The sequence below is a fragment of the Mytilus edulis genome, chromosome 9 (assembly GCF_963676685.1).
Source record: "Mytilus edulis chromosome 9, xbMytEdul2.2, whole genome shotgun sequence".
In the NCBI taxonomy this organism is placed as follows: domain Eukaryota; kingdom Metazoa; phylum Mollusca; class Bivalvia; order Mytilida; family Mytilidae; genus Mytilus; species Mytilus edulis.
The window spans coordinates 16,762,859-16,994,893 of NC_092352.1; the positions used below are offsets into that span (position 1 = coordinate 16,762,859).

At 31.9% G+C, this 232,035-nt stretch overlaps 5 protein-coding genes and 1 long non-coding RNA gene across 10 annotated transcripts; 2 read left to right on the forward strand and 4 right to left on the reverse strand.

Annotated features, from left to right (window-relative positions):
• Window positions 1-5,749: 5,749 nt before the first annotated feature.
• Window positions 5,750-168,576, forward strand: LOC139487717 (synaptotagmin-15-like). Of its 5 annotated transcripts, none has more exons than XM_071272738.1 (10): window positions 5,750-5,952; window positions 55,180-55,300; window positions 97,236-97,425; window positions 131,916-132,061; window positions 149,444-149,654; window positions 154,277-154,370; window positions 154,560-154,730; window positions 161,330-161,441; window positions 164,891-165,073; window positions 167,057-168,576. In XM_071272738.1, exons 2-10 carry the CDS (start codon window positions 55,222-55,224, stop codon window positions 167,179-167,181), a joined length of 1,311 nt encoding a protein of 436 aa, XP_071128839.1. In that variant the 5' UTR covers window positions 5,750-5,952; window positions 55,180-55,221; the 3' UTR covers window positions 167,182-168,576. The 5 variants fall into 5 exon arrangements, with proteins under 5 accessions (XP_071128839.1, XP_071128838.1, XP_071128837.1 ...); XM_071272737.1 differs by lacking the exon at window positions 5,750-5,952 and adding an exon at window positions 44,478-44,787; XM_071272736.1 differs by lacking the exon at window positions 5,750-5,952 and adding an exon at window positions 48,774-49,083.
• LOC139487714 (toll-like receptor 1) lies at window positions 29,580-31,869 on the reverse strand. The gene has a single exon (XM_071272733.1). It carries the CDS (start codon window positions 31,830-31,832, stop codon window positions 29,688-29,690), a length of 2,145 nt encoding a protein of 714 aa, XP_071128834.1. The 5' UTR covers window positions 31,833-31,869; the 3' UTR covers window positions 29,580-29,687.
• Window positions 38,543-41,004, reverse strand: LOC139487716 (toll-like receptor 6). Its single transcript, XM_071272735.1, has one exon. The coding sequence runs from the start codon at window positions 40,988-40,990 to the stop codon at window positions 38,828-38,830; it is 2,163 nt and encodes a 720-aa protein (XP_071128836.1). The 5' UTR covers window positions 40,991-41,004; the 3' UTR covers window positions 38,543-38,827.
• LOC139487715 (uncharacterized) lies at window positions 62,759-66,644 on the reverse strand. The gene is made up of 2 exons (XR_011655870.1): window positions 66,047-66,644; window positions 62,759-63,553 (listed from the first exon to the last, which is right to left on the reverse strand). It is a non-coding gene; the product is annotated as an uncharacterized lncRNA (long non-coding RNA).
• Window positions 168,577-173,422: 4,846 nt separating the features above from the next.
• Window positions 173,423-176,286, reverse strand: LOC139487718 (uncharacterized). The gene has a single exon (XM_071272741.1). The coding sequence runs from the start codon at window positions 176,204-176,206 to the stop codon at window positions 173,807-173,809; it is 2,400 nt and encodes a 799-aa protein (XP_071128842.1). The 5' UTR covers window positions 176,207-176,286; the 3' UTR covers window positions 173,423-173,806.
• A 43,340-nt stretch (window positions 176,287-219,626) lies between these two features.
• On the forward strand, window positions 219,627-220,526 carry LOC139489842 (E3 ubiquitin-protein ligase TRIM45-like). Its single transcript, XM_071276689.1, has one exon. The coding sequence runs from the start codon at window positions 219,627-219,629 to the stop codon at window positions 220,524-220,526; it is 900 nt and encodes a 299-aa protein (XP_071132790.1).
• The last annotated feature ends 11,509 nt before the right edge of the window (window positions 220,527-232,035 follow it).

Here is a 232,035-nt window from a genome sequence, read left to right on the forward strand (position 1 = left end):
AACGGAAAGTTCCTGATCAAATGACATAATCAAATGATAAAACACACCAAACGAATGGACAACAACTGTCATATTCCTGACTTGGTTACACCGGCATTTTTAAAGGAGAAAATGGTGGATTGAACCTGGTTTTATAGCGCTAAACCTCTCACTTGAATGGCAGTCGCATAAAATTCCGTCATTGTTTGATAGTAAAAATTAAGGGTTGTTGATACATAAAATGTCATTAGTCCTTTTTAGGGGTGACATATTTATAATATGATGCATGTCACCCAGAACAACAACGAGAACCAAAAGCAAACGTGTTGCTAGAAGCCGATTGCTCTCAAACCAATACAAACGCGTTGCAAAAGCGTTACTCTAAGCATGAGGTACACAAACAACTATTTTTTAGGCAGAATAATATGCCATAAAAGTATCTTTAGGTTCTAAAAATATCTATTTCTATAGATGTGATTATTTGTGTCAGTATGAAGTTTTGCCTTAAACTGAGAATTTTAAAACGTATATGTAAAACATAGCACAAATGTAGCACACAACTTTTTTGTGTACTAAAAAGTTATCAAAGGTATCAGTGACGCTAAGATAAAAATGGTTAAGCCAAACAAGTACAAAGTTGGAGAGCATTAAGGACCAAAAATTCCAAAAATGTGCCAAATACGGCTATGGTAATCTATGTCTGGGATAAGAAATTCCTTAGGTTTTTAAAAAAATCATATTTTTGTTAACAGGAAATTTATAAAATGACCAAATAATTGATATTCATGTCAATACCGTAGTGCAGACTACTCGGCTGGTGATATCATCAGCGACGAAATGTCAAATAGAGAATGGAAAGTATGTTAAAGAGACAACAACAACCCGATCAATGAGTTAAAAACACAGCCAAAGACCACAAATGGGTCTTTAACAAAGTAAAGACAAACCCGCACCCAGAGACGGACTTCACCTGGCCCATGTTCACTTATACTTTGTAGTCAAAACAAATGTATACTGCGGGATTTACTGACAAATGACATACTTATAATTTTGAAATGACACAGTCTAGAACTTTGTAGTTGATGTGCTATAAAAGCATACGTGATTTAAAAAAAATACAGCGTTTGCAACAACAAAAAAATCTGAAGCATTGTATTTCATTACGTAATTTCCTTCTCATTAACGGATAATCAGTACATGTCGCTAGACAGTATAATTGTTATCTTCAGACTTTCAATTCTATTTTAGCTTATATAAAGAAAATACAACTAATCAAATCTGATAAACAAGATTCGATTCTTCGAACTGTTCTATTTAACGACGTAGAAAATAACTCAACATTACCTTTTATTTGTATAAGGAGTGGTATATATGATAGCACTCACGTTCATTTTTGTATAAGCTATCTTATCATTCTGAAAAGTTGTTCAGTCTGAATAGGTGTTTGTGCTCGTTTCTAGCATAAAAGAAAATGAAAAATGAACAATGAAAATTTGATATTACAAAATAGCTGTACTATACAGTCTTCAAGACAACTTTTATTATGAATAATTAAAAGGCAGATTAATCGCATAATTTAGATGTTAAAATTTTTACTAAGTCACTATCTGTAAAGAGGGTTCCAATGATCTCTTTTTTTTTCAAAATTTTTTAATGTCAAACTCACCAAAGGTTTTGGACTTATGATTAGAAAACATCATTAAAATTTGAATAAAAATTGAAGAGTTAATATTTTTTCCTGGTGACATAAAAAATTGTATATACGTATGATACCTTAACTCGTGTTAGATTTACTTGAATACCAAACACATGCATTGTTTTAAGGATTCAAATGATAAGAGGATCTGGTAAACAAATATGTTGAAGGTGCTATCTCGGCACCAAGAATTAAAATTATATTTCTAAGATTTTCGTGAGATATAATAATGCATTGACCTTCAATTCTAGTACACCCCTGAATAAAAAATGTTACAATCAAGGTTATACCTTACTGCGCATGCCCATAGGTAACATCGTATACCTCGGGCTACAAGGCCGAGTTCACTTGAAACTCGACTTTAGAGTTAATAGATTATCACGTGAACGCACCAGAGTTGATATTCGGAACAACTCTAAGTAACTCTAGGGTAAGGCACTGACCAAGCATAAAAAATAAAATATTCTCATTGGTTTGACGTCATTCAAGAGTTTCTCGAGTTTAACCCTAGCTCGGTGAGGGTTGTAACCAGGGTACGCGGGGTTAACTCGAGTGGTTCAAGTACAATCGTATTGTTGAAACCCGAGTAAGTAAAGTGAACTCGGCCCAATAGATTGACTTTCAATTTAGCTCTCTTTGAGTAAAGAGGTTTTTTAAATTATTTAAAGGTTAGTGGGTTTATTATTTTAGTTAGCATGGCTAACGCCCAACTCAATGACATTCCGGAAGGGATGGCTACACCGTCTCGAGAGAGCGGTGCACTTGATTCGGAAGACCATAGGGTCATTGAAGAAAATGAAAGTTATACCGCAGTGGCGGTAGAAACTGATAAGGTAGTCGAGCCTTTGGGCTCTTCTCCCAAGGCGAGGAGAAATATCTCTTCTCGTCAAGATGATGAAATGTCGTTAGTCGACGGGACAGAAGAAGATGTCAGACAGAGTTGGTCTTACCTAGATACCAAAACACAAAAACGGAAACGGGACCAAACAGAAAAGGTAAGATTAAACATAGGAAAGTTGTTAATCATACTAGCAGTTCCTATGAAAATACTGAGTCACAACACTTTATTGTCTCCCATGAAAGAACCACACCCACTGATTCTGAACAAAACGTTAAAATTAGCCGGGTGGACGGTCTCCGGAGATCATTTAACTCAATTGGAATTTCAGAGGAAACTAAAGAATTACTCCTTGGGTCTTGGAAATCGGGAACAAGATCTTCGTACGACAGTGCCTGGAATAAGTGGTCTAGCTGGTGTGACTCACGGGAAATTGATTCCTTTTCAGAACCTTTGGCCGCTATCTTATATTTTATGACTTGGATGTATAAATAGGGGTATCAATACAGAACTTTAAATTTTCACCGTTCGGCCAGATCTTCAGTCTTGCCATATATCGATGGCGTCCAAATTGGTCAATTACCTATAGTAAAGCGATAAATAGAAGGTGTTCTACAAAATATCCCACCTTTACCAAAATACCAATTTTTATGGGATTTGGATATTGTCCTCAAATATTTATCCGCTTTACCAATAAACAAAAAACTTGAGTGTTCAGTTTAAGGTAAACAGTTATCAATTTAATTGGCTTTGGCAGCACCTAAAATGATATCTGAAATTGCAAGGGTAGACAGAAGATGCATGTCCAGTAAGGTATTACCTGGATTGTAACATTTTTATTCAGGGGTGTACTTTAACGAGCTGTTATTTGATTAGAATTGAAGGTCAATGTATTATTTCTCACTCTAATCTAATCATATAATCACTTTTTCATTTCGGGCGCCTTGCGCCCTCAAACAATCTGAAATTATAAACTTTTACAAGTCATCTCCCTAAAATACACTTGAAAAAAATTATTTAATTCAACAGATTTTTTTTAATAATATCAAATTCAATTTTACTTTTGATGATTGAAAACCTTCATCTAAATATGATGAGCGTCTGAAATAAAATAAGGCGATATGTTGGCGACAAGAAACATTATGGAATATTTTTACGGGACAAACTCATCCAATCGCCCTTAAATTAGCTCAAAGCTTAAGATTTTCTTGATTATCGACCGCAATTGTTCATGGTTTAAAGTATAAAAACTATCAAAATGTAAAGAGGATTTAATAAATGAATGTGCTTTCCTAGAGTCAAGTAATAATTTGTACCATGTATAACAATTTTTAGTCTCCTCGCGAGTTGATGAACAGAACTAGAAGCTACAAAAAAATAAATATCATGTCTTTTACTTTTAGGAAACTTTGTTCCTCAATGCTCTTCAACTTCGTACTTTATTTGGTTTTTTTTTTAAATTTTTGACTCGAGCGTCACTGATGGGTCTTTTATAGACGAAACGCGCGTCTGGAGTGAATATTAAATTTGAATCCTGTTATTTATGATGAGTTTATTTACATGGAAACATATGCTATTTCCTATTTCAGTGGTCATGATTTTGCTTGTATAAATGGAATTGAAATGTAAATAATTAATGCAGACAATGTAAAAAAAATAACAAAAATACCAAACTCCAGGGCAATATTATTAAAGGGAAACGTCCATTAAACATGAAAAAACTAACACGCTTGACTATATCAACCAATAAAACGAATAATATATGGCTGCCATATTCTTGACTTAGTTCAGAAACTTTTCAAAAAAGGTTGTCTTATAGTTAGCTAAGTCCATGATATTGAAAAAAATGGTCGAGAAACTCAAACAGACATTATTGGTAAAAATGTCAATATCTTGGAACCTAAAATGTGACAACAGACTTCACATATAAATAACAAATGACTATTAAAATCAAACAATCAATTTAAAGACATAAAGATATCGTGTCAGAAATCCACTAAGAGAAAACAAATCTTGGTTACAAATTAAAACTGAGTGAAACACATAACTAAAGAGGAAAACATAGAAACATCAGGACCACTGAAATACAACAAAAACAAACGCACTATTTGATAACAAGTGCCATATTCATGACTTGGTACAGGACATTGTAAGAAAATAATGCTTGGTTTAACCTGGTTTGATGTTCAACCTGGTTTGATGGCAAGCAAAACCTCTCGCTTCAAATGACATGTTTAAACAAATATCACTAGACACAACACTACGTGACAGAACTGCAGCTCAAACACACACAATAACGCACATCACCGAGAACTGCACAAACACATGATATAAAAGTCGACACAACATTTCAACGGTAGAACACAACGATCATCTTCAATCAATGACAGACACCACAAACAGTGACGCACTTACTTACGTTACGAACATGCAAGCTCGAACTTTATACACGAACATTTATTAAAAAAAATAGTTGAGTCTAGTGCGATATCTTAGAGTATCGGGGAACATTTAAGAGCGGTCTGTTACAATTCTTTGCATACATTAAACGTGCTTATCAATTTAAAATTCCTTTGAAAAAATACCACAGATTACGACCTACATATTTCTATCTTCGGACTATCACAATAAGTATTTGTCAGCTTATCTGTACCTAAACCATTATTGAAATGAAAACAAAGTGTACTATACTATCAATAACTTCACATGGATCAAGTCATTTAAAAATTTAAAATCTGCATAGTGAAGTCGAAAGTCTTCACAATTATCGTTATGTTCGGCAACCGTTCGAATATTTTTAAATTTCAAATAATTTTTGGGATTTCTCATGGCAAACAGACTTTATTCAATTACAAATTATCATGTTTTCCCACTTAATTTCTGAGCTCACGGTTTCGGGTTTTCCTTTTTTTTCTATAAAGCTTCCAAATGCTTATTGGTGTCAACTAACATCTCATATTAGCATTTATATGAGGTAATAAATAATTTAAGTAAGGAGAATTATTGACCTCGTACAGCTTCTGGTAGAAAAATCAAGACCGTTCAACACTGAATTTATATACGTGCTGTTGCATTGGAAGTAATAAATCTCTAACGACGATTGAAAACTATCCATAAACAATGCGTTTCACTTCACAATGGAGACAACGGAATTAGTTCATGAATGGATTCATTAAATAGAATATCTTTTTCATGAAATCAAAAAGCTCTGAGAATGGTATTCAATTTGAGCTGTAGCAATTATAACCATGTATGATAACTTTCAGTTGTATGCTATTGACATTTTACACAAATGATGTTTGATGGTACATATCTTACATTCCGCCTACAGAGAGTTAAGAGTCATATTGGCTTCATATTGTCCTTGGAGGATATTAACTAACAATTCCGACATGTTTTACAGTAACAAAATTAACATCAAATAGAAACTTCAAGAAGGGTAAGTCGTAATTTTTGTCATTTTTTGTAACTTTTCTCTTAAATCTATTTCATATATTACTTTTACAAAGTATTAAATGGCCCAGTTAGTGCTGACCGTGACAAAAAGGTAAACTATAAATGAATTTAATGAAATGCATGGCTCCTTATTCGGTCAATGATAGAGTATGTACTTTCAAATTACTGATCGCTCTTTGAAAAAAATAAAAAAAAATAAAAAAAAATAAAAAATAATAAAATAATAAACACTCTTGGCGGTTTTTAATTTTACAGGTATAAGAGATACACAGGTTTACTCTCATTACATAAAATTATTAATTTAAAATGAAAAATATTATTCAACAATCACTATTTTCAAAAAAAGATATTATTGTTTTTACTAGCGTATGTGCTGAAAAGAAGACATTACTTTTTAGAATTGATAAACTTGGAACTGAAATATTAGTAGAAGGTATTCTAAATCTCCCTTTTTGCATTACCTTACTTCTTTTTGTATCAATTGATTATTGTCCTGAAATTGCGTTAAAAATTGCAACTGAATGTTCAGCAAGCAATAATCAATCGATTATTATATTTCGAAAGTATTATTCATATCTAGTCATTGTTTTATGCCATAAATTATATTATAAATATGACAAATGCTCGTTTACAAAGACTAATCACGTTTTGTTTGCTCAGCGTTAAAAAGTCTTGGTTTTTGATGAAAACCATGTTATTCTGCATATTTTGTTTTTTACATTAAAAGGTATCGTTAAATAATTGCGGCGACGGATTTGCAAATGTTTTTTTTTCAAATAAGAAGTCATAAGAAACCTCAAATTAAAAAAAAATATGCATAAGTTTTTTTTATGCCTAAATGGATAGTTTTCATTATACAACTTATGTACATATACTTTTTTCTGAGGAAAATTCTTTAGTTTGTCCACATTTAGAAGAAGTTTACTTATTTATAATTGCTTCCTTCCAGGAAGCAATTCGCCGACATATTTTCCGTATGCATAGTGAACTGAGCGTAACCCTCCTAGTAAAAATCCGGTGATCGCAATACGCATGAATCTGTCATTATAATAAACACTTATCTAATTGTACATGTTAAACACGTGCTCAATACCCATGCTTTTTGTTATTTGTTTACTATAAGGTGACAATCGGTAAACTTCGGCTTCAAAACACGGCATTTAATGAGCAGCCATATTTGTTAAATCATAACAGACAGAGAGAAACAAAATGACGATTATACGATATATTTGTGTAAAAAATGAGAAAATCGTGCACAGACGACTAAGTTTATGATATATACATGCATTGGTTCAAGAATTGGATAAACATTATTTTTCACCACTCACTCGTTTCATATGACTTTTAAAAAAAAGGTGATCGTCAAATAATGTGCTACGAGTCAATGATATTTTATTCGTTTTCATCACATGTATAACTAAACTTTATTGGTTTATTTTCTTCTAATAAATCCTTGACCAAACAAATGTAACCAAGTTCATTATAGGTACTTTTCATTTAGGCATAGGCAAAGGTTTGTCTTATTACAGTATTTTATCAATTTGCAATGGTGATGAAAAGTAAACAGTGCTTAGTCCTTATCACTATCCGATTGTATTTATAGGTTTCATAACGAGTGAGAATTAGATATCGATTGATATCAACTCGAGTTATTTAATTTCAATAATAATAAACGAGCCTATGACGAGTTTATTATTATTGAAATTAAATAACGAGAGTTGATATCAAGCGATATCTAATTCTCACAAGTTGTTAAACCTTGTTGTGAATGTGACTTTGTCTTCATGTCCGTAATGTCGCAAAACAGTGTTAACGGTGTTTCCCGTATTATTGACGTTGTGTGATAGTGACGTGGGAGAGGGCGATGGTTGCCGGATGAACAAGATGGCTGAATGTTTGTACTGTCGGAGTGTATGCTGTGTGTTTTGTATTTTATGTAACGTCTGTATATACATATAGTGTGAATAAATCGTGACTGTTATTTTCTACAAAGATGGTGTTAAGTTATAAATTTATGAACGCTCGGAACTCTACGTTTACAACAAACCTATTTCTCTTATGGCAAAAAGTTGTATGTGCGTGGCCTATTTGTTGCGAGTTGTGTTGCTACGGCCGTTTTTCTTTGCAACGCGTACTGATCTTTCTCTTATGGTTGGGGCCTGTTATCTAATTTGTAACAAATGTATTGACACGTTTTTCTACAATAATTAACAAATAACTCACTTGTTGCGCCTTAAAACGCCCGGTGTTTATGTATGACACCGGAAGCATACCTATGACGTCACGTAGTGTAGGGACCAAAGAAGATAACATCTTTTCGCGGAATTTTCTTTAATGAAGATTTTACACTGAAATTGTGATTGAAATTTAATTATGAACTTGTTTTGCATTAGAATAGAGATAACTGTATTGTATTTGAAGCTTTGCGGACGTCCATCGGTAGTTTTACTGTCGCATACAGAGGGAAATTGAAATTGGAAGTTGTGCCAGTTATAATGCCCTTTGCTCCGTTACATAACCGTACACGGGTTCCTTTCTTTATTTCTTCGTCCATGATAAGATTTATATTAGATTATGCAGACGATAAAGCAGACGAAAATCGCGAAAACCGGAAGTAAACAATCAGTTGTCAAGAAAAAAAGTAGTCCCGGCATGACCCTTTCCAGTGAATAATGACCTGATCAACGGCCAATGAAAATATTGGAAATTTACGAGATAAGCCAATCAAATTAACGTAATTTTGATATCACTTTTTCATATCACACTCCGTACGGTGCGATACGAAAAATATCTATTCACGTGGGAGTTAGATAACAGGCCCCAACCATAAGAGAAACTATGGTATTTGATAAATTAATTATCGCAACACAGTAATAGATTTTATTTTTAGATCCTGTGTCCGCACTATGAACATGCGCCTGTGAAAAATGATTGATATGTACCACAATGTACTTTGATCACTTCCTCTATGCATCATACTATTGGCAAAAGGAGGCATTTGATAATTTCGAAAGTCTTACGGAGACCTTTAGTTGCTTAAATTTACGCCGGGTAAATCACTGATGGAGAGGACTCTTATTTTCAATTGTAAAATATTTTTTTTATTTTTTTTATGTATTTTACTGATGAACTGCCATTTACGAAGCATGAAACAAAGTTAAATAGATACAAAAACGAGATAAGAAGAATAAAACAATGGCTTTATGATTTACTATTGCAATATTGAGGATTATGTCTTCTAAATTTAATATACGATTGTTTAAAATGCAGACGACATGTTTATTGGTTCGATTGTATAAAGTCACAGTGGAATTGGCGTTTGAATGAAAAATGTTATATGCCACAAACATAATGTTTTCTACTAGTCAATATTCATTCTTTACAAATTTCCGGTACATTGATGAACATTTCTATTAAACAATACGGTTATACTGTTTCAGCTCCCTCATATTACCCTAGACATTTTTTAATTGAATAATTATGGCGTAATAATAGTTCATCGCCTTTAGAATATTTATATATTATATTCTCTATGGTGGTTTTGCTTAAGGATTATGTATCCTTTTGTTGATTCAATGCTAAACCTATCGAAATTTTATAGAAGATCCAGAGCCTTTCCCCTTGTACTCTCATATTTGGCAATTCGATGCTTGATAGATAAAAGATTATTACATGCAGTGCTAGCAATAATTTCCTTAACACCAGTTTATATAAATATAGACTAATTCAAGTACACCTTTTTAGGGTGCGCCCGACTTAAGTGACTCAGCATGAGGTGTTTTGAAATTTAAAGGTTATTTGGAACTTTTCGTAAACAATAAACGCTAGCTGATCATAGAAAAACAAGTCTGTAATCTATGTTTAAAATTTTATAACAAAAATCTCTGTATTAAAGTCTGTGAATTTTCTACAAAAATCTTGGTTTTATTTTCACCACATTCTTTTTTTCTACGAAATGCAATTAAACTACAAAAAAAAATGGTTGCACGAAGTTTCCCCTTGCTATATGTACAAAATGGTCCATCTCTATTATTCATTATCTTTGCTGTTTTGAGACTTGTCACGGTACTTTTCTATATATTTGAATTTGATGTTATATTTGTTATTCTCATCGGATTTTGTCTAAAGCTTAGTCCGTTTCTGTGTGTGTTACATTTTAATGTTGCGTCGTTGTTCTCCGCTTATGTTTAATGCGTTTCCCTCAGTTTTAGTTTGTTACCCCGTTTTTGTTTTTTGTCCATGGATTTATGAGTTTTAACAGCGGTATACTACTGTTGCCTTTATTTTTCATAAGTTTGATGTGTTTGATTTTTTTATATAACCATTTGATAAGGAACTATCTGTTTTGAATTTTGCCTTGCAGTTTGGTATTTTTTTATTTCCTTATTTCTCGAATGGGTTCGAAAAAAACTAACACAACACAACTAATAATTGTCTAGTTGCTGACCAAATATAAAGTCATTCTGTTTTGTAGTGCCTGTAAGAGAAGATAAAAATAACTGTTGAACGAAGCTCCTAGAGATAAGTTACAGGAATAACTTTACGCAAAGCAAGGTTTAAATTCAAAAACCAAAGTTCTTAATGCCTTGTAGAATATCATTATTGACATTTTATTGAAAATTAAAGATTTATCCTGATTACAACATAATTTGTTATACGCGCAATTATCTCGGTTGCAATTTAATCCATTGGAAGTGCGGTCCTTAGGTTGTATTATGATCTTCCCAAATATAAACAAAAGTTAAAACTTCTCAACTTAAAGTTAAGAAAATGTGATATTGTTGCCAATGAGACAATTCGCCACAAGAGATCAAATGCAGGATCCTTTACCCGAAAGCAATATCCCATCTCGGGATAAAAATGGGGGTTAATAAAAGATTATTTCGTTGACTTGATATTTGATGCATGTAATATCAACACAGACCTTAAGCACTCACGCTACTAATACAAACACTTATGTAGTACATACAGTCAAGTGTTACTGGACAATTATTCGACGGAAATATACACAGATTAACACAGTGCATTGTTCTGAGTGTTTTACGTCGATGCCAGCTAAATCTAAACTCTACGTAAATGGTAATATATATTGAAATAACGTACACAGCGATGAACAAGAATCAATTTTACTTCTTGATTAATTATAAGTTTTTCTTAATTCTGCTTTCCTTAATTAATTTCCTAACTATCATGATTAATGTTTCTGGGAGCAATTGACTCTTTGTACCCTCAAACGATTTCTAGCTTATAGGAATCTATCTGTGGTAAACTACAACATATTTCATAGCACTTGGCATTTATATATCAATCAGAGAATACCATATTACATTTATCATTAATAAACTTCGTGAGTAATTTTTCGAAATGAAAATTTAATCAAATGAGCCAGTTTTATTTTAAAGAAATCATTTCTTAACTTGAAGGAAAACTTATTATAAAACAGTAAAAAGATTAAAAAACATATATGAATTATCTTTTAAGTGACGTTTAAGGCAGCATATAGATGATGTCAATACTTTTTTTGTATTCATAAAATTGAATGTATGTCCAGTCTTTGACGAGTTAAAATGATCTCTTTATTCAAAGTATCGGGAAACAGGACCTTTGTATCTGACAGATCACCAGTCACACGTTACATATGACCACTGGCAATATACTGACCAAATATGGAGTGTGTATGTATAGTAGTTCATAAGAAAAGTGTGACATTAACATTTTGTCTTCATTCATCATGCCATATTCAAAGTACTAAGTTCGACATACACTTAGTTTAAAAAGAAATCACATAACACAACTCATCATTGTGAGATAAGTGACCAAATAAAAAGCCATTCTGTTTTGTTAGTGCTGAGATATATGACAATTAATGATACTTGTTCATGTTGTCGGACAAACCTCTCATACAGAAGGTATAATTGGAATAACTCCACGAAAAGCAAGGTTCGAATCCAAAAGCTAAAGATCTTAATCCTTTTTAGAATAGTTTTTTTGACGAGTATTATTATTAACATGCCATCAAATTGTAAGCCTCATCTTGATATTGATATTTATGTATAGGCAATTGCCTCGGTCTAGCAAACAAATAGGTTCAAACCACCATTGTGTCTTAAAATGTCCCTTACACAGTCAGGAATATGGCAGTTGTAATATATAGTCCTTGTGTATGTATGTTGGCGTTTGCTTTTGTTGTAGTTCACTGTTTTTGTTGTTCCTTTGTTTTCCACTTAAAGTAAATGTGTTTCTCGCAGTTTTAATTTATTGTTATCTATTTTTGTTTTTGCTAAATCTAATTATGACAATTGAACAGCAGTGTACTACTGTTGCCTTTTTGTTGCAATTTCATCAATGAGAAGTTCGGTCCTCAGTTGTTTTTTACCTTCTAACACATAAAAATTTTTGAAACTTATTTACTTTAAGACAAGAAGATGTGGAATGATTGCAAAGAAACAACTCCAAGAGACCAAATGCAGGCTCCTTAACTGAAAAGCAATATCCCATGTAAGGATCTTAATGACCTTATATTAGATGCAAATAAACCCTTATCACTCACGCTTCTAATACAAATAATCATGACTTCATAGGTTTTTTTCAATTTTAGTAGTGCATTTACTCCAGTATAACCGGAAAATAATGCAATGTCAGTGTACACATGAAATGTGTATATTTCTGAGTGTGTCACATCGACGAAAGCTAAACCGAATCTCTGGGTACATGGTAATATATATTGTGAATGAACTTACGTACACAGCTATGAACAAAAATCAATTTTGTTACTTGATTTAATATAGGGTTTTCCTTGATCTGTTTCCCTAAATTTTCTCACTATCATGATCAATGTTTCTATGAGCAATTGACTCTTTATACCCTCAAACGATTTCAAGCTTATTGGAATCTATCTGTTGTAAAACAAAACAGATTTTCATAGCACTTGGCATTTACATATTAATCAGAGAATATCGTATTACATTTATAATTAACAACTCTTCTTGAGATGTTTTCAAAATTAAGAATTATTACAAATACGACTGTTTCATTTTAAAGAAATCCTTTCTTAATTTTAAAAGAAAAACTATTCAAAACTACGGATGTGTTCAGACAAATTGAAAACAAAAATAAATTATATCATGTTTTAAAACACGTTTTAGACAAAATATAAGTAATATCAATACTTTTAGTATTCATAAAATTGTTTTGTTTTGTTGAAAAGTTTGAAAAATCTCTTATTGATGTTACTTGTTATTCAAATTATTGGAAAATCGGAAGAAGGTATCTAACGGATCACCAGTCACACGTTAAAACTCATCACCCCAAAGCTGCTTACAGAATAGGGTATTACTATAAAATTGAGAATGTAAATGGGTAATGTGTCAAAGAGACAACAACCCGACCGACTTTGACTTTCTAAAACATAAGGAAGGGTGAAAGTTATCAACTCAAAGATTCGAAGATTTGATATGGTTGCCAACGAGTCAACTCTCCACCAGAGATCAATTGCCCGTTTGAACAGAATTTTTATGTAGTTCAATATACAAAAATTACCCATATTTGTCAACATTCTATTTTAATAGAAAAAACGCAATGAGGTTGCAACAACCTTATTAAAAATAAACCTTTGTCTTCCCTGGTTTTATATGGTTGATGAGCTCCGTCTCATTGACGTGTACCTTATACATATACATATCTCGTGTTAATGCTTTAGACATATATTTGCGTTTAGTCACAATAAAAACAGTAAGACACGAACATCGCTGATGCTGTAACAAATTTAGGGATTCAGAGGAGTTATACAATTTATTTTGCTAAAAGACTCTACACTACATTAAGTCAGCTAGAAACTCTTTATGTTGCTAAAAGTTATTTCATTTGACGTTTATTGTGAAATTAAGCATACTTTATCGTTTAGTAAATGTCATTTTACGCTTGATTAATGGAAAACGAAGTGATTATTACATTCATCTAATAAATATTACAACAATTTAAGTTTTTTTATTTTTCAAGATGTCATTTGGAAAATGTCGAGTAATCACTGCAATTTATCAGTTAAGTTATTGAATTTCATATTTAATGAGTTAAAGCGATTTGAACTTGCAATAAAAGTGAAGAAAAAAACCAAGTCATTACTTCTGCAAGTGTTTGTTTTCAGTTAGAGGTAGCTCATAATCAAGAAGGACAAGTGTCCCAATCCTCTGTGGGATATATTGTCTTGTCAAAAAAGTGTCAATATTACCACAATTAGTCTCGAGCAAATCAACCACATTAAAGAATTGCATATCGAAAGTTTTTAACGCATTTTATAGAATATCGAGTTTATAATCCTGGTACCTTTGATTATTCACAAGCCTTATTTGTGAACAATAAACCGAGTACCTTCCATTCATTTTAATTCTTAAAAGACAATAGTTTTAACACCGATAAACGAGCTCTTAATCTTGATTTAACGAATGTCTATTATGAAAATATTACCGAAGCGTAGTTGTAACAAGTTAGATCTGGAGACACTACAGTAATTTCTAGAATGACAACCTTATTGTGTCATAGTTGTAACGAGGTTGATCTGAGGGTATTGAATTTCTAGTATTACAATCATACAGTGCTGTAGTTGAAAAAAAGTCAGATCAATGGACACTATATTTCTAGTATGACAATCATTTTATCGTGCCGTAGTAGAATAACAAGGTAGATCTAGAGACACTAAAATTGTAATTTGACAATTTTGCCGTACCGTAGTTGAGTAACATATCAGATCTTATCATATATATTGAGTAAAATGATAGATTTAGAGACATTAAATTTCTAGTATGCAAATCTTACCATACTGCAATGTTATAACAGATCAGATCAGGTATAAATAAAATTCTTTTATGACAATCGTACATGACCGTATTTGTAAAAAATCAGGTATCAGGACGCTATATCTAAAGCATGAGTTGTGTAAAGAACATATTAAAGTTAAACTCCGTCGTAAACTGCGAAGTAACTGATTTGAAAAAAAAGACAGACATACTTGTATACATATACAGTAACCCATAATGGTCACAATTCTTTCTTCTTTTAGAAAAGACTTAGAGCCAATTACAAACCTTTCTTTTCTACAAAAAGTTTCGTGTCGTACAGCGTTAAATTCAACTGAAAGCATATTACGGATGTGAAAACAATTTTTAATCTGTCTTCACGCCAATCTCTGTAGTTTCATTTCCGACAAACAGCAGGTTTCCTTCTTGGATAATTATTTGCTATAGAAAATTAGCCTATTCTTTGCTATTACACGATATTTTAGTCTTACAATTCAAACATTTTTTTATAATTGAAACATTTTCCTCAATCAGCTTTTAAGATATTATTTTTTCAACCCAAGTACAAATTAAATTTACATTTCGATAATAAAAGTATATTTGAACGCTTAATTAAAGCTAGTTTTATCCCATACAAAATGACCAAATGATTGAAGATATGTATTTTCTTCCTTTCAAGTACAATTAAAGCCAACACGAAATGACAAATAGTTTCTGAAAGTGGTGTTTTACACCAAATAATCAATGATACCTACAAAAAATCAAAACGTTCATCCTCCATTGGAGATTATATGTCTTTAAATCTATCTATTTATCAATATCATTGTGACGACCGTCAACAGTCAAGTTTGGCAATTATAAACATATCTACTGTCTGCCAACACTTGTCAAAGAAGAAATCGAAATGTAGCAACACAACTATGTTGATCAAAAACATAAACCGTACATGAATATGGTAAGCAACCATTTAATTACATCTCGAACAATCCATTTAGCTATTTCAAGGGAATTGTAAGCACATGATTGCCATTCTAATTTAAAAATCGGTTAATATTTAGTTTTAAGCTAACAAAAAACATAATTCCAAAACTGAGAATTTATGAAACCGGACAGGAGTGTTGTTTCTGAGTTGTTGAAGCCTTTCAGCCAACAGCTATAATAGTAAGAACATTTTGACGCTGCATTCAAATCATGTGTCTTCTTTTGTGTCTTTTATTCTCAACTTGGTCGTCATGTTGTTGGTAGCTGGACTATGGAGTTTTTAATTTATATGTGTGCCTAAACTTATTAAGTCTATCCAGACTATGTATTGTTCGAGAGTTTGTGCGTCTATTGTTTATTTTATGGACTGGTTCGGTCATGGTGGTTGGTATGGTGTTTCGAACTGTCAATATGGTAATTCTTTGTTAGGTTTTATGGCCCATTTTGTTTTTACTTCAATAAAGTCACTGTTATATGTGTGATTCCAGATATTCATTTTTGTCGAACCTTCGACTTTAGCCGAAAAAGCGAGACATAGCGATCCTACATTCCGTCGGCGGCGTCCACAAATATTCACTCTGTGGTTAAAGTTTTATAAATTCTAATAACTTTCTTAAACTATCCTGGATTCGTACCAAACTTGGACAGAAGCTTGTTTATGATCATAAGATAGTATCCGGAAGTAAATTTTGTAAAAATAAAATTTCATTTTTTCTGTATTTTACTTATAAATGGACTTAGTTGTTCTGCCAGGAAACATTACATTCACTCTGTGGTTAAAGTTTTTTAAAATTTTGATAACTTTATTAAACTATCCTGGATTTGTACCATATTTGGACAGAAACGTTATTTCTGATCAGTATACAGAAGTAAATTTTGTAAAAAAAAATCCACTTTTTCCGTATTATACTTAAAAATGGACTTAGTTTTTTTTCCATTTAACATTACAAACAGTCTGCAGTTAAAGTTTAGTAAATCACTTGTATAAGATTCATAAACCATCCGGGATTTCTACCAAACTTAGACAGTGGCTTCTTACAATCAAAAGATAGTTTCGAGAGGAATATTTTTATTGATTTTTGTCCTCATTTTTGTTGAGTGTGCGATTAACAGCAATAGTAGGCGAGACACTGGGTTCCGCGGAACCCTTACGAATTTGTTTTATTACAGTAGCAGTTAAATCAAATGATATAAATGACGAGTTCCAACTTTCAGGTTTTCTGGTTGATTGATTTGTGTTTTATTATGTACATTATTATGTACATTATTACTGTAAAACATAAGCTGCACGTCACAATGTGATTTTTGTTTTGTCGAGTGAGCAAACCGAATTAGTTTACAAGGCTTCATGTTGTGCAGAGCAGCTGATATATTACAATAGTAATATGATGCAATTATAACAATCGATTTATCGGATGTAGTTGTTAGTTTTCTTTGTATGACAATCAATTCAGAATATTAAATAACAAGTTTATGTCTTAGAAACGTTTGGTAAAACGTTATGGCATCGGTGGCAAGTCTGTCGAAATATAAGTAAACTATTCAAGCTGATTTGATGTTACATACCTGTGATTTGCAAAAAAAGTTCTGCAGAGTTATTTAGGGTAAAATAATACCGACAAAACCTTTTCAGGTCTTTGGCCATGGTGTTGTCTGTCCCTTTCTTAGGGTTTTGCATATCTGTCATTGAGTATTTGTCTTTTCTAATGTCTATTGTTATTTCGGGATAAAAACACACGTGTTTTTTTAAAATCAAAAGATCTATAATATTGTGGATAAAATTCTATGGGAACTACATACCGTGATACTTATCAACAATATATTACAAATGAGGAATTAATTCTATTGTCCATTTTGTCATAATTACAATAAAAACGCTATAACATAGTTAATGTCCGGACAACCAGTCGCTATTTAGTTTGCTCAGGTTCGGGGGTTGATAAATGGATTTGACAGAAGATTGGTCATTATGATTTCCCTTGTTGCTTTTAATCAATCTCATCGTATCGACAGTTTTTTTTTATCTCAGTAAACTGTTTTTGTCAATTGCTTGTTATGTTTTCTTTCCAATCAATGGTGTCGGGTAACAACCTTAATTGTCGTGGAAAATAAACTTCTCTTCGTGTAAATGTCATCTGACGTTCTGGAAAACTTAAAGTGTCGAGAGTTGACTGTAAATAAACAAACAAATAGGAGAACATCATCTTTTTCGTGCTTAACATTTTTATATTAACTCATAGTTTGACTTGCCTTATTCCTTAGATCAACAGAAAAGGAACTATAGGTTTTGTCTGTGTTTAAATCATATTATAGATCGTACAATAAATATTCTATTCCTTTCAGTAGTCATTTTATGGTAATAATTTCTTTGATTTTATTAGTTTATGATATCCAGGTTCTATAGAGACAAAACACTGTAAAAGCGTTATAATTTGATCAGTGCGAATCGTTGTTGATTTTTTATGTGCATTAATGTGAGGAAACGGTTGATTATCAATGGTCATTTATCGCAGGTCATTTTGGAATATAACCCATGGTTGAAAGCAAAACATGAGGAAATTGCATATACTCAAAAAACGAAACAAAATCAGATTCACCGACAGGGAGCAGACATAAATAATTTGTACAACTGGTGTGTGAGTCATATCTACCATTCAACAATAAAATATGTTTAAACTACCGACAGGATCATACATCTTAAATTTAACACCAAAACACTTTTTTTTTAAATTTATTTTAAAACCAGCCAATAATGGAACTAAAGAAATTACCATATTTTTTTTTATTATGATTTATCTACAAATTAGAGTAGCTTACATCCACTCCTACCAAGTATCGCGGCTGATAAAGAGCTACATAGATTGCTTTATTGGACGACGGGATAATTACTATTGAATAAAGGCTACGAAGCACATAAACTTATCCAATCTTTATACCACAGTAACTCACAGATATTAAAGGCGAGTAAAATCGTAGCGCGTTCAAACAGATGTTTCTTGTAGGGAGGGTGTTGAATTTTCTGCACCTGTCTGAACTAAGCAACAAATATCAAAGATCAGTTGGTCGCCTGATGAAAAAACAATTGTTCTGGTACTATCAAATAAACAGTCTTTTGAAAAACAATTATTCTGATACTATCAAATAAACAGTCTTTTGAAAAACAATTGTTCTGGTACTATCAAATAAACAGTCTTTTGAAAACAATTGTTCTGGTACTATCAAATAAACACTCTTTTGAAAAACAATTGTTCTGGTACTATCAAATAAACACTCTTTTGAAAAACGATTGTTCTGGTACTATCAAATAAACACTCTTTTGAAAAACAATTGTTCTGGTACTATCAAATAAACACTCTTTTCCCGATTGCAATAAACATTTCCTGCCCGTGTTTTATCCATGTCGACATTGGCAAAGCCTACCAATTGGATTTGTGTTCTCGTCTTGAAAATACATAAACTGCTTGCTATTGGACGTTGATATTCATTAATCAATCAATCATACAATAGGACCAACGAAAATAGATACATTTTGTATACACTTGACGTAGATGAGTAAAACCAATATATGATTAATATAACAAAAAATGATTGATTAATCTTCAACGACAAATAGGTAATGCACAACATTCAAAATTCGTGTGGTTTCTGCAAAAGTGCTCGACTTAGATGAGGGGCGTATTAAAAGTTCATTTCCCCTGGTAAATGCAGATATAATCGATAAGTCTCAAGTAGCTTTTGCAGATTTCGTTAACGCTCAGACCACTTGGCATTCTCCATATACGAGACATCGAAAGAAAAACCGTCCAAATCTAGACCAGACATGACTTCGTATTTATACACCCCACACAGTCAAATAGGCACCCCTTTACAGTATGGCGTTTTAAATGACTGTCGGTTTTGAGATGATCATGGATTACCCTATTTCTATACTGTAGTCAACCCTTGGGGTTCGTGATAAAAAGATAACTGCTGTCGTTTCATGAGAAAATGATGTAAGAACCCCTTATCTATTATTTATTCGAGGGACTCTTGAAATGCAAATGCCATTAAATACTATTTTGCCACAATGATATTACGATTGACTATAACTTTGTAATTTCTGCTAAGTTCAATTTAACAAATTTGTTTTAATCATTTCCCTGTGGGAGAGCAAGTAAACGCTAATTGAGTATATCTGTATGTAAAAATAGCCATTTTTGTCACGCTTTTTGTTCAATGACAGAATGTCAGTGTAAGTTTCCTGTTTTGACGTGACCATTAAATGGTAACTAGTTTATTCCGGTTAATTAGGATTGGTCATCTACAAAATGGACAGGAATGTCCGTCTTTTTTTCTTCTTAAGCATCACGAGAGAGGAACCATTTGGACATGTTAATGACATTTTTCAATGTAGTAGTGGATTATAAACAAGACAACAAACGCCACAGTACCCAAAATTTCACTGACTACCCAGTTTTCAAAACCACAGTGTAAATCTTACAGGTTCTTAGAGACTAAATAATTTGTATTACACAATTTGCCATTATGCACGTTTTCCGACATAGCAAAACACATTTAAATCCACACAAAACGGTCACATTTCAATCTAATAGATGCTGTATCTAGTGAAAAAGTTAAATCTATGGAAACGTTGCATGGGATGTCCACACAAATAGAACTTTTATTGAAGTCAAAATATATAACAGATAATCCGTTTCTCATAAAATGCATAGTAGCACGGATTATAAAGAAATTACACCAATTATCAAGTATTCTATCTTTTTGGGATTGAACATGCTTGAAATTTTGAAACACTAAGGCTTTTCTTTTTCAGAAATAGATTACCTTAGCTGTATTTGACAAAACTTTAAGGAGTTTTTGGTTCTAAATGTTCTTCAACTTCGTAGTACATTATTTTTGCGGCTTATATCTTTTTTTTATTCGAGTGTCCACTGGTGAGTATTTTGTAGAAAAACGCACGCACGTATGGTGCAAATACAAAATTTTAATTCTAAGAACTATGATGAATTAATTAGAACAAAAATGGAAAAACAATAACACTTTGTATAGCTATTTTGAGCACTTGGGACCATGCCTATTAACTGATAGGATTCTTCCCTTTTGTACTTGTGTATGTTTAAGGTAAAATCCAAGTACAAATCAAGTTACAATCCAGACACTGCAGATCGTAACTAATGATTTCCATATTTTCAGTCAATTTCTGGAAATCTGTAGGGTTCTTTACTCTTCATTTATCTTCACATTTTCAACCAACAAGGACACTCACCCGGAAATTAACTTGATCCAGTATTGCCTCCAATAATTCTTTTCTGGAGATAGTAGATAGATAATCAAAAGAAAATTACAGTAATTATACGTTATTATCGAGAGTTATGTCAACACTACCTATAAGTTTGGTCAAACAATGAAGATTTGTGTATAGTTTGCAAAGTAAAAAAGCCACTTTGGTTTATTGACCGTTTAACACATATAAATACATTTTTCAATATTTTATTGAGGAAATTAAACTAAATGGTTTTAAATGTCAAAGTGTAGTCCAATAACAAGACGCCTTTTTGTTTACTTATATTAGGATCAAGTGTACGCAGCGTTAGAAAGCACTTCTGTAAAAGAGAGGCGAAAACTATCAAAGTGAAAATTTAAACTTATAAGTCGAAAACAAACTGACGATGCAAAAAAAACGGAAAACGATCAAGAACAGTATACAAACCACATTTACTTGTCATGGCGTCCGTAACATGTCGATGGTGTCATGGTGTCCGTAAAATGTCGATGGGATGATTTCAACTTCATAACTTGCAGTTATGTGTTTTTAAAATAACTGCATTGTAAGCAGCAACCCTCTATCATTTAAACAAATTTTTCATCACTGAGAAAGAAATTTTAGATCAGTTAAAAATTTTGAATGTTAATAAACCAGCTGGACCTGATGGTATTAGTCCTAGAATTTTAAAAGAGTTTGCTAGCTTTATTCCTAAACCATTAACTAAGTTATTTAATATGTCTCTATCAGTTAAACAGGTTCCACTGTTATGGAAAATTGCACATGTTAATCCTATTTTTAAAGGGAAAGGTAGTCCACATTCAGCTCTAAACTATCGTCCAATATCTGTTTCTAGTATTGTTTGTAAGATTATGGAAAAAGTTTTATTTAAACATTTGTATAATTATATGAGAAATAATAACCTTTTGTCAAAGTTTCAATCTGGATTCCAACCAGGTGATTCTACTGTTAATCAGTTAATTGAAATATATCATAAAATTATTAGTAATATGGATAGTGGTAGGGATGTAAGGTTTGTATTTTGTGATGTATCTAGAGCTTTCGATAAAGTTTGGCATAAAGGACTTTTATTTCAACTTAAACAATCTGGCTTAAATGACCAGCTCTTATCTTGGATAGAAAGTTATCTTTCGGATCGTCAACAAAAGGTAGTTTCAGAAGGCTTTTCGTCCATCTTTTTGCAGATGACACCTCTTTATTTGTCATAGTAGATGATGATCATGCTGTAGCGGCTGCTTCTTTGACTGATGACTTGAATGTTATCTCAAATTGGGCAAAATCATGGGCTGTTCAATTTAATTCTAAGAAAACTAAAAATATTGTATTTACTAGAAGGGAAAGGGAGCATCCACCTGTATTTTTTGGGATAAATGGTGAAGAGGTTGAGAAAATAAATATTCACTGTCATCTTGGGATAACATTTCAGTCATCAGCTTCATGGCACACGCATATTGATATTATTTATAAAAAAGCATGCTCTCTTCTTTCTGTGCTTCGTCAAGTTAAACACTTATTAGATAGGAGTTCACTTTTACGTATTTATTATGCTTTTATTAGACCTATATTAGAATATGGTGATGTTATTTGGGGCAATTGCTCCCAGCATGAGACTGAGCTTCTTGAAAATATTCAGATAGAAGCTGCTAGAATTATTACAGGATTACGACGTAATTCCTCCAGACAAAAACTTTATATTGAATTAGGTTTAGAAATTCTGGAGAATAGACGTAATAAACATAAGCTTATACTATTCTACAAAATATTAAATGGAATGACACCTGCATACTTATATGAGTTAGTTCAGCCATATCTTCCCAGACAAACCCCTTATACTTTGAGGAATGCAAATAACACTTTTCACCCGCCTCTTGCTAGAACTAGCTCTTATTTTAATAGTTTCATTCCTTCCACTATAAGACTTTGGAATAGTCTTCCTTTGAGTTTACAAAAACCACCAAGTTTGGGTATATTTAGAAGTGGACTAGATAAGTTTTATAGGACTGATGATATATTTAAACCTTTCAACTATGGGATAAGGAAACTAAATATAAGTCATTGTCAACTTAGAAATAATGCTAGCAACCTTAAATCTCATTTGTTTAATCAGTTCTTATCCGAGAACACTTTTTGCACAAACTGTAACCATCCTGTTGAGGATAACCAACATTTCTTTTTTATTTGCCCTAAGTATAATGATGTAAGACAGATCCTTCTTGATTCTATTTACTCCATTGTTGATAATGTTGACATAAATATTGAATTACTACTTTTTGGAAACAGATTATTTTCATATGATATGAATATTGCTATTTTTAAATCTGTTCAGAAATATATCAGTGACACTCAACGTTTTGTTTGAAACTTACTTTAATTTTTGTTTCATCTATTTTTATTTTTTATTTTTTTCTACACTCCAACATTAATTCATTTATTCCACTAAGCAAGCTTAGTGTCTCTTTCAAGCCATATATATATTTCTAATGACTTATAAAGGATATTTGCATGTCTCAATGTACTTTAAATAACTGATGATTAATTGCCTATATATTTTTTAATATATTTTGCATTTAGTAAGTAACACTGTTAACATATATTTTCTCGTGTGTGCTCACAAGTAGCATGCATGTTCCACTATATTGCATTATTTTAAATACAGTTGTTGTGATTGAATTATACCTTGTACATGTAATATGGAGAGAGCTTTTATAGGCTGTGCCTGTTGCTCAATCCTTTTCATATCTTAATGAATAAAATATGTTTAAAATCAAAAAAAATCTATCAAGAAAACACTCAAAAAATCTAAATCAATATTTTCAACAACTTTTCGTCATTTGTTTTGTCAAAACTTTCATGTTCGAAAAAATAGTCCTCTCAGTTGCAATCTGCTTGTCGATTTTTATTGGTTTAAGTAAATTTTACTTCATTAATACATGTTTAACACCGCCGCAATTTTGCGCCTGTTCCAAGTCAGGAGCCTCTGGCCTTTGTTAGTCTTGTATGATTTTTCATTTTAGTTTCTTGTGTATAATTCGGAGTTTAGTATGACGTCCATTATCACTGAACTAGTACACATTTTATTAGGGGCCAGCTGAAGGACGCCTCCGGGTGCGGGAGTTTCTCGCTACATTGAAGACCCATTGGTTGCCTTCGGCTGTTATCTGCTTTACGGTCGGGTTGTGTTGTTGTCGCTTTGACACATTCCCCATTTCCTTTCTTAATTTTACCATTGTGAGTTATCTTGAATCACACAACTAATAGTTAGTGACCTTGACGAAAAGAATCGTTAACTCTATATTTTTATTTATAAATTTATTCGGAGCGTATAAATCGCTAGCAGGCTGTATTAATACTGATTATTACTGTGTGTACATCATAACTTTCACTATAATTGTCATCTTAACAATATAGATAACTGAATTAGTTGTAACAATAACAGTAAAAAGAATCATCAAATAGGTTTTCCATTCAATATACAATCCACAATGATCTGTACTTTATAGAATTACCTTTTTTACCTAGAACAATGTCCAAAGTCTTGTGCACAAAAACAGATCAAAATGATACTAATCCCATCAGAGTCAAGTTTCGAAATTTTTTTTAAACACAATATAAAGTTCAATGTGCGTTTCTAGATTCATCTTCGTCAGGAACGCTGACATATAAATTGTTTAAGCCAGTATGTGCAGATACATAGTTCTAAATAAACTCATCTTAGATACCAGAACTAAATTTAGTATATACGCCAGACGCGCGTTTCGTCTACAAAAGACTCATCAGTGACGCTCGAATCCAAAAAAGTTAAAAAGGCCAAATGAAGTACGAAGTTGAAGAGCATTGAGGACCAAAATTCCTAAAAGTTTTGCCAAATGCAGCTAAAGTCATCTCTGCCTAAGGTAGAAAAGATTTAGTATTTCAAAACATTCAAAAATTTGTAAACAGTAAATTTATAAATATAACCATATCAATGACAATTCATGTCCACACAAAAACTGCTGACTACTGGGCTTATGATAAGCGTTATGAGTTTCATGACAAAAAGGACCTTAACCGAATGTACCTTTCGGTGTGCTATGTGCAATCGCCAATGACGGTTCGATTTGTCTAAAATTCACCAAACAGGCTTGATTACAGGTATTGAAGGTAACAGGCTTACAATTTGACACGCCAGACGCCAGTCTGCATAAGACTTATCAGTGACGCTCAGATCAAAATAGCTAGAAAACTAAACTAGTTTAAAGTTGAAGAGCATTGGGGACCCAACATTCCCAAAAACTGTGCCAAATACGACTAAAGTAATCTAAGTCAAGCCTTGACCTGTATTATCAAAGATTGATGTTGAAAGTATAAAACAAGTACTGTAACATTTATTCTGTAAGAAGCTATGAGTGCCTTCAAATTTATTTCACACTTATGCCATGAAAACATATATTCATTGTCTTTAAACTCAAAGCATAGAAGATCAAAGTACTGGCCTTAATCAAACTAAACAAGTTTAAAAGTATAACTTATGACTTTGACAACGTCATGCAGCTCTTTTAAAAGAGTAAAGTGTTGTAATGTATTTAAAAATCGACTTGGTATAACCTTTCAATATCTTAGCTTATGATGTATTACTTCGGCATGGGATTTTCATCTTTCAAAATTCAAAATTCAATTCGATATGTTATAATATACCGCTTCGACATGTTATATTAACCTTTGAAATTCTACCTATAAGGTGTATTTTGTACAGTTTTACTACAACAAAAAACAAGTGAAAGATACCAGGCGGACATTGAAACTCATGAATCGAAAATAAAACTGACAACGCCATGGCTTTAATCTCCAATATATACTGTAATTTCAAATACACCAATGAGCATATGCAACAACGACATGCTGACCTTTCAAGATCACAATAAAGAGGGTTATGTAATATTGTTTTATTTCAACACGGTATGATCTTATATTATCAAATAACAAGTTTTTTTTAATAACGTTTAACTTCAACATTGAATGATGTCCTATTAATAAAATCAACAAAGTTAAAAACAAATTATGTTATTTTTACTTCAACACGGCATATTAAATGTAAAATACCAGCCATCGATATATATATAAATATTTTACTGTTTTATTTTAACCTAATATGTTGACCTTAACATTGGTATCGTGGAGAAAAATGTTAAAACATAAATGAAACATTAATGGGAGGGAATAAGACGAGATTTGTATCCAAGAAAACAATGTCACCCGAGGCGAAAGATGTATGGAAAAAAGTTTTCTTAGACAACAAAAACCAAAGGACGATAACTGTGTCCTCTGACCTAATAATAATTTAATGACACATTACAATACATAACTCGATGATTAGCATGTAGAGGTCAACATAAAATTGAGAATGGAAATGGGGAATATGTCAAAGAGACAACAACCCGACCATAGAGCAGACAACAGCTGAAGGTCACTAATTCGTCTTCAATGCAGCGAGAAACTCCAACTTACAATTTAAGTTCATTGTCTGGAAGAAAGCACTACGAAATAAATGTGTTCTGGGCCCCATGGTATGCTAACTTCTTTTAATATCAAATTTCGAGGTAAATGTAATAATTTAACTTGGTATGCTGACATCTAAAGGATAATGATCAAGTTATGTATTGTAATGTATCATTGCTTTAACATGGTATGCTGACATCTTGATATCAACCATCGAGGTATAGGCCATATTGTATTTCTCCAACTTGGTATATTGTTATCTTAAAATTAATTAACGAGGTAAAAATTGTAATGTATTACTTTGAAATGGTATGTTGACTTTCAATACAAACCAGCGAGGTATATGTTTTATGATTTATTGCTTCATTATTGCAAACAAGTTAGGATATTTCTTTTATATTTTATATAGAAATATATTTGGTCTTGAAAATAAAAATAATGAAATATTCCCTCAATTCATTTGAAATCTATTTTAAAGAAATGATTTATCTTTTAAGAAAATACTTTGTACGATCAATAACATTTTCAATCAATCAAGCTTAAAATGAATTAAATAGCCTGCCAACCAACTTTAGTATTGCATTAAATCTCAATGAAAAATTGTTTTAAAAATCTAACGAGAATTTTGTTGTTATTATTGAATATGTGTGTTAAATATTCTGGGAAAAGGAGACACAACTAAAGACGAATCATAGATAAATGCGTAGTTTGTGTGACAGTTTTTCCGAAACTTACTCATTTACAATGCAAATGTGAAACCAAACACAGTTTTTCTATGTGAACAGTTAAAACAATATGCTGGAAACAATATTGAAAAAAACTTGATAAACTGATCGAATTTTTATAAACGAAATACGTATGTCTCTGAATAAAATATAAATTGATGTATTAATTTACAGAAGTACGTATAAAAATGTGGACTTTAGAGAAGGATTCGTCATTTCAGAAATAATGCATTCTAAGTACATGGGTTGAAATGTCATTATCTATGAATATTCAAACATTGTCCGCATCAACCCTATATCTTGATTTTCTGTCTGCTATAATATTAGTGTTAATAATATATGAATAGATGCAGTCAGTTTTTTCAGTTATTTTTTTTTTTAAATTTATGTCAATAAAAGGCTGCATATATAGCGGTAAAAAGAATGCAATACAATATACAGTTTGTACACTGCGAAGTATTTTTGACAAAATCGGTTAGCTGAAAGTTGAACCAGGGTTATGTAAAATAACGTCTAGACTTCTTTTTTTCCATTTCATTGGCAGATATCAAATCTTTATTGATAAATATTTAGTATCAACTTCACAAATTATACACTATGGTCTTGAAGAATAGATGCTGAGTACTTATGGTGTTTATCATCTTGATTACCTGTTATTTTGTTCTTTTTATATGTCTTTGTTAACTTTAGCCTTTACTGTTAAAACTCCATTTTTGGTAATAACCTTTTGTCATGGCTATGTGATCATACATCTTGCAAACGGTTATTGTGCTATTGTAATTTTTCGTATTGTTGTATTTCCTTTTTGATTTCGTGTTTGGATATAGAGCGTTTACAGGCTTTTCTGTGTTTGTTTGTTGACATGTAGTAGTTTGATTAAGTCATATATAGAAAGCATTAAATAGTAAAATTTCCCTCAAAACTGTACCGATTAAAACCTTGAACATACTTATTTACGTAGCTCTTGCTTGAACTAGTAGCAGAATGTCCAACCACAAATAAGGTAACCTGTCGAAAAAATATAAAATTCAAGAGTCAAAAGTTGTTAATATGGAATGGTCTATATAAAAAATGTATTGTTAAATTCAGTAAATATTTTCATTGCAAAAAGTATTGATCTTCCTTTCAGTGGTGGTTAATGTTCTTCTTATCTTACATATTTTTATAATACGCATGTGCCACTTTCATTCAGTTAATTTTATCTTTCTAAGCAGTGCTGTAGAATAATACGGATATTCCGGGCTGTGAATTTCAAAGAACGAATAACTTACTTTTTTGGAGGAGAAGATAATCTTTTCATGAGATTTTCTTCTATTGTACTTCAAACATTATTGGTGATATCAAGCACGTGTGTAATTATTTATAAGTGATTAAAATGGAATTAAACGTGCTAGTATATCATTTTGTTTACACAAGGAGAATGAAAGCCGTTATATAATTCCTTAAACAAAAACATCCTTTGATACCTAATAGTACTTATGATGTGATGATATATTACTGCACTTTTGTTGTAATACCATTAAAGGAATCTCGTAAGTTAATTCGCATTAAACTCCCCATTTAGGTCGAACTAGAAAGTTTATGCTTTTTTTCAATTTTTTATGTTTTAAAGCCCGGTTTTTAACATAAACACTTCTGATCATCTATGTTACTGTTATCTTTGACGAGTTTAATTCTAGGTTTTGATTTCAAATGTTTTTGAAAGGCAATATTCAATAATTAAACTTATAGATCTACGTTTAAAAGTTCAGGTGTGAAGATAAAATGTACCAAACAAAATTTAAATATGCGTCTTACTACTGGTATATTGCTAATTGTTTATTAGAGAAGATACTCAGGGTATAAACTTTGGACACATGTCTTCAACTGAGTGATACGATGACATCCCCACAATCCGTACGGCCAGTCATTAGACTGGATTGGATTACAAATACCTAGACAAATCCGATTGGAAGGACTCTTAAATCCAACTCTTCGTGAAAGAAATAAATGACAGACTGTATGCGTCAACAAGAAACGAGCAACGGCTTTTTTAAGGGTTGTACGAGTGAGCAGTAAAACTATTAACTTTCACTTGCATTTATGTTATTAAACAAACAGGATGTAAATAAACTCGGCGAATACTAGATTCTTATCAAACCCGAAAGTAAATGTTTACGTTAAATTCGTGTTTAAAAGAAATTTGCAATAATGACAAAACTTCATTAAACGGGCGTAATCGATTCATGTTCAAACAACAGTAAGAACACACGTTGATCCCAAAAAATGACCGAACTCATAAAATCTAAAAAGTGTTATTGATTTAAAAGACTCTCATTCAAAGTCGCAAACACTTCCTTTCATAAAACAAACAAAACAATGAATATGTAATATGAATGAAGGCACAATATTTTAAGGTTCTTCTAGTATGTATAAAGTCATTCTTGAAGTTACATCTCCGTTTCTGGGGTATAAGCATAGATCAAATGTATGATATCGCCATAGGTGGGTCACTGTATGTCTTCTTGATCCCATGAATCACAGCCTTCCAGAATATATTTTGTCCCAATCCGATTTTGCATTTGAGATACGGTGTTGTATAAAGAAGTGTTCGAAGAGGACTTGTCATGTGTTTCGAATCAATTTGCTGACGCATTATAAGAACCATTGCATTTTTACCCTTGCGGCGCCTCCTTTCCTGAACCAAACATAATTCCCATTGACACCACTCACTCTTAGCAAAGTTATTTGACATGACAACTATTATTTTCCAACTTTTATTCATAAAATTTTCGATATTGCTAGTTATTGGCTGGCCCGGTACAAAATCTCTATAATGAACACATATCTTCAAATTCAGATCTTCCAATCGTTTTAAGAGTTCTCCGTGTACCCAGTGTCGGTCAGCGTCACAATACACTATAAAGGCATCAAATTCGTAGTGAGCTGATAAGTCAGACAAGCGAGTTTGTCTTTTATGCCTATGGAGGCGAATCAAATACAAAGCATTTCGGATATTAGTTTGACATTTCAAAATAAGAGTTACCAAACCAAAAACAAAAAGAGCGCCAGCAGACACAAAAGCAGTTATTGTGTCAGTCGGATCCCAGGGAGTACAGCTTTCAATGGTTGGTCTATATTTTTTCAACCATAGTCGTTTGAGTTCATTCGGATATGAGCATGTGTATCGCGTAGGCCAATTACTCAGACGTTTTGACATATTTGTTTTCCTTATGGTATCCACAAACCATTTTAGATCACAGTTACACCCATAGGGATTTTGCGACAAATCTAGTAACTCTAATGAAAGCAGCACATCTAGTGGGAAGGAGGTTTTATTAATTGTGTGAATAAGATTGCCTGACAAATACAGTGCTCGCAAAGATGAAATATTTTCGAAAGTATTCAGAGTCCAACTTGCTAACTTATTTCCAGTTAAAATTAAAATTCGAAGATTTTGCATTTTCTGGAAGAGATTTGCTGGTAATATCTCCAAAAAAGCTGCATGCAAATTAAGCTTTTGTAACTTTATCAATGGAGAAAACATTCGGTACAAAAATGATGCACTATCGGGAAGAAAGTTTTTCGAAAGTTCAAGATCAACAAGACTTGGTAGGAAACGAAATACCGAGTCCACATCATATCGTTTACATTTAGCCCTGTAACATCGATCAAAAAGGAATCCATTATTAGAAAACTTCAGTTTCTCTAGAGAACTACTGTTGAAAACCAAAGGACCTAAACTGCTAAGCCTCGGTGCTACATTAATTGTGAGCAGTTTTAAACTTTTCAAATATATGAAAACATTATTTCCTAGTTTCGTTAATCGGTTACTATCTAAACGAAGTTCTTCTAAACGATAAAGGCATTTAAACGAAATGTGTTCAAGATATCTGATAGCATTGTTGTTCAGTGTTAAAACTCGCAGGTTTGGCGCAAGGCTTTTTTCTCCTAAACAAAAATTCGGTATACTATATATATTATTACTTGTCAAATCTAGTTGCTCCACAGTCCTAAATCCAGCTTCATCAATTAATACATTAACAATATTATTTTTTCGACAGTTCACCTTTCTAACTCGGTATATTGGCCGGAAAACTGCTGTATCAAACGTTTCCAAACGGTTCTGGTTCAGTGATATTTTTGACAAGTTAGACCCAATCAAAGGATCAAATAAATCAGTTGGTAGCAGCATCCAATTATTTTCCTCGAATCTCAATTCATCAATCAGAGATCTATTTATACTGTTTAAAGACCCTGAAATTATAGAAATATTTAATTTCGTTTCAACCGATATGTGTAGTCGCTCCAGATAAATTAATGTTTCAAAAGCATCAGAAGTCATAGTCGTAATCGAATTATTCCTGATAGTGAGAGTTCTGATGTGATTACCTGAAACATTTCTGAACAGATTCGAATCTATATGTGAAAACTTGTTATTTGTCAGTTCCAATGTCTTAGAATAATCTGGAATATTTGGAATATACCTCAACGAAAAGCAACTCGCTTTCAAATTGAGATAGCTGCAGTGACAATACTTTTTAAAACAACTGCTATTTCTTGGATTTCCATGATGAATTACAACATACAGAATTAGAATAAAAACATACATCTTCAAGCATATCATTTTCTCTATCAAAAAGTACAGAGAATAGACATACAACGAATATAAGACTGAATGATATAATATATATAAGGAAATAAATCCAGATGAACAGAATATATACACATATGTGTCAGTTATCTGAACCAAATACGGTATGTTTGAATTCGTTTGGAATCATTTCCTAAGTTATAAAATTGAATTCAATTCTTCTCAGTCCATTCAATTTTAAATAATAACATCAATCACAGGAAATTCAAATCCCTGTCACAAAGATAGTTCCTGCTTGGTTTATTGTTTTATGCCCAGTTCAGGATATTATCATTTGAATTTCAATTGTCATGCAGCATCTGCCGTTTGAAAAAAAATTAAACTATGAATAAACCGGCTTCAGATATTGAATTTATTGGTTCATTTTGGTAAACGTTTTTATATATTTCGATAAGATACACACATTGGCCAATGATAGTAGTTGACGTATGAGCTACACATGAAGAATTTCAATGAAAGACTTTTGCTGTTTGCTTCCGCAAGTTTGCAGACTTCAAATTATTGTGCTGATGTTTAGAGTAATTATGAATATAATATTTTTTCAGCCGTGTATCATCTTCACTGCTGAGCCAATGAATGAATCAATCATAGATTTGTCACTTGTTTAGACGTATCACGTTAGACGTTTAATCCTTTATGACAGACACTTAAGCTATTCTGCAATCATTCCATCGTCATGCCTTATATATCATGAACTGTTTTAAAACTCAGTCTAGTTATCCGAGCGCTGGCAACAGTGCAGGTGTTGTTGTCTCGATCTCTATATAGCATGAGTTCGAATCCCGGCGAAGAAAGAAAAAAAAAGCAGATTTGACATAGTGGTGATATTTGGAGTAATTATGCATATATTGTGTGTGTTCAGCCGTATCATTGGTGATCACATGGATGGATGTCAAGCATTAAGACGCCAACGGTGTCATTAACATATTATTTGGTATGTAAATATTAAAGGCAAAAGATAACAGAGGGACAGTCAAACTCATATAACAAAAAATAAACTGACAACGCCATGGCTAAAAATGAAAAAGACAAACAGACAAATAAAGGTACACATGACACAACATACAAAACTAAAGACTAAGCAACACGAAACCCACCAAAAACTGGTGGTGATTCCAGGTGCTCCGGAAGGATAACCAGATCCTGCTCCACATATGGCATCCACCGTGTGTTTATGTTAATATAAACCCGGTAAATAGTCTAATTCGGTAGGTCACATTCACGAGGTAAGGAACATATCCGATATCATCTGTGGAACAGTTATTCCATAACGGTCAACCAACTCGTGAATGCGTCCGTCAAATTTATGAATGGATGATTTCAACTTCACCATTTGGAACTCTTGGTTTAATAGCTTACTTATGAGCAATTACCCTCCATCAAGGAAATACAAAACGCAGATATCAAGTTAAATTCATCTGGTGTTCACGCAATAGTCCGTCTTAAATCAGTATTTATAGTTCTGTCAATCATATTTACTTCAAACTTCTTGTGTTTTTATGAGAAATAAAAACCCTAACCTATACTTACAGAATCTTTCGAAAATAACAGAAGTACTCATCTTTAGAAATGTTCCTCAAAACAATTTGAAATTCAAAATTTCGTTGCAGGGAACATTTGCTTTGATTGTTATTTTTTATAGATATATCCACCATACATTTTACAATGTATCTTTATTGTAAAGTTTATTAAATATTTTCAGTGCAAATAGCATTTGATCATCATTTTCATTGGACACTATTGCTTTTCTTCTTTAAAATATTTTTATAATACGCATGTGACTATTTCTATCAGTTAATTTCTCACTGTCTAGGCAGTTCTGAAGAATAATACGGATATTTCTGGCTGTGAATTACAAAGAACTGATAATTTACTTTCTAAGGAGAAGGTAATCTTTTTATGAGATTTCCTTTTATTGTACTTCAAACATTATTGGTGATGTCAAACACGTGTGTAATTATTTATAAGGGATTGAAATGGAATTAAACGTGCTAGTATGTCATTCCGTTTACTTCAGGGGAATTAAAGCCATTACATAACTCCTTAAACAAAACATCCTTTGATACCTAAAAGTACTTATGATGTGATGATCTATTACTGCACTTTTATTGTAATACCATTAAAAGAACCGCGAAAATTAATTCTCATTAGCCTGACAATTAAGGTAGAAATTAGAAAGGTTTATGCTTCTTTCTTTACAATTTTTGATTTGTTTAAATTATTTATATTAAAAGAAAGGATTTTTTTAATTATTTCAGTAGTATATATTAATGGCTTTGAATTATTTAACATTGTCATTTTTGGGTCTTTTATGCTCTTCAATGCTCTTCAACTTTGTACTTGTTTGGCTTTTAAAATATTTTGATATAAGCGTCACTGATGAGTCTTATGTAGAAAAGCGCGTCTCGCGTACTAAATTATAATCCTTGTACCTTTGATAACTAATTATAGCTGAATATGCGGTATGGGCTTTGCTCATTGTTGAAGGTCGTACGGTGAACCATAGTTGTTAATTTCTGTGTCATTTTGACTCTTATGGATAGTTGTCTCATTGGCAATCATACCATGTCTTCTTTTTTTTTTTTTTTTTTTTTTTTTATAGTTTTGATAAATACCCTGGCAAAAAAAGTAAAATCACAAAAATACTGAACTCAGAGGAAAATCAAATCGGAAAGTCTATTATCACATGGTAAAATCAAATGACAAAACACATCAAAAACAAATGGACAAGAACTGTCATATTCCTGACTTGGTAGTTTACACTTTAATATAAGTATTTTGAATAAGCAAAATTCTACAATTCAGCAAATAGATAAACGTTAAGCGGATCAATAGAAAATATTCACAAGTTCATCCGAACATATAAAGTATAACTGGGCTAAAGCTGATGACCGTTACTGCATTCACGGTCATCCCAAGATGTCGGATGAAAAAATAGGTCAGTATCTGTATTGTCTGTAACAGTGTTTCTATATCATTTTCTTTACAAAGGAGACATTGATATGATGTAAATTTATAAAAGACTTACACGGAAATCACAAATTACTTCCGAGAAATGTGCATGAAACAGGAAATTCGATTTAAAAAAATCTCTCAGATGACCGTAAATCACAATCGAGATGACCGTAACAGAATCAGCAATTCATAACAAGGGTGACCGTAATTGGTTAAAGGATGACCGTAATTTCTAAATGATGACCGTAACTTTTAAAGGATGATCGTCAATTCTAAGAAATATCCGTATTTGTATACCTACTTTTTTTGTATCAAATGATAAATGGTGTTGATATAAAACGTATTTATATGAGAGTATTATCCTAGGAGGTAGGAGAAAATAAGACGTGCTTTCAATACAAAGTTCACCATATTTATCTTTTTTACGGTAGAGGTTAAAATTTTTAAAATGAACATACAACAAAACATTTACATGAAAAAGTGGGGGAAACATGCAACAAAAGCGCGATTAAATGACACCTTACAAGTATAATAAAAAAAAAGTGTGCTGCACAGCCTATAACTAAAAGCCAAACGATTTTTTTTTCTTGAATTCCTTGTAATGACATATAATAAATGCACCTTTTTTAAAAATGCCAATGGATGTACACCCATTGATATTATATCGTCTTTGATTTGTCTTCTATTTTGTCTTGCAAGTAAAATAACAGAACCTGTTTTTAAAATACTACGACCAAACTAGTGAAGGCGAGCTCTAGCAAAATAGATCCTTGAAAAAGTCTTGTGCGTATAGCGTATCACAAGGGGCAGGGGCGGATTAAGCCATTTCCAAAAAAAGGGGGGTCCCGACCCAGGGTAAAGGAGGTTCAAACTATGTGTCCCCATTCAAATGCACTGATCGGTAAATAAAAAGGGGGTTCCAACCCCCGGACTCCCCCCCTTGGATCCACCACTGAGGGGAACCTTGTCAATTTGTATATACAGCAATGTTATTCATATATAAAGACAAACTAAGATTTTAATCTGCTTCCTCTGGAACCATACACACAGCTCGATTACCGGATATTCATATGTTTGATTAGTGTTTTTTATGCTCCATTCATGGGCATTATATTTTCTGGTCTGTGCGTCCGTTCGTTTGTTCGTCCGTTCGTCTACTCGTTCGTCCGTCTGTCCCACCTCAGGTTAAAGTTTTTAGTGGAGGAGGTTTTTGATGATGTTGAAGTCCAATCAACTTGAAACTTAGTACACATGTTTTCTATGGTATGATCTTTCTAATCATAATGTCAAATTACAGTTTTTTCCCCATTTTAACTGTCCACTGAACATAGGAAATTATAGTGTAGATGAGGCATGTACTAGAGACACATTAGAGGGACACATTCTTGTTTCTTCGAATTTTCGTCGTATCTCTGTCAATTTGTATTAAAATTTTAAAGTCGTTATCAATAAATGTTTCATTTTTTACGAGACATTTCCAATTTACTATCATTGTCATGAACTCAAAATACGGCAAATAGATAAAAAAAAACAATTGATGAAACATGTTGATATCCGCTAACTAAGCCCCTATTGAGACAAACACAACAAAAAGCTATGAATACAAATACGGATATTCTTAGAATTGAGGGTCATCATTTAAAAGTTACGATCATCCTTTATAAATTACAGTCAATCTTTACAAATTACGGTCATCCTTGTTTTATGTTACGGTCATCTTAAAAATATTTTGATAATGATTTACGGACATCTAAGCGATTTTTTCAAATTGAATTTCCCGTTTCCTGAACATTTTTCGGTAGTAATTTGTGATTTCTGTGTGAATCTTTTATAAATTTACATCGTATCAATGTATACATTGTAAAGAAAATGATATAGAAACACTGTAACAGACAAAACAGATACTGACCTTAATTTTCATCCGACATCTTGGGATGACCGTGAATGCAGTTACTATCATCAGCTTTACCCAAGTGAAGTATCAAAACAAGTCAAATGAGTACATCCATACGAGTTATCCATAGCTATTTACCATGGATACATAGCTGAAACGTTTGTTTAAGGTCTCCGAGTGGTAAATAAATTGCACACATGTTCTCAAACTAGGTAATATGATAATACGATGAAGCCGAAACAACCATTACGGCCAGCCGTTTAAACTGTGTGGACTAACAATACTTAGACATGGGGATGCGTTAAATCATACGCCTCCTGTAATGAAAACGAAAAACTAAATGCGCGTAACAAAAGCGTGAAACGTCTCTTTAATGGTTCTGTGAGGGAGCAATAAATCAAGAAACTTATACGGGCATTATGTCGTTTGGCAAACAACCTGTAAAGTGAGCATTTTATTACTAAAAATTATAAGAGCCTTATCACATCTGAACTTTGTTTTGAAAATATGACATAATCAAAGGGTTGCATGTTCGTGTTGATTATTCTTTAGTTTTTTATGTTATGTCATGTGTTCTATTTTTTGTCTGTTTGTCTTCTTTCATTTTCAGCTAGACGTTGTCAGTTTATTTTCATTTTATGAGTTTGACTGTCCCTCTGGTATCTTTCGTCCTTCTTTTTCGAATAATACGACGAAAAACATGTTATGGAATTGGCATTATATAAGTTTTTAGAACAAAAAAGTTTTGGCGTTTTGTGGGTTGACGGAGGTGTGTAAACCGGATTTGTTTTCTCTCAAGGGATGTCTGACTTTTGAACACTGGTATACTACTGATGCATTTATTTACGGAATGTTAGAACTTGTCCATGAAAGAAACCCCAAGTATCGATTGGTTCATGCAAATAAATTAGCCTTCAGTTCTCGCGCCCAAATAAAATACCCGTTCACAACTGGTCTAATCGTTGATTTATGTTGTGCTGTAATAGGATTAATGATGTTGTGCGGTGTCACGCACACTGCACGACAGAGAACCTTTACAAAAACATATTCCGGTACACTGGCTATCTCAGACTATTTTTCCCACTGAGAGATGAGAATTTTTGAGTTTGCAGAACATTACTAATTGATTAATTTGTATTGTTTCTCGTCTTGAATATGCATGAAACAGTTGTAAATGGACCTTATCACAACAATAATTTAATTTGTCATAAAGACAGCTTGCTATCAAAAACAATCAATCGGTTACAAAGTGAACATGACCTGTAGAGAAAGCAGAGCACTCTCAACACATTAAAAATACAAAATCAGGAGGATAAAGGTAAGATCTTCTCTTTACTAAAAGACATATATATCAAACGATGATTTTTTGAGAAAAAAAATTGGTGGACTCAAAATATTATACCAAAAACAAGTTCAATACTATCCATAAAGATATTTGTATGGTGTTTCTTACATACATGGTACGATATGGTACCGGATGTCCTTCGTCGGAACATTGTACAAATACGACACTGTTTCGAAATGTACGATTCTTGTCAACAATGTTACCATTATCTTCTTTTATCGATGTCGAAAATTTTTAAACAGTTTCTCAGTATAGTATTTTGATTTTTATGTTTAAATTCGATAATTACCGATATTGACCCTTTGACTGAACTAAATGAAAGGAAAATTGACGTAACACGTTAAGTTTTATGAATTTATCAGGAAACTACGAAACAATTAAAATAATTTTATATCGTAAATATTAAACCGAACTCATTTGCCTTTTTGGTTAAGACTGCCATGACCTTAATGCCTTATCTGTATTTGTAATGTGCTTTGTTTTAATTCTGACATTGTTGTAGTAACATTAATTTGTTTTCACATCTGCGACCAGAACTAGCCAATATCTAGTACATTGTTTTAAATATACTCTTGACGTTTAGTGTATTTATCATAATATATTTTTACTTCTTGTCAAAACGTTAAATTTCCTTTCTTGTCACAACTTAATAAGTTTTTATAACATTTATAACATTTAATCATACAAGCACAAAAAGTGAACATACATGAACAATTTGTCGTAGATCGTCTGCTACATAGTTACATAAGTTAACGTTCTTTTATGTCTACGTCTTCAAAAACAAGGATCGATCAAATTGACCGCTATAGGTGGATCACTGTATGTCTTCTTGATACCCTTGATCACAGCCTTCCAGAATATATTTTGTCCTAATCCACTTTTCCATGTTAGATAGGGTGTTGTATAAAGAAGTGTTCGAAGTGGACTGGTCATATGTTTCGAATCAATTTGCTGACGCATTATAAGAACCATTGCATTTGAACCCTTACGTCGTCTTCTTTCCTGGACCAAACATAATTCCCACTGACACCACTCACTCTTAGCAAAGTTATTTGACATAACGACTATTATTTTCCAACTTTTATTCATAAAATTTTCGATATTGCTAGTAATTGGTTGACCAGCTTCAAAATCTCTATAATGAACGCAAATCCTCAAATTAACTTCTTCTAGTCGTTTTAAAAGTTCTCCATGTACCCAATGCCGATCAGAGTCACAATACACTATAAAGGCATCAAATTCGTATTTAGCTGGTAAGTCAGACGAGCAGTTTCGTCTTTTATGCCTATGAAGACGTATCAAATATAAGATATTTCGGATATTAGTTTGACATTTTAATATTATAGTTACCGAAATAACCACCAAAAGAACACCCAAAAACACAAAAGCAATTATTGTGCCAGTCGGATCCCATGGAGTACAGCTTTCAACGGTTGGCCTATAATTTTTTAACCATCTATATTTTAACTCATTCGGGTATGAGCAGTCGTAACGTGACGGCCACTTGGTAAGAGCTTTTGACAAGTTAGTTTTCCGAATTGTATCCAAAAACCACATAAGATCACAAGTACACCAAAATGGATTGCTTGTCAAATCTAGTTTTTCTAAGGATAGTAACAACTTTAGCGGGAAGGTGGTCTTATTTATTAGGTTGATGTTATTTCCCTGTATATGTAATTCTCGCAAAGATGTCATGTTTGCAAACGTATTCTGATTCCACTTTGCTAATTTATTTCCACTTAAAATTAAAATTTCTAGATGTTGCATTTTCTGAAAGAGATTGTATGGCAATTTATTTAAATATGCTGAATGTAAATTCAGCTTTTGTAACTTGACTAAAGGAGAAAACATTCGAAGTAAAAATTCCGTATCGTCGGGTAAAAAGTTTTTGGTAAGATCAAGATCAACGAGCTTTGGTAGAAAACGAAATATCGTGTCCACATCATATCGTTTACATGCAACACCATGCTTACATTTATCAAAAATGAATCCATTTTGAGCAAACTGCAGTTTCTGTAGCGAACTACTGTTAAATACCAAAGGACTTAAACGGGTTATCCTATGAGCCGTATTGATTGTGAGTCGTTTTAAATTTGTCAAATATGTAAAAACATTATTCCCTAATGATGTAAATCGATTACTATCTAAAAGCAGTTCTTCTAAACGGTATAAGCATTTGAACGAAATGGGTTCAAGAAATCTGAGAGCATTGTCGTTTAGCGTTAGAACTCGTAGTCTAGGTGCAAGGCTTTTTTCTCCATTGCAAAACTTCGGAACACTGTTTATGTTGTTAGATGTCAGGTCTATATGCTCTACAGTCCAAAATCCGATTTCATCAATCATTATATTAACTACTTTATTTTTTCGACAATATATTTTTCTAACTCTGTAGAATGGTCGAAAAACTGCGGTGTCAACATTTGGCAAATTGTTATCGTTCAGTGATATTTGGGACAAATTTGACCCGGTTAAAGAGTCAAATATATTATTTGGAAGCATTGTCCAATTATTTCCTTCGAATCGCAATACATCGATAAGAGATTTATTTAAACTGTTGAATGACTTTGATAATGCAGAAATGTCCAAGTTCGGTTCATTCGATATTTGTAATCTCTCCAAATGATTTAATGTCACAAAAGCATCGGAAGTGATAGTTTTAATTGAATTATTCCTAAAAATGAGAATTTTGATGTGATTACCTGACACGTTTCTAAACAAAGTCACATTTATATGTGGAATTTTGTTATTTGTCATTTCTAGTGTTCCTGAATACTCGGGAATATTTGGAATATATATCAACGAAGAGCAGCTTGTTTTGAGTTCCTTGCGGCTACAGCTACAATACCGTTTCAAGCAATTTCTATCTTTAGGATCTCCATATACAAAAACTAAAAACAAAATGTGAAGAAAAACATGTATCGTCCAATTATGTATCATTTTGCTCCAATAAACGTTTACATAGAATAGATCTATAATAAATTATAGAATGAAAACTTAATACTTATATGCATGCCTTGCGCAAAAAAGGTATTTATTTATATGACTGGATATTCATCTGGAATGATTTCCTTATTTAGTTGATGAAAGTCATGTCATCTCATACAATTTCATTTTTCAATGTGGTACAATCACAGGATATCCACGTGATCAATAGTTAGGTAATTCCTGCTTTTTTCATTTTATTTTGACGGTATAAATGTTCAAGTGTTTCCTGTTCAGTAAAAAAATATCAGTCATTTTTAAAAGTATTTTTTTCTCTCACGGTGTTCCAGTATTATTTAACTCATAATTTATAAACAAAACGAATAACAAAAAAAAAAAACGAGGGAGGAAGGAAACTCAAATCTGAAAGTTGCTTATCAAATTGCAAAATCAAAGCTCAAACACATCAAACGAAAGGCAAACAACTGTCATATTCCTGACATTTTCTTATGTAAAATATGGTGTTTAAAACATTTTATACTTTTAAAACCTATCGCTTGTATAATAGTCGCCTAACATACCATCATATTGACAACAACGATGTGTGAATTTTTTTTTTTAATTTAAGTGATTTCATATTACTTCAAATGTATGGCAACATCATGTCCAACAGAAAATCAATGAACAGATATAACAGCGGCCCTCAATTTACTACAAAGAACATTAGTAAGGAAAATACGTGCTCATCAAACACATTTGTTAACTGAGGTAGAACAAGCAGTTCTTTTTCCACTAGTGGAACACTGCAATACGTCAAACTCAAAAGGGACAAAACCGGCCTGTTGACATGATAAACGTCTCCGACTATCAATTAAAATAGACAACTTACTCATTAAATGTGTTTTTTTTCCCGACCAACTGCATGACCTCATCATTTCAGATACCACGATTTATGAATATACAAATGAATAACTCTGGCTCTAGTCATATTCAAAGTGAAATGCAAATGTTGATTATTACATGTTCCCTAAACCAGTTTTCATGCCATCATGGTAAACAAAATGAATGCACATATAACTTTTTCCATTTACTGAAATTATTTTTCCTTTCTCGAAAGCATATTTATATTTGAAGTAGAAACACATCTAAAATATTAATATATGTTTCCATAAAAAGTTTGAACATGGTTATAAGATTTTTATTCAATAATTATTGGCACCCAAAAGCTGGTTAAAAGAAGAATGTTATAATGCCCTGATTTACAATGCATTGTGGGAAACACTTGCTAACTACCCAAACTTAATCATATGATTAAAAATTAATACAGTGATTAGTAAATACAATGATTAAAATAAGTTGAACAACGTAATTTAATCATTGTATTTACTAATCATGCGATTAACTTTTAACGACTGATTAAAATTAATCATATGATAGTTTAATTTCAAGTTGAACAACAGACCCCAGTTCTTTAAATGTTATATGGACGTTATTATGACGTGATTAGTCGTTAGAGAATAAATATGTCTTATGCAAATGATGAAGAAGGCTGGCTTATTTTCAGACATTCTAAGGAGTTCCTTTATGCAGTCAGTATCATGTGAATTAAAGAATAAGTCGACAAGAAAATTTGAAAATTTGCTTCCAATGGAAATGCCAAATTATTTGTCGAAAAACACATCCCCAATCTTCACAATTATTTCGTAAATCAAGAAATTTTGATAATGTTAATTTCAGAAATATTTTTGTTTGAATTAAAGTTATTCACTTTGTTTTTGATTTACCATATCAACTGTTTTTTATTTAAGCGTCACTGACGAGTCTTATATAGACAAAATACGCGTCAAATGTACATAATTTAAAGCCTGGCATCTTTGGTGTCACAAGTAGATCAAGTTCTTATACACTTCAAGAAGGAATCGAATTTCTTCAAGTTTTTCGGCTGGTCTCCTGATATTTAACTTTTTGTGTGGTTTTTTTTTGTGAATCAATATTATTGTAGTATATTTTTTTAGGTCATTGTTTCTTCCATTTATAATTTGTTTTATCATCCTTGATCAAAACCTCTTAAAAACGTTTACTTTTTTTGAAAGGATAAACATGAAAACATAGACATAGAATTCTACTTTAAACATAGGGAAGAGACAAAACAATGTTTTCTAGATAGGTTTCTGATTGATTCTTTTCTTTTCCACTGTTAAACCATATTTTAAGATATCACAGAAAGTTGATCTAGGATTCAATATATTTGATAACGAATTACTTTTTCGAATGTTGCAATTAATTTTTTTTGAAACTTGTAAAGCAAATCATGTATCAGACTGCAGGTGCTTGGGGTTGATGAACCTTTTTATTTATTCAGTTTCACATTTTTTTCAATACAAGTTTGATATGTGTTCCTTTTTTGATATGCAATGTTAATTTGAAACCAGTTCTATGGGTCACACATCAACTCTAATATTTCACGGAATGTAAATAAAAAAGTGCATTGAAATTAATGACAAACGAGAATAACATTGTAGAAGTGTTTGTAATATGAGACTTGTTAAAGATGTAATTGAAATAACCATTAAATAATTCTCTAAAATGTAACAGGATAAACCTAGAAATACTTGTGTCATTAAGATGCAATCCAGTTGCTTATAAAACATATTAATTTTCGGACCAATAAATTAACACCTTAGTTGACCCCCTACGGTTCCATAGAAGATTAGTAAGGATGAGGCCAGAGGCGAAATCCCCTATGGATTTTATTCACTCTCTATTGTCCGTAGGGGGTCAGTAGTTAACCGTATAACGAATTTATCGCACGCTGGACTTTGTTGAAAAATAAACAATGAAACACAACATCATTTATAGATGATGTCACCATTAACTGTAGATGTGATGTCATGAACCCTCTATGAAATTTACTAAACAAATTTTAACGGCTTTTAACCTAACAAAACGTAATAATTTACCAGCAGTACAATAAGAAATTTTAGCATGACACTAAATTTCATCTTCTTAATACCCTGTCATAAGTAGCGCCTTAATGTAAATCAAAAAAAAAAAAAAAGGAAACAGAACATTTTGTGACTTTGTATTCAAATGTGTGTACTACACTGTATGTTATTACTATATTTATATATGGATCAAATTGACCACCAAATATATATATATATAAATTGATTAATTCGGCACAGAAATTTTTATTTATACATCTTGCAACCATGTATATTTTATCTTAATAATAAAGAATACTTTTTTCAGATAATTAGGGGTTTCATTAAACACCCAAGTTGACCTGAAAACTGATTATTACCATGAAGGAATGTAAAATATGTTATAAATTTATCTTGTTTTATGTTATATAACTATCCTCATTATAATGGAATTTACAAGATTATCGTAGTCGTTGCTAGTGATATGTTTGTAAGGGATGTTCATCATATGTAATTCAAAATAGATCCATTATTTAATTAATTGGCAATAATCAGGACAATCCTTGATTCCGTTTTTCAATGATTCACCAATAACTATTTACGGAACGTAAATGATTCTTCGGTTATAGAACCGATGAAGCAAAACACAGAACGAAGATCTATCATTTATTTGTTTATCTGACAAATTGTTCAGATTGAAATAATTGTCATAAGTATGATATACATTGAGAAACATGCAGAAACTAATGCAAATAAACAGTTACGTGTATTGATTTTGATTGACAATGTCTAATTCAGTGTAATAGCACTTACAAGTTTTTGAGGAAAAGATGGAAATATTCATAAAATAAAGAAATCTGTAATATCGGAATATTTGTAGCATTGAAGGTAAGTTACGATTTCGATATATTCTTCAGACAGCATTTATTATTTCCTAACGTTTCTATGAATCATTACATCCCTAGCATTCAAATTTTAAGGCGTATTAAACTTTAAATCTGGTACCTTTTGTTAGCTATTATTTGTGTGTTTCTCTGTCCTATATGTTCTCCCATTTATTTGTATTGTAGTACTGTCATGTAATGTTGTCATTTTAATGTTATATTTAACATTGCCATTAAAGTGGGAGGTTTGGCTGCCACAAAACCAGGTTCAACCAACAATTTTTTTCTTTCTTAAATTTGTCCTGTACCAAGTCAGGAAAATGGCCATTGTAATATTATAGTTCGTTTCTGTGTGTGTTACATTTTAATGTTGTGTTTCTGTTGTGTCGTAGTTCTCCTCTTATATTTGATGCGTTTCCCTCAGTTTTTATTTATAACCCGGATTTGTTTTTTTTCTCAATCGATTTATGAATTTCGAACATCTGTATACTACTGTTGCCTTTATTTAGGTATGAACGTTCCTAATATAGGTGAATCCAGTAGTGATTTTAGGTTGCAAGCATTTTATGAAGTGATATGTTCATTTACAGTTTCGAAAATCCATTACTGTATGCTCCACCAACTGAGGTTGTGTACTAGTATTTATAAATGTATGCTGCGAAGAAAAAAAACCACATTTTCAACCTGCAATAGTATCAAACCAGCAAAAAAAATGAATAATAAAGATGGGCCATTTTGTACTTATGCAAAGGGAAAAATTCGTTCAAAGCATCATTATTGATTGTCTCATTACATTTAAAAAAAAGATTTTGTTGTTATAATATTTAAAAAATATATACTCTCTTGTTTTTCTATGATTAAAACACTTATTAATTAAAAAAAAAGTCCTAAACAACCTTTAAATTTAAAAAAAAAAATATTCGTTTCAACCAATATGTAAATGTATGAGCTTGTTTTAAGGAAATCATTGCTAGCACTGCATGCTGTAATCCTATATCTATCACGTACCGCATTACCAAATATGAAAGTACAAGGCGGTAGGCTGTGAGTTTTCTATAAAACTTCCATATGTTTAGCGTTGAATCAACAAAAGGGCACTTAACTCTTAAATTAGGTAGTCAAAATGCATTAACAATCTACCAAATATCATTAGTCAGATGTTCATAAAACTTTAGTCTAACAAATATCAGTATTCGTAGTTAAAAAGATTTCAACATTATTGAATTACATTTCAAACATCCGGAATAAAGTGCAAAAGCAATTAAAAAGACTGATATTAAAAAGTGTTCAAAGGCTTTAACTCTAAAGATATTATGCTATAATGGTGTATTTTACCTGGATTTGTAAGGGCAAACCACACAGTTACAGGGGAATAACTTGACGTTGTTAACGTAAAAAAGAATGGTTCCCGAAGTCAAACTATGACATATCGGAAAAAGGTGGCCTTTTCGAGTGATTTTGATCTTTAGCTTAGAGGCGAATACATGGACCCTCTACCTTTAAATTACATTATGCTTTATTATGTATAAAGATTATTTATGTCAATACAATTTTAATAAAGAAATCACATTTTTTCTTAAATTAGATAAATATACGGCAAAATGACGGTATTCTCAAAATTAGGAAAATAAAATAAAATGAACTATTTCTGAAGAGTTTAAACACAAAATGAGAGCACACTTTTGTGCAGAAGATATTCTAAATATTTTATAAGAAATCAACATGAGTTTATCTTTTAAAACAAAAAAGTTAAGTATGTCTAGCAAAAGTATAGAAATGTCCAAGAAACCAAAATGTCTAAAATTTCTATCCTATTTATCAGAAAATGAGCACCTGAAGATATCTTTTATCAAATATTTCAATAGACAAGGTAAAAAACAGCTTGTACGCAACTTTTCGTAAATCACTTCGGGGTCAGAAATGCATCGTATGACCCTGTTTGCATGTCAATGTGTGTAAAAATATTGTTTTGTTGTTAAGCTGTTGCTTATTTAAATTTTGTCCCAAAACTATGTTTATGGCATATTATTGCACTAAAATGTCAAGAATGTGTAAACCATTTTGCTTATTAATAAATTACAAACTTCAAGGGTTAAACTGGGACCTCTTCTTTAAGCGTAAATATGATTTGTTATACACAAAAAATGATTGATTTGTTTAAATGCTGATTTTTGTCTATCTCGTTTTTGCTTAAATTCGTAAAGCTCAAAAGACCGTTTTGGTTTATCGTATAAAACGTCTGTGATATGTAATTATGTAATCACATATTATATAAAAAGAGGATGAACATACCATAGGGATATCCTGACTCATAATTCGAAAACAAACTGATAAAGCCATTCCAATAAAACGAAACACGATGGAAAGACATTTGATTGATATATAGAAGTTATATAACTAGTTATTTTTTGTTGTTGTTGTGCATCTGAGTCGACTGACTATCTCCTAAACATCAAAGTCTAACTGGCTATGTCACGTGTTTACGAACTCGTGCTGGAAATTAAAACGTTTTAATATAAAATATATTTCTGTCATTGTTACAAAACCTAAAACCTTGTTTACATAATCCAAAATCAATTTAGAAACATTTTAAATGTCCCTTACCGAAACACAAGTTTTTCTTATACATATACGATATATGTATGTATTAAATTCCTTGTATAACAAAATAATCACTTTGATATGACATAGGATAACTAATGACCAGGTTTTTATATTATGACATGCACAGGAATATATGTAGTTAAACATGTTTATTTTTATATCTCAACCCTACTCATCTTTTTATTTGTTTTATCGCACTTCTATCACAAACACTCAAAATATTCGAGACATCGATCTACCTCATAGCCTGTTTATGTCTTTCTCAATTCTTCAATTGGTCTATTAAGTATTGTTTTCTTTCTACAACTTTTCAAGAGAGGGGGGCTCGACGATCAAATGGCCAAACTATACTGTGTCACTAGCCTGTCACCACTGATGTTGTGAGTTCGAATTACAACTTTAACAACTTAGAAGATGCGCTGGACTGAAATCTAAATTGGATAGGATTGTCGGTTTTATTACCGAAGTTATGTGGTTCTCTTCAGGCACTCCAGCTTCCTCAAACGACAAAGAACTAACAGCCAGAAAATATCCCAATTGTACTGATTGTAGCGTTTACCATAGATCAATCCACGTTTCCGTATGTTTTGATATTATTTATGTTTTCATTGCTCGATTTCATCAATTTGCCTTTTTTCGGGGGAGGATTCGAAATTTTACTCTTGCAATCTACGATAAGTTTATCATTCTGCAATCAAGTATACTGCACCAGATACTGATTTTGATAATGAGTGCCTCTTCAGTAAGGACCGAGGCTAAAATATATATGAAAATCCAAAACCTTATACAAACATTGAAGATAAGCTAATACTAAAAAAGATCCAAAGCAAAGCCTAACCCAAACAGTGAGTTTGAGATGTGCTTTAGGGAAACACAACCTTTCTAAATACATACTGATTTCGAAATTAAATTGCTATTAATATCCTGTTGATCGTTTTCAAGATTATCCATATTAAAGTTGCTATGTTTGAACAAACAGGAAAATGATATCAATTGGCAAAGGCGCTCTGTTTGCAATTGTTACATGTGCGTGTACTTTTAATGTTCATGCGGTGTTGATCTTTGCAGCAATGGGATTCTTGTATAATCACAATTAAAAGCTAATACACCAAATCTACCCCATTTTGTAGAAAAAAATGAGAAGTTATATTTTAAGTACAAATGTGTATAACAGAGTCCATCGTATAATACCTCAACTCCATTGACACCAACATTCTTTCAAAACAATGTATTTAACGTATTATAGTTTGTGTTATGTAACTATTATCATTATACTTAATCTGTTAAAATTATTCTAGTCGTTGCAATTAACATATTTGTAGTAATGGTTCATTTTAACTAAATAGATAGATTATTCAACCAATTGACAGAAATCGAAAAATACTTGATTCCGTTATTCAATAATTCCCCAATAACTATTATGGAATGTGAACGATGCTTCAGTGATAGAACTGATGAGGCCAGCACAAAACGAAGACCAATCATATAATATTTGCAATAACTATAAGCAATACAGATTGGACTAATTGTCATTAGTCTGTAATGTATCTAGACACATACACACTGATTATAGCTGACACGGACTTTCATTGATATAAAGTCAATATGATTTCAACTAATTGTATTTAAGGAAAAGATGGAAAACTTTAATACACAAAGCTAAATCTATGATATCGGAATATTTGTCGAGTTGAAGGTAAGGTAACATTTTAGAGATATTCATTACTCAACATTCGAGATTTTACTGCTTTGAAAGTTAAATTTCGAAAAGAGAAGCTTTGTAGAAGTTATGTTGGACAGATGATGTCTAATGCATAAGCATTAAAAAACTATTAAATGTAAACAACACGGAAATAATGTTTCACTTTCTAGTATATACTTTTTAATACATATAAATCGATTTCAAATGAAACTACAAATTAAATGCATGTATGTTATGAAAAGAATAGATGATATTAAAAGTGCATGTTGGAATAGATTGGAGTTTCTTTTTTAAGAAGAAAAATTATCAGTTCGATTCCATAAACAATACAACCAATCACCAATTTTATGAATAAAACACTTATGTAATTGGAATCTGGTGACCATCTTATGAAATAACGTACAAGATTGCAAATAGTTTACACAAGTTTTTAATAAATTTAAAACAAATCTTATTGACTATAAAACTCTGAATAGTTTTGAAGCAATTGTTTTAAATGATAATATGAAGATAATATTTTGTTATATGATTTTTTTTATATATAATGTGGTAAAATTTTGTGCAGAATGCTAAGTTTGTTGATTTCAGAAGAATTTGAACTCAAAATTACTTATATATAAATACTTATATATATATATATATATAATTGAAAAGCCGATTCGATATGCTAATAGAAAAACAAATTAAATGCCTGCAGTTTGTGTATGTTTGTAACTTTAGAAAATCTTAACCCTCCTTCTCCCCTTTTAAATACCGTCTTTCGATACACTACGATTATATTTTTTTATGATATTGGTTCATTTGCCAATAGAATCTAACTAATGAAGGCAATCAATGGTATGTCCTTTTGATACTTTTACTCCGGGTTTCTTCTCATGTATGGTCACGTAAAAAGATGTGTGATGGTGTGTTAATAATATTAAGTATCATTTTTTATATTGAGGTGTGGCTTGAGTTTCTATCCCTTTCCACACCGTTTTGTTTAATTTCAAACTTCAATACAAATGTGATTCAAAGTTATATACAACTAAGGACACAGAGTAACAAATCAATCAAGCCAATGTTCCTTTTACAACAGCAAAGAAATAAATTCAAGTCATTTGCAGGATACATCTCCAATAAATTAATCTACAGAACTGTGACGAGCAGCTGAAATTGTCAGTTAATTACAGATATGTAATTTTATATTAATGCCAGGTTTTATATATCTTAATGATAGAATCAGTTTGAGATGATAACATGAGGTTTAAGAATTAAGTAACAATTGCGTTCAATGACGCGAGTGTCAACTGGAGGACAAGCTCATTACGTCAGTTTTACAACCTAAAATGAGTCGATATCTTCATAATATACTCAAGTACAGTCTGCTGTGCATATTTACAAAATGTTGCATTTACATAACTCAATTGTATTATATTAATCAAACGACGTCGTTTTTAATAGGTTTATTTTTCCATTTATTTGATCGCTGGTTTATTGCACATTACCCTGTGTATGTTATATAGATATGTTATAACAAAGTTTTTGCAAATATGTTTCCGTCTGTCAGGCGACAATTCCATGCAATAGAGATAATTCCCAGTTTTGGTGGTGGTCGTGTCGCTTAGTCTTTAGTTTTCTATGTTGTGTCTTGTGTACTATTATTTGTCTGTTTTTTTTTTCCATCTATGAGTTTGACTGTCCCTCTGGTATCATTCGATCCTCTTGAATACTAACTTAATTAATTGCTGCTCACAAGGAAGCTATTAAACCAAGAGTTCCAAATGGTGAAGTTGAAATCATCCCTTCGTAAATTTTACGGACGCCATCACGAGTTGGTTGATCGTTATGGAATGATATCGGATATGTTCCTTACGTCGTAACTACAATCCCCTTCCCTTTCATGAATGTGACCACCCGAATTAGACAATTTACCGAATTTGTTATAACATAAGCAACACGACGGGTGCCACAAGTGGAGCAGGATCTGCTTACCCTTCCGGGGCACCTGATATCACCCCTTGGTTTTGATGGAGTTAGTGTTGCTTATTCTTTAGTTTTCTATGTTGTGTCATGTGTTCTATTGTTTGTCTGTTTGTCTTCTTTCATTTTTAGCCAGGCGTGTCAGTTTGGTTTCGATTTATGAGTTTGGCTGTCCCTCTGGTATCTTTTGTCCCTCTTTTAATCGAGACTTGAAAACAAATATTATTTTGGTGAAAGCTAAGTGTTATACTGCGAATACCCTATTAAACCTAAATCTACAAAGATGTAGGTTGGAAGGAGGTATTTCATCTTTTCAGTGGTTCTATGATTAAATAGAAATACAATTACTTTTTAACTCAGATAGAAGAGAGGCAAAAGATACCAAAAGGATATAAAACTCATAATTCGAAGATAAACTGACAAAGTCATGGCAAACAGAGAAAAAAATAAAATAATAACTTTGCGAATATGATCCTTATATGACCCTTGTTTATTTCTGTATTAAAGTGAACAAAGGAAAAACGCATTGTAATCCTCTTTTTCTTGTTAGCATACAATTGCATTTTGATTTTGTTTGAAGACAACCGGAATTCATGTCATTTAGTTATTCATAGTGCCACATGCATGTAGACATGTTATTACCTAAGTAAGTGTTCGTTCCGCAACTCTTTCCGAGTCCTTGATGTAAACAAAACCATTAAAATGGAAGATTACTTTCATCTGAAAATGCTTTTACTTAATTGCATCACATGAAAAGTCATTTTATGCTTAGACTTATTAGAATATTTTGTGATGTCATCTTGATATATGATTTAAGTAAAAACAACGTTTTATCATGATCACTTTGTTTAATCATGTAAAATGAAACATTATAAAGTCAACGGATATGCTGTATCGTAAACCTACAAGAAAAGCACAAACAGGTTGTTAAATTTGATTTTATATCCAATTAGTCACGTGTATAAAGTGATGTGAACAAATAGCATATAAAGACTGTAAAATACAGTGATTTTCTTAACAGATAGCCTTGTTAGGGTTAAGAAGAAAGCAAATCATATAATTGCTTGTAAACAGCATAAATCAATACATCCTCCCTTTACCCAAAATTATACAAAGCAATATTCCTACTGATAAAATAGTTTGATGATTTATGTTTATAAATCACAATGTATTGCAAGTCTAATCTACAGTATATGGTCGTATTTTGTCCATTTGAAAACTTAATAAAGATGTAACATCCGAATGCTACGTTAAATAAGTCGTAATCCAGTTGTTTCGTTTCTACAGTAATGATTGTTCTGAATAAGTAGATTATATTTAAGATCGATATTCTGAATTAACTGGACATATATTTGTTTATGGGCATTTATGAAACCAATAGTATGCAAAAAGCAATAGAACCTAAGCAACTTGATCTATATGGAACATTGAATTTAGATTCTTTTTTCGTTGCTTTGATTGAAGCATCATCTAAGAAAACTACTTTTTTTTTTTATTAAAGTTTTAGTTTGTGATATAAAAGAAACCCTTATGCTAAACTCCCAAATGTATATATGACCTTTAATAAATAAGTTAAAACCCTTTTGGTATAGACAGCGACCGGAAATTCGCAACCAGTCCCTAATTTACATACTCAATATCCAGGTTCAATGTCAAACAAAACCTTACAATTTTCATAATTGTACACAACAATCCTTCAAAAATGGATTCAATACGGTACAGTATGTCAAATAATTTTACTCTTTGACCATTACAGTGTAGGAATAAAAAGCTCCATGGTGTGATGTTTCTCACGATAAAATGATTGAGTACTTTTGCTATAATGCGTCAACATTTTTAATAAATGACATTGAACTTACTTGGAGCAAAGTTATGACAAAGTGGATTTATTGATATCAATAAACCAAAATTTCTTCCAATGACGCTGTTATAGAATTTAATAATATTTCCTTCAAACAGACAAGCTACCAATAACCAAAAAGAGCAAACAACAAGTTTGTTAGATACTTTTGTTAATTTTTCTTTCATTTCCCGAAAATACAGATGGTATTGACAAGGTCATTTTATACGAACTTCGACGTTCATCCAAAGTCAAGCGCTTCTAACAAAAAAAAACCCACTGTTACACTAGGGTTATGGTAAAAAAAAAAAGCAACGACTTAAATAGATAATACAAAAGATGTCAGTATCAATGACGAATATTTGACCAATACGATGTGTCTTCGTGTGAACTTACTTTGAACATGGTTTTCCGCAGCCATATTTTCGATTAAACATTACAAAGATCTAAAAATTGACCAATTGTAACACAAATTACACCGTTAATCTAGGAGAGACATATAATGTCGATGGAAACAGTCTCGATCCTTTTCTATTCCCTTATAGTTTTTTCTTGTTATGTATATAGTATATGGATTAAAGAGTATAAAACAATCGTATAAGAACTGCTGCAACTTTAAAAAAAATGAATATCCGGGTGCAGCAATCCATTTATTTTTTTAATTAATAATTCAGATTTTTCAAAAATGAACATAATTAGTCTCAGCATTAGCAAAAGTATCATAATAAATCATATTAGCACACCATAGAATCTTTTTATATTTGAATTTGATAAACTCAAGAATTATCATATATAATTTTGGTACCGTAGCAATACGACCGGATGTTGATATAAAGTTTTGATTAGTTTGTTCAATAAAATTACAATATCAAAAGTGATTCATCTTCATTTTATAGTTTTTCTTGTTTCCATAAGATGATCATGCAATATTCTAGCATTTTATTGCCGATCATATCAATCATCAATAAAATATTTCAACATGACTACGTACTTGTGAAGATACGTCAGTATGGCTCATAAGAGAGATGCAATATCTGATTATTACTGAGTCCTCTTAAATATCATGTTGTTAAAAAAATCATACCAATAATGAGTTCAGCCGAAGTAGTACATTTGTAAATAGTACAAATGAACAGGATTGATACCTTCATCTTAACCATTACATCGTTGGTTATAATCGATTGAAGAAACTTCATCACATGTTTCGATCACCATATTCTACATATGGAAACGCTGTACCAAGTCAAGAAGATATCAGTTTGTTTGCCATTTGATTGATTGGTATGAGCTTTGGCCCGATTTAAATTTCTCTTGGAATTCGGAATTTTGGTATTTCTATTTTTTTTTCCATGCGATTGAGAAAAATGACCAATCCATTTACACTTGATAATCATAGATGTAATGATTTTCTGAATTTTGATTAAATAAGTTTCATGCAACTGATGTATACTCCTTTATCATATTTCACATAAGATACAGAGTTGTCAATAAAAAAGAAAACAGAATATGAATCGATTACGAAGATAATTTAAAACAACAAACAAAAGCATTAGAAATCGCATAAACTCCAAAATAAAAGAAGTTCGGTCGGGTAAACTGTTTTCTAATCTTCATTTTTTTCTCGAAAAAAATTACGGATGTACTACCCGCGGAAAAGATTACCTTACCTGTCTTTGTCAAAACCTATCAAAATGTTTGGTCCTCGATACTCTATAACTTTGTTCTCCATTTGGCCTTTCAACTTTTTATTATTCGACCGTCTTTTGTTAAAGAAACGCGCTTCTGGTGTACAACACTGTAAGCCTGCACGTCTCTATAATGAATTTAATCAGCGTTCGATTCAGGTTAGCAATAATTAATAATCTTCCTCTTAGTCTTTTTTTAATTTGAACAGTTGTTTAATGTTTTCAGATTTTAGTATGGCATCTGTCAATTGTTTGTAGTTTGTAGTATTTAATTTTCTCTAACATATTGATAAAGAATTTGGTGTGTGGTTGGCTACTTGGTATCTCTTGTTATATATACAACCCGTCTAAACATCAACCCAACAATGTTAGATCTGTAAATTTGCTAATTTTTGGTTCTTCCCTCGCCGAAAACATTTCAAACATGCATTATTATAAAATACGGATCGCGGTCAGTGCGATATAATGCTCTATGTTCTATGAAGAATAGTTGATCTAAAATGTAGATGTAATGATAATTTTTAATATGAATATGGTGATAATTTATAAGAAGATTATGCCTAGGAAAAATCATCAAAATACATGGATGATTTTATTTTTCAGAACATAAGAAAATTGCATTCCTAGTGAATACAGAAGGAAATAATGGTTAGTGAGAATTACAGGAGCTTGACAAGACATTACCAGAATGACAAGGATGTTGATACTTCAGTGAATACACAATGTGAGTACATGTTTTATAATACCAAACATTTACACTTCAAATACATTTATAAGATAGAAGGGACAGGTATGTCATCTTATTAAGTATTATACTGTTAATTAAAATCCTCGGTTTTATTGAGGTTATGTTGTTATATGTGATCTTAAGTTTCTTTAGTATATATTAGACTATGATTTGTATTTCAATTTCAGCTTTTTTCTTATGGCATGATGTTATCTGCCTCCACCACCACCACCCCCGCCACCCGTATCTTCTTACTATTATAGTTTGTAAATTGTAATTTTAGAATATACATGTTATTTTGTATGAAAAAAAAAAATCACAAAAATACTGAACTACTAGGAAAATTCAAAACGGTTAGTCTCTTATCAAATGGTAATTTCATAAGCTGAAACACATCAAAATAATGGAAAACAGCTGTCATATTCCTGACTTGGTGCAAGTCTCAAGTAGAAAATCGTGAATTGAACCTGGTTGTATAGCTAGCTAAACCTCTCACTTGTAATTGCATTATATAGACAACGATTTGTGAACAAAACGAACAGACATAATAACTAAAAATGTTATTTTTTGTTCCCAAATATGCAACGTATGCTTTAACTGCGGGCGTGTTTGTGTCAATTATTGCACATACAATAAACAGAAATATATATACAAAACAAAACAGACGTTATGATAAGCTATTAGTAAAGAAATATTCTGAAACTAACCATTAGAATAAATCACAAGATAATTGATATTATTATGACTAAGAAACAAGCTCTTTTGAGGATTCCAGATACAAATTTGTTTAATAAGACGTAAAAGAACCGACGTAGTATACATATGATTTACATAGTAAAACGGAAAACATAGACTACAGGCTAATGTTTTCTATTTCAATTCACAAACCATATGCTGTTTGCCTCCACCCCTCTATTAGGTTCATTGATACATATTGATGTATATCTTGAATAACATCAAACAAGTATTTTCCATTACTGATTTTTGAATGAAGTAAAGTTATTAAATATTGCCTATATATATATATGGATTTTTGAAGAGTCTTTGATGCATTTGCTCTTTACTGTATTTGATAAACTTGTCTATGGCAAATTACGATATACATCTTAACTGCATTTTACGATGAATACAGTTGCAGAAAATGACAAATTCATATTTGCAGGGGGATCCTGCAAAGATAAGGACGATCTATTATTAAATAGAAAGTTTCATTAAAATGTGGTCACTGATTTCAGATTAACTGTAAATACAAAGTGCGAGATAGAAAGGACGCGAAACTTGCGTCAGTGATGAGTCTTATGTAGACGAAACGCTCGTCTGGCGTACTAAATTATAATCCTGGTACCTTTGATACCTATTGTACATAATGACAGGAAAAGCATACGATAATCAAATACAAGAATTTAAACTGTATCATAATAGTGTATGTAGAGGAAAACTGGGTGAATTTTAAACGATAATCAACGAGCAACGTTAGTTGCAAGTGACATCTTTTATACATGTACGAATGGGATGTCGAGAATAAATGTTTGGGGATATTTGTAAAGAAAGTTTTCGATACATTTTGAAAATTACTTTTAGCTGCCATATTTTTGATAAAGTTTTTTGTTTTACTCTTTTGTTTTAGGGGAACATATGAATTGGAACGATTTAATATGCACCGCAAATCTTCCTTTTGTTTATTGCATTTAATGAATGGTTATGATCTATTTTGAATTTATTGAACCATAAAACTAATTTTTGACTCTTCACATTGAATTATGTAAAATGTGAAGAATTAAAAATTAGTTTTATGGTTCAATAAAATCAAAATAAATTATTGCCATTCATTATAAATAAATTTCTACCAATACTAAGGCTCAAAGAACTTTTCATATTATTTATATGAACAATAACAACGTACACTCATGTTGGCGTACGAATACACAACGTCAAAGTGGGCGTGTCGCCATCAAAATTGACAACATTGAAAATAAAACTAATAATTTTAACCAATCAGAAGACAGTAAAAACACAAAATTTATTTATTTTCAAATAAAAACAACAATGATATGACAAAAACCAAAACATAACATATACAAGTATTTTAAAAAACAAAATCATCAGGAGGACACTGATACAGTTTATTGGTATGTTTCGAAGAAAAAAAAACGCATTTAAAAATGTGTTTTCAGAAAGAGGATGTCATCTCTCGTGTTGGATTGGTACCATATGAAGACTATGATGATTAGTGAAAAAAACAATCTTTCGTTCTAACCATATACATAAATTGCGCTTTTAGAGGTTGAAAGCCTGTAAGCTAAAAGAAAAAATATTATATTACAAGTTAACACAATGGTAAGAGTATTATATAAAACATAATCTAAAGTGTGAACCGTACAGTGACGTCAAAGAAGGGGGTTAAATACTTGTAAATCATTGCATGCGCGACAGTCATATACTATCGGTTTTTTTTCCAGCCAAATTGTAACAAATCAAACTGGCGTCAACGTATACAATATCCTTTTTTACTTTCCGCTATAAAGATGATGTTCTCTCACTAAATAATTCAAAATTTGATGAATAGGTTGAACGAATTTATCACATCGAACTAAAGAAAAAAGATACTACAGACACAGTTTAGTCTGCCTCGTATATTGACTTACATCTAGAAATTGACAATGAGGGTCGATTGAAAACACAACTTAACGACAAAAGGTATGATTTCAGCTTCCCAATTGTGAACTTTCTATTTCTATGTAGCATCATTCCAGTAGCGCCAGCATAAGGAGTATATATATCCCAATTGAATCGATATTTCCGTGCTTGTTTGTCCTATCATGATTTCCTTGATAGATGGTTGCTGCTCACAAAGGAAGCTATTAAACCAAGAGTTCCAAATGGTGAAGTTTAGATCATTCCTTTGTTAATTTTACGGACGCCATCACGAGTTGTTTGACTGTTATGGAATAACCGTTTCACAGATGATATCGGATATATTCCTTATGTCTTAACTAAAATCCCCTTCTCTTTTCACGAATGAGACCGACCGAATTAGACTTTTTACCGGATTTGTAATGACATAAGCAACACAAAAGGTGCCACACGTGGGCCAGTATCTGCTTACCCCGCCGAAGCACCGTTAGTCACTCCCAATGTTTGGTGGGGTTCGTGTTCCTTAGTCTTTAGTTTTCGATGTTGCGTCTTGTGTATTATTCCTTGTCTGTTTGTCTTTTTCTTTTACCCATGGCGTTGTCAGTTTATCTTCGATCTATGAGTTAAACTGTCCCTTTGATATCTTTTGTCCCTATTTCATTGAGTTTTCTACACACTGTTATCGTGAAACATTAGCCGCGAGCAACAATTTGAACTTTTTGGCGAGTCGCGGATATTTAACGACATCCCTACATAGAAAACACGATTATATTTTCAACATTCTATTACTGAGTTTTTCTCCTTTCTTAGAAAGGTTTACGCTTGATAAGAGTAAGCTAAATATCACCCCCTGACCCGTTGTGACTTCGCGTTGAACTTCTCCTTAAACATTGTGACGTCACTGATCATGTCTGCTCACGTCTCGAAGACTTGATATGATAAGAACAGATCGACTAAGTAGGGTGATAACGTGCTTTGGAGTATATTTCATACAATAACGTCATGAACCGTACAGGCGAACACGATCCTTTAAATGTCTCACGTAATTCGAATAAAACTTGAATACTTAAAACAAAATGTCATACAGATTAGGTAAGGAATTATAGGAATGACAGCTAGAATTCCAATCAGTTCCCGCCATATTGCAACATGACCATAATTGACAGGATCTAATAAAGAATACTGTTGCGGTCAGCAAGGTTCAGGAACAAGCCATTTTTTACGTTAATAGAAGACGGGTTTATGAAAGCGTTGCAATATAGTGGCGTAATTAGTCTTTCAAGGAAGTGTGATCAATTTGTTTATAATGTCATCTTCTGGTGTAGGGCAGTTCTTCTTCAAATGAAATGTTGAATTTAAAGTTTTTATAGAGGTAGGATTTACAGGACGCGGTATTTTGCAAAACGTTTAGGAATTTTGTTCCTCAATGCTCTCTAACTTCGTACTTTATTTGGCCCATTTAACGTTTTTGGATTCGAGCGTCACTGACGAGTCTTTTGTAGACGAAACACGCGTATGGCGTAAATGAAAAAAAAATAATCCTTGTATCTATGATGAGTTTATTAACTACCACTGGGTTGATACCACTGCAGGTGGAGTTTCTAATTCCCCGAGGGTATCACCAGCCAGAGTCAACACTTCTGTGCTGACATAAATTATCATTGATATGGTCATATTTATAAACTAACTGTTTACGAAACTTTTGAATTTTCGAAATACTAAGGCTTTTTTACCTCAGGAATAAACTACCTTAGCTGTATCGGGCAAACCTTTTAGGAATTTTGGTCCTCAATGCACTTCAACTTCGTACTTTATTATTCCTTTTTAACTTTTTTGGATTTGAGCATCACTGATGAGTCTTTTGTAGACGAAACGAGCGTCTGGCGTAAATACAAAATTTAATCCTGGTATCTATGATGAGTTTATTCATTTGTATACAAACCATAAATCTCAATTATCATGTCAGTGTAATCTTAGTAAGAATCAAAATGCTTTTTTATTGATCAAATTGATTAATTACCATTCACAAGTATTTTGAATTAATTTTTTTTTATACTTTAATATTTTTTGTCATTGCCTTTTCTAGACTAAATGCGTTAAAGAACCGCCCCAATGTTGAAAATATTCTAATAAAATGCAACATATCACTGCAAAAGCTTATCTTTAACATTAAAACCTCAAAGAATGTACAAATTTGCACTCACTTTTAATTAGTTTAAATCAGAATTCTAATTTCAAAAAAAAAATATCGTAATTCAATCTGTACTAGCAGGATCCTTCAATCTACTGCATTCCGACGTATAACTTGTATTTATATGATTTTTTATTTAATAAAAGATATTGGGAAATAATAGGCTATTTACCTAGTACAGTATAATGCAGGATGTGTATGCATTATATGTTCTTCTTTAAATAATGTGTTGCATTATTGTGTACCTAAGAAGACTTTAAAAACTTGATTAACTTGCATTTCATTCCATTTGCATATTTAACCCAATACCATATATTCAAACCTAACATTTTACAAAGGAAAAGACATTTTTAATGTCTACGAAAATGTATATCATATATTTTAACTATCATGGTTGTTAAATCAACATGACGGTAGAAAATGGGCAAAATTCTAAATCGGTTGTATGTTTCCTAATCATCAGTGTTGATTTTAGAACAGCGTTATACTACAGTTTCCTTCATTTGTTGTTTACAGAAATTCATAAAAACAGTATTAGAAAACAAACGTAGAAAACGACAAGTCAAGTAACAATTAAATCTTTTGGTATAGAAAACAAGATTAAATAACTTTCAGTGCAAATATCTTATTTTAAATTGTGTTTTTTTTTCTGTTAGTTCTAGCAGTATTATAACTAACTCGCAATATACGGTCTGTTTAAACTCAATATCAGAAGTGAAAACAAACATGCTATATTTACAGTTTTTCACGAAGGGAATACAGTAATCTAATAACTAAAACAACGCTATATATTTTATTGCACATAAGCTCTCGATTTTTTAAGAATTTATATGGTATAAAACTTTTAAAAAAATGAATAAATATTTAAAAATTTATCATTTCGATAACAAGTTGTATGCATTTTTTTTATTCTTATGCCAACAAGCTTGAGTCATCTTTCTAGCAATGTTTGCTTATGTGAATCTTGATGATCAAAAATTTGTAAATAAAAGTCGAAAGTCTTATAAACAGCAGCTGTTTGAATCTGTATGATATAGGCTTTAAATGCTCAAAAATCATTCATACAAACCCGTCTTCGTTATACAATTGCATGAACACTATGTTTTGGTATTATACTTATATTCATAACGGGTCATATGACTATCGACTCGATGATTGAATGGATGACATTTTGTCAAAGATACACATATAGTGCTGGCACATCATACTGAGTCCTCGCATTCTTTATTGTTTTTTGTGAACTTTTTGTCATTTGGATTTAGGTTTAATATGTTATAAATCAAATATGAGTCAAATAGGTAAACATATTTATCTTACCTCCTATACATTTCTACGAATATGATTGGTTAAGGGCAACCGCGTGGGGACCGTGTATATTCCATATTACGTTATTAAGGATCCATATTAGGTTAGTAGTGGAGTTGTGTCCCTTTATACAAACAACACGGTGGTGTGAAAAATCTTAAAGTTTTCAACAGACGATTAATTTGATAATGAACGATTGAAATTAATTTCATACAACACATTTAAAGGTAACAAGTTGTTAATGTTGGCATTTGTTTCTGAATAGACCTTTGGAATTAAGTTGGTTCATAATACTAACAGTATTGAAGACGTCATCACTTTTATAAGCCACTAGTCTAAATATCACATTTTAAGATAGTCAGTAAGATATATTTGTTACATAGTGTGCTAGTGACCTAATCCAATATATATGGGGTCAGTAAATTTCATATGGAGATTCGAGCTTCGCTCTCACTCCATATGGTATTTACTGACCCCATATATATCGTATTAGGTCATTACCGCATCAACTAATAATATTGTAACGATAACCGAGCGGTCAGGCTTTGGTGTTAACTGTAAATATTGGAACTCTTAGTGTGTTGCTATAAGAATGGAATATATGAACTAAAGTTATAACTGGCGACTCTTCTTTGGTAACGTGGTTCTCTGTTATCGTGGTATTCGGGTAGATCTACAGTTGGTTCTGTATAGGTTTTGTGGTACGTTGTGGTATTCTGATAGATCTTAGTTTGGTTCCGTTTAGGTTTTTGTAAGAATAACAAACTCGTCGAATAAAAATCAACTTGTATTTACGTGCAATAAATATCAGCAATTCGTACACATAATAAATAACTTAAGTAGCAGTATTCTAGTTTAACAAATAAATACCTTACTTTTATATTAGAATATCGTAAAGAAAATGGATAGCGGAACTATAATACATAAATACCTAGAAAGTTTACGAACAAGATAGTTTGGTAATCGGCAAATGGTAACGGAAATTCAATGTCAAAAGCTAACGTTTCTCTCGAGAAGAAATTCTCTAAATACAACTTTGGTCTGGTTATTTCTGGTTATTTAATCGCTTGGAATTAGCGTGTGTCACTTGCCCAGGGTTAAGTCGTACTGAGCCTTCTCCTTTCTCTCCTCAGTATTTATACTTTGGTAAACCATTTACCGAAATGGTTTACTATTTACCGAAATGGTTTACCATTTACCATTTAGGTAAAATACCTAAATTACCAAAACCGGAATTGGTAATTACCAAAATAATGTTCGGAACGATTGGTAAACGTTTATGTACTTCATTTGACATGAACAATCGAGGGGAGTTCCGAATATAAATTCAAAACATGGACGTTAAGAATAATAAAAAGTTAACAATGTTTACACAAAGTTGTACAAGAAATATAAAATAAAAACAGTCAATAAACGGTAAGGTTTTAACAACATCATCACACAATTTTAGGGAAAACAAGTTCCATTTCAAAGAACCCCCATTTTATTACACTCTCCCCACCTTTGAAAAATAATGTTTGCCCTCAAACATGAATAGCCATTCCCTAAAATTTAAAACAAGTTCTCCAATATTTTTCATTTAAAATATTCTATAACATACATATTCAAAATAATAAAACAATATTTGATCAAACAGAAATGTAATACAATCTTCTGAGTTTTCATTGTTCTTTTTCGTCTTCCCGCAAAGTTGACTTCCGCACAGTTCTTTATGATCCTTTAGTTTTGTAAATGTTCATATAGCACCAACATCTCTTCTTCACATAACGATTGTTCATAAAAACGAGTTCTGTTTATTTTAACGAATGTTTATAGAACACAGACATATCTTCTTCACTTAACAAATCTTCATAAAACACCAACACACCTTCTTCTCATTACGAAAGTTCATAAAATACGAGTTCTGCTTATTTTAACAAATGTTTATGTAGAGTACTGACAAATCTTTTTCACTTGACGTTCTAGACGAATGTTCATTAAGCAGCAACACTTCTTCTTCTCGTTATGCATGTTCTCGCATCAGAAATAATTCTGTGTATTATGACAATTGTTTATAGAGCACCATCAAATATTCTCTGCGGGACGAATGTTCATATTGCGCTATTTTACAAATAATTTTCCTGAAAACAAATTACATATTACACAACAATCATCAAATGTACACAATTTCAATAAAAATCTGAAATAAAATTACATTTAATCTACAAAAACTCTTTCCCTTATCCAATAAATACATGGACTTTTATCTATAAAAATCAAACTCAATAATCATTGATACAAGTATATCTATGTCAGCAATAATGAGACACGATACCGAGTATTTATCAGACTGTGTTGGTAATACAGCAGTCCTCATCGTCATAACTACGCTTCCATTAGTCATGCAGGGGTATCCCACTACGTGTATTGGTTAACACTGTCTTCACAATCTTGGACATGGTATTATTCATGGATGAATAACAAATAATAAAAAAAACTACCCACATACAATGGACCTGGTATCAATCAATCAATTTAATTCTATGTCAAAAACATTGACAATTACATATAAACTATCAGTATATATTTATCTGACTCAATTTTTCAAAATTATTGGACTCTCCTATAAATCATAATTAGTCTCAGCTAAAACTTGGTACTCAGTTTCAGTTACTAATAGTTTCCCCGACCAGTCATTTGGTCTACCACTTTTATTTCTTGGAATTAAAAATTGTTATTTCTGTTATATTAAATTTTTGAAAGACGACCTGAAATGTCATCAAATTGTTCAGACAAATCCCTATCTAAATCAAAATTATTATATATTTATTTACAGCACGGACTGGCTTAGTGTCGTAATTTACGTCTATTGTTTTGGAAGGCTTCATACTCCAGAGCTACTTGAATGGCGTTATCAATATTTTTTGCTTTGGCCTGGAAAATAGCCCATTCCATGTCAGCATCATTTAGAGAATCAATAAAACAATCACGTGCTAAATAATCCCTAACTTCCATTGGAGCTGATGGATACGCTAATCTTACAAGGCGTTTTATGTCTTGGCCTAATACAGGTATTTGTTCCGTGCGACCGCGTATTTTACTTTTCATTTGCGCCCGGTACATTTCTGCTTGGTTTTCTGGTTGAAAACGTGACGCTAAAGCTGCAGTCAGTTGTACAAAATTGGTCCGCATCTCTGGTTTTAAATTGGTTAAAATACTTTGGGCGGTACCTCTTAAGCTAGTAGCTAATTCTAAAGCTTTCTCTAGGTCAGACCATTTATTAATTGCTGCAATTAATTCAAACTGAACTAAATAGTCTTCCCAATTAGTCTCTCCATCATAAAGCACTGGTTTCTTTTTGTAATAGTTTGTATTTTGTAAGTTTATATCATAATCATGGTCAAAAATTGGTTTATTGCTAATGCCAGAATAATTTAAATTACTGGTCATTTCATCAGTACGGTGTTCATGGTCGGTCCTGTTAACCCCAACTCTGAATCGTCCGCGGGACGTCAAAGGTAATGCTTGGTACGTTGCCCCCATATTATGGAGTACGCCCCGGTCCAAAGTCCTAGGTAAATCTCCCGAATCCCATCTGGATTCACAAGACGTCGCGACCCGTCTTGTTTTCCCGGAGTCTCCCTCAGCAGAACCCTTTGCCTCTGCAGTAACCTCTGCCCCGGCATAACCCTCTGCCATAGCAGTACCCTCTGCTATAGTAGAACCCTCTGCTTTCTGACTCCAAAACCCATACCTAGACCTGGCAGCATGGTTATAAAGAGTGCTTGACTCTTCACCAAGATTCTGTTTTACCGGCCACGTCGCATTTGGTTCTAAATGCACAACCGTTGCCCTATTTGAAACTTCCTTATTTTTCGCTTGGTCAATGGCCACTTTCGTTGATGGTGATAGACCTCCTGGCAATGGCCTTTTGTCAGTATGGTGTATACCATCCTTTTCGTATCTATCTGTATTCTCTTGTGAGGGCCATTGATCTTGGTTCACTCTTATGCTTATCTCTCCGGTCGGCGTCAGATCATGGAAAGTTTCACAGGACCGAGATCGGGGGAGTACTGGTCTACCCTGGGCAGTTAACCTAGGTGTTTCAAATCTATTTTCCGCGCTATCCATTTTACTTATTTTATTTATGCCTTATCTTAAAATTTTATTCAACTTATTGTAAGAATATAAAAATGTAGGTACATCCCACCGCTGCCACCACTGTAACGATAACCGAGCGGTCAGGCTTTGGTGTTAACTGTAAATATTGGAACTCTTAGTGTGTTGATATAAGAATGGAATATATGAACTAAAGTTATAACTGGCGACTCTTCTTTGGTAACGTGGTTCTCTGTTATCGTGGTATTCGGGTAGATCTACAGTTGGTTCTGTATAGGTTTTGTGGTACGTTGTGGTATTCTGATAGATCTTAGTTTGGTTCCGTTTAGGTTTTTGTTAGAATAACAAACTCGTCGAATAAAAATCAACTTGTATTTACGTGCAATAAATATCAGCAATTCGTACACATAATAAATAACTTAAGTAGCAGTATTCTAGTTTAACAAATAAATACCTTACTTTTATATTAGAATATCGTAAAGAAAATGGATAGCGGAACTATAATACATAAATACCTAGAAAGTTTACGAACAAGATAGTTTGGTAATCGGCAAATGGTAACGGAAATTCAATGTCAAAAGATAACGTTTCTCTCGAGAAGTAATTCTCTAAATACAACTTGTTATGGAACTAACAAGTCCTAACAAGCCAACATTATACGGAAATAGTCTGGTTATTTCTGGTTATTTAATCGCTTGGAATTAGCGTGTGTCACTTGCCCAGGGTAAAGTCGTACTGAGCCTTCTCCTTTCTCTCCTCAGTATTTATACTTTGGTAAACCATTTACCGAAATGGTTTACTATTTACCGAAATGGTTTACCATTTACCATTTAGGTAAAATACCTAAATTACCAAAACCGGAATTGGTAATTACCAAAATAATGTTCGGAACGATTGGTAAACGTTTATGTACTTCATTTGACATGAACAATCGAGGGGAGTTCCGAATATAAATTCAAAACATGGACGTTAAGAATAATAAAAAGTTAACAATGTTTACACAAAGTTGTACAAGAAATATAAAATAAAAACAGTCAATAAACGGTAAGGTTTTAACAACATCATCACACAATTTTAGGGAAAACAAGTTCCATTTCAAAGAACCCCCATTTTGTTACAATATTGACAGCGAATGAACCTGTAAATGAAGTTGAAACGAATGATTTTATTAATATTTAGAAAAAAACAAGTCATAGACATTCTTTGGTACCATCAATAGACAAACAACTGGGAAATGTAAGCATGTCATACGGCACACTTTTCTCAGATAAAGCATGGCAACAAGTACTAGACATAAATCAAGAAATTGGTTTCCTTGTTTGATTCAAATTTCTATATTGTGTTATGACAAGTCCTTTTATATCTTACAATATGATATGGGTTTTACTCATTGTTGATGGACATACGGGGACCTCGACTTGCTTAAATCAACGTCATGTTGTTCTCTTTTGGATAATTGTCCCATTTGAAATTGTACGACATGTTCTTAATTTTATATATAACCTTAAAATGTTTTCTACTTCTTGCATAGATCCGGCACTTTCAAAAGAACAGACAGACTTAATTTGTTTGATCCATTAAATGTAATTTAACAAGTCCAACAGACGATATAAAAACGTTAATATAGAAGGCATCAATGGATAACGGGAAATAACCAGAGACTATATTAACTGATTCAGACATTAGCGTCTGAAAAAATAATAAGTTGCATAACACGAGGATATATTTGACACATTTGAATAGTATGCATTACTGAATAATTTAACACTGGTTTTGATGACATACAGTTAAGTATTTTTTAGAACACGTTTTGTCTTTGATATTTGACGTATATAATGATAGGTAGGTACAATGTTATCGAGTTCTATATACTATAATATATTAAATGTTAACAAACAAATACGACAAATTTCCCCTGAGTTTATTTCATTTACATATTTTTGATTAAATTTATGCAACAATCGTGTAATATGCTATACTTAGTTTGTAACTTCACAATATTCATATGCCTGTACCAAGTCAGGAATAAGAACGTTCTTGTCCATTCGATTTTGATGCGTTTTGTTATTTGATTTTGCCATGTGATTATGGACTTTCCGAATTGATTTTCCTCTAAGTTCAGTATTTTTGTGATTTTACCTTTTATCCAGACTTACTATATTTTGCTCATCATTTTTGTTTGAGAAATCTATGTTTATTTTTTTTAGTTAAAACAGTGCTAAGAAAAAAAATAGATTTATGACTATAAAAACTTAATAAGTTTACATAACAGAGATAACACGAATTATTAAAACTATTAGTTACAAGAGTACAAGATACAAAACCAAACCACCAACATCAGACTCGTACAACAAAATGAACGTTCTAACAAAGACAAACAACACATAGTCCAGATAGCTTGACTTTGTACAAGCTTAACATCTGATAGGGTTATTCCTGTTTTAAGCGAGCAAAAAAATCAATCCCACTCTTCTAGGATATCTAGATCATTTTTAAAAGCAACAGTTAAATAAAATTTCTGTACAGAATAGCTACCAACATAACTGATCAGTATGGTTGAGTACTATTAGCGCGATCCAGATGAAATGGATTGTTTCACTCTGAAAAGTGTTCCCTTGTTTTCCTCTTATAGTTGATGTGTTTCCCTCAGTTTTAGTTTGTAACTCGGATTTGAATTCTTTCAATCGATTGATGACTTTTAAACACCGATGTACTTCTGCTGCCTTTATTTGAGATTGTTCGATTATTCATTTAGAAGTGCATTAGAAATCTGCAGTGGTGAGCACCAAGCTATTTACTCTTTAAACAAAAGACACTAGATATTCTGAATGATCTGTCCTGATTTTACGACAAATATCACTATTACATTCGTAGTAGTAGACGCCTTCCAGGTCGACGCACCTGGTTAACTCTTTTAGGAGTTCATATAGTTCTATCAGTTTGTGTAAGTTAACTTTTTTTGTCTCCTTAATCGTTTGATGGGATTTGAACAAATGGTAACTACTGACTGTTGCATTAGTTTATGCCTTATTTTGTGAAAATCCAAACAAATACATCCTTAATACGATATTATAAATATGCTGAATTTTTCTTTGTCGACAGCATACCTATTCAGTTTGGTTTATATTATTTAAATAAACAGTTGACAATCCAATGGATACTTATCATTCATATATAGTGGCAAACTTGTTTTCGTGGGAAGGGAGCAGAGGTCATACAAACCCACCTCATCAACTAAACAATAAAGCAAATTGATAACTATTTTCTTTTCACTTCCAGGTATGTTCCTGATTTTCTGTCACTCATGAACCCACATTACAGTGTCTGTAGTATGTCATAAATCCCGTTGTACCTAAAATTATAAATACTTTAAAAAATACTTGGTCTGCTTTTGAACATATTGACAAATATTGACGACTCGAAACTAGTGTCCGTGAGAAACATGACAGCCACAGCTTTCTTGCTGTCAATTTTTCGTTTCTTTCCAGTAACATACTCTTTGTACTATCGTATGGGGTATGCATTTTTCGATTGACATGTAAAATATACACAAAATCAAAATAATATCGTCAATTACAGGATTTTCCCAGTACAGTTATGAAGTAAAACGACATAAATGGACTATTAGTCCCCGAGGGTATCACCAGCCCAGTAGCCAGTACTTCGGTACTGGCATGAAAATACGGATTTTTTGTGTTATTAAAATTTGCTGTTACACAATATTAAAAATTATTATAAATTAAGGAATGTATCTCCCTCATGCAAAGCTCTGATTCCTTTCACGAATTTGGCTATACTTTTTGGACCTTTTGGATTATAGCTCTTCATCTTTTATATAAGCTTTGGATTTCAAATATTTTGGCCACGAGCATCACTGAAGAGACATGTATTGTCGAAATGCGCATCTGGTGCAACAAAATTGGTACCGTTGATTTTATTACTACCACTGGGTCGATGCCTCTGCTGGTGGACTATTAGTCCCCGAGGGTATCACCAGCCCAGTAGCCAGTACTTCGGTACTGGCATGAAAATACGGATTTTTTGTGTTATTAAAATTTGCTGTTACACAATATTAAAAATTATTATAAATTAAGGAATGTATCTCCCGCATGCAAAGCTCTGATTCCTTTCACGAATTTGGCTATACTTTTTGGACCTTTTGGATTATAGCTCTTCATCTTTTATATAAGCTTTGGATTTCAAATATTTTGGCCACGAGCATCACTGAAGAGACATGTATTGTCGAAATGCGCATCTGGTGCAACAAAATTGGTACCGTTGATTTTATTGACCCTAAATAAAATTTCCAGTCCCCATAACAAAATTGTGATATACGATGAAACGGTGACTTATCTCACAAGCAACTTGTCTAATATCATTAGAAACTATAATATTTCAACTGGTGGTTTTGATATTTTGGGTCCTCAATGCTCTTCAACTTTGTACTTGTTTGGCTTTATAACTATTATTAAATATTAAATGTTAAATTATTAAATATTAAATTATAATCCTGGTACCTTTGATAACTTTTTGTAAGTTTTCAAATGGTTGAAAATTCGGGAGAGAAAGGTCCTGACCTCTGTGGGAAATGTTAGACTTGTGTTCGGATTTATGTACATAATATATCATATATGACTATACGGAGACTATATAAATGGCAAAAACTGTAGACGAAAGGCGCGTCTGGGCGTATATACAAAATTTAGTCCTGGCATCTATAATGAGTTTATTTAAACGTTTTATGGCATTTAACTTAAATGTCCTTAACGGAATAGCCGAGCCTACCCATGGTCAACATTGCATGACTAAGATGCAACATAAGCTAATCTAAGAATATATTTTTTGTTGTCAAAAGCTGTTATTTTTATTATTTCGGCACCAACCCAGCAGATACAAACTGTATCTATTTGGATTTATAAACAATGTTTATCAATTTTCACTGTTTAATTTGGATTTTAGACATTTGTTGGAGACATATAGCAGGTGTTTGTAGACAAGCAATTATCAGTTTTTCTGTCTATTTCCTGTGTTTACTGTGGATTTGAGACAATTACCATAGAATTTAATTGTTTATTATACAATATCTTGAGCAATGTCGTCATCACAGTGTGGCATCTTTGTTCTAATCTCCGACAATATAATTTTTCCGTTTATTAACCAATTCAAACTTCCGATTATACATAAAGCTGGGGACATCATTACAGTATATTATTGCATTTTCAATGCGTTTTTATCTCTCTCCCATATTGTATACGTAAAGATATTAAACATGTCTAAGAAGTATACTTAAAGAAGGCTCCATGTTATCCTTGCAAATAAATAAATTTTGATTCACTTTCCCGAAAAAAACCTCTTGCTTACACAAATGATAAACAAAAACATAGATACAAAAAGAGTTTTAAATCCGATGATTTTTAGCTTATAATTTGGACAATTCTTCGTGAAATCGGATTTAAAGTTTAACTGAGTCTGAAATAATTAAAACAACAGTAATTTTGTCGTTCCTCTTCCTTACTCTGTTGAGGAAGTTAATGTGTAGGAGCACACACAATCTAATGAAATACGTGAATTATAACCATGCAAGATAATACTGTATCAATTGAGATATATAAAAGTCAATCAGGGGCAGATGATAAATTACTGCTGAGAAATGGGGATTTGACCATTGTAAAGTTGAAATCATTTTTGTCGTCATAATTTCTGGTTTGAAGTCGGCCGTCTGTTTCCATAGCGAAAAAGCAATATGAATATATAAGGCATAATTTATAGTATCCTTTGTCTGCAAGCACTCACTGGAATGTGGGTTCTTGAGTAACAAGACTGACCGTACGAGAACATAATTGGAGGTCAAGTTCGTTAGACACCCCTCTAGTAGTAGAGTGACGGGATACCTTCAATATCAGATTTGTTGCAAATTCTGCTTTATTTTAGGTAATAAGATAGGTCAACCAGTAAAGGCGCACAATTATCGCCCATTATAATACCTAAAGTATGTTGAAATGTCAGCAAAACAAACTTCAGTGTTTTGATGATATCATTTATTGTGTATTTGGTTTTTTTTTTATTTATTGTGGCTATTCACATAGCTTTTTGTTCAATATTTTTAACACTCAGTTTCAAGGAGACGATGTATTTGAGGAAATGTAATAAAACGTAGGAAATCAAAAGCAGTGATCGCATTTCAACAGATGGAAGGCCAAAAAAAACACGAAGTTGAAAAGCATTCAAACCCGCAATATCAATATAGTTGTATCAATAAGGTTAATCAATCTATGCACCAAGTTATGAGTATGTTTTTCGTAGCTTATTTTATGCTATTCCATATCAAATGCGTCGTGTGAACTTAAATTTCATTTCTTTAAAAAGTGACATAATAAATTACAGAAATTACCCTTGGTCATATGAACAAACTTAATCACTCTTTGCTTTAACTTGTTCCCAATGCTTCTGACGTACAAAGATTTGAATTTGGTATCTATGATGAGTCCGTTGTTACATAATATGTAACAGGAATCGCCTTTGGTTACATCAAACATCAACCAACTCTATTACTCATTAACTCGTTCAAGAAAGAAAATATTTCTCAAAGTAAGAATTGATTACCCTTATAATTGAGTGCATTCATACGAAGAAAGCAAAATCAATTTAAATTATTGCAACAAGTTATACAGTGTATTAGTATTTGAGACGAATTCATTTTTTTATGATCTTTCATCGTTCTAAATGTCTTTGAAGATAATAATACTGTAAATGCTAGAAATGCGTATTGCCATTTAGCTTAAATATCAAGGCTTGAACATTCTGATTAGTCTTATTAACGGAACTTGAAATGCACTTGAAATTGATAAAAGACGTCAGTGAGGTATTGTTGTTTTACGGTTGTCAATTTATCGATGGAATTTAGAGTATTCTCTACTTTCATTGAAGTTTTATCTTATATTGAACACTGCACATACGTCTCAATCTTAATGCTTAAATCTAAATAATGTATTACAAAGCTTTGATTCTACATCTGAAAATGCAGAAATGACGATTTTATTATCATGGAATATTTCTGGTATTTTGGACTTTATCTTACTTAGATGTATTGATTGTTAACGTTTCTGTGAATAAGATTCGTCAAGAAAAGCACTTTGAACGCGATAAATTAGAAGCAGCACCTTTGATATTTAATCATTACTCTAAAGTAATTCAATATCTTGCCATTAGAGAAATATGTACTTTCTGTCGCCTAATAGATGTTCATGGTACTTTTGGTGCTGGGTCATAGCGCATTTTTGCGAATTCGCTAGTAATTATATCTCAATATGTAATTAAGAAAAATCGTTTGACTCGGGTTTCTGCTGCATGATAATAGAGTCAATAACATTTCGCATATACTTAAGTGAACTACCTTTTTCACTTTGCTAAATCATTATTATTTTTTGCAATGTACATAGAGTTTTTAGTATTTCTCTCATTATTTATCTGATGGTGCAATTAACTTATTACTTACTATATAGTATGCGTTTCTCTTGATTTTTTTTAATACTTTTGTACCCCATGAATAGATATCCTTAGCTGAATTTCGGTCCTCAAGCTCTTCGACGTTTACATTATTTGGCCTTTGTAAAAACAAATTATTCAAGCGTCACTGCTGAGTTTCTGTTTTCTCTCAATCGATTAATTTCGAACAGCGGTATGCTACTGTTACCTTTATTTTGGTACACAAAACGCGCGTCTTGCTTACAACATTTTAATCCTGGTATCTATGATGATTTTTTGTACAGGTTGACATTTTAGTTATCTCAAGTTATCCCGAGGTCTCGCGCTCTCGTCACTGATTCAAAGTACATACGCCTTTTCTTAAGCCAGGATTTTGATATTGGTATCTTCATCTGTTAGTCATGTTTATTATAAGCTATACAGTTTTCTCTGCTTTCAAAATGTTCATCGCACTTTTGGTATTGGGTCATAACGCATTTTTGCGATTTCGTCGGTAATTCAATATCAATATGTAATTTAGAGAATCGTTTGACTCGGGTTTCTGGTAATAATAGGGTCGATAATATTCGCGTACACACAAAAGAAACAGCTTTTTTTGCGTCTGTCCCAAGTCAGGAGCCTCTGGCCTTTATTAGTCTTGTATTATTTTAATTTTAGTTTCTTGTGTACAATTTGGAAATTAGTATGGCGTTCATTATCACTGGACTAGTATATATTTGTTTAGGGGCCAGCTGAAGGACGCCTCCGGGTGCGAGAATTTCTCGCTACATTGAAGACCTGTTGGTGACCCTCTGCTGTTGTTTTTCATTTGGTCGGGTTGTTGTCTCTTTGACACATTCCCCATTTCCATTCTCAATTTTACTATTGGTTAGTATTTTTCTAAGTATTTATCTGATGATGCAAGTAATCTATTCTTTATCATTTTATCGGGTTTTTTTACTGTTCTTGACTCTGTTATTTAAATTTTTCGAAATACTTTTCTACGTCACTGTTGAGTCTTTTGTAGACAAAACACGCGTCTGTGGTAAAAATTGTAATCATGGTATATATGATGAGTTTACTATACTGATAGACATTTAAGTTTCTACTACAACTCACCCGTCACATCGCGGTTTCGTGAATGAAACAAAGTAGACTATATATACATACGCCTTATCTGTAGCCTGGTGTTTTTAGTATAGGTATTGTCATCTGATATTCATGTTGATTATAAGGTACACAGTTTTCGCTGCTTTCAAAAATCTTTCTGTTTTAATTAAAATATCGGTATCGGCTCGGAATTCAAGGAAGTGTCGTTGAATCTAAATTTTCATAATGGTTCCTAATATAACTTCAATTTAAATCTTACAGTGATGCAAAAGTAATTTTTGTTTACGCTCATAATATTCTAATGGTTTTGGGCATGAATAGTATGTAAATCATTTCCGCTTATATATGTGTTTTAAAAATCCCGTTGGTATTAAAGCATCAATAACTATCACCAGGAAAATGTTATAAAACTAATGTGGTTGTTTTGGTATTTAAAATTATCGTAAATGTATTTTAAACATTTCCAGTGTAATTAATTTTGTTTCATCATGCAATGGTACACAGTACCTCGAGCAATGTTGATTTTGTTTATTATATATATTTTAGATATAGTGAACTTTTAATTGTAATGCGTTTTTACTTTTATAAAGAGGTTGAAACAGAAGATCATTTACAAAAGTTAATCAATTTTCTTCCAAATGTCCAGAAGCTTTTTGAAAAGTTGATAGCATTAGAAAGTCAAAATTGTCAGAGTTAAGCAGATTGATACAGGTAAATACTACGTTAGATTATCATGAGTTCTTTTATAGGGGAAAATTGTGGATGAAACCAATCTCCTACTTTTCAGATCCTTTGGCATTTAAGGTTTATATCCCCTTTTGTAGCCATTTTTGTACGAACTTTTCAGACTTCAATTGTATCAAAACTACAGATATAATGAATAACAAAGATACGCCATTTTGTACATATTCCAAGGGAAAACTTGATGCAAAGCATTATTTTTTACTGTTTCATTGCATTTAATAGAAAAAGAGGACCTTGTGGCAAAAAAATCAAGATTTTTATAGAAAATCAACACCCTTTTATTACAGAGTTTTTTGTTATAAAATTTAAAACACAAATTACTCACTTGATTTTCTATGATGTGCTAGTGTTTATATTTTTAAAAAAGTTCTAAGCAACCTGTAAATTCCAAAACACCTCGTGCTGAGTCACTAAAGTCGATCGCACCCTGAAAGGTGTACTTGATTTTGTCCAAGTTTACATTTGTTTAAACCAATAACTATATTAAAAAAATTGTTTTAAGAAAATCAATGCTAGCACTGCATGCAATAATCCTATATCTATCACTCATCAAATTGCTAAATATGAGAGTACAAGGATAAAGGCTGTGGATTTTCTATAAAATTTCCATATGTTTAGCATTGAATCAACACAAGGGTACATAATCCTTAAAAGAATGATAATAAGGACTGCTCTTCTTTTCTTTTCTTTTTTATCTTTCTTAGCCAATAGGTGTCTTTCTTCTGTCAATATAAATGAACTATAAGCAACTGCCATACAAGAGGGAGTTTTAAATAGCTATAAAACCTTGTTTAACCCACCATTTTCTTCAGAAAATGCCTGTACCTTCTTTTCATACATCCATCAAATTATATTTTGCAGCTACGAGTTTGAACTTTGAACACATGTAACAGTAATTCAGTGTGATAGAAATGAAATTTGAGATCCAGAATGTGCCTATTCAAGTTCTCTATTTCTTTAAAATCCGATCGCGGAAATACAAACTAATGACTAAAACATGGTCATGACAACTTCTCTAAGAAAACGTGAGTCAGCTGGCTAAACCATTACAAAGACACAATTTTATTCGTTTTTTTCAAACTAGATTGTTTTAAAACCTCAAGTAGACATGGAACACTAATGCAACCTCTATATTAAAAGATCCAAATGTTACCGTTTCTAGACACATACCTTACCTCCTTAACACATATTTTTGGCTAACAATAAAACCAGGTTAAACCCACCATTTTTTTTCTTAAAATGTCCTGAACCAAGTCAAGAATATTGCAGTTGTTATAAAAAAAATTATATGTATGGTATGGTATGTTTTGGATGCAGTTCAGTATTTGTTGTTCCGTTGTTTTCCTCTTGTTTTGTTTCCCTGGGTTTTTGTTTGTAACCCGGATAATCGATTTATGACTTTTGAACAGTGGTATACTACTGTTGCATTCACATGTGATAACAGAAGTTGTTATAATCATTAACACCACTTGAAAAAAACTAGGTATCGACATTACCCTTTATTAATACTGGACTTTCAACTGCCTCATGGAAACTCCAAATTGTAAACATCTAGTCAATCAAATAAAGGGCATAGAATTACAGTGCATCTAACTTTTTATACTCTAAGAGTGGTTGCTTCAGATGTTGATTCTTATAACTTTTATATTGGAACATAAAAGTAACTCGCCGCATTCAATATAACAAATTGGTAGTATTTAAAGACTTGACTCCCCCATTTATAACACAAGTGCTCCTCGGTCTAAACTAAAAGATTTCCGAATTTTGTTTCATTATAACAATGGAAAACGCATAACCTTGCCATTATTGTTTCTCCGCGTCAAAGCATCAAAGGACGCTTAGAATAATAACATAGTTAAGATAAAAGACAACAAGATTGATAATTTTGAGTAAAGTGAGTAAAGATCATGTTTACGAAATACCTATTTGTCTCATTAGATAAGCCAGCGATTTTTTTTTATGAAAAGAGGACCTATCGAATTAAAAAAAGAAGGACGAAAGATACCAGAGGGAGAGTCAAACCCATAGATCGAAAACAAACTGACAACGCATTGGCTAAAATAAAACGACAAACAGACAAATAATAGTACAGAAAACACATCATAAAGAACTAAAGACTAAGCATCTCGAACCCCACCAAAAACGGGGGGGGGGATCTCAGGTGCTCCGGAAGCAGATCCTGCCCCACTTAAATTTATTTCATATGACTACAGTAACGGATCAGTGTGCTATAGTTTTTATTTCAATGGGAATAGTTGGTGTCTCGGAGGAAAATAAACTTGATATTGTCTTCCAAAACCAATGAATAAGTGTTTTGCTACAAAGAAAGTACTAGAAAATGTTTCCTTCCAGAACATGGTGAACATTTTTTTGAAACTATTAACCGATAAAGTCTCCTTCAGGCAATTTCGTAAAGATAGTACATTTATTTGTCTAACGTTTCACATAGAAAATAAATGCTGAGGTATGATAGTACCGACATAGTCAATATTATGCATTATTCTTGCATAATATAATTATGTATGTCTCATATGTATGATAGGGACTAGTGTGGTTGTTTATTAATAAAGTCGTACCAAATTGACAGTCTTTAATCAGAAATGAAATGAGATAAAATAGCTTTTATATAGTTAAGCACCTTATTGTCATAACAACATGCTTAATGAAGATCCTAGATTCCAAAGCTCACTTTTTATTACAAGATTGTGAGACTTAACGTTCTATAAAGCTGTAAATGCAGGTTATTAAGCAGCCTATGAAAATAACTCTTAATAAACTATTTAAATGAAATGTGATGTCCATGTATATTTGAATTTATATCAAATTGGTATCGGATATAAAGTCGTCTTATGTGTTCTAAATATGGGTTTGTAGTTTCAGATTTGATTTGAATGACGAAGAACATTCCTTTTCTGTATATTAATGAAGGTAATAAAATGATTTTTTTCACTGATTTATAAATGAGAGAAGCAAGATAAATTACTTGCATTAGTAATTTCATGATGAAATATGATAAAATTTAAAGCAGACCGTTAAAGATTTATATATCTGTAAGGCGAGTATTCTGTATGTCGTCGCTATGAAATAAAACATTGAATCCCTAAAGACATCAACTAGAGGATATTGCATTTTAAGATTATAAATGCGCTTTATTCAGTTTATTATAACAATAAATGAACTTAGTACTGTGGAGGTCAATTACGTTCAATAACTTATAATAAGAATATAATACAAAAAGGAATGATAGAAATAACCAAATATATAGCACAATTCAACAGATAACACTAACCTGTAAAATCGAATTCCTCGACAAAAATATACCCGCGGCCATGAACAAAGACAAACAACAACGAAAAGCACATGGTCATGACGACTTGACTCAGTACAGACAATAAATGTCGTGGGGTTAAACTATTAATTAGAAATCTATCAGTAATGGAAAAATAAACAGACGAAAAAGGAAACAAGTGGACTGCCAGTGTAATGGAACATAACATCTTACATATTAATATGCAAACTATACATTTCTTACAATCTTAATGTGTATACAATTATGGAAAGAGAGTGCATACGTGCAACCTTGTCAATATTGACGTCCACTTCAGTGATAAATTGTATGCATGCCCCTAAAGATCAAATAGGCTACCCGAGCATTCTAGGTTTCAGCAATCAGTACACCTTTAACTAAGTATGACCTTGTAAATTAACAAAATATAAATACTAGTATCGGTAGAATGATAACTGAAAGAATTCATAACTGTATAGCCATACTTTTGAAATATCAAAACAAAATCAACTTTATAGAGATAAAGACTATATTCAAAATACATACTTCATAGTTAAATTGACAACCTTTCAAAATAAGTTTATTAAAAGAATTGTCTAAATTTACGGGCTCTATAAACAACATAACGTTAAAATTGACAGGATTTATGTTGCTCAATTCATAGTTTCTGTGTGGTGTTTTTTGTTTGTATCTTAAGTGTTTTAAGCTCATTTTTTGCTTGAGTGTTGTCGGTTTTTCACAGCATTATAGTGTGTAATTATCCCCTTAATATCTAACATTTGTTAGATTACATTTTATGTTTGCTATGATATGTTTATTTCCGTTTTATTTTTGGCATACACAAACAACTTATATGCGTTTAGAAAAGCCAACATTTATCATTATAATACAACTATTTACATATCAAATATCATTAAAATTTTATCGTATTTTCTTACGATTAAACATAGAGAATGAAACATTTTAAAGATATTAATTATTTTAACCCTAAACCTTTAGTTGACCTTTAGTAATGCTTCGTCATTATAAATTCTCTCTACATTTTAAGCGAATGCTGCAATATCAGATCTTACTAGATTTAGAGTTAGATTGAGAGTGTACAGTATACTACAGGGGGAGGGTTGTGATCCCGCTTACTTGTTTTACTGCCACATTATGTATGTATGTGCCTGTCTCAAGTCAGGAGCCTGTAATTCAGTGGTTGTCGTTTGTTTATGTGTTACATATTTGTTTTTCGTTCATTTCTTTACATAAATAAGGCCGTTAGTTTTCTCGTTTGAATTGTTTTACATTGTCAATTCGGGGCCTTTTATAGCTGACTATGTGGTATGGGCTTTGTTCATTGTTGAAGGCTACAACGTACGGTGTCCTATAATTGTTAATTTCTTAGTCATTTTGGTCTCTTTTAGACAGTTGTCTCATTGGTAATCATACAACATCTTCTTTTTATACTTAACCTTTTTTCTTTTGGTTCTATTTTTAAAATAGTGTTGATACGCCTTCGAGATATAATCACGATCGGTTGTTCGTTACACCCTATATATGACCATAAATATACTTAAAGATAAATAATGTATATTCAATATTTTACCTAAATACTATATACGATATAGTTATATAAATTCTTTAAACACTAAGGTACAAGAATGTATGATGTTACTAATAATAGAAATCTTCAAAATAAATAAAGAGAATCGTTTTTAAAAAATGCAAACATCATGATGATGGTATCATGACTCTCAAATTTCCTAAATAATTCACGATAAACACGAGGTTGGAGTCGATAAAGGATATAAATTTCAACACTGCGGGACAAACATTACCATTTTGAATATTATTATTAAAAATTGCATTATAAATATTATCATATCATAAGTGAATCTTACCTAAGTTCTCTGGCTGAGGGGTCATCCTGATAGAATAAACTGTGAAAACTTGGAAAATTGTAAATCTCGACGCCTCACTCAGAAAACAAATGAAAACTGAAATGATGTATTACAGTTATCAGAATTGTATTCGTATTGCTAAACTTATGAATCTTTTTGGAGTGCAGAGATATTTTGATGTAAAAATATGAAGATTTGGAACATGTTAGCATAACATGGCAAGATTTTATGCTGTTTTGCGACAAATATTTACATTGTATATAATTTGTACAGTTATTCATTTGTATATGGTTATGCAGAAAATGCTTCTATGTATTTACAAGAAATTCCTAGTTGTCAATAGACAACCTCATTGCTGTATTTAGTCGACGCGCTATAAGTAGTATGACTGTGACGAGATATACAAACCAACGTGACATATAAACAATATTTAAACACCGATATAATCTACTTTATCAGTCTAATATCGGCTACAATCGATCTGATACAAACTGGAAGGTGTAAAACTATACTTTATTATTATAGTGAATGTGCAGTGAGAAAATAGCACCTGGAAAGTTTATTATTGAATAAAAGTACAGGAGTCAATCAAGTAATTTGTTCTTGAAAAATAGCAGTGTTCATTTTAAAATTGACCACACAACAGTTATTTTAAAATGTGATAAAAAAATCGGACATCGTATTGGGAGAAGTGCTGCATTAAGATGAGCGGTAAGTACACATATATTCGTTGCATTGACTTCTTTTTAAGATTCTCTTGAAAATATATGAGATCACTGAATTATGATACAAATAATCCATATTGAACACAGATTTTTGATAATCTTTTTCTAATTATAAGAATTCGTATCCAATAGGATTGAAATAGGTAACATTTGTTTAAAAGGTAAGATGCCAAAAGTTATGCGTTCAAAAACTAAACACTGTCTGGTTAATTTAGGAACCTCAGTACATTTAATATATCATGGTGATTGTTTTACATGTTTTGCTTGACGTGGTCATAAGGCAAATTGAGTATTCTACCTTTCCTAATGAACATTTATTAAATATAAGTTGGTAATTGTGGTTCCCCTTTACATAACTCTAATAGAAACTGACCGTGCAAGACCCTTATAAGTAGTCAAGGTCGTTAAAACCACCTTCATAATTTTAGAACTCATTAATGAAATATTTCCACGCAAATTCGCATCTGAACGATAATTTTAAACCTTACAAACAAGTTTGAAAAAGTGATTTCAATATTTTTTATCAATCTTAATACTAGTTATACATGAAAACATAGCTTCAATAAAATGCGTTAAAGGGTTGGGTACAATTTCATATTTACAAATTTCAAATTCTAAACTATGTGAAATTCATTGATAATAATGACATATGTATCCCATCCCGTAGACAAGTACTATTATAAAAGTTGTCCCGATTTACATTTAAAAGATTTTTATATGACCTTTTCTAACTCAATCCCGGTTAGAAACAGGCAAACATGACAAAAAAAACTAAAAAAAAATCAATCCATTGTAAAAAGCATTTATTGTCCTTTTCTAGATTCGGATATTGCAGTTTCATACGGGAAACTCTATACCAAAATGTACGATACATGAGGAGTAGGAAATAGTTACCCTTCTAGAGCACCTGAGTTCACCCCAAGTTTTTTGTTGGGGTTCATGTTTTTCAGTCTTTATGTTTTTTCATTGGTTTTTTTTCCTCGTTTTTTGGCATATTTTTTTTCTAATTGTGGGTTTTGAATGTTCCTACATTTTGTTTGAGATGTTTGAACTTTTGATTTTGCCATTTGATTAGGGATTTTCCTTTTTAAATTTTCATCGGAGTTCAGTATTTTTTGTGATTTTACTTTTTAATATTTTCCGTCTTTTTTTTTAGTACAAAACAGAAAATTTTTCGTTCAATTTTATTAATACTCCTTTTTGGATGGAGAAGTCCGGGATATCATATAAAAGTAAAAATTTATAACAAAATTCCCGAACTCCTATAGGAAAATTCAAATTGGAAATTCCTTTATGAAATGACAAAATTGAAAGCTCAAACAAAACAAATGAATAAATGTATTCTTAAATATTCAATACATATATATGACACAATGATGTGGTACTGGATATGTCTGATGCTCGCCCTTAATCTAAAGCACTAAAGGACAGGAGTACCCCAGGAGCTGTTGCTAGTACGTGTGGAGTATTTGATATTTGCCGCGTTCTATTATAACTATCAGAACAGTACAACCATTACCATATACGTGGTCAATATTATATAAAGAGAGACGAAAGATAACAATAATATTCAACCTAAAAAATAAACTGACAACGCAATGACTGAAAAAAAGACAAACAGACAAACTACTTTACACAAAACACACCACAGAAAACTATGACTGAGCAACACGAACCCCACCAAAATGTGGGATGATCTCAGGTGGTATAGGAAGGGTAAGCAGATTCCTGATCCACATGTGGCACCTGTTGTGCTGCTCGTGTAAATACAAATTATAAGTCAAATTCGGTAGGTCACATTCGGAGAAAGGGGACGGAATTGTAGTTACGATAATTGGAATACATGAGTCGTCATCTATGAAACAGATATTCTCTAACGGTAAACCAACTTGTGATTGCGTCCGTGAAATTTACGACGCGGTAAATTCAACTTCACTACTAGGAACTCTTGCTTCCTTGTTCATTTACAATTATCTGGTTACTAGTCCATAGTTGTTTTTGTATTGGCCATGCAGGAGCGAGGCCACTTTGGTCAGTACAGTTGGCAAACAATAAATGTGCTGGTAATCCAATACCAGGATTGCCCCACAGACAAAAAAGACATATCTATAAAATTCATTACAGCAATATCTACATTTCCAATCGTGTACAAATGAAGACAATTTTTCATAAAAATAAAAGATATAAAACACGTTGATGTGCTACCTTTTTGCAGTTTTCTCCGTTCACTTAAAAGTAATCAGGACTGTTATGCTACATTATACCTTATATTTAGAAATACTTTATTAAATAGTTTTATAAATGTCTTTTTCTTAATTAACCGAGTTAGACTACTATTACTGAAAAATTTGTGTTGATAGATGTATTTTATACACGTCATCAATGCGGGTTTTTTTTACATTTTCAAAAAAACATATTTTATTTGTATGCCTAAAAGGGAAATTGACAAAACAAGCATTCTTATAATATAAACACACAAAACGATAATACAAACCTAATGTACTTTGAAATAAGTAGACCATTGATCGATATTTATACAACACAGTTTTGCTTCTGTTTATTCAGTGAACATCTTCATTTAGTCATTATTGTTCAAGCAAAAATCTAAATACTCCCGAAGAGAATATCTAACGTCGGCTACAGTCATTTTTCTGCCGATTTATAATGATTTGACGCTTATATTTTTCTACCAATAATGATGATTTAGTGTAGAAATTGGTTTTTTCTCTGGTTGTCTCTATTTTTCCGACTGATGTCACTGTCCACGGTATTTGTAAATTAATAAACAACCTCAGTCACAAAGATTAATTGGAATGTTGTGATTACATTTCAGATTCCGACTGGATGTCCTATAAATTAATTAGATCTGTTGACCTTTACCTAACTCTTTTCATGGCCCAATTTGTATCACCGTTTTCTTACGTTAGTTCATTCATCTTCATCATTAGGTATGAATAAAAGGCAGACTTCAGAAGGAAAAACATCAATAACTTCATCATTAAGTACGAATAAAAGGCAGACTTGAAAGGGAAGAAAACTTCAATGAGCCAGCTACGCAACACCATATATTAAACTAGATAGACTAAGTGCTGTAAATAAGTAAACAATGGCCTAGCATTTACGTCGCATGTTGGAAAAGTTGTGAATTGCTTCAAAAGAGAAATCTTTACTTTTTAACATCCAGTTCTCAAGTGGCCGTATAGGTTTACAAAAAAAATCCTTAAAACAGTTTTGTGAGAAACCCTGTTTCTCTTATAACCTTGACAAGTTAGTAATTACGGTAACGTTTGAATGCACAAAAGAAATGAGAGAAATTTCGTATATATAAAGTGAACAAAACAGTCTTATTATGTTCTTCTCATATATGTTATGATGGTATGATACTAAACCCCTAACGGGAAGGATTGTGCCTGATGTTCATATGATGAAATCATAATCTTTCAGTCAGTTTAATTGAAGTCTGGAGCTGGCATGTCAGTTAACTGCTAGTAGTCTGTTGTTATTTATGTATTATTGTCATTTTGTTTATTTTCTTTGGTTACATCTTCTGACATCAGACTCGGACTTCTCTTGAACTGAATTTTAATGTGCGTATTGTTATGCGTTTACTTTTCTACATTGGTTAGAGGTATAGGGGGAGGGTTGAGATCTCACAAACATGTTTAACCCCGCCGCATTTTTGCGCCTGTCCCAAGTCAGGAGCCTCTGGCCTTTGTTAGTCTTGTATTATCTTAATTTTAGTTTCTTGTGTACAATTTGGAAATTAGTATGGCGTTCATTATCACTGGACTAGTATATATTTGTTTAGGGGTCAGCTGAAGGACGCCTCCGGGTGCGGGAATTTCTCGCTACATTGAAGACCTGTTGGTGACCCTCTGCTGTTGTTTTTTATTTGGTCGGGTTGTTGTCTCTTTGACACATTCCCCATTTCCATTCTCAATTTTATTTTACAATGATAAAGGGGCTTTTAAAGACACTTTTTTGAAATTCCCATCTTCATTAGTGCGTTGGTTTGTCGCTTTTTCCTCGATTTCTAGTTCTTGGTGTACCATTCGTGTCGTCTGCCTGTTCTTTCATAAATGGGCAATAACAAGAGGTTGACCAAACAAAAAATAAATACCAAACCAACTGATTGATAAACTTATGACAGCCAGATAGAAATCAACAGTATTGCATAGAAAATATTTAAGCTTCTTGGAAAAGTCTGAGCTAGAGTTCAGAAAGAAATATTTAAAATATCGTACCTAATTTTTTTTAAGTACAATTTGCCAGTGACTTGTCACGGTAATAATATTTCCAGACGATCATTTTTGTTATTGACCACTCATTCGTCGATTTGTCTTCTGGTCGATCATTCAAAATGAAACACATACGGTTATTACCCTGGTGATAGTAGTTTCTGTAATCTTTCGTTCTTAATGTTTACTTGTCAATTGGAATCAGCAAATTTTAATTTACCGGATTTGATATGGTATAAAATGTTCATACTGAACTTAGTTATGTCTGTCACTCTTTGGCGTCGGCATTCTATCAGCTTGTATTTAACTATATTCCGACTGCTAACATGTTATTTCAATAAATTTCAACCAGTTCAACAACTGTTTAATTTGGAAGCGAATTTAGAATGAGAGTTCCATTACATTAGATATATTTACATCTGAAAATCCTTCACCAATTACATTTGTAAATCGCTGTTTTATGAATCAATTATTTCCTAGTTGTATAATTATTTTAAAATCGAAATGTCATGTTGCATTACAAGTCATGCATATTGACGACCTAAGATTTTATGAATTATCCAAGGTCCTTTCGTACAAATGTTAACGTATCTTCTCCTGCCAATTTTAATATTTTATTTTCTATATATGGGTAAGTACATTGTAATAAAAAGTTGAATTGGATTTTAGTTCAAAGGGTGTTAACAAATCTTTTTAATGTTTATAGAATGGGATTGAACGAAAACCCATCTTATTTGTGTATAAACAAGTATAATCGGTCGATTCAAATATGCACTTTTACCAAACATGCTCATGTTGGGCTAATATTCGGACTGTCATTCGTTCTTCTTTGACGTGTATTGCAAAAGTTGAATGACTTATATGGTCCGACTTTATATTTTGGCTCGTACTTTTATTCTAGTGGTTTTGCATCTTGAAAGTATAGATTGTGTCGGTATGAAGAAAAAAGAAATTGCCGACTGCTCTTTTTTTTTTCTTTCTTTTTTGTTTATATGACGAATTCCAACGTTAAAGGATGATTCAGATATATAGAAACAAAATTCTTCTTCTACCAACCAAGTTTCACATATATTTTTCTAAAAATCGTAAAAATTGATTGTTCCAAAAGTTTCGATATTAACCTTCAACAATCGATTAATCACTTTATTTTTTGTCTAGCAAGTTTTGTATTATAACATGTATTATAACATCACTCGAATGTTTTAGATTTGGATAATAAATTGTGTAATTAAGGCAGATCCTTTCAGCTACATACATCACTCTGAAGTACTTTATGTTCCATTTAATTTTGTAATGCTATTAGAAATGTAAAAGTTTTCCGATCATTAAACCCAATTTTCATAAAGCCGTAAATTTACAGTCTTTGAATCCCACTGAAACATTTCTTATTAAATCTGAAGTCTTCATTTTAATTAAGGATTGCATGGGGCTTTTTAAGTTTGATTAATGACCCACGACCTCTGACAGACATATAAACATACATAACAAACGACTATAAAATTGAAATGACTTCCAGTAAAGAGGACTAATACTTATCTATAAGTACATGTGGTTTATAACACTAAAGAATTTAAAAAAAATAGTTAAAATTCCCAGCACGGAAACATTTTTATGTTATTTGCTCTTTTTTCAGCCTTCTTTTAAACGAAGCTTACATTTGTAATTTCGACCTTTAAACAAGGAAACTCCTATAAGTAGGTACATAAACATGTAGCTGAAAAGTGTGAATCCGGGCTTTTGGGAAGTGCATATCAATAAATTAAGAAAACTCCTAACAAATTTGTACAATGTACATTTTTTAAGTACAAGTACGTACTTTGTCACAAAGTATACTTTTCCCCATTTCCATTCTCAATTTTATTTATATTGTATATGTATACCAAAATAGCATTAAACTAGTAAGTAGATGGAGAATTGATTAAATATAATTGTGTCTACGTTTCGGAATTTACTGTTTTCAATCCTCTACATCTTCTAATTTGATGTTGTCTTCCAACTGTTTTCCTTCAAGTGTCGCTAATGCTGTCGGTGTCAAACCATGTCCTTTTTTCTGTTAATCTTTCTTCTTTTTTGTGTCTACATACTAGTAACATAATCTTCAATGAAATGGTGCGTAGCGTCATAAATTTCAAAAATTTATTCTATCAGCGGAATATTAAAAAGATTTTTAGTATGCTTTGTTCTCTCTGTGAAATGCTTATTTTTGTCTAACAGTCAAACACTGTATTATATGCGAGATTTCATTTAGGTACACACTCCTAGACTGTAAACCAAGTAATGAAGGGAACGCAATGATAGCTAAGAATAGCAAATAAATTAGTTGGCGCATAGACCGGAAAATAACTTAATCTAAGAGTTCGACCAATTCAGGTATATTTTCAGACTCATTAGTATTGCATTCAATAGAAAATCACGAAAAACTCCAGCACATAACATTGCTATTGTTTAGACGTTATAATGTATCATATTGAAATGGAGATTGAGGTTTTACATGCAATCAATAAGGTTTAAGACAGAGTGTAAAGAATATTAGTTGTATTCGTGACAGGCAGCTCTCCCACATACTTGGGTCAAATCAGACGGACAGATTTCCTATATACTAGGGTCAAATCAGCTAGATAGATTTCCCACATAACTGGGTCAAATCAGCTAGATAGATTTCCCACATAACTGGGTCAAATCAGACAGACAGATTTCCCACATAACTGGTCAAATCAGCTAGATAGATTTCCCACATAACTGGGTCAAATCAGCTAGATAGATTTCCCACATAACTGGGTCAAATCAGACAGACAGATTTCCCACATAACTGGTCAAATCAGCTAGATAGATTTCCCACATAACTGGGTCAATTCAGACAGATAGATTTCCCTCATAACTGGGTCGAATCAGACAGACAGATTTCCCATATAACTTGGTCAAATCAGACAGATATATTACCCACATAATAGGGTCAAATCAGACGGATGCCTTTTCCGCAAAATAGTGTCAAAACAGGTAAATTATACGGCAATGAAAGTTTGTTACTTTAAAATGTTCTTTTGAGAAAAAAAAAATACCCCATAAAATAAATATGCTTAAGTAAAAAACAAAAAAATGGACATATACAAAAGAAAAGAAATATCGCTTTTTTGGATTTTGCGTTCAGATGGCAAACGATACTTCATATATTTGAATAAATCACATAAACGGTATCAATTTTCCTGCACCAGATGCGCATTTCGACAATACATGTCTCTTCAGTGATGCTCGTGGCCAAAATATTTGAAATCCAAAGCTTATATAGAAGATGAAGAGCTATAATCCAAAAGGTCCAAAAAGTATAGCCAAATCCGTGCAAGGAATCAGAGCTTTGCATGAGGGAGATGCATTCCTTAATTCATATATTTGAATAAATGAAAGAGTGAGAAAGGACAGTATTCACTTTTCCTTATTTGGGTCGAGTGGATAGATCTGAATTAATATTGTTGAGGAATTTGTTTTATTAGATTTATAATTCCCTTTTATTATCCATAAATTACAATTTGACACCTTTATTGTAAACTATTGGTAGGTCGATATGGTTTATACAGTACGATAATCATTGAAACTGACAGAAACAAAGCAGGTAATATTGATATGTATATCAACTGATGTGAAAAATTGAATGTGTATTCAATATTTAAAAACATTAATATTCAACTTACTTTTGAATTGTCTTTCAATTTTTGTTGTGTATATTTTTACAATACATTTCCCAATAACAGTTGTATTAATCTGACAAAAAATTAAAATATAAAATATGAACAATTAAGTATTCATTTTAACACAAACTGAAACAGTATAATGCATGGCAAAACTTAGATAATTATAGATTATCGGTGATCATCTCAACGAGATTGATTTTCTCGCTTGAGCCGGGACGGCGAAAGCGAGAAAGGCAATCGAGTTGAGATGAACAATGATAATCTATTTATCGCTATTTTACCTATGACGACGTTGTCAATTTCATGTCAATTTCGTTAGCAACGCCACGTGCATGCTAAAGTTTCTAGCGATAATTATCCATCTCAAGCGAGTAGAATCATATGAAAATTATCACAAAAAAAGATGAAAGGAAAAATGCACAAAATAGCGATAACACAAGGTATAGAGAAAACAAAACGGCACCGAAGATCTTAACAAGAATAATTCCTTTGCAATAATATGATTTACAGCCGATTTCATTGAGTGTGTAGCTAAAGATAATATCTTTGTTTTGCTTGCTTGCTAGCTGAACCGTGAAGTCATTATTAGTTATGGTATACTACCCTCCTTTCGAAGTAGCCTTGTCCTACAGACAGATAGATTGGTTATTAGCCGGACTAGTCTATTCTTAAAGGAGGGTAGTTTACCTAACCTACTTATGACTGCACGGTTCAGCTAGCAAGCAAGTTGACCAAATATATATAACCTTTAGCTACACACTCAATTAAATCGGCTGTAACCTAAAAACATTCTGTCAATTAGTCTATTTAGGATTCATAAAAAAACATGCATTGAAGACTTACTATCAAACGGTCATCTTGGTTTGATTTCAAATAAGGTGTACCCAAAGGTTACGTGGTTATAAAAATATAGTCAGCCTTGAACTTAACTAATACGACAGTTGAACAAATGTTAAACGCAAAGAGAGACGCCCGTGCTGTGTGGCAATGCAAGATGTAATTCGTAATTCAGGACGCATCATTTGAAGACCCTTCCTTTTAGATTTATTTTAAAATTGTTTTCGTCGTGCCAAAAATGCGACTGTTCGTTAAGCAGATGAATTGAAATAAAAATATTCAATCAATTTTTATGTTTAAAAACTTATATCAATAAACCACAAAGGTGAGTGGGGAGTAGAAATGGGGTCATGCAAAGAGAGTGGTATGCTCTATATACATTAGGAATCCTAAAAATGCCTGTCCCTATCCAATATACCCTAATCTTCCGTATAACTTCAACATTTCTATTTTGAAAATATTTTATTTTGTTGGGTCGCTGTCCCATTGGCGTTTATTTAACATTGTCTTTACTTCATATATAAACATACATGTTTTGTCATTCCTTATGTCAAACTTAATTAGGCGAACTGAAATCTGTATCACAGTTTTATTTCTGATGTAAAGTAAAAATTTTCACAAAAAAGAATAACGAGTCCAAAAATAAATTGTAATTGAAATGTTTCATAAATACCTCACCGATTTGAGGCTAGTCATAAAAGTGAATCGACAGTTAAGTATGTCTTGCAATTAGGAAGGCTGGCCAATTACTACTGTTCGATTATCGAGAAAAACAAACCCATTGCGCGTGTTAAGTTAATTCGTTTGTTATTTCTTTATTAAACATTATACTAATAGTGTATTATGGAACACACAATGTTTTAGCCTATATTTGTTTTGATTTTATACATTTCATACAGAATAACAAACTAAAAAATGCTTGCCTTAAGCTTTACAGCAGATATGTTTTACAAAATTTCTTGTCATGATTTTGTGGTAAATATAATCAAATAAGTAAACAGTACGTCTTCTGTATTAAAATTAAAAACGAATTAGCATTAACAATAACCCAGAGGTGTAAAAGTGATAATTGTTCTCAGATATATAGTTTTATATTATGTATTACGACTCGAAATAATAACGTAATATCTATAACTTGTAACCTTCAAAGTAAGTATAATATTGGGTTATGCGTGGAAAACAATATATGCTTTTGTCTGCCTTGAGTAACTTACTCTCTTTCTATCTGAGACACCGATTATAGTAGTTTGTATTGTAAGGGACGTAACTCGATTTACTTAGAATAACAAGGATAAAAAAAAACAATATTGCTTTTAAAATATATTCCATTACTGTCATTAGGACGATGTCTGGGATGTTGAACTGTCATTCTCCGATGGCATATAGCCTGCCATTTATTCTTACGTATTGATTTTGTTTTTTTGCAAATGACAAGTTTGTACCTAGTTTAAGATTGAGTTAAATAGTATTTCTAGTATACCAACATAAGCTAGTATCCATACTATAGTGACCTCTTTTATTTTTTTCTGGATACGTTATGCTTATATTTGAGTTGGTTTTGTAATGTCGGACCTCCTAAATGTGTTGTTTTGTATAGATTGAATAACACTATGAATCAGTAAGAATAAAAACTTTTTGCTCAGGGTATTGGTCAATTGGGTAGTATAGAATGTCACATTTTCGGACGTCAAACGTTCGTTAATAGTTGTTGGGTTTTTTTCCATTTGCTGGTAATTTGTAGTTGTAGCCAGTTTTACTTGATAACCATGAGCTTGTATGCTATATAATTTAGACTCTAAAGTTGGTGGTGGTAATTAAAGAGTCTGTAAACAACAATTCTGGAAGGAGTGATATATATGTAAAAAAGAAAAAGAAAAAAATTAGTGTCAATGCCAAAAAAAATATTAGCTTGTCAGAAAATATCTGTCAATGTACTAAGTAGCACTACCTATGATCAGTCTTATGAGTATTTTATAATTCTATTCTATGTTAACGCACGGTCAAATATCATACCAGGAAATATGATTGATATTGATGATTGATCACATTCTTTGCTTTTTTATAAATTTGAGTTATCCTTCTTTTATTGTCATATTCGTGTACAGACTGTATTACCATGAAAGCCAACTAACCATCATTACTGTACCATGTACTTATTATACTATTGGTACTGTATGACCATGAAAGCCAACTAACTATCATTACCATGTACATATTATTCTATTGGTACATACTTATAAGTAAGGTTTTAAAACAATAATGCACGAACCAGTTCTTTCAAATGTCAGTATTACATGCAAGAACATCGCTTGTACTCTCATATTAAATGGTGTTCTATTAAACAAGTTCAATGCCAGTCTAATCATAGACAAATCATAACAAATTGGATATCTCTAGGGAACATATAAATGTGATTTCATACCAAATATGAACGTGCTTCACATTTGAAATGATACATTTTCATTATTATCTTTAGAACTTTTTTAAATTTTGTATTTTCAACATATTTATATGTTGTTTAAAGGTTTTTCTTTCATCTTCAAGTTGAAATTATGAAAATTGTGCAGTTAATCATGTTACAGTCTAAGCCGCATTTGCTCTTTACTGTTCGTATTAGACTTTTGATTTCGAAATTATTTGGTCTCGAACATTACTGTAGAGGCATTTATTTGTGAAATGCGCATCTGGTGCAGACACATTGGAGCCGAATATAGATCAATATATTGCTCTACCAGCTAATATCGTTAAGATTCACGTTTCTTGTGTAACTTGTTTCAAAGATAAACTAGTTTATAAACACTTTCTTGTGGCAATAAAAGTAGTAACGCATTACTTTAATTTTAGATTATCATGTCTTGTAAACAGTTTTGTGTATAGGAGTTATGTTTCTTTCTGTGAGCGAGACCGAAATTTTTCAGTGGCGATACAAACGAATCGCAAAGTGTTTTGCAGCACAAAACCTTAGAACCTCGACTTTTTTTTCAAAAGTACCAAGCACCAGATTCCTATTTCGACAATCAATGTCTCTTCAGTGAAGCTCTAAGCCAATATATTTGAAAATCCAAATCTTATTTAAAGGATGAAGAGCTATAAAAAAAAGAAAAAAAGAAAAAACAAGTATAGCTAAAGCCGGGCAAGGAATCAGAGCTTTGCGTGAAGGAGATACATTTCTTAATTTTGAATACTTTCAAAAATTTGGTAACAGCAAATTTTAATAACACAAAATCTGTATTTTCATTCCAGTACCGAGGTATAATGTTTATCCACATATTATCAAAAAGGAAACGCTTTAAATGTTCGTACAAGGTATCAATAAATTATGTAATTTGGTTTGTTGAGAAATAAAGATATATATAAATTGTTTTACAAACATGATTCAATTGTTTTTTGAAAAACAAACTTTAATGACTACTTAATAATGGTTTGGAATTGACTTGGAACCCCTACCTTTGAACTATCCGTTATGCGGGGAGTCTATAGTGAGTCATACTTGTATGTACCTCAATGATAACATTTGTCACTTTATTGGATACCAAAACTGCACACGTAGTCTCACAAACAATATTATATATAGCTACTTGGTCTTTCCAATGTGTTCCGGTAGATATGGATTACGAAATATTACAAACCTCAATTGGATTTTTTTTTTATGTAAAGTAGTAAACGTATCAAATTTTTTACTTTTTGCCAGTCTTTTTTGTAAATCAATTCATGCTTATAAAATACTGATACATTATCTTAACTTTATATAAATTGCTGATATTTTTTAAATAAAAAATGCAATAAGACAGTATTGTGCATGTTGATTTTAAAAAGACACTTACATTGTATTGTACCTCAAGGAATGAAATAGAAACCACCAAGTTAAAACGATATGAAATATCTAAAATATTACAAAACAAATCATTAATCATATAAAATATTAAACAATTCAAAACATCAGGTTTTTCAAATACTTAGAACAGTGTGACATCAATGTATTGACGTTTCAGTAATATGATCTATCACTCATTCTGGAAGCTTATTATTTTACACAGTTTGACTTAAGTTTGCAAAGGTTTTGTTATTTAGATATTTGTTTTTGTTCTTACTACTGTTTAATAAATCAAGTGATAAGAAGCTGCACTTCCCTTAACTGATAACTTATGATTATATAAATATTCCGTAATGGTACCATATAAATGACCTGTATTTGTACTATTAAACGAGAAGACCTCATTTTGTGTAAAAATAAATAAGCCAATCAGATCGTTCTCCATATGGTGTTTAGATCGCAAGAACCACAACTATTATACCTCCTTAGAGAGGACAATTATTTTTCGCGTTTATCTACATGTAAACTACGATTATACTTCTTTAATATATAGAGACTCTCTGTATTCTGTCTACTGTTTTCTTTGAATTGTTTACTATTTAAGGGGTCATACCAGTTGTATATACATATATTAAAATAAGTAAAGCATGTGGAAACAAAAATGTGTCCATAGTACATGGATGCCACATCGGCACTATATTTACTAAGTTTCGAGTTGCTTGGACTTCAACTTCACCTAAAACTTCCTAGATAAATGTGGCATAAAAATTTATTGAAAATTTTTTTGGACCATTTTATGATGAAAATGATAAATACCCTATCTGTTTCTTACTATACCATATTTCAAGAAACGATAGTAACATCCTAGTGGGTTTCGTAATTTGGAAACCCGGGAACAGATAAGACACAAAATGACAAGCAAAAACTTTCAACATTGAAAACTAACTACAGATGAAAAACACGGACCCCGAAAAAATGTTGCGACCTCCGGTGCTCCGAAGGTAAGCAGGTCCTGCTTCTTGCAAGACACCCGTGATGTTTCTCACGAGGGTCATTTTAAAATCAAATATGAGGTTTCTACGACAACGGTAGAAGGTCATTTGTAACACAGATACCCTAGGTGAATCAATAGTCTTTTGGACGAAATGATGAAGTAGTGATTTGGCAAAAATGAAAGTAGGGTAGAGATTAGAGGGAGACAGGACCTTTTTCGGGACGTTGGGATTGGGTGTTTTTAATCTCGGGATTTGGGAATTGATCCTTAAGGGATCCGGGAATATATTTTTCGATTTCGGGATTTCGGGATATGAATTTCTTTAAATTCTGCATATCGGGATTTCGTGTTTTTAAGCCCGGGATTTCGGGATCAGGACCCCTCCGACCACCCCTCAAATTAGCCTTAGTCGGTCTTAGTCTTTTATGCAAGATTCAGATCCTACCATTGGCATGGTAATAAGGCTCTCAAAAGAAAAAGCACTGATGGATTGTCCTAGAAGCATATTTTAATAGACTAATAATGGCCTATATATAAGCAGAACAAGTACATTTATTTCATATTTGAAGCGGTGCAAATTTTTAATTTAATTCAAGTTGACTTTTACCAAAAGATGCTTGTGTAGCAAAGGAGAAGAATAATTGTGGTCTGACGCCAGAAACACGAAAATGATTGAATTTAACAGAAAGGAAACAAATATCGGACTTTGGAAAAAGGGAGAGGGCTTTTAATACCTTTTATGAAATTCTCCATACATAATATATTTTACATAAAATCATTCTACAACAGTTCACAAGCTGTATATGCCCGCGATTTCGCGGGTGTGTTCTAGTATATTTAACATGAGTAAACGGAGATATTGGGTAAAGGTTAATGTCACATCAACAAATGGAGATATACGGTAAAGGTTAATGCCAAATGATCAAATGGAGATATAGGGTAAATGTTAATGCCAAATGATCAAATGGAGATATAGGGTAAATGTTAATGCCAAATCAACACATGGAGACATAGGGTAAATGTTAATGTCACATCAACAAATGAAGATACAGGGTAAATGTTAATGCCAAATCAACAAATGGAGACATAGGGTAAATGTTAATGTCACATCAACAAATGGAGATATAGGGTAAATGTTAATGCCAAATCAACAAATGGAGATATAGGCTAAATGTTAATGCCGAATGATCAAATGGAGTTGAAGGGTAAACACCAGAGACACATATCATCAAAAGACAAATCAAGTGCAACATACAATCTTCAGCAAGTCTGATGACTGTACAGGACGTTTAGCTATTTAATCGTCCAGAGGTTTGAAAAAACATGAAATTTAAAACAAAATATTAAAAATTCATCAAAACTAAATTCTAATATTAATAAAAGCAGTAAGATATGATATAAAAACAACCACTGAGGATGATCATGACTTGAATATGTCACGTGGATATGCAGAGGAGTTACACTAACTTCGTATTTAGATCTAAACCCGCCCCACTCTAATCTCGACCACTGGTGGAATCAAAAGTAGCGAATGTAAAAGCACTATAAATTCCAAAATAACATTTTATTATATAAACAAACAAACAATAAAAGTACACATAAAACTGTACCAAAGACTAACTGAAAGCAACTTCGGCTTAAAGTAGTTAGTACAACATTAGTATTGTTTTTTTACTCCTTAAAAATACCAGACACAGTGATTTAACAACGACAGCTAATTAGTTGAAAAAATTATCTAAAGCACATAGACGGATGTGAAATACCAACGTATTATTACATTCCTACAAGTTGCAATCAAATTTCTATAATAGGGCTCTTAAAATTGTATAACATACCGTAAATTTTCCTTTAAATTCAAGATGTAACTGCAAATAGGTGCATTTTGTTGTATTTTTAATAAGTTTCATTTTTTGTAATTTTATATATAAAAAGTAATTGTAACAGCTGCAATAGAAGTCCTTATGTACATCCAAGTCTTTTTAAATTGTTTTGCTTGGTTCATTGTTGCTGATTTTTATATAATTTTAATCAGATTCCATTTCTCTGAATAACCTTAAGAATGAACAACAATGTTTTTTTCAAGCTGGTATTTGGAAAGTTAAATACATGAAACGAAATTCTCAACTTGGTGTGCAATAAATTAAATGAAAGAATATAGAATGAAATTCAAAACAGTGTGGCTGTGGCCATTGATTGACACATTAAATTCATTCATTGACTGGGACAATTTACGTGAACGTTTGTCTGTAACGACCACTGTTCACGACGTACCTACGATAGACATTTAAACTGTGGGGTCACCAAAGGTTTTTTAACGCCTTTAATTATAAAATAATTCGAAAAATTAATCAGGAATAACCTTTATGTTTTGATTTATATAATTGATATAAATCAAAACATCGTGTTATTTCTGATTAATTTTTCGAATTACTTTATCAAGGTGTTGAGAACCTTTGGTGACCCCATAGTTTAAGTGTCTTTAAAAAGTACATAGTGAGCAGTGGTCGTTACATACAAACGTTCACCTAAATTGTCCAAGTCAATGGATGAATTTAATGTGTCAATCAATGGCCACAGCCACACTGTTTTGAATTTCATTCTAATGCAATCAAGATATTCGACTGATGCGTTATTTTCAATTGACAATATTGTTCTAATTTCGAGGGTAGCCGTGGTAAATATTTATGAATACTGGGGTTCATTATCCTGGCAGCCAGATCTTTTGTTTCTCGAATCCTTCTCTGTTGGCAATATTACTGCAACAAGGTATCATAAAAATTATACAAATATTATATTTTTATATAATAATAACGCTGGACACGTATGTCAAAACCTCGTTAAGTGTTGATCTTTTTTTGTAGTGCCTTTGTAGCTGGACCTCTTTATCGCTGTCTAAGTGTTGTTCTTTATTTTTTTGTAGTGCCTTTGGTAATACCTATAGCTGGAGCTGTATGCGGTACCTTACTTGGAGCTGTTATAGCATTTGTTGTCTGGAGAAGATGTGTTACTAGACGCAGGAAAAATTCTACTTACGAGAAAATAGTTTCCGATCATAAAGCTAGAATACAAGTTGAGAATGGACATCATGTTCCCATGTCATCATCTGTCAGGTATGTGATTTCTATGACGTTATGATACTGTTTCATTCATAATACAAACATACAATGAAGAGAAATATCAGGTTCTGGTGTTATTGAAAATAAGCTTTTCCTGTAGAATTCTTAAAACATTTATATTTTCAGCATAGTTTTGTATTTCAGAATTTGTAATCAAATGAAGGAATAACTCATATCCATACCAGATGCAGATCCAATGCTATGTGGTATGGATTTTGCTCATTATTGAAGATCGTACCTATAGTTGTCAATTTCAGTGTCCTTTGGTCCGTTATGGAGAGCATTTTTTTCATCTATAAAATGAATCCTTTCAATCTGGGGTTAATGGTTGCTAAACATTGCGTTTATAAGTAAGTTTTAAATTGCTTAATGTTGAATATAAAAAAAGATGTGGTATGATGCAATAAGACAACTCTTCACAAGATACCAAATGACAGAGAAATTTTACAACTATAGGTCAACGTACAGCTTTTAATAATGAGCAAAGCCCATACCGTAGTGTCAGCTATAAAAGGCCCCGAAATAATAATTGTAAAATAATCCAAACGAGAAGCTTATGGCCAAATTTCTGTACCAAACAAGAATGTGTTCATAGAACACGGATGTCCCACTTTCACTGTTATTTTCTATGTTCAGTGGGTCGTGAAATTGGAGTCAAAACTCTAATTATCATTGAGATCAGAAAGAACATATCATAAGGAAAAGGTATACTGATTTTCAAGTAATTTGGATTTCAACTTAATCAAAAACTGCCTTGATCAAAAACTTTAACATGAAGCGGGAAAGACCGAGAGACGTACAGGGGGCATACAAATGAACGAAAAACAAATACGTAAAACAGCAACAAACTACTTGGAGCAGGCACACACATGTACACAAAAAGTGGCGGTGTTAAACATGTTAGCGGGGTCCCAACCCTCCAATACCCTGGGATAGTGGTGCAACGTTACAACATTAGAACGAACTATCAGTTGAAAAAGGTTCACTCAACAGATGGGTACAGATAGAAATAAATTGAACAAACACATAGTAGACGTGGCCGGGTAATTATACATCCCAACAACAACAAAAAAACCAAGAATAAAAGTGCTGAATTGTTCCTTTAAATTCTTGTCCATGCTTCGTAATTCTTGAAACTTTGGAAACTCGAAATTCAGACGGATGATGGTTAAGATTTTGCTACCTTAGATCTGAAAATGTCCAAGTGCAGATATTATGTCTATTTTGTAAACAGGACCCAAAAGTCGTCAATCTTATACAACCAATGACATACGTATATGTCACTTGTTTGTTTGCTTGTGTTAGGCTTGTATACTTTTGCTTCATTGGTGTATACTTTTCATCTTTGACATGGACTTTTATTCATTTTTACTTTTATACAGAAGAGAATATTGGCATGCGTAGTGACAATATAACCATCCAGCCCATCTTCTGTAGCATATTTGCTCATAGATTACGGGAAAGTCTATCATAGAATCGTATGACCAGGAGCACTGTAACCTCACTTAATTGGGTTGTTATGTCCGGTCATAAATAAATGCCGTAATATAAAGTATATCGATAGACAATTAGTGCGTATAAAGCTGAGAATTTACTGCTTCCGACATTTGTGTAGCCAATATAAACGTAATATAAATGTCAATATGGGAAACTGCTTCTTAACACTCAATAAAAACTATCCAGAAGTATCGCTTTTATATGGTCACAGAGGAAGACCACATGCTCTCTTCTGCAAAGAAGAAAAGTCGGATGTTTTACGTTTAATTTATGCTGCTGTTTCCCTATTCACAAACTATGAATTATAATAACAACCTTCTACGAAAACACATTTTATTCTACCTTGTTTTGTTTGTTTGGTCCTACAGACATGACTGTTATATTTCGTTCGTTTTATTGTGTAATTTAATGTTATCAACCCACTAATGGTTTGTTCGATGTACAAATGTAGCGCTATCGAAATCTAAAAAAAGAATAATTAAACTCAAACGGAGGATTGTAATCGTCTTGAATTTGTTATGAAGCGTGAGCTTTTGCTCCGCGTTGAAGCCCTCACTGTGACTAAAACTAAAATACCATTCCATCGTTTATCTTCATCGAGTGCATGAATTAATACTAAATATTCTTATTTCAATATGAAAATAAATTATACTTACTGAAAACCAACGAATGAATCTAAGACATTGAAATATCCAATAAAAGCGAGCTGTTAAAATGATGTCCATGGTACCCCCGAAAAGACAAACGGACATCCATTTTGCAAAGGTTTTAATCAAGGTCAAAAAGGTCAATGTGACAATAATTCAATAATCCTGTTAATCAATTGAATTCAAAAATATTTATAATAACAATAACAACATTTCGTAATTCAAGTATTGTAAAGTAATCAAATCTTGCAATATAATATTTGTTTTCATATTTCATGTTTGTTTTGCTTTCTATGACCCGTATTCCACAAAGCTTGACACAATGCTTAAGTTCCTTTTGTTTATCTTAATTTAATGATACCAAATTGAAATTGCTTGCAATATGTATTTTACAATCTACGAAATACAAACAAATACCTCAAGGGAGTGATGAATTATACCTTCAAAACTATAATGTATCTCATATTGCGCTGCAAAACATTTGTTATAAATAGCAATCGCAATTATGGTGCGTCCCTAGACAAAACACCATATGATCAGGGTTTTACTTCTTTATTAGTCAAATATGAATTCAGTTTACGCCATAAAGTTAACTTGATGGCTCAGTCATTAAGTAACATCGCAGACTTTCCAATAACGTTGTAAATATCATTAAATTATTACGACAATCATTTGGAGACTTGTGGTTCTTTCCAGTACAATATGAATGACATCCTGAACTTGCTGTAAAGTTCCACATAGTCAAATTGATTACTGTATATAGCAATACTGTTTTTACTTTATTTCATTCATCCAACGCCATGGTCTCGTGGTAACGTGCACGCTTCGAGTGCAATATGTTTTGGATTCATAAAGAATTGAAATTGATGTATTTGTTAATTCTCCCCTATGATAACGGCATTTTTTATAGGAGTCGGAGAAATATGTCGATGTAGAGGGACATGCCTTCCTGTACTGTAACTTTATGAAATCCGAATCAATGTTATAAGATAAGTATATGTGATATGAATGACATTGAAACAATAAGCCAACTAGCCAACTAACCAATATAGTCCAAATGAAGCAAATTAAGGTAATAATAGGTCACCGTACGCGCATTATGTTGGTCAAGTGTATATATGTTGTGTACAAGTTATCATTTTGTACAAATTATAATGTGTACAAAAAAATTGTACAAATTATAATTTGTATTTTGACTTTGTACAAATGTAATTTGTACAATATTTGACGAAAATTCACTTATAACTTGTACAACAATTTATAATATTGATTATGGTGGAAAGAGCATTGATACACACCACCATAGAATTGTTATTAAGTGACCATACAGTACCTCTTATGTACAAAATAAAAGCAAATGTATATTACATAAATAAGGTCGTTAGAATTCTGGTTTGAATTGTTTTACATTGTCATTTCGGGTTCTTTTATAGCTTACTATGCGGTGTGGGCTTTGCTCATAGTTATTAAAGACCTATAGTTGTTAATTTCTGTGTCATTTTGGTGGAGAGTTGTCTCATTGTCAATCATACCACATCTTCTTTTTTTTATAGTTCTTTATCATTCATTTGAGCGGGTGAGTGAATGATAGCATCGGGAATTTCATCTTTTAACTTTCACATTTATCTCTTCTTCAACACTTTGCAATTGCTAATTAATTAAGGGGCAATTGCTTTAATAAGTTTCCAAAGCTATATGTCCGAGGTATTATTATTTACACTTGTTCTATTTATTTACTCAGTTGATGTAATTGTGTAAACATGGTCGGCATTGTTGATCAGAAGATGAAATTTGTCAAAAAGGTTTTGAACCTAGCAGGGAATGACACATGAAAGAACAATCATATGTCTAAGACAGGCATAATGAGTTAATAGTTAAATTGAGTATGACACTCACATTGAAACACCGATCATTGGCTGTGTGGACAATAGACTCAAGACTAATATCTTACCAAGAAAACGAGACAATAACTTATAATCAGAACTTGTTGTTTCGGGTTTATGTCATTATACATATTCCTCAGTGTTATCGTGTCCAAACCAGTTCTCTAAATATATAAGGCGTTATTGTTTTATCTTGAAATTTTTGGTACCAAATAAACTAAAAGCTGTGTGAACTTTAACAGGTTATTTATGGCTTATAGTTAAATTGAAGCTCCTAAAGACGCATGTTAATTTACAGCATCGGTTCTTGTGCTTCAACTTTTGCCACGTAAAAAAAGTTTAACAGACTTTAAAAAAACAGGTTGTCTAGGGTTTCTTTCATGTAAATGCATAGGCGGTAACAGCACTTATGAATGTGATTGAAAAATATGTTGTGCAATTCCAGATGCCATAATTCACTGACCTGCTCAATGGAATCAATCATAAAGAACTACTTAAGTAATTTGATAAATGAGATGCACTGTGTGGTCATTTTATAACAATTCTGTTGTGTGTATCAAAGCTTTTCCCACCAAAATACATAATATAACTTATTGTACAAGTTATAAGTGAATATTCGTCAAATTTTGTACAAATTGTGATTTGTACAGGCACTGTTTGTACAAATTACAATTTGTACAAAGTCAAAATACAAATTATAATTTGTACATTTTTTTTGTACAAATTATAATTTGTACAAAATGATAACTTCTACACAACATATATAACACCTTGCATATTTATATCACATTGATATGAAAATCGTGGCGATTTGTATGTAATGTTTGCAATTGAATATTATCAATCACTCCTTATTATCCATTTTGTAAGCATAGATTTCTTCGGTAAATATCGGTCATACATCTATAGGTCTAAGCATAGATGGGTATTACATCTGTGGTCTAAGTGTTTTATGTGAAGGATCAAACAGACACATGTTTGAATGTAGCAATTGCCTAACACATATGAGGGATTATCTAAATAATTCTTGTATACATACTTTTATATTGAAAACAGCAGTAGAACAGCTTGAAATCACAGTTTCAATACTAGTGATCATTCTTCTACGTCAATTTGCCACTTAAAATGTCATTTTATCTTAAAATAAAAATTCATTCTTCAGTTTAATTTGATAAGATCTGTATAGTCTGACAGCTTAGTTAAATGGTTTTCGCTTAAAAATATGGACGAGGACTACAAAGATCAACGCAGACATTTCCGACTAGAATCGCTCATTGAATAGCTACCGAAAACAATAACGTCAAAAGTGTTTAAATGTGTGGTTTTCAAAATTAGTTTATTTTTTCATTATTCCAAGGAAATAAAATAAATTTGATTGAGAAAATAAATTTGATTGAAGGCATAAAAAAACTTACCAAAATAGCTATACACTACCGTAGTAGTGATAAAATAAATTACGTTGCATTTTGTCGCATTGATACGTATTCAAGATTGGTAAAATTTAGTTATCAAAGGTACCGGGATTATAATTTAATATGCCAGACGCGCGTTTTGTCTACATAATGCCGGCGTGCACCATACGTACAGAGAAAATTGACCAAGTCGGTAGGTATATACGTTAATTGAGAGCCAGAGATTTGCTAAGCAACTTAGAAATGCAAAGGTATACGCTTGGTGAACGCTACAACTCGGGGAAATTTGTATACAGCATAACACTTTTCATCTAGCTCAAGCGTGTGTCTAGCATATACATGTACGCTACACGCACGTTATACATACGCTACATGCGCGTTTAAAGCGCTACAGATAAGTTTGAGACACGTTTAGGGCACGTTGTATACGCTTCGAGATCGTTCGACTTTAACTAAAACGTATGCGGGTGTGTTTGTAAGACTCATCATTGACGTTCAAATCAAAATAGTTATAAAGCCAAACAAGTACAAAGTTAAAGACCATTGAGGACCAAATATTCAAAAAAGTGTTGCCAAATACGGCTAAGGTTATCTTTTCCTGGGATAAGAAAATCCTTAGTTTTTCGAAAAAATCAAAGTTTTGTAACCTTTTATTATAATATTTGTACCTTATGCAACGACAAAAAACATGCTATGCGACGATGTTAACTTGATTATTGATATCCGCTGAACCGAACCTAAAATAAAGAAATGTATCCATTTTCACTTTTAATTTGACCTACGAAACGCGCGTCTGGCGTACTAAATTATAATCCTGGTACCTTTGATAACTATTCATATTTATTTCATTGTTTTCAATAAATGCCTCTAGTTCGGGAAGATAAATTTATTTGATGCACGGTATTATGCAATTTTATAAATAAGGAAATACACCTGAAATTAGCTTGGTACATGTTATTTACCAAGCAATGATTAAATGTGAACATTGTACTTTAAATGCTTTAAAAGAGGGACGAAAGGTACCAGAGGGACAGTTAAACTTATAAATGCGTGCTTTTTAAAATATAGTTAAAGTTTAGGTGCTTTAATACAGATAAAGTTGAGATGCTTATCATTTTGGACAGTATTGGTTATTAATGTAGTATGTTTTCAAAAAATTTTCGATGACATAAATACATATTACACAAGATATAACTCCAAATTTGTCTACCGAATTTTAGTATCTTATCATTTTGAAGTATGCGCTCATAAACTTTCCTACAATAAATTTCAAATAATCTTCAATGGACGTACGTACTTTTCTAAATATGTAGCATTTGCTCTTGAATCGAAGCCAATCTGTCTATGTTTGATGTAGCTGTTGTACATATACATTCAATATTCAGATTGGGTTCATTTATTGATTTAATATCATTATGACAGTAATTATCGTAGAAAAAAGTAAAACATAGTTATTTCTATAATATGAAGTGTTGAAGTGGCCATTCAAATCTTATCGGGAAGTACTGATCTGTTTTGATACACTATTAATGCCTAGAAAGTATAAAATGGTACTTCTATTTATGAATAATAATGTAACTAATGGCTTTTTAAGCGTTCTTCTTTTTTTAACTCACTGCTCATCTAAATGACCCTGGAAAGATTGGCCATTGCGTTGTGTTTGTCTCTTCATATAAAAGAAATCTGCTGTCTATGCTTTTAAAGAAGAAACAGTCTTTTTCCAGGTTCAACCCACCATTTATTTTCTTAAAATGTCCTGTAACAAAGTCAGGAAAAAGTAAAATCACAAAAATACTGAACTCAGAGGAAAATCTAATCGGAAAGTCCATAATCACATGGCAAAATCAAATGGCAAAACACATCAAAAACGAATGAACAAGAACTGTCATATTCCTGACTCGGTACAGGCATTTTAAAATGTAGAAAATGGTGGATTAAACCTGGTTTTAAAGCGCTAAACCTCTCACTTTTGCCATTGTTATATTATAGTTGGTGTATGTGTGTGTTACATTTTAGTGTTGTGTTTCTGTGGTGTCGTAGTTTTCCTCTTATATTTGATGTGTCTCCCTCAGTTTTAGCTTGTAATCCGAATTTGGTTTTATTTTTCAATCCATTTATGAATTTCGAACAGCGGTATACTATTGTTCCCTTTATTTATGTTTTTGTTGCTTAGTTGGTACATTATCTTGTTCTGTTTCGTACAAATCATGTCAGATACAATTAGCCTCGCTTTTAAAATAGCTTAACCTCCTTAGAAGCTTCTTAAGCAATAATGCATTTAAAACGTTAAGAATTGTATTAGCTTATACTGAACCTATGTGTACGTAGAGTGTTTATACCTTTCTTTAGTTGTGCGTTTATTAATTTATAAATGATTAAGAAACTTATGTTTAAACTCCGTCTGGCAAAGTTGAACTCTAGATTTTTGGATTAAGCCACAACTTAGTTTAGGCCCTTTTTGTTCATGTAGCTTTTTGACTTTTTCAGTTTTTATATATCCTTAGCTTTCGAAAATTCTCGGGTTTAAGAATTCCTGGTAAACGTTAATCTAAAAAAGCGCATCAGGACGCTCGAAATGTGTAATGTGTTTTTTTTTTAAATCCTAGAAGATGTCGATGTCTTGATCCCTAGCTTTATGAAGGGTCACTGCAAACAAGATAGTTATATCTCACATACATGGCTAACGCCGCCACATAATGTGACTGTCCCGATTCAGGAGCCTGCAGTTCGTTGGTTGTCTGCTCATGTCTTTCATATTTGTTTTTCGTAAGTTGTTTTGCTATAAATTAGGCCTTTGATTTTCCCGTTTTGATTACCGAGAATATGTTATACATGTTTTTTTCCCTCATTGTTGAAGGCCGAAGGGATGTCTGTAATTACTTTTACCGACTTCATTTGAACTGTGAATAATATTTTGTATTACCTACTTACCAAAACATTTTGGGTTATGGTAAACTAACAGATGCTTTTATAACGTGAACAGACCATCAATAGCATTGACAGCCCTTACAACTTTGACGGAAGATTTAATTCATTAAAGGCTATTTTTGTTTAATTACAAAATGTTTTAGAAAAAAATCTTCTGAACTACAAACTGGCGTCAGTTTAAACAGTTCATTATTAAGAGTTTCCTTTTAAAATTGCTTGACTAAAGACGTTTCGATTGACATCAATCAGGGATCATTTTGGGAATATATAATCATTTTAAACACAAGCAAACCGATTTAATTTCATTTATGCATTTACTGTACTTTTATACCTAAAGGATAATGTTATGTTGCTTCGATAGACATCGAAATAACAGAGCACTAATAGTACACTTGTTTCATTAAAAAGGCTAAAACTTCAACATGCAATTTCTCAGGAGTTTCGATCGAAGTGCATATTCTTGTTTTTAAGCAGGCGTAGACTGTTAATTTATCGGCTTATCATTCTACTCATTACAAGATCATAATATAGATACAAAATACGTCATTTGTAAATCTACAGTTAACAACTATTTTTATTGTATTGATATGTAATCAGTTAAAAAGTTTGAACATTTTGTTGAATAGTAAACAATAAGACCGTGAACAACTTTGTGGTCAATTGTATTATCCGCCAGATCATTCAATGAGAATCTACGGCACCGTAAACGACTAGTACATAGCTTATGTTGAATTGTTTAGGCAGTATTGCTTTGAAATATCTATTTAATATGAATAAAGGCAACAGTAGTATACCGCTGTTCGAAAGTCATAAATCGATTGAGAGAAAACAAATCTGCGTTACAAACTAATACTGAGGGAAACATTAATTATAAAAAGAAAACAACGAAACAGCAGAAACACTAAAGTGCTACAAAAAATCAAACGATAATGCAACACACTAAAACGAACTATAAGTTAACAATTGCCATGTTCCTGACTTGGTACAGGTCAGAAAAATGGTGGGTTGAACCTGTTTTTTTTGTGGCTAGCCAAACCTCCCGCTTTTATGACAATGTTAAATATAACACTAAACTGACAACATTACATGACAGTACAATGTACTACAATACAAATAAATGGAAAAACATTCAGGACAGAGAAATACACAAATGAACAATACAATAGAACATTACGACATGCTAATAGTTATTAAAAGTACCAGGCTTAAAATGAACTACTGAATTCTCAGAAAGAATTGAAAATTTTATCAGTGACATAAATGCAGTATGCGAAAATTATAAAAACAAAGTAAGTTTGGATTTATAAAAAAACCATTTGCTGTATTACACCATTTTAATTACTCAAACGAAAAGTTAAAAAGAATATATTCTTTAAAGAATCAAGAAAAAGAGTTGACTTCCATGAAGTTGAAAGTTTACCGTTGAAATGGCCATTATCTCTAGTTAATCAATACCAGCAAATCATAAATGGCCACTTCATCAATAACGTTGACGGTTGACAGAAATCGTTCCGGTGTAATAGATGTCATTCCAATTGAACATTTCGGGTTGTATTTATGATAAATGGTAGTCTTTAAAGGAAAAGAAAAAAATAATGATGATGACTTTATGATTTAGCCACAATTTATAGATGTTAATGATTATTTGATTTCCCTAATGGGTATATGCATCCATTACAAATAACAACTACTAAATGGTTCTGGTATGACAGGGTTTGCTTCCATTTCACACAGTGATGTATAGCCACTTCTCAGATATGATACAATTACTATATGCAAAACGAAAAAAACGGATATATTATCAACCAAAGATTATTTTTAAGAACACTATTTTACATTAAAATTACCTAATTATTCTAAATAAATCCCAAGTTATTTGTTTCTGTTCGTAATAAGATTGATTTTACCATTACAAGTCACCGTCTAGTCAACGTCCTTCCGTGACAACTTGTACATTCTATTTCATTAACTACATATTATTTACAAATCTGTTTAATTCTTTCTTTGTTTGCAATTAACTAATAACATTTGTGATGTGTATAATGTACTTTTTATGGCTTTTCAAGGTCTGTCAAAACTTGTCCGTGATAATTCTAGACAAATGTTCAGGGAGCCAGCTGAAGCACGACTCCGGGTGCAAGATTTTCTCGCTGTGTTGAAGACCCATAGGTGGCCTTCGGCTGTTTTCTGCTCTTTGATCGGGTTGTTTTCTGTGTGACACATTCCCCATTTACATTCTCAATGTCGTATTAGCCTTCGTGTAATCGGATATATACATCGTTTGCCGGAAAAGTTTTCATTCTTTCACCTTGTAAAATGCAAAAGAGTAAACATTATTGGGACAACTGAAGCTCGCCTCCAAACGCGAACTTTTCTTATTCGAATTAGTTTAATCGAAAATACCTCCTTATTTCAAAAACCAGTCTGTACCAATCATTTCTTATACCTATACCAAACCTTTTGCAACTAGAATTTTCAATTACAAACACGTTTTGCAGGATCTCAGTATTGACGACTTCAAGTCTAAACCTCCTGATTGCACCTGTGCTAGTTCCCATTTCACATATAATCCGGCTGGCCACGTTATTACTGGTGACCTCAACATTGTAAATAACACTTCCGTACGAAATGTGTTATCGAAAGGTCCAAAATATCGTGAGCCGAAATCCATCAATTGGAAATACAACTTTAAAATTTTGATGGATTTAGTCGAGGATTATGCCAGGCAATGGGCTAAGCGTAAGAAGAAAGACGTAGAGACACTTTCCAAATGGATTAAGGCAGTGAGGTCGTTGATACAAACCGAAATTAAGAAAATGAATGGGTCTATCAATGCCCATACTACGTCAATCTTTAAAGACACTAATGTTGCAAAACATTTATCATACCTTCATGACAAATATGTTGTTGTCCCCGCAAATAAAGCCCCAAACAATATCGTTTTTGTGTGTAAAACTCATTACATTAACTGCTTGATAAACGAATCAGGTATTGCCAATTCACTTGGAAACCCAACATATACCCTCACTTACCAAAGAGGAAATCCTGGATAATCGCAGGTCTGTTCTATGTTACTTTGGAATTTCAACCAAAGATGATGAACTGGATCTTCTATCACTGTATTGGATACCTTAACTGCATAATTGTCCTTACACACAACGGTATATTGCTGGGTCCTCCAAGTGTTCCACTAAACCTCTTTCTAAATTAACACACATTTTATCAGCAATCAAAGACGGGCTTCAAAGTTATTGTGAAACTGCCTATTCTAAAGGTGGCGTGAATCAGATGTGGATACTTAAATTTCCAAAGATCTTTTTAGAGTACATAGAATTAATTGCATAACAGTGTGGTCGACAGTAAAACGTTTGTAGGTTGTAACTTGTTTGTCAACGGCTATGATTTTATGCTCACCCAGTCTGTCAGAGGCCTTCCAGTGGGGATTGAAATATTCACTTGTTACACATTCCGATACATAAAATGCAACTTTCTTTTTACAAAGCTTGAAAGGAATTTGTTTTAAATATTTATTATAATCATCACATACAACCGTGTCATTTATAAGAATAATAATGTTCAGAGATGATATTATTTAATAATAATAAAAAAATAGGTTTATCCATTGTAAAAAAAACTATTAAGTTGATGGGGTTAATTCACAAAATATCTCATTGATTAAGAGCACAACTACTTCTACGGTGTGATCATTTAAGAATGGCCTACTATTTATTCAATGCGTATACATGTGGGTTTTGTTTGGGAAGAGTTCTGGATAATTAAAAAATCATTTGATTTCTTTGTTTAATACCATAAAACGATTCATTCTTTCAGATATTTGTCACTTTGCCTTATCTTCAAGTCCAACACAATTTCTCACGTTTCTTACAAAACTTATATTCTTGTGATGTATTCTTTTGTTGAAAAAAAATGTATAGATATAGATAGATATAGGAAGATGTGGTATGAGTGCCAATGAGACAACTCTCCTCCCAAGTAATAATTCATAAAAGTAAACCATTATAGGTCAAGGTACGACCTGCAACACGGAGCCTTGGCTCACACCGAACAGCAAGTTATAGAGGGCCCCAAAACTACTAGTGTTAAACCATTCAAACGGGAAAACCAACGAGAAACGAAAAACACATATGAACTACATAAACAGACGACATCATGCATTGTAACTTTTAAAGCCAATTAAGTAAAAAAAATAATCTGAAAGAACGTGCGATATCATATTAGGAAAATTGATGGTCAAACCATAACAAAAAATCATGTAAGAATTTTAAGTATTCAACCTTTATAGCTTGCTGTTCGGTGTGAGCCAAGACTCCGTGTTGAAGGCCATTTTTATTTATTTTCAAATTACAAAGGTTATTCCTGATTAGTATTTTTAATTATTTTATTTAGGCGTTTAGAACCTTTGGTGACCTCACAGTTTAAATTTCTATGATAAGTACGTCGTGAGCAGTGGGCATTACAGACGAACGTTCACCTAATTTTCCCAAGTCAATGAATGGCCATAGCTACACTGTTATGAATTTCATTCTACAATCTAACTCTCTTTCATCTTGTAATAGCATTAAAACATTTGACTTTTCTACACTTTATACAAGTATTCCACATTCCAAACTAAAAGACAAATTGCAAGAGTTGGTATTGATTTGTTTCATAAAAAATAATGGCCAACGAAGATACAAGTATCTTGTCTTAGGAAGGGATAAATCCTACTTTGTCAAACAAACAATTCTCTGAAACTGACATTATCAAAATGCTTGATTTTTGATTGACAACATATTTGTTACGTTCGGAGGACGTGTTTTTCAACAGACTATCGGCATTCCAATGGGAACGAAGTGTACCCCTCTTCTTGCCGACTTGTTTCTTTATAATTATGAGGCTGACTTTATACAGGAACTTCTTAGGAAGAAAAATAAGAAGTTAGCAACATCCTTTAACTCTATTTTCCGCTATATAGATGATGTTCTTTCACTAAATAATTCAAAATTTGATGACTATGTCGAATGCATCTATCCCATTGAACTAGAGAGAAAGGATACAACAGATACAGTTAAGTCGGCCTCATATCTTGACTTACATCTAGAAATTGACAATAAGGGTCGGTTGAAAACAAAACTTTACGACAAAAGAGACGATTTCACCTTTCCAATTGTGAACTTTCCATTTCTTAGTAGCAACATTCCAGCAGCACCTGCATACGGTGTATATATCTCCCAATTGATACGATATTCCCGTGCTTGCATTTCCTATCATGATTTTGTTGATAGATGGTTGTTGCTCACAAGGAAGCTATTAAATCAAGAGTTCCAAATGGTGAAGATGAAATCATCTCTTCGTAAATTTTAACTACATTCCCTTCCCTTTCATGAGTGTGACCTACCGAATTATACTATTTACCGGATTTGTTATCTCATAAACAACACGACGAGTGCCACATGTGGAGCAGGATCTGCTTACCCTTCCGGAGCACCTGAGATCACCCCTAGTTTTCGGTGGGGTTCGTGTTGTTTATTCTTTAGTTTTCTATGTTGTGTCGTGTGTACTATTGTTTGTCTCTTTGTCCGTTTCATTTTGACCCATGGCGTTGTCAGTTTATTTTCGATTTATGAGTTTGACTGTTCCTCTGGTATCTTTAGTCCCTCTTTCTTCCTGCGTTGAAGACCCATTGGTTACTTCTGGCTGTTTGCTGCTACACAAATCCACAAATGCGTGTCACAGCATGTACAATGAATATGTACAAACAAATAAAATTCAAATACAACATAAAAAAAAAAAAATTAAACTAAGAGTTACATAAATCATATTGCACACACAAATCACAATTAAACATTATGTTCCAAGACCAATGATCTGTGAGAGTACATTTCACTCAAAACTACATTTATTTACTTAAATTAGATACAGTGCGTCCTGGCCTTAAATACGCACAAAATGCTGATACTTCATTACTAGTTGATGCATTGTTTAAGTTTCTGTAGAACTTTTGTAATTCTGGTAAATACTTTAGTGTGTAATAAATCAAATTAAAGGGTTAATTGGGTTGTAATCAATTTGGAAGATGTCCCTTTAAAACAATAATGTTGTCAATTGATATTTGAACGATGAACCTTTACACAAACAAGACAAGTAATGTTTATGGATTGTTATGTATGCCCCATAAGAAATAAATAAATAATTGCGATGTAAGCTGCTCATTTGGGATTAAGATGTTCATATGCATTTGTCTATATTTCGTGATATATTAATATTATGGTGTAATGACAACATGGGGATACGACTTGATCTATGATCTGACAAATCTGGTAGTTTTAAAAAAAAACATACTGGTACGGTCGTTGTTTAACCCGTCATGCTTACGATTCGAATTTATATAAGAATTGTTTAAGGGACACCTTATAAGTCTTTCAAGATACTAGTTCTAGATATTGCAACCAGCATCTCACTGTTCTTACAGTTGTAATACATATTATAAATATTTGATGTTGCAAAATATAACCATACGTAAACTGAGATGGTAGTACCATTAGAAAGATCGATTTTGTTTTAACTTATGAAAAAAAAACTCCTTACAAAAATACACTAATTAACTTATTCGATAGAATTTTGACGACCTTTTCTTTGCTATTTGTTCATGTTCCTTTTCCTTTGTAGTGATCCATAGTCAATTTTAGTATGAATTTAGTGAAATGTTATTATACAAAATACGAGTCGTATATAATGTATTTACAAAAACATGAAAAATACCGAACCCCAAGTTAAAATCTCCCAAAGGGTACATAAAACCTGACAAACCCAAACGCTCGACTGAAACTAATTAACATCATACATGTTTAACACTTACAAAACAAAAGTTGTAAAAGAGGGACGAAAGATACCAAAGGGACAGTCAAACTCATAAATCTAAAACAAACTAACAACGCCATGGCTAAAAATGAAAAACACAAACAGAAAAACAATAGTACACATGACACAACATAGAAAACTAAAGAATAAACAACATGAACCCCACCAAAAACTAGGGGTGATCTCAGGTGCTCCGGAAGGGTAAGCAGATCCTGCTCCACATGTGGCACCCGTCGTGTTGCTTATGTGATTATAAGTCCGGTAAATAGTCTAATTCGGTAGGTCACATTCATGAAAGGGAAGGGGATTGTAGTTACGACGTAAGGAACATATCCGATATCCTTTGTGAAACGGTTATTCCATAACGGTCAACCAACTCGTGATGGCGTCCGTAAAATTTACGAAGGGATGATTTCAACTTCACCATTTGGAACTCTTGGTTTAATAGCTTCCTTGTGAGCAGTACCCCTCTATCAAAAACATCATGATAGGAAATGCAAGCACGGGAATATCGTATCAATTGGGAGATATATACCCCGTATGCATGTGCTGCTGGAATGTTGCTACTTAGAAATGGAAAGTTCACAATTGGAAAGCTGAAATCATCTCTTTTGTCGTAAAGTTTTGTTTTCAACCGACCCTCATTGTCAATTTCTAGATGTAAGTCAAGATATGAAGCCGACTTAACTATATCTGTAGTATCCTTTATCTCCAATTCGATAGGATAGAGTAATCGGCCATACACTATAATGAAAAATCTGCAATTAACTAAAATAATATCAAATGATAAACATGCACAAATAAACTCATCATAGATACCAGGATTGAAATTTTATATTTGCCCCAGACGTGTGTTTCGTTTACAAAAGATTCATATGTGACGCTCAAATCAAAAGAAGTTAAAAAGACCAAATAAAGTACGAAGTTGAAGACCATTGAGGACCAACAATTCCTAAAAGTTTGGCCAAATACAGCTAAGGAAAATCAATTCCTGAGGTAGAAAAGCCTTAGTATTTCAAACTTTTATTTTGTAAACAGTTAATACATTATAATGATCATATCAATGATAATGCATGTCAACATAGAAGTGCAGACTACTGGGCTGGTGATACCCTCGGGAAATAAAGACTCCACCATCAGTAACCGTAAAACGTTCAAATAAAAATGCGCTTCAAGTGCATGAACATAGGATTCCCTATTTGTATCTTTGAACTATAGATTTGAGATAAATCTATATTTCAAAAAGTTATCGCGGGGATATTTTTCATCGGAGCTAAATCAACTCGCTATCATAAAAGCAGTCACACGTTTGTTTGGTTTTAATTTTTGTTTATGAATCGTTTTTCATTTGAAATAAAACCAGATATTCTAGTTCAAATTGTGTTCAAATTAAAATAAATAACAGTGTAAATGATTAATTTCTAGGATGAATCATCCATGATCTAGTTTTTAAAAAAATCGTCTTAAGAATAGTTTCTATGTATAAAACGTATTTTAATATACATATATTTAACATTAAAGTAATGTCTATGCACAAACTTCATGCCATACATTTGAATTCGTGTTCCGATTTATTTAACATTAACCGTTTTAAATTGATTTGAAATTCATTACTTTATAATATGACAAGTAATGGATTCTCTTTTGTCATTTCAGAGAGAATAATTGTATTGTTTTTTCAGAACGATTGCTTAAGAATTTATAACATGGAATAAAAGGTTATATAATAAAGGAACACTATTCTGCCTCATACACGGAATCCAGTGGCTTAAAGCCATTTGTCATGATTATGGAATCCATTTAAAGCCATCGAGCAACAACATTAATGCATCATTACTAGTGATTTTTTTTTCTATACAAGCGAGAGTTTCCGTGAAATGCAAAAAATCGTATAATCAAGAAACGTATTATGGAAATGTCCAAGTACGTACATTTTCATTGTAAAAATATTCTGTTTCCTTTAAAACAGGGAATAATTCTTAAGAAATGTCTTACACAAACAACTGGTTGTATGAAGTTCCCTCGGCAGTATTCGAAGCATAACATAAGTAAATGAATACACACCAAAAGTACATGTAATAGGACATTCAAATTAACACATCTATAAATAAAGCATTAGGAAAAGTATACTCAATTGATTTTCAGATGGTTAACAAGTCCTCGCGTTGTTTTGATATTTCTGTTTTAATAAATGAGTGTTTTACATCTTCGCTGTAGAATTCCTGACAATTCTCTGATGCCATGAAGATCCTTTACTCTCTTGTGTAAATAAATCACCATTTTAATTGACATTCAGGTTTCCCGTATCCTGTCACTTGAAGTTAGCTATTCATTAACAGTTTTTTACTCTCACCGATATTAATGGATATGGTGCGAGCTTGGTCATTATGTTGCGTATCTTTTTATAATGTTAAGAACATTTGGTAAAAATAAAAGTCGCACAATTTATAGTTTAATTTAACTCGCGTTTTCTATAAATATTAATCAGTAATCTGCGACGTACAATTTTCTTATCTATAAGCCATTAACAACATTACCTTTCGAGAGGAGGGTTTTATTATTCGCCTTATCTGTCGCAACAATCATTGCTTTAAAAGCAATATTTTACCTTTAAAATTTTGACTACGCGTAAAATTGAAATTATAACGATTTAAGTTACAGATATAACATTAAATTCAACAAAAATGGAAGTGGTCCTTTATGCGAACAGTAAGTTCATTGCTAGATGTCAAAATACTCTTCTCATTGCATATAACACATGATTATAGGGCTAGGATATAACATATGGCCAATAACTGAAGCTATCAGAGTGAGTTCCATATCTTTAAAAAAATATCTCTACATCTGTTTGCCTTCGACTCTTCGTATTTACCAAATGGCTTTATTTTGAGAAATTGGTCGAACTGTTCACAACAACTGCTCCTTTGTGTTGATCCATAACCATATCGGTCACTTTGTTGTTATTCAGGGGCACATGGTAAGATTGAATCTAACAAAAAAATACTTAACAATCTGGCTGTGGTGATGGAGGGCTACTGCTGATGTTTAAAAATACTAGATTAAGACTGTTGGGCGCCTTCAGCTTACACATCTATATATGGTTAGATTTCCTCTGCTTTGGGATTGTCAATTTCGCCTTTTAGGTCGGATACACCTTTGATAGTCTCATGTCTAGCCATATCTTCCTACGCTTTACTGCTATTAGCAATGTTTATCTATTTGTTGTGTTAATTAGCTAACACCAGTCAAAGTCAAGGGCTTTAAACTCACCAAAGATACCCGGCTTACTATTTATGTCGTCAGATGTGCGTTTCGTCCTTATGACTCATAAGTGGCTTTAAAAATCAATAGTTTGAAGGTCAAAGCAAATACGAAGTTGATGAGCATTGGCAGCCAAACACTTCCAAAAGTGTGTTTAATATGGATATCTTTTCCTGAGTATGTCGTGTTGCGAATGATGTCAACATTCTATTAAGAATATGTATCCAATTTTTATATATAAGCTTAAAAAAAAAAGACACTTTTCAGAGAACTTGTCATCCTTTCGGTACAGTTGTACTTGAATTAAATGACAAGACATGAATTAAGTACCACCAGAATAAAGAATCGTCTGGAAATGTGTATTTTTCAGAACATTTTATAAGACTAAAATTGAAAAAAAAAAATTGTATGTATGTCCCATTGCGTTCAAAATGCTATTAGTTATAAGGCATTATTGACAAGGGATCATTCTAGATCATAGATTTAATTTCCTTAGCTTTTCTGAATAATATATACATCCTCACATATCATATTATTCTATTCTGCATAATGGGAGAGGCTTTGGCTCCGGAAAACGGTTTGACGTTAAACCATAGGACATATTCCAGTTCTTATATCATATTCATATCGTTTTTATGACGGAGGAAAAATTACATTAGAGTATTTAATATTCTTCATGTTAGAATACTATTGTTATCGGGATACTTATTGAGTAAGAAATATAGGTTTTGTATATTCATATTTGATTTATTTATGTTCGGCCTATGTGTCTATCCGGTGACAAATGGAATGCTGATACAGAAACTCTAAACAGCATAATCTACACAACTTCTAGAAATTGTGATTTAATATGATTTAATGGTTTTGAAGCTTTCAGACAAGTTATGTATATTGGAAAGGAAACCCATTAAGGAATTGTAATTTCAATACTTGACAATCTCATTACGATTCATAAAAATCCAGCTAGTTCTTTGTTTACATTTCAAGACCACATGAGCACCGTGGCATGTGCATAAAGATTTCCTGTTACCATATATAAAGTAAAACCCAGAGATTATTTACATAACACAAGTCGTTGCTGCTTGTATCGAACTTAATTTGTTTCTATATAATTCGCTTATTAGCAATACAGGGACAAGGCTGCTCATTATTTAGCTGTAAACATCGATAGTGTGTGGTATAATTCCTGGAGTTTTTAATATGGAGCGGTAAGTTTGGGTCTGATTTACTTACTTTTATCTTTATATTTTCCGTTTTTATCTATGTTCGTTATTACTAGTATAACAAATTTTATCATAATATTTAGTTAAAAATAAAAGGAAATGGTAAGATTAAGCCAATTAATCTTTTTTAAAGAATGTATATAGTGTTTTTCAAAGTAATAATGCTAGAATGTAAATCAAGCTAACGTGATTACCAAGTGGGACGGCGGTTTCGGTCATATGCCATGTTTTTCGGCAGTCGCGCCCCATGGAGGTATCCGAGCATAAAACTGGTAGATTCAGAGTTAGGACAACGTGTTTGTATCACTGATATTCCTTTATTCAGATTATTGCTTGCTTTGATCTTAGTTGTAAAAATCTGGTTTGGTATATCGGTCTAGTTAAAAAAAACAGGGTTATGGGTCGTATGGGCATATAGTTAAGACTGTAAGACTTCTAAGGGGGATTTATTTTTCGTGTCATTTGATTACTGACAAATTGAATCGCTCCATTTATTGTAATGTATACCACAGACATGGTTTTTGTCCTGAATATGGCTTAGATATTATCCGATGGACGCTTTATTCCACCAGAACACATAACCTATTAAACAATGATACCTTAGAGAATATCAAATGTCTCATTTATACAAACAATCTGTGGCTATACTGGTGTGTTGCCTGTTTTTGTCCAATTGAATTAGCATGTCCCAACTGAGGATTCCTGCGTTATTTTAGTTGTTTTGTGCTTAACGAATGTGGTGTTGGTGGTATATCTTTGATAATCTTTGTTATATTTATTCACTACATACTCATAGTTATATAGGCCTTGGTATACTGTATAGACACGTGTCTATCGTTGAAACCCTAATGTTGACATCTGAAGGTGTTATATGTTTTTGTCCTATTGAGTTACTAGTACTTTCTAATTGACGTATACCCAAAATCTCATTTTCTTCATATCCAATGTTTCTTTTCATATCTTATTTATTAAAATATTTTCAAAGAATAAATTAATCTATAGGGTTTGATAAATGTAGTTGTTTTGGTGTATATTTATATATTTAAATCTATTCAACTGTTTCGGTTCTGATACATCCTTGCCTTTCGGTTATTTGTCTTTGAATATTCCTGATTAAGGTAAATCCAGGAAAGCGCTTTTGAAGCATGATTTTGTTAAGTGTTTCTTTCGTTTTTGAGATTTGAATTCTTGTTCTGCGATACGGTACAACAGTTACAATCGATCAACATTAAACTATAAACTATTTAGCTAAAACTTTTGGAGTATTGAAACAATAATGGCATAAACCGAACAGCCAGAACAGTCAACTTTGACTGACGGAACTGAAAATTTTCAATCATGTTCAACAACTTTTTCATATGTTTCTTGTCAACGTTGAAATTTAGTGTGAAAAACTCAATAATCTTAACAAATGATGAACGTTAAATTGGAAAAATATATTAAACAGATGCAAATACTGACACTTTACGATTGTGAATAGATACAGTAAATGAATAAGGGAAAACTTTACATGTTTGTGTCAAAAGAATAGGAAAATGCTACTTATTAGGCACAACGTAGAATATTTCTATTTTATAAGTTAGCTTGATGTTAGATACAGATATGTTTATCTCTTGGTGTCTTTGATATTTACTGTCGGTGGGTTGCTGCATCATTAACAAATATCAAACGTCTATTTTGATTTCAAGTCGCATTTACAATTTGTTTTATTGGCTTAAGGCACCAGTGTCGTATAGCTCATAAAAATCAAATGATGATTATTTCGTATTTGGATTCCATGAAAAATGTCATAAATAGTCCATTGAAACAAGATTGCTAATGATAGAGGTAAATAGATGTGCAATAGCAATTAATTCGGTGTCACATAATACTAAAGTACAGTTCCTGTTCCGTAATCAGCCTTTAACCATATCGAGATTTAGTGTCTAATATTGATTTTGATGAGATTTTTTAGCTCAAAGATATCTATATTTCCCTTAAAACATACTAATAAATAGCTACAAATTAAGCCGACAGACCTTTGACATAAGATTACACGATGTCAGTTTAATAATTCCAGTCGTTATGAATATTCTCAGAAATCATTACAAAGCGTAGTATGCTTTTTGTTTCCAATATTCTCTCTAGGAGCAAAGTAAGAAGGTTGTCACTTCAAAGACTAGATTTTATTTATGTACATCGCAAGACAATGTTTTATGCTAATTGACTGTTCATTGAAGATGCTTATTGCAACAGACCAAATTGTATTGAATACATCACTATCCCGTTATTTAATTGTGTCTATTTCTTTTAATTATTTATAAAAATGATGGGAAAATAAATTTTTTTCTCTTTCCGGATTTTAACTTGCCCTGATTTTATAGACTAGATGACCTTGTATAAAAGTTTAATGATTTTTAAAATAGTGACGAGTATTCTGGCTGGATGTGTTGATGCCTATTGTACTGACCTTTCAAGTATTTTTATTCAAATTAGTCTTATTTTGGCTGTTATCTTCGGCTTCTATCTGCTCTTTGGTCGGTTTGTTTTCTCTTTGTCATATTTCCCATTTCCATTCTCAAATTTAGTGAAATGTTGAAAAATTTCCCAATTAAGCCCAAACAAATATCTTTTAAAAAATAAATTTAATTCATGAAAATTCCTTATTTATGATGAAAAGTTAATCGAAAGATATATGTTCACAGTTATTACTAAATAAAACAAAAACACCTCGAATGCGGAAGGTCTTGGGTTCGATCCCAGTGCGATTCAAACAGAAGACGTTTAAGTTTAACTTATTCTCTTAGCAAAAATAAATATGAAAATCTCATTGTGGCGATTCTCGTTTTTTGCAGGAGTTATATTATTAAACAGTGCAAGACTATATTCTTAAATCGTGGTAACGAACTCAGTCACAGGATTAATCTCAAATGTTATTGAAACCTATTGAGATTTCGTTGATGGAGTTTAACAATTATTTCCCCATATGTACATGATTATATCCCCATAACATTGAAGTTTCAATGGTTGTTTAAATTTGTTATTGTAGACTATTTTGAGGCAAAAAAGGAAAACTGAACATGTTTTAGTCACATTTACATTAAAGAATAAGGCTAATGATGTTCGCAAACACCAAGCGATTGACAAATAGGTATAGGCTAATGCTTTCATTATATTCATTACAACTTAAAATAAACGTCGTAATCCAAACTATTTCTTGTTTGAGCTAGCTCTTTGTAATAAATAAATTTTCTAGTATTTGGGTCTACCCACCTACAGTATATCAAACTTCCTCAGCCATCATCTTCAAGGACCATTTAAACGCCTGTATGCGTAGATCAATCTAAAATGTACATTCACGGACCGCAGGAAAAACATTATGAATATAGCGGATTATGACACAAAACCTTTACAGTACAATTTAGGGGGTGTAAGTGATTGACACCGCAGGGGCGTACAAATACTGTTTTCGAATTTGTCCGTCCCTGCATTGTAAAATTGTCATTAATTTTTACTCGAGCTCATCAAAATTAAGGACATTTTTATTTTTTTCTAGACTTAAGTAAAATTAATCGACACATGGCAGTTATTGAAGAAATTCTATTTAAACTTTAGCTCCGTACAGCCGAGTAAGATTTCCGGATTAGGCATATTGATATTTTCTTGATAGGAAGCTGAACTCTGAAATTATTCCGCAAACATTGACACTTCAAACGAACAACTATAAGTGATGAACATATTTATTTTAGTTAAAAATTCTAATTTAAATTACAAACATTGAGAGAATCAATACAATCTCACCAAGTTTTATTTAATGATAAAAACCTTCCATCTGCTGCCATTAATTTGTATAACAATATCAGTGGGTCTTTATTACAAGTCATTACTTCTTATTACAGGGTAATATTTTCTTTTATTTCATGCACTAAGGTGAATACAGACCATATTAAGCCTTTTATCTTCGAGATTTTTCATTAAAATAGTAAATAATACTTTCGAGATTTTTTCTTTTTTTACTAAATTATACTTTTTGAATTTGAAGCTAAGCACAAGAAAAATGAATTGAAATACAAAATATATAAGAAAACTGATATTATTCACACAGTTTTTCTTTGTTTTGAACATTATCTCAGGCATGTGTCATCACAAAACTTTTGCAACGACTTACTGTTGATATCACAATGTTCACTAAGTAGCTCAGTTGGGAAAACCTGGAATACTTTTTTCAACGGAAGCTATAAAGTTGTTTGTTTGTTATTGTGACGATTATGTATTTTAAAAAAGGCCGCTGTATTATAATGCCACTGTAATTTCAGATTAGCAAACACAGCAAATAAATTCATTTTACCTAAAATAAACTCTTATGATATATAAGATGAAAATGATACATAAAATGATCCATTGAGGTTAATACACATACATACATGTCTTTATGCTTATTATTAATTTTTCCTCTTCGAGTTTGAGTTTGACGTTTAAATGAAAATAAAGTTAAAAACATTAATTACTACGACCAATGATTTGTGCAGATCTATTATACAAGTCCTTGTTTAGCCGTTGCATTTCCTGGAGGGGAACACTGGTTTGACATCAATCTAAATGTACTGAGGGTTTTATTTCATTTGAAACTTTACTTCGTTGTTTTAATGATGTTGAAATTTATGATCATTAATGCACATTGCAAACTTGTATTTCGTTGGGAAAAAAACCTGAAAGGTTTCAATTTCCTCATTAACTCTTCTGATCAATTTCAAAAATCTACGATGTGTAGGAGTTTCCACCATTTTTATTCTTTTCTATTACACCAGCATAGTTTGTGTCTAGCGCAGGGCGGTGCTCGTGATGCGGGGGCTATGCAATGTTTCATCTTGCTGGAAACATAAGCTCTCCTTTATCAGTTATTTGTTTTATTCTTGAGTTAACTTTTCTTAAAGTGCGTTACTTCAGCTTTTCTAATTCAACGTGTACTTCGGCTGTTGTCTGCTCTATGGTCGGGTTGTTGTCGCTTTGACGCATTACCCATTTTCTTTCTCAATTTTCTTTTATTTTATTATCGAGAAAGGCAATGGCCTAATTTGTGTATAAACAATAAACGAAATGGTAATATGATAGATAGCAAGCCAAGACAACCACTAAAAACATGCTCCTGATAGGCACATACATAATCTGTTAGGGTTAAACATGTTTACGAGCTTAAACCTCTTCCTAAAATTGGACAGTGGTGTATAAATGCAAAACATAAGAACAACCTAGAAATATTTAGTTTAAAAAGCACACAAAAGACCGATGTAAGGGTACTCACAGTAGTAGCAATTTGTGGTAACATCGGAAACCCCTAAGTTGCCAATCATAATTGTCAATGAAATTAAAATGACTGTTCTTCTTAAATTTGGGTGACAAAATAATATTTTACAGAATTTTGGCATCACTAGTCTACTTGCCATTCTATTACCCAGTGTAAAAGATGCGCTGTATAAAAGCATGGCACCAAATCCCTACAACAGTCATTATTACAACTTAGTAAAAAACTATTTCTAACAATCTCCTTGGCGAGCAAGACATGAATCATAATTCACTTGCACCGTATAATGTTACTTAATTTCAGAATGTACAACTACAAGCCAATATAATGTTTGAAAGCCAATCTAATGACTTTATTGAATAATTGGTATTTACAAATATATTTTATGACTATCAATTACATCAATGACATTTGATAGCATACGTTATATCAAATATTTGTTACAGTAATTATGTGCACAGAAGTGCTACAAATGTTATTACTATTTAACGCTCATTTATGGGGCAAAGCTTTTATGTAAAATGACTAACACTTTGACAAATATGGAAATCATTCACTAACATATATAAACCATATAGTTGTCATAATTATTAGATAATTATCAACTAAATTGTACATGTTTGAATTAAAACATAAAATTCTGCTACAGGGGAATCCGAAAATATCCAAAAACATGTTTACAATAAATCAAAATTCAAGTGTTTCTGCTTTGGCGGATTATTTGCCTATCATCTTCAGTTAATTGTACTGTGATGCTAAACATTTAATTTCGAGACGATAAAATATAGTATTTAATCGCAATACTGATATCTATAATCGAACTCATGTACAATGGTACGAAAACTACTATTTTGGTCCTTTTCGCCAAATGCAGTTGAGTGATTTTCTGTTTCTATATACATTTTGTATTCTGAAATGTACTTATGAATGGCTCTCATCTATTCCCGTTTCTACTTGTAATTATTTCCTTTTGAATACCATCAAAATATTTCTGTATTTTTATATAGTTTCTTAGATTGAAGTGCATTTTTCACCCGTATACTGTCGCGATATTGCTGTGTTACATAACTTACTAGAACTGGTCAAAACTCGTTACAATATGATGTTGATTAAGCATTCGACTACGAGCATTTCTGTTGAACCATTGATAAAGTATATTCCATTTTACTTCCATGGTTGAACAAAATTTCATGCAAACAAGTCAAACCTTTTAACATTAGCAAATGTGGTAAGAAAACTCTGATCTTGCGAATAAAGTTGCACTAACAGCTTAAACATGTGGCATGATGCCTCTTGAATGTGGATGCTGTAAAACCAGATCATAAATTAATTGACAAAATCAGTAATAAATATTTGAAAAATAATGTAGACTAATTTTCAAAATATTCCTGTAAGCAGTGTGATACCCATTCGCGCAAATCTTTTGAATAATTATCATTCAACGTATACTTTTTTTTTTAAACGGAAATTTAAATGGAGTCATTGATAAACAACAAATGTGTAGCACGATTTCATGATTTGGCTGACTCAACTGGCAAATACTATTGAGAAACATAGACAATTTTGCCTTGCATGAAATCTTCGGTAAAATCAAAGAACTAATAAAAATTATTTAAATTTCGATATGTTCTATCCATAAATATGGTTAACAATTGGATTCGTGTAGGTATTGTATTCAAATAATTCGTCATGCGTATGAAGATGAAATAAGAAATATTTTTTGACAGAGCAATTCGCCTTGAACATTGTAAGTTATATCATACATTACATCATTTGTCAACATGCTATTGTTTAATTGTGAAAACATTTTGTGAAGTTTGTATAGTCTCCCTTTAACCAAACAAGATGGTTCGTCTCTTGTAATTATATTTTCAATATTTCCATCAATTTTAGTTCGAATAACCATAAGCCGTTTTAACCTAGGGAGCATTAAGACCAGACACCAAGTATTTGCGATTGTCGTGAATAAAGACAATTATATATATCATAAGAGCTGACTGATTTTCTCTACATAATACAAGTTGTATGTTCAGAATTTGGACATCGAATGTCTATTCGCTTCAGAATTTCTTACGTAAAAAAACTAAATTGGCTGGAGATCTTTCAAACTTGACAACATAAACTATCTTTTAAGAGATCTCCAGAGGGCTTGAAATCAATGCTTGTTGTCAGGAATAAATAAGATGCTATGAATCACAGATGTCAAAGTGAATTCTTCTTGATTTACCCATCTCCGCTATAGAACGGATTTATATTGTATTTTGTATCCCTTTCGGCATTAATATGTTGGATTGAGTGAATAGATTCTGTAAAAGAAACAATCATCGATGTTGGACATAGCATGCGTGGAAGATAATTGCTTTTGAACAATTCAACATTAACAAAAGACACAAAACAAGAAAAAATATAAGTACAATCTTCAAGTTATATCTGGATATACATACGACTCCTTCTTTATTGGTTAATTCAAAAATTATATGTCTCTGCACTTTTCGTAATCAACTAACTAAGATTTACTATATATACTTCATGAAAAAATGAGCGAAATCATGAAGTTAAAACCGCTTAAATGTCAGATTAAACTATGATAAGGTACATCATGACATTAAAAGAGAATAGTTGGCATTGCGTGATTCGTTCCGCTGAGGGGGGAAATGTAGGATGCAAAGTATATTAACTCCTTTGCAGTAATTGTAGAAATAATTCTAATGTTATCATTCTATCAAATAAAAGCTATTTTCTATGTTTTATTCCCTGTGTAGCCTTTATTTAAATGACTAGATGACCACATTTGTTAAAAGGGCGTTCTTCCCCTATAAAATCTACATTTTAAGCTCTTATATTAAGTTTTGAATTACAAGTTTATTTCAACTATGAATATGAACACGCAAAATTCCATTTATATAACCGTGTCTCTAAAGTGATTGATTGTTTATTCACATGATACAAATGGAGAACCTTTATAACACGTTTTCTAACTCAATAAAACTTTGTCCGTTTGCGCATTCAAGGGTTTATGAATATGGGTGGGATTGAAAATTCCTATTTGTCGATAAAAAAAAAATGTAAGATCATGAAAAGAACGTTAAAACGAATACTAATGATTGGTTCATTCTTATCATATATACAAAATGGACTATGTACTTGAAAAAATACATTTCATTTTTTAAATTCGTAGTTCTTTGGTAGAATTTTCAAAATCTAAGCAAAATGAATCCTTAGCTCGTCACAATTATTACAAAATCAGCAAATCATAATACATTTTACAAGAATACTAGAACTTATTTGCCAATGAGAAATGACTGACCAGTATCAGCTGCAAAAGATATACGAACTTATTTCACTTATATATAATGTATGACCTTTATGTATCTACAGAACAGTTTGACTTCTGAAATAGAAGAGATCAAAAGTACTCGGTTTGTCCTAACTGCGTATCGCTATTATTGTTTCAGGAAATTAGCTGGTCATAAGGATTCTCTAATAATTAGCCAATTCAAAAGCAATTTTCTTCTAAAATTGGTTGTATAATTACTTGTTTCTTTGAGCTGTATGAAGTCATAAATAGGACAGTATTAAATTACAGACAAAGGGATATAACCAACACAAGGCAAAGTATTGGATTTTAGGAAGAAATACGTAATTACTTGCTATATATTGACCCACTTACTATTTATAGTGACTTCTCTTTTATATATATATCAATCATGGTTAACATTGTTGAAAGACGAAGTCTTTACTATGCTGATTATTTGAACATTCAGCTTACGTTAAATTATTTTTGTCTTTCATTTTTGCTAATGCGCTATGTCTATATGCCTTCTTTTTTTTTGCTTCTTTGTCACATATTTGTATGTTTTCATAGTGTTTAAGATTATAACAGAATGTTGACTACTGTACCTCTATTTTTAACATTTTTACCTTCTATGTCTGTTTTTTTGTTCGCACATCGTTGTCAATATAATGGAATTTGATGCGACTATCATACAAGTGAGAGGTTTAGCTAGCTATAAAACCAGGTTCAATCCACAATTTTCTACACAAGAAAATGCCTGAACCAAGTCAGGAATATAACAGTTATCAATTCGTTTGATGTGTTTGAGCTTTTGATTTTGCAATTTGATAAGGGACTTTTCGTTTTGAATTTCCTCAGAGTTCAGTGTTATTGTGATTTTACATTTACACATGAATATTTGTATTATGTTAACACAAGGATTTGTATAGTAAGAAGTTTTACTATACAAATACTTGGTCAAAACAATAGTCGTCCGTCTTCTTAATGCCTTTTTGTTCATGATTTATCATTATTTAACATAGTTTAACACAAAGATTTCCAATAATTTGATATACATGTATTACCTCAAGTTGTTATTCTAGCGTTTGTTTTTCTTCCATTGATACAGTGTTGTATACGTAGCATACATTTGTTTGACTTCTCTTTACATTTAAAAAGAACAAGCGGTCAGTTTCTTTACGATTCTTTTCTCATTGAAATAACAAACGACAAAGTCAACGCATAAAAAATTATTATCTAGACTAGAAGCCGAAAACGAAATTTTGTGTGTCTGAAGTGCTTTTTTGGATTAACATTTATCATGAAAACTCAAACCTAAAAAATTCACAATCCTTCATCAGGAACGCTCGTTGATATCTATGAATTACCAAAAAAGAAATAAAAACAATATCCAAAACCAGCTTATTGTCAACTTTGCTTGACTTTACCTTAGTTTTAGCTTTATATTCATTAACGGAGAAATTAAGTTATATACATACCCTTCGGTTGAAGCAAGTTCACCATGGCCAACAGCAGTATTGACCCACTGATATAGAAGTAATGTGTTTCTTTCGGAGAAACCCTTCTATAATATATTTGTTCGACTATTGGTTTTGTTCATAATTAAATTACTGCATATACAGTATTAGGCTTCCAAACGTTCATTATGATATGATATTGACTTTTAGATTTTGCAAGAATATTTAGAAAATTTATGTATTTGTCTTCATCAGATTTTGCATTAGTTACTACAATCTACATCAATAAAAACATGCTGTGTTACATATTTGTGTTTCGTTCATTATTTTGTACACAAATTAGGCCGTTAGTTTTCTCGTTTGAATTGTTTTTCACTTGTCATTTCGGGGCCTTTTATAGCTGACTATGTGGTGTGGGCCTTGATAATTGGTAGAGACCGTACTGTGACCTATAGTTGTTAATTTCTGTGTCATTTTGTCTCATTTGCAATCATACCACATCTTCTTTTTTATATACAAAAAAAATCATTAAAAGGGATTCGAAAAATACAATAAAGGAACATTGTATGAATGGTTTTACACTAGTAATTTTGGGGCCCTTTATAGCTTGTGGTTCGGTGTGAGCCAAGGCTCCGTGTTGAGGGCCATACATTGACCTATATTGGTTTACTTTTTTTTAAATTGTTATTTGGATGAAGAGTTGTCTCATTGCACACACACCACATCTTCCTATATCTATTGAGACTCATTAGTCGAAAATAAATTGACATTACCATGACAAAACATTAAAAACGATAGACCAACAACATTCTTCGAAACGCTACATAGAAAACCAAAGATTGAGTCACACAAATCCCATCAAAAGCCTGGTTGTTGCTCATGTAAGAACAAACCAAGTGATGAGTAAGTTGTATTACAATATAAAAGTCCCTCGTCTACTCTTAAACTTAAGATTTAAAAGAAATAATCAATGTTTTAGCCAATTTGTTTCTTTTTAAATGTATTCGAATTGTTTGTGTCAAACACAAACGTACTAAAATTTTCAGTTCCTCCTTAAATGTTGATTAAGCAGATTATGGTAAAAAAAATTACCTCTCGAAGATTTATTGCAAGTGTTTATTAACGTCCCAATTTCGACGAGGCGGCACATTATTAAATATGACACTGAATAATCCAAGGACCTATCAACCTTCAATGTAGGACATGGTTGTTTGGTACCTATCATCGTATAGTGAAAACAAAATGATTTATTACAAAAGGAAGCAAAATAATCCTCTCAAAAGTAGAAAAACGGCTATTCGAGGTCCCTTCAATGTCGGAGAATATATAAGAATATTACATATGGTGTAGCAGCTGCATTCTACTATTTTCATTTGATATTACGTTCACGTGTTTCAAAGGTTATTTTACGTATATTGACGCTATGTTTCTATTTATACGTATATTAGTGGTCAACATAACATTTTGTTGCTAAATTTAGATATATGACGTCATGAGGTCACAATTAACAACCATAGAGGAAGCGCCGCAGCTAACAAAAAGAATCACACAAATTGGTCAGGATACACAAGAAATAAATGTGAAATGCAGACGCTGAGAATACAAAAAAAGCTAATGTAACAAGCTAGGAAGTGGTTAAAAAATATTGTTATTTTCAATAACATATTAAAACTCTTGCAAAATAAAATTTGAAAATACACAAACAGTTCATTGAACGCCATTTTCTTAATACATTATTTACATCTATGTATATAAAAATAAATACTTTCACTCAGTCAATACGTTATATATGAACCTCGTCAAAAGTTCATAATTGATAAATATCATTGTAGGCCCCTATTTTCTTTGTTTAAAAAAGTAAATAAAATGACTCTATTGTTTTACGGATATCACACAAGTCCATAATATTAAAGCAGAAACTAAACGAACGAAGTTTTAATTTCTCCCATTATTTTTTAAACGTCTGTTAAGACAATAAACTGTTTTTTATTAAGCTGCAAAATGATAATAAGTATATGTTAATAGAGACAACATTGCGAAAAAGAGTACATATGCAACCTTAATAACCACTGACCACATTAAAACGTGTCATTTATTGTTTCTATATAAATTGGATATTGGACTGTCTCTTGTTCATCACCGGTCACTAACGTGACCTTGGGAAGATAAGAAAATCAGTGTAGTCATTACTTGTAATGACAATATAAAATTAAATCAATTCAAGATTTCTTTTATAATAATTGATCAAAACAAATTGACAGAAAGTATAAATCCATTTGGAAAATTTCTGTTTCAAACATTTATGACTGGAAAGAATAATAAAATGATTTTTATTAGTTTTGTGTTAATTGAATACATCGGAACTCTCGTTTTGCTTCTCGGCTACTAATTCGACCTTGAATTAAGGGACCCTAAATTGTATTTATTACATCGATAGATTTTCTTTCTCCTGAACAATTAGTATGTACTTTTCCTCTCTATGTTGGCTTTCGTTTTATCAACGAAGCTCAAGGCAAATACGCCTTCTTTATATCAAGTGTTCAACATCAAAACAAAAGAGAATTGACGATATTAATTAAGCACGAATGTAATGGAATTATGTTCTTGACCTTCATGTTATCTTTGATCATCACGAACTATCGTCGAAAGTATCGATATCTTACTGTTCTCATTTCCATTATTAATGAGGTATCATCTCAGTACAATTTATCTTTCTTCCTCGTTAAGAATTTATAGCTACTTGTGTTGTTTTTTTCTAATTGATTTATTGAACTCAGGTTATTGTTGTTAGTTCTATGACTTACCTGCTATATATCTACCCCACGTTTACAGGATATCGTACTAAGTTTGAATTGATACCATCACGTGATCTGAATACGCGCGTGATCTGTCATACTTATTTGGTTTAAACAGGAACATATATAATGTTAGATATACTGTTCCCAGGTTTAAAGTATATCCACTTTATATCTTCTTTGCTAACTGTGAGCATCAGTATCATTATCACGTAAAATTAAAAAAAAAATCACCTAACATGTCCTTTTGATAACCTGTTTGAAATAAAAGTTGGATCAAGACTGATACTATTTAACTGAATATGACAAATTATTGGAATAACTAGGTGTATTTGATGGAGAATGTGGCCCTTCTGTGATGATTTTTTTTAAATAATGTTCCCTCTTGCATATTTATTTTCTGTGTCTAACATGTATATCCTTGAGAAGTAGCTTTGATATAGATACATACTTTCGTTGACTTCTCCCGTCTTAAAAGACCCACCAGGGGCATCATTTCTATGAATAAAATAACAGAAAGTTACTTTTGTCTTGGCGCAAAGTTTAAGTAAAGCCAACAAGAGTATACCGCTGTTCAAAAACATTTGATACCATCCTATGATCAGTTATTGAACGAACAGCAAAGCCAAAACCCCAACACATTATATGCTTAGTTTTTGTGCTCCGTTTAGAAATGCTTCCTGCTGAAAGCACTTTGTATTGGAAAGGTAGAGAAAAATTTGCTTTGCAATGGAAGTTTTTTTTTATGTTGAATGTCGTCTTTGCATTGATATTCTAGCCAGCTATTCTATTTTATTATTACTGAGTAGATTAAGTTAAACGAATCTTCATACCGTAAACCTTTTATTGATAATTTTCCTATATTAGTTATGGAAAATAATCTTTCTATATTACAAGTGAAGGTTGACTTCTTCAGAGAAAATTGTCAGTGTGTCTTGTGAAATTGGTTTTAAACTCCTATAGTCTCATAAAATTGGATCCTCATTCTATCTTGGATGTAAGTGCTGTCGTGCATGCAGCAATGAAATGAATCTATCAGATCTGTGCCAATTCTTAGAGTTATTTTCTCCCTCACTGAAGTCTTAACAAATCAAATCAGAGAGCGATTTTTACATTTACAATGTTTTGTCATTTTCCATCTTTCTCTTTATGAGATAAGACGTCAGTGTTATGGAATAGCTATATATTTTTACATATATTATAGACATACAGATCATGAAATGTCCAATAACTGTAAAATTGGTGGCAAATGTGGGATTTAGTCTCATCTGCTTTTCTTCTTTGTCAATTACATTGATTTTGTTTATTACACACCTAAACACATGCATTTATTTACATCATTCGCTTTACGACTATACAAAATGGTTCATCTCAGATAGTTAGATTAAAGAATGAATATGATATCCATAAAGAATGATTTAAAGTAAATTGATTGTCCGCCTATGTCTTTATAAGCAACCAGTCTCAGTAATTATTCCATTCCCGTTTATGACTTTATCTACGGCCAATTTTTCTCCTGGCTCACTTCAGATATTATATTTTTATTAGAGGTTGATAGCATGTTAACACGTACATATTTTACTCTGTTGAACAGAGCTCTAAATGGATAGTTAAATAATACAGATTGACAAGTAACACGTTGATATTGGAGCTTTGATGGAACCAGATTTTCCTGGCAATTGTATTGCATGATGTAACATAAAGAATTGTTGTATTTCCGATAGAAATCTTAATAGGAGAAGAATCGAGGCATTTCATTCATTCTTCAAATCACTTCTTCACAGAATATTAGAAACTAATTTAAGTCTTTGGAATTTCAGATTTACTTTTCTTTGATAGAAAAATCAATGGAACATCTTCTTGATATCCACAACCTAACGAAATGACAGGTTGACATTAAACGATGCTCCGTCGTTACCATTCATTAATTCTTTTGCCTTGCAGCATGCGACAAATACCTTTCACAGTTCCAAATCAAAGTGTGGATGTACGTCGACTGGCCAGAGGATCGTCCGAGGAATATCAACCTTCAGGAGGATTATCGGAACCGACATCGCCTTGTGTAAAAAGACCATCTGTAGAAATTCCAGGTAATGACTTTCGCTTTCCTATATTTTTTAACTGTTCTTCATATATTTATTATACATGTTTTCATAAATAATTATATTATGACTATTTCAATAATTTACAATTAATAATATTAATTAAAAGCTCCAGCTAATTCGAATATTTTGCGGGATTGTCAGAGATTTTATCATCTGATGATATAATTTTTTTTTATTATTTTGACCATCAAAGATGTCAAGTGTGTCGAAACACTTGAGTTTTACTTAGACCACAGGCAACTCCTTTTTATACAGACATTAAAAAAAGCAGATCCACTCTTTTTACCACAGTAACGTTAGGAACAGAGATGAGATGAATGTCTCTATTAATTTTTCCGATCATCTAAAAGTTAATCTTATCACAATGGCAAAGTGTGGTCGGTATTCAGGACGTACACATGGCTGCATTTTCAGTCTCAAATTAATATCATTCCATAAGCTGTCGAATCATCAACCGTTACATCATCTTACCAGCCACATATGCCAACTGTTAAAAAAGGAGACGAAAGATACTAGTAAGACATTCAAACTCACAGATAATAATTTTTATTTTTGAGTAATGTACTACCATGTCGGCTCATCTAATGCTGAACCACAATACAGAATGTTTGGGTAAATACAAAGAGTATATCTCTTGTGAATCTGAAAACTCATTTTTGTCAATATATTGTAAAAGATATCTTTGTAAATTGTCATGCCGTCTTACTTTTTTTCCATGGGACTGACTTATTTTCAGATATATTAATAGAAAACTGTAGTATTTTTTTTAAAATATTATTTCCTCAGCGGCATTCAATTTTAAAGTATGTAATATCAATGGCAGTATCGCTAGCGTGAGGACCAGCACGCTTGACCATTTGATAAAATGGTGTGCATGTGATCTATCTTTCGTTAGTCAGGTAATGGGTTTGCTGGTCGGCTTAATTAAGGTATTGAGTAAAGGAACATAATGTAAAATAGCCTGGTGCTTGTATATCTGTGCAGTTTATCTTTTTACTCAAACTTTCAGTTGACTATTGAAGACAAATGTGTACTATTAACTCTTTCTTTTCATAACAAAACGGATAACCAACCACCATTTTCTGCATCAGGAAATGTATGTAGAAATTCAAGAATATAACAGTAGTTTTCTATTCGTTAGATGTGTTTGAGCTTTTGATTTTGACATTTTATAAAGGACTTTCTATTTTGAATTTCCCTTGTAGTTCGGTATTCTTGTTATTTTACTTTTATCGGACGTTTATGACTGTTATCGCCTGTTTTCTTTCACTTCGCCGGTGAAAGATAGTAATTTTCGTGTAGAGAAAAATAGCAGACAAAAATAACGATATTAGAAAAATAGAATTCTCAATGTTTTGAGGAAAATCCATAAGATCTTAAATAAATAATACCAAAAATTAGACTGAAAGAGAAATATCTGAGTATCAACATATGTTTTGCAGGCGTTTACAATCAATTGAAGACACATTTTTATACAAACAATGACATTTGCTTATTAGATAAAAAAATCAATTTAACACTAAATTAATAGAGAACAACAAACATTTAGAACCCACTTAAAAATTGAAGATATATTAAAAATGTAAACTATAAAGATCATAGTACTACAAAGATCAAAGTTCAATGCTCTTATAAGAAAATTCGTTAATATAATTTGTATACAGACATATGGACTAAGAACGTTATAAGATACTCGCTTGTTCTTATTATATATCAATAATGTTAATAATGATATAAATTAATGTAATATACTTCTAAATACATAATATCTTGGACTTTAATTAATTTATCATTTCTAAGTATACATACAGCGTTTGCCTTGATAGTGGTATTGACTATTTCTCGATTGTCTTATATACTTGTGATTATCTGAAATCATTCGATAGCCAGTTTGTCCAGCTGATATTAAAATTCATTCTAAACTTTATATTCTTTTCAAATTAGTATAATATCATTAATGGTATCATTTTTACTGCCCCAGATGAGCATTTCGACAATTAGTTTCTCTCCATTGATACTCGGTTTTAAAAATCTTAATTAAGATCGGGATAATGGTGGAGTGGACGAGTACTCCTTCACTATCTTTCCACGTATAACATTTAATATTTGTGTCCAGGACCTTTGTAAGTTTTCTTTTTCATTTATTTTTCATGATGATATCTCATTATAAATGCTATCATCTCATTTTTCATCTTAAAATTCTATAATGTGGTTTTCTTTTTCTCACACATAATTGGGATTTCCCTGTATAAACAACCTGTAGCGTGAAAAAAAGCCCAGTGACCCATTCTTTTTATTATCTTTTTGAAACAAAGCATGATATAAACTACATTTTGACAAATTATTATAAAATCTATGGATTTTGACTTAGAAAATCCATCTACTTTGAGCGCAAAATGTCTCATGTTTTCAGTTGGTTAAGCAATTCGATAGAATAGAATATTTTTCAAAGCAAAATCTTTTCAGATAATACAATTGTTTCACAAAGTAAGGTTGTATGCCTATCAATTGTAATGGTACGTACTTGACCCTCGATGGAACCCCATTTGATAAGTATCATATGTTCGAGTAACCTTTCAGTAATATTTAATTGATTTTTTGAAGAAGTGTCCAGTGATAATTTCATTATATTTCCTTGACTTAAATAGAACATTTTTTTCTTTGCTTGTTAAGATACTGTTTTAGGTGAATAACACAAACGTAAAATGCTTTAAGATTCTCTGTTGATAGATAAAGTAATTTTCTTTTTGTAATCATTAGTCGATACAATTGCTCGTGGATTGCTTATCCCGGGGGAATCATTAACTTTGTAGTCGGTGCTTTGGTACTGACACGATTTATAACAAACATTTCTAAAAATTCTCCGTTCATGATTTTAAAATGACTAAGATATAAAGGTTTTGACTCCCTCAGAATAAGTTGACCATCGGAGGGTATGTCTCTGTAGGCCTCTTGTTGTCTTTAAAGCCCCGGTCACAACAGATCGTACGATTTTTTGTCTTGGAAGATCTATTAAATAGTTGTCGTGGTACTGTCGTGCAAAATGTCAATAAAAATTGTTCGAGTGGTCACATCAGCTACGACATGTCCATGCAAAGTCTGCAAGTAATTTTGTGAGTGCGAGCGTTCCTGATGTAGACACATCTGGAAAAACGGTAGTGCGAGCGTTCCTGATGTAGACACATCTGGAAAAACGGTAGTGCGAGCGTTCCTGATGTAGACCACGTGATGTAGACACATCTGGAAAAACGGTATGAACGAACGACATTTATAAAAGTTTTGTTTTTATTTAATCACCAATCAATGTACCTCACTATACGCACCTATTACGTCAGCCTTTCCCCGTATTTGTTTACATATACTCAATTTTTATTTAATATATAAATAATTCCTCTAAAAGTGGTAATATTTGTTCACCGATTGACATAGTCACCCTTCACGTAACGTCTTTGACACATTTGTATTCAGTATAACTTTAACAATAGGTTTTTATTGTACAGGGTATTCGCTTAGGAGGAGAGCTTTATGTATTGGCCTTGAAATATTATACACGAGCTAGAAAGCATGCAAATAAAAAAATCATTATTGATATTTGTTGCAACAAGAAAATCTGTTACTTTGTTCGATGAGGACTATATTGAGACCGCCATGGATGATTGTTTATTTGCCTAAAAATATACCAAAAAACATTTTTATTAATAATTTATATCTAAAGCAAACAGCTACGTCTTTTTTACGTGGGGGGTTAATGTTCTTTCTTTCCGGGTAGAAGCCATCCCATATAAAGCTAATGTAAATTATTAATTCCGCATCCTTTTAACAACTTTAATTACATTCTAGACATTGTATAGTCGAACTATTCTACTAAAATGAGATAGATGCTTTTCAAGTTCACATAATCTTTCACATAAATGCTGGATGAATATTTAAAAGAACTGAGAATGTCTTTATTCAAAACAACAAACATTTCTTTTCTCAAAATGTATTTCAAAATAAGGGATTTGAACATTATTTTTTTTTTCATTCCTTTTTTAGTCTCTTTCAATTAGAATTCCATTTGCTGTCTATTAGACAGGATGTTAAGTTTTCAAAATAAACGTGCTTTGTATCCTTTAAGTAAAGAAATCAATGCAGCTTTACGTTTGTCCTTTCAAAACAATGATTTCGAAATAAATCAAATCATTAGAAAGCTATACGTATCAATGCCTTACAAGAAATAGTAATTTGATATAAAAGCAAAATAAAACGATAGGGTTTCTTTCATTGTAAAACAAAACATTATTCGTTCATACTAATAAAATTTTACACTTAAGTCCTGGACTAGTTATTAGTGATATCTTTTAGTAAGGCTTCTTGTTTGTTATGCAACTTAACACTATATCGTTCATTTTTTTGTGATCCTGAATTTAATAAATGTTGATATATAAACAACCAGACATCATAAGCTTTAAATGTGAATATTTCAAATTCATATAAGTAATTTTTTAAGCATCATAAGAACTGTTCACTTTTGAAGAAGGAAGATCTATTATATGTGTACCACAGCATTTGTCCGATGGGTTAAGTTCGATTTATTTTATTAAAATAAATAAAATAAGGTACCAAAAAAAACTGAGAGAATTTCATGAACTCCAAAAATATGCTAAAGAACAAAAAGGGACATGCCGGGAAAATCTAGGATTGCAACAAACAAAGGTAAAGTCGCATGAACTACAGTTGAACTTTTTGGAATTTTGGGTCCTGAATGCTCTTCAACTTTGTACTTGTTTGGCTTTATAACTATTTTTATATGAGCGTCACTGATGAGTCTTATGTAGACGAAACGCGCTTCTGGCGTATCAATTTTTAAGCCTGGTACCTTTGATAACTATTGAAAGAATGTGAGTGGGAAGTCTCTCCTTGTTATGCATGTAAAAAAACAAATGAAATTATTTAAAACATTAATATTATCTAGGATTGTACATGTAGTTGCTACATAAACGTACACCAATTTGTCATAATGATGATAATTTGCAGGCAAAGCTAATAATTGTTTTCCCTGATTCTCAACGACAGTTCTTTGTACTCAACAAAACTGTCACAGAGGGTCACAATGGGACTATTAACCAGTGTTTTCACAAAACTCGTTTTGTCATTCTATATAGCGAAGGTAATAATTGCTTTCATTTGCTTTGATTTTCCTATCTTTATTGCAATTGTGCGCCATGATGTTTTATGGACGAATTTGTTGCATATTCATAGTCAGAGTCATATAATTAGTCAACTTAAATTTGGGTCGATTTATTCTGGCTCTACTCTAGTACTGACAACTATATTGAGCGATCTGAAACGTCATCACGCATACTTAAAACAGGATGGAGTTTTTTGTTATAAATTATCATGCACCTTTTCGGTAACAATGATAATACCAGCCTCACTCTCTTGTTCTGCTTTGTTTGGGAATTAACTAGGAAATTAAATGTATATTAAAGTGTTGATGTCTTTTATTTTTCTTTATATATTTTGGGAGAATGCTTGCAATTGCATGAATAATTAATGTTACTTTTGGAAGATCTCTCCAAGATTTTTCCTTTCTCCATATGAGTAATAAAGGGTATTGCTTGGTAGATGCCAGTGCTGGTGGTGGTTATCTCTCTGATGGTATCAACAGCCCAGTAGTCAGTGTTTACATGATTTATTAATAATATGATCATAATCTGTTTACAAAACTTTGACTTTTTTGAAATTCTGAGGATTATTTGCCCCAAGAATAGATTACATTATCCGTATTTTGTCACACCCTTTCTAAATTTTTGGTCCTCAGTGCTTTTCAATTTTTCGCTTCAATTTGCCTTTTTATAACTTTGTTTTACTGATGAGTATTATGTAGACGACACGCGCGTCTTGTATACACAATTTAATGCTGGTATCTATGATGAGTTTATTTACTACCATTAGAGTACTGTTTGGTATATATACCAAATACGTCTAAATCTTATGTTTAGCATTTGTATAACAAAAAAAATAATTTAAGCGGTAATTGTATAAAGTTTTCTGGTTTGCATTTCTGATTGGTGTCTTGATATGATGCAAAAATAAAATTCACAAAAAACTGATCTCCGAGGAAAATTCAAAACAGAAAGTCCCTAATAGAATAGCACAATCAAAAGCTCAAACACATAAAACGAATGGATAAAAACTGTCATATTCCTAACATGGGTTTATAGCTAGCCGAACGTCTCACTTGTGTTACATTTGCATCATATTCATTTATATTGACAACGATGTATGAACAAAACAAACAAAAATTAAAGGTAAAATTGTCAACATGGTCTTAGTCACTATAAAAACAATAAAATATGTAACAAAGAAGTACAAAAGACATCGCAAATTTGCAAAAATTAAAGAGAAGAATACATTAAATTACAATAACCCAATAACACATTGAGGTTTTAATGAAGATTGACATATGATATGCCCTTCTAAATACTAGCAACATCATCTATAACATATGTTAAAAATGAAAACAACATGACAATTTTAAGTTGTTATCTCATAACTATCCATTCCTAACTATCCCTGGGTCTTTTTCAGTTATAGACGTCCGTTTTAATGCTAGTTGATATGCCATTGTCTTTAATCCTTTATTCATGTAGTGGTAAAACCCGATTATGCAATGTTCATCAGATGAAACCAAAGAAAACTACCTGGTTAACTGGGGAATTTGATGTATTTTATGCTTAAAACTTAGCGTGGGTAGTATTTTACTAAAGAAATATTGATAGTGTTCTTAAATTGAATGTTGAAGTAATTCAGTTATAGATAATGCATATTTTAAGGTTTTTTCTGTCGTAGAACACACAGAGGGGTGTGAGGATTGATAAAATGAAAGACCGACCGTAGGTCGGTCTTTCTTGAGCAATCCTGACACCCGAGGTGTGCTCTACGACAAGAAAAACCTTAAAATATGCATTATCTGACTTATATACCGTCAAAAAAATATTATATTTTATAAAGATTTGCAAAATTTAGTATCCTATTTTACCGACAACACTAAAGTGGGATATTCCTTTCTAATTCGTTCAGGTTATAATACGCCCTACCGTCGTTCTGAAAGAAAATAACTCCATGTAGGTATATATTTTTTTATACAAGCTGCAAAAGATATGATTAAATCCTCATAATACTTGTAATAATGCATTTCTCCACGATTGTCTGTTTTGTTGTAAAATAGATAGTGGCCTATTCCTAACAGCAGTCGTATTACATTAAAGTTATGTATTGTTCCACGCTCGTCTGTTTCGTTGTAAAACAGATAGTGCCTAAATATATATTTTTTTAAAGAATTGTAACACTAGTAGCATTTTAGTGAATTGGATATAAATAGACCATTTGGGTTTTTATTTTTGTTCCCTAACGCTTATATTTCGGCCTGCAAAAACTACTGGTCTCGAGTATGCTTATCACACAAAAATAAAATTAATTATATTGTCAGTTAGGCAAATCACTCATCATGAATCTTTCAAAAGTTCATTTATATTTTGGTACACTCGCGCAATATACATGTACTTGAATTATATGGGCAAATTTGCCTTTTTACGTTTTTCTGGAAATCGGACAATGTATCAGTCTGACATTGTTCACATGCTTGATGACTTAAACCCTGTCTTCCAGTCTGGTAAACTGTTTACAAAATATCGATATATTTCATTACAAATGAAAGGTTAAAGAAGAAATAACCAGAAATTATAAGGGTGAAGCTAAAAGAACCAATCTAGCAATGATGTCTTATTTTACCCTATTAAATCTTATTAAAGCCGAATGAAACGAAAGGAATCTTTTAAATATAAATCGTAATGTTGTCGTACAATTGTCAATTAACATCGACTTTTGATGTCCTAGAAGCAATCACATAAGCAGGCATATGCTTTATGTTTATAGCATTGATTTTAAGGTCTGATATTAAAATGTGAAATATGCATTTTATGCAGACGGCTTTATTCCGTTTCAAAATGTATTCGTGTTTATTTAGCATGAAATTACAATTAATTCTTTCTCAAATTGGAAAATATTAAGACGTGAATTGACATTACTTAATATGTCAAATGCAATTTCTGCAAAATAAGTGCTTGATCATCATCTGTACGTGAATATGAATCATTTAAGACATAATTATTATTTGTGCTCCATTTTGAGTTTTGTAATAAAATGACATTTTATTTACAATCATAATTTGTTTTCAATTATCAAACGATTTTTAATGTTTTACATCAAATAATGTGTAACTTTCAGATTACTTAAATCCATTAAACTCGTAAATCGCGAGCACTATATTGTGGATCTTATTTAAAACACGCACTTTTTGTTGTATGTTTAGAAAATATTAAGTTTCCGCAATTTATATAACACGTGTAGCACACAGAACATTTGAAAACTGTTTCATACCATTGTCATCGACAATGTAACGGCTAATATAAATCCAAGTCCTTATATCTTTATACTAAGGGTATGGGGTATTAGTCTTACAAGAGCATCGTCATTTTCTAACAATAACAAGTCTGCCTAACTTATTTTTATTTATTTTAGATATATACAATTATTGTCTTTCAATGGGGTAAATGTTGTGTTATTTTCCATTGAAAAACTATTTTGACTATTTCAAACGTTTGACGTGAATATCAGCTTTTCAAAAGTAAATAATTCACAAATTGCAAAACTTGGCAATTCTTCTAGATATAAAAACGTATCACAAAAATACTGAACTCCAAGGTTAATTCAAATCGTGTTATCTTGCTGTGTTGAAGACTCATTGGTGGCCTTCGGCTGTTTAACTTTTTATTCTTTGGTAGGGTTGTTGTTTTTGACACATTCATAATTTCCATTCTCAATTGTATTGCATAAAACTTAGAAAATCAAACGTTATCAGTAAATGGAACGAGTTGAAACATATTCATGACTTACCACTATATTCCACTGAAGCCTTTTGTTCAATTGTTTTTAAAAAGGACGATGTAAACATGCAAATTTCGCGTGGTCAATACATGTGTTCACTGGTTTGTACTATTGACATAATACCATGTATGGAACGCATTTATCTTACTAAGACATTGACAAACTACAATAAATGTAACGCATTTATCTTCCCGATTTTCTAAATATTGGAAGTTTGGATATAATTGTAAATCTTGATTTCACAGTTTAAACAGTCAATAGCTTTTAATGTGTAACTAATAGTATATATCTAAAGAAGTGATATATATGATAGTAACACATATGAAAAAATATATATATCAATATCATTAACGATACTAGCCTTACATCAAACAAAAAAAGGAAAAAAATGGAATTTAATAAGGATAATCGAAATTTCCAAATTGGGCAATACTTTATTGACTTTTATTTATACGTATATTATAATTAAAAATTGTACATTTGTTTTTATCTTACTTTTGTACACCCTGGACAACATAAATATCACACAGACATCAAATCATCATAAAAATATACAAAGCTTGACATGTCATTCAATGATTCTGATCAGATACCTGATATGGTTATGTATATTGTTATTCTAGTAATGTGTCGGATGTTGCAAAAAAAAAACCAGATCATCGGCTTCATATAACGTATTCGGTATTGTTTTTGTGTTTACTCTTTCTGAAAAGGAACAACATGCTTGCCAATGTACATTTAGCAATCAACAATAATGACATCAATTAGGATATTTAATAATAACTATTATAATCATCCATACTTTTCGATAAAGCAGAGCGAAAACTGGGGTAACAATTCGGAACATATTTTTTACAAGTTATACAATTTAAATATATTCTACAAATATAAAAATAAGAAGATGTGATAAAATTGCCAATGGGATCATTCTCCACCAGAGACCAAATGTCATAGACCGTTAAACCATACCGCATAGTCAGATATAACATGTTTGAAATGACAAATGTTAAACATTTCGAACGATTTCAAATGAACGAAACACAAATATGATATACTGTAACGAACGACATCCACTGAATTACATGCTCCTTTCTTGATTGAATTACATAGTCACGTTAATTTTCAAGACACAAAGTTTAAACACCCAAAAAACTGCAAATGGAACATATTTTGGAATTAAACATATTATTAGTGATGTTACATAATAAATTTACTTAAAAACTTTATTACGATGGAAAGATTTAACTATTACAAAAGTCAAATGAGACCTTCAAACTAAATTACTTTGGAACTTGAGATTCTCTTAGGATAAGATAGTTGATAGTTTTACACAGGTTAAATTTCTCAAGAATAATCAATATATTTCCTGATACAATAGTCCGCCTTACATCAAATACTTTCTAGCAGGGATAGGGTAAATAAGGTCAACATTTTGAAGGAATTTTTACTAAATATTGAACTTAACCATACAATTGAAATTCTTAGGTTTTTATACAGTAAAAATAGTTCGATAATACTAAGGTTTACGACAAAAATGATAAAAACACATACTTTTAGTTTACAAAATAGCTCACAAAACGAAGAATAGGGAATACGATCACTACTTAAACTGAAGATTAATTTGCTTTTGACGGTTAAACACTTCCTGTTCCAATAAAAGCGCCCTTTGTGTGCTCAAAAAATGTGAAATCGTTTGACTAGTTTGAAGAAGGTGACGGGCTATTGACAAGGAGAATATGACTTCGTTTTCCTGAAACTGTATGTGTTTAAAAGCGACACTTAATTTCATAACGGCAAACAAAACCATGATGTAGTCTGTCAAACTTTCGAAAAAAATAATTTTTAATTTAATAGTTTCATTGTTAGCAGTGACCCTGTTATCCTCACAAGAAACGCTAGCACTTTCTAATGTATTAAAATATTAAAAGACTGTCGACAAGTACTTTCAGTAGAAAATAGCTATTCGAACACACATACTTTGTTTTGTGATTCATTAGATAGGTATTTCACTTGACCCATATATTTCATCTTTTCGTTCTGTGATTTGTTTATGTTATAAAGTCAACCTGTAGCTTTGATATATAAAAATGATAGAATCTGAAGCGAGTTGATATATCAAAATACTCTTGCTTTGTACGTTTTAAAGACAAAATATACTCTTCAAACACGCCCCAACATAAAAAGGTGCACTCGATTTTCTCTTTTCGATACAATTGGTACTTATTTTTTGGACTTTTTTCTTGAGTCAAATGATGAAAGGGCAGACACGAAAATTACTGAACTAATGGATTGATTTGTTCTTCGTCCGTGGTAAAAAAAATCGGAGGTTATGCATTTTCTACATCCAACTTGATAGATACCCATGTCGTCGACTTGATATCTAATTGTTCTGCATTACCATGTAAAAGATAAATTGAAAACTTATGCAAACGGTGTTTTTAAAATAAAACACTTCGTAATTGAGAAGAAAATCGTCGTTTTATTTGTTTCTATTAACTTTTAATTTTTTGTTACTATAGTAAACATTACAGTAAGCATTTATCGAGCTTCGATTCTTTTGTTCTATTTCAACTGGGTTTCCGCCTGCAACCTTTTATTTCAAATCTAAGGGGTTGAATGCGATATGTATAGTAAAATTTAAAATCGGCTGCCATCAACTTTTATTTTTAGGTTCCATTAAAAAGAATAAAAAAACAACGCAAGATATTGTATGCATTCGAAGCGCTTGTCTTGACTTTTCTTTATCAAGAACGTTCAACGCGAAATGTAGAGTACCTTGAATTATGGCAAAAGTAGTTTACCGCTGTTAAAAATACATTGAACTGAAACAAATCTAGGTCATAAACCAAACCTGAGGGAAACACCATAACTATAAGAGGAAACAAAACCGAACAACAGAAACACTAAATAGTTGAAAAGCTATATTACCAACAAAGACTTACAAATAGCCAAATATATTGTAGGTCAACTTTACCTGCTGAGGGAGTTAAAACCATGTCCTTACACTCAATGATTATTTTTTATTAGTTTTAATTGAGTAGGTTGCATATATTCCGTTCAACTTTGAGTAAAAATGTAAAGCTGTGTATGGTTGGTATCTTCATTCATATCAAGAAATTGGAAATGGGTTTTGTAAAGAAATAAACTTTAGGACAGAAGATTTCAATTTTGTCGTAACGAACTGTGAGTTTTTATACGGAAACATGCATATTGTGTATGCATGGTCCACCCAATGCAATTTCAAGATATGCGTTTCTTAACATGAATGGTTTTTATTTACATGGAAAATTTATACCAAGGGTTTTAAATGGCAAAATTTAAGTCATCCCTTCGAAGGTTATACGTACTAATCATCATTTTGTGTACAGTTTTTGAATATCTGTTTATTTCACATATTACCAAGTTCAACTTAATGTCGTAGCAACAATCATGTCTTCCTTCCTCGATAGTGATATCACTTTCTGCGACTTGTCACATAATATGTACTACCATTGAGTAACAGGAGGATACCACTGGTAAAGCAGTGTAACTTTTGAAAGATCATGCTTTCGTTTTCGTTTTAATAATGCACTACGGACATACTTGTTTAACATCTAAATATACCCTGCGTGTATCTTTAAACTATATAATAATTTGGAATTGTGATCTTTTTCATATGGTAATGTTTAAAATCAGGGATGCATTATATTGTAAGACAAATAGACTCGGAAATAATACGATAAATCGATTATCTAGTTACTAGTTCTCTTAACTTGATTGTATTATCTGCCACAAGAGGGACAAACAGTGATACAGTAGTTCAGAAATACTCGTTTCTAGTTTTAAGTATTTTTTATTGTAAATTTATTACAGAATTTTAAACAGTGGGATGTGTTTTTTATTTATTTTGTTCATTATATAGCAAAGCATTTGGGAACATGCCTAAGGTAAACTTATTTGGCTTTTAAAATGTATTAGCAGTTATCACCCGTTCAGAGGAAATTACACGAACAATACCTTTTATTTTTTTAAATAACTCATATCTGTTTATCTGTTACTGTAGACTTTTGGTATAGAGCAGAAAAAGATTCAAGTAGAACAACAGGAGTTGACGTCTTTATAAATTCAACGAACATGGCCAATGTCGGCAGAATATATGTTCTATTCACCAACCAAACGGCATTATGTTTTGATAAACGCTTTTCAGTATTATTTTCAAAGAGATAAAATAAAGAATGGGGAATATGTCAATGAGACAACAACCCGACCAAAGAGCAGATAACAGCTGAAGGCCACCAATGGGTCTTCAACACAACGAGAAAATCTCGGACCATATAGCCTTAGCTGGCACCTAAATAAAATTATCTACTAGTTTAATGAAAATGGACGTCATACTATATTTTAAAACATTTAAGTGAACGAACTAAAATTAAAAAGGAAAACATACAAAAAGAACTCATTTGTGTCTAAAATTCTATTTGTAATTCTGTTTTAAAGCCACTATATTATTGATCAAGGACATTGTTAGTGTATATACTTTTTCAATTATACTGCAGTGTACTTCGTCAAGTCAAAATACCTATATTGATCTACAGTAGGATGGTTAACAACCAATTAAATGAAAGCGAAGCCCAAAAAACATATGAAAAACAATTTTGGGAATCCAATGAAGAGTTTAATTTTTTTTCATTTTTTTCAAATAATATTTTTTAAGATTTGACAAATTTCAAAATAAATCTTTCAACCTGTCGAGACTTTTCTCGTTAACATCACTGGAAGAGAAATGTTATTAGTCAAGGGTCCTTTAGGGAATATTTCTTGGAGACCGATGAGTTTAATAAGAAAAATAAAAACCAAACACACACTTTCATGACAACTAGTTAACTAGTATTGTTCGTTTGGTAAAGGTATTTTACAATTAGAGCTATCTTAACCTTAAAAAGTAAAATCACAAAAATTACTGATTTTAAGGATTAAGTACCCTTGTGTTGATTCAATGCTCAACATATGGAAATTTTATAGAGAATCCACAGCCTTTATCCTTGTACTCTCAAATTTGGCAATTTGATGACTGATATATATAGGATTATTGCATGCAGTGCTAGCATTGATTTCCTTAAAACAATTTTTTCAATGTAGTTATTGATTAAACAAATGTAAATAGGGACACAATCAAGTACACCTTTCAGGGTGCGCTCGACTTTAGTGACTCAGCACGAGGTGTTTTGCAATTTACAGGTGGCTTAGAACTTTTTGTAAAAAATAAACACTAGCACATCATCGAAAATCAAGTGAGTAATTTATGTTTTAAATTTTATAACAAAAATCTCTGTAATAAAGGGTGTTGATTTTCTATAAAAATCTTGATTTATTTGCCACAAAGTCCTCTTTTTCTATTAAATGCAATGAAACAGTATAAAATAATGCTTTGCATCAAGTTTCCCCATGGAATATGTATAAAATGGCCTATCTCTGTTATTCATTATATCTGTAGTTTTGATACAATTGAAGTTTGAAAAGTTCGTACAAAAATGGCTACAGAAGGGGTCATAAACCTTAAAGGAAAATCAATTCGGAAAGTCCATAATCACATGGCAAAAGCAAATAACAAAACACATAAAAAAACGAATGGACAAGAACTGTCATATTCCTGACTTGGTACAGGCATTTTCAAATATAGAAAATGGTGGATTAAACCTGGTTTTATAGTCTTAAACGATTGGTCAAAACCAGACGTAGTTTTTTTTTTTTTTTTTTGAAAATAACAAAGCAGTATAAAAAAGAATTAGCTAAATTTACCAGGAAAATATATTTTATTGATGCCTTAGTGTTGTTAGTCATAAATGAATGATGATTGTTTAAAATGTTCACTAAAAACGATTTACAAAGTATATTACTACTTATGTGACAAATGGTGAACCAGTATATATTCCAATTCACAACATTCATTTATGTGGTCATTTTTATAAATTTTCTGTTTACAAAACTTTGAATTTTTCGAAAAACTAAGGATTTTCTTATCCCAGGCATAGATTACCTTAGCCGTATTTGGCACAACGTTTTGGAATTTTGGATCCTCAATGCTCTTCAACTTTGTACTAGTTTGGCTTTATAAATATTTTGATATGAGCGTCACTGATGAGTCTTATGTAGACGAAACGCGCGTCTGTCGTACTAAATTATAATCCTGGTACCTTTGATAACTAATTATATCAGTGTAATACTAAGCGACGTAAAATGACGTCTGGAGGGGTTGCAACTGGAATAGAATATTGATCGAATATTGACACTTTAAGGACAACTATCGAACGAATTTAACGGTTAATCAAGATAATTATTCGTCTTGAAAACAAATTGCTCTTACAATATATTCTAAAAGAAACGATATGATTTTGTTGGGTTTTTTTTATCGATCTGGTATATTGTTTAATTTTATGACTTATATTTAACATTAAATCTATTGTTATAATTACTTTTTCGGTTTCGTTACTTGCTGCCTGGTATTACTTTGTGCATACTGCACATACATTTGCTGAATTTTTAAAAAAAAGCATGTGGTGATCTGTTATACCTCTATTTTTAGACTTTTAGTTTATTAAGAAAAAAATATAATCAATATTTGATACGACCAAATGTTTTATATGAGTCTTAGAAATCAGATTTTTCACTTATTTTGAATAAATATTGAATGTACAAAAAGGCACATTAGACAGTTGTCGTCTATTTGTTTGATGTATTTTATCATTGGATTTTGCAATTTGAATACAGATTTTCTGTTTTGAATTTTCTTCGGACTTCAGGTTTTTTGTGATTTAACTTTTCATTTAAAACTTCTTCTTTGAAATAAATGCACAACTGATAAGTAGCGAATTCAATTATTAGATAGCATGCTGGGGTTTGGATTTGACTGATTGACTGTTTGAACTGTGTTGTCACTGGTTGTCTTGATTTTGGACATGACACAAAACTATTATTACGACTGTGTCAGTACTGCTGCAGAAAGAAAATGCATCCGAGATCATTAACCCCTCCAGTCTACGAGCATGAACAAAAATATACACTCTGACTGTAAATTCCAAGTTTTAAATTTACGTCGTTTAAAATTTAGAGTAAAACTAAGTTTGCAAATGTCTTAGGTAAAGTTGTGTTCTGATATTTTAGCTTTTCTGGTAAGGCCCACTTGCGTTTGACACTCACGATTGTATTATATCTCTTGTCAAAATGCCTGACCTTCCGTTTCTCAGTTTGGTTGCACATCTGTGAAGGTTGTTACTATTAAAACCAAAAAGGTGAACAACGGACTACACATTGATAATGGATAAAAATAAAGATTTAAAGTTTACTTTCACTTTAAGCATCCTTAGACTAGTCTCTAGAGGTCATTATGAAAATAAAAGTCAAACAACGCTGAAGACAATGATGTATTCGATTTATAACTCAGCAGCTATCATCCTGAAGTGACATTAACGGAGAGCAATGATAAAGATAAGACATTCATTTCATATTTAAACTTGTTTGATCATTTATCATAGAATATTTGATCAGAAGAAAAATGAGCGAATAAGTTCGAATATATGTTTATTATTAATATGGCATTGATAGATGACCACAAGGTAGTCATTATCAACGTCATAAAAGAACATAAAAAGATAAAAGCAGGCATGATGCGTCTTTTAAATGATTTATCCATTTCAATTAGATCGGTAGAAATGACCTGTTGTCAACCCTTTCAACTCACGTTCTCTTGGTGTGTATAATTTAAAGTGAGCACAAACACCTTGATACCAGGTTGAATGTTCAAACAATGAAATGACTATCAATTTTCAAGCAAGTATGAATGTTTGCAAACACCTACGCAAAATGAAGGGCTTTTAAATGCAAACAGAGTAGATTTTTTTTCTGGTAGTTAAAACGTTACTTTACTTACTAATACAAGATTATTTATGCTAAAAACATTTAGAAAAAAACCTAGCAAAAGTACTTTTTTTTAAAAACCTAGTTATAATGACAGCAGATTTTCTGTTTGCTCAAAATTAAGGCTTTGCTTTTGTTATTTTGATTTACAAACACAAGAAATAAAGAGAAAGAACAATTAGAAATGGCATCTGAAAACTTTTTCTGGATATCGACCTGAATTTCCAGAAAACTTTTTGTGTGAAAATATAATGTTTTTTTTTTCGTAAAGCAGCATTACAAAAAAACTCTTCTGGGTCGGCATAATTTTCGGAAAAATTAATTTCACTTTGACTTTCGAAAAGTAACTACATATGTGAAAAAGTCTAAGCTTCGAAACAAGACATTATATAGATATAGGCAGAGAAATTGAAGAAAAAGGCTACTTAACTGTCTACTACGAAGCATATATCTTAGGATTAGTGTTGTCAATATATTTTAAGAAGTTGCCAGTAAAACTAAAGGTTTCATGCAGCTTACATCTACCTTTTCACTTTATTTTAGGTGCATATGCCTTAGGATCAATAGACCCAAGTTTGTATAAAATTGTTGACGAGGATGACACTTATGAAATACCTGTAGATCATATAGGCCGTTTGTGGTTTGCTGTTGAATATGAAAGAGAGACAGAAAAATTACTAGTGACTTTAATAAAATCCAAAAATTTACCAACTCGTCAATATGGAAACAATAGTAGCTGTGATCCATTTGTTAGGTAAGTCTTGTGTTGTAAGTTCTTCTCCAAACAATGCTATCATAATTAAAAAGGCCACAATAGTTTACTGGTGTACAAAAGTCATAAATCGATTGAGAGAATCCAGGTTACAACCCCAAACAGAGGGAAACACATCGACTATATGAAGAAATCAAAGGAACAATAGGAACACCGAAGTGCAACAAAACAAACTTCTACACCAATTGAAACGAACTTTTTGATAACAATTGCCATAATCCTGATTTGGTACAGGACATTTTTTTTTAAATGGTGGGTCGAACCTGGTTAAATGGCATGCAAAACCTCCCGCGTTATGACAATGTTGAAAAAAATTAAAACATGCAAGACCTGTGCCTTGATACATGTTGAACAGTTGATAAATTGCTCGTCGCTCAACATCAAGTGATAAATATTTCATGAATATTCAGGACAAGAATTGGAATCGATTATGCAGATTATGAAAATAAATATATGTGAAGATTTCAAAGAATGCAAAACCCATTTAGACAGTTTAAGAACACAATTTTCAGAAGAAAAATACAGCAAAACAAGACATCTACACATTAAAAAAAAATTGTTATAAAAAATGCTCCTAATTAAAATATCAAAACCGTTCAAATAGACTATGCAATTACTGAACACAACGTTTTTTTATGAGGTTCGTTTGGCACAGGCTTTGGTTTTCTATGTTGTATTTTGAGATCTGTTCTTTGTCTTTCGGTCGTTTGTCAATTTGTTTTATACTGGTGTGTCAATATCCCTTTGGTATATTGTTCCTCTCTTTTTAAGAACTTGTGTTTTCATGCAATTTAATTTTCTTTGTCCTTCTTATTAACTGATTTTATACACTTTTAATTGCGCAAAACATTACAAAATCTCTGATAAATGTCAATTTGTCTACTGAATTAGAAACAGAAATGAAAGTTTAGTCATGTTTCAAACTTAAATGTCAATGTTTGAACTGATTCGAGTCTAAAGTATTATGATGCTGAAGTCTTGTTTTAAAGCCTGAAAATATCGTTAGAAAAAAGCCATACATATGTTCAGTGTGTCTCAATAGTAAAGTAATTATTAGTGAAATGTCGATGACGAACCTACAGATAATTATTTTTCAGTTTTAAATTTCAACTGAAGCTATGAAACATAATCTTCAGATCCATTAGTTTTATATTTTTTTAATTAAATGCGATGTAAAGATAAATGATGGATATTGGTATTTCATTTGGTTAAAAAAAATGTACTGTACAATCATGAACATTTTGTAAAAAAAAATATTATTTATTCTTATTGTTTGAAAATGGTTTGCTGACAAAATTGGGTCTGCTTCTATGCGTTATTATTTTCACGTCCTTTCTAAAATTTCGTTAAATTATAAACACAAATTCTTTTCTTTGGCAAAGTAAATAATAACAACAAAAAATAAACCTCATTGTTCGATCAAGAAGGAGGAACGCAATATTTAAAATAATAGCGGTTAAAAATGAAAATAAATGAGAGATTTAGAAAAAAAAAAAGAAAATGTAGAATTTAGTTTTTAAAATACTTCATTGTTTAGGAGAGTGGTTTTTATTAACATTGCATCCTTTGAGTGATAAACCAAAGGAACAAGAAAATATTTTTTTAACAAATGTAGATTTGCAGATATCTTAGCTTTCCAGTTATGGTCCACCCACGATTGTTTTGTGTTTACTTGTCAAAATACTGTCAACAGATTTGCAGATGGTCGTCTGAAATGTATTTACAAAAAAATATTACATCAAAAGAATCCTAAACAATTGCGTACACATGTTTTTAAATGATTACAGTAACTGTAGCGTTACTTTACGCCTCTTCGCCTTTTCTTCTGCAGGAGTTTTTCCTAATAGTGACCGGTTATCGATTCTTCATGTTGAGAGTGACATCTTTATTTCTTGTTATAACAATTAAGATGTGCTTTTCTTCCTAACATGTGGGAGATTTGGCATGATATAAAAACTAGATTTAACGCATCATTTTCTTAGAACAATACCTGTCAGAAATGGAACAATTTATGCCATCGTGGGTGGTCATCTTTGTGATGTAGATCAGAAATCAGATCAAGCCAAATTTTAATGTTAAACAGGCTCCTGATCTGTCATTTTTAAACACCTATAGTTATTTTCCAATGCGATACATTGGTTAAAACTGTTGAAAAACATAAGTGGATTTAATCAGTTTCAACATATGTTTTTCACTCGTTCCGTTGGTTGAAAGCTTTTGTCAGTTTTTGTGGAATTCCCCGTCTTTAAACTAACTTGGGAGTTCGATATTTTTGCTATACCTTTCTATACGTAGAACTCTCGTCACAAACGGACAGGATAGCAGTTGATCCACATGTATCTTGCTACACATGCAATACTTGTTGATTGTGACAGTATAGTGTTTAAATTCGATATTAAAAGCGAATACTGGCGGGAATCAAATACAAACTTGCCAGACATCAAAGCTTTAAAAACTCGGAAATGATATGAAATGCTCCGGACTGATAAGAATATCTTAAAACAGGTTATATCCGGTAAAGGTGAAAATTAATAAAAGAAATCGATTTACTTGAGGAAAAAACATCTGTTGTATAATATCCTTAAAGGTTAAACAAGTAAGACGATACCCATGACAATCAAAATCATTATATGACAAACAACAGGAACAAACCTAGAAATGTAATTCTACAACCAATCTTTAGTTTTATTCTCTACTGTTATGCAGTTGTTATCAAATGGTCCGTTTCTATATATGATCGCGTTAGTTTTTCTTGCACTTCATTGTTTCTGTTGTTTCGCTGTATTTCTCTTATATTTGATGTGTTCCCTCGGTTTCAGTTTGTAACCTAGATATTTTTTACCTCAACCGCTTTATGACTTTTGAACAGCGTTTTCATACTGTTGATTTTATTGGTGCTTATATTTTTTCTTTAAAATCATTAGAATGCAAAATAACAAAAATACCAAACTCCAAGGAAATAATTCAAAATGGAAAGTCCCTTATAAATTGTAAAACATTGCCTTATAAAAAGACAGATATAAATAATATGTCTTAAATAAATATTCAAATATCCGTTATCCTCTCTCATCAATATTCTAGAAAACATATTATTGTTGATTTACGAATTTCCATCGGGAAATTACTACGTTTCAATTAAAATGTCAGTCATATTTTTATCAGTTATGTCATTCGATCAAAAATTACGATAACTCTCTCTCCATAAATCCACATTTTACAAATGTACGCAATCAGTAGTAAAATGTTCTCTCTTCAAGTTAAGAAATTAATTTTCTGACTGCAAGTTTGATTTGTGGAAATGGCGGATTTACTTGTTAGACTATTTTCCGTTTTATTTCGATAAAAGAAAAGATAGGTTGATGAACTTTTATTGGTATTATTATATCTGCATTCCAAATTAAAACATGTTATCCAATTGATTCTAATTATCGTACCAAGTATTATGCAATCATACTTACTATAGCAATATAAATTTATTTGATGTAGGGAAAATAGCTGAATTCAGTAAACACTCTTTCTAATTCAAATTATGCAAATGTTTAAAGGGAATTTGATATTGTTTTACAAAATACATACAAGTTATATTTCATTGTCATGTCTGATATATGCAAGTTCCGAATTTTCAAATGAACTTTTTTTGTGTATCTTTTTATTATTACAAAACATGTTGTTTTGTTTTATTTTTGGCCTTTTAACAGAGCATATTTGAAACAAACTTAAAATATCTAAAATCAGATGTACTTTATGCTCAGGTTTAGCTGCAAATAACTTTTTTTCAGTTGATATGCTGTAGTGTTGATATAATAGTATTAAATTAGTAACTGTCATTTCATCGCCAGTTGACACCTCTTCGTTTTGAATTCAGATGCTATTCCTATTAGTGTCCAGTAATCGATTTTCTTCGTCTGGAAAGTCGCATCTCTATTTCCTGAAATATAAACTTTTGAGAGAGTTTATTAAGTATGTTCCCATTTACTTCACATAACATGAACATTCACTGACAAACTGAAGATTTACTTGATTTTCTAATTTGGTAAACTCTGCTTTTTCAATTGTTTATGTCCTGTACTTGTTTTAACTTTATTACTAACCGTTAATGCTTAAAACCTAGGGAAATGAATAACAAGTAAATCTGCCATTTCAAGAAATCAAGCTTGCAGTTTTCTCGTTATTCGAATTTTCTCTGTTAATGATAAGAGATGTTGTACTAGAACCTATTTACTAACATATATATCAACACACATTTCCCTAAAGTAAGTAATCAATAAGATATAACGATAAACAATCACTAACGAAGTTACGTATGTTTTGATATACACTTGATTTTAGCATCTTCTCTCTTTTTCTACACAAAATATGAACAAAACAAATTATGGATAGACGTAAATAATCTTACATCTAGATTGCCCTAAGTAGTCGAAGAATTCAACAATACAGATATCTTAACAGTATGCCTATAATGGTTAAGTACACAATAATGTTTGTTTGATTAAATTTTAAACCACAGAGTATCGGACCTATATATACAAATGACATGATATACTGAATTTTGTCTATAAAGAGCAATGAGTACTAAGATATTCTGTTATATTTTTTTTTTACAGAATATATCTAATGCCAGATGAGCGCAGATACCTTCAGTCTAAATTTAAGAAGAAAACAAACAACCCAAAATTTGAGGAGAGTTATGTCTTTCAGGTAAAAATTACATTGATATATAATATTTTGCTGTAAACAAAAGAATTTAATAAAAAGAAAAAATATTGTCTTTAGGAAATGTTTGACACTTATAGAAATATGCATGTTATTTCGTACACTCGTACTTAAAAACAATCATTAAGAAAAAGCCATATAAGATTTTCATCTGTTAAACGGTTTATTCTGTAGGTTTCCCACAGAACACTTCAGGATAGAGTATTAAAATTTACAGTATACGACGTTGATCGTCATAAACGGCATAATGTGATTGGTCACGCACTTTATCAACTCAAAGATTTTGATGGTGAAAGTAATGAAAGACTTGTTGTATGGCGAGATTTGGAAAAAGAGGTTACCGAAGTAAGTTAATACAATGATAAAGAAAACAAATACAATTGCAAGTTGTTCATCAAGTTAATCAAAATTAGTGGCATTTATATTTTCCTTACATGTAAACATCGCACGGATTTTCTTCTTCCGCGATGTTTAATAATTACTCTTACGGTAACATTTTGTATTTTCAATATTCTTGAAAATGGTTCTTGAAAATGAACTGAACAGCTTAATAGTTCAAAATACTATATATCATAATGTATTATTAAAGACTAATCATAGATCTACACGTCACTGCTTGGAAACAGGAGAAAGAAATTCTAACCACCTTTCTAGAAGAACTAAATTAGTTAAGAGATAGAAGTCGACAAGAGGTCGTTGTATTTTCAATAACTTATATGTTAAGGTATCCACATCTACGATAATAATATATGCAACGATTTGTTCAGTCTAAACACCTGCTTAAAAGTTCGGTGTTGTTTTTTGTTTTGTATAAAAACACCATGTGCTACTTATTGAAGGAAACTAAATTGGATTTTGAATGTGTTTGATCTTGTAGTCTTAGATACATGATTTTTTTATTAGTTGTTATTTGCTTTGAACTAGCTTAAAGTAACTACGAGTACTCTCTGATCTGTACTAACTGTCTTTTTCTTTGTTGGGATGAAAAAAATACGTGGCAACATCCGGTTTATGTTTCTTGTTAATCGTTTTTTTACTTTGTAATGACCTGATGAGTTAAGCGTTTTTCAGCTGATTTTTATAATTTGTTCATATGTAGCCATGTTTTGTTTCTGCATGTCCAAAAGATGGGAGCCTCTAATTCGTTGATGTATATCATGTTTGTTTTAGCTCATATCTTGTATAATAGTCAGGCCGTTTTATATTTTGTGTAGTTTCCTTGTATAGCTGAATATGCTGTAAGGAATTGCTCATTGTTGAAGGACAAACGGTGATCTTAAGCTTCTATGGCACTTGGTCTATGGTGGAGAGTTGTCTCATTAGCAATCATACAACATTTTCTTATTTGTACAAGTTTTAAAAATATATTCAGAAACTTAGATTTAAAAAACACGATATAATGTTTAAGAATTTATAAACTTCCATCAAGTTCAATTCACAATTTATTTACCGGTTAAGGATAAAGTATTGTGGCACGAACTGCAAAATTTGAGATATTTAGACATTTTTCAAAGAACTATGGACTATTTTAGCTTTTTCTGTTTTTATGCAAACATGCATGTATTGGGAAAAAACATAAGTGTATTTAATTTATTTCATTTTTTGTTAATTTCATCTTTTTAAGTTCCTGTATGTTGTAAATTCCCCATGTATCGAATTATAAGTAAACATTTCCTTTCTCAATTTTATTAATTATAATATATATATAAAAAAATACTCCTTGTTGAAGAAAACCCATTTAAATGTTAACAACGGGGAAAAATACGGGGAGTCCCTATTTTCTTTTAAAAATTATTATACATTAGCAAAATTGCATTACATGAAACTACTACGAAGATTGCACGATTTCTTGAAATCTAATACAAGATAATACTATTTATGTTTAAATATTGACAAAAAAAAATTCTATTATCTTCTCAGTTATCAACGGAAGCGAGCAAAATATCAATATGTCATACAGTGATTAGAAATGATAAAATACACAACCCTGATATTCCCAACTGTACGCTGAAGTGGAGAATACATATTTACCCACAATGTAGGTCTGGAATGAAATTGTAGACGAAAATTTAACAAACAGTCAGTTATAATTCTTATAAGTGCAGATCCTTAAAAGTGCATGAGGCCTATGAAGATGGCAATGACTATAAAATCGAATTGTGTCGAGGGGTACGATGCGGATGTATATGAATTTGACTATTTTTGTTTTACTTATTGAAGGAAACTAAATTGGACTTTGAACGTGTTGGATCTTGTAGTCCTAGATACATGATTTTTTATTAGTTGTTATTTGTTTTGAACTAGCTTATAGTAACCGCGAGTACTCTCTTATCTGTACTAACTGTCTTTTTCTTTGTTGGGATGAAAAAAATACGTGGCAACATCCGGTTTATGTTTCTTGTTAATCGTTTTTTTTACTTTGTAATGACCTGATGAGTTAAGCGTTTTTCAGCTGATTTTTATTATTTGTTCATATGTAGCCATGTTTTGTTTCTGCATGTCCAGAAGATTGGAGCCTGTGATTCGCTGCTGTATATCATGTTTGTTAAAGCTCATATTTTGTACAATAGTCAGGCCGTTTCTCCTTTAAATTGTTTTATATTTTGTGTAGTTTCCTTGTATAGCTGAATATGCTGTAAGGAATTGCTCATTGTTGAAGGATAAACGGTGATCTTAAGCTTCTATGGTACTTGGTCTATGGTGGAGAGTTATCTCATTAGCAATCATACTTGTACAAGCTTTAAAAATATATTCAGAAATTTAGATTTAAAAAGCACGATATAATGTTTAAGAATTGATAAACTTCCATCAAGTTCAATTCACAATTAATTTACCGGTTAAGGATAAAGTATTGTGGCACGAACTGCAAAATTTGAGATATTTAGACATTTTTCTAAGAACTATGGACTATTTTAGCTTTTTCTGTTTTTATGCAAACATGCATGTATTGGGAAAATACATAAGTGTATTTTATTTATTTCATTTTTTGTTAATTTCATCTTTTTAAGTTCCTGTATGTTAAAATTTCCCCATGTATCGAATTATAGGTAAAAATTTCCTTTCTCAATTCTATTAATTATAATATATAGAAAAATACTCCTTGTTGAAGAAAACACATTTAAATGTTAACAGCGGAAAAAAATACGGGGATTCCCTGTTTCCTTTTAAACATTATTATACATTAGCAAAATTGCATTACATGAAACTATTACGAAGATTGCACGATTACTTGAAATCTAATACAAGATAATACTATTTATGTTTAAATATTGACAAAAAATATTTTTAATTATCTTCTCAGTTATCAGCGGAAGCGAGCAAAATATCAATATGTCAGACAGTGATTAGAAATGGTAAAATACACAACCCTAATATTCCCAACTGTACGCTGAAGTGGAGAATACATATTTACCCACAATGTATGTCTGGAATGAAATTGTAAACGAAAGTTAAACAAACAGTCAGTTATAATTCTTATAAGTGCAGATCCTTAAACGTGCATGAGGCCTATGAAGATGGCAATGACTATTTTAATTGTATTGAGTTTCACAGTTTTTAAAGGTTAATAAAAAATCATGAATGTTTCCTTTTTAAAGAAATTCAATAAAGTTCTAAAGTTATTTTCATTAAGCATGCAATCAGCATAAACCGAATTGTCAAGATACCTGAAGTCAAAGTATGTCCTACTTTTCTGATTCCGTGTAAATTGATATCAGCTTCTTCTCATGTATGCCAAACATTTTATAGAAGCCATAAACCCGTTATATGTCTGTAATAACGAGATTTCACTGCGTAACTACAGGCCTTAAATTGACTTATGGAAACATTTGACAGCTGTGTCAATCCAATATTACATTTGCAATGTTCTCGTAATAGCAATCACTTCCAAGATTGATCAAGTTATGTGAAGCATACATATAACCAGTGCAGCTAGAACGTGCAGTTAAAACATAAAACAACAGATGACATAAAACGTGAGAAAACCCCGCATATCATTGACTTTATCTATGAAATTAAAATGAAATAATGTGGAACAGTAATTCTCGTTAATGTCTGAAGATTAGAAGCATCAATATGTGTATTGTAAAAAGCCCTTTTCAAAAGAAAGTTTTCATAAATAGCCGTTACACTTAATTCAAATGTGATGTAAGTAAGACTATTTTTATGAGATCCACAGATCTGTTTATTCTGAAAATGTAAAACAAAATACATTTAAGCCTTTCATGGTATGATTTTCACTTTGCCAGCCGACACGCAATACGTTACAATTTTTTTTTAATAAAATGAGTGTTCTAAACTTCAAACTAAAGAACTCTAAGGAGCAAACCTGCTTTGATTTTTTTATAATACCACGTCTTATAATAAAATCTAAGATGTACAATTAGGTAATCTGTGTCTTTTATAGATTGCTGTGACATGGCTTTGTTTATTTTCAAAGGTCGTACGGTGCCCTATTATGCTTACTCTTACGTCATATTAGTCTTTGATGGAAGTTGTCTCATTCGCAATCATACAAAATCTTCTTTTTTTTAAATAATAAGTTTTATTTCCGATAAAATTTCAAAATACAGAACCATCAAATACATGTTTATCAAGATGTTCTTAATTTACCATACTCTATTGCTTAAGGAAGAGATTATGTGCAACCTGGTCGATTCAGTTTTTGAACCAATTTTGAAATTACTCCATCTCAGTAATACAAGTTGAAACGTTATATATATTGATGAACTGAGATTACAACAAAGGTCATAAAATCGAATTGTGTCGAGGGGTACGATGCGGATATATGTGAATTTGACTATTTTTGTGTTTCGAACTTTTTTTATATATATATCTCAGTGAATTTTGCGAAACATGTTTTTATAATGATACAAAGGATACAACGAGTTTTGTAACAGAAGATTTTAATTGGTACCGACCAATTCCTTCCGTAAGTTCAGGATAAGAATAAACTTGTTGAATAAACTTGAAATTTCGGAAGATTGTTAGAAATTGTTAAAAGCTGTGCTATATTTGCTCTACATAAACATTAACTTGTATCAAGATCGTTCAATGACAGATGTCTTTTTGTTGGCTCAGTGCTAAAAGAAAAGATTGAAACCTGATGAATAGTTCTAATAATCAACATGGTGATACATTCTGTATTAATATTCTTATAACCATTTTTCATTCAGTATTTGACATACGAAATCTTAAGTAATTTCAATGCATAAATTCATAAATCTTTCGTTCCCTTTTTTCAAAATGTATACGATAACCATTTGTTTAACGTAATATCGATTCTGATTCAATAACTAGATATTCTTTGTAACGCTTGCCTTCTAATTGTATAGTCTTTGTGCGTGACTAGAACGTATATTGGCAAAATAACTACCAGACACTCTCATTGCAGACTTAGTCAATTTTGTTCAATTCTGTCATGTAATCAGTATGCAACATGTCATATTTAGAGTATGAAAGACAACACTAATTGATGAAACACTGACAGAATTCTCAGAGATTCCATAGCTATTCGTGTCTTGTCGCCACTTGTCCTTGCAATTTTTTGCTTTATATCTATAAAAGATACATGTATATTGAAACTGGTCTGGCCAATTTCTTCTGAATTTATAAATACAACCAGGTTTATTTTCAAACAGTTTTCCAGTCTGTGATTTAATTTCATAATTCATAGTCAACAGGTTGATGCGTTTAACTTGATATTTAACAACATAACACTTTATTTATGTAAAATTTTTATTGACTCTAATGTGTATCATTAAGACACTTGTGCATATTTAGGTTCATCGACAATGAGCCTACCTTTTACTTAAGGAAACGATTTAATTTGGTTTTTTACTTTTTATAGATGTTATATATCGATAAGGTAGAAAAAACTAAAGAGTACTGCAATTGAAAACCCTCTGACAATCTTTTAGAAGGCAATTGAAGATTAAGATATGTTGCATTTAAAACCATAGTCCATCTTTTGGAATAGACATATTAATTAACGTTAACTACATCATTATCTGCAATTCAATCATGCTGGCGGTCTAGACAGGAAAGGTTGCGTGCATTATCAGATCTAGAAATATATATCATTTTCTTAAAGAATGGTTTATCCAATGTGTATTTTGATATCATTTTGAACAATAACTGTCATTGTTGCTTCATTTTTTTAATTCTTCGAGACGATGTTTTCATATTTATGAATTAAGATCAGATCTGTTGCTTATGACACATTTTTTTCCATTTGACTGCTGTCTTATTTTAACATCTACTTCAGATATCCTTTTATTCATATCAATTTCCATATTTACAATCATATAATAACACATAAAGATTGCAACGACGAACTGCGAAATTTTAAGGAATTACATGTAGTCCGAAGATCCGAACGATATTTGATTTTTTTTAAACAATCGTCAAATGAAAATATGTATTTCATTTGTTTAGGCATAATAAATTACTATGCACAACAATTAAAAAAAAGTAACATAGTAAAATTTAAAATCACAAAAATACTACACTCCGAGGAAACAAAGTAAAATTTAAAATCACAAAAATACTTAACTCCAAGGAAACATAGTAAAATTTAAAATCACAAAAATACTAAACTCCGAGGAAAATTGAAAACGGAAAGTCAATTATCAAATATCAAAATGAAAGGCTCACACACATCTAACGAGTGGATAATCACTGTTATATTCCTGACTTGGTACAGGCATTTTCTTGTATGACAATTCTGTTATATTGACAAAGATGTGTGAACAAAACAAACAGACATAAAAGGTAAAAATGTCTGGGGGTAATTTACTGGAACCCAATCAGAAAAGTTTGGATTGTTAATGGAAGGAACATCATCAATGTATCTCAATGTGAAAATAATTGACCTCACTTCTTTGATCTTCTTTTTATTTTGACCGGTGTCACAAGTAAGATGTTTTATTTGTTTATCATTACAGAGTGCCACAGACAAAGGAGAATTATTCGTCTCATTAAGTTACAATAATAGTTTAGAAAGGCTCACAGTTGGTATATATGAAGGAAAAGGGTTTAACACAGATTCACCATGTGGTAAGTTACAATAATAGTTTATAAAGGCTCACTGTTGGTATATATGAAGGAAAAGGTTTTAACACAGATTTACCATGTGATAAGTTACAATAATAGTTTAGAAAGGCTCACTGTTGGTATGTATGAAGGAAAAGGGTTTAACACAGATTCACCATGTGGTAAGTTACAATAATCGTTTAGAAAGGCTCACTGTTGGTATAGTGAAGGGAAAGGGTTTAACACAGATTCACCATGTGGTAAGTTACAATAATAGTTTAGAAAGACTCACTGTTGGTATATGTTAAGGAAGAGGGTTTAACACAGATTCACCATGTGGTAAGTTACAATAATCGTTTAGAAAGGCTCACTGTTGGTATAGTGAAGGAAAAGGGTTTAACACAGATTCACCATGTGGTAAGTGACAATAATAGTTTATAAAGGCTCACTGTTGGTATATATGAAGGAAAAGGGTTTAACACAGATTCACCATGTGGTAAGTTCAAACAATCTAAAATATATAAAAAAAAAATCATCATTGCGTCAGTGGTGTAAGAATCATTATGTATGTAGGAGAACTGATTGTTGTAATAAATAGAACGTTGAACTTTAGAAGTGGTGAAATGCTGAATTTTTAAATGCATAATGGGGTACAGTGAATACTCATTATGACGGAGGAGTCGAAACGACCACAACTGGGGCATATACAAAAGTTTAAAAACATCATTTTATCAAACAAACTTCATACGCAGTTTGAAAATTTGAAATCCTATGGGTAAACTTAACAACAAACAAACATGAGGCAAAGTTTTAGAATGTTTTAAAATGAAGGGCCAACGTATAAACGCATCTTTAATAGATAAAGAACAAAGACTGACCCGAGAATTGACATACAGCATAATGTATAAGGGAAATATTGCGAATAACATTTTGAATGTAGAGAAAAGTGTACTTAACTAGATAAAAAAAACGGAGATGTGGTATGATTGCCAATTAGACAAATATCCACCAAAGTTCAAATTGAGTGGATGACTATAAAAGGCATGAAAAATGAAACAATTCAATTCAGGAAGCTAACGACCTATACTATAACTTAAAAGACAATATACGAAAAACATATATGACACTCATGAACAAACATTACAAATATTGAACTACAGGCGCCTGACTTGGGACAGGCATACGAGGAATGTGGCGGGGAAAATTGAATTTGAAGGCACCAACCCGTCCCTTACCTGGGACATAGATGTAACAGTACAACATAGAGAAAACTATAAAAATCAGTTGAGCAGGGCTTAATCCATAATATCGATAAAAAGCAACCAATAAAAACCATCTATCAAAAACACACACCGGACGTTGCAGGGTATTTATACAATCATCACAACACAAAAGACAAAGTACAGGTCTTATAGTATTCAAAGTTGCTGACAGCTAGTTCAAAGACAATACCAACTAATAGAAAAAATAAGACTTAAAGAAACAGCCTAAAGCCCAGTAAGCAAATATAATGAAAGACTTCCTTCTTTATATTACATCACGCTTTAAAGGACATAAGGGTTAACTGACCATCCTTCTAGCTATATGAACTTAACTTTTTATCATTAATACATTTTTGAAGCAATACGATATTTGTTATATTGAAAAGGTTGTAACGATCAAATGATTTGATATGTATGTCTAGACAACGTCAATAGAATTACAAAAAAAAACACCAGAAATTCATGTCACAAAAGATTTGTTTAAGTATCATCATGGACTTGATCTCTGAATTTATTTCAATAAATACGTCCAGTTAAGACAGATTTACTTACTTTTAGCGAATAATCGCATTAATAATTGGCTTTAAAGAAAGATAGATAATATCATTTGAAAGGATAGTTTCTATTATTCCGCGTTATTTTCCTGCTTGTTGATGCATATACTGAAATTTACATGACGAGAAATATGAAGATATCTTGTATCCCTATATAATATTATTGTTTTCTACATATAATGTTTAATATTCAAATGGGACAATACAAGAAATAGTTCCTCTCACAATCACGAATGTTTAAAAATCGGTAAAATAACCACGGTGAAATAACAGATGAGATGACTATTCTCTACTCTGATAGAAACTTTAGGTTGCCTTTATCATTCTCAACCTTTATCTTAGTTATTTGTCTACCATACGTATTTTACATCTTGAGGCGGGTCATACCTATCCCACTGACACACATTTAGTGGCCATTGTTTTGAAAGGTGCGCGTCGGGTTTTAGAGGATGTCAACATTGCTGAGTTGCCTATTACGCCATTAGTTAAAAGTATGCTGGGAAATGGGAATTTGACAATTGAAAAGTTGAACACGTCGTGTATGTTAAAGATTCTAGATGGAAGTCATCCATCTGTGTCAATATAAAAAAGAATCAAGATATGAAGCTGACCTAATTACTTTCACTTTTGTGAATTGTCTACCAGTACATTTTTTATATTTGGATTTATATGGTAAAACTGCAGAGATATCCCTTATTCTTAATTCTCCCCAGTTTATGAAAGTTTGTTAACATGAGTTTGTGATTTGGTCTAAGGACTAGACAGCATTTTAAACCCTGTCAGGATGTTTCGTCTGAGTAATCCATAATAATGTTATTGCTGTGACTATATGAACGGATTTATTGAATTGCTTTTACTTTCCCATATATTTATTTCTTTTGACGGGAAAGGACAAACGTTCCTGATTAAACTCTATGTGTGGATTAATGACTTGTACATGACATGGTAAAAACACATTCGTCATTTGTAGATTATGTTACATAAGACATGATTGCCTATAAAATAGTCCGTGTAATCACAAATTTTCCGATATGATTGATTTTCCTTCAAACTGAGTAAGATCAAGCAGTATGAAAGATCATCAAATACTGTAAATATCTGTTTGTGTAGTTAGATCATAGAAACCAATCATATACAGTTCATCTAATGCTATTGTTTAAAACTTTAATTGTTTGTGTTGTTTACGGTCTTGATATATCATGTATAGAAACAATATTGAAATGAAGTAGGTATAGTAGTTAAAGTTGATAGAACCAACTATTAAATGAATTGCTTTTTTTAAAACATTCCATTACAAGATATATGGCAATTGATTATATTTCTAAATATCACGTATCTCATTGTTTTGTACCATTTCGATTCCCGGAAAATAATTTCAAAGTTTAGTATGAAACAAAAACCATTTTACAGTAACAGATTAGTACAACTTTGATTTTTACTTTACATGAACTTACCAGCAATTGTTATCATTATTTACATATAAAATTGAATTTATTTTGTTTTAACACAACATGTTCTGTTACATAATGAAGCCATACATTTTGACCCTGCAAATTATAATATCAAAGTTATTCCCAACGATCCATCTCTGATCAATGTGTCAACTAAAAGAAAGAAAAGAAACCTTGATATAAACGATTCCATTTACGAATTTCAGATTCGTATGTGAAAATTAGCTTATTGGTGCAAAACAAAGTGCTGAAGAGTAAGAAAACAGAAGTTGTCAAGAAAACAGACAATCCAAACTTTAGTGAATCGTTTACATTTAAGTTGCCAGTTTCAAATCTAGATTCCGCCAGTATAAATATAACGGCTATGCAACACCAAAGTGGATATAAAGGTAGGTATCATATATATAGTGTCATCGGTGGCCGTGTTGTTTCAGAAGTCGAACTAGTGTTTCAAAAGCCATAAAACATAGAGGTTGTGAGTTTGAATCCCGTACGTGGCAGGGGCACACGACTCCAATCGTAATAGTCTACGATTGTCAGTTTTACTATCGAAAGGTCAGTGGTTCTCTACGGCTTCCTCCACCAACAAAAACTTACTTCCATCAAAAGGAAAAATGATGCTGAAGGTGGCACTTAACACCAATCAATCAATCAATCATTTACGTATATTGTTGTCTTTGATTTATTATTTATAAGCTGCCTGTTGCTGAAAATAAGTGGACAGTATTCAAGTCTCGACTCTATCATAAACATTGCATTTTTGTTTTTTGATTGATATCGAAGCATTATCACAGTCTAGCAATATGACAAAACAGTCTTAGGAGACCAATATTTTGGGTTTCTTTTTTATAAATTTGACACTTTTATACCGTGTAGAGCTTTGTCTTCATTTCATTATTAAATCACTACACGTTTGAATAGTTTTAAACAAATTTAGCATTGTTACAAACTAAATATTGTTTTCGATAACAGATGGATCCTTTCCACAAAATAAGGAAGATTGAAAAAACAATAAGAATGTAATTTCACACATTTTAAAATGTTTGCTTATGCAACTTTTCCGGAAATGAAACTGGATTAAATTGTTAAAAAAACCAAAAGTGTTTTCGATAATCGAGAAGCATTCCAAATTGAGATTTAATTTCCAAATAAAATGCCATTTTCCAGCAATACATAGTAACATAAAAAAAACAAATGTGCAATAACTCTTACTTTCAAGGTGGTAAGAGACAGCGTAGTGTGAAATCATGCATATTAGAATATGCTCACCCCGTCGACGCATCGGTCCCTTTCTTTTTTGGAGTTGATGAGATTTACTGTTTTATGCTTGTTTGATTTTGCTCATTTAAACGATCGATTTCGAAATTTTGAATATCGTCAAGCTACTGCCGACATAATTTATATTTTCCTTTGTGGATAGTTGTCTCATTGACAATGATACCAATTTTTTTAATAAAAATGTTTTTAATAGCAAACATAATTGAAGCTTATTCATAGTGTTGTCATGAAAAAGACTCTATCAGGGGACTTTCTATATAGGACACATAGTCTTGATAATTGTATTTGTCAGCAATATAGTACGGATAACATGCATTATATAACCCATTAGGGTATCTTATTTACACAAAGATTCTATAGTAAATGCAAAAGGATAGGATCAATAATTTTGTCAGGATTTGGAGTCTTTTTGCAATTTTTTCTAAAAATTTATTTTATGGAAAGGCATGTTAAAAAAAAAGAGACGAAAGTTGCCAAATGAAAATTCAACCTTATAAGCCGACAACGCAATGGCTAAAAAAAACGACAAACAAGCAACAGTTTACAACAGTAATCACAACAAAACATAGATGACTAAAGACTAATATAAAAAAAGAAGATGTGGTATGATTGCGAATGAAACAACTATCCACAAGCCAACATGAACCCCACCAAACCTCGTGGTATTCTCAGGTGCTGCGGAAGGATAATTGTATCATGTGCGAACAAACCCGATACTAAATATAATTTGGCGGAAAGGGGACGGGATTGTAGTTGACAATTTGAACATATCAATGATCATCTGCGAACAAGATATTCCATAACGGTAAACCTTTTCGCTAAGGAATGATTTTATTTTCACCACTTGGAACCCTTTGTTTAGTACGTAATAGCTTCCAGTGAGCAGCTTCCGTCAATCATGATAGGGAATACAATCCCTACAATATCGTATAAAGATCTATAAACGTGGAAATATATACCTCGTATGCAGGAAATAATACAGGGTATCAAACACATTGAAACATCAATACTATAGATATGTATGTTATCAGTTTAGATGTGGTATCTTAATTAAACTGCAGCCACCTTTAATGGTAGTTTAATTGTCTTTTCAGATAAAGTATTTGGTAGGGTAATTCTTGGCTCTTTTATGTTTGCACGTGGACGTGAACTAGATCACTGGAATGAAATGGTGGCTAACCAAAGAGAACAGACAACTCAATGGCATAGTCTTGTTTGAATATGTATGATGGTTTATATGATTCAAAGACACAAAAGTTGTGACAAGTGATTGTACCGTAATCAAAAGAATCTATGTATTATGTAATTAAGGATCAACTGTAATGATATATAGGTATCACGGCCTGGTACTATACTTATAAGACGTAACTCATGCTGTCAATTCAAAAACTTAAATGATAACGCCCAAAAACTTCGTACTTAAGTTAAGTCATTGAAGATATGGTAAAGATGGATCGTAGTCAATAGAATATAAACTGATAATCGAATGTGGTTTTTGTTGTTTTTATGTATTTGGTATTCTTTAGAGTAAACATAAATTATTTGCTGCACAAAAAACGCTTCTGTAAAATTTAAAAGCTAGTAAGTCAAACATTCATTAAGGCTTATTAAATTATGAGAAAAAAATTAGGATGATCTCGCTCGTAATTTCTATCACAACAATTCAAATGAACCATGTCAATACGTGCATCAAAGATAGTATTATGAACGACCATTCATACTAAAACAAATTATAACATATATTTCAACTTAATAAAAAATCATTATGAAATATAAAACAGTGTATCAAAACCACCGGACAAAACATGTTTCTTTCTGTGATTGCTTTCTTTATGTTCACTACTATGGCTAAATTGTACGGAATTCTCGTTGGTTCAAAGTGTTCTTTTATTTCTATTTTTGTTCGGCCTTTTAACTTTTATGATTAAAGGGACACTTTAGTTTGTTATCCCGATTTAGTTTTTTGTCCATGGATTTATGAGTTTTGAACAGCGGTATACTACTGTTGCCTTTATTTATGAGTCTTTGTAGACGAAACGCGCGTCTACAATAATCTGAGCTTGTCATCTTCGATGACATTGGCAGACCTTTTAACATAGAATTAATGTCATTGCTTATTACTTTGTCAGGCTGTGAACAAAACATGAAATTTAGTGTGCTGACTATACCTTAATAAAATTTAGAATGGAAACGCGTATATATATATTTTATACAAATGTATATGATTGAAGGGACGTAACTTTTATCATGTTGGTTGAGAAAGTTTTATTTTATCAGTTTTCATGAACTTCAACTATTCGAATTCGGTTTTGTTTTAATAGTTTTTTCCAATAAGTCAAAATAAGTTGTTTCTTTTTCAAGATGTTTCACTTTATAAATGATAAGTGAGAAATAATTGTAAAAATATAAATAAGTTTTTTGAGTTCAAAAATATATTGGAAAGAGAATTGAATATGCAAGCAATTTTATGTTCGAAAAAAGACGACCGTCAACTTTTGGTTACATGTGGCCTTAATTGAATTGATTTTGGAAGGAATATGATGTCAAAATAATTTGTTACGTGTTTATATGAAAATTGTACATAACTAGAAACAAATAAACTTTCATCGCAGTGTTTTTGGCTTGTTAATTACAGTACAATATATGAATAGTACACTATAATAGACACATTTATGACCATTTTCTAATTACGAAAGTTGTCATCTCATATTCAATATATAAAATGCCAATGTTTTGTATACCAGCAAGGACTTCATAAGAAACATCAAATCCAAGTATATAAAACCAGACTGAGTCACATCAGATATGTTCTCAGAAACAAAGTTAGTTCTAATACTTCTCCCCCGTCAAGCAAGCCAAATAGAAATGTAGAGTGGGCTTACGTTGTTGATACCTGTTTATGACTAAAGAAAATTTAGTACACGTTTTAGTTCTAATTTGTTTAACTTGTATTATTGGCTAGTTTGTTTCAGTGACGTTAAACACTTAGTCTTGTGCTTTAAACTGCAACTAAGATTAAAGTTTCGTATTTGTGAATATTGCAAGAAGTGAGTAGCAACAATAATGATCTATAGAAATACATACTAACAAACTGTTGATTCCATTCGTTTTTTATGTGTTTTGTTATTTGATTTTGCCATGTGATTATGGATTTTCCGATTAGATTTTCCTCTAAGATCAGTATTTTTGTGATTTTACTTTTTGATACTATATCTGCCATATATTTTTACTAGATAACATGTTTGTTTGATTTGGAGATTCCGTATATCGTCAGATTATCGGAATTCCAATTGAGACTTACTGTGCAAGTAGCAATGTTTTAGACTTTAAAAAGAGAAATTTATGTATTTCTGAAAAATTATTACACCAGGGTTTTCGATTTCACAAACTAGTCAAAACATTTACTAAATTTTATCATATGGATAAGGGCACCACTTATTGCGGACCAGTTTGTTTTATTGCCATGAGTTACAATTGGCACAACTTTTTGGAATTTTGAATCCTCAATGCTCTTCAACTTTTTACTTGTTTGGCTTTATAAATATTTTGATATGAGCGTCACTGATGAGTCTTATGTAGACGAAACGCGCGTCTGGCGTACTAAATTATAATCCTGGTACCTTTGATAACTTTTACACCACTGGGTCGATGCCACTGCTGGTGGACGTTTCGTCCCCGAGGGTATCACCAACCCAGTAGTCAACATTCCGGTATTGACATGAATATCAATAAAGAGGTCATTTTTCTAAATTTCCTGTTTACAAAATTTTTAATTTTTCGAAACACTAAGGATTTTCTTATCCCAGGCATAGATTACCTTAGCCGTATTTGGCACAACTTTTTGGAATTTTGGATCCTCAATGCTCTTCAACTTTTTACTTGTTTGGCTTTATAAATATTTTGATATGAGCGTCGCTGATAAGTCTTATGTAGACGAAACGCTCGTCTGGCGTACTAAATTATAATCCTGGTACCTTTGATAACTACTATGACAAATATCAGCAAAGACCCATCGAAACAACATCTGATACACAAATTTGATAATACTTTAAGATAGTTGGATTATATTTTGGCTCTCAATAATGACGACTTCAGTATGTATACTAAAGAAATTTATCCTGTTGAACTTACTTTAAATGAAGCTAGTACAAACAACGACCACTGCCCTTCCCGCGATCTTGATATCTATATCATTAACAGAAAGCTTAATACTCAAAATGTATGATAAAAGAGATGATTTTTCATTTCCTATCGTTAATTATCCATTTTTAGATGGTGACGTTCTCATGTCACCATCTTACGGTGTTTATATATCTCAACTTGTACGATTCGCTCGTGTAAGTAGCAATGTTTTAGATTTTAAAAAGAGAAATTTATGTATTACTGAAAAATTATTACACCAGGGTTTTCGATATCACAAACTAGTCAAAACATTTACTAAATTTTATCATAGGGATAAGGACATCATTCGTAAATATAGATCAACATGTAGACGTTTAGGTATTTCACATCCATTTTTTATGGAAATATTCTTTATAAAGCACAAAAATGTCAGTATTCACCCCAGAAGCTAACAAAACCTCTAAATAGACTTATTAATTGTATTATTGTCATTTTGTTTATTTTCTTTGGTTACATCTTCTGACACTAGACTCGGACTTCTCTTAAACTGAATTTTAATGTGCGTATTATTATGCGTTTACTTTTCTACATTGGCTATAGGTATAGGGGGAGGGTTGAGATATCATAAACATGTTTAACCCCGCCACATTTGTGTGCCTATCCCAAGTCAGAAGCCTCTGGCCAATGTTAGTCTTGTATAATTTTTAATTTTAGTTTCTTGTGTACAATTTGGAGTTTAGCAGGCGTTCATTATCACTAAACTAGTATATATATTTGTTTAGGGGCCAGATGAAGGACGCCTCCGGGTGCTAGAATTTCTCGCTGACTTGAAGACCTGTTGGGGACCTTCTGCTGCTGTCTGTTCTATGGTCGAGGTTGTTGTCTCTTTGACACATTCCCCATTTCCATTCTCAACATTATGTTCGTCAAAAAAATGTAAACCGATTCTACTTCTAATTTTAGCAGTAGTGGAATCTTTTCCGTACCATATATCTAAGAATTAAAAACAACTTTTCATGGAAGAAAACAATAAATAACGACCATTTTAGCTCAGAATATGCATCTTGTTAAACGAATTCAATTAATAATTTTAAAAGATATTTGGTTGTCAACGAAACACAATTAGGCATATTTTAGCACACAAAAAACAGTACGCTTGCCAAATTTTTAGTTGTAAATGTTGTATTTATTTTAGAGTTCTTTAGTTATTTGATATGAACTTCTGATTTCACAATGCCTTTTTTTAATGCTATATACAATAGTTCTTTCTGTGATATCAAAACAAGATATGTTGAAATAGCGGAACTATTAAAAAAAACATGTTGTTAAATGACCGGGTCAAAAGAAAAAAGTACGGAAGGCTAACTAAAGACTAAAACGAATAGTCCATAAAACACCTCACTAAAAACTAAAGTACACAATAAAGAATCCCATCGAATCCAGGGTAAATGAATGGATCGGCTGTTCATCCTCCAGAAGTGACCCCAGTGACTCCTCGAAATATTTCCAGTGACAATACGCAAGAAAAGAAGCTACTGATTGTGGTCATAACACATGAAATATCTAAAATTGTCTGTGAAACATATATCCCATAACAGGCAATCCAATAATTGTGTTTTCTGTAGCACGTATTTAAAGAAATTCCTCTAACAATATCATTAAGATCCGTCAGTTTTATAGTTTCATATAATAAGCAGAACTCTGTTATGATAAGAAACGCAAGCCTTGGAATATCAAATCTATTGGGTTATAATATTTCATATACCGGTGCTTACTTTCACTATCAACCTGAAAATTGGTAAACATATATGTCAGAGCTTATTAACAAGTCAAAAGACACGAGTGTTTTTTACCATTACAATCATTGCAAATACTGGGTATTTTTTTAAAAGATATTCTTCGATTAACATATCTATGTTAAAACGGGATGCTTATGGTCCACTAATCGGTTTTAACTTTAGAATAAATTAATGTTCTTAAGATTGAGGTTTATCAAGAGAAGTTTTTTGTTTCTGTTTTGACTGGAAATCACATAACAATTACCCTATAACCATATCAGACATTTTCATTCAAACATACACCACCTTTCGAATAAGGGACGAACTCATAATATAAAGTTCGGTCGTATAAGCAATCTAAACCGGTGGCTTGAGTTAAAGTTTTTTACTCTGGTTTTGTTGAAGTTCGAAGAAAAAATATAATTTCTATGAGACAATGCTTTAATTGTGTCTATGAATAAAAAAAAATGTGGTGTTTGTTTGTTGTTTTTCCCCCACTTGACAGCTACAGGAAGGTTTTCAAAGATGAGAGGCTCATATCAACCGGTCATTTCGCATACACATTATTTTAAATGATAGTCACTCAAAGTTAATGTATATAATCAATATAATGGAAAAGCAGATGTATGTGATCCGGAAATATTTGAAGATTGTCTGAAGTGTAAAACTATATGCAGTATCAATCCAAATACTCTTTTCCTTGTATGTCTGTGTCTTAAGTTAAAGTTTATAAGTGAGTGGAACACTACAACAGCAAACTCCATGTTCAAACAACTGCGCCATGAATACATGATACGCCCGTCGCTATTAAAGAATAAAGTTCAATAATTCTCAATGTCATATTAGAATTTCATGAAAAACTAATGGGAAGTTAACTTAAAAGATTTAAACCAGTCACTAAAGTGTCATGGTAACTGCTGAAAGCAGTGTCCTTAAACTAGACAATCCCCCTTTTTTATGAAGAAAATCATTTACCTCGGAAACTTAAAATCTACAATTTACAAAAACGAAAGGGAACTCACGTCAATAGAAGTAAACAATTCAACAAAATTTCAAGCGTTTTTGAGTTAGTGTTCGTTGTTCACGGACGCACAGACGACAGACGGACAACGGTATACCACAATACGTCTCATAAACGGGTGGAAACAAATTGTGTTTTAAAAAAAAGTAACATTAGCATGCATTTTACTTTTTTCTCGCTAATTTCCACTTGTACGCTACTTATTTCATTGTCGATAACATCTGTCTCAAAAATTACCTTCATTTGACCCTGTGAATGCTCGAGACTAAAGTGTTTAGAAACTAACAAAAAGCATAGAAAAACCATTCACGAAGAACGGACGAGATAAAAAAAAGCTAATGGTCTTGACTTGACAGTGTTATATTTTATTTGTGCCTGTCCTATTTCAGAACAGAAGCCTGTAATTAATTTATTGTCGTGGGTTGCTTTCTTAAAGTTGAATCACATAACAGTTCATCTACCAAATTACACAGATGGATGGACATTGTAAAATTGTTACTTGCTTTACCTACAATGACACATATTATACACATATTGTACACACATTACATACATATTAAACACATAATGCACACATATTTAGGACGAGGAAGTAGCAAAGAAGGATCAAAGTTATGATAATTTTATTGATAAATGAATAGGATTAAACAAGCTATGTACAATACGTTCGAATTTTGTCTTATTCAATGTAAAATTGTAAATTCATACATGGTTGTTTTGGTAAAACTGTATATGACCAACAACATTCCTAAAATATGTACTTTACTAATATTTCTTATGGAAGAATAACGTTTTTGGAAAGGTTGTTATACATAACTATTTATATATTTTGTTATTATGTCAATTTTTAAGTAAAAAGATATAGGAAGATGTGGTGTGAGTGCCAATGAGACAACTCTCCATACAATTAAGTAAAAGTTTAATCATTCAATGTCTACGTCGAGTAACAGCTCCTCTAATAGTTCGTCATCTGATGATATATTGTTGCTTGTGTTGTGTTCTATGTAATCTAATGTTGACGCATCTTCTTGAATACTAGTCAGAGTTTGTTTATGTATATAACATCTGCAATACTGTTCGATTATATTCTTAATATCGGCAGCTTTAGTCCCCTCTTTGTATTTGTCTCCCTTTTCCTCAAACATGTGCCACAGTTTCGGAATCAAACAAATAAAAAGAGCTGTAATAGCTTGCGTCAGTGTAGACATTTTACTAAGTTCTTTAAAAGTGAGAAGAATTGAAATGGACATATATAGTAGAATCACAATGAAGGTCAGTTTCAGTAGAGAAAAAAGTATTTCAATTCTTAATGGTCTGTAGTACCGAACAACGTATCGAAACAAAGGATTGGAAACCTTCATCAGGCATCCATTACAACTAATCAATGGAACGGCTTGTGAGTGATTTTCTTTTTTCATTTGTATGCAGATGTTCTTAACTGTTTCGAAAAGGTGTGTATACACATCATTTACATGTTGTATGCTTTCTGTGACATATATCATAACTGTTATCGTGAAAACTAGATAACCGTAAGTAGAGTTCGGATAGGCTATAAGTCCAGCAAATGAGTACGTACAAATCCGACATAAAAAGATGAAACTCTCGATGAAAAGTAGCGAAAATATGTAAATATCATAGGCAACACATACGGACATCAATACAATTACTATAATACTGAAAATAAAGCTAGCTGAACCAGTTCTCTGAAAAGTATGCACTTGCTTCACAATAGTATAGTATGCATTTATAATGATAATAAAAAATCCTACAACAGGTAAACCGTACACAAATATTGCCAACACCCATTCAACAACGCATATAAACAGATAGATAGGTATCAAAGCAGCAGTAAGAACAAGTCTATATAATATTTTTTTTCCTGTCAATACACTGATAAAGCCATTTATTCTTCTTTTCTGAATCTGGAACCCAATATTCCAAAATGACGGATTGATCAGCATGTAAATATTGGCTTTCAAAACCGAATATACTCTTGTATATCCTGTCTGTCTGTGGATATTTAATACCGCTCCCAATTTACCTTTCGTAGTTATATCAACAGTTAATAAAGATCTAAACATACCCAATTGATCGTCTATGCCTTTATCCACAAATTTACTCAGGTCAGATGGCAGACAAATCAGAAAGGCACTTGAAATGTAATACAACACAAGTGCTATATACGGACCTCCAAAGCATGGCAGAAAACTGTGCCTACTCAGTGAATATCCAGCAGCCATAGATATCCAATTTAATGGAACACCAGCTTTAGTGCTGCTGGCGACGTAATCCTTCAGGAAAATGAAATGCGATACAACTTCTAAAACAACAATCAGCGAAGTTGAGAGGACACAAATAATTTTCAACAGTCTTGAAAAAATCGTTCCCGATGCGTAAGCACGATGACAAAGACTACTCAAAACGTTACCGAATGATAAGGGATTTGAAATTAACCATTCTTCGTTGACAACGTCGTCATTTTTGTAATTATCTTCAGTGTACTTTAAAAAGAGTAGTGGTAGGAAAAGAAACAGGGTCCAACCTATTACATAAGGAAAGTTCCACCATAAACCATTGTCAATCACGATTGCATCACTCGTGCATGATATCATGTCTTTTCGAGTAGTTTTATTGAATTCATTTCTGCAGCAGCGGTAACCCATACTTTGCTTTGGACTAATGACGTATTTACTGAACATGTACATGGTATGATTCATGCATATCCTACTTATGTAACAAAAATACCCATACCTTAATCCTATCACCTTTTCATGTTGAAATGACTTGTTGAAAGCTTGTAAAAATGCTGATCCTAATCTCTCTGTAGTATTTCTGTCACCAATTCGCACAGGACAACCTCTTTTTAATTTTAAGTTAAATGTCATAGATATGGTGTATTGATCGAGCAGGCCTAAAGAATACAACGAAAATTCTTTCATCAAAGATAAATATTGAAATCCACCTTTTTCACCTTTATAAGTCCATATCCATTCAAGTGGGGAAATTATACAATTGGTGTGATTAACTTTTCCGTTTTCAATGTACTCTGGAAAATTTAGACTTATTTTAAGCAAACTGATATGATATTCTTGTGATCGCAGTTTATTTACAAAATCGTTTATATCCAATGGGTTAATAGTTATTTCACAATTCTTATCTACATGATCATTTTGTGGATAAACTGTTCCATAATTATCACAGACTACTTCACAATTCTGCTTTACTAATGTATTATTTGGTATACTTCTAATAACATGTCCTCTAATCAATAAAGGAATCGTCTCCATAAGGAATAGGGTTGCTAAACATGTTATTACATTCATTTTGTATTTGATGAGAGGAAGTATAACAAAATATATCAAACTCCAAGGCAAGTTAAAAATGGGAATTCCATAAAAACTGACAAAATCAAACACTATCGACAAAAATTTTATATTCACGCGAAACAAGGAAGTCAATCATCATCTTGAATGCATGTGGTGTATTATGTTTGAAATCTATTTACAATTTAATATATTTAAGCCTCTCTGATCATAATATTTTTAACACTAAGGAAGTAGTCTATTCTTTTCATATCATAACAGCTTATAGTTTACATAAACGTATGTTGATAAATGTTGGACTTTTGCAGGTCAAGATAGAAATATCTAACGAATGTGTGACTTTGGCAGGTATTGAAGGGGGGTCAATAAACGTTTTGTACGACTTTTTTGTTGTATGTTATAAATGGTGGGCTGTAAGACCAGATAAACATCTAGCATATTCCTTATGGAATTCCCATTTTTTTAATGGCTTACATTTTTAGCCCAAATTGATTTTCTAACTAACAATTGAGTAGAAATGCTCCAAATATGTTACTACTTGTTTAATTCGTGTTTCTGTTGTGAAAATCTTTTCTACCTGCAAACGTAAACCGAGGGAACCAACACCAACTATAAGAGGGAACCAACGAAACAACAGAAACACTTAAGTGCAACAAAAACAAACGACAAAGCAACATACAAAGAAACAAACTATTAGATAACAACTGCCATTTTTCTGATTTGGTACAAGAAATTTTAAAACACACACAACAAAAACACCGAATTCAGAAAGGGGAAGTTCATAAAAACGGACTAAATCAACTCAACCGACAAAAAAAACTCTTATATTAAAAACTTGATGTAGACATGTTATGCTGAAAATAGTCTGTTTAAACTTGTGTAATAGCTTGCTAAACCTCCCAATTGTATGACAAATTTGGATGAGCAACCCAAACAGACATAATAGGTTAATGTGACAATAACTTAGATCCAAAAACAAACGTAAAATAAAATTTAACAGACATAAATAAAATATTGATCATATTTAATAGTAAAAATAATGTCCCAACATATCTGATAGAACATACCGTGTATAGATTATTGTTGACCATCTCTACCAGATTGATTTTCTAGCTCGAGCCGGTACGGATTTTTCAAGCTTCACAAAAAATCATAAGTTGAATTTTAGAGTCTGTAACATTTCTAATGTTCACAAGACCATGATCTATCAGAAAATAGTTTTTATATAAATCTCTTGTGAATTTCAAAGACATCCCCGCAGTTGCCTCAAATTATTCAACTAATATTTAGATATGAGCAACACACTTTCTGTAAAAATATTTGATTTTTGTAAGAATGTTGATCTAAAAAAAAGCTAAGACATTTTTGAAAATTTCGAGGTCAACATTTTACCGTCTACCGTATTCCAAATTTTGTATTCTTTTGTAGCTGACAATATATTCATTGAACTCTCTTGTAAAAGTTAAAAAGATTCAACACATTTTTGTTCATATTATCGTTAAAAGCAAGAAAGTGGTGTTGTAATGCAGGATAACAATTTGTTTTTTCAGTACGACGTCTTACAACGTTTTGTTATGAAAGGATACGATAAATCATTTAAATAACAACAAGGAACATATAGCAACTTAAACTTTACCATTTTCATATAAACAAAAAAGAAATATGACACAATAAATATCTTAGTTATATGAACACAAAAATCTAACCGAAAAAGACAGAGTAACTCTTTCAGAAAATTTACAACAATTAGACATATCTTACACACACAATTGTCTTTCTTCAAAATTTGCTTTTGCATGTCCAGATAGAAATATCTAAAGAATGTGTGACTGTGGCAGGTATTTAAGGGGGGTCAGTACACGTTTTGTACGAAAAAAAAATATTGTACATTTTAAATAAAAAGGTACTCATTTTATCTTAATTCTCATTTTCATATTTATTGAGTCATGAAACGAAATTTGAAAGTAAAGTTTCCACTTGTCTAACAACACGATGACAATTTTTTTTCAAACAAACCTTCTCTGTGTTGATGATTTTTTTTTAACAGGTATTTCGCTCAATCCGGGTTTTTTTTGTTGTTTTTTTAACAACATTATTTAAATAAAGGCAACAGTAGTATACCGCTGTTCAAACTCATAAATCCATGGACAAAAAACAAAATTGGGGTAACAAACTCAAACTGAGGGAAACGCATAAATATAAGAGGAGAACAACGACACAGCACTACAATGTAACTAACACACACAGAAACGGACCAAGCATCAGACAAAATCCCAAGAGAATAACAAATATAACATCAAAACCAAATACATGAATTTGGGATAGACAAGTACCGTGACACGTCTTATCGCGATGTCAATTTACACTCAAAAATAAGAGAAAACAAACGACGCAACGTTAAATTGTAACACACACAGAAACGAACTATAATATAACAATGGCCATATTCCTGACTTGGTACAGGACATTTTTAAAGGAAAAAATGGTGGGTTGAACCTGGTTTTGTGGCATGCCAAACCTCGCACTTTAATGGCAATGTTAAATATAACATAGAAATGACAACATAATATTACAGGACTACTATACAAATAAATAGGAAAACGTATTAGACAAAGAAACACATAATTAATGAATAACAAAAAGCATCATTAATATTTTTTCAAATTTGGGCTTGTTATAACATCCTTCAGGAGTCCATGCTCCCCTGATGTTCCCTGTTACATTCCTCTAATCAGTCAGGGAAGAAAGTATTTGTACAATTCATATTTCATCAAATATATATTAAATAATATTCATATGTTTTCTAATAATTGCTAAAACATTACTTTTAATTGTCAAACATACCCAATTCATGTACTTGTGTTTTTTATTTCATAATAATTTGAATTGTTAATTTTATATTATGAACATTAAGTTTGAGTTTTGGAAATATTTGAATCTGAAGATATATGTTATATGATTAACCAATATACTCCAGCTTTGATATTTGCGTAGTCAAATGGCGTTGACCGCATAATCAACATTTTAGAATTTCGGGTCCTCAATGCTCTTCAACTTTATACTTGTTTGGCTTTCTTACTTCTTTATCTGAGCTTCACTGATGAGTCTTATATAGCCGAAACGCGTGTCTGGCGAGAAAAAAAAATATAAGCCTGGGACCTTTGATATATATTATGACCTAAACAATGATTTTTTGTAGATTTTTATTTATGATGTCATTAAAAGTACAGGATCGCGAATTTTAATGCTGTTCCCTTCAAATCATTAAGATGATGGTTTTAAATTACTTTAAATATTTCATCTTGAACTGTTGTAGGACTTCCAGGCAATAAAGAATAACCATACATTGTCTCGAAATATAAATCTTATTTGTTCTCGGCTCAGAACAGCAATGCTCGGCAAAGCTGCACTTTCTGTCCATTTCTTAGCCTTTTACAAAACAAATTAATTTCAAGACAATATATAAAATTGAGAATGGAAATGGGGAATGTGTCAAAGAGACAACAACCCGACCAAATAAAAAACAACAGCAGAGGGTCACCAACAGGTCTTCAATGTAGCGAGAAATTCCCGCACCCGGAGGCGTCCTTCAGCTGGCCCCTTAACAAATATATACTAGTCCAGTGATAATGAACGCCATACTAATTTCCAAATTGTACACAAGAAACTAAAATTAAAATAATACAAGACTAACAAAGGCCAGAGGCTCCTGACTTGGGACAGGCGCAAAAATGCGGCGGGGTTAAACATGTTTGTGAGATCTCAACCCTCCCCCTATACCTCTAACCAATGTAGTAAAGTAAACGCATAACAATACGCACATTAAAATTCAGTTCAAGAGAAATCCGAGTCTGATGTCAGAAGATGTGACCAAAGAAAATAAACAAAATGACAATAATACATAAATAACAACAGACTACTAGCAGTTAAATGACATGCCAGCTCCAGACTTCATTAAACTGACTGAAAGATTATGATTTCATCATATGAACATCAGGCACAATCCTTCCCGTTAGGGGTTTAGTATCATACCATCATAACATATATGAGAAGAACATAACCCGTGTCATGCCAACAACTGTTTTTAGAATAAAGGTGTTTAGTTCCGATGCAAAGACCTTATCAGTGACTCAATATTAACGCCAACATATGCAATCTTTAATGACTTGACAACAGTATCGTAATTATATCCCTTCTTAATAAGTCTATTCAAAGGTTTTGTAAGTTTCTGAGGTGAATACTGACACCTTTGTGCTTTATAAAGAATATTACCATAAAAAATTGGATGTGAAATACCTGAACGTATTAGAAGTCTGCATGTTGAGCTATATTTACGAATGATGTCTTTATACCGATGATAAAATTTAGTAAATGTTTTGAGTAGTTTGTGATATCGAAAACCCTGGTGTAATAATTTTTCAGTAATACATAAATTTCTCTCGTTAAATTCGAAAACATTGTTACATACACGAGCGACTCGTACAAGTTGAGATATATAAACACCGTAAGATGGTGACAAGGGAACGTCACCATCTAAAAACGGATAATTAACGATAGGAAATGAAAAATCATCCCTTTTATCATAAATTTTAGTATTCAGCTTTCCATTAGTGATATAGATATCAAGATCGAGAAAAGGGCAGTGGTCATTGTTAGTATTAGCTTTATTCAAAGTAAGTTCAACAGGATAAATTTCATTAATATACATACTGAAGTCGTCATTATTGAGAGCCAAAATATCATCCAAATATCTAAAAGTATTATTAAATTTGTTTATCAGATGTTGTTTCGATGGGTCTTTGCTTATTTTTGTCATAAATTGTAACTCATAACAATACAAAAACAGGTCCGCAATAAGTGGTGCACAGTTAGTCCCCATTGGAATTCCGATAATCTGACGATATACGGAATCTCCAAAGCGAACAAAAATGTTATCTAGTAAAAATTCAAGGGCATATATAGTATCAAAGCATGTCCAATTAACATAGTTTTTTTGTTTATTGCTACTAAAAAATGACCTAAAAGAGTTTGAACATATATATTCACATTCTGATTTTTTGAATGCCCATTTAATTAGGTGTGTGAATTTTTTCTTAATGAGAATGTGAGGCAATGTGGTATACAGGGTAGAAAAATCAAAACTTTGAACAGATTCAAAATCACCAATATAAGCATGCAATTTATCAAGTACTTCCAACGAGTTCTTGACACTCCAAAAGTAATTTATTCCACTATTTTCGAAGGCCTTATTTGAACAATTTATTATCAGGTTTTTAATTGTACCAAGTGTGCTGGTAAGAAGAATAGACAATTTAGTAGTTGAACAATGGCTTGAAGACGAAATAAATCTATATTTGTAAGGGGTTTTGTGTAGCTTCGGAAGCCAATACATAATTGGGACTTTCATTGTATTTGGCTCTGCTTGTAAAGCGGTGGCTAAAAGTTTATGTTTGTTACAGATTTCGTTTTCTGAAAATGGAGTCAGTTGGAATGTTGGTGAATTGGTGATTTCCTTTTTCAGAACCTCAATGTAAAATTTACGTCAAACAATAATAATATTATTAGCAGCTTTATCTGCCGGGACAAAAACAAATTCCTTGGCTAGTTCTTTTAGTTTATGTTTGATACGAGAAATAGGTTTATTGTGGTTATCGTTTATAGTAAAATGTTCTTTAAAATGTTGAATACGTATATCAACTATCTTCATTACTGAATTAAAAAAATAGTCCAAAGATTTTTTGTCAGCTTTTTCCCGTTTTATCCATTTCATACAGTAAGTATGGAGTAAGTCGTGGATGATATTACGACACTCATACCAATTAATAATTGACGGGGGACGATATTTCGGTCCTTTACTGAGGAATGATTTTAACTCACGGTCTTGAACGATGTTAAGATCTCCTGTTATAACATGGGAAATGGGTCCATAAATATATTCGGAATTACTGCAATTACATGAAGTAGGTGTATTTTCACTGATATTAACATCTTTACACAATTGACTATAATTAAACACAAATTTCCGGGTAGATTTCTTGTAAATATAACAAATAAGAGGTAGCTCAGTATGGTTATTCCATGTTCATTTTAAACGTTTAAAGTATTTGAGATTAGTTTGTGGCATTTTTTTTTTTTTCAACAAACCTCATTTACACCTTTGATTTAGATATTCAAATTTACCTTCTTTTCTCTTTTCATGGTTTTTTTAAAAGGAATTTTAGAGAAAAGTAAAATCACAAAATTTCTATACTCCGATGAAAATTCAAAAAGGAAGGTCTCTAATCAAATGGCAAAATCAAAAGCTCAAAAGCATCAAACGAATGGACCTTCATGATCCTAAATGATTATGGTCCGCAATAATGAGTTGTTATGATACCAGCATTGTTAAAATAAAACAGGATGTATTTTCACTTTTTGATAGTAAGGAAATCCGTAATACAATTTACCGTAGTTATTAAATAATGATTGATGCCAAGATTTTTTAAATTTTTTTGAAACATTTCAAGTCTTCGATCATTTTATGAAGTACGTTGCTTAACTTTTAACTTTCTGACGCCACAGTCTATTTTGTTAAGTGCAAATCAAAAGATATTGGTAAATGAGTTCATGTATCGATAAAAACTAAGTGCAATTGTCGTTATTAAAAATATGAAATAAAACAAATCTGACATTCATGCACCAGTTCTAACGTAATATAGTACACCAAAATGGTTTGAAGCGCTACTAACATCTTGCGTAATATTCTTTCACAAATTAACTCTCTTTCATCTGTTCAATCCTTTGCTTTTATTTCAGTATCAGATAGTGCCAAACACATTTAGCACTGTTAACTAAATTGTAGATAACATCTTCTTTACAAAATAAGGACTAGAAAATCTATGACGATGACAAAACTTGATTAGTATTTCCTTCAGAAATTATTGTCAGTGTTAAAAAGACAAACATATGCAACTTTTTGGAAATAAAACCTTAGTTAGCTAAAATCGAAATAGGTTTAATTTCGCTCCAAAAACTATGAATAAAATAAACGTTAATAAGACTAATATCAAATGAATGAAGAAAAAACTTCTGCTTGGTGTTTCCATTGTTTTGGTTTTATATATATTAAGTTAGTTACAACAATTCTTTCAATACAAAGATAACTCTTTCACTATGAATCTGTGAGAAAAAATATAGAAATCATTAAAAAAAATCTCCCTATATTTAAACAGAAGACTGACATGAGTTCATATTGTTTTAAATCTTGTTTATCATTGTATCACCAGCCCATAATTCAATATTTCAGCACTGGCATGAACATATCAATATTGTCTTTATAAAAAAGTTGTGTTATAAGATTATGATTTGTTTTCAAATCAAGTCGTACAGTTATCTTATGCATAACTGGCATTCCTTGTTTGGCTATTATTCATGTCCTTTTGGTTTTATCAAAGTTTTAACGTTTATACAAGTTCGGGATTTTAAAATCATTTGGCATGGATCATGACAAATGAGACATGAATTGTCGAAAGCAAATCTGGCGCAGAAAATAAGTACCCTTAACGTAATCTTACATATATACCATTTTGACCTCGATTTCAAGATTGATTAGATATGGACATATTTTAAAAAGTGCGAGCTGTGCAACGGTTTCCTACAGTATTCATCTTTTTATTGTTTCTGTTTGTCCCTCTCCGCCTCGTGGTTTTTGTTACCCTTTCATATCATCTTATTTATAATCAGGTTTTGAAACAATTAAGATTGGTCGTCAAATAAATTGAAATATTCCTTTCTTTTCATACTATGTTTATATAAAGGACAACAAGACAAAAGGGTAACTGTTTGTCTTTCACGCTTTATAAACTTTAGTTATTATGAATTACTTATTCGGCTTTGATGCAGTATGATCGTTAATATGTATATATTATATTGTTTGTATATTTTTGTTGTGTAGATTAAACGATTTGATATGAATTTTAAGACAACAAAAACCTGAAATGCATGTCATAATTCATTTTATCATTCTAGTTGTTGTTTGAAAAACATACATCTAGCAAAGATTTACTTAAACAGTCCTATAAATCATTGACTATCAACTACGATAAATAATAGATTTTGAAGGGATTATCCAATTATTTCGCGCAATTTTCCTGTTAAGATTGCTAGGGAGTGTTAACTAAAATTGATAGAATTTTTTGATAATTTGTCAAAATGAAGTTTGTATCTTGCTTTTTTCAAATATACATTAACAAGAATGTGTCCATAGTACACGGATGCCTCACTATCCTTTTCTATGTTTAGTGAACCGTGAAATTGGGATAAAAACTCTAATTTGCATTAAAATTAGAAAGATAATATCAAAGGTAACAAGTATACTAAGTTTCAAATTGATTGGACTTCAACTTCATCAAAAACTACCTTGACCAAAAACTTTAACCTGAAACTTGTACTATCATTTTCTATGATCAGTGGACCATGAAATTGGGGTCAAAACTCTAATTTGGCATTAAAATTAGAAAGATCATACCATAGGGCACATGTGTACTAAGTTTCAAGTTGGACTTCCACTTCATCAAAAACTACCTTGACCAAAATCTTTAACCTGAAGCGGGACGAACGAACTAAAAGACGGACGGACGAACAGACGAACGAACTAAGGTACGGACGCACAGACCAGAAAAAATACTGCCCCTAATAATGTGGGGCATAAAAAGTATGGGTCACCAGACCTTTTTACGCGCTACAGGGTGTGCAAAATTGTCAGATTTTGTATAGTTTATGCATGGAAAATCAAATTTTGTGTGATAAAAAGAAAACGCACTATCAGAACTTTAAAATAAAACGTGAGAAGATTGCTTATACATGCTTTCAGATAAAAAAAAAAGAAAAAGAAAAAAAAGGGGTTACCGAACTTGTTTATTTGCTACATATCAAAATAGGTAAATTCATAACACTTTCTACTATAAAAATTACTGTATCTGAGTTATCTCCCCTTATTTGGCAAAGTTGAAAAAAATCTAGTCAATACAAACAAGGTGTTTTTGAGAAATTACAGCTGTAATTATGATAAAACACACAATTTTCTATATTTTTATCAAAAGTTTTTTTACATATATTACATACAACTCTCAAAATTTGCACATTTCTTCAAATATCTAGACCACAGTAATCTGCTTCCTGAAAATATAAGATGGAGGCAGACACCCAAGCCACCTTAAAACCTTTTAAATAGTCTAATTCGTTATGTCACATTAGTGAAAAGGGAAGGGTATTGTAGTTACGACATTACGAACATATCCGATATCATCTGTGAAACGGTTATACCATTACGGTCAACCAACTCGTGATGGCGTCTGTAAAATTTACGAAGAGATGATTTAAACTTCATCATTTGGAACTCTTGGTTTTATAGCTTCCTTGTGACAGCAACCCTCTATCAAGGAAATCATGATAGGAAATATAAGCCCGATAATTCAGTATCAATTGGGAGATGTATACTCCGTATGTAGGCGCAGTTGGAATGTTGCTACATAGGAATGAAAAGTTCACAATTTGGAAGCTGATATCATCTCTTTTGTTATACAGATTTGTGTTCAACCGTCCCTCATTGTCAATTTCTAGATGTGAATTAAAGATATTTGGCTGACTTAGCTGTATCTGCTGTATCATTTATGTCTAGTTCGATTGGAAAGATGCGTTCAACATAGTCACCAAATTTTGATTTATCTAGTGAGAGAGCGGAAAGTAAAGTTAAAGGATATTGCTAACTTCTTCTTCGTTCTTCCTAAGAAGTTTCTGTATGAGGTTAGCCTGATAATTATAAAGGAACAAGTTTGCAAGAAGAGGGGCACAGTTTTTTCACATGGGAATGCCGACAGTCTGTTGAAAAAAAACTTCCTCCAAACGTAACAAATATGTGTTCAACCAAAAACTCAAGTATCTGGATAATTTCAGTTTCAGAAAATTTTAAATTAGAAAAAATCTTTACAAAATAGGATTTATCAGATTTGGCTTTTTTTTTTTAGATACTTTTTGTCATACAGCTCTTTATCTGTTACGGAACTTATACATTCCCGGATTTCAAATACTAGTATTTGGCTTCAAGCGTTCCTGATGAAGGTAAATCTAGAAAAGTGCTTCGGACACATGAAATTAATAAACGTGTTGTTTTCAATTTTTGATCTCTTCGCAAGACAAGAAACTTGAATCAACGTTCGCCATTCTTTTTTTATGAAACAAAGCAATACCAACTCTTTCAATTTGTCTGTAAGTTCGGAATGGGGAATACTTGTGTAGATTGTAGAAAAGTCAAGTGTTTCGATACTATTGCTAGATGAAAGAGTCTTATATTGTGTGTACTCTGGATCTTTGGAATTTTTAAGTATTCACATCTGATTCACGCGACCTCTAGAATAGGCAATTTCACAATAATTTTGAAGCCCCGGCTTTGATAAAAAAAAAGATGTGAATAATTTAGAAAGAGATTTCGTGGAGCACTTGGAAGACACAGCAACATACCACTGTTTGTAAGGACACTTATGTAACGTAGGTATCCAATAAAGTGATGGAAGATCCAGTTCCTCATCTTTGGTTCAAATTCCAATGGAACATAGAACAGACCTATGATTAACTAGGATTTCATCTTTGGTAAGTGTCGTGAGAGTATATGTTGAGTTTCCAAATGAATTGCCAATACCATATTTATTTGTCAAGCATTATTTTATGTAATGAGATGTTGTATAGGGCTTTATTTGCAGGGATAACAACATATTCGTCATGGAGGTAGAACACGTGTTTTGTAAATTTTGGGTCTTTACAGATTGACCTAGCATGGGTATTGATATACCCATTCAGTTTCTTAAGTGGTATCTTATTTGTAGTTTTTTATTCTTAATTCGATCGTCACTTCTACGAGCCTTTTTTGTTCATCTATACCGGGTTTTGTTTACCTCTTAAGTTTAAAACGGGCACCAGTGTATGGTGTATTGCATGATAACAACTAGTTTTCCACTTTCAACAATAACAATAATCACTTTAAGAATGACAAGGTACGTGTGACGTAAACAACTTTCCTAAATATAAAACACATGACCCAACACCTATCATTTTCTATTTGGAAATTTCCTGAAAGGATAGACTAAATATTGTCAGGAAACTAAAGACAGCTCGACAACGATAACACACAAAACAAATCTTTAAGTTATTAAACTTTTGCATGTCAAGATAATATTGTTTGAAGATGTTTGGCAGAAATGTAAGGGGGTCATTAAACATTGTGTCAGACTACTCTATTCATAGAACATTTTCACTAAAAACACTTTAGATAACTTAATTCTACTTTGATAATGGGTCAGGAAAATGCCCGTTCAAATTGAGGAATATGGCACTTATTTTTCACTTGTTCTGTTAATTAATAGCGTTTAATTTTGTCAGTTTTTGTGGTCTTCCCCCCTTTTGAATTTACAATACATTATGGCGTTCGGTATTTTTATTCAACTTGTTTATACTTGTTTAACTGCACGCTGGGATCTGGAAATAATTTTATCTGAAGATAAATGTTATATTATTATTACTTTTATTATCACGCGTTTAAAGGACAAGGCAATAGATTCAAAACACGATTTGTTGGGTACATTTTTTCCAAATTTGTCGGAATTTCAACACTACACTTTCCGTTGGTAGAAATCAATACTGTCCTTTTTATCAAATTTATCTTTTCTCTTTTCAGTAGAATTTATAGAATACACTTTAGGGATCCTAAATGATTTCAAATTAAGTTGGCTGAAACGATTTTTTGCAGTTTTTTAATTCATAATGGGTTTCAAGTTTCAGAGATGAATTTACGCAACAGTGGTTTATCGATGTTGAATTCTCTCTTACTGATCTACAAGATTTGTGGCCTTTATTTATGAAAGCTAGTGTGAATAAACTAGTGCACCCCATTATCTCAACAAGTTGTCTTAGAGTTCCATGTCGGTAATGAAACCGATTGTGGAGAAATGTAGAGACACATATCCACTTATAAGATACATGTTTTTAAAAGGAAACCCATAACGTCCATACTTATTTTGTTTAACGAATAACAATGATTGATGCTATGAATATATCTATTGAAAACGTTTCAATTCTCCAATTACTTGTTTGTACTTCATATATTACCGTTATAGACCTTTAACTTTCGGGTGCCACAGTCTATTTTCATTTTAATAGTGCAAATGAAAATATATTGGTAAATGATATTAGGAATCGGTATCAACTCAGTTCAATTACAGTTAAAAAAAATATGCGGAATTTGAAGCGCTGCTAACATCTTGCGTGATCTTCTTTCACAAATTAACTCTCTTTCATGTGCACCATCCTTTGATTTTATTTCTGTATCAGATAGATTCAAACACATTTAGCAATGGTAATTATATTGTAGATAAAAACATCCTCTTTGAAAAATTAGGACAAGAAAATCTATGACGATGACAAAAATTGATTAGTATTTCCTTCAGAATTTTAAGTCAGATAGTATAAAATGACCAAACGTATGCAACTTTTTTGAAATATGTCCTAAGTTAGTTAAATCTTTAGTTTAAATATATATGGTTTTTTTTGTTACAATTAATCTTCAATACAAAGATAACTGTTTTACTGTGAATTTGTGAAAATAAATATAGAAATCACTCAAAAATCACTACATATTTTCACCGAAGACTGAATCAATAAAAGAGTTCATGTATACTATTTTGTTAGTCCTTATTCATCGTGTTATAATATTCTTGTACTTGTCTTTTACTGTATAATCTGTTTTTCATGATATCCATTTGATGTGGTTGTGTACTTATACATCCCATCACTGTGTTATTATGCTTTGGTAAAACAAATTGCATTCTTGTCCTTCATTTTAGCTAAAGTGCTTTGCCTGTATGCCTTTTTTAGTTTCCTTGTTAAACATGACGTGGCTCTGTACTTCTTCATCCCGTCATTGTCTTATTGTGCAATGGTAAATTGCCGTATTCTTGTCTTTCATTTCTGCCAATGTGGCTTTGTTTATATGCCTTTTTGTGTTTCTTTGTTACATTTTTGTTTGTTTTATAGTGATCAGAATTATAACACAATGTTGACTGCTGAACCCTCATTTGTGTCATTTTTACCTATTAATTCTGTTTATCTTCACACAGCGTTGTCAATGTAATGGAAAACAAATATGCGACTGTCATGCAAGTAAGAGGTTTAGCTAACTATAAAAACCAGGTTAAATCCATCATTTACTACATAAAGTTACTAAGTTAGGCACATCAAAGTTGTTTTTAATTCGTTTGGTGTGTTTTAGCTTCTGATTTTGCCATTTGATTTCAGACTTTCAGTTTTGAACTTTCCTCGGAGTTCGATATTTTGTTTATTTTACTTTTTAATGTTTACGTCAATCCCATTAGGTTAGACTTTTACCAATAATTTTCACATGTATGTTTCTTACATTGGCTGTTATGTGTACTATGTTAGGGGATACTTTCCGTTTTAAACTTTCCTCTAAGTTCGGTATTTTGTTAATTTAATTTTTAATTTTCACGTCAACCATTTTAGGTTAGACTTTTACAATTGATTTTCACATGTTTATTTCTTACATTGTGCTGTTATGTTTACGATGTATGGGGAGATTTGATTGCTCTAAAACATGTTCAGCCCCGCCTCATGTTTTATGTGCCCAATTCATGAGCCTGTTATTCCATAGTTGTCATTAGTTGAACTGTATTTTTTTATTAATATTATATAATAAATAAATCATTGGTAAGTTCACTTGGACTAAATATGGACAAACCAGAGAGAGAGCCGAAAACATAATTGTATAGGCTTGTTTGACTATTTAGCATTAGTTATATAATCAAAGTCACAAAAAAGTAATGCATCATTTAATTAAGGATCAATTGTAATGGTACATCGTCGACGTTTCGACCCCGAGGGTATCTCCAGCCCAGTAGTCAGCATTTCGGTGTTGACATAAATATCAATAATATGGTAATTTTTTGGTAAATTTTCTGTTCGCAGTATGAATTATTCGAAATACTTAGGATTTTTTTTTTATCTCAGGCATAGATAACCTTAGCCATATTTTGGAATTTTAGGTCATCAATGGTCTTTAACTTTTTACTTGTTTGGCGTTCTAATTATTTTGGTCTGAGCGTCCCTGGTGAGTCTTATGATGACGAAACACGCGTCTGGCGTATAAAAATTATAATCCTGGTACCTTTGATAACTATTATCATAGCAGGATATTTTACCTACAAGAAATAACACATGAAAATAAAATAATAACGAACAAACGTTTTGAATTAAGAAGTGAAGTAAACTCTGGTTTTGTTTAGATAATTTTACCGATAGAACATAGTAAATATGTTACAAACTGATTTTTTAATGTGGTTTTTTGGTGTTTATACATGTGTATAATGTTGTATATACGCCAGACGCGCGTTTCGTCTACAAAAGACTCATCAGTGACGCTCGAATCCAAAAAAGTTTAAAAGGCAAAATAAAGCACGAAGTTGAAAAGCATTGAGGACCAACATTCCTAAAAGTTTTGCCAAATCCAGCTAAGGTGTGTTGGGTATGTTTTAGAGTCAGACTTAATGTATTTGCAGCCCACAATGTGCATCAGTGAAATAAACTATTCTGAATATACCTTATAAACAAAGTTTAGGAAGCCAAACATTTGCGAATGAAGTGAACGTATATTTACCTATCGCTCCACGCGTTGAAATAGTCTAGCGTTTAATTTTGTCAGATTGTATGTACTCCACCTTTTTATTCTGACTAGTAGTTTGGTATATTTGCTAATTCTTTTTCAATTGAAACATTAAAAACAAGAATAGTATAGAGAGCAAGAATCAATAATGAAAGACCTAACTTCCTCAAATATTTATGCTATCGTTTTTCAACTAAATCAAAAATCATGATACAAATGTAACTCATGAGACTTAGCTTATATTTCTAGATCTGCCTTCATCTTTTGCGCTCAAAACCAGCCAATTGTTTACTTTGATTCCTAGAAGTCTTAAACAGAACCTACATATCTGCAAAGACAACAAACCTTATAACATAACATAAACTTCGTAACATATTGCTTTGGGTTAAACATAAAAATACAACCAGCTAGGTATATAAATCCTGACTTAGTGTCAATGTATATACCAGAAATGTATATATGTCTGAAGGGACATAACTTCAATTCAGATAAGCTAAAAAAAGTTTGGGTTTTTTCCAAGATGTTATACTTTATAAATGATAATAATAAAATATCGATTAGTTTCCGGTGGTAAAAGTATTACTGAAAATAATTTTATATGCAAGCACTTGTTATGCTCGAAACAAAAACGACTGTCAAAACTGGGTTTTTTAGAATTAAATTATAAGGAATGACTGTAATATTTTTTAATAGAATGGTAAAAACAGTTTAAGATCTTGTAAAATGGAAATAATGTATCACGACCTTAAATGCCGATCGGCCTGAAGGGGATAGATGATGTAAAGTGGGGATGAGTTAATATAATTTAGCACAGTATAGTCACACGTAATGACATACACTTTTTCCCACTAGATAACAAATGAATGATTATTTTTTTTATTTATTTTGCATTAGGGACAAACAATAATGAAAGTTAAGAGTCGATCGTCACCTTTTGATACTTAAAAGTCTTTAAAAAAGTACTTATATATGATGATAGCTTTTATGTTATTTTGTTTCAATTGGAAAGTTGTTGCTTTGGAGGTGATATCACATCTTAGTAATTTTAAACTGATTCATATAAATAAAGCGCAAAAGTTGTCTATTGAATGATAAAAATCTATGATAAAATGCCGGATATACATACATGTAGATGGCATGTTATCCGTCCGGTACCACATGTAAAGCAGCAACTGATACATACAAATTACTTGTCTACCTTGGTATGAGTTGTTACTCGATTTAATCAAACTAATCATGATATACTTTATTTAATCATAAAATTGTTGAGGCATATGATAGAAAGATTTCATTTCGGATGTATTACATTTGGTGTCCGACGTCTGCAAACTTTTCTTCTTTTTTTACTCCTTCTTTAGAACCACCCAAAAGGATCAATACATTAAAATGTGGTTTTTTTTCTACACTTTTGACCTATATGATAAAAAGATCATAACATGTATTTTCCATATCAGATGTATTATCACCACAAGGTTCAATATCAGCTTAAATCCAATTCAGGAATTTGACAGTTGTTATCTATTGGTTTGATGTGTTTGAGCATTTAATTTTGGCATTGGAGTAAGGACTTTTTGTTTTGAATTTTTCTCGGATTTTAGTATTTTTGTGAGTTTTCTTCTTGTTCAATCTTCATTTTTTTGTCATGAGTGTACGGCGAAATCTTGATCAATTTCTTTCTGATTTTTATGTCACCTTCATCCTCCCCCTCGCACCCTATAATGATAGTAGGGTATCATGTTTTCTGTTGTGTGCGGCCTTCCGTTTATTCGGTCCATTATATGGTGTCAGAGTTTATTTTTTAAAGCAGTTTACATTTGAGTTGGAATCACATCATGTTCATTATTATATAAGACACAATAACAATCAAAACCCAGGATAAACAAAGACTAAAAAAACCAAAGGACATGTACATCAACAGTCATAAATAATAAATAAGAAACAACACGAACTCCACTAAAAACCGGGAGTGAAATCAGGTGCTCCGGAAGGGTAAGCATTTCCTGCACCGTATACGGCACCCGTCGTGTTATTTCTTTGTTCAGTTCGGTAATGATTGAAGGTTATTATGACTGAGGAGAAATATCAGATATGATTTCTTTCAAACTTTTGTCATAATGGCCAATCAGCTCATGATGGCGACCGTAAAATTTCTTGAGTGATGATCTTAATTTGATTGATTCATAGCCCTGTCTTAGCAACTTTTGAGAAAACAGTATTCTTCGTTCAACAAAATAAACGTTATTTGAGCTAGCTCTAGAGTAACGTATCAATTGAGACGCATATACTCCATATGCTGGTGCCGCTGGGATGTTGCTACATAGATATGGAAAGTTGACTATAGGAAAATTAAAATCATCGCGTTTGTCATAAATTTTAGTATTCAACCTACCATCAGTAGTCATTTCGAGAAAAAGGTCTAAATATGAAGCAGATTTATCTGTGTCTGTAGTATCTTTAATTTCAAGTTCACTCGGATATATTAAATGTAAGTGATCACTGAATCTATTATAATTAAGAGACAGTACATTATCAATATACCGAAAGGTGAAATTAAAAGACTGGGCGAATTTCTTTTCTCCTTTCTGTACAAGCCCTTGGTTAAATTCTGCTTCATAGGAATACAACAACAAATCTGCAAGTATAGGAGCGCAATTTGTACCCATTAGGATTCCAATAGTCTGTTGGAAGAGCAAACCTCCAAATTCAACAAATATGTTGTCAATTAAAAAGTACAATACGGCAGTGGTATCCTCTTCTGTTTATATTTTCCTTTTTCACAAAGTAAGCTGAATTTCTGCCCAAAACTAGAAATTTAAAACGTCTAGTGCCCTTTTTGTTAAAGAAACATAAGCTGACGAGTTCTTTCAGTCACGCTTTAAGTTTAGTATGTGGAATAGTGGTATAAAGAATTGAAAAATCAAAGGTTTAAATGTTGGTACAATGTTTTAATGATTGAGATAATACTCTTTTGAATTTTTCAGTATCCACATCTTATTAACATCACTTCTTGAATATGCCGTATCAGAATATTTCTGAAGTCCTTCTTTGACTGCAGTGAGTATGGCAGTAAGTACTTAAGAAAGGGGTTTAGTGGAACACTAGGAAGAACCTGCAATATACCTTTCCTTATAAGGATTCTTATGAAGCTTAGGAATCCAATATAAGGAGATCCTGGTCTTCATCCTTTGGATTAACACCAAAGGAGATTAGAACCAATTTGTGGTTTTCCAGGATCCCCTGCTTCGTAAGCGTACAAAGTGCATATGTAGGATTTCCAAGTGTGTTATTTATCCCGAGTTCCTTAATCAGGCAGTTAATGTAGTGTTTTGAGGCTTTGTCAGCTGGAACGACAACATATTTGTCATGGAGGCAAGACAACTCCCCTATTACCTGAGGGTCTTTAAAAATGGAAGGAGCTTTGGTGCTCATTGACCCTTTAAGCTTACTTACTCTTATCTGAATCAATTACCTCACTGATTTTACCCACTCAGAAAGAGTGTCACCCTCAACCTTTTCCCTTTTTGCCCAGCCTTTTGCATAACCCTTAACATAATCCATTAGTAGTTTGAAGTTCTGCTTCTAATTGATTGGCTGTGGATTTCTGTATTTCGGACTCTTGGACAAAAGTTGTCTCAACTTGTAGTTATTGACTATATAGAATAACAGGCCCTAAATATCACTGAATACGCATTATTTGTTCAAATTCGCACATGATGCAGTAAAATAAGTACCGTAAATGTTATAACGACCACTCAATGGATACTGTTGCTGGTAGACTATTAGTCCCTGAGAGTATCACCAGCCAAATGTCAATTTAGCGGCACTCAAAAAATAGTGTAATAAGATTATGGATTTCTCCTCAAATCAAGGCACGTATTTACCCAATGAATAATTATCATTCTTTGTACGGATATACTTCGTGTCCTTTTGTTTTTATCAGAGCTTTAATGTTTGTTTAAGGATTTGAGTTTTTAAATTATTCAGCCAGAGCATGAAATTAGTTTGCGAAATTCAAATATGGCGCAAATAATTACTAGTACTAGTAGTTATCTTAAATAATATACCATTGAGTTACCCTGATTTTGCGATTGATTGAATATGGACACATGACAGTGTGAGCTGGGCATTGGTTTCCTAAGGATACACCGTATTCTTCTTAAATTGATTATATCTGTCCTTCTCCACATCATGGCATTGCTAACCCTTCCATATCATTTTTATAATAATTGGTTCTCAAATATTTTGAAACAGTTAAGATTGGTAAGTAAAGTTAAATTGAAAGATTCCTATCTTTTCATACTATTTTTATATAAAGGACAAAACAAAATAGCTAACTGTTTGTCCTTCAAGCTTAACAAACTATAGTTATTATGAATGACTTATTCAACTTTGATGCAATGTGATCTTTAATAGTTATATATTAAATTGTTTGTATATTTTTGTTTTGTAGATCAAACCATTAAATATGATTTTTAAGACAACAAAAAAAAACTGAAATTCATGTCACAAAGTATTTTCTTATTCTAGTTGTTATTTGAAAAACAATCATCTAGGATAAACTACTTACCATTGACTATCAACTAAAAATCCTGAAAGGATAGACTAAATATTTTCAGGAAATTAAAGACAGCTAGACAACGATAACACGCACATTTTTGTTCGGTTATATAACTGTGCATGTTTAGATAAAATTGTTTAAAGGATGTTTGGCAGAAATGTAAGGAGAGTCATTAAACAATGTGTCCGACTTCTCTTTTTATAGAACATATCTACTTTAAAAAAAAAAAACACTTAATATAACTTAGTTCTACTTTGATATTGGGTCATAACACAATTTCGTTAAGTAATATTTAGAGTAAGGAAAATGCCGGTTCCAATTCAGGAATATAGCAGTTATATTCTGTTGATTGTTAGCGTTTAATTTTGTATTTTAATGGTCTTTTCCCTTTATTGAATTTACAATTGAGTTCGGTATGACACATATTCACTTATAAGATAAATGTTTTAAAAAGAAAACCCGGAATATCCATACTTATTTTTTAACTAATAACAATAATTTATGCCATGAATATATCTTCTGAAAACGTTTCTAATCTTCAAAGACATGTTTAAGATGCTGACGTTCCCTTGTCGCCACCTTATGGTATAAATCTGAAATTGTACGATTCGCTCGTGTATGTATAACAACGTATTAGATTTTAGCGAGAGAAATTTATGTATTACAGAAAAGTTATTACACCAGGGTTTTCGTTATCACACACTAGTCAAAACATTTACTAAATTTTATCATCGGTACAAGGACATCATTTGTAAATATAACTCAACATGTAGCCATCTTATACGTTCAGGTATTTCACATCCAATCTTCTATGGTAATATTCTTTACAAACCACAAAAATGTCAGTATTCACCTCAAAAGCTACCAAAACCTTTAAACTTACCAGTTACTTAAAAAAATTAAGAAGTTATATAGTTACGATACTGTTGTCAGCTCATTAAAGATTGCTTATTTTGGATTTAATACCGATTCACTTTGCATCGGAATTAAACATATTTATTCTAACACCAGTTGTTGGCATGAATAAAGGCAACAGTAGTATACCGCTGTTCAAAACTCATAAATCCATGGACAAAAAACAAAATCGGGGTAACAAACCAAAACCGAGCGAAACGCATTAAATATAAGAGGAGAACAACGACACAACATCGAAACGCAACACACACAGAAACAGACCAATCATCAGACAAAACACCACGAGAATAACAAATGTAACATGAAAACCAAATACATGAATTTGGGATAGACAAGTACCGTGCCACGTCTTATCTCAATATCTCAAAAATAAGAGAAAACACAAACGACTCAACGTTAAAATGCAACACAAAGAGAAACGAACAATATATAACAATGACCATCTTCCTGACTTGGTACAGGACACTTTTAAAGGGGAATAAAAGTGGTGGGTTGAACCTGGTTTTAAGGCATGCCAAACCTCGCACTTTAATGGCATGAAACGGGTTATGTTCTTCTCGTATATTTTATGATGGTATAATACTAAACCCCTAACGGGAGATATTGTGCTTGATATTTATATGATGAAGACATAATCTTTCAATCGGTTTAATTGAGGTCTGTAGTTGTCATATCAGTTACAGCTAGTAGTCCTTTGTTAACTTATGTATTATTGACATTTTGTTTAGTTTTTTTGTTTGTTACCTATTCTGACATTGGACTCAGACTTCTCTTAAACTGAGTTTTATTATGTGTATTGTTGTGCCTTTGTTTTTTCTACATTGGCTAGAGGTATAGGGGGAGGGTAGAGATCTAAAAAAACATGTTTAACCCCGCCGCATTTTTGCGCCTATCCCAAGTCAGGAGCCTATGGCCTTTGTTAGTCTTGTATGGTTTATAATTTTAGTTTCTTGTGTATAGTTCGGAGTTTAGTATGACGTCAATTATTACTGACCTAGTAACCTATTTGTTTAGGGGCAAGATGAACGACTCCTCCGGATGCGGGAGTTTCTCGCTGCATTAAAGACCCATTGGTGGCCTTCGGCTGTTGTCTGCTTCATGGTCGGGTTGTTATCTCTTTGACACTTTTCCCATTTCCATTCTCAATTGCATTATACTTTATGTAGTACCGTTGTAGACCTTTAACTTTTGGACGCCACAGCCTATTTTCATTAAGTGCAAATAAAAATTTATTTGAAAATTTATTTGAGAATAGATACCAACTAAATAAGATTGCAATTCAAAAATATGCGTAATTACAAACATGACATAAATACAATTGACATTCATGCACCAGTTCTTACGTATTATAGTAAACCAAAACGGTTTGAAGTGCTACTAACGTCTTGCGTAATATTGTTTCACAAATTAACTCTCTTTCATGTGCACCATCCTTTGATTTTATTTTAGTATCAGATAGTGTCAAACACATTTAGCACTGGTAATTATATTGTAGATGAAAACATTCTCTATGAAAAATAAGGGATAGAAAATATATGACGGTGACAAACATTCATTCTAATTTCCTTCAGAAATTTAACTCAGATAGTGTTACAAACTTTTTCAATTATTTTGTATAGGTTTTGTCTTGTGTTGTGACAGTATGTGCCCAATGTCTCCGAAAATGGTTGTTTTCAAGCATGTTCTACCCAGCCACATTATATATGTTCCCAAGTCATGAACCTATGATTCAGTAGTTGTTGTTGGTTGAAGTTTTTCGTATTTGTTTATTGTATTGTAAAAAAAACAAGCAGGTTGGTTATCTCTTTTGATTTATTTCCCAATTGCCATGTCGGTTTCTCTGATTTATGATCTGAAAAAAAATGACAAAACACAACAGTCACTTAAGTCAGTGAATAAACTTGGTTCCCACTATTGTATATAATTCCTTGTTCGGCATGTAACATTATTAAAGTTGTCGAGTTAAATTCTGGTAATAAATTCTAACTGACGTTAAAATAGAGGTGAAACATACCAAAGGCTTAATCATACTCATAGGTAAATGAAAAGCATACTGACAGGCAAACAAGGGAACCATCAAAAGACAAACAACATTACATATATACAAATCACATCATAATAAACTAAAGACTAAACCAAACGAACTCAACTCTATTTGGAGTGTTTCTTAAAACCCAATCACATATTTTGGCAGACACTGCAATTGTTGCAGTCAAAAGATACAACCAACTACGGCATAACAAATCTTTTTTAAGTTTTGATAGCAATCTTTTTCTAGAATCAAACTATTTATGCATATGACTTTGAAAGACTTTTAAACTATTTTTGCATCAGAATTTTTGTTATACTGTGTCAGTTATGTGATATTATTATTTGGTCTTTTTAACTTTTTTGGATTTGAGCGTCACTGATGAGTTTTTTGTAGACGAAACGCGCGTCTAGCGTAATTACAATATTAATCCTATGATGAGTTTATTTATAATAATACAATTAGGTTCAATCCACTTTTTTTCCTAAAAATGTCCTGTACCAAGTCAGGAATATGGCAGTTGTTATCAAATAGTCCGTTTCTATGTATAGTTGCGTTTGTTTTTGTTGCAGTTCAGTGTTTTGTTAATCCGTTGTGTTCCACCTATAGTTCATGTGATTCCCTCGGTTTTAGTTTGTAACCTAGATTTGTTTTCTGATAATCGATTTATGAATTTCGATTAGCAGTATACTTTATTGCAAAATTGCAATAGTTCCTTCTATGTAAGCACGTTAATATGTATTGGATTACTGGAATGGAATATTGGTAAACCAGAGACAGCAGACAACTCATTTCTATAGTCTTGTCTGAATATTTAGGATTGTTTATATAATTCAAAGTCACAAAAAAGTGAAAAGTTTTCATAATCAGAATTAATAGAAGTATTATATATTTAAGCAGCAACTGTAATGGTACATACGTAACATGACGGTATATATTATCTACAAGACGTAACTAATCTAAATTAAATAACAACGCACACACGTATTGAATTCAGTAGTAAAGTAAAATCTGTCTTTTTAAGATAAGGGACCTAGTTAAAAGAGTACAAACTGATATTTGGATGTGTGTTATGATGATTATTTGGATGTGTGTTATGATGATTATTTGTATTAAGTATAATTATAGTCAAACATGCTTTAGTTGCAGCTCATAAAGTGTTCAGTAAAATTAACTTCTCTAGATAGACTTTATACTCAAAGTTAGGTAGCCAAACATTTACAAAGGGTAGTGGACTTATTTTTCGTTCGTTCCATTCGTTGATATAGTCTAGCGTTTGATTTTGACAAATGTTATGTACTTCAACCCTTTTTTATAAGTACCTTCGAGTTTGGTATATTTGTTAGTAGTTTTTTTTTATTAAAACATAACTGACAAAAGAGAAGTAAAATAAATTCGAAACCAGCCAATTGTTGAGATTATCTTATTTATATAAAAAAAAATCATAAACAAAACAAAGATTAATGCATAGACAAACCTTATATAAAGTAAAATCAATTTCATAACATATTGATTTGTGATGTAGAGAATGAACAATTAAATACAATAAGCTAAATAGTAAAACCCTGATTTTGTGTCAATGTATATGGCTGAAGGGACGCAACTTCAATTCGGATAAGCTAAAAAAATTGTTTTCAATATTTACTTTCTAAAGTAAAAGTAATCAAATACTGATCATTTTCCCATGATAAAAGTATCCCTGGTGTAAACAATCACCTTTTAGTATTAAAGCAAAGACAACTGTCAAAGTTTTGTTCAATTTGACCTCAAATGAAATAATCTTGAAAGAGTGTGATATCGCAATGACTTGGTACATGTTCAAATGAAAGTATTCATAATAAAATATAGAGAAATTTGGACACAGAGAATGTCGCTTATTTTAATAATTACATTCAAATGAATGAATAATAGTTTAGACACATTCATGCAGGATTGTATTGTATTCTAGCAAGGAGTTCATAAGCAACCTTTATATTAATACTAATATTAAAAAAAAAACAGAAGGAGCATCATCAGGTATCTTCTGGTGTAAAGTATTTGTTCGTTCTACTGTTCCGTTAAAGAAAGCCATTAATATGTACAGTTGGTCCCTTTTCCATGACTTGAGACAATTGATAACAACTTTATCTTTATTTGGTTTTCTTGTCTTGTTATTGTCAGTGATGTTAATCCTTGTTTATGATACAATTTATGGCAAATAAGATTTAGATAGGAATGACATGGAACACGATACTATTGTGAATTTCAGCATCAAACATTTCATGATATTAATAGATAGTAATAACTTCTCCTGCATGATGAAGGAACTGGCTGAGATAATGCATCCAGTTACACGAAGTTTTTTAACTACAATTATCATAACTGTTTGAATGTGAATTCATGTAAATAAAAACACCTTTTGTCCAAACATCGGAAGCATAAATAACTGCCATATATAAGTCGGAGGTTTGGCTAGCTATCAAACCCAGTTTAACCACCCATTTTCTTTGGTTAATTCCTGTCAGGAATTTAACAGTTGTTTTCCACTTGTTTCGTTGATTGATCGCTTTCGACTTCTTCGACTTTTATGGACTTCCTCTTTTAAAATTGGTCTTTAAGTTCGATTTTATTTTAATTTTTTAATTTTTGTAGTTAAATCAGGAATGAAGGTTTTCCAATTTTAATTTTCAATTGAAAGCGTATCTTTTATGTGATGTTCTATCAGTTCACAATCTTTTTTAATTATTTTTTTTGGTCATATAGCCCTTAAAGTATGTATCTTTACGAAGGTATATCCAGACTAAAAATTAAATCACAAAAATACTGAACTCCGAGTAAAATTCAATCGGAAAGTCCCTAATCACATGGCAAAATCAAATGACAAAACACATCTAAAACGAATGGACAACAACTGTCATATTCCTGACTTGGTACAGGCATTTTCGAATGTAGAACATGGTGTAAAGCTTCCTCTCCACATAGCTTATTAAATATGTTAACGTTATTTAAACTTGTAAAACAAACAGTCTTATGCTCAAATCAAATATTCACATACGTTCGACGTATGATACCGTATTTTTTTTAAATTCAACATAACAATGTGTGATTTAGTTATATTGATTATAACATTCAGTACTGACATCTTTTACTCGGACTATTCCATGAACTTGCAGTTGACGAATAATGGATAGACATATTTTTCTTCTATTTTTTTCCTATGGGGCGTTTTCGTTGAACGACATTATGCACAGTATTTTCAAAAATGTTTATTGCATTATTCTATAATGTATAAAAGTGAGAAGAAGCGGTTTAATTGTAAATGAGACAAACACCACATCTAGCAACTAATAGTCACATTGTCTTCAACAATTAAAAACATATACAAGATGTACTGCATAGCAACATTCACCATTTCCATTCTCAATTTTATTTAAAGGCGGAAAATTAAAAACAATTCATACGAGAAAACAAACAGTGTTATTTATGTACAATACAATAAACGCAAAACAAATATGATATAAAGCAACCAAAAAAAACTTCCTCTGAATTACAGGCTCAGACTGCTTGTTACAAGCACATGCAGAATGTGATCAGGTTTTTTGGTCATCCGATCCTTTCACTAGCATGGTACATTGGAGATACAGCACAAAATTAAAAGAAAACTTAAAATATACTGAAAGGAATTTGGCACATACAACCGATACGAAGCAAAACTAAGATACTTACAAGAAGATTAAAGACACAAAGAACTAATCTGAAAGTATGTGCATTCACTAAAATAAAGTCAACAGTAGTATACCGCTGTTCAAAACTCGTAAATCCATGGACAAAAAACAAAATCGGGGTAACAAGCTAAAACTGAGGGAAACGCATTAAATATAAGAGGAGAACAACGAAACAACACAAAAATGTAGCACACACAGAAACGGACTAAGCATTAGACAAAATCCTATGAGAATAACAAATATAACATCAAATAAAGGCAATAGTAGTATACCGCTGTTCAAACTCATAAATCCATGGACAAAAAACAAAATCGGGATAACAAACTAAAACTGAGGGAAACGCATTAAATATAAGAGAAGAACAACTACACAACACCAAATATACGAATTTGGGATAGAAAAGTACCGTGACACGTCTTATAGTAATGTGAATTCACACTAAAACACAAGAGAAAACAAACGACACAACAGAAACACAACGTTGACATGTAACACACACAGAAACGAACTATGATATAGCAATGGCCATATTCCTGACTAGGTACAGGACATTTTTAAAGAAAAATTGGTGGGTTGAACCTGGTTTTGTGGCATGCCAAACCTCGCACTTTAATGGCAATGTTAAATATAACATGAAAATGACAACATAATATTACAGGACTACAATACAAATAAATAGGAAAACATATTGGACAAAGAAACACAAGAATAATAGCTAACAAAAGACATCAGGTTTAAAATACAATACGCCAGAAACGCGCCGTCCACACAAGACTTACCAGTGACGCCCAGATATAAAAGTTCGAAAGGCAAAACAAGTACAAAGTTGTACAGTACTGAGGATCAAAAGTTAAAAAAAAAAGGTTGTGCCAAATACGGCTAGGGTTTTCTGCTTGGGATAAGAACATCCTGATTATTTAGAACAATTTATGCTATTGCAAACAGAAATTCCAAAGCCGAAAAACAACTACTACAGCAAATCAGATGTCCAAATCGGAAACAATTTTCAAGACGTCATAAACTGTCTTAGAATAGTTAGACTTTGTTTAATGCCAAAGTATACATATCGTAAGGATGTCGTAAATAAGTGTTAATTACTGTATAGGAATTTTTATTTAGTGTGGTGATCATTTTGCTGAACTTGTTTACATTATTATTTATGAGCTAGCTGAATGTCGCATCCGGGTGCGGGATTTTCTCTCTGCGTTGAAGAGTACCTGGTAGCATTTGGCTGGGGGTTTTCCCCACTATTTTCAGGTTGTGGCTATAAGACGTAAGTGGACGTATGGACATATGGATGCTCGGCTGGAATGTTGCTCCTCCATATAAATGATTCAATGTGATTTGTGGCAACTAAATCCATGACTAAATAGTAAATCAGTGATACAAAGATAGCGTTATTTAAGTATATGATGTCATTACATCGAGCATTGTGATTCGTGTGCTTCTTACAGAAAGAATGCAACAGCTTTGTGTCATTTTATTAATATTCTACACCATAAGGCTAATTAGAAGAAACTGGGTCAATAAAAGATTAGTTGTTTGGTTTTTGTACATTTTAATTTTGCAGTTATGCCATTTTTGCTGTCCTTTTGTATGAAAATTCAAAACCTTTCCGTTGTAAATTTTCGGGGAAACACATATGTAAATTCTTTATCTCTACTTTAATGATGAACAGCAGTTTCTCGTTGAGTATGCCAATTGCGCAGATAATCAAAAACCATGTCATGAAATGCTAGGGTAAAAGAAAATACAAAAAGACTGATACTAGACAACAAACAAGACTAAAAAGAACACAACCGAAACAATTAGAAAAGGGAGAATAGCAGGGTTATTCTCCAGAGGTGACACTATTTACCTATTGTGTTATCTCGACGCGTCTAAATGCTCCTAGAGAGTCATGATAAAAGAAATGGCTACAAAAAATAGTACATTTGAGGCTTTGATGAAGTTCGGAAGAAACAAGATTGGATAGAATACCATGACACTTCAAATGTAAATAGGAAAGCATCGCCATTCGTCAAAGATAAAGTTTTTCGTTATTCTTCTTAATCGGTTTTTAAGGATGAGCTAATGTATTCATATTTATTACACACATTTTAATTCAAAACATCCATCTAAATCACATTGAGTTGTTATATCTGACACGAAGGGTTCACTTTATAACATCAATATCATTAGAAAAAAGACCTATGTGATCCGGAAACAATTTAAGATTATTTATGTTGTCAAATTAAATAAAATACTCATTTCATTACATTTTTCCCTTAATGTCTGTAACTGAACTCATTTTTTTATGAAGGGGAACACAAACAACAATAAAAGAGGGACGAAAGATATCAGAGGGAGAGTCAAGACACAACAATTACTAATCTTATAAGAGTTTAAACAGACAAGAAATTTTACACTGGAATGTCAAGGACCCGTTTGTAAAAGGAAGAAGTATTAGAATTGATTTTAAGATAATTTATATCTTCAATGTCGTTAGAAAACGACCTATAAGACCTGTAAATATTTTAGAAGTGTACACAGTATATACAGTGAAGCTGTGATTTCGCTAGTACTTGATAAAACAATCCCAAAATAGTATGCATAAGTGATTGTTAGATAAACGTGCTTCTTAAAATGATTTATTAAAATCGGGTTTTCCTATTCATGATAGTGTTGAAGAAAATTGTGTTTCAAAAATAATAATAAATTTGGTTGAGAAATAACATGATTTTGCTTTTACTATTTTGCTTTACTCAATGCTCATGCCACTAATTTCATGTTAACTACATCTGGTTTTTATATAATCTTTAATTATTATACCCTGTGTATGCTCGACACCAAAATGTTGAAGACACTTACAAAATGCCTTTGCAGAAAACCCATTCACGAAAAAAGAATGAAAATCAAAACAAGGAAAGCTATTACTGATCAAGTCAAGACCCTGTTATTCAGTGGTGGTCGTTGTCTCAAGTCAAGACCCTGTTATTCAGTGGTGATCGTTGTCTTAAGTCAAGACCCTGTTATTCAGTGGTGGTCGTTGTCTCAAGTCAAGACCCTGTTATTCAGTGGTGGTCGTTGTCTTAAGTCAAGACCCTGTTATTCAGTGGTGGTCGTTGTCTCAGTTATTCAGTGGTGGTCGTTGTCTTAAGTGAAGACTCTGTTATTCAGTGGTGGTCGTTGTCTTAAGTCAAGACCCTGTTATTCAGTGGTGGTCGTTGTCTCAAGTCAAGACCCTGTTATTCAGTGGTGGTCGTTGTCTTAAGTGAAGACTCTGTTATTCAGTGGTGGTCGGTTATTCAGTGGTGGTCGTTTTCTTAAGTCAAGACTCTGTTATTCAGTGGTGGTCGTTGTCTTAAGTCAAGACCCTGTTATTCAGTGGTGGTCGTTGTCTCAAATGAAGACCCTGTTATTCAGTGGTGGTCGATGGTTGCCGTTTTTTTTTTCGTTTGGAGTTTTCTCATTGATTCGGTGGTTCTCTGATTTGAAATATATCAAACTTTATCATATCAAGGCTTTTCTGTAATTTCAAAACGGTATGTGTTTGTTTCGTGCTGTTGATAATTCACATGAAATTTACAGCATCACACTTTTATCTGGAAAGTTGTCCCATGTGCAATCATACTAAAGCTCCTAACTTTTATTTTGATATAATACCTATTAACAGTATAGTATAACGGCAAATCCGATTAAAATAGTTTCTAGCAGTATATGTAAGAGTGCATTTCCAAAAATATATAGCAAGAAGTAGGTAATTATTGATTGATTGATAATTGCTTAACTTCCACTCACAAATATATTACTCAGATTAAGGCTGAATAAATAGACAATAAATCTATATAGAAATAATAGAAACAAGGATTAAACGTTTGTACGTGAAAAGGCGTACATTATTTTAGAAACATACAATTAACCAAGGTAGTTAAGGGTAGATATAAGAATTGGTTTTATTATTCTTTTCTAATATTTTTCATGTTAAGCATATTCTAAAGAAGGAGTGGGTTATATTAAAGCCATCAGATGGCCACTGAAATTACGCAAATTGCAAATATCGTTCTAAGTTATTGTAATGTTATTGATACATGAACAGAATAACAGATCTCTTTACAGTATTGCTAAACTATGATTTGGGATGTCACTGAAATTGCGATTATTGCAAAACTCGTTCAAAGTTACGCTTATTTATTGGTAAATGAATAGAACAGTAAATCTAAACTAGAACACACCCGCGAAATCGCAGGCATTTAGTGCGTGGTTGAAAAAATGTAAACTGTTGTAGGATGAATTTTCGTAAAATATTTTGTGACTGGCTAATTTCAGGAAAAGTATCAAAAGTCTTAGCCTGTAATGTATGTGCCGATTTGACAGGACAATTTTGTTTTAGCCCTCCACCTGTTTTCCAAAGTCCGTTATTGCTTGTTTTCTGTTTGTTTGTTTACATTGAACATACATATACTGAAAATAAGGTGTATTTGTTATTTACTATGATCAATTTCTAGTCTGCTATCCACGGGCCGGCAGTCACTGATAAAGTATATAGAGACTATTCATTTAATATATTAGCGACTACGTCAACGACCGTCGTGGATAGTAAACTTGGAATTGATATTAAATAGCAAATAGTATACATTTTATCTATATTATGTGTATGATTATAGTATACAGAAACCCGTGAAAATAATTGTCCTGTCCCAATGAGAAATTTTAAAACAGTTATAAACGGAAGTCTTGTTTATGACTTAAAGTCCGTTCGATGACGGAAACAATATCCTGACACCTTTTTTTCCGTTTTTCTCTCAAACTAAACCAATCTGAATAATTATAAGAATAGACGACAAATGCGACTATGTGCGGTACCATTAGGACACAGAGGCATGATGATTAATTTTATTTTTGAAAGGAAGAGAAGCGACACACAAAATGAGGTCTTCGTTTTTTATGTGTTTTGTCATTTGATTTTGCCATGTGATTATGGACTTTCCGATTGGATTTTCATCTGAGTTCAGTATTTTTGTGATTTTACTTTCTACTCGTTTAATAGTATAAATAGATACAGAAGTGATCAGAAGTGCAAATATATTATATGTGATGTCACTGTGACGCCATGTCGAAATTACATTACTACGTCAAATAGTCATGTTTTATATATATGTGCTTAAACTCTATTTGACCAACAACCTTTCTTAAACATTTTATAAACCTAAAAACTTTTTTCTATGATAACAGTGTTGAAAGTATGACACTCCCATTGTTTCTTTATTAATATTTTACAATTTCTGTGAGATATTCATTATTCCATATCTACGTCGAGTAACAACTCCACTACGAGCTCGTCATCTGATGATATGCTGTTGTCTGTGCTGTGATCTAAGTAATCTGCTGCTGAAACATCATCCTGAATGACTGTCGAAGTTCGTTTGTGTATATAACATCTGCAATACTGTTCAACTATATTTTTAATTTCGTCCATTTTGGTCTCTTCTTTATATTTGTCTCCCTTTTCCTCAAACATGTGCCATAGTTTAGGAATCAAACAAATAAAAAGAGCTGTAATAGCTTGCGTCAATGTCGACATTTTATTAAGTTCTTTGAATGTGAGAAGAATTGAAATGGACATGTATAGAATGATTACAATGAAGGTCAGCTTCAGAATAGAAAAAAGTATTTCAATTCTTAAGGGTCTGTAGTACCGAACGACATACCGAAACAAAGGTTTGGATATAGACGTCTTACGTCCATCGGGACTAATCAATGGAACGGCCTGGAATTGTTTTTCTTTCTTCATTTGTTTGCAAGTGTTCTTCACTGTTTCAAAAAGGTGTGTATACACATCATTTACATGTTGTATGCTTTCTGTGACATATATAATAACTGTAATCGTGAAAACTAGATAGCCGTATGTAATGTCGGGATAAGCAATCAGCCCGGCGAAAGAGTACGTACACATCCGACATAAAAAGATAAAACTCTCTATAAAAAGTAGTGAGAATATGTAAATGTCAAAGGCAACACACACAAACATTAATACAATCACTACTACACCACAAATAATGCTTGCTGAACCAGTTCTCTGAAAGGTGTGTGCTTGCTTTACGGTTTTATAACATGCATTTATAATGATAATGAAAAATCCCACTACTGGCAAACCGTACAAAAATATTGCTAGCACCCATTCAATAACGCATAATAACAAATAAATTGGGATCAAAGCAGCAGTAAGAACGAGTCTATATAATATTCTGTTTCTTGTCAATAATAGGATGTATCCACTAAATCTCCGTTTTTGAATCTGGAACCCGAGATTCCAAAATGAAGGATTGACCAGCATATAAATATTTGCTCCAAGAATCGAATAGAGTCGTTTATAGCCTTCTTGTCTATGAATGTTTAAAATGGCCCCTAGTTTTGCTTTCGTACTTATATCAACAGTCAGTAAAGACGTAAACATGTCTGCTTTATCGTCAATTCCTTTATCCACAAATTTACTCAGGTCAGTTGGTAGGCAAAGCAGAAAGGCAGTTGAAACGTAATACAATCCTAGTGCAATAAATGGACCTCCAAAACACGTTAGAAAAGTATCCTTACTGAGTGAATATCCAGCCGCCATAGTGATCCAGTTAAATGGAACTCCTGCTTGAGTGCTGGTGATGACGAAGTCATTATGATAGTAATAATACGACACTACTTCAATAACTACGAACAATGATGTTAAGAGAATACATATGATTTTCGACAGCCTTGAATAAATTTTTCCTGAAGCACGATTAAAAGGATCTCTCAGTACGTTACCGAATGATATTGGATTTGAGGGTAGCCATTGTTCATGTCCGAAATTTTTATATTTTTTTTCTGTGTACTTTAGAAAAAGTAGTGGCAGGAATAGGAACAAGATCCAACCCATTACATACGGAAAATTCCACCATAACCCATTATCAATCATGATTGTGTCACTCGTGCATGATATGGTATCTTCATGGGTACGTTTATTGAATTGATTTTGGCAGCAGCGGTATCCCATACTTTGCTTTGGACGTATGATGTACTTACTGAACATGAACATGGTATATTCCATCTGTGTCTTACTTATATAACAAATATACCCATACCTTAATCCGATTTCTCTGTCATGCTGAAATGACTGGTTAAAAGCTTTCAAGAATGCTGATCCTAAACGCTCGGTTGTATTTCTGTCTCCTATTTTCAAATTGCATACACCTTTTAAATCTAGATTGAATGTCATAGATATGGTATAATGGTTGAGCAAGCTTAGTGAATAATAGGAAAATTCTTTCATTAATGACAAGTACTGAAATCCGCCGTTTTCACCTTTATATGTCCATATCCATTCAAATGGTGAAATTGTACATTTTGTGTAATTCACTTTTAATGTTGTGTCCTCCGAAAAATTAAGACTTATTTTAAGCAGACTGATGTGATATTCTTGAGAACGAATTTTATTTACGAAGTTGTTTATATCTAGTGGGTTAATAGTTACTTCACACTCCTCATCTATTTGATCATTTTCTGGATAAACTGTTCCATAATGGTCACAATCATCTTTGTTTTCTTTTATAACGAATGAATTGTTTTGACTACTTGCAATCCAATGTCCTTTCTGCAAAGGAGAAACAATCTCCAAAAGGAATAGTGTTGCCAAAATTTTTAACACATTCATTTTGTATTTTATAGAGAGGGCGGTTGTATTAAGGAAGTAGATATATAAATATTTTGAATCAATATGACACCGTTATATTTTAGATTTCCTCTTATCTAAGTAGTCCCTTATATCATGTTATATAGTAAATCGGAAGACGTGCATTATTTACATAACCTCGATAAAATATCAATATAAGGTCTTCTGTCACAAATCTGTTTACTTTGAGGGGTTGAATCAAATATGTCCATGTTGTGTAGTAACTAACCTGTATGCCTACATGCTGCTTACGCATAATATCGATTTTTCTTTTCCTTGACATTTACACGTAAATTTGATTTTACCATGACAAGAGGACATGATATTGTAAGAGTCTGGCTCCATCTATATTGTGAAAGAAGATCTTAGTTACGCTTCTATTAATAATAATGCTCCAACGGTTACACTTCCAATACTCATTATATTCCCTCTGAATAGGCTTGCAATACAGTGATTTGATTATGTGTCTCAATTTATTCGTTGTCTTAGATCTTAAGATACATTAATAGTCAGATCTGCAGTTTTACCTTTCTTGTCATATTCCAGATTGAAAATTATAATTGGGTATGAATTTCTATGGAGGGCGATGCATTTCTATAAGAAGACATGGTTGGCGATTCATTCCTTTAGGAAGATGTTATTCAATGGACGCCGATTCGATCTCGCGTCTTCTTATGGTACATGCGATTCCTTCAAGTTTGGTTTTATAATCTTCATTTGTATCTTCTCATTCAATTTGTAAGATTTGAAAATATTGTTGCCTTTATACAACGGAAAAAGGAGGATCTTGTACTTTCAAGAAGCTTCGTCACAGCATCACTACAAACAGTGCATGTGTGATAGATTTTAGTGAATTAATAGTATTCATAATTAAGAAAAATCATCCACATAAATACAGATGTTGTTTGATTTGAATACAATTTTATTCAGGTTTAGCCGTTATTGTCTTTCAGAACAATAATTTCGTGTCGGTTCCAATTTTGATAAGTTGAATAATCTATATATTTAAAACCAATTCAGAAGAACAAGACAAACAAAACAAATCTTATTCAACCTAACATGGGTGAGGGTTGTTATAAAAACAAAAAAAAACAAAAATATTTTTCCTTCGCTGTAAAATTTTATAAAACAAGTATTTCTTGTAAATCGTTGTACAAAATTGAAAATAAGTTCAATTTGACAGCAAACCAGTGACGCAAAAAATAAACACTCAAAGAGGCCAACATTTGGTATGAACAATAGGCAAGTGTGCAAAGCAAAATACCGTTAAAACGATGGCATTCATTATCAATTCATCCTAAACAAACATATTAGGTGCTTCCAATTAGACAAACACGTTCTCTTAATGACAAATGTATATGAAATAGATAAGTGTTCATAATAATGTAACGTTCTGAATGTCATAGAGTCGTCAAAGGTTATAATGAGTTGATTGAACAAATATCTGTCCACAATGCTAAATAATATTCACTAAACTCTGACAGTCCGAGATGCCTGTGTTCATCGACAACACTTTAGAAATAAACATACTAACGGATCCTACCATTCTATGAGATGATGACATTTGTCTTCCATAAAGACTTCTAAAAAAGCAATGAAAGGCAAATATATTACCTTTTAAGGTTATTTCGGACTTTTAAAACACAATAAACGCTAGCACATCATAGATAAAAACGTGAATCATCTATGTTTAAAATTTTATAACAAAAATCTCTGTATTAAAGTCTGGATTTTCTACAAACGTCATGGTTTTATTTGCCACAAAATCCCATTTTACTATTAAATGCAATGACGCAATAAATAATGATGCTTTGCACGAAGTTTCCCCCTGGCCCATCTGTATTATTAGTTATCTTTGCTGTTTTGGTACTATTGCAGTTTGAAAAATCCGTAATTCACATGGCTACAAAAGGGGTCATAACCCTTAACCTGTTACCAGCTTTTACCACTAGGAAAATCGACAGGTATGACATGCAAAGGTAGATGTGCTTAACACTCAAGGAGCACATGTTTTCTTTCCTGGTTTCATATGAGTTTGTTTGTCATTAGAATTTTTTGTGAAATTTAAATTCACTTTATGTCCTTGATTGTTACATCGTCGAAGAGGTACACTTACAAGGAGCAACAAGACGAGTACAACAAACAGCTGGATCTGCTAGCCCTTCCATAACAGATCGGATCGCCCCGGATCGTGTTGGTGATGCTTAATCTTAAGTTTTACTATGTTGTGTTTAGTCATTCATCGTTGTTTGGGGTTTTTTTTTGTATTTTATGGGTGTTTTTTTTTTGCCATGATTACTTGCCATCTTATTTTGGATTAGGATATAAACATTAAGATGTGGTATGAGTGCCAATGAGACAATTCTCCGTCAACGTCACAATGTATACAAAGTTAACAATAATAGGTCAAAGTACGGGCTCAACACAGAGCCTTGAATCACACCGAACAGTAAGCTATGAATGGTCCCAAAATGACTAGTGAAAAACAATTCAAAATAGAAAACCAACGGTTCAATCTTTATAGAATACAAGAAACGGGAAACATTTATGAACCACACACCAACAAACGACAACCATGATGTTGATTTTAAAATATATTTAATATTATGTGGCGGTTATCGGTTTCTATGTTCACTCTGGAAAAAAAACATTTTGCAATATTTTTTTATTATTCATTGTGATATTATCTCATTCTATTGTTTATCGCATTTTCAGTTTGCTTAAAAGAGGGACGAAAGATATCAAAGGGACAGTCAAACTCATAAATCTTAAACAAACTGACAACGCCATGGCTAAAAATGAAAAAGACAAACAGAAAAACAATAGCACACACGACACAACATAGAAAACTAAAAACCCCAATGAGACAAGCGATGCATTAAAAGCGCTGTCGAAAGAAAGATAACTCTTTTTTTCAAAATGAAAAATATGCAAATACAACAGACAACAAAAAATTAAGTAGTTTGGAATTATGGAACGGTTTGCATGTGGAATTGATATTGTTGTAAATAAAACAAACTGAGCAATTCCATTTATTGAATTGAAAGTGTTTCATTTAGGACAAACATATCTAATATTATGCATTAAGAACGGCATTTAAAAAGGTACGAAGTTTCATTACTACAACTCCGTACATCCGATAGAAGAATAGAGGGAATCTTATATTTTGCCGTTTTTAACTAATCATAATCTGAGAGTAACGCATACTTTTAATGTTGCAAGGGAAAACTAATACTGAAAGATCCAATTATGCAAAGTCTACCTAAAGAAACATCTAATAAGAGTCAAAATTTCAGTTATACGAATGTTAAGCCAAATGTTACGTAAGTTAACAGCTTCTAGTGATTCGAGTTGTGGATGTATCAAAGATAGTTAATACATCAAATACATTAAAAAGTGGGAAAATAGTTCAAATATATATCGTATATACATAAAAAAAAATCAAATCTTCATCTACACGAGAAGAAATATTATTATGACTAGGCAATATTGTATATACTTTTTTGTATTTTTAAAAAGAATGAATTGACTTAAAATATATTAGCTAGTAGTGATCGTCGAGGTATCGTTTCCAATTATTTATTACGTAGTTTTGAAAGTTTTGAATTTCTTATCGATTTCCCATTTGGACGGTTGGAATCATATATATTTATAAATGGCAAGGAATGTTATGCAAACATGTTAACACACGCACACTTGTAGACGAAACGCGCGTCTGTCGTAAATACAAAATTTTATCCTGGTATCTATGATTAGTTTATTTACAACCACTGGGTCGATGCCAATGCTGGTGGAGTTTTAATTCCCCAAGGGTATCACCAGCCCAGTAGTCCGGCAGTACTTCTGTGCTGACATGATTCGAGCGCATTTGTTTCTAACCTAAACGATGTAAACGACTACGCGCGTAGTCGTTTAATCCATTTGTTTCTTACATTTTTTGGTCAATGTTGACATCGTTCACATAAACGATGTACGCGCAAAATAGTCGCGTAGTCGTTGATCGTTTATCGTTGAGACGTGTAAACGATAAATTTGTTTCTGCATCTGTCGTTTAAATAATTACGAGCACGTGTTGTTTTCGCAATGTCCTGGTTATTTATTTCCCGCACTTTTACCTGTTTGTTTACAGTGCGTGAGTGTAATCTATTTTTGTCTGACAACGTGGGGTCGATAAAGTATTTGTTTCTAGCAGCTTAACCACAGTGTAGATACTATTCTGTACGCTATCCGGAAGTCGCGATTTTCGAAGCGATAATTTCCAACTGACTAACAGAACGGTTTTGCCTACGGTGACTTTTCTCATCATTTGTTTACTCTTTATCTATAAAGTCTTTTGAAGGTCTTCAAGGTATGTATAGCATCATAAAAATGAGTAAATGTAACAAAAACATGCATTAGAACATAAAATATACGTGTGCATCACACCAACTTGATAGAACAAAGTGAAATCGATGGACAATTTTGCTCTCGTAGTACAAAGCAAATAATCTTTAATGGCAAATATTTGCATCAGTTTACAGTTAAATATATGCTGTTTCAATATTCTTTTCGTATTTAAGTAGAATATTCGTATTTCCCCTAAAAAATATGTTTTCCTCGAGGATCCTAAAATATATTACTGTACGATCAGTCTAGAACTGACTGTATTCTAGAAGCGATTTCAGATTTTTTGACTGTATGACCAGTCATGATTTAAAAAAAAACAACAACGGCAATTCAGTTGAGGGTATATACGTGTCTATGTGATATTATGAACTGTCCAGGGAACTATAACGTATAATTTTTTTCATCAGACAATACAAATATATTTCTGATGATTTTTGCAGACGGCAAAATAATTTTTTTTTGTTCCGTCAGTCTTATTTAAAATCAAATGCCTAAAAAGCAATACATGGTTCGCTTGTGGACTTTGTAATAGTGTATTGTTTCAGTTATCTGTTTAGCTATTACATTTTTAAAGGCTATTTACACCGTCCGCCGTTGAGGGGGATAATTCATGTGATATAATTTGGGTAAGTTTACAGAAATGATTACATGTATCAATAACGAATGAATTTAAAATGAAACGGATTTTATCAGTTTACTTAAAGCAATTTCAGGGTTAATCCATATATGTCATTGTATTAATTGCATTTATTAATTGCGTGGCAACTTGTGAAAATAATAATACTTAGCTTATACACTTTTACCCTTTTTAACAGAATTTTCCACAGAAAAATCGGTAGGTATGTTGAAGGTTGGTGCGACCATTAAAACGGTTAAACCCGCTGTACTAAAATTTTAAAATAAATTGGGACTTGGATTGAGAATAGTCTCATACCACATCTTCTTATTTATATTATTTTGGAGATGTTAGAATGCTGCCAAACATTGTCCATGCCCTTTACTCATGAACCGTTTAATCAAAGCTTTTAAAAATATTAATTTGTCGTTACTGATGCCAAAATGGAGATCAATTTGATATATTGACGATTTTTACTGTTTCTGGTCATGAGGTATGCTTCTTGAAATATTTAAAAATGGTGTTTCCAGTCGTGTCCATGCGTTAACTCGTGAATCGTTTAATCATTCAACTTTTCAAACTTTAATATGTTGTTACTGATGATAACACGGAGGTCAGGTATGATATTGATAATTTTCACATTCACCGTTCAAGAAAGATGGTACTTGAAAGATTGAAAAATGCAAGATATGAATAAATTAAAAAAAATCTGGATTGCTTCTTCTGAAAGGCTCTTGTTTTGATTTTCCTTGGGAGTCAGCTATGTTTTTTTATCTTCATTTTTCATTTACATCTGCCCCATTATAGAACCATTCAGGCTAAAAGTTGGTATAAGTCGACCCTGAGGAAAACTTTGTGATGGGGTGAACGGGAGGCAACCATTAATATCTAGTCCACTGACTTTGTTATTTGAAAATTGTTTATGAAATGTACATGTTAAATTCAAATCAATATAAATACTGTAATGCATTCAAGTAAACGAAAGATATATTTTTTTTTCAGGATAATCCAATGCCAAGTTTTCATGATTCGAAAGAATTAAAGTTGAAAGTTGCAACACGTGTTTCTCCGTCTATTACAGATGTCCGAACAAAAACCTTTAAACTGATACCTGCTGAAATTAAGGAAGCTCGCTTGTCATGTTTTCAAAATTTGGTAACGCGCGTTATTCAGTGTGCACCATATTTTTTATGTTATTTCTTCATAGACAGAAAAATATTACAGTCATTCCTTAAATAGTTTTTGGGGACATAAACTTGTTAATGATAAAGCTATATGAAAAGTGAAGAGAGAACATTTTCCGGCAGAAATTTCAACGGCTAATATATCGAAACAAGCACGGTGACCTATATATTTTTTTGCTCTTTGGATTCCTATATTAATCCCCTATCAATATATACTAGTGCTTTGAAAAGTTAATTACTTTGAAACTGAGAAGCGAACTCCCTTAAGAAGGACAATACAATCACAATTCCACAATGTGAAGCACTCACTTAATGTATGTAATATTTCTTCGGAACTGTTGTCACCTGTTAAGAATAAATGTGGAACAGAAGTACAATAGAGTATCAAAGAGACAGCTCTACATCCAAAAACAAAGTGAAGGAACTGTGATCAATTATAGGCTCCAGTACGGCCTCGAATGTGTGTAAATACATGCATCTTTATATAAAAATTAAATCTGTGTGTTTGTACAATTTAAAGTATAACGGAGGACATTTCTGAAACTTATATATAAAACAAACCTACTTCTTATTTTAGCAACATTTAAACATCCTTATACTTCATGTAGTAAGTCGAGTACACCCTATCCAGCTAAAACATGTTTCATAAGTTTTTAGGATGTGAATTTATTGAAATATATTTGTGTTATTTAGAAAAATGTATCGTATATAATTTTGAAATCACCACTAGAATACAGTGAAATAAAGACTGATCATACAGTTTCAAAATATACAAGCGAGACTGATCGTACAGTGAGAAATTCAAACAAGTGTAAATTTCTTATTTCTGGCTTCAAAATTCTGGTTGAAACTTTTACCCCCACTTGAAATCTACTTCATTAAGTTAATTAAGTCTGGTTCATAAATTAATTTGTACACTAAGACGGTAAAAATCTTGTTTTTAGGTTCACCGACTGATTTTCCTTAGTGATGCACTTGAAAATCTCTTGATTAAGGCAAAGTAATGAATGTGCTGAATTTATTTCTAAACCATTTGAGAATATTGATGTCAGCTGATTTAATCATTAAGCAATGTTCAGATGATCAACTTTCCGTTTAATTCAGTATATCCATCAAATTTAAAATGTGATCAAAAAAGTTCTCGCTTCGAAAATCGCGACTTCCGGATAGCGTACAGAACAGAATACACTGACAGCGTGCACAAAGTTGACGGCAACTGTAAAATGCGCCTTTTAGATAGTTTTATACAACCGTGTTTAAAATATTTTTGAATAAGAATAGGAATAAGAATTTTTTTATGATAAAATGATGAATGCATGCCATTAAAATCCACATTATTAGTAAGGTAAATTAAAATTTAATCTATAAAGCACGAAACGGAATATAGAAAACAGCAAAAATACGGTGTAACTTGTAACATTAAATAAGCATAAATTAAGAGTTTTTGACCTAAAACTTATACAAATTCAACAAATTTCCCTGCATTTTCGTATTACAGAATTGTTCGGATTCTGACTCGGACATCACACGAAATTCATCGCAAAAAAAATCAAAAACGATCATGGTAGATAAGTTTGGAATGGTCTTCGTTATGTGTAAGAAGTAGTAATTTGGAAGGATTAATAATCGAAATGAAAGAATCGACAAGAACAATATGTAATTACAATCTTTTTATTTTCAAAAAAACTTGGTATTCCAAATGTGCATAACCAGAGGTTTAAAATAATCCTCAAAATATGAATGATTCCATAGTCCAGACTGAACACCTGATTTTTTTTAATGTCCAGCTAGTATGTTACAATCTTAAGAAATGACGTTTTAACGCTATTATCTGAAAAGGGTCCACGACATAATCGCTAATCATTTCCATTTCACTGCTCTTAGCATATATCTATTTATATTTCCAGAATGTGCATTTGCTGCACATTTTTGTTCGAAAGAAAAAAGAAATATGTTGAACGTAAATATTTAAAGTTATGTGATAAACTAAGTGTCCAGTGTTTTTGTTACGCGCTTGTTTTCTGGAGGAAAATGCCGACGTCGTTAATGGTTTTAGTAATTTGAAGACGTTACGTTTGTGGACTCAGCTTTGTGCACACCGTCACTGTGTTAACGTTTACTAAACGATAGTCATCGATGAGAAAATTTCGGGTTAGAAAAAATGCACTCTTCATTCTCATTGATATGGTCATATTTATAAATTAACTGTTTACAAAACTTTTGAATTTTTAAAATACTAAGGCTTTTCTACCTCATGAATATGTTACCATAACTGTATTTGGCAAAAATTTTAGGAATTTTGGTCCTCAATGCTCTTCAACTTCGTACTTTATTTTTTTAACTTTTTTCGAGCGTCACTGGTGAGTCTTTTGTAGACAAAACGCGTGTCCGGCATATATTTAAAGAATAAGGTCAATTCGAAAAGTAGCGGAAACCTTCGATCAAGATTTTCGAAACGACATACATAATAATTCGAAACCAAACCTCATCGATTGCATTATATTTCTAGCAATTTCAAGTACAGAGACCTACAGAATACATTGCATCCGTCTATGCAGTTGTTTACAATTGAAATAAGCAAAAGTTATTTACCTTTTGTACAGTCTTATTAAAAACCCTTAACCCACCGATATCAATAACAAACACGGACACGTGTGTCATCCTTCTAACATAAAACTGAAAATGAAGAGGCTAGAAATGTGTAACCATTACAGTATTGTCTAGCGCTTTTATCAAGCTTGAGACTTTTGACTAATGATTTTTAATAAATTAAATGCATTTTTATATATTAGCATTTGGTGTTATTTTATGTGACGACAAATTTATGTGACGTATAAGTTTTCTGACGTCAGACACTCAAATCAATGAATGTGTTCGTAGATAGTAGATGTTTTTGTGTTCTGTTAAATGGTTCCTTTTAAAATTGTTATACGATGATGACTGATGTACCCATATTGTGACTATTTTATTTATTTTGTCTGTTTATTTAACGCATCAATGTAAATATATCGGAAATTGATGAGACTGTCATTAAAGTGAGAGGGTTAGCGCTATAGAAACAGGTTTAATCCACCATTTTCTACATTTGAAAATGCCTGTACCAAGTCAGGAATATGACAGTTTTTGTCCATTCGTTTTTGATGCGTTTTGTTATTTGACTTTGCAATGTGATTATGGACTTTCCGAATTGATTTTCTCTAAGTTCAGTATTTTTGTGATTTTACTTTTTTCAGTGTGCAGTGTGGCTACTTAAATGCAAAAACAAGATTACTCATTATTTATTTCATTATTTCATTTTTAATAATGTCGGAAGCAATGTTTGATTTTTGTTTTGGTGTCTTACAACAGAACTTAAAGGACACATCATTTAATTTTTCTAGATATGACAGGGTGCAAATATCAGCAGTTATAAAAATTAAAGAGTACGGTTTCAACATCCAAGTAGTCATAACAAAAAGGTAAATGGATCAAGTCATGAGGAAACTACACGTAGGTGTTATATAACCCGTGTATTTCACGTAGTTATAGTATACTTTTAAAAATTTAAACATTGCTAAATATAGTAGTTGTAAAAGGTGAAAGTAAAATATTCAAAGGTAATGCGTAGAAGATTTTAACAGGAAGTTCAACATCAATATAAGAGATGGCCAGCTCAAAAACACACACTGGATCTATCAGTAAGGAACAATCTGCTCTACTTTGCCAATTATGTGAAAATGAGCCAAAATTCAAATGGAAGTGTTTACAGTGTTCTTTGGTGATGTGTCAAAGATGCAGAGACAACGTTCATCCGAAATTTAAATCTGCAGAAAGTCACCAAATTATTGACCTGAAAGATGTGGGAAAGTTAAATTATGAGGAAGAGATAGATTTCTCCCAATTCAAGTGCGTTGAACATTCTGGGCAGCCATGCTGCTTATTTTGTGAAGGTTGCAATGTCATGGTTTGTCCTAGTTGCGTTGATGGAATCCACAAAAAGCATGAACTAGTTGAAATAAAGGTGGAAATACAGAGAAAAGGGGTGAGTGTTTGGAACAGAATAAAACTCAATGAACTTGCCTTGAAAGAACTAAAGGAGAATGAAAGGAAATTGAGAGAAATTTATTCAACAGAAAAGGATAATTATGATAAATCGGGTGACAAAATTGTGGAACAAGAAAAACATATCCTTCACATTTTACAAAATCATACAAAAACACTAAAAGATGAACTTAACGAGAAATGGATAGATATAGACCATTCTGTCTCTGAGGAAATTAATAAAGTAATAGAATCTGGTACTAAATTAGACACGCAAAACAAAACTTTACTTGAAATTCTCCACAACAATAATCCAGTTGAAATTTTTGATTGCAGAGAAAGTAATGCCAAAATAAGACCTACGGTTCTAAGCTTCAACACGATGCCAGTTTTTGTTCCTAATAAGCTTCATGAGAATGACTTGAAATCTGGTTCTTTGAAACAGCTGCAATCAATCCCCAAACAATCAACATTAATATCAACTTTAAACACAAAATTTCAACTTTTGAACTATTTACTCTGAAACATGCCATTTCCAAATTAAAAGTGGAGGCAGATGACTTAATATGGATAGCTCATCGATTTGAACAAATTCTTACAAATATTGAAGTAACGGAACAATATCTTTATGTCTATGATATGGATTTTTCATTTAAACAGGATTTATTATTATCCATTGAAAATTGCAAACTCTCAGTTATACCAAGTGGAAGCAAACAGATAAGGGATCTTTATAATATTTCTCCCCTGGTTACAGAAGCTATCCATGTGACAAAAGATAGACAAATAATTATCGGTGCTATGGGCGATGGACTACACTTCCGAGTTGGAAAAAAATCAAAACGGCAACATTTCATAATTAATGAAAAAGGAAAACTGATAAGGACATTAGACATTGAAAAGGACCGAATGCCTCCACTTACGTTTCCAAGTCGTATTGCAAGTAATTTGAAAGGGTATATTGCAGTTCATTCATTCACAAGAGTACGATGGTAGGGTTGTGGTTCTGAATAGGAATGGAAAAATTGAAAGCTTCTACAATGGTCATCCAGAAATCAACACCGATTGTCCGTTCAAACCATCAGATATTGTTTTAACTCCACATGAGAACTTCTTGGTCTTATATTATAGCTCGTATTGTTTCCATGTCTTGGAAGAGCGCGGCGATTGCAAAGAGTTTTATGACATTAAACATATAAACATTGATGGATTACCTCAAACATTTTCCTTTGCGAACAATTATGAACACTTATATATTGAATATATTCAATCTGAAAACAGCAAATCAAAGTCAAAAGTATGTGTAGTTCAGACACCGTTTGGAAAATTTGTTTATTGTTAACTTTTGAATACTTGACGAACTGCAAAATCATGTCATCAATTAATATTGCAACTATGCTTGGGTTTTCGTTAAAGTGCAACATATCACACCGTCCAGTAATGAATGATTTAATTTACGGTGTGATACACACGAAAAGTTTCACATTTCTGCTCGAAAAACAAATTTCACATTCACAAGATATTAAATGTTTTCTGACCTGCTCTAGATGATGCTTAAAATGTAGCTGATATTCGATTTGTAGAAGGTATGATTTTGTTACCTTATTAGGTATTTTGAATTCGCTGTAATTTGTAAAGAGTTTGTAAAAATAAAATCCTTGATATTATATTCCTTAGTATTACTGTTCTTTAACCTGTGTACTTTTGTTCTTGTGTAAAATACCAAATTGTTTGTATGTAGATGAATAAAGCTCACAAAGCTCATAGGGTCAGTCAAAAAAGGTCATTTTGAAATATTCGTATAACGTATAAATGGCGTCCATCGTTCGTTAGTTACATTCACCAAAAAAGTATTCTCCACTGAAATTAATTATGGTCAATTGCGACACGATGATCAAGAGCTTAGAATTTTTTAGTTTATTGTTTTTGCCGTAATCACTATATTGATTTTTTAATTGGAAGTTGTGTGATGCAGGGTACCTTTAATGTGACATAAGCTTCAAGATGTTTAATTGATAAAAAAAAAACAAGAATGTGTCCTCAGTACACGAATGCCCCACTCGCACTATCATTTTCTATGTTCAGTGGACCGTGAAATTGGGGTAAAATCTCTAATTTGGCATTAAAATTAGAAAGATCATATCATAGGGAACATGTGTACCAAGTTTGAAGTCGATTGGACTTCAACTTCATCAAAAACTACCTCGACCAAAAACTTTAACCTGAAGCGGGACAGACGGACGGACGGACGGACGGACGGACGGACGCACAGACCAGAAAACATAATGCCCCTCTACTATCGTAGGTGGGGCATAAAAACATGATAAAGAACCGAATTATTAATTCAGACGTGCGTTTCCGCTATATAGATGATGTTCTTTCACTAAACAATTCAAAATTTGGTGACTATGTGGAACGCATCTATCCCATCGAAAAGAGATAAAGGATACTACAGATACAGTTAAGTCGGCTTCATATCTTGACTTAAATCTAGAAATTGACAATGAGGGTCGGTTGAAAACAAAACTTTACGACAAAAGAGATGATTTCAGCTTTCCAATTGTGAACTTTCCATTTCTAAGTAGCAACATTCCAGCAGCACCTGCATACGGGGTATATATCTCCCAATTGATACGATATTCCCGTGCTTGCATTTCCTATCATGATTTTCTTGATAGAGGGTTGCTGCTCACAAGGAAGCTATTAAACCAAGAGTTCCAAATGGTGAAGTTGAAATCATCCCTTCGTAAATTTTACGGACGCCATCACGAGTTGGTTGACCGTTATTGAATAACCGTTTCACAAATGATATCGGATATGTTCCTTACGTAGTAACTACAATTCCCTTCCCTTTCATGAATGTGACCTACCGAATTAGACTATTTACCGGATTTGTTATCACATAAGCAACACGACTGGAGCCACATGTGGAGCAGGATCTGCTTACCCTTCCGGAGCACCTGAGATCCCCCTAGTTTTTGGTGGGGTTCGTGTTGTTTATTCTTTAGTTTTCTATGTTGTGTCATGTTTACTATTGTTTTTCTGTTTGTCTTTTTCAGTTGTAGCCATGGCGTTGTCAGTTTGTTTTAGATTTATGAGTTTGACTGTCCCTTTGGTATCTTTCGTCCCTCTTTTGTCTACATAATACACATCAGTGACGCTCGAATCAAATTGGTAGCATGGCTCACTATAGAACGAAGCTGGAAAAGCATTTAAAACTAAAGCTTTTTAAAGAGTTGATCCATACTTTTCAATGAAAATCGAAGTTTTAGAGCTAAAAAAACAAATTTGTTACAAACGATACCAGAATTATAATTTGTACATCGGTAGCGAGTTTCGTCTGCATAAGACTCATCATGATATCAGTGACGCTCGAATCAAATAAGTTGGATGGTAAACACACATACGAACTTGAAAAGAATGATAAACCAAAAATTACCGATTAAAACTAAGACAATCTACACCAAGGTAGAAAACCTTTGCGTTTAACAATTTATGAACTGCAAATTTACTGAAAATTGCCATATCAATAATATTTGATAGGACATAGGACGAAACGTCCATCAGCAATGGCATCTACACGGTTGGAGAAACTTATCAAAGATACTTGGCTTATAATTTAGAACGTCAGATTCGCGTTTCGTTTACATAAGATTTATAAAAGGGCGCTTGGTTGCATTGAAAGCTGTAGAATAAGCGATGGTTACACCTTATCGGATAGCTCTAACGGACACTGAACGGTTGAAAAAATAAATTTCCGAAGTCAAACTTTGTATCCGATGTAAGTCAGTTGATGTACTGACCCATTAAATGGACCATCGTGTAACGAATTTTCAACGGACACACATAGAATATGCAACAAATGTACGAGAAACTGAAACATAACGGATATAAGACGGATATGGACGAACGTGAACGGATTGAAAAAAAAAGTTTCGTTCTATCCGGTAAGGTGTGACGGGGGATATCTATACTATTAAACGAGAAGACCTCATTTTGGGTGTCGCTTCTCTTCTTTCCACAATAAATTAATCAACAGGCCTCTGTGTCCTATAGGTAAAGTGCATAGTCGCATTTGTCATCCATTCATATGATTATTCAGATTGAGTTATTTTGGGAGAAAAACGAGAAAAAAGGCATCCGGATATTGTCCCGTCATTGGACGAAATTTTAAGTCAGATTAGACTTCCGGTTTGCGTTTTTCTGTATACTGAGACCTCGTATACTTTGAACATACATATACGTATATATACAAAAAATAAAGTGTATTTTCAAAATTCTATCTGCTATCATTTTCAAGTTTACTATCTACGGCGGTCACAGAGTTTATTAAATAGAGAGAGTCTGTATACCATATCAATGACCACCATGGATCGATTAGTAAACTTAGAATTTACTATCTACGGCGGTCACAGAGTTTATTAAATAGAGAGAGTCTGTATACTCACGTGTGTATACTATACCAATGACCACCATGGATCGATAAGTAAACTTAGAATTGAAAGTAAATACACTATATTTATATAGTTACTGTAATGAATGTTCATAATATACAGATAAGCGCTAAAAATATTCATGTGAACTTTTGATACCTTTTCTAAAATTCTCCAGTCATTAAATCTTTTACAAAATTCATTGATTACAATAAAAAGAAGATCTGATATGATTGCCATGTTGAGACAACTCTAGATAAGCGCTAAAAATATTCATGTGAACTTTTGATACCTTTTCTAAAATTCTCCAGTCATTACTGAAATCTTTTACAAAATTCATTGATTACAAAAAAAAAAGAAGATGTGGTATGATTGCCATGTTGAGACAACTCTCCACAAGAGACCAATATGACACAGAAATTAACAACTATAGGTCACTGTACGACCTTCAACAACGAGCAAAGCCCATACTCCATACTCAGCTTTAAAAGGCCCCGAACTGACAATGTAAAACAATTGAAACCAGAAAACTAGCGGCCTTATTTATGCACAAAAAATGAACGAAAAACGCATATGTAACACATAAACAAACGACAACCACTGAATTACAGGCTCCTTACTTAAATGTTCATAACATACTAAATGTATGTTCATATTGAAATTGATAGAAAACCAAAAATTGGGAATTTTGGAAATAATGACCTATACAACTTATGATACTTTTGCTGAAATTCTCCAGTCATTCAATATTTTACAAAATTCTTCCAACAACACTTTACATACTTTAAACTACGCTCTGAATGACCGCCATTTCGCGGATGTGTTCTAGTATCAATGAAATGTGACAAATTCTGGATAAGGTCATCCATGCCAGGAGGTAAAAAAACTGTCACGACTGACTGCTGCTATTTATCTTTGGCCATTCACCTCTTTTGATTCAATTTCCACTGATAAACGAAAATTTAGACAAAACACGCGTGTGGCATACTTATGTACACGTCTGGATATCATTGTTTAATAATTACAACTTCTGGGTCGATGCCTCATTGTATTGGTGTCCGTTGTTCGTGTGAGTATGCAATGTTGGTCTATGCACTTTTCTTTTAATAAACTCATCATAGATACCAGGATTGAAATTTTATATTAGTGCCAAACGTGCGTTTCGTCTACAAAAAAACTCATCAGTGACGCTTGAATCAAAAACAGTTATATAAAGGCTAAATAAAGTACGAAGTTGACGAGCATTGAGGACCAGAAATTCCTAAATATTTTGCCAAATACAGCTAAGGTAATCTATTCTGAGGTAAAAACAAACCTAAGTATTTCAAAAATTCAAAGTTTTGTAAAACAGTTTATTCATGATTTGAATACCGGTAAATCAACATAGAATAAAGTCAATGGTATATGTGTGTTCTCTCTAGCTTATTTAGCTTGTTTAAAAATAATTCTTTCGTTGTTACTATGAGACACAATTGTTCAAGTTATGATTGAATTATCTTCCTTTGTCCACATTTCTGTTAAAGTTTATTTGTTGGGCTTACTATTAGGGTTATTTATATGTATAGCTGGTGAGTTACTAAGTCAGGGATTTCGCTATTTACAAATTTGAACATTTACTAAACTGTTATTTCTTCGATACTAAACTTTTGTTCGGAAATCTGGGAAGACGATTTATTTAAAAGTTGGAATTTGGGTTTCGTTCCAGCCTTCAATATATGTAAGTAATATTAGGTTTCTTGGTTTTATGTTTGTGTTAAGCTCGTGAGGTAATCACTTTCCCACTCATCTTCATGGTTTGTTCTTTTATCGGGCTGTTACATCACTGTCCAAGGTTAGGGATGATGCGTGCTCAAAAACAACCTCTCCCAAAGTTGGAGCATGTAATCCTGTGGTTGTCGTTGGTAGTCTGCTGATAATTCATGTTCGTGTATTATCTTTAGAATACACATAAATGATTTTCTCTTTTGAATTGTTATAAGGTACGGGTCGTGTGGTGGCTTCTGTTGTTTACAGATTTTGAAACTCCATTTCACATTTGAAGGAACTAAATTCATTCAGCTATTATACATTTGATAATCAATGAGGCAATGCAATGTAGAGGGTGGTACTATATCAATATAGATTCCACTTCATATATGTATGATAATAAGAATAATAATAACATTATTTATTCAGGTAAAGGCAATACATACAATTACATAATACAAATACTTAAATCGTTCTATTTTGTGATATTACACTATTGTTTCAGATAAGGATGAATGTTTAGTACCATTTAAAAAAAACCTCTTAAACCCGCTGCAATTGTTTGCACCTGCCCTAATACAGGAATCTGATGTTCGGTGTTTGTCGTTTGTTGATGTGGTTCTTGAGAGTTTCTTGTTTTACGTTTTTTATATTGATTAGACCGTTTGAATAGTTTTACACTAGTAATTTTGGGGCCCTTTGTAATTTACTGTTCAGTGTGAGCCACGGCCCCATGTTGAAGACCATAATTAGACCTATAAGTATGGCAAGCCGTTTTGCTATTGATTCTTACTCCAAGATATCTCATAAACTTTATAAGATATCTTATATAGTTTATAACATATCTTATATAGTTTATTAGATATCTTATATAGTTTATTAGATATCTTATATAGTTTATTAGATATCTTATATAGTTTATAAGATATCTCATATACTTTTCTATGTAAGATATCTTCTTAAGTTTATGAGATATCTTATAAACTATATGAGATATCTTATAAACTATATAAGATATCTTAATTTCTATATGAGATATCTGATAAAGTATACAAGATATCTTATCTAAAAAATATTTACAAGATATGAAGATATCTTATATAATATATGAGATATCTTATCAACATTAGAAGAAATCTTATAAACTATATAAGATATCTGCTATATTATATATGATATCTGCTATCTTATATAAGATATCTGCTATCTTATATAAGATATCTTATATAGTTTATAAGATATCTTATATAGTTTGTAAGATATCTCATATACTTTTCTTTGTAAGATATCTTCTTAAGTTTATAAGATATCTTATAAACTATATGAGATATCTTATAAACTATATAAGATATCTTAATTTCTATATGAGATATCTGATAAAGTATACAAGATATCTTATCTAAAAAATATTTATAAGATATGAAGATATCTTATATAATATATGAGATATCTTATCAACATAAGAAGAAATCTTATAAACTATATAAGATATCAGCTATATTATATATGATATATGCTATCTTATATAAGATATCTGCTATCTTATATAAGATATCTGCTATCTTATATAAGATATCTGCTATCTTATATAAGATACCTTATATAGTTTAAAAGATATTTTATATAAGTTTATAAGATATCTTATATAGTTTATAAGATATCTTATATAGTTTATAAGATATCTTATATAGTTTATAAGATATCTTATATAGTTTATAAGATATCTTATATAATTTTCTTTATAAGATATCTCATAAATTATATAAGATATCTTAAAAACTTTAAAAGATATCTTATAAGCTTTAGAAGATATCTTATAAAGTATATAAGATATCTAAGAAACTTTATGAGAAATCTTATATAATATATAAGATATCTCATATAATATATAAGATATCTTATTAAAAAGAAATCATATAAGATATCTTATATATTACATAAGATATCTTGTATATTATATGAGATATCTTGATATTCGAAGACATAAAAAAACGGCTTGCCATATTATATAATGGTTTACTTTTATATATTGCGACTTGGATGGAGAGATGTCTCGTTGACACTCATAACACACTCTTATGTCTATATAGAATTGAAATCAATTTCACATGGCAAAAAGGTGCAATAGGTTCAATATGTCATCTGAATAATATCTGACACAATACTGATTTAGGCAACTATACAGTGCATGTCCGACATCGGAGCAGGATATTTTTTGTTTGGCATTGCACAAGGTCTCAGACTGCATAGTTATGACGTCGTCTTTTAAATACATTCGACATGTATTGATTTATAATTGTCTCGGTTACATTATAATTTAGTATTTGTTATTGCTTTGGACTAGCTTTCAGTATCTGAATATAATAACAGATCGGTATTTTAGTCTCTCATTGCAAGCAAATTTAGCACTACCACATTCTGTATGGGTGTTCTGTATGTGTCTCTCCCATAATAGGAACCTGTATGTAATTCAGTGGTTGTTCATTATATTTGATTTTCGTTTATTGTTTTGTACATGTTTTTTCTCGTTTGACTTATTGTTTATATTTTGTCGTGCTATTTACAGTCAAGGTTTTGCTTTTTGTAGAAGGGATACATTGACCATTGAACACAATTAATTCCCTTTTCTATCATTTCATCATTACAATGTAATAACCGTGCAGAATGCACCATTTTAAATTGTTGGCGTCCGTTAGGCTATGAGACTTCCTTAAATATTTTTATTAACTTAAACTTAATTATATAATATATATAAACATGAGTTAATACAATTTTGTTTTGTGATGCATTTGTATGGTATTTGAAACAATTCTTGGCGTAATTTCCAATACACGTAAATATTTAAAGAAATGTATGTTGATGTAGGATTAAAATCAAAACAATCCGAAATAATCACCGACTGGAAAGTTGGAAAGCTAGAGCACACTGACGGGATAATTCTACTATACAACTACAATGTCATTCAAAACAAGTAAAAAGACTGGCACTACTGACCAACTGACATTCCTGGACTGTGCATTTTTTTGTAGAGAAAACATTTCTTATTTTCAAGTGTTCAAAATAGTAGCATGCTTGGAGGCGGAAATAAGCATGTACTGTCATTGCAAATTTTCACCTGTATTAATGCATCATAATCTTAAGTGGATATGTGGGGGAACTATATATATTGGTAACAGTGACCGTGACCTTTGACAAGTTTATCCCACTACCAATAGGCTTCCTATTCCCGATTATAGCTTTATGTTCCTTTGGTTCTGTTTCTTCAGTTTCATTCCAATCAAGCAGGGCGAACCCAATCTGTGTGTTTTTAAAATCAACAGTTACCTTGGAGACAAGAGTTTCTTAGTCTTTAATCTGTACAAGTTTCATTCAATCAAACAAGGTAAAATCGAGTAAAACTTTTGTTATATACTTGACCTTCATCTTTAACCTTTTGACCTTAATACTTTTCCCAATTTGCTAAAAGTCTTTACTGTTTAGGAGGAACATTAAAAGTGCAATGCCCTCATTTTATCGTCCATATGTATAAGATTCAATCCAAATAAGCTAAGGAAACTCAAGAAACATTTATTCCTCTTCCATGTATCTTCTATCTGTATAAGTTTCATTCCAATCAAGAAAGGGTTCCAAATTATTATCAATAAACCTTTTATTTTGGCACATGAGGGGATAGTCCCGAGACTGCTCTGACATCAATACAAAACTAGAGGGTCCAAGGACCCTGTGTCGCTCACCTGATATTTTTATAGACCAGTTTCACATAAGCTACTAATCAACGCTGATCTCGAAATCTTCTGCGCGTTTGAGTTTAAATCTCGCGATAATTAACGATATCATACGTGACAGGGGGCTACTGATATTTAGCAACACAATAATAAATCAACCGCTTAAAATTACTGCGTTATGTACATTGCTGTATGTCAGTTTGATTTTTCGTGAAAAGAGAAAAATATTTTGATAAAGAGAAAACAGCCTAAACATCAGAAATTCATTTAATTTCAGTTCTGTTCCAGTTTTTCTTAAATATTTTTTACATCTTCTTCACATGCATGTAAAGGGTTTTTACGGTCTACATATAGGTTTAGTATCATAGACTCGAACTTTTAATTTTCTTTTAAAAAAAATACAGGTTACTGTTATGGTGACTTTTGCATGAAATTTTATGGGTACAAGGACATGATACCGGCACTACTAAATAATCGAAATTTCCAATAATGGTAGTACAATGTAGGGGAGTATAATATATAATGTTCAACGAAAATTGACAGAATTTTTCCTTACATACTCTTGTCAAAGATGTAGTACATAATTATTGTGATATGCTAACAATATGAAAAACACAATGATAGGTCACCGAGTGTTTTCAAGCTATACGCTGTGAAAATATGAATCATTTTGTATGGATTAAACAGAGACATTTTTAAGGTAAAAGTATCATTATATGAATATTTGAAGGTAAAACAAATTATAGAATTCCAAAGTAAAATGTGAGAAAATAGCTCTTATAAAATGCGTTCAGAAAACAACAGAAAAAATGGAGTCACCATGCGTTTTATCCTGTTTAGCGTACATGGCATATAACATTAATAGAACACTTTCCTATTGATTGTAATAGACACGTAGTAGACAGGGCCCTGGTACCGTGTTGAAGACCGTACATTGACCTATAGTTGTTAAACTTTTGATACATTGTGACATGGACTGATCGACAGTTGAATCATTGGCACTCATACCACATCTGCTTATTTGTATGTACATTTGTTTCAAATATTTCTGTGTCAATGATGTTTTATACGGCCATGATATAAATGAAGTGAGATGTAAGGCAGTTTTAAAATACGTATCAGAAATACAGGTTCATCTTCAATTTTCAAAGATCGGACTATAATACAATGCATTCAATATCATTTGAATTTCTAAGCTATGTTCATGATCGATTTCGTCTAAGCAGAGGTTCAGTGCCAGCGGGGCGAGTAATTTTCTACATATTGTCAACTTTATCATTTTTCGTGCCATTAAAAGTAATTGAATATCCTGTATTTACAACAAGCGATGTATGCCTTAAATTAAGATCAAATGCTGAATGACCCCCTCCTAAATTATCAAAATATTCCCAGTGGCATTAACCACACTAGTCATGATATCTCAGTGTTAATAAGGTACCAGGGTTAACATTTTAAACATCTGTACTAGGGGATGACCATTTGATTTTCAGGAGGGGGGGGGTAGAAAAATGATATTCTTAGACTAATTTCCTAATAAATAATTATGACCTAGGCAGGATGGAAAAGAATGATCTGCAACACAAACTACAGGAAATAATTGTGTACAAAAGTTAAATGAATTATCAAACGGTCGCCCTTTTTCAGTAACTGTATATACAGAAAAGGGTACGTTTTATCAATTTTCACCTGGTGAGATTATACAAGGTGAAACGAGGATTCCACATGGCCAAGGTGTTAATTGCCTTCTTAATTTATGACCTTATACTATGTATATGAAGTGAGCCCCGCTTATTTATCTAATTTATTCTTCCCGTTAGGTGAACGATCTCAGCGTGAATTCGTGACATTTAAAGGTACAATTGATATAAAGCCAGGCGGCATATCAGATCGTATATAATACTGCAATCAACAACACAGCAGTAGTCTGTTTTAAAATCTTTTATTGTGTCAATTGTTAATAATTAAAGTTGTCTGGTCAATATAAATTTTATATTTTGATTCAAATGATGCTCTTGTTGATAGAAATGACCCAAATGTAAACGCAAACACTCAATCAGATGCTTGTTTTTCCAAGTCTTAATGGTCACTGCTTACAACCGTTAGCCCCCAGTTGATAAACTCTCGAGAA

What these genes read in the sequence shown, in the direction of transcription:
- LOC139487714 (XM_071272733.1), bottom strand. Translation starts at nt 31,832, where the DNA reads ATGATATGCTTGAAGATGTATGTTTTTATTCTAATTCTGTATGTTGTA.
- LOC139487716 (XM_071272735.1), bottom strand. Translation starts at nt 40,990, where the DNA reads ATGATACATAATTGGACGATACATGTTTTTCTTCACATTTTGTTTTTA.
- LOC139489842 (XM_071276689.1), top strand. Translation starts at nt 219,627, where the DNA reads ATGGCCAGCTCAAAAACACACACTGGATCTATCAGTAAGGAACAATCT.
- LOC139487718 (XM_071272741.1), bottom strand. Translation starts at nt 176,206, where the DNA reads ATGAATGTAATAACATGTTTAGCAACCCTATTCCTTATGGAGACGATT.
- LOC139487717 (XM_071272738.1), top strand. Translation starts at nt 55,222, where the DNA reads ATGGTTAGTGAGAATTACAGGAGCTTGACAAGACATTACCAGAATGAC. An exon ending in TACTTCAGTGAATACACAAT is followed by an intron (nt 55,301 to 97,235) that starts GTGAGTACATGT and finishes ATTTTTTTGTAG; the next exon opens with TGCCTTTGGTAATACCTATA. An exon ending in TGGAAAAAGAGGTTACCGAA is followed by an intron (nt 154,731 to 161,329) that starts GTAAGTTAATAC and finishes TTATCATTACAG; the next exon opens with AGTGCCACAGACAAAGGAGA.